This window comes from Aulonocara stuartgranti (genome assembly GCF_965226115.1).
Source record: "Aulonocara stuartgranti genome assembly, chromosome: 6".
In the NCBI taxonomy this organism is placed as follows: Eukaryota; Metazoa; Chordata; class Actinopteri; order Cichliformes; family Cichlidae; genus Aulonocara; species Aulonocara stuartgranti.
In genome coordinates, this window is record NC_138944.1 from 12,059,116 (window position 1) to 12,321,155 (window position 262,040).

At 39.5% G+C, this 262,040-nt stretch overlaps 9 protein-coding genes across 12 annotated transcripts; 7 read left to right on the forward strand and 2 right to left on the reverse strand.

Moving 5' to 3' along the window:
- Positions 1–511: 511 nt before the first annotated feature.
- mxi1 (max interactor 1, dimerization protein) lies at positions 512–31,380 on the forward strand. 2 transcript variants are annotated; one of them, XM_082537767.1, is made up of 6 exons: positions 512–1,085; positions 3,310–3,412; positions 7,239–7,268; positions 24,146–24,260; positions 26,289–26,487; positions 27,373–31,380. In XM_082537767.1, exons 1-6 carry the CDS (start codon positions 857–859, stop codon positions 27,534–27,536), a joined length of 840 nt encoding a protein of 279 aa, XP_082393893.1. In that variant the 5' UTR covers positions 512–856; the 3' UTR covers positions 27,537–31,380. The 2 variants fall into 2 exon arrangements, with proteins under 2 accessions (XP_082393893.1, XP_082393894.1); XM_082537768.1 differs by lacking the exon at positions 512–1,085 and adding an exon at positions 2,650–3,164.
- A 60,628-nt stretch (positions 31,381–92,008) lies between these two features.
- On the forward strand, positions 92,009–97,188 carry dusp5 (dual specificity phosphatase 5). The gene is made up of 4 exons (XM_082536122.1): positions 92,009–92,496; positions 93,447–93,586; positions 94,177–94,396; positions 96,395–97,188. Exons 1-4 carry the CDS (start codon positions 92,133–92,135, stop codon positions 96,799–96,801), a joined length of 1,131 nt encoding a protein of 376 aa, XP_082392248.1. The 5' UTR covers positions 92,009–92,132; the 3' UTR covers positions 96,802–97,188.
- A 781-nt stretch (positions 97,189–97,969) lies between these two features.
- Positions 97,970–124,570, forward strand: smc3 (structural maintenance of chromosomes 3). Its single transcript, XM_082536121.1, has 29 exons — positions 97,970–98,177; positions 98,832–98,907; positions 99,041–99,079; positions 99,163–99,230; positions 99,493–99,564; positions 100,164–100,243; positions 100,341–100,419; positions 100,739–100,856; positions 101,358–101,533; positions 101,794–101,874; positions 102,367–102,531; positions 104,473–104,594; positions 104,854–105,067; positions 105,624–105,727; positions 106,833–106,932; positions 107,759–107,919; positions 108,326–108,467; positions 108,695–108,845; positions 108,942–109,092; positions 113,201–113,354; positions 113,544–113,702; positions 114,751–114,858; positions 115,146–115,254; positions 117,401–117,648; positions 120,855–121,067; positions 121,562–121,753; positions 122,280–122,457; positions 122,797–122,903; positions 123,449–124,570. Exons 1-29 carry the CDS (start codon positions 98,163–98,165, stop codon positions 123,518–123,520), a joined length of 3,654 nt encoding a protein of 1,217 aa, XP_082392247.1. The 5' UTR covers positions 97,970–98,162; the 3' UTR covers positions 123,521–124,570.
- Positions 124,571–128,245: 3,675 nt separating this feature from the next.
- On the forward strand, positions 128,246–184,554 carry rbm20 (RNA binding motif protein 20). 2 transcript variants are annotated; one of them, XM_082536051.1, is made up of 14 exons: positions 128,246–128,337; positions 167,492–168,536; positions 168,927–168,991; positions 169,318–169,427; positions 170,897–170,997; positions 175,843–175,989; positions 176,533–176,664; positions 176,748–176,827; positions 176,924–177,620; positions 177,701–177,787; positions 177,880–178,468; positions 178,794–178,859; positions 181,830–181,951; positions 183,373–184,554. In XM_082536051.1, the coding sequence occupies exons 2-14, from the start codon at positions 167,730–167,732 to the stop codon at positions 183,439–183,441; spliced, it is 3,072 nt and encodes a 1,023-aa protein (XP_082392177.1). In that variant the 5' UTR covers positions 128,246–128,337; positions 167,492–167,729; the 3' UTR covers positions 183,442–184,554. The 2 variants fall into 2 exon arrangements, 1 of the variants encoding a protein (XP_082392177.1); XR_014277215.1 differs by lacking the exon at positions 128,246–128,337 and having other exon boundaries at positions 167,654–168,536; positions 183,373–183,608; positions 183,897–184,554.
- A 1,991-nt stretch (positions 184,555–186,545) lies between these two features.
- pdcd4b (programmed cell death 4b) lies at positions 186,546–195,326 on the forward strand. The gene is made up of 12 exons (XM_082536614.1): positions 186,546–186,655; positions 187,110–187,215; positions 187,476–187,793; positions 189,624–189,718; positions 189,877–189,990; positions 190,147–190,368; positions 191,495–191,592; positions 193,213–193,327; positions 193,905–194,012; positions 194,196–194,306; positions 194,399–194,538; positions 194,633–195,326. The coding sequence occupies exons 2-12, from the start codon at positions 187,173–187,175 to the stop codon at positions 194,691–194,693; spliced, it is 1,425 nt and encodes a 474-aa protein (XP_082392740.1). The 5' UTR covers positions 186,546–186,655; positions 187,110–187,172; the 3' UTR covers positions 194,694–195,326.
- On the reverse strand, positions 195,230–196,928 carry bbip1 (BBSome interacting protein 1). The gene is made up of 3 exons (XM_082536615.1): positions 196,839–196,928; positions 196,430–196,494; positions 195,230–195,872 (listed from the first exon to the last, which is right to left on the reverse strand). Exons 2-3 carry the CDS (start codon positions 196,473–196,475, stop codon positions 195,715–195,717), a joined length of 204 nt encoding a protein of 67 aa, XP_082392741.1. The 5' UTR covers positions 196,476–196,494; positions 196,839–196,928; the 3' UTR covers positions 195,230–195,714.
- Positions 196,929–199,309: 2,381 nt separating this feature from the next.
- On the forward strand, positions 199,310–217,290 carry shoc2 (SHOC2 leucine rich repeat scaffold protein). Its single transcript, XM_082538008.1, has 9 exons — positions 199,310–199,418; positions 208,538–209,580; positions 210,087–210,224; positions 210,326–210,456; positions 210,609–210,797; positions 211,549–211,671; positions 211,979–212,116; positions 212,382–212,499; positions 213,509–217,290. Exons 2-9 carry the CDS (start codon positions 208,914–208,916, stop codon positions 213,715–213,717), a joined length of 1,713 nt encoding a protein of 570 aa, XP_082394134.1. The 5' UTR covers positions 199,310–199,418; positions 208,538–208,913; the 3' UTR covers positions 213,718–217,290.
- A 6,954-nt stretch (positions 217,291–224,244) lies between these two features.
- Positions 224,245–228,647, forward strand: adra2a (adrenoceptor alpha 2A). Of its 2 annotated transcripts, XR_014277253.1 has the most exons (3): positions 224,245–224,356; positions 224,520–226,244; positions 226,338–228,647. XR_014277253.1 is itself a non-coding variant. In XM_082536353.1 (2 exons), the coding sequence occupies exon 2, from the start codon at positions 224,729–224,731 to the stop codon at positions 226,013–226,015; it is 1,287 nt and encodes a 428-aa protein (XP_082392479.1). In that variant the 5' UTR covers positions 224,245–224,356; positions 224,520–224,728; the 3' UTR covers positions 226,016–228,647. The 2 variants fall into 2 exon arrangements, 1 of the variants encoding a protein (XP_082392479.1); XM_082536353.1 differs by having other exon boundaries at positions 224,520–228,647.
- A 5,860-nt stretch (positions 228,648–234,507) lies between these two features.
- On the reverse strand, positions 234,508–235,613 carry LOC309708798 (uncharacterized protein; the record flags this gene model as incomplete). The annotated part of the gene is made up of 4 exons (XM_082537087.1): positions 234,508–234,924; positions 235,005–235,211; positions 235,284–235,475; positions 235,610–235,613. 4 exons carry the CDS (start codon positions 235,611–235,613, stop codon positions 234,920–234,922), a joined length of 408 nt encoding a protein of 135 aa, XP_082393213.1. The 3' UTR covers positions 234,508–234,919.
- Positions 235,614–262,040: the final 26,427 nt, after the last annotated feature.

Below are 262,040 nucleotides of genomic sequence, written 5' to 3' on the forward strand. Positions count from 1 at the left end.
TGATTATAAAAGAAACAAGCATACAAAGGAATAAATAATAACATATTTAATAAAAAGTCTGAGTTCTGAAATCCTAGGCCATTGACCCAGGAACATGACTAGACATGTTTGTAGCCCAGTAATCTCCAGTACTGATCTTTGTTTGGATTTACAGATGGTAACTTTCAGTGGGAGGTTCAGTTTGGAGTATACTATGGCATAAAGATCTGGAAAAAATGCTGGTGAGAAAACAGTATAGGCATGATAAACATGCACAGAGCCTCGTTTATTTTATTTTTTTTAACCTTTTTATTTGCTCAAATAGCGTGGTCAGTGAAGAAAATAATAACTTCCTACTTCTTTGTAACAAATTAAAACAACAAAAACTATTTTTACCTTCAAATCAAGTTTTAAATGCCTTTCTCATAGCTTGACTTCTGTAAACAGCAGTAGAATACAATAAAAGCTGTTAGTCCCAAACCTGCCATTGCTGTTTAAACTCAAGTTATGCTTATTTTTGTTCAATGTGATGCCACGTAAAACAGAATTATGAAACTCTTATGTAATGTTAACATGTAAATATGATTCATTGGTATAGTGTCCATGCATGCACGATTCTGTATTCTCTTCAAGGGCGGGCACAGGGACCATGCGGAATCCTTAGACTCTAAGGGGCCGGGCTCCCTGTTTTCCCATGCACCATCATCTACTGACATTGGCCACTGCTCCACATTAAACACCCTGCATTCATAAAAAAAAAGAAAAGAAAGAAAGAAAAGAGACACCATCTGACAAGAGCAGCGTCCCCCAGAAGCTGCCTCACTGCGAATTGCGCTCAGCCCGTCGCCAGAAAGCTCGGAAACTAAGAGGGGGGGAAATGGCCAAAAGTGAGAGGCAAAGAAGAAGTTTGAAGAGTGAGGAGTTCTTTTTTGATTCCGATGCGTCTCTCTTGGATCAGCAAGATTTCGAGATGTCTAGTTGTCCTTTCAATGACGTCTTCAACTCCAAAGACTCCCACATGGAGCAGATCAACACTTTTCTGAAAAATGTACAAGTTTTGCTGGAGGCTGCTAGGTTTCTTGAGAGCGCCGAGAGGAAGGACGGAAGTGAGTTTTATTTGTGTGCTGCGTTTGATCTTTTTCCCCCTTTGCATCTGAATTTCAGGAAGGAAAAAAAAAAGACTTCACTGTCAACAGATTCAGACAACAAAGGGTTGAGTTCATTCAACTAAGCACCGCTGCCTGCAGTAAACACAGAATATGAAAGAGCACCAGACTGATTTAGGTGACCTTACTTATTGCAGTTACGGGAGGGGAGAAAAATATAAGCTTTCGTAATTTTACGGACTATTTTTACCTGCATTATCCGCATTATCTTCGTGTAGAGCTATGTCACTCTCCACAACTCCCAACACAGGGATCTATAATTTTTGTACCTCCCTGCTGCATAGACAAAGCAATATGACATAATGATTAGGTGTGTGGGTGTGAATGTTGGCTACGATTCCGTTATAATAAATCTGACCACATTGCAGCGCCCTCCAACTCAGTTTAGGATGATGTCATTGTGCCCCCGCAGACTCGATCGGTGAAACAAACTGAAACTTTATAGATAAACGCCACGGCTATAGCTCGCGGCGTTGACTCGACCTTTTAGAAAATATCCGACCTTGCATGATTTTCTTGTTTATCACGTTATAAGAAATGATGTAATTATAGATAAGTTGGCTGATTGCAGAAAGCACGATCATTCAGATGGGTAATGGATTGGCACGTATCCAATGTAATGACATGTTATCTGGGCAATGCACTACTAAAAACGACTCTTTATGATCATTTTCATGGCTTCGCTTTCATCTAACTCGTGATTTTAAAAGACCGAAAAGACGAATTTATATATGCATTTTTCTGTGCACGGCATTTTTCGTGCAGAAAGGTCAGTCACGTTGGGTGAAACGCGCTGCGAAAGCCTTTGAAGTGATATCGACTATAATAATGCAACGTGGGAAATTTTCTACAGAAAGCAGTCCTCTCGATTGTTTGCTTCCTGCTATTTTGGGGGGCGTGTCGCACTGGCTTCCACATGGCGCAAGGTTCCTGCGGTTGGCTAGAGGCGAGCTCAACCCTCGCCGCCTGTCAAAGCCTTTCGCCAATCGAAGTTACGCTCGATAGCAACGTCACGTGTTGCTGGGCCTGGCTACAGCCGACCAAGACACGCCTACTGTCCCAGTGAAGGATGGGATTTGTAGGGCTTTTCTATAGGACTCGTAGTCTGGCAAGAATATGGAATTACATGGATATTTAGTAATTTAAATATGAAAAGCAGCCCTAATTAATGCTTTATTATTTTTTGTCATGCATTTATGACGTTGTCATGAAAAGAAGCAACAACGTTCCTAAACTTTGCAAGAACAATAGTAAACACACCATTTTTTAAAATAATTTCTGCTGATCTGTGCACTGGAACTCTGCCAGATGTATGTATTAATTTACACTGACCTGTTGTAGTTGCAGTTGAAACATTATTACAATCGTGAATGATTTTCCAATCGATATATATCTCAGTAAAGGTGGGCTAAATTGTGAACTTAATGGAATGTTTGCGTTTGAGGTAAAATGGACCATATTCACCAAAATACTCGATTTCCCAGAATGCATTGCACTTAGGCCGGCCTCTCCCGCCGCTGGATCCCCGCCTCTCAGCTGAGCAGCTAAGTAAACAAACAGGAAAGGAGAGGAAACGAGCTGCAGCACGCGCATTGCTGGTTCATGGTTCCCTCGGGGACGTTTTATATTGTTTTTATCCAATTTTGTAAAAATTTGATATCGTGTTTCGTAGAAACTTTTAAATATTTTGATACGCTTACTTTTTCTAACAGTGAATTCTGGCGAGGATTGGCTGTAGCTTGCTAGCTTGCGAACACTGGATTTTTTTTTCTTTCCTTCCCTTTTGGCGAAGGCTGTTCATGAGCCAGCAAAGGCACGGAACAAGGATATAACACGTCAGTTTTAATAATAACCAATGCACTGTCTTCCCTGTAATTAAAAAGCGGTCGTTGCTGCTGCTTGCAAAGCTAGATTGCAACGTCCAACACAGCCAGCCTCAGGAAAGAATGACGGCTGTTCAGCTAATAAATATCCAGCGGTTACTGGAAGCAGCAGAATACATAGAAAGGAGAGAAAGAGGTAATAACATTTCCAAATGTCTCAGTTGGCAGTGACAACCCTGTACTGGTTGTCGGCTCAAAAAGGGTGATTTTCGAAGTAGAAAGTGTCCCCCAAAAGAAAAAAGTGGCTAGTCAGTTAACCACCAGTTTTTTTTTCCCAACAGAGTGTGAACATGGATATGCCTCGACGTTTCCATCAAATCAGAACACAAACTACCAGAGGCAAAGGAAATTCCGAAATAAGAAGTTCAGCAGTAACCACAATAGGTAAGACACTATTCTCAGTCATTTTTGTGATTGCTGGGGAAAAGTGTCTGTTTTCTTCTTCGTCTTGCTATTTATATGCCAGTAATGAAAGTGAAGTTCTGGGATGGATGACACTGCTGCAGATAGCATGTGATCCTAAACTGCTGTCAGCTGGTTATTGCAGCGTTTACGCTTTTCAGATAAAGGGGCTTTCTAGGTAAAGAGACACTGACATTTGAATAACAAAAGATCGATCCTCGAACTTGTAGAGACATCTATAGTAGCTACGTGCACGTTTGACCGTCAACACCGCTGGTTCGGTGGATTTGACGGGGGGTGGCAGCAACAGGTGCTCTGCTGGCTTTTCATCAGCTGATTGTCAAACGGACTGCAGTGGTCAAGGTTAGGGATCATGGTGAAAGTAAAGACTTTAAAACGAAAAATGTCGCTTAAGAAAAAAAATGTTGCAGCAACATCTTCTACTTCTTCTATTTATTGCCTAAACAATGCAGAAACATTTTCCCGTGATTTTTAAATTTAGTAATTTCTTTTTTTGTGGTTGACTTTCTGTATTTCCCCCTAGTATGCATTCTCCACTTCACTGTGGGAGAAAGGGATATTTAGTCTTATCCCCTAAAGAGGAAACGCTGCTATTTATGGCATGTTTTGTTTGCAGACACCAAAAGACGAATATGTGGAGCCATTTATAGGACTTATGTTTTGTATAATCACTGACTTGCTATTTCATCTTTACCTTCATATTCTATAAAAAAAAACATGGGTTCACAGTTTGCATAATTTCAAAGCTACTGGTGATTGTTATGGAACATATGCTTAGTAACACTCGCTGATAATGACTGTCACATAGATTAAGGCCCTTGTCAAACACATTACTTTCACTGATGGCAGACACTTGTATTTAGTAACAGGAGTTGGGAGGATCCACTGGATTTGTGTGGGTTTTTTGTTTGTTTGTTTTTTTTAAGTTAGGCTGCTTACATTAATCTTTCCATCGACAGTCATACATCAAACACAAAGCCCACTCGTACTCTTGAAGAGCTTTTTAATATTAATGTAAGAGAAGGCCACCAAACAGGAACTGCGCATTACTCCTCATGAGCGCACAATGCTGCCTAGTTCTGCATGGCAACAGTCACGATCAGATATATTGTTAGTCTGACACCATATTCATAACTCTTCATAGCATTTAGTCTTGTGAGAATATCCATAAGGACACATTAATGATGCTTAATGTAAAGTTAAATGCTAGAAAAGCTGTAAGCTTTCACAATGCATGCTTTTTCTGAAATCTGCTTCTAAAGTGGGACAACTTTGAGAGTCTGTAATCAAACTGTTTACGTATGCAGGAGAGAAAATGGAAGCAAGTGGCAAAGAGAAAAGATTTGGTTTTTAAATGCTTCGAGATGTGAAGAAGCACTACCAATAAAACTGTGCAGGGATAATGCTTGTTGTTTCTATTCATAGAGCTATGTTTACAACTCGCCTATTGCGTTAACACATTTTGTATTAAACACCCATTCACAGCTTCATATTGTGATGTGGTTTCGTTTACTCCCATGGGGAGATGGGCATCTGGCAAACTAAAAAAATAAGATCATTCGATGGGCCTTTTTCATTCAGAGATCCTGTGTATGACAGAAGCCAAGTGAGCAAATTAAAGGCATGGTGCATTAGCCAAAGAGATCTACAATGCAGCCATCTTCTGTGTCTGCATTTTTAATGACAAAAAGAACATCATATATACCTAAGCTTCAGTCTCAAACATGTTCTTGTTTATTCCTTACTTATAAACACTCCAAGGACCCTTTTAAAATTAATGTTAAGCCGACATCTTAGAGAATATGCTAATTTATTCATTATCATATTTACATTAATATTACATTTTATTTTAACACACTCTTAGTTGCTTGCTCCAGTTATATCTGCCTTCTCAGTAGCGTGTTGAGGCTTAAAGTGATGGGCTTATCTGAATCTGTCCTCTCTTGCCTACCGTTTATAGCAGGGCAGCTTTATCTCGCTGACCCACTCCCTGCATGCATATATATGCGCACACATACGCGTACACATACATGCATGCCTGCCTGCAGAAGGAAGCATGCTGCTGTTCTGTGTGGCCTTGCTGTCACTGTCCAGACATGCAGATATGGGTTTCAGGAGGCAGGGAAAAAGGATTGTGATGATAAAACCCACGTAAGTTGACTTAGGCCAAATGAAAGGCCATTTTTCAGTATAGTGAAATAGAGCAGCTGAAGAGATTTCCCAAATGTAAAAAAAGAAGTTTGGTTTCACACAAGTTCCTTGGAATCCTGAATTTTAACATTGTTCCCTAAATGCGCTTTTAAAGGGAACCAAATGAAGGTTCACATTTTGGTAAAACATTCAGAGTTTGGAAAGGTTACAAAGCAGGATGTTGGTTACCAAGCAACACAGACTCAGTGAAACCACTGTGACAGCAGATGACGCAAATTATGCACTCCAACGTATTAATCTTCTGTTAGCACAACTATTGATCTGACTTTACAGATCAGACAGTTACAGAAATAAGCGGAGTTGGAGACAATGAAAATAATTACATGTGTGCAAAGAAGTCAGCGTTCAACACAAGACTGTGGCTATTCATTTTCCCAATAAAGAACTAAATGTGTGGCTGTTAGCTCATTTTTTATGACATTTATGGAGATCACCATTAAACAAAAAGAGATTATGCTGTTTTAAATGCACCATTCATATGATTTTAGTTTGTGTGGCTGGCCTGGTGAAGAGCACAGCCATACATGATTTCAGTGCTTATATAATGTATATAAAAGATGAAGGCATCCACGTGAGCATGTAGGCTCCTTCAGGTTTTAAGCAAATAGCCTGCAGTGTCTGAAATGTGCCTGGGTTTTGTTGTAATAGTAGCTACTCAGCCTGGTCATAGACCTTGTCATGTCAAATCAAATATACTGCCACAGTTGACTTACCATACTGTCTAGCATATCCAACTAAATAAACAGTAATCTATTCATTAAAAAATGAATTCCTCTGAGTCTGGGCCAATTTTTACAGATGGAACCGCAGCATTCCCTCTGTTCTGTTCTTACCTCTTGCTTCGTCCATATTTCCTGCATGCTTATTACCAAGATGGCAAGAAAAAAAGCATACTGCAGTATTGATAACCCACGCTATAGAAAAGTGCTTGACCAGGTTGCATCCAGCAGCACTCCCCTACCCCCATTTTGCCCCCTGGGAGGAGGTAGAGTGCAGTTTGTGTGAAAGGGAACTTGGCCATTTAAAAAATCTGGGGGAGGCCTTGTCTCCTTTCAGTATGTTTCCACACACAGACACTCTTAGGGACGAGCTGATTCACTTTAGATTATTAACAGAGCACTGAATCCTGGCTGCTTTTGTGTATTTGTGTGCGCACGTTCCTACTTTACCAGTCGCACACACATGCACAGTGTGAATGGAAGTGTCTGCAGTGTCACATCCTCCCTTGCATTATTGAGGAAGAGGCACTGTGCCACAGTGCATTCCTGGATGTCACGTTGACATTTGTTTGTGTAAAGGCTTCAGTGCACTGAGCCTAGAATTGGTCTAGTTTGAGATTAATTAATAAATCTGTTAATCAAATTTGACACTCCAATTCACCATTCACGTCTCAGCCCGTGGTTTTCTAGCTCATACATACTTAGTATTCTAATACTACCCATGTAAAGTAAATTGTTTTTTTTCTGATAAAGACGCCCTGTACCTTTTATTTTGCTTGCTCATTAAGGCAAAATTGTACATTTGTTCTCTTTTCTTTTTTTTTTAACAGCTTCTGCTTTTTGTTTTTTGTTTGCAGGTCGACACATAACGAGCTGGAAAAGAATAGGTGAGTTGGCAGTGCATCTTTAAAACACATTTCGGATTTAATCAGACCACAGACCACAGACTGCAGGCTCATACATGCCCTACCCACATATATCAAGTCTGTTATGACCTACATCTTCATTTCCCCTACAAGGTTATGGCCTTTTAAGTAAACGCTTATTTTTCAACAGGTCTTTAAAGATAAAAGTACTTGGGTGGCCCAGTTGGGTTCATGAATTCCTCCTTTTCGTTTCACCTTACCCATTTCCACCTCTAATATGCATAATCCTTCCACCTTTTTGTGTAACAGTGAATCATATGCAGTTTCCTTCTCCACGTTTTTGCATATAACTCTGTGGGTATGTGTGACATAAACTTCTGTCTGAGCTCTTAGTTGATATTCAGTAATAGTTGACCAGTCTAGCAGTCAGAAAAGGGTTAAAATCGAATGAATGAAGTTGCCGTATAACGATATTGGGCATGTTTGAGCCACATTCTTTTGTGGTAAGTTACATCTTACTGAGGTTGTAACATAAGCATTTGTTAGTACTGGCAGGCTTTTTTTTTTTTTACTTGCACGTTTATGTCTACACCCTCGTCCCGATTGTGGATACGTACTGCTCCGTTCAAGTGATTATATGCCATTTTACTCTGGCACAGCATAGATCCATTCATTTTCCAGATCAAAGTATAGCAGAACTGCACTGGTTAGCAGGGTTATGATTTTACTTTCCAACTTGTTTGTTACTAACAGAGAGGCGTGATTTTGAAGCTGCATCTCTGGCTAGGCTTAGATCTTTGGACTATCATGTTAATTATTTTAAGCCTATTTTGTTCAGTCAAATAAAATACGGGTGCTTTTCTGTTTGCAGTCCAATGGTTGTGTCCAGTTTGTGTACACGCCTGCAATTTTAGTGTGTAGCAGACATACGTTTGTCCTAGGGTATGATTTAAAAACTTAAAGTGAAATGACATTAAATCAATGTAGTATGTAGAAGCAGCATAAATTTCAGCACTGTATCTGCATCTAAAGTTTCTTATGTTTCTGTACTGAATTATGTCTGCATTCAAGTTGGTATCTGCAGTGTAGGAAGTGGTGCATTTAACCAGACTTTGGTTTGGGATGGTTTTATTGCTAAGAGCAACAGCACCTTGGAAGCCCTTATCAGACTGAGTTCACTACTAGGGTACTTGCTGGTGTTTATGCTCTTTATTCCATGCACAGTCAAGCACTAGAGCCTTTTCTTTGACACCATAAATAAGAATGGCCCGACTTGCAGGATTTATGGTAAATATATGAAAAAACGCATGCCTTCCATTTCATTATCTCTGAGCGTGTGGGTACAATGAAAGGATGCGAGAGGCTGGAACCATTCAGTGTAATTACATATCACCTCAGCCTGTTTTTTCTCGCCATTCTCCCTGGCAGCCTTTTCTGAAAGGATGGGAACATTGGAAGGAGAGCCGTCCAGTGATCTAAATATAGACAAGAGTTGATGTCTCATCTTGGTGCTCATATACAAAGCCACACAAGGCCGGCTGGTCGACTGAATGGCCTCAGCAGATTGCAGCACCCATGCGGAGTTGCATTTTTTTTTCTTTCAGCGTTCCACCCCAGCAAATACATTTCAAAGGGGAAAAAAATGTGCCAACTCAGTTGTTTGTTCCTAAAACACAGTGTGAAGGATGGATTTGTTCATTCTTTGGGCTGATCTTGTAGTAAGGCTTGTTTTTATGGCCATGGTCATTCAGAGTAGATTTGTATAAAGCCTATATGTGGGAATCACTGCTAACTATAACAGGAGATGCAGAATAGGTGTACTTTCCTACCCTTTTTGCTCTAATGCTTTTTTTTTAAAGTTTGAATTAGATTTGGTGATCTATATCTGTGTGAGTTTTGTTTGTCCATTTGCTCTGATGTTTTATACTCCATGCTATCTTCTGTTTGCATCATATATTACTCCTCCAAAAAATGATTACTTCATAAAGTAAGCATCCTAATTGTGTCACAATAATGCTTAGTTTGTATGAACAGGAATCTTCTGACTGTGCTGTTTTTGCTTCCTTTAATTAAATGGCACAGTCTGTAGAATCCCCTGAAAAACAGCCTACTTTCTGCAAAGCACTAAATCACTAGAGATGGTTTGAAGAAGTTCAGAAATAAGCTAACTTGTTTAAATGTTAAAAACGACTGACCATTCATTTGTGCGTTAGTTTAGTGTCAGTGTGTTTTCATTCGCAATACGTGCATAATGTCCAGTGAAACTTTCTATCCCGTCCCTCCTCTTTTTCCTGGCTGCACTTTGCAGTCTTAGAGAGACATGCAGCAGCAGAGCAGGCCAGGAATAAGCTGTCCTGTACCAAGTCTGGATACTGACACCACTCTTCTCTTCACTCTTGTCTTTGTTTTCAGCTTGACACAGTTAGCTTGGTGTTGCAGCTTAGTAGCAGGCGAATAAGAGACTAATTCACATTTCCATTTGCAAAGAAAGAGTAAAAATTGAAATGGTAATCAATCCTTTTAGAGCACACTCAAAGTCAGAATCATTTATAATCTCTCTTTTTGCCAGAAGCTAATCCAATTCCCTTTAAGCACATGCCCCAATGTAAGTCATATGTTTCGAGCATAGTTGTTCATCCAAGTGTGTCAGGCTTATACCATGATCGTGCAACAGAAGCAGCTTTCGTTCCATGTCAGCAGAATTCCAAGTCCTGTAAATTGGAAGCAGCTCCTTTATGGTCCAGCCTGGGTGGAGCTTTTTCCAACACTTATCAAACTTGTGTATCTACTGCAGGCAAGATGATTTGCATTGCATGGCTACCGCAGCTCTTGATAACCTCTGAGGCTTGTAGACTCAGTGTGACAGCAGAGACGTTAGGACACGGATAAAAGGCACCGAAAGGGGGGGAAAAAATCCCCACACACATTCCAGATGCTTACCGTGGGACCAGATAACGTAGTCATCTGCCGCTTTGATCATGTACCTTCTAACAGCCTTATTTCACCTCCACATGTCACTGCTAAATTACACTCCCTTAGTAGGATTTAACAGTAAAAGGCTTGTATGACTGCATGTTGTGGTTCGACTGCTTTGATCTCACGGCCTTATGGTTATTAGTCATTTTCTTTAAAACGTGTTGATTATAAATTCAGAGTGCTCAGGTTAGTTGGTGATTTATTGTTGCGCGTTGTGTAAAGCATGTGCATAACATTAAACAATTAAGAGGTTTTTTTATGGCTCGGAGTTGAATCTGTAGGGGCTCGAGCAGTTGTGGATTTATTATAGCTAGTAAAAGCTTGTTTTATTGATTAATAATAAAGCCATCAATCAAAAGGTAACAAAACAAGAACCATTGCTTATCATCTGAGTTCCTCCTGAACTGCCACTCATCCATTTTTAATATAGTTCGTTGAGGCCAGGTCTGTAATGCAGTCAGAAAATTTTCCCAGGTAGTAAAACCAATGTTAGCTTTTCTTTTTGATTTGACACGGAGGAGCTGCCTAAGGCCGTTTTTATGCTCGCCATGTGGCTCGTGTCGCGGGTCTCTGGTGACAAGTTTCACATCACATCCTGTATTGCAAGACACAATCTTTGTGGAACAGTCTTTCACTAATCATGTCGGTTTTTACGGCCATTATAATGGTAATCCTGCACAGAAGCTCGGACACATACAAATACAAATGTTGGAGTAATTTGAAAAACTTGAGTTTTTGGAAAGAACGTTGCAAAAAACACTTGCCAACTCTTGGCTTCCGGTTTTGACATCTTCTCCTCCTTATCAGTGTGTATGACGTGATATTGTCTGAGTGGAGAAACCTATCGTTTTGGAGAATACTGCAACGGCTTCTTACAACTTAATTGCAGTTATAAATGGCTCCATCTGTGCAATGATGGCACAGCGGTGAGCAAAGCGACCACTGCACAGGGTATTTTAGCACCTCAAAGAATGAGCTAAACACCTCTGAGAGTGATTCTGTGGATATGTTTATCAGAAACACCCTTAGCCATTAGAGGTTGGCCTGCCTGGCATGTAAGGAGTGTTTGTGAAGTCCTGATTTTTATTTATTTATTTTTGTCTAAACATGTAATGCCTCATTTGCAGTCACCTTTTGTTTGTGTATGTGTGAAGTGTATGAACTTGACATGAACTTGGTCGGATTTACCTTTAGCTGTTATATAAACAACACCTATTATGACAATTTTCAGGCCAATATATAGTCTCCAGCTGAGTGGGATCACATATTTCAGAGTTCAAAGAAGGTTTTTATTAATGCAGTTACCTAGTTTAGTCCCTGCTTTTAAAGCCCACTTTCTTTTCAGAATATGCAGACCGTTACTGGCCAACAAAAAAAACTGCTTGATCAATGACAGTCATGTGAAAAAACACCTTTGCTATCTCTGCTGTAAATTTTATCAGGAGGACACCACTGACATTGAAGGTCTTAAAGCAAACTGCAAACATACCAAATCATATTCATCTGCTCATGTCTGGGCATAAATCCAGTCCAAAATGTAAAAAGTGGATAACACGCAATAACACGCATGCATGCGTGACACAAAATTAACTGTGATTCAGCTAGTCACAACCCATACAGCAATATTTTTCTTTATGTGTTCAGACTTTTGAAAGCTTTTCTTAATTTTCCAGTAAGTCTAAGCTAAATATCACTAAAGAAGGGTGGCACATTTTTTAAATGGCACATTACTTTGTTGCCACTGACTGCCCTCATTCATTTCTGCTCTTTCTAACCAGTGGGCTTAAAACACTGCACTGCTGTTCCAGCCTTTGGGTTGAATGAGCAGTCGAACATGAATAAGCCTGGGTTACTCTGACTGTGTTGATGTTTCTTGAAGAAAGCAATACTGCTTCTCGAGTCCAGGGAGTGCTGCCCATTCTCAGGCCCTGCTGCAGGGTCTAAAACTGGGACCATTTGTTCTGACCAACGTGACGACTTGTAAGCTTTTCTTGGCTCAGAAAAGCAGCTTAAGAGACTTGATCTTTGGTCTGGTGAGCACAGCTAGAGCATGCACATGTGCTGAGGCATGTCACCTACCCTCTCTCTGAAACCACTCAGACCCAGTTCTGAATAGTCGAGCTAAGCTTTGATTTAGCCAACGATGGTATCTCAGTACAAGGAAGTTATTGAGATGCTGATGGGATGAGTAGAGAGATTGGTCAAACACACCTAATTAAGGGAGCCTTAAGAAGCACGCAAGCCTTATATAAACTCTCAGTGTGTGTACAATGAGCATTTCTGCCCTGTCAGTAGGACATAAGCCTGTACTCAGTTGGCAAACAGTCAATTTGTAGCTCTGGCTAGAAGTCTACCTGCTCTACCGACTAGTGTGGAGGGTTCCCAGCTGCAATGAAGACGTTATTTTCTCTTTTTAAAATTATAGTTCACTCATAACATGGTGAAAGAATCTTCACACTTAAATTGTGTGTTCTGGAATGTGTGTATTGTTTTCAGCCAACTATAAGACAGGCTGAGACGTTTGCATTTCACTTGTGCCACATTGGTAGCATAAGTGAACTATTCTGAGTCAAGTGGAGGGAAACTGGATTAGCCTTTTCTGATTTGCATATCAATCGCACCTGCTGCTGGGTTTCTGAGGGTTCTGACAGTAACGTTTTTTTGTAGTTTGGCATTCTTAGCAGGCCAGTCACATACATCTTTTCGGGGAGCACTTACCTTTTAACATCAAAAATGTGAAAAATCCACATAAGCCTCCAGATTGTGTTTTTTTTGTTTGTTTTTTTTTTTAAATAGACAAATAGAACCTTTTTACTGAGAAGGAAACAACAATGGAATAAAGTACTGTTAAAATCTGAAAAAAAAAGTTTGCAAACATTTGTTATCACTGGCATGCTGCCAATGTAAGCTCAATAACTGTTGTAACTGCTTCTTTAAAAGACTTCCTGGTCAAATGAATGATCAGTTTGAATCATCTTATTACATGGGGTGCTATAATTATCTCACACCTTTATTACTATCTGTAATTTCAGTATCAAATACTGCTTGATTGAAAACAGGTCTGTAAGGTGTCATGGACATAGCATGTTCTGGCAATCCTCACTGGTTTGCCGTCAGATAAGACCGTAGATCTTTGTTTCGTCCCGACACAAATGTTCTGTAGACAGGTGTAAAGAAGACCCATACAGAGGATTATATGTAGGCACTTGAAGGCTTCCTCATCACTCACATCTTGTCTCGGCTCTTCTGACCCTTAACCCCTTGTCTGGGCTTCTTCTTGTTGTGCTTTTATCCTGCAAGAGTACATCTACACAGCACTCTGTGGAAGGATGGTGTGACCAAAAGGAATAAAGCTGAATGGCTATAGAAGCTTAGTCAGCAGGTTTAAGCCATCAAACAATCCCCTCTCTGACTCAAAACCTGGTTAAATTTTCACTGATTAAAATAGAAACATTTTCTTTTTATTAGTTTGTAGGTGTTCGGTCTTGTTAGGGTACAGGCTGTACACACAGTCTGTACCATAATACTCTGCAAAATGTTCCTCCTACACATTGGGTTTTTTGACCTGTGCCATTAACAAAACTGTGTGGGGCTGCTTGATTAGGCCACTTTGGAGAAAATGGGTGACGCTGGGGTTACATAATGTTCCAGGAAGAAATGTTCCTGCGTCCCTTCCTTTTTCCTGAAGAAGCTTGTTAAATGATCTGCCTGGTGACTTAGGATAGAAAGAGGTAAAAGGGGATGCTAGCTGAAAGTGCAAGACACACTCAGTTAGGCTAAATCTGACTATTGCTTCTATTTTTAGCCTCACAGCTGGGGGAAAAAGGGGGAAAACACCACTGTCTTCTGACCAATCACAGAGGTTAATTTTTCACCAATGAGAGCAGTGTGATGGAGATGCATAGGAAAAAAAAAGTCTCCACCCTTTACTGCCTCGTGTACTTTCTCATCATCAAACCTGCACTGAAAGTCATATGAAATGCACATGTTTAAAACTAATGCATAACTTCAGTAGAATTGCATGCCACCAGCTGGATTCAGTGACTTTAAGTAAATTTAGAGAGAGAATCGTGTACATTTTGCGCATTAAAGGTTGATGTAGAGCATTCGGCTGACATGCCTTCCCCCACTCTCAATTGGATGTATTAAAGCACATGAACAACTAAGGGGGTTGTTGTTTGACAGGACCCAACCTGCCCCCAGAGCCAACATCTGGTTGGATGTCCCTGGCTTTACACTAGGCCCATTTTTGGAGAAAAGCCATACTGGAGTTTTAATCCAAAGCTTTTGCCCTCACCCCTCCACTGACAGAAGGCTGAAGGGAAACTGAGGGTTGCCGATGGGTCAGTGACTGTGTGTGCCATTGTGTCCTCAAGCTGAAGAGCAGACAAATGGAAAAAGAGGTTGCTCCCTAAAAGAAGAAATGAATGTGTTTTGAGTAGTGTAGGTATACAGTCACATGATCTAATCTGTGGGATTTAGGCCATTTGCCAAAGACACATGTATTGGTAGTATTTTAGATCAGGTGGTATCACTCTTTTAAAGTGCCCTGCCCTCCATCTCTCGTCACCTCCGACCCGTCAATTACACCCCCCATTCCTCCTTTGCCCTCCAACTCTGGCTCTGTTTCTGTGGCCTTCTTTTTTGTTCAGGCCATCTATTTGTCAGTTTCCTTCTTTCTGTTTCTCTCTCTCTCTCGTCCAACCTTTGTCAGTGGACCAGATTAAAAGGCAGTGTGCACGTGTGAACTAATCCGTGCGTTAGTGATGGGTTTCAGCCCCAGAGTCTCTTGGCCCAGCCACACAAAGAGCGCATCGCCCTCTCTCTATTCCAGCACGCTCTGCACGTGTGTGTATTTGTGCGTGAGCACGTGTTTATGTCTGTGGTTGCTGCTCGAAAAGGGTAAATTGACGCATTTTTGCTTTCATCCCAGTTCTCTCAAAGTGATTTGTTTTGTATCATCTGTTTTCATTCGTTTCAGCCTGTCCTCCATCTCTCCTTTGCCATGTGTCATGAATGTGTTTCAGCAAGTTTAGCATGACACCAGCTGTGGCCTGGTCAACTGTGTTCTATTTTATTTACCAGTTGTGTCCTTTAGATTTGTGGCAGGGATTCTGCAGGTCTACAGTGATTTCTTTCTTTATTTTATTTTTTTAAAACTTCCATTTGCATTTTATTGCCCTCGGTTTCCAGTCTCGTTTTAGCTCCGAATTCATATCCATATATACATTTTTATTGTGAGCTTACTGCCATTGGAAAAATTGTCTCTCTTTTCCACACACTGAATCTCTTTTTTTGGGATTGAGGTCAAAACTGCCTGAATGCTCAGTAGTTTCATTCCCACCCACCCACATGTGGCAATGCATTTTCACACCCTTTGCATTTTTTATTTTTTATTTTTTTGTTTTGTTGTGTTCCCTGTCATCTAACCAGACTGTCCTCATTTGGCATAGTTTGTGTAGCGTACCAATACTTTTTAATTATTATTTAACTCCTTAGCCAAGAAGGATCCTGCTGTATGTGGAAATGTGACGCAATCCCTTTCTGTTTATCAAATGCAGTAAAAATCTGTGAAAAATCACGTTTGCTCGTAAGGCACTGACCATGTAAGAAACTTTTCTAGTTAGATATATATCAGTACACTCAAAATTCTGTTCCTTGTGGCAGCTGTGCTTTTTATATATTCCCTGTCTTGTGAAAAAGAAACGCCTCCAGATTTTCCTGCCATTAAAACTGGAAGTGACTTTATGAGCCCTCACCTACTGTCACTGTCCAACTGGGCAAACAAACTTTTCTAATACTAACGGGCTAAGATCAGTTAGAGTATTTTTCTAACTAATTTTGGCTGACATAATGCATCAGAGATTATTGGCATGCTGTGATTTATTTATTTTTTTGTCTAAATTTACATAACAATAATGATCACCCAGAGAGAAAGTTGGAAGCAACATAGACGGTGTGCACCCTCCTGGATAACAGACCACAAGAGCAGCATAGCTCCTTTCCCAACAGCTTATTCGCTGGTTAACAGAAAAATAACTTACAAATCCAAATATTAATTCGGTTAACTAATATGCAGGTTCAGCTCTTGATGCCACATGTGCATGCAATATGTATGTTCATGATGAATTTTGGGCTAAGGATGTGTTTTTTTTTTTTTTTTTTAAAGAACTTCTGCCATCACTAAGCGCAGTTGAATTCCACGTAGACCGCCGCTCGTTTGTGCCCATGGCCAGTTTCTGGGCAGATTACACAGGCAGAACCCTCCCCTTCCCCCCTCACTCTTTATATCCCTCACCCTTGCTATCTCACTCTGACTCTCTACATTCATCCCATCTGTCCATGTTTCATAGAGGAGATGAGGAAGGCATCAGGCTTTCAGAAAGAAAGAATGGAGAAAAAAAGCCTACAGTTGCTTCAGAGCAAGGATTGCTCTAATCTTGTGCGTGCCATGTTCGTGTAGAAATGTGGCGAACAAGCGCACACATCAGCGATGGGTAAAATATAACTTTCACGGATCTTAATTTGTCAGTTGTGCAGCTTTTTAGCTTTGTTATAATCTCACAATCATATAGCTTTCAAAAATTTGTGGCACCCGTGCATTGTCAGTAGCTGTTAATGACTTCGTAGCACGTTATGGACGAGCCATGGGCAAATGTTTGAACCATCTGTAAAATCATGAATCAACACAAGTTTTTTATTTTAGTTGTTTTACATTTAAGTAAAACCTTAAATGTAAGCTCATCTCCATCTGCACTTCTCATTTCCTTAACTTGCCATTTATAGCTCAGATAATAAACCTGTAATTGGCTAAAGCACATACAACAGGCTCCAGTTTTGCAGCCAGGCTGGTGCCTCTTTGATTACTGTTCCAGTAGTTAAACTAGTAAATACTGGTATTTCGTAAGGTGCCCTGCTCTGTAGGGTCAGACATCTGACCTTGGCTTCAGCTTGACAGCAGTCATGTGAGAGGGACAGATGATCCCACCTGAACAAACAAAAAAAGAGAGAAAGCCATAGATGGCATAATAGACAGAGAGTACTAGAAGAGGTAACTTTAGCAGAAAACACAACCGTGGCCTTTGTAGTAAAACCCAACAAAGAAAGGTGGTGAACAAACACGGAGAACAGCAGAGAACTGTTGTTCCCTTACTGTTTTGTGTGTATCTGTTTGTATAACATTAGAAATGCTCGTGCTGTTGAGCTACGCAGGACACAGTTATTAATGTACATGTTAATGTGATATATTGTTTATATCTATTCATTTTTAAGGTAAACTCCAAATGGAACCAATATATCAGTAACATATACAGGTGACCGTAGTGTCAATAATCGACCTAACTGACTGTTCCAGTGGTGGTGATGACATTTACCACTGTTTGGACACCTTGTTCCTCTGCTGTGTAACATCAGTTAAGCACTGGGCAAATGTTCAAAACTAGTAAAATGAAGGGCTAAAAGACAGTTAATTCTTGATAATGAAAAGTTATTTGTTTCTTTTACACAAAGAAAGGAATAAATTACAAAAAACCTAAATGAAAATGATCTGTACCTGCATCAGGCTTTGGCTAAAGTGTTACAATCTTTGCATTAGTTGTTTAAAACTGTTCAGTTCTTATAGTTACACCAAAAGTATCATGGGACAAATGTAGGTACTTCCATTTGATTAGCGCCCTGTTCATTTATATTACATGTCACCATCTGTGGTGTGGACCACGGTGCCACATGTGGTTTCACTCTGTATCCTCTGTGAGAAGGAGCCTTGCGTGTGATTTGCCGTAGTGGCTGGGCTTGGGTAGCTTAAGCAGTAAGCATCTCACATTTGCTATTTTTAACCACGAAGTAATGGATTTGGAATGTTCTGGAAAATAATGTCCAAAGCACAGGAAGGAAAAAAAAAACATCTGTGGCCACATTTTTTTTTTTTTTTTTTTTTTTTTTTGTTTGTTTCGATTTAATTGCACTCCCCCTCAAAATAGATCATTTACTGTTGAAGTTGATGTAGCTCCTCAATGAACATGGCTTAGTCTACTTTAAATGAGGCTTTGCATTATAAAATACTGTAATCACTTCAGTAATCGTTGACATCATGTGAATCACGATTTTCTTTAAATGAGTTTTGACACCGCAGATGGAGGAAGGAACAAAAGAACTGCCTCTAAGTCATATTCTTCCCCCTCCCTAATAGGGTGTTTAATGATGTCTTAATTTCCTTTCTTATGTCACGTTAAAAGATTTGCCACTGAGACAGTCAGTGGCGACGTGTAATTAGTGTAATAACTGAGCGAAGGGTCACATCCTCTCCCTCCACATGCACTAGAAGTAGGTCAGATTTTGTGTGTGTGTCTGTCTCTGTATGTGTGTGTTAAGTGGGTTTCAGAGAGTGGGGAATTTGCAAAAGAGAAGTGCATTGACTGGTATCTGGGCTGGAAATCTGAGACTTCCTTTAAAAGCATGTACAATAATTATGTCAGACAACGTAGATGGCCCGAGAAGTGATCCATTATTTACGTATTCACAAGTTTAGAATCTAGGGCAGCTACATTTTCCCCTCCATAAGTCACACTTTGAGTAACTGTGTTGGTTCCAGAGGACTTTAAATGAGAAATAATCAGAACCAAAAGTGTGCCTTTGAGATGTCATATTATAACTCTTTGCATTCAGGTGTTCAGTCCTTGAAGATCCTAGTTAAAGATGTGAACATTTAAGGTTTCATTAAGGATTCCTGTGTTTATTGAGGAATCCATGTGGTTAATACAAAGCCTGTTATTTAATTCACATGCCAGTCTCTGCTGGAACTGAGGATGTGTTTAAATGAGAATTTTTACTTGCAGATCATTGTCATAATATCTTCACACTTCTCTCATACATTGTTGAAACATTTCCAAGACACTGCAGTTCTGATTTCCTCACATTTCACTTGTCGTGTTAATCGTGTGGGAATAACAGCAACATGTCAGAATACGTAGGAAAGCATGGATGCGCTGCAGTGTTTGTGCCCTTCATTGCTGTTCCAAAGGCAAGCCTTTTCTGCACGTGTGTTCCTGCATGGATGATACAAGAAAAAGGGAGGCGAGTGCTGAGCTGCTGTACATAGGATGTGCGTAGGTTCTGTCAGAGTAATGGTGGGCAGCTCCTCCATACCAACGGGGAGCGCTTCAAAGTGGTTCTTTAAAAAGAACTCTGCTTCAGTCACATTGGAGGTAGTTTGACGCATTTTGACAACATGCGAAACAGCTAGAGGCATATAAGGAGAGCAGTGCAGAATTTTAAAGTATAAATTCTCATCTTATCAATCATGAATTTAATTGTTCATTTGCAACGATGAGAAGCATTTAAATTACACTCGGAAGTGTTGTTAGCCCTTATACATAAAAGGTAAGTCTGTATTAAACTGAACTAAAGCAAGTACCAAAAAAAGAAATGTGATTATTAGAATAAAAAGGCAATGTTGTGCACATGACTCACAGAGAAGCTAGATTTTGAGGGGTGCATATGAAAGAAAAGTGCAGTGCAGTGACCCAGGGCTGCCTGGCGGCTCGGTCACATGCCAAAGCCAAAAGGCAGAGCTCGTGCTTGCCTGCTTACCCATCTGGGGTCCTTCAGGAACACAAGACACAGTTCATACACCCAGACTTCCAAGCATGACAAACTTGCATGCATACATTCCATGGAAGTGCATCACTGTCTCCTGAGGAAAAGGAAAGGCTGGCTTTCTAAGTGTTCAACCTGTAAGCTTTGTCTTTTAGGATTCATCATGGGAGTGCATTCATATAAATGTGCATATGCATTAGAGGATATATATTTCTTGTTGTTGTTGATGATTTTTATAAGAGAGTGTGGGGCAAAACTCACTACCTAACTGTCAGTTATTTCCCTCTACTGAACAGAACTAGGCTGTTTTGCTTACTGTCACTGAGTGATCTGTCCTCTGCGTGACAGTTGGTAGCACAGGTCCTGGTAGCCACGGGTAGCCATCTAATCCGCCACAGATGGAGAACTCTTCATTCAACCTACATCGCCATGCCATTCATTAAACTCTGGAAGTGCAAAGTAGGGAATTATTTTCTTCGCTGGTTTTAGTCTACTTAGACATTTTGTCACTTAACAGATATCTGGAAAGATTCCCAGTCACACAGTAGATCTTGTTAGTCGTTGTTCATCTGTTGTTTGATGAATGAGATGATTATTTTTTGTTCAATTGGATTTATTAATATCATAGCTTGATTAGTCCATGTAACAAAAACAAGCACTCACTCAGTCTTCTGTACAGATATGGAAGCCTTGACTTTATGTTCATCTCACCTTAACATTATAAAATCTTCTTTAAAAATATTACTCACACATACAAAAAAATGAACTCAACAAGTGGTCGTTCCTCTCAGGAGAGCTATTTAAACCCCATAATCTTTGACCAGTGATTGCATATTAATGATCAAGAAACTGACCTCACAGCCAATTATAAGGTTGGGGAAACCTGCAGTCAGCTGAGACTGAAGAAGTCACTTGGATGAGTGACCAAACGTTTCTCTCACAGAAAACGCTACGTCCAGATGAACAGAATCAACTTCTTGTTATTTAACTCCACTGAAATTGACTCCACATCAGTCACCACTGAATCACCCTGTGATCCTGTGATGTCATATCCTTTAACCAAATATGTTTAAGCAGTCCTTAGCATTAGCAGCAGAGGACATGAAGTTATGGGGCTACACAGTAAATCCATAGCTGTTTATGTAACTGGCACCGGCCTTTTCTAAGAACTCTGGGAACAGAAGGCTCTATTGCTGGTTACATAGCTACAACAGGGTGGAGGTGATACTGCCTGCAGCAAGCAGGTATTTATGGTCACAAGCCTGCACTCATATTGTAAGCTGTAAAGGGCTTAAGCTCTTTGGCTGCTGGTCTACATGATAAACAAGCCTTTTTTAGGGATTAGAGACCTGCTCTGTTAGGCATCAACAGTAGCCAGGAACTTATGACCTTTAGCCTCTAAGTAAGACAGTTATACTTTATCTAGATTGACACAGTGATGTAGAGGTCTTTCTGTGTGGCTCAAGCCACATTATTGTACCCTTCTTCAAGACCAGCCTCTTCAACAGGGCTGGTCATTGCAATCAGGATTGGAAATAAGTTGATCACACTGACATTCAAAGGTCATTTAGCTCTGAATTGAACACCTTGTGCAGGGACTGCACCATATGCACATCTGCTGCCTGGTGTTCGAGTTAATGTTGGTGACTAACATGGTGAACGTGTCTGACATTATCTTTGCTTGCCTGTAGCTTTAGGGACATACTGCACGATCATTTTTGACACACTGCCCTGTCGAGGATAACACCTCCAGTTTGGCTTCCTATTACCAGCCTGTCCAATGTGATAGTGAAGAATTACACAACAATAACCCTTCTCAGTTTTGATTTTCACAGTTACATACTGCTCTTCTGACGCTCCTTGTTATGCTTTTTGGACTTCTTTGCCATTTATAGTTATCGGAGTGCTACACGGTAAAGCATGTCATCCACCCAGAGATAAGAACGCATGCCACACAGGCGTTTCACATGCCTGTCTATCAATAAGAGGCACAGAGAGGGTTTTGAACGCTACTAACGATTACTGTAGCTCGTGTTGAGTACATTACCAAAGGTGGTTATAAAAAGGTCAGAAGCAGGAAAGGACAGTGATAAAATAGGTGACAAACTATTTATCATCATCATAATCTCTTCCTTTGGTGTTTGAGGTTTTATGCTGTTTAAGAAAAAAATTGATTTAGCAGCCAGACCAGTGACAAACTGGTTTACATGCCGAGAAGCACAAGTTCAGTAATATCCAGTGATAGAAATGTGGTGATAGTGGTCAACAGAACAGTTCATGGTTTGGTTTTTTTTGTTTTTTCTGTTTTGTTTCTTTTTGTTTGTTTTTTGTTTTTTGGGGGGGAGGGGGGGGTCCATGTCAGTGGGTCAGGATGAGAGAAGGATGGAAGGAGTAGAGGAGTGGTTTTAAGTGGAGGGTTATCTGGGGTTGTCTGCTAAGATATTTACATTTATCTCTCTGGGACTGGAGGAGAAAGCTGTGGTCTCCGATGTCTGGAGTTTGTTAACTAAATGCCTAACAAGCCAGACAGACAGACCCACACATCAGCACTGTGTCCCGCTCTGCCCTCACCGCTTCTTTACCAGACAGCCGATGGCCATCTGTGGAAAAATGCTTGCATATAGACTAGAAAAAAGCAGTGAATGAGACTTGTGTGTACATGCATGAGGTTGGTGTAACGCGAATTAATATTTGTGCCAGCTCTTCAGCAACAGCTCCCTGATAAATAATATATTGGCATATCAGCAGAGCTGAAAACACACTACGTGCATAGCTCAGTTGATTTCAAAATGGTTGGACTGCAAACATGGCAAATTACGCTTAATGCCTTATTTCCACATAATCCAGTAATAATCCTGATTATAGCTTTTAACAGAATACACTGAACTCTAATCACTCTCAGAAATATTCGGCCATGTTGTGCTTTGTTGTACGTCCTCGACGTCTCCCAGGTGCAGCTGCGTGTATCGCTCAAGGCTGCTGTAAACGAGTAGCATGTGAATAAGTGACAACTGATGTATGTGTAGACGAGGGTTTGAGATGAGACACGCAGATATACATTACGCAGATAAAGAGGAAAAGGGGGCGGGGGGGCTCTGCTTTGTCCTGTGAATAGAACTGATTAAATGGACAGATGTCCTGATAGTCATCATGCAAACTCCCAGAATAAAAGGCTGTGTGTGTCTGTGTGTTGTGACTTCCTAACTTTTACTCACGCAGCCTGAATCAGGGCTCCTCCTAGTTCCCTCCCCAAACATGCAGTGTTTGTTGAAGCACACACTCACACACACATTACTGGCATAATGGCTGTAATGGCTTGCTCTTATGTTCTTATCAACACCATCCACACTGACCCCCACCCCTACACATATGCACACAGACAGATATACTCTATGCAGCACTTACATGTATCCAACAGTCTTAAAGAGCATAGCAGAGAGCTGTCTAGCCCATCTTGCAACTTGGTGCAGTGAAGCCCTGCTCTGGTCCCTTGAGTTTGTCTCCTGTAAGCGTCCCAAGAGAACGTTTCTGAGTCTTGGTTGCTCCACTAAGTCTACTGCCTCCTAATGTCTCTCCACCTTTCCCTCCAGGCTAGCTGAAAGACAGCCCCTGCTAATGGAGCAGTGATTGTGTTATAGCCACAATTATCTCTTTTTACCTCTCAACTCTGGTCCATTAGCAGGATAGATAGTACCTGGGGCTTGTCTTCAGTCACAGAATAAGGTACTGTCAGGATGATGGGCTACATGAGCTGAGAGAGGTCCTGGAAATGCCATTATACCACCACCATGCCTTTTATCGCCAGATGAAACTTATTGTAATGTAGGCGAGACAAGTATCCATACCTAGATTTATTAAATACATGCAGATGATAAACCTCCTCGTTGTTGACCCGTAATTTTGAGATGATCAAGACTCAAGCCAAATCTGTCACGGGTGGAGGCCAGCACCCCAAAGACAACAGAATACTGCCTACATCTAGCTACTGAAGCAAGGGTGTTACAGACGAAATAATAATTTAAATCGAATAATTTAAATAGCTTGACATCACAAGTAAAGAGAGATGCCATATTTTATTTGTTAGGGTGCACTGCTCCTCTAAGAGCCTTTAGACCTTTGATACATAGTTACAATGGGCTACACATTCAATGCTTTGTTTAAAGAACTCCCCCAATCTGCATGAACTTGCCTGAGGCTATTGAACAAGACAAACAACTACCACACTGTATTTCATGTTTTGCTGTATACACAGCCGCCCTGCCCTATTGTTCCTTTTTTATTTATCTAATTATGCTTTTGTTTCCTCTTTGTTACTTTTTCCTTTGTAGACGAGCTCACCTGCGGCTGTGTCTGGAGCGGTTGAAGGCCCTCATACCCCTAGGACCTGACTGCAGCCGTCACACTACCTTGGGCCTGCTCAACAAAGCCAAAGCACACATAAAGGTACATATGATTACCCAGCTCTTAGCTAAAGCTGGTCCTGTTTTTTCTTTTTCTTTTTTTTTGTGATAAACAGAACAAAGAAACTGCAAGCTTTAATGATAATGATATTAATGACGATGCCTTTCTGAAGGTTTTTAAACTGAGTGGTTACCAGCTGACTATGAAAACCTTATTATTCATTTGGTCAGAAAAAAAATGAGGAAAAGAAAGGGTGCAAATTACCAAAGACTCACAAGTTGGTGCCTCATGATTGGGTTAAAAATATGCGAAGAGAGATTTTTCAAAGGTTAATGAGCATCAGTGCTCATGCAGAGCCAGTCCTGTTGGTGTCCTCTGAGAACCAGCCCCCATTTAGACAGATTTCTGAATGAGATGTTAGATAGTGTTGTGTGGCAAAGCATTTCAGTTGAACTTGCCTGAGAACGGTCAGTCCGTTAAGTATTTTGGCCCGAGTAATTTGATGTTGTCTTGGGTTCAACATCAGGCTTCTTGTGGTGTAACTGGTTCTAGACTGGGCACTCAATTACGGATCAGTGGGAAAAAGGTATTCAAAGCAGGTGCCAGAAAGGACTTTTTTCCATTTGGAGATGCACTTAAAATTAAGCCTGAAACCCACTGCTATTTTCTGGGACATATTTTCTTTAAGCATTGGCTCAGAAAGACGTCTGCTGTTTGAAGAATGCCATGATCATGAAGGAAAATACACCATCACACACTTTCACCTGCAAAGGGCCTCAGAAAATGACCGAATATTCACCTGATGTAAAATTCTGTTCAGAACTTGTGGACTGGAGAACTTCTCCCCCCCCCCAAAAGAAAACAAGGCTTTGTGCCAGTTATTCAAATGAAGGGTTGTTAGATAGATCACTGAATAATTTGAAAGGTGAAAGTATTAGGACATGGTGTGTCATGTCATTCGTCACACATGAAAAAATATTTTGCTTGGAAAGACCAAACTCGTGTTTACCTTTATGATAAAATGAATCCACAGTAATTGTGCAGGCAGTGTAACACTTCACACTTTGTTATCCACTTTAAAAGCAGGCATGTGACTGCCTGAGAGTGAGCAGTCTGTAAGGGGAAAGCGAGGCATAGCATGCACTCACGTAACAGACAGGACATGTACAAAGGCGATATTGTTGTTGAGGTGGGCCTCCGCCAGCTCTGCCGCTCGCACTTCTGCTGCTGCTGTCAACTTGAGTCTCTTCATCGCTTATTGATGGCCTATTGTTTTGGTCTGTCGCTGGGAGTCACGCTCATTAATGTTGGCACCCATGACATAAGGCTGCAAGGTTACATCACAATGTGGCTGTATCGGGCCCTGCCACGGCCTTCATTTGTATCATAATGGTGCAAGGCGTAAACAAGCCGACACGGTGTAAACAAGACAGGTGAGGAAAATCATTTAGGGGTGTCGTCGCTGACAGCAGGAAAATCCGAGGGGACAAACTTGTTTAATTTGCTGAATACTAAAGAGCTTCTGGGGCATTGTCCATGTGTTTGTTCACACCCTTTTATGGAGGCTCGATGGCTGTGAATTCTCTGGACAATTACCTTTTCTGTTCTCACATGGGCTCAATCTGACACCAGAGTTTGTGGGGAGCTGGCGGAGAAAAGTCCGTTTAGTCTGAGCCCATTGATTCAGACATTTGTGTTCTCACATGAATGTATGAAAAAGGCCTGTTTCTTTGCTGGCTATTCATTTGTCTAACCTCTTTTCTCAGCATTATTTTTATGAGGCTTTCCTCTTGCTTACACACTTAACCCTCCTGTGCGTTCTCCAGGATATTGGCAAGCCTTGAAAAGCAATGAATTCATTTACAAGCTAGTAAGACTTCAGAAAGTATTAACAAGGATCGAGTTTCTTTTGCAAAGCAGCTGAATGTCTTTCTTCCTCCCTGTCATAGACAGTAAAGTTTTTTATAACTAATGATCCCTACAAGTCATGAATATGATTATTTAGCACAACACAATGTCTATAATATCTTTTGGTGAAGACTCCTCTCCTCTTCTCTTTCACCTCACCAGAAACTTGAAGAGGCGGACAGGAAGAGCCAGTACCAGCTGGAGTCTCTGGAGCGCGAGCAGAGGCACCTTCAGCGTCAGCTGGAGTTGCTGAGTGGAGGCAGTGGTGCTGCAGCCCAGAACAGCCCAGGGGAGGGAGAGAGGATACGCATGGACAGTGTGGGCTCCACCCTCTGCTCCGACCGCTCTGACTCTGATCAAGGTATGTAAGGTGGCATGCATGATTTTTAATTAAGCATCTACACGGCTATCAAAACATGTTTTCACACATGGATAAATTCACAAGGGTATTAGCTGCGCTCCGCTATCTGCCATCACAAGGACTTTACAATAGGGGGCCAGCAGGTTAAAAAACAGCTCATTTCTAGTATGAGTACACTGGACATTTGTGCTCTCACATGCACCTCTGTCATGACTGCAGTGCATGTGTGAAAACAGCTAGAGCCTCCAGCTGCTGTCGGTCTAATTTTATAGCACTGAGGTTGGGTTGGTCAGAGCTCCTCTGAGACTGCATGTCGAGGTGCTGATGAAGGACATCAGATTTAAAATGCAAAATGTTTCCTGAACTGAAGCAAAACCAACATGGTGTCTGTTTGTTTGTAACGATGTCAAGTATGAGGGACATGTTTTCCTTTGTATTTTATGTTAAAATGACTCTAACCTAACAGAGAAGCATTAAAGCCATCATTAGTGTGTCACCCTGGTTGTGAGGTGACAATTTTAACCACTGAAAATGAAACTGACTACAATCTCCTTTCTTTTCATATTCTGTATTTTTGTTTTCATAAAGTGCTGTGGCACAAGCCAGATACTGTGTCATCATACAGTACAGCATGTTGCTGTATAAGTAAGGCTTTTCTCTAAGATATTGTATCTTTAAAAAACTCCAAAACAAACAAATTTCTGGCACCGCTTTTATCCAAAGGAGAAAACAACATGGCAAACAATATAAAACGTAGGAAGTTTCTTAAAATATCCAGAAATAAAGTATCAGCAGAGAATAGTTTTCTTAATAATCCTCAATGAAAGTGGAAATATGTTAAATTGATCTGTTCTTCTCCCCTTTCATCATTTTTCCATCCTACAGAGGAGATTGAGGTGGACGTGGAAAGCACGGAGTTCTCCCATGGAGAGCTGGACAGTGTGAGCACAGCCAGCACCAGCGACCTGGACGACCACAGCAGCCTCCAGAGCATGGCCAGTGATGAGGGCTACTCCTCCTGCAGCGTCAAACTTGCCTTCTCCTCCTAGAGCCCCGCCCCACCGACGTGACCATCACATTCCTGCCAAACTCGCCTGCCCTCCCATCTGTTATATCCATCCAGCCATGCCTATGAAACACACACATCCAGTCTCATCTCCGATGACTGGCACGCACCCAGCTAATAGTGTCCCCCCTTTGCTCCCAGCCTTTTTTTTTTTTTTTTTCTTTTTTTTGCCCCACGCTTCCCCTCCACGCTGCTCAACCCACTTTCGGAGGCGTTCCAGTGAGAGCTCTTTCTCGCCTCTGAACTTTGAACCGCTCCGACCAACACTGACACCAGGGACCCAGACACAGACTGCCAATTGGTTCAAATCTTATTTTAAAAGGAGGAGCAGAGACGTAGACATCATCTTGAAGTTTGAAGCCACAACATAAAATTAACTGTTGATTTTTATCTGCTATTTCCACACACCTTTAAAATCCCCAAATGTATTTCAAATTACACAGCCCCAAATATGACTAAAATGCTCTTTAATTAATATAATTGTCTGTTTGGTTCTGTCTAATGTGGGTGTTTGCCTATATCTTATTATTCTGGCGTTGGGCCTGGCTAAATCTGGACTGGATTGAGGCTGAACTGTGCCATATCTACACAGCTCGTCCCCGCAGCCCTGAATTTCTTCCTCGTCTTATCGAGGTTTTTCTTTTCTTTTCATATTACCTGTGCTCTACACCACAGAAGCTCTGACCCTTGAATTGGTGCTATTGTGAAATAAACCCACCAACCAACCAATGGGGGAAGCAGATCAGATCCACCACTAAGCTTTTAAAGCGAACAAAGCGCATCTGTCGTGATTGTTTCCGACCACACACGGAGGAAAACAAGCCACAAAAACGGAGGGAAAAAAATAAGAAAACATTCCTGTCGGATGTGGGTGCTCAGTGCATTTTCAAAGAGTGGAAATTGTAACTTTGTGTGTGTGTGTGTGTGTGTGTGTGTGTGTGTGTGTGTGCGTGTGCGTGTGTTTTGTTTTGGTTTCTTTCCCCTCGACAAGCAGCTACTACAAGCTATCCTGCACTTATCTACTTTAGAGCTGTCCATAGAAATGGCACAAACCAAGAAGGAAGAAACACACACACACAAAAACAACAGCAACAAGGGAAAAAAATCCAAACTACAAGCTTTGGAACAGATGTCCAACTTCTCTCCAGCAGTAACAAGCAATAACTCGTGCAGTTTTTTGTTTCGTCAGTTTGAACTCCTTCCCGTTTTTTGTTTGTTTTTTTTTCTCCCTCAAGACTCATGTGACCGTCCACATTTTTTTTTTTTTTTTTTTTTGTACATACAGATAGCTTAATAAATAAAACTTTAAAAATGAGTTCAAAAAAAGTAGTGCTTACAGATAGAACTATTGCCTCTGTTGCTGTTTGACCTGTGTTTATTGTGCATTTTTAAATTGAAAGTTTAGAACAATTTTTATCCTCCGATAAAATTTGCTGATGGAAACGTTCAAACGCTACCCTCTCTGTCCCCGCTCCCCGCCCCGAGGAGGTAAAAGGAACGATATCCTCGATAGAAACAGTAGAACGACTTTCCATCCAGTTGTAAACAGTGATCTAAAATGGCATTTGTTGGAAAATGCAGACTTTGTTTCTCACTGTTTTCTTTTTGTTTTTGTTTTTTGTTTGTTTTTTTAATCAATTAGACAGTTTTTATTCTCTTGTTTGTGAATGGCGGTTTAAGTAAAAAGAAAAAAAATATATTATATGGCATTCCAATGGTGGTCAGGTGATCTGTGGAGGGAAAGTTTGAAGTGTTGGAAAAAGAAAACGGGTTGTATGATGTCAATGTACTCCATCCCTACTCCACCGGCATTAAGAATTGCACTTCGGCTGCAGTTCGCTTTGTTTTTCTTTACCACTGTCGTGTTGCGCTGCCAACCATTATTTTGTGTGTGAGAGAAAAAAAACTAAGAATATGATGAATATTTATTCTGCAATCCCTCAAAGAACACGCAATGGGGAGAAGGTTAACTTATTTTGTTTCTGTCTTATTTTACTCTTCTCTTTGATGTTTATTCCTCACTCCTTATTTTAAAAAAATTTATATTTTATGGATTATTGTTAAGGTTTGTTTTTTTTTCTTTCTATTTTTTGCCGGGTGGGTGGGAGAGTGGTTAAGAAAATGTAGCCATTTTTTTGTTTTCATTTTTTTGCTGTTTTATTCAATGGACACTTGAAATGTAATTGGCCCGTAAGCTGCTCCTAGTGCTGAGCCTCGCCTGTTTAGAGTCACCAGCCTTGTTCGGGGCTGACTCCCCAGCCACACACCAGGCCTGTGAGGAGCATCACAGACCTGAAACAGGAGCACAGGCTGAACCTTTATACCCATTCTGCTGTCGCAAGGTGAAATGCTCTCGACTTTGTTTCTGGGTCTGTGCTGAGGGGAGCTAATTCTGCACAAGACTCACCCATAGCCAAGACTTTACTGGCAAATATTGAGCCGGCTGCTATGAAATAAAAGGGGTCTAAAACTCCGCTTTCCTCTATTAGGAGGATTGTAGTCTCTATTAGACTTGTTTTAGTTGACAAAATGTGTCTTACATTTACAACTCCTCCGACTGAGGATTTAAAGAAATAAAAACACAAAAGAACAAAACCTTCGGTTTCTCTGATGGACATCGTTACGGTGTAGAGTTCGACATGTACGCTCTTTGCGGAGCTCTGTTGAGGTTGTTGGACTTGGCACTAAATCAGAAAGTCACCACTTTTGGTGCTCAGATATTTAAAAAAAAAAAAAAAAAAAAAGCCAAAACCACCTCAGAACACCTCAGTGTCCTCTCTCTTTATCTCTTTCTCTCTCTCTGTGGAGGACAGTTTACATTTATTCTGCCCCGTTTTAAGTTATTACCTTTATCTGATCTTTGTTTCTGCTTTCTTCTTATGTTGGTTTTATGAAACTGCACTGCTGACACGACAAAGGTCTCAGTGTTCTGCGACAAATGAATTTCTCTTCTTGTTCAGACCTCGATCAGTTCTTTGCAGTGTTTTAACCTGCTCACACAGTACACAATGTTGTGTTTTACTATGATGGGACAAACTGAGTGTTTATCACAAAATGTGTGTCATTTTGTCCCACGTTGTAAAATGCTGAGATGCGAGATGATTCCAGGACGGGTTAAAAACAACACTAAAAGAACTGGTTTTACTGAGGCCAGGTCTGTCCTCACTCATGTGAGTCTACTATGTGTGTGTGCATGGGTGTATGTATGTGTGTGATCTCTGTGTTCTTACTAAAGCTGAGCTTTAGAAAGGCACCTAGTCCATGACTAGTCTGCACAGATGTCAGTGGGCTGTTTGCCACTTTGATACTCAGTAAATATCACACTTCTGAAGGCTGTTTGTCATTTTTAAAAAAAGACAAGCTCTCCAGCGTACGATGCAAAAACAAAAGATGTTCAGTCCAGTGCAGAATAGTCCTGGATCAGCTGATTGAGAGGTCTGACAAAACATTTCTGGCCATGCTGCAAAATTCATTAGCATATCCTCATCACAAAGTTGTATTTTTACCTGTGTTTAAGGTTTCAGTGGTGGTTAGGGGACAGCTTGGCCAGAAGTGCACCAGCCCCGTGAAGTGGAAGTTGCAGTGTCCTTTGTAAAACCCCACTCCACTCTGGTGTCAGTCTCTCTCAGGGGGTTGATTTGAGCAAACGGGTCCACGAAGTCAAGTTAGCCCAACCAAACAAGCAGTCCCAAGTGCAGTAGGGAGCCCTCCTGTTGTTCTGAACCTGTGGCCATCCTTTGTAAAACATGCACTCTGATGACGATTCTAGCTGTGTAAGTTGATGATGCAATACTTAAAATAAAAACACCAAGATTTTCAAACCTGAAGGACTGAACCGAGCTTTTAATACTGTGAAGTGTGTCACTGCTGAATGTATTGTAAAGCAAATGGCTTACGCCAAGTTAAATACAAGTCACCTGTTAATCACATGATTCCCATTTACCACATGTGCACAAATCTCGACAAAGCAGCAATTTTTTTTCCACAAGTGATGTGTCATTTTCATAATGAAAGAGTGTCTCTTAGATGTGACTAAGAACATAAATGTCTGAAGCCCTTTTATTGGGTGGCTCGATGAATCACAGGAGTCAGAAGATAATTGTAGCAGCTCATAAAAACGAAAAGGTCTTCTACTAAAAAGCATTTCTTTTAGATTTCTCTAATTTTTATCTCTCTTCCATTAATTTAAATATTAATCAAACATCATAAGAAGCAATGATAACTCGGCTCGAACTGTTTATAGCTGACAGGCAAACAGGAATCCTTTGGGAAAAGGTTGCAAGAAGATTAGTCTACAGTTTAATGAGTCACAAGCCGAAACTGACACAGCTCATTCATCTGCTTTGAGACCAGCTGAACCCTGAGTACTTCTGTTAAGCCGAACTAGATTATGTTGTCTCATAATCATCCAAATCAAAATCAAAGGCCTCCCCCACCCCCCCACCTGAAATTTCCGACCTTCAGGTTGATTATTTTCCTTGATAAATAGTCTAATTTGTAACTTGACTGCTTCTGTTTATATACATCCTTCATAAAGCCTTTTATAAACCACGTCAAACTGGATGTCTTGAAATGTGCGACAATATTAATATGAACTCTCATCATGCAAAGTGATTTTTAACAATAACTGTCAGAAAGTGATCCAGTTCAGTGATGCTGCTCAGCATCTCTTTTAGGGGCCGTGTTTTTCTAAACTGTAGAGCCAGCAGCGTACATGTGTTATAAATCTGTGACACGATGTCCATGGTTTCACAGGACTCTGGCAGGGAGAAATAGATTATGCCCCCCATCTGTAACACACTGCACTAACATCTGCTGCATGTATTATTATTCTTAGGAGATTAGAGCCTGTAAGAAACTATTCCGAAGCACGACTTCCCAAGATGTACAAAAGCACTGTGTAAGTGTGATAAGAAGATGTTCTCATGAGAAAGTCTCTGTAGCTACAGATAATCTGGGTTTTGATTAGAACTCCACATCAGCGTTTACTCCCATCGGCAGCGATGACTGTTATAAACTATAAAAGATATTTTAAAGTCAAACAACAACCTGGAAACTGTTGATGATGAAAGGACAAGCTTGTCTTTATATGTATTTGACAAAGTAGTAAAATACAAACTCTTCGCTTGCAGGTTTACTCTCATTTTTTTAAATGGCTTTTGTGAATGCATGTTGAAAATATAATGAATATAATGCCTTTCAGCTGGTCTTGCATCGCAGTAAATCTCACAGTTATCGGGCACAGCGTGTGTCACAAGAATGAAATTGCAAAAAAAGAGAAGACTCGTGTTTCTGCCCATCTTTTGAAAGACAGAACGTCCTTTCTGTCCTCCTTTTGAACTAATCTGGAACATTATGATAAAGCCATTTTGTTGTCAGTGTGGTATCTAATAGGGAGCTCTTATCAGTTTCATACTGTGCAAAATGCTGCCACCTAGAGGATAAAAGCTCAAAAATAAATAAAATTTCAAGTTCAGCTTTCTGATCCTTTCATTACACGCACCGATTGAATATATAATTTTGTGAGACAACGCCAGTGCTACATATTTATATGACATTACATATCAGCACGTACACTAAAAACATCCAACATCCAATGAACAGTATTATCTACTAACTAAGACTTTTTTACATTTAAACTTCTTTTCTTTTTTAAATAATTAGACGTGCGTACACAGTGGATTTGAAACCACACAGTCAAGATGTGACTGAAGTGAAGACTTTCAGCTTTCATTCAGGGTGTTTTGCTTTAAATGTTTACAACATATTAAAGAAAAATAGGATGATAATGCCCGACAGACACTATGGGCAAATCAGGTAAAAAAACAAACAAAAACCCCCCCCACAATTCTCTAAATCTAAGCATTTATCTCATGTACGCATTACAGAGGTTACAGTGATAAATGAAGTCAGCCTAGAGATCACAGTGAGACATAATCTTGGGCTATACAGACTCTTTAGGCACTATTTTCTAATCTTGGATATTTATGATGCTGTTTAAACTCTGTGTTTGTGAGGGGCAGCCAATCAGAAGAAAGAAGACCCAGATGTTGTTTATTATATTATGGTCAAATAGAAGCATGGAAAAAACAGCGATTTTGAATTCAGTGAAGTCTAGCATAGCACCAACCACCTGGTGGCACAAGAGGCTTGAAAATAAGCAAAAACATGGAAGGGGTGAAATTGCAGCACTGTAACCTGTGGTTGCAGAGTGGATTTAATATGTGTGTTAATAAATGTGCATTGTCCCTTCTTTTAACAAATAAGTGTATCAAAGAAAGAACTATTTTATATCCTGTTACGCTACTTTCTGGCTTTTGTTATTTCTCTGGACCCTGGTATGGCCTGAATCTGCCTCTGCTGCTCTCTGTTTGATTTCCTGCCTGTGACTTCAATGAAAAAAACCTTGGTTCTTTTTTTGCACCGCCGTGCATTTACCCTTGCTTTTAGGTTAATAAAATAGCAAATTTTTAATAACCTTTAGCTACTAAGTCATTAGCTGTCGTTATTAGAATATTAGTGAGGCTTTTGCAAGTCTTCTGGTATAAATGTTCTTAACTTTCCCAGCTTCTTAAACACCATCCACTAAGGTTAAAGGTCATCTTTACTTAACTATTGTCTCTTGTGCTCTTATTGTCCTTTTACTTTTATTGTTGTACTTTTTTTTATATACATTGTTTCTGTTTCAATGGCATTTATTTTCTTATTGTTAAGCACTTTGTGCAGCATGGTCTGTCTGGAAATGTGCTATATAAATACATTTGACTTTGACCTTGACCTACCTATAACAGTGATGTTTGTAATGTCATTTAGTCTTTGTGTATCTAAAGGCAACGTTCATACTTCTTACAAATTCAGCATTTCAGGCTTTAGAGTTTAACTTTCTTTTGAATCTAAACTAAAAACAGGACCCAGAGAGAGCCTGCAGTGAGCCTATAGTACTGAATCAACACGTCGATTTTCCTCTTTTGAACCACTGGGCTGCACTCAAGTATTAGATATTTCACAAATAAACACTTTGAGCCACTACGTGAGCCGAGGGCTACAAAGATGTTCTTTTACTGTGTATGATAGGGCAGTGTGTTGTGTTTTCCGGTCTGATCTGCAGTAAAAATCACAGATTAGAGCATTTCTGAATTGAACTTCTTCCTCAGAAAACCAGAAAATCAGTCTACTTCATAATAAAACTGAAACAATTTCATCCTACACAATTTTCACAATAATTTTTGTTTATCAAAAGCAAAGTGATACCTTTGCGAACGATAACACGGTCCTATTAACAGTCATATTTTTTATGTTTAGTGGCTGCTTGTAAAAAACACTTTTAAAAACAGTTCAGTCCTCTAAGCTGACAATCAAAAACCTAAACTTTACTTAAAAAGACAAAAAAACTTGTGAATCAAGAATTAGAACTCAGTAGTTCTCAGCCCGCCATTGAACGAATATCAAAAAGCTGACTTTCCACTAAGATGAGGGTTCAGCAGTGATGAAGGATATCACGACTTAGTCATTATGTGCTGCACTTGAATCTAGATGGTGCATCAGATTTAACGGATTTCATCATCTGACGTAGTAGCGCTGGATGATTGGCCAGAGACTGATTATACCTGAGTCACCACGTAAAAGAGCCGCTGGTGCCGACAGTTTTCTGTCGTTCTGGAGCTGAAACTGAGTTTAAAGAGTCTGTCGAAATGAAGCAAATATCCCAGAGACAGATGCTGGAATCTTATTTTCAGCCATTAACGCCAGTTTGTCTAACGTGTGAACCATACGCTTGTGAATTAAAAAAATAAATAAAAGTGTGACTTTTGGAAGCCGTGATTTTATTTCCAAGTGGCTTGCACTTCAGTCAAGGTCACATCTTACTCCCATAACACCAGAGGTCCTTAAATTTTGTGGCAAGACATAAGAGAGAAGGGTTGTAGTGAGGAATATCAAAGGAGGGGCTCTGCTCTACTTTCACTCCCCTCATGACTCATACTCTGGACCTCATCTCCATATTGTAGTTGTTCTTCACCCCCCCACCCCCTCTTCCATTGCTGAGAAGCAAACCCAGGCCACCAATTACTGCACTGAGAGAGCACCAGTGGGAGTCCATGGGGGATTATGAGGAGGTAAAAGCAAGAAGGCCATCGGGGCTGAGTGTGTGGAGATATGTTGGGGGTGGGGTTGCAGAGGGGTTCCTCTGGTGATGAGCATGAGTCATCATCCCCACAGCGCTTGGGCTTCTGACATCACAGCAGCCTTATCAGAGGAGGAACGCAATTCCCCACAAATGTCTTTCACAGCTGATGGATGAGGCAGCAGGGGGCTGATAGCAAAACAAATTATGCATCATATCTCTGAGGCATGCACTCAAGACCTGAGGTGCGCTATAATAAGGAGACAGATGTGTGTGTGTGTGCAGCAGAGTGTCTGTGACATCCGTTTGACAGACAGCGAGGGAAATTGTAGTTGCAGGGAGAAGGACTGGTTTCGAGGCAGGTCGACGTCATGCCCCGACCAGGCTTCAGGGCACCCAATCACGACAAGCCCCTTTCTCTCTCGCTCTCTCTGTGTCTCTGCTGTGGGTTTATTCATGCCATCAGGATTAGGAGACCCAGCAGGCACGTAGGTCCTTCCCTCAGCTCACGTAGTCCAGTCTTTTCGGTCCTCAGCCAAAGTACTGTGAAAAGCCTGAATGGAAAATTTGTGCGTTGTGACCTGTGAGTCAGCCAGACAAATGAAATCTTCAAAAGGTGTCACGGAGAATCTCGCTAAGAGTTTGTTGATCAGGTAGATGAATCTGTGGGATGAAAAGAAGCTTTGACACACTGAGAGGGAGAGTGGATAGATTTCTGAACCGTGGCTGAACAGGAGTCAAGAAAGGCTGTGAATCCTGTGAACCAAGCTAAATTTTCAGCACCGTTTATCTCCTGCAATTTTTTAAAATGCCACATGTCAACACAGATCTGGATCAGCTCTTAAAAAAGAATCACTCGTCTGCTTGGAAGCTAGGCTAATTGCTAGCTCTGGTAAAGAAAACGATGAAAACCCATAACTTATGAACTTTTTTGTTTGCTAACAACCAGACAAACCAAACGGATCACATAGCCTCATGGAGTAGAGGTAATAAATGTGAAAAAAAAAAGTTTCAGAGCAGGGGTGGAGCAACTAAATAACTCAGAGACTTAAAGATAAATAAACTTTATGCTTAACAGATGGAAATGTCTGAGAAGATGTGAACTGTCTGTAAGGCAGTTTCTTCTTGAAGGAAATTTACTTCCATTTAAGGTTTATTTGCACCTTCAGTGAAGAAACTGCAAATGGGAATTCTCTTTTATTGCAAACCCCAGAAGGGCTTTGTTACCTCTAACCTGATTCTGTCTCACTAACAGCCAAACATGAGAAACACTACACTGAAGCTTCTTCTTCTTCTTTTTTTTAGCAATTCAGCAGGTACTTCAGAAACCATCGGGCCTTGCCAACAGAAATCAAAACGAGAAGTGACAGCTGCTTCCGTCTCACCAGTGAAAACCTCGTTAAAGTGGGATCGTGGCTGGTGGACATAATCAGATCAGTCATCGATTTAATAACACAGAAGAAATGATCATGCATCACTTTCTGCCATAAAGTCTCTTTTATTACCAGCCAGACTTGTATGTGAATGCTTCTATGGCTCTTTGTGTCTGCTGAAATTTTAATTGAGAATGGCCTTCGCTTGAATTTCAGCACAGGAAGCAGAAGATGCCTCGCATGCTTTCAGATGTGCGAGACGGTGTTTTATTTCTGGTTGCTGTCTTCGTTTTCATAGAGCAGTTTAGAGGAAAAAAAGTGGATGGAAAGGACGTTTCGGGGAATTTTCCTGTCAGCACTTTCAAACCTGCTGTGCTGTAAAAAACAGAAGGCAATGCAGAAATGTAAATATGCACCAATCACTCGCTGCATCACAAAGTAGAAGTCCAAAACTGATTTGTTCAGTTTCCTGTGGAACAAAGCAAAAGTGTGTTCATGTTAAGAACTGTTGAAATATAAATCTGTTTTATGATATGATGTGCACACTTTGTTCCAGAATTAAATATTCATATTATCTCTCTGTCTCTCTGTTGCGCTGTTTGTCTATTATTATTGTTTTTGGTGTGCATTGCCAGCCTGTTCTCGCTCTCAATGCAATTATTGCTGCTTTGTGTGAGTGACAGAACTGCTTCATTTAAACAAAAGGCAGCTTTTAATGCACCTGACTGTAACATTAGTGAGATGGGACTCACTCCTGACTTGTGATTTTTTCAGTGTGTGTGGTTAGTTTCGTGGTGTCTTCTCCTGAGCCTAACCATGTCCTGCTTTTGCCTAATCTAAAGCAGGGAAGAAGCAAAGGTATGAATGGATTCAAGGAAAACTAAAGAAATGAAAAGTGGAAGAAAAAAAACTTCACAAAACAGAAAGGTTATCACAAGATGCAAACCTACAGTGTCTAAATAGCAATATAAGCTACCATCAATCTGACCTCCTAACTGGGACTTTGTAGATCTCTAAAATTCAATTTTTCCCTCATTGCAACCAGATTACAGTAGCCAGTAAGTCAGCCAGTGCCAAAGGATAACTTGTGCGTAATAAGGTGAAGCAAGTGGCAATTGCATAACCCTTTTTTTGTTAGATCCTAATCATACACCCCAGGAGTTGCATAATTTTGAAGATGCTGGGCAAAGAAATGTCTGCATCATCTTCTTTAAGTTCAATAAATGTAAAGAAGTCCAGATGCTTTTCTTTCCAAACTCCTTAGTAGACTACGATGACCTGGATGACTGAGAACCTTCACATCTTAAATGTAATGAAACCAAATGACACCTGCCTTATGGTGCTCAAAACTCCCAAAAAATAAAAATTGAAAAACAGAAACAAAATGAAACGTCTCTTTCCAGAAATCATGTTATGAGCAGTTTCATACACAAGCTATTTTCTTCTACCAACACCTGCCAACGAAAATGAAAAAAAAAAAGCATTAAAGATAGATAATATGTCAATTATCACAGGGAACATAATGGACACATTATTTGGTGGAGTGGACACGAGGTGCAGCTTTAAAAGAAGATCCTGGTTCAGTATTTGCCTTATGAGCATTTGTCCTCAGTGCAGTGTTGCTTCTATTCACGTCAGCTATCCGCCATCTTTGTCAGTCTTTCTTTCTGTAAGACTTGTGTCTAGTCTGGACTACTAATGCAGAGAAATGTAAATGAGCAGCAGAGGCTTGTGCATTATATGTACAACAGCTGCCACTCAGTACCTTTATTTGTGTCTCACAGCGTGGTAGATGGACAGCAATGACAAAGCTCCTCCTGTTGTGGGTCAGTAGGAAAGTCTTTGTCTGCTGGTCCCCGTCCTCCTCTTAACTCTCCTCTACCGTCTCTGTTTTGCTGAGCATCATCTCTTTAATGGTGATTGTTGCAAAGTAGCACTTTGCTGATGGAGTGATGTGTCATTTCCACTGCTGTGCCCCACACACAGGCACACAATTCCACATCGCTAACTACCACTGACACATGTGGGTGACACGCACACACACACTGCGCTGACTCCTTCACAATGTCACACAGACAGGCTGCCCTTGTTGAACACTCAAGGTTAGGTGGGAGTATTTTTGTCAAGCTGTCGTTACAATTGTGTAACTTCTTTTTGCACCTCACTATATATTTCTTTTGTAATCACCTCGTTCTTTTCCCTCCATCACGATATGTTCCTCATGATTTGTTCCTCTTGCTCTTTCACGTCTTTGTCTCTGTGTCATGTGGTGTGACATGTCGCAGTTTGGAGCCTCTGGTGAGGTGACGGCTTTTGGAGGCAGACTGCAGGGATCCAAACTCCCTGCCTGACTTATCCTTGACTGTGTCTCCTCGCCTCTCATTGCTACATTGCTCCTAATCCACCCTAAATGATTTGGTGACAGTGAAGCCCAGCAGTAAGTTGGGGCGGCTGCATAACACTTAAATGGGAAGGTCAGTCTTCCGTTTATGTGTATGTATGTATATATGTATATGTCAACGAATACATTCGGTTAGGGTTAGGTTTAAAGTTAGCTTAGCCAGTGCCTGAAGATTAATAAATATATTGATGAGGTTGCATGGCTACATGAATAAGGGTGATGTGCAGAGCTATAGAAGCTACAGAGGGATAAGGCTGATGAGTAACAGTAACAGTATTTCTTCATGCCAAGAAAGAGCAGTGAGGTGTGTGGTTGGAGTGATAGATGGGGTCAAAGTGGGAGTGGATTACATCAGGGATCTGCTCTGAGTCACTTCCTGTTTGTGATGGTGATGGACAGGTTGACTGATGAAGTCTCTGTGGACTGTGATTTTTGCAACATTGTGATCTGTAGAGAGTAAGTGAAAGGGAGCCTGGAGAGGTGGAGGTATCGTCTGGAGAGAAGAGGAATGAAAGTCATTTGAAAGGAATAAAAAGGCAGATAGTTGGAAAGGTGAACATACATGAGTTTAAATACCTGGGATCAAACATCCAAACTAACGGACAATGCACAAGAGAGGAGATTACAGGCAGGAATGTGTGGAGATGAATATCAGGGGTGATTTGTGAGAGAAGGATAGCAGCAAGAGTGAAAAGGAAGGTTTACAAGATAGTAGTGAGACCTGCTGTGATGCATGGTTGAGAGACGGTGACACTGACAAAAAGACAGGAAGTCGATGGAGCTTCCAGAGCTGAACATGCTAATATTTTCATTGGGAGTGACCAGAATGGACAAGATTAAAAATTAGTACATCAGGGAGACAGTTCAAGTTTAATGGTTTGAAGGCACAATTAAAGAGGAAAGGCGGAGATGTTTTGGATATGTGCAGAGGAGGGATAGTGGATATACTGGACAAACGATGTTGAATATAGAGCTGCCAGGAAGCAGGAAAAAAGGAAGACCACAGAGAAGACTTGTGGATGTGGGAATACAGTGAGATTTGGCAATCCCTAATGGGGTGAAATAGTAGTAGTAGAAGAAGAAGAGGAGAAGACAGCATAGCTGGCAACTTACGGTGTTAATCATACATGAGCTCAGTTTGGGTGCTTTAGTTTCAAGGTTTTGCCCTTTTGTCTGCCCACAATCAAGCTGCCGTGGCTGTCTGCAACACTGATACAAAAAAAACAGGATTTACTCACCTTGGCAAGTTAAAATAATATAATACAGTTTAGACATCTGCCAAAAGGGAAATTTTTCATTGGGGAACTTTACAAAAACTGTTTAAAAAAATACAGATAACCGTGACTAGTTGTAGTTCCCCTTAACTGTCAAGGGACCTGTTTAGCCCACACAACAGTCACATGATGCTGGCATCAAGCCGGTAAACAAAGCAGAGTACTTCATAATGCACTGTATATGAAAGATGGACTTAGCTACTGGCATGTCACTTGTAGGCTTGTGAACAGAGATGGGCAGTAACGCGTTACTGTAATCCGATTACTTTATTCAAGTAACGAGTAAAGTAAGGGATTACTATTGCAAAAACGGTAATTAGATTACCGTTACTTTCCCGTAGGAACGCTGCGTTACTGCGTTACTAAAACCGTGGGTTTTTTGCGAGAATGTCTCATGACAGTGACGTAAGCAAGTGCGAAGTTCGTGGCAACAGCTGTGTGCAGATCAACAATGGAGAATATATCGAGTGTGGGAGAGAGTATGAGCGTGCAGCGTTTAAAGCGTGGAAGTACTGACCTTAGTTTGAGTTTGATTCCATAAAAAGTGACAAAAACATTAGTGTCCGTCGTGCGTGGGGAAAAAACTTCTTTTTACAGCGAAAAAAACCCCTAAACTTCCAAGCAAGCACGAGTGCGCTACGACGTAATGGGAAATTCACAGAGAAACTTGCGGATTCTTCCACTGACCGCTGCGGCACACCTGCACCAGGGTAAACCTCCGCCTACTCCACTCCTGCTTTACAGGTGAAAATAGAGCAACAGGACCGCTAGTCTTTGATGTTATTTATTTTCTGCTGTGTTTTACTTGCGTCTATTTGAAAGACTGAGTGCAAACACACACAAAAAATATTTTATTTTATGTGCTGGAATGTGCAGAAAATAGGTTTAAATATTAAACAAATTTCTTCCAGTCAGAGAATATTGCATATAATTAAATTTTTGCTTGATGCATAAAGTTAAAAGAGACTTTTCCATTTGATTACATTTTGTATGATGGGTTATGTAGAAAAAGTAGAATTGGGCTGAAAGATCTATCACTTTATCACCTATTCAAGTTGTAAATCGTGTTTTAAAAAGTAACTAAGTAACTAAGTAATTAATTACTTTTGAAAATAAGTAATCAGTAAAGTAATGGGATTACTTTTTGGGGGAAGTAATCAGTAATTAGTTACTGATTACTTTTTTCAAGTAACTTGACCAACACTGCTTGTGAACACCTTTAGCATTATGGCCTTCACCATTTTTTTAATGGAGCCTGATGTGGCCACATTTGAATGAGAGCCCAGGATGCTAACTTAACTTGCTAACACACATACACATACTATGTTCATATGTTAATTGGCATCAGCAAATAATTGTGGAATTAATTAATTAATTAAAAACCTGGAGCATAGTTATGGTTTTATTTGCTTTGGAAAGCATCGATATCACAAACATGGTCAAGCGATCCAGGTAAGCAGTCATCACTCACCTGTAAATAAAAGCAGGCAAACCCTTAGTAATGACTTATTTATACACTACTACATTTCTAAACAAGGAATTTTTTATATTGATGATATTGTTTTATTTTGTATTATTTTATTTGATCAGTTTTCTGCTGTTTGTCTGGGTCTGGAGCCCAGACTTCCCTCTCCCCAGCCACCTCCTCCACCTCCATGGGGACACCATGGTCTGAGATATCATCACCGGGGATCCTTCCCAGTTGGACATCCCTAGAACACCTCATCTCTGAGTATATGTATTTATATATTTATTGTTTTATTTTATTTTATTTTGTTGCTACTGGGATGTAAATGTGTTTTTTTCTGCTATGGAATTGGGCATGTTTACATGAGTGACTATCCGGTTGTTCAGTGATGACGCGACGAATCCTGCTTCCGGGTCTAAAGTAGTCTGCGTTTAATATGGCTTTTGTGTTGTTAACATGTTTAATGTTATGTATTTTCTTCTATTTGATCTCAAAAAGCTCCTAAAACAGTCAGTGATCCCTGTTGACCTCCCTCGGCTTTTATTACCGCTAATCATTTATTTAAGCTCAGTTTTTAAAACCTTAGGATGTAACTACAGCCCAGCCCATGCAGCAGTATATGAATGACTAACCTCGTATTGTGGATGGATTATCTCAGTTGTTCTCCTGGCTGAAGTTTGGTCCTTTTACAGCATCCTGCCATGCGATTACATTTGTTCCTGACCACCGAGAACACTCACGGTAACTTTTATCGAGTGGAAAAAAGGTTAGCTTGTTTATATTATGCTAACATAGCTGTGTCGCTAGCGGTCACGTAGCACATCATTATATATCAGCTAGCCCAAGTTCAGTAACCCTACAAACGTCACTGCTGTTTCGTTTTCTGTCTTCATTTATGTTGGAAGTGATAAGAAAGCTGTACGTTTAAATTTGTTTCCAAAACCCCGCAGTCAGGGACATGCTATATTGTATTTAGATAGAAGCTAGCGAGCTAACATCCTGCTAACTTCTAACTCCGTTAAATGTCATAAATTCCGTTTTCTTGGATGCCTGGATGTTAAACTCAGTTGTTACACCTGGTAGAGCAGAACACTAATCATTTTATTAAAGATGAAAGACTTTAGACAGTTTTTCAACTCTCAGTAATGCCACAGTGATCGTTTGATATATGGACCCGCGGCGGAGTTTAGACCCAGACACTGCTAGTGACGTCAGACTGAACAACCGGATAGAGACGGAGCCAACTTTGAGTGGACATTTGAAGATCTGCAGTTTCTGGCACTTTCAAACTGACTGTTTTTTAGCCCCTTGAGATTTCTGCTTAATGAAGATTAAAAACAGAAGTGAAAGAAAAGTGGGAAATATTTGCCTTGCATAAAAAAATTTTATGTGAATGCTAAAGTCACTCCCTGTTTCGGTGTAAATGCACAGTATGGACAAAAGTACTGGGACACCTACCTACCTGCTCGGCACTTGCCATGAAGCTCCCAATGCACAGTTTTTGTGCTGATCTTAATGCCAGAAGAGGTTTATAGCTCTGCAGTTACTCAGTCAGCAGAGCATTGGTGACTTTTATGGTAACTTCATATGGTCTGCCACTTCCTGACAAACACTTCCACTTTGCAAAACTGTGACAGCTGATCGCTGAGAATCTAGGAGGGATAACATTTCACAAACTTGACGTCTGAATTTAATGAGCTCTTGGAACGATTCATTCTTTCACAAATGTTTGCAACTTTTTAAAAAATTTAACACGAGAAACAAAATATAAAAAGGTACAGCCAGTCTCCTGGTCTGTGTGCTTTCATCTTCTTTTTGTGCGACTGATGATGAACGGATTAAAACAATCAGTGTGTGTGTGGTGTGTCTGAGTGTGTGGTGGTTTCACTGTGTAGGAGTGGGATAGCTCAAATGGGCAAAAGTCTTTTAGTCTTAAAGGGCAAGGCAGGCAGAGAGCAGCTGCCCTGGAGATGTCTCAGATGATAATCATCCACTCTAGTGTTGTTGACTCAGACTTTTGGGGCTTGGCAGGAAAATTGTGCAACCACAAAGCCAGTTTGGAGAACTAACAGTGCATCATATCACCCAATTTCTACTTTCTGCTGAAAGAGCTGAGATTATACACATGCTGTGTGTTTTGTTTCATTTTTGCTAAAGTTGCATTTGTAAAATTGCAAGTGAACAACCTCACAAAAATAAATGAACAGGATTCACATTTCAGATGGTAAAACTGTTTTTGGATTTTCTGTTAATAAATTATTAATATAACAAACTTCAGACTATGCATGGGATTGAAATCCCTGAAATCCCCCACAGAAGTTGATTTCTTTTAAAACCCTAAAAAAGCTTAAACTTGCTTAAAAAAAACAAAAAAAATTTCCACAGTGGTGATCACTCTGCTGCTACCTCATACCTGGTTCTGCTGAGGTTGATTCACTGGTAGTGCACCTGGTTTGATTTTAATGAAATCATTTCTATGAATGCAGCTTTGTTTGCGGTGCAGTGAGTGAATGCGGGGAGGTCTGATTACACCAGCAAATATGTCAGCACTGAGACAGGAACACATCATGGAAAGCGTCAGAAACACATCATCCGAAGGCTTCTGGATTTGTGTGTGTGTGTGTGTGCGCGCGTGTGTGTGTGTGTGTGTGTGTGTGTGTGTGTGTGTGTGTGTGTGTGTGTGTGTGTGTGTGTGAGATTACTCATAGGATGCGGACATGAATCTGTAGACGCAGTCACATTGTGGGAACTCTTTTCACAATAGAAAATAAATAAATAAGTGATGACATTTCAACATAAAGACTCTGGTTTAAGGTCTGGACAATGTTAGGTTTAGGTTAAGGTGAAGGTAAAGGTTAGGTTAGGATTGGAAATGTTTCTGTTTGTGTATCCGAAAGATATCCAGGGGCAACAAAACGCATGTGACAATGTCTGACGACAGGACGTGGAGAGAGGATGCTGATGAGTCACCAATATTGTTGGTATGTATGACAAAACACACCAGGCACCCAGTCATGTCTCCATCTGCCTATCTCCCTTTCTCTCTGTATATCTCTATCTCTCTTGCAGCTGGCTCCCAGAACCACTACACTCCAGGCTGATTCAATGCAAGAGTAATGCTATACAAGTATAAAACAGGCATTTTCAGAGTGGTGAGCTGTTGTCACCAAAGTACTGATGTGGCTTGCTATCAAATATAACCTCTGAGATTTTTATTATAAGTCTGTAAGTATTATGGCAAAATCTATGATGGCTACAAAGCATGTTTTGGTGGGACTAAGTAATTTCACACTATTAAGCATTAATAAGGTATTAGTAAGTACTTAATTCATCATTTATATAGCACTATTCCTCCTTAGTATGCCATTTATAAATGTAGATATGTTTATCCATCTGTTACTGTTACACTATGTATCTATCACTGCCACTACATCACTGTAATAATTATAATCATAATATAATCATAATCATAATAATATATCTCTTGTTATACTAAGGAGGTATATTGTTGTATAAGTGATAAATTAAGCACTTGCTGATACCTTACTAATAATGCTTAATAGTGTGACATTATTATGAAGTGCGGCCCATGTTTCTACTATCAAATGCAGCCCAAACTAGATTTGGTAGCGCTAATGATCTGGTTGTATTTCAATGTGGTCCAACTTTACTTTAATATTGCGTAATGATAATAAGTTGAATTCAGCTGACTAACTGGCCCTTCCCAACCTAATTTACCACATAGGACATCACAAAAAGGCAGCATGAGTGACTGATAACCTTAAAAAATGTCACAAAAAATAAAACGACAGCCTAATGCTACTGTAACTTTAAGAGTGCAATGTTGAAGGCACTTATACAGTCGCTTAATGTTAACAGCACAAGTATACTGGTAGAAATGAAAAGCTGCATAAATGGGTAATGATCTCAATGCAATGAATGAATGCAGTGAGGGTACAAACAAAGCAGAAGTGGATTCAGAGTATTGTTCAGTTCAGCGACATATTAAAAAGGTCATGTAACATGAGAGCGCGATTTTCCCCAAATAACAAGTCTGGGTAAAATAAAGTGCACTGTGTTTTACATCAGCTTTTCTGTATTAAGTATCCTTTGAATATTCATTTAGTTTGGATTAATTATTTGCGAGTTACAAAACTTCTGGTGATGTAGTCCAAGAAAGTGAAAAATTCTAGTGAGCAGGTTTTTATGATGGAAGATTCATGAGCAGTGTTTGTTTTCATCATGTTGTGCATTAGGTCCTTACATACACTCACTGGACACTACACTAGATACGCCTGTTCAGCTGCTCATTAATTCAAATATCTAACTGGTCAGTCACATGCCAGCGGCTCAGTGGCATGCAGGCCTGGACAGGAGGGCCTGCTGAAGTTAAAATCGAGTGTCAGAATAGGAGGAAAGATGATTAAATCAGTGATAAATTAGATTAAAATAAGTCTTTTAGTACCGGGCTGTGAGAGTTGAGGCTCGGGTGTGAAATTCATGGTTTTCAGGGTTTTTATCGTTTTTTAGCATTTTTTTTTTTTATCGTTTTTATCATTAACTTGGTTTCCCTGGGTCTTTTCCCGTGTGTTATGAATAAATCTTCTTTTTTTGGTACTGGTTCTATTTTGTTGTATTTATCCGCAACACCTTAAAGGCCGGTCCGTGAAAATATTGACGGACATAAACCAGTCCACTGATTTAAATGACTTTGAAAGTGGTGTGGTTGTTGGTGCTGGACCGGCTAGCCTGCGTATGTAGAAACAAAATCATCTGTAGGGTTTACAGTTCTCTAAGTGAAATGCCTTGTTGATGCCAGGGGTCGGTGCAAAATGGACAGTCTGCTTTGAGCTGAAGCTGTTCTTAGCGGTCAACCAACAACTACAAGCTTAGACTACGATTCGTATGGGCTTCCCAAAATTCTGTTACCTGTCTAATGGATATCTGAGATATCTTGCCCTGTGACAGATTTTGTTCTAAGGAGTTTGGAAAGAAAAGCATGTGGACTTCACTAAGTTTCTTGAAGACGTCTTACCTCTCTAATCCAAGAAGCTTCTTCAGTTCTAAGAGCAACTGGTGTGGAGAGTCCCAGATCCCAGGGTTTAAAATCTGGCACTCCACCAGTTGCTCTTAGAGCTGAAGAAGCTTCTCGGAGGTAAGACGTCTTCAAGAAACTTCCAGATGCTTTTCTTTCCGAGCTCCTTAGATTACAATGACCTGTATGACTGAAAACCTTCGCAGACAGAATGGAGAGTTGAAAGCATGAAGCCATTCTCCCTCATATGAGAGGCTCAGGTTCCTGATGGTGGTGTATTGGTGTGGGGGTCATTTTCTTGACACACTTTGAGCTTCTTAGTACCAACTGAGCATCATTTAAACACCACAGTCACCACAGACAGTATTAATGTTGATCATGTCAATCCTTTCACAGCCACTGCCTACCCCATGTTACCACAGTTTACCCTTTCAGCAACAGCAGATGTTTTTTATTCATGGGTGTGGAAATGACAAATTATAAACTGCCAGTGCCAACATGTTAATAGTGACCAAACTCTCTGAGGAATGTTTCCAACAACTTGTTCAATTTATGGCAAGAATTAGGAAATAAAGGTGTCCAAAACAAGATCGGGGATAAATAAATGATTGGAAAATAAAGAGAAAGTTGTACGTTTTAAATGTTAATTTATGGCTGTGCTTCCATTAACTTGATGTCGCAACAAAGAGACAACCTATTTATTTCTTACTCTTCTTATATTTATTGTTGTTTTTTGCGCTGAATGGAACTGGAGCCTTGTCGTCTCATCTCTCTATATACTGTACTGTATATACCAGAGATGACAATAAAGTTTACTTTGACTTAAATTCCAAAAGCTAGGCCTAACTCTTAATTGTTGTAAATGTTCATTTTTGTCCATGACAATTACCCAAGAACAGATCAAAAACAAAAAGTAAAAAGAAACAGAAAATACCCCCAAAATATATAAAAATATTTAAAGAAAAACTAAATCACAATGAGCAAAACAAGAACTGGAAACTAGAAAACACAACAAAACATAACAAAAAAAATATGAAAACTGTATTTGGCATCACTACAAAACACTGAAGGTAACTTAATGAGACTAAAAAAGAACAATTATAAAATAATAATAATAATAATAATAATAATAATAATAATAATAATAATAATAATAATAATAATAATAATAAACACCATAGTGCAAAAACATGCACTGGAATAATCTTTAATTTTTTCCCAGTGGATTTCTTGAGTGAGCTGATGCTGGCAGTGTTTTGCTTCACACAGAGGAAGGAGGAAACCGCAGGAATTCACCTGCTGTGGAGCCACTTTCAAATGTTTCATCTTTTGTCATCTCCCACAGTCCCTGTAAGTGAAGGTGTCTGCCTTTATCGGCTGTATTGCAGCTCGAACCCCTCTATTAACATATCTTCACAGCAAATGACTGCTATGATGATAGAGATGACGCTCATGTGAGGATAATGACTAACTCTTCCTCTTCTGTGCACTTAATCCTCGTGGATTGGCTGTAATACTGGAGCACGAGAACGATAATTGCTACGTCAACGCCACTAGCAGCAGCACCCCCGCGCCACCGCTTACTGTAGAGGAGGGAAACTGTGAGCGCAATACAAATTCAGTGAGGCGTCTCTATTCACTACAGACCTGCGAGTTTGTGGGTGTGTGTTGTGTTTGCACTTTGTACTGTATCTGTGTGTGAGTGTAGATACTGTACAACAGCTACTGTGTAGGTGTTTTACAAAGCGCGTGTGCATTACAGAACAATCGCATACAAACGATCCTTTGTTTGTCTGTATTTGTGTGAAAGAGCATCACAGACATCCCTTTGTTGTTTCGTCTTTCTTCATCTCCAGGCTTCTCGGAGTGACCGTGGTTCCCTCAACAACAACATAAACAACAACAACAACATCCTGTCGCTAGTCCAATTAGATGTGAGACTGTGACAGTGTAAGATTTGGCATGCCTGGCACTTGGCATCATTCACACTTTATTATATCACACGCTGCAACTAATGAGAGCACCTCGAGGGATGGGGGGCTGCATTCATAACTGTGAAGGAGTCACGTTTTCATTTCCTTCGTCTGCCTCTGATCTGCAGCGGTCTGCTCTCTCTCCGCCTCGATGCATGTGGCGTTCTGTGCCTCCCTGACTCTGGTCAACAGGAAATGAGGAGGGGTGAATCACACTGGGTGTACAGCAGTCTCATCACCACACGTCTTACTGAAGGCTTTGTGACAAGACTTGATCTGGTTTCTAAGAAGTCGCCACCACTTCATATTGGATAAACAAGAGGAGGAGTGACTTCTAATCACTTCTCTTTTTCTTAGGTCTTTTTATATTACTTTGCCAGCTAACTGGTGCACTAAGTAAGATGAATAAGAGTAAATTGACGTATATTGTGTCCAATAGAGCACCTGTTATCACAGTTATTACAGTAATGCTTTCCATATTCTCGTAATAGTTACTGGTCAAAGTACATTCAAACCCTCATATTTGGTCCTGAGTTGTGGTTGGTGATTTATATTACTCCCCAACACTGCCCATTAGTGATGAAATTTAATGGAAAACACAGCACATCACCTAAGCTAATAATGAACAGATGTTTCCTCCATGCCTCTCCTTCTTTTTTCCAATTGCGGTGTGAATGTAAAGCAGACCCATAAAGCTGCACATGCACGAATGTTTCACACTGCTCTCACACTTTCAACTTATGCAGACGCCTTCCTGCGTCATCACTGTGCTTCTACACACATTTGTCTTCTGTGCCTGTATGCAAATGTGCAGCATTAAAAATGTTTCTGACTCTATACACATAAGAACGCAGGTCCAGTCATCTGTTTCTCCATCGTGAGAACATTCATTAAGTAGCAAATACATACTGTGTACACAAAATGTTGTATAGTCTCCAAGTGCAACAAAGCAAACAAGTAAGCTCACACTGCACGGCACAGTTTTTTGCATGGAAACAGTTTTTTAACAGAAATAAAACAATTCTGTATTTGCATTTAAATCTTTCAATATTTCAGTGATAACCTTTCCTGTGAATATCTGAAGAGTTGAACTGTTCACGTGCATTCTTCCTGTTGTGCCTGATTACACAAACCAATATTATATCATTGATGATGTCACTGACATGATGATATTAGCAACACGAGGCAAGCACACTCAGTATATTAACATGTTTAACATTTGTGCAATGAGTTTTTGTTCAATTCACGATGGATCTTGAATAAAACCTGAACTCTACATCACTCCTGTCAGATATTTTGATGGAGTTTAGCAGATATTTTGATCAATGGTCAATAGATGCTTTTCACTTTGTTAACAAGAAAAATGGCTACACTGACACTGAGATGACCCTGATATCCAACTGAGCGCAAAAAGTAGGATCAAAGCTGTTTTTAGGGGAACATTTTTGTAAACAAGAAAGGGGGAAGATGAAACAAGATGGTATGCTGAGAGAGGTAGAAGTGCAAAGCTGAAGTAGGGCTTTTAGTCCAGTGGGTGCACGCTCAGAGCCAGGTAGTGATTTTGGATGATCAGCTGAGTGGGTCACATCCTGTTGCATCAAGTCAATATGGGGTTGGTTGGCCAATCTGCCATCTCAGTCCCCAACAGCCTGCCTCCTTCATCTGGTGTGACATCTGGAAGTGGAGTGACATACAAATGTAGCCTGTGTGTGAGTGCGTGGACATGCATGTGAGTGTTTTGACAAAAGAGTATGAGTCATAGCTTAATTATATACTAAAGCTTCTTCTTTGTGTATGCTGCTTCTCCCCTTTATTCTATTTCTTTCACTGTTTCTCTCTGTCTCTCATTCTGCTTTTTATCTATCTAATTGGCTTAGTGTCTTTTTGTCTGTCTGAATGTGTGTCAGTGCCTACAGGCTTGTCACATTCACCTCTTTTCTTTTTTCTTCCTCCATCTGTCTCTCGCTCTTCCCTTTTCCATTGTATTTGTGTGTGTGTGTATGCCTGCAGGCTTCTGTCTCTTCCTCAGTGTGTGTGTGTGTGTGTGTGTGTGTGTGTGTGTGTGTGTGTGTGTGTGCCCCTGCAGGACCAAATATGTTTCAGTGTGTCATGATGTGTGAATTAAATACAAGATGGGGCAATAAGTATATTCCATGGAAATGGCTGTCTGTTTTGATATATTTGGAAAAGTAAACAGTCTTGTTTGGAGCAGTAGCCAAAGATAAAAGTGGTATTGAGAAGCCAGCGTGGGCTCTTTCTTCTTTAGGCATAACTGTCCACCATTGTCAATTTTTAGCTTTGATTCTATTCAGAAACAGAAACAGTTTTTAAATATAAGCTGTTTAGTGTGTGTGTGTGTGTGTGTGTGTGTGTGTGTGTGTGATGGAAAGTCAATATCTCATTAAAATTGATTTCTCAAATGACGTCATATTTCAGCTGTGACTTGATTTGAGGCGATCAGTCGCAAAGAAAAGGCCTCTAGAATTAAAATAAGAGGCCGGGCTTTGATGCCTTCCTGGACTTGTCATTATACTTGCTAGTATACACTAAACGCCTGTGGGCAGGTGCACTACAATGCTGTCATTGATGACTTTGCATCAGGCAAAGTGAAGCAGACAAAGGCAGCCGTGCGGCTGTCTGATGCTGGCTGGTGTTGAATGGCTGCAGGGATGCAGCTGCTGGTGGTTTCGAATATTCCTCATGTGGCAGTCTCCAAAGAAAATGTATTCTTACTGTCGAGAAAATATGTATTTGCATTACCAATAAAATATGAGAATAAATGACACATTCATAGTATTTTCAAATCGATTTGGTGGTTGTAAATCTTTGAAATACTTCTGATTTACGCTGTATGCTGGATAGAGCATGAGACAATAAAGGGCCCAATTCTGTACCACACCATTTTATGCATGTTATGCCCCCTCTCTAACTCCACACCTTAGCTATCAAGCAGCTGGGGTGACGAAATCGTAGATATATGTGGGGTAAAGAGTATGTCTGTGTGGGGTATGCTATTAACAAACACAGTATCACGGCACGCTTTGCCTCTCCTAAGTGTGAAATGGACACACATGCAGAAGTCGCAGGGGGAGAAAACTTTAAAGCCACCAAGTCACAAGTGGCCAAAGAAGGTACGAAGTACATTTCAGGCTCCTTCTACGTCAGGTAAAATTAAGCTAGGTGGCTGAGATGTATTTACAGATAAATGTGTTAGTAACGTCTCTTTAAACGTTCGTTTTCTTGTTGGTTTGGAATAAAATATTGCCCGCTGGTGGTGTTAAAACTCACTGCAACTTACCGCAACCTACTACAGCTTCTCCATTTCACACTAAACAGATATCCACACAGTGGACCAGCGTGTTTATTACACACTTTGCCATGACATCAGGTTGTATTAACACAAAGAAACAGAGAATAAATCCAATTTAAGTAGAAAACATGAAAAACTATGTAGTTTTTCATAAACACAGTGTTCTTACGTTGAATTCAGTTTTCAGTTCACTTCTATAAGCATAACAAAGCTGTGGTCTGCTCAATATTGGCTGTAGTTCTGTCTAATAATTAATTTCTGTGTTTCAGTTCAGTTCAATTCAATTCAATTCAATTCAATTGCAGCTATGGCACTTTTTGAGGTGTATTTCATGGGACATGTTTCCTTTTAAAACAGAGAGCCAATCAAAATGTGCCACAATCGAGGAAAGATGAATAAGGGTTCCAAATGCTGTGCAGTCCCAAGTGAAGTAGAATACCAGGTCACCCTGCAAGTCGTGGGCACCAAAAAAGCTATTACACAAGCCTTACACAAAAACCTATATGCATCAAGTAATCTTGTATTCACATCCTGGTGTGGTCCTATTTCCTGATTTTGTTGAGAGTTTAAGTCATAATATGGAGAAAATGTGGAAGTTACACATATATTGCTGATTTGTATAAAAATGACATCTAAAGCAGAATTTTCTAACTAATGTCAGTCAGTCGTGATATGCAGCATGTAAACTGGCTCCAGTAATCAAAAGTTTTTGGAAATCAGCCAGAGTTTCACTTTCATTCATCATGTTGTTGTTCTGACTCGAGGGGGCGTTCGTATAAATTTTCCCAGTGGGGAACTAATTATTTTGAATTAATCAGACACCACATTGTTGCACTATTATTTTTTAATCAAAAAGAGGTGAAGTGCAAATGCTTGAGCTGACTGACAATAACAAAAGTGGGTCTGTCACTCAATCGCTTTTTAGAAGAAAAAAAGAAAGAACTAATGTTACAAACTGCATTTGTACTCCTCTTACGACCTTAAACATATCACTAGCTTAGAGGTATCTGAGGTATGTAATGTGCTCAGATGTTTTCAACCTTCCACGTCTTTGTTTACAGCAGATTCTGGTGACGTTACTATGAGCTATTTACTGTGGTATGTAGTCCAGCAGCCGGTATGTCATTGTTATTGTTTGTGTTTTGAAATAAACATTTATCATGCAACTTACGTAATGAGCCACACAAGGCATCTACTTAACTGGTTCTTTCCAATGCCGAGGTGTACTGGCTCCACCCTGAGCCTCTTCTGAATGTCAAAGCTTCTCACTCTTGATTATTCTTTCCACCTGTGCAAGTGTGCAAGGGTCTACTTTGGTCTGAGGGAGCATGAGGGTGCTTGTCAGTTTTTGTTTAACCATGCAGACTCATCCAGTGAGAATATAGATTACCAACTACTCACGCGCCCCAGATGGTGAATTTCTAGCGAACTTCAAATAAGTATAACAGGAATGACTATTTGGTTTCTTGGTATCACCAGCTGTCTGTGTTTGTGTCCTCAACAGATTATTATCGAGGCTTAAGAGCGAGCCTATACTCTTTTCAGGAAGCTCATTTCTGCCACATATATGTTATCTAATCTTATTTTTGTAGCTACCCATAGCTCTTGGCCACAGGTGAAGTAAAGAACAAAGTTGGAGCAGTGCTCAGCTAGCTCTTCTCCACTACGGACCAGACTCAGATATGTCTGCAGATGCTATACCACTCTCTGTCTTTCAGTGTCCCACTCCATAATCCCCCTAATCATGAACAAAATCTCGAGATGCTCTAAGTCCCCCACTCTAAGAAGCAACTTATCCCCAAACTGGAGTAGGCTCTTCCCATTTCAGGCTGACAAACATGGCTAATTCACATTCCAGCCACTTCGCATTCTGCTGCATAAAACCCCGGTGCACGCTGGTAGTCACGACTCAATGAAACAAACAGAACCAAATCATCAAAAGCAAAGACAACATCCAAAGACCACAAACCCAGAAACCATATGATAATACAACACTAATAATATAATTAAGATGATAATATGTGAATATATTCCAGTATAAGCACTGTGCTAACTAGCTTTCTGATCACAGCAAAGTATCTTTTGAAACTTTTGTGCACATTTTGGCTCGTGTATTTTCAAACAGGGCTTTCCCTTTTCATCACTAAAAGTATATTTAAGTATATTTTAAATGATCATACTTTTAAAAGGCACAGAGGATCCTTTTAAACCAAGGAGCGCCTGTGTCTGATGTGTGTCGCTCACTTCATATACCAGCAGCGAGGCAGGGATCACACCCACGTGTTTGAACGCACAGTTTCTCCCCTTTGCCACTCTCACGCTCTATATTACACATACTCATATACGTTACTGCAGAGTGGTTTGAACCACAGGTAAAGCAGAGAATATGTTTAGTGGTATGTGATTCACCCTTCAATGAAAAGGAGACTGCGTATGTGTCTCTGATTAAAGCCTCTCCTCCTTCTCTTTGTCCAACTCACACCACCAACTTAACGCTGCTTTTACACCTCTATACGCAAGAAGGAGCTCAAAATAACACCCCACCCTTTATCTTCCACTCCTTAAAGGCCGCCCAACGCCTCGTGGGAGGTTGCAAAGCAGTGGTGGTGACGACTGTGACCTTAAGTGAGCTTCTCCAAGGAGAGGCTGAGATAACAAAATCATCTACCCAGCTGGAGGCAACTACATCTAGGTTTGAGTCATCAAAAGTTCCCGAGGGAGCGGGCTGGTCCCTTGGGATGGCAGGCCAGATAGTCAGTGTTGCCAAAGACAGCACTGAACAGCAATGGCATCAGAATCTGAGGGCGTGCGATATACACACAGTGACTATACATAGAGTCATGGTTATGATGTTCATAGATCTCACAACATCTGTGGTGTTGTTTTGAATCTCACCCAGCTTTGGTCATCCAGAACTGGAAACAGAAAGCGGTTTCTCTGAAACGTTTATCTGCCATCCTACATCCCTTCATTCAAGTTTGTCCCTGTATGCTTCTCCCAGACACATTAAAGCTCTATGAAAGTATGATGAAAATGAAATCGGTAGCCACTCACCGAGGAAGTAAAAAGATCAAATCAATAAAGATCTAAATTCAATTTAAACTCTGTGGTATAATGTAAAAGTTTTGACACATACGGAAAAAAAAACTTCACACTTTTTAAAAGAATTTTTTTCATCTATACAAAAGCAAAAGAACACAAAAACATACAAAACATGGCGCACAAAGTATTTAAAAGGGTCACGGGATCTTAATGTGACACAAAGAGAGGTTAGCAAAAAAACACAAACACAGGTGACTCACAGAGAAGCCATGTGTGTACACAACCAACACTGTATGAACAGGTATTTGATGGACACTCCTCTACCTTTGTTTCCGAATGCTGACAAACTTGATTCAGTGAAAGCGGCACGCCATTCCTGTCTTTTCCACTCTATTTGTATTAATGGTGTTTACTCACACCAGTCTGGAAAACAACTCATGACATCAGAGACAAAATATTCAGGTGTGAATATTTTCTATTAATCTACACCTGACATTACATAAAAAAATAACAGTCTTTGGAATGTTTTTATTGCAATAGAATGTATAATGTAACAAACTTGAAAAAGAAAATGAAAAAGGCATCAGTAAATTGATGACCTACTCATTCTAGTAGGTCATTGGAGGACTCAGGGGAAAGAATCACTGTTAATGGCACAAGGCTGTCACGCTGAGTCATGGATCTCAGCCTCGCCTCTACGCAGCACTCCCATAGCTTGTTATTGAAAGTGTCATCGTTTCTGCCTGCTGGGCATGAAAATAAATACCTCGTGTGAAACTGAATTACTTCAGTGTTTATTTAACAGGAGATGTTGGCAGAGTATCTGTCCTCTTTCCAGATGACAGTCTCACAAAGTTTGGAGAGATGAAAAATATGGAATTAAATTTGGGGAAATGCGTATTTGCTTTTGTGCCAGCTGAATGATGAGATTATTACCTTGTGGACCTTTGCATGCTAAATGTAAAGCTGGAGCTCAGAGTCATTTAGAGTAGCACAAAGATTTTGTGTAAAAAGGTCGCTTTAATCTTTGTAAAGGTAACACTCAACCAGAACTTCAAAAGCTCACCTAACAACAAAGAAAAATTTACCTGTGATAAAAGAGGCCACTGTTGAAGTGCCTTAAACATGAATTGTTTCTAACGCTCTGCAGGGGATATACCATTAGGGGGAAAGAGAGGTCAGATTGTACTGAAATCTGTGAGAAAACAACCCTTGGCTCCCTTACTCTATGACCTCTATAAACACCTTCCTGCCCTTTACTGCTCTTTATCTCCAGTTTCAAATATTACTGGACAATATAATGTTATTTTTTTTAAATACTGCTAATAAAATAGAAAATAGAAAACTATTCCTAAGTTTTCCAGGCGAAGATATTTCAAAGTTCTGGATGTCTTTTGTTACATTATCTGTCAAGATAATTCCATACTGCTTCAATAACGTTAATTTCTAGGCTCCGAGGAGGCCAATCCATGACTGATAGTTTTCCATTGTGTGTTTTTCTGTCCAGGTATGGTATCTGCCATCATTGTCATACTGAATGCGAAGCCACTGTCAATCAGTGGTATTGCATCAAAATCTGTCTGTGCTTTTCTGTATTCATAATTAGCCCCAGAGTCTAAATGAACTACTTCTAGTCCAGGAAGAAGTGAGAGCAACACTAAACAAAACAAGAACAAGCAGGATGTCATGCATGAAGGAGCAGGGGGCTTGGCTGAGGTGAGGAGGTTTGAATGAATGCAGGCTCACCTGTACTGACATTTGGTGAGTAAAGCCTCAAAGAATTACATTACTCATCCAGCCTGTGCATGACATGTTACCTAGCCCATCACCAACACCTTCCTGCCCTCTTTGCTCTTGGAAGGGCATGCTCAAGCACATCTCGAGCAGGTGCCTGAAGGCCTTAGGGGATGGTCACTGGGTGGTGCCATGAGTAGGTCCTGAAGGCATTGGCTGGGATCACTGGCTATTTAATAACAGCAGACGGGTGTCATTGCATTTTTATTATTACAGAAGAGTTGGCAAAAACCACAAAATAGAGTACACGCAGGCCTAATCTATGCATCATAGACTGGCAGCTAATGGTCGATCTGGGATTACTGGAAACGGACTTGGAGAGTACAATAATATTCGGTGGAGGTAGGCATCAGAGGTTATACTGTTGGCTCAACAGAGTCTTCACCTATAAAAACCTGCTGCCACTGATTTCCAGTCATATTCTTGTGTAATTTGGCATATCTCAGCCAAATTTATGCTGAAATAATAGTAGGTCTGTTTTAAGTGGCATAAAAAACAAACAACCTTTGTCTGGAAATGGTTAGGTATAAGAACTTGAGTGAAAATGAGTGAAAAGCCAAACTTTGTGAAAAGTCTGGCTCTCAAATAAAATATAAGGAAATGCGGGATTGCTTAAGACTTTTGCACAGTAGTACTTTTACCTACGCTAAGCTAACTGAACTGTTAAATGTTGACAAATTAAGATTCTACCATTGTCAGGCATTTGGCTGAGTTGTATCAGAAGTGGTTTTCCTTGCTTTCTGTTGCCACTGACGAGCTCCCCAAAGAGAATTTCCCTTGGCAGGCAGGATGTCGAGAGACGTGACCTAACCAGCACAATCTGCTCTTCCATCAATCTCTTGGCAAGAAAGTAACAAAGCTATTTCCCAAAAAGCAGAACCATTGCTTTAAGGCCATGGTTATGGCTAAGTAAGAAAAATAGAGCTCACAGAAACCTCAATGACAAATGTTCATTTCATGATTTCAACCTGCCAGACTTGAAACTGGAAACTTGCTACATCACACCAAACCCAGAGCACTGTGATTATAATTGGAAGGATGACATTTTCCAGGTGCTTTCCAGTGACTCCTTCACTTTCATGCTGCTATTTCCTTTAGCTTAACCTCTGTATATAGTTCTCCCACTTCCCAGAGAGAGCACATGTTTTATATTTTAAGATATCAGACTTGCAGAAAATTACTTTCTTAATCGCACCTGTTAGCTGCTGCCGCATAACCACATCCTGTGTTATTCTCGGCCAGTATTGTTGTTGGGTACATATTCATTATCCCGCTGCAATCACGAACCCAGCATAAACAGTTCAATTGTCAGGATAAATTACATAAAAAGCTTTTTCCTGTAAAGCTAAAGCCTCACTGGAACACCAGCCAGCACTTCTCCACAGAAGGTAATACATTTGTTGCTGTATACCAGCTTTGTCACCATCATCCTCACTGACACTAGTCCCTGTTAACATCATCCTCGCAGATCGCACTTAGTTAAACAGCCAGGTGGGCTGCATGCGCACACGCCACACCACCCTCCCGCCCGGCAGCTCTGCATGACGCGAGTTGAGCTCTTGGCGCTGGGTTGCGGCCTGCTGGGAGGAAGCAAAAGCCAGAGGAATGGAGGAACAGATTGGGCCAGATTACTCACTGTTGTCTGACTCTGAGGCAGGCCTGTTTGCGCAGGATGTTGGAGGGTAAACAGGGAGATTCAAGGGCTGCGAGTGTTAGGGCAAGATACCCCACACCATGTCTGCTTCCTTCCCACCAGGATCCAGACAATACGACAGGGAGCGTTCACTATGCGATATGTGAATCGAGTCAGCTGCAGAAAGAAATACACAGAAGCAAGGCTAACACCAAAAAACAGTAATACATTTTATGTCACGTCTAAAGAAGCTCCCCTCCAAATGGTAATCGTATTCGTGGCATATCAGGTCAACATTAATTCCCTCAAAATTAAAAATGTAAAGAATATTTTCATCAGAAATGTTTTTTACACTATGAAAAGTCAAAAACCTGTGAATTTTCACACTATGTAATTTTTCATAATGTGTTGAACCTGTTAGCAAAATGTTTCATAGACTTCTTTCACAACATTCCTATGAAAGGTTTGGCTCTTGAGCTCCCTGCTAATTGCAGTGACTCAGTTCAATCCACGCTTCCAATGAAACAACTGCTTCAAATATAATTGTGCAATTAAGCAGTGGCATTATGGCAAATAAATAAATAAATAAATAAATACATAAATAAATAATGATGATAAAGTAAGTTTCCCTAAAAGTCTAGTTTGACTGACAGTTTCTTTTTTTTTTTTTTTTTTTTCTTTTTTTCTTTTTTTCTAAATGACATCAGAAACAGCAGTATGCGACATTACGTGATGGCAGAGCTTCAGTTCATCCTTTGTCATTTTTTTTTTTTTTTTTTTTTAATAAATAGGACAGGGGGAATGAATGAGAGAAAGAGGGGGAGAGAAAGAAAGAAAACCAAAGGGGAGAAGAGACGGTGAGAAGGGGGGGGAAGAGAGAGAAAAAAAAAAAAGAACTCCTGGGTCACCTGTATGGAGAAAAAAAACAAACAAACAAAAAAAACAAACAGAGGAGACAGCAAACAACAAAGAGCAACATAATAATAGAGAAAACAAAGCACCATCACAATAAACTAGCTAGTCATAGATATCAATATTTACTAAATAATAAACGATATTGTGCAGCATGCAAGATAGACAGCGCACAGTGTGCTTTGAGGCAGCAGCCAAGAAAGCTTTAGTCCGCGTCTGTAAATACCCATGTGTGCATACCTGTGTGGATCAGCATGCTTGCATTCCAAAGGTTTCTCCATGTAATGATCTGCTAGGGAGTGTGGGGGGGCCACAGCCCCGTCCTCCAGGGTGTGAAGCGGGTATGGAGGAGATCAAAACTCCAGACATCCAGAGGCCCCCAGAACACAAGAGACCATGGAAGACCAACAGAGGGGCAGCCGCGCCACTGTTCCAGTAAGAGCTGAGGAGAGTCCCAGATGAGGGCTCGCCCAGCAGCCGCGGAGCAGAAGTCAGGGGGAGTTGCAGTGACGCGCCCGTGAGCTCCGCCGGCCCCCAGCTGCGCCTGAGTGACCGAGCCCCAGGCCGAGAGGCCGGGGGCACCCCACCTCCAAAGGGGCCCGAGCGAGCCCCAGGCCCCAGGCCCCGACAAGCGGCCGCCAAGGAGTGAGCCGGTGTGTACCCGGACGCCCACCCCCAGATACAAAGAACCACCAACACAGCGACACCTGAGGGAGTCCGCCACCGGCAGGGGAAGTGGTGGTGGGTGGAGATAGGCCTCCAAACCTTGGAGGGCCTGAGGTGTCCCCAGAGAGGTGGCGTCTGATACCCAACCTGACATATAGACACAGACATACAGGCACACACAGACACAAACATCCATTCCCACCCTCATGCTCTCATATGCACTCACTCCACACTCAACCAACGTGGAGACAGACATAAAGAGACGCTGTACACACAATCACACTCCCCAAGCGTACTCTACAAACCGGGTCTAGGTACCCTTGCCCCTGGAGGGGGGAATTGCACCCAGACCCAGGTGGTGTTACCCTTTTCCCTGCGGTGGGGAGAGGCAGACCACCCCGACTCCGCAGCAGCAGGGAGGCCCCACACCCCAGACCGCAGTCGGACGGCCAACTCCTCCTACTAGCCCTCCCGCTCCAGCAGGCCGCAGAGAATGGGGGTGGGAGAAGACTCCAAACCTCCCTCCACCCGCTCATTGTAGTGTTGATGCATATGTGTTCTAAGGTGCAATTAAAACCCAGGAGGGCATGGAGCTACCTGCCAAGGAGCAGCAGGTAAGCGCATAGTCCCTCCTGCTAGCCCTCAATGACTAAGTGTATTTAAAATTGAGAGGTGGGCAACGACGTCAGGGGTGAGGTATACACCCTGATGGTAATTTGGACTCCGTGATTGTGCCCACCCCCAAGATCCTATATGTATGTGTAATGAGAGTGTGAATAATGTGAATGTCTAAGTTGTGGGATAAAATTGAGGCAGAGGCAGCCAGAAGGGGACGGGGGGGACGGGGGGGGGGGGGGGGGGTAGCCTCCTCTGCACCCTGGTGACATACCCCCACTCCAAGGCCCTGCATGTGTGGGTGGTTGTGGAGGAGCGGGAAGAGGGAGGCAGCTGGAGATGGGGAGGGAAGGAAGGGAGGGGCAGGTAACCCCTCCCTGGGGCCAGCTCCCCCGCTGACCCCAGTAGGCACTCCCACCCTCCGCGACCCGCCAGGGAAGGGGGGCCCAGGCCCATCAGACCGGGGCCCAGTGCAGTAGCGCCCTCCGGCTCCACAGAGCCCTGGACAGTCCACCCAACTCCACCACAGAGAAAACTGCACCCACCCCACCATCCACACATCTTCCAGACTACATAAGACGGTAAACACCCAGGCTGAGATCTTCCTCCACCTCTCCTGTATCTCCCCCTCCTGCAGAGAGTTCCTGAAGAGAAGAAAGCTCCTGCAAGATGTGACCATCCCCCCCACCAGTTGAAGAGCCCCCCAGGCAGCTCGACGCACCGGCGGCACCCTGCTCCAGGGCCGGGCCCCCATGCACCCACCCGCCCACAACCCCGGCAACACACCAACCAGGACCCAAGCCCCCGAGGCCCGGCCCGGGTCCCAGCCCAGAGACGGAGCGCCCCCAGAACCTCACGCCCATCCCGGACCCACCCAGGGGCAGCCAGGTTGCCAGGTCAGTAACCCACGTCCGTCAGCACAGACCCTCCCCTAGCCCCGCTGCACGCAGCCGCGAGGAAACAGTCACCTGAGAGCCAACAGAGCCCCCAACCGGACGTGACCGCTACCCCGGGTTGAGCCCCCCAAGGAAGATGCCTCCGGGGAACCCCCCGACGCCCTAAGCCTGTCCCTACCCCCTCACCAATCACAACAGTGAAGGCGGGACCAAACTATGACCCCCCACCCCCACTAGGTGATGGAGCTGATAAAAGGGGCCCAGAGCAATTGATCTAATGTGGTGGCAGAGGCTGTGTCAAGACTAATGTAATCTAATAGATAATTTCTATATTGGTTAGAATTAAGATTATTTTTATTTTTCCAGTTCATGAGGACTGTTTTCTTGGCTATGCATAGGGCAGTGAAGATCATATGGGCGATATTCTTTTCTGAAGTGACATTATCTAAGCTGCCCAGTAGACACACTAAGGAGGAAGTTGGAATGTTACATTTCAGACACTTCGATAAGTCTTCACATATCTCGCGCCAAAACTTTTGCACTGGTGGACAGAACCAAAGAGCGTGGATGTAATTGTCTGGTGTATTGCCTTGACAGTGTGAGCAGTTGTTGGAAGATGTAAAGCCCATCTTGAACATCCGATGACCTGTATAGTGCACTCTATGAAGTATTTTGTATTGTATTAATTGCAGACTGGGATTTTTAATTAATTTAAAAGTTTTTAAGCAAATCTGAGACCAGAAGTTTTGGTCTAGGTTGACTGATAAATCTGCTTCCCACTTTGCAGTAGGAAGGGATATTGATTCATCTAATTTAGAAAGTGTTCTGTATATTTTAGATAATAATTTGGGGGATTTAAGAGTAAGAAAATGTGCCGCACTTAGTGGTGTTTGTAATTCAACTTGACTGAGGTTAAATTTCTTTTTTACTATGGATTTAATTTGTTGATATTCTAAAAACCTTGTCTTGTTGATCCCATATTGTTCAACTAGTCTGTCAAATGGAATAAATTCTGTTCCCTCTAATATATGTTCTAAGTATTTAATTCCTTTACAACTCCATTCTGGGAAATTAATCATATTACTGACAGTTTCAGTGAAACAGTCTGTTTGTTTTACAGATGGAAAACTATCCTGACTGATCCTTACACAAACAAAGACGTGTTTGTCTGTCACTATTTAATACCTACTAATTCTAAAGAAACTCAACGACACAAACATTAGGAGCATAAGGCTACAAGCCGACATACTTCTGACTAATTTACTAATCACACTGGTTTTTTCTACGCCCACAGAAACCTCATGCACACTCGTGTGAGCTCTAATAGAGGTTTTGTTGTAACAGTCACCACAGCTTTAGTCATGTTATAAATGGGGCTTTCATATTTAACAACACCTTTTTATGTTGGGAGGCCCTGAGCTTTACATGATTACATAAATATACCCAGCAACCTCCAACAACCTCGTGGTGCTAGATTAGCCAGAGAGCATTGCAACTGTTGTGACTGATATTTAGATTTGTTTCTGTATCTTGTCAACTGTGCGGCAGTGGAGGTAGGATGCGAAGGACTAGGAGCAAAATAGAAGCGTATAAATGGCCTACAAACAGACTTGCTTTTATTTAACTAAAATTCTTATTTATTTTTATTGCATTTTTATGCATTTTTTCAGCTTATGAAACTAACCAACTATCACATGAAGATCTCAAAAACAAAAGAAAAATCATTTAGTGCTTAATGTGTCTCTCAGTTTTTAATAATGCAATGACTAATAACATTGTATTAATAAATCTCTTGAGTGTGCATATTGAAATTCCTACTCCCTACCTTGGCAACCCAATATTAGTGTTAAAAGAATTATCTGCTTGCATCACAAGAATGGGAAACATTGTTTATGTGTATGAATGTGTAACTTTTTAATATCAAATGTAACAAATTATTGCATCTCAGAATATAAATTCATATACATTTAAATAAACTTAGGTGGAAACAGACTGGGGATCAATTAAATTAAAATACTTTTTAAATGTGGTGATATTATCCATCTAATGTATTTATACTGCTTTTAATTTGGATCAAAGTGAGTCATATCCTGCTACAAACTGCAGTCGTTTAGAGTCAGTAGTTTCTCTTTTCTTTCTCCCCACACACAGGTGCGCAGCTGACAGGAGACAGCTGAAGTGAACATAACAGTTAATCCTGCTGACAACGAAACCTCATTTTACTCTGGATAAATAGCTTGGGTCTGGGAAATGAAGTTCAGGTCTATTTACTTTCAGTGCAAAGAGACATCCCCTGAAATGTCGTGCGGATTTTTAATCTGTCCCCCATAACCAAAGGGAGCATCGAATTGATTTCACCTGAGGTGTCAACACAGCGATGAAATATGGGGTTTCATTAAAATCACAAGCAAATTTTCCCAAACTACAAGCCATCAGCCCAGCGAGGCTTAGCGTATGTTGATATTTGCATTATCAAAGATCCTCCAGCAGCCACCAGGCCCAGGCTCTTCCAGCAGCCACCAGGCCCAGGCTCTTCCAGCAGCCACCAGGCCCAGGATCCTGCAGCAGCCACAAGGCCCAGGCTCTTCCAGCAGCCACCAGGCCCAGGCTCTTCCAGCAGCCACCAGGCCCAGGATCCTCCAGCAGCCACAGGCCCAGGCTCTTCCAGCAGCCACCAGGCCCAGGATCCTCCAGCAGCCACAGGCCCAGGCTCTTCCAGCAGCCACCAGGCCCAGGATCCTCCAGCAGCCACCAGGCCCAGGATCCTGCAGCAGCCACCAGGCCCAGGATCTTCCAGCAGCCACCAGGCCCAGGCTCCTCTAGCAAGGCACCAACAAATAAATCAACAGTGACTTCAACGGGCCATCACAAGGAAATACCAATCTCATCATTTTCAAAATGCCACCTAAAAAAGCAAACCCAGGAGTTGAAGAGGAGTTGGAGGAGATTAGGAAATCGCTTAATTTCATGTCTGATGAACTGAGCAAAGTGGCTAAACAACAAGGTATGCTACATGACCTAATGGATGAAATAAAACAACTAAAAAACCTCATAAAGGACAAGGACAAGAAAATAGACGACTTGGAATGGCGAATCGAGGACCTTGAACAATACACAAGAATGGATGATTTAATCATAAGTGGTCTGGAGACGCAACACCGAACCTACGCCAGAGTAACAGCTGGCGGAGGTAAAGACGGTGAAGATGCCCCGGTAGAGGAGCAGCAAACGCTTGAACAGCAAGTGATAAAATTCCTTCAAACGAAGAATGTAAGTATTCAGAGCCATCATATTGCAGCATGCCACACGCTCCCCAGAAAAGACAGTAAAACAAAGCCAGCAATCATTCTTCGGTTTGTGAGTCGCAAAACAAAGATTGAGTTACTGAAACAGGGTAAGAAGCTAAAAGGGACTGGTGTGTATTTAAATGAACATTTAACGAAAAAGACTGCTGAAATTGCAAGACAGGCACGCATCCTGAGAAAACAAAATAAGATACAAGCGACATGGACGAGGAACTGCAAAGTAATGATAAGACTAAATGGCAATCCCGAAGAAGCGAAAGTTGTGATGATAAGAGAACTCAAAGACTTAGAGCAATATAAATAATCAGGAATCTGCTATGGAATCTATTGGAAAAGTGACGATTGGATAATGAACAATGGGTATGGAAAGTATTTCTGGCCTTATGGCTCAAAAACAATGGAAACAACAACAACAAAAACACATAAATGACAAGTTTGGACACAGATTATAGGTTTCCATTCGGAGATATTGAAGAGGAAGACTTTGATTATGAAAAGGACTGTCAAGGTGGTTATTTTGCCACACACGCTGAGAAAACGAACTTCAAAACGTTTAACTATGCAGAGCACAACATGAATGACCCTGAAAGTAGCATTGACCCAGATACCCACTTCTACAATAACACCAATAATACTTGTGAGTACTATACAGATGACCAATTCAATGTGAATATTAAAATGGCAAATGCATTGTCGGTCATACATTTCAATAGTAGAAGCCTGTATAAAATTTTTTCTAAAATTACAGAATGTTTAAGTAAGTTAAAAAAGTTTAATATAATTGCAATATCAGAAACATGGCTCGATAATGAGAAAGTTAGTGAAATGGGACTGGAAGGATACGAATTATTTACAATGAACAGGGTGAATAAAAAAGGAGGTGGTGTTGCTTTATATGTAGATAAAGTTTTGAAATGTAGTCTGATTGAATGCATGTCAAGCACCATAGATAACTTATTGGAATGTGTCACTATTGAAATTCATGTTGAAAAAGCTAACAATATAATTATAAGTTGCATCTATAGGACACCAGGTTCATGCCTTGAGATATTCAATGAAAAACTTGCTGCTATGTTTAGCAACCTAAATGATAAAAAAGTGCAAATAATTTGTGGTGATTTTAATATAGATTTGCTAAACCCAAATGGACATCAGAAAACAACAGATTTCATAAATACAATGTATAGTAACTCCCTTTTCCCTGTAATTATAAAACCAAGTAGAATAACAATTGATACAGCTACATTGATAGATAATATATTCACAAATAAAATTGACCATGAAATAGTAGGTGGACTTCTTATAACTGATATAAGCGATCATCTTCCTGTTTTTGCAATTTTTCAAAATTATTTTGGGATTAAAACTAAACAAAAGAATCAAATATTTGATATGATACGACATAGAACAACAAGAGCCATTGCTGCCCTCCAGGTGGACTTAAAGGAACACAATTGGAATGAGGTTTTTGCAAATGAAGATTCAAATAGTGCATATGATGCATTCTTATCAACTGTAATTTCACTATATGAAAAACATTGTCCTTTAATGAAAATCACTAGAAAGCATCACAGATCAAATAAGCCATGGATCACAAAGGGGATAGAAGATGCATGTAAAAAGAAAAATAATCTATATAAGAGATTCATAAAACAGAGGACAAAAGATGCTGAAATAAAGTACAAGTTATATAAAAATAGATTAGTAAATATTATAAGAACAAGTAAGAAAGAATATTACCACAAATTATTGGAGCAAAGTAGAAGTAACACACAAGAAACATGGAGGATATTAAACAGTCTAATCAAAAAGGGCTCAAAAAATAAGAATTATCCAGATTATTTTAAAAAAGATAAAGATATTGTGCTTGATAAAACTAAAGACATTGCAAATGAATTTAATGATTTCTTTGTAAATGTTGGCTTTAATTTAGCAAAAGAAATTCCAGAGTCAAGAAATAATAACGACCTAAATAAACATATTACTCAGAATGTGTCCTCCATGTTTATTGGTGCTGTAACTCATAGAGAAATAATTAACATTGTGAAGACATTTAAAAATAAAAAGTCCACTGACTGTTTTGGTATTGACATGATATTAGTTAAAAGTATTATAGAATATATAGTGCAACCTTTTGCATACATTTGTAATCTGTCCTTTCAAACTGGTGTGTTTCCCTCACAAATGAAAATAGCAAAAGTTATTCCAATCCATAAAAACGGAGAGAGATGTCAGTTTACCAATTATAGGCCAATATCACTACTCCCACAGTTCTCAAAAATTTTAGAAAAGTTATTTGTTAATAGACTTGATAAATATATTGAGAAGCATAATCTCCTAAGTGATAACTGATATGGCTTTAGAGTGAAAAGGTCCACTTCAATGGCAGTGATGGAACTTGTTGAAGGGATATCTAATGCAATAGATAATAAGGAATATACTGTTGGTGTTTTTATAGACTTAAAAAAGGCGTTTGATACAATTGATCATTCTATATTAATAAATAAACTAGAGAGATATGGCATAAGAGGGTTAGCATACAAGTGGATGAAAAGTTACCTGGATGAAAGATATCAATATGTCGAATTCAATAATGTAAAATCTAAGCAGTTGAAGGTAACTTGTGGTGTTCCTCAGGGCTCTGTGCTGGGCCCTAAATTATTTATATTATATATAAATGACATATGTAGCATTTCCAAACTGTTAAAATGTGTATTGTTTGCTGATGATACGACTCTGTACTGCTCAGGTAAAAACTTAGAACAGCTTCTGACTACAGCGGAAAAGGAGTTAAATATATTAAAAAACTGGTTTGATGTAAATAAGTTATCATTAAATATAAAGAAAACAAAATTGATTATTTTTGGCACTAGACAAGTGAAAAATTTATCTAAAATAAGGGTTAATGGAATTGAAATTGAAAGAGTGTACGAAAATAAATTTCTTGGAGTGATAATTGATGATAAGCTGAGTTGGAAGTCTCATATAAACCATGTGAAAACAAAAATGTCAAAAACCATTGCTATTCTCTATAAAACAAAGCATGTCCTGAACAAAAAATCATTATACACACTTTATTGTTCTCTGTTGCTTCCATATATGACTTACTGTCTGGAGATATGGGGTAATGCATATAAAACGAACACTCTTCATATTTTCAAGTTACAAAAAAGAGCTATAAGAATTATAAACCAATCAAACTATATAGAACCAACTAACATTTTGTTTATTAATCTGAATACCCTGAAATTTTATGATTTAGTTGAATATAAAATGGCACAGATAATGTATAAAGCACAAAATAACTTGCTTTGCCCCAGTACTCAGAAGCTGTTCAAAGTCAGAGAGAGTCAATATGACTTAAGGGGAACAGATTTCTTTAAGAAAAACAAGATGAGGACAAATATAAAGCAGAGATGTGTTTCTGTTAGAGGAGTTAACCTGTGGAATAGTTATGACAGTGATTTAAAAAGGTGTAGTTCATTTTCCTTGTTTAAAAACATGTTTAAAAATAGAGTATTAGAAAAATATATATATCAAGAATGAAAAGAACAAAAAGGAGAAAAAAAACAACAACCTCTTGATTCTTTACTTTGATGTAGTTACTTATCTAAGGTGGAAAGTTTTTTTTTTCTTTGTTTTGTTTGTTTGTTTGTTTGTTTGTTTGTTTGTTTGTTTGTTTGTTTGTTTGTTTTGTTTTTGCTTTGTTTTATTATTTTCTTCAAGCCCTGTGTACAGGAGCTGCATACAAAAAGATATTTTGTGAAAAGGGTTGGCGTAATAAGCAAATGCTTCAGCCAATACCTTTTGATTAGCCTTGTCTCATGCTTTCTTTCTTTATGGTAGATTTTTGTTCTGTTTTCACTGTTTTTTGTTTTTTTTTTCTCACTGTTTTCACTGAGATTTGAATTTGAATGCTAATCAATAAAATCAAATCAAATCAATCAAATCTTATTACCGCAGGATAATAAAAAAGTTTACCAAGTAAAGGAACCAAGTATTACATGGTTCTTCTAGCTTCTCAGATAAGATCTCAGACCAAACACAATTAGAGCTGAAGTAAGCTAGCAAGAAAGAGAGACAAAGCAATGTCCTCAGATCCTTTCAGTACTGTCAGCTCAATTTGAGACACAGTTTGTAATTCATGTAATAATCTAGCAGATTATTACATGAAGGAACCTTTTAAAAAAACAAAAAACAAGCGCGTCCATGCTCACAGGTGTACACACGGGTGATCACACCCACAAACTACACCCTTTTTGGCTCCTACCTCAAAGCACACTGTGTTCTGTTGATCTTATGTGCTGCACAATAATGTTTAACATTTAGTATTTACTGTCATATTCCCATATATCATTGTGATGTTGTTTATTCTATTACTCTTGTTCTCTTCTGCTTGCTTTCTTTTTTCTTTCTCAGCAGGTGATCCAGGTGATTGATATATGCATTTTTTTTTCTCTGCCCGTTCTGTTGGTTTTTGTCTTTTGCCCTTCTCCCCCGTCCCTCTTCTCAGCTGTTTCTCTTTCCCTCTTTCTTTCTCCCCTTCTTTCCCCCAGTCAAGTCTGTCCCGTATTCAGTAAGTGAAAATAAAATAAACAATAAAAGGTGAATCAAATGGACCATTACGGCAAGGCTGGGATGGTCAGTTTGGTAAAGTAAATCCGTTGGGCATCTTTCTTTGCCTTTAGACAACAATTCTGATGGCAAAAGAGCCAAACGGGACAGGCCAAAAAAAAAAAAAAAAAAAAAAAATTAAGTTGGGTTTTTTAATGGAAACATAAGCTGTTGGTGTAGTGTCATAAAACATGCTGACATTTTGCTCTTAGCTTCCTCCGTGTTATGCTAGCTCTGCAGCAATTGCTGCAGTTCTCCTCTCTTCCAAATAATGGATCAGTGCATTCTCAATGCTTTACTACACTTTTCTACATTTTGGAGGTAAAAATAACGCTTTTTAATTTACTACATTTACATAAGCGCTTCAAATACCGATTACTTTCAACAGGGTGACCAGATACCATCAAACTAGCTGTGGGTAAACTGTGTTTGTGGGACACATCCATAGTGATGAAAGATAATCTAAATGTTTTACTTGAAAATATAATAACCTTTGTATGTTACTGGTCATTTAGCATGCATGGGCTAAATATATTTCCAACTGTCATGCTACATAAAGACAATAAGTATAAAGAAAGCTTAATATTGTTCTTATGGTCTCATGGTGCAGTCATCTTCATATACTTCTACATTCTTTTTTATTTGACTGCTCAGAATATACTAGCACTTCATTTTGTTTAAGGTATTTTCCCTCAAGCAAATTCTGCAAAACCTTGGTGACTTATAAGTTTCCCTGATAAATAGACAGGCTAATCTCATACTGACGATAATAAAAATCTTTCCTTAAAGCGTGCCACACAGAACCAGTCAAAATGTGTGATATTGTCTTAAAATTTGGGACAGGGGGACAAGGAATAAAAAGGTTAAAAATGCTGTGCACTCCCACACAGGAGGGGTTAACATGTAAGCCTTACATATAAAAGATGCCTGCTTGATATCTGGCAGGAGACACAAACTCAGCCTTAGAAAGGGTATCTGGTGTTTGATTGTTGGTTGCCACTTGGACTGCATGTGCACATATCACTTTCCACCTTCCTACCCACCACATCTTGGTAAATAAAGAGATCTGCACAAACCACTCGATATTTCAATCAGTGTAACTTACTTATACTAATCATCATCAAACAAGTTTAAATAAAAACACATTAAAGAACAAACTCCATTAAAGAAGTCCACACCTGACCCAGTTAACTGCCATGAGACCTTTTCCAAAGCCCAGAGCGTCATTATTAGCCTAACAGCAACATACCAGTCATAGCTGAAGAGCGCGTCCCTCCGGGCGATCTGCTCTACCACCTGCCCTGACAAAGTGGGCCCGGTTTCCTGCTGCAGAGGAAGTTCAGTGTCACTTGCGGTGAGGACAGGAAGAGTACACTGGCTGACAGGAAACAGTCCCTTCAACAGGCTAAACAGTGTCCAAAGCAATGTTTGGACGACCTTTCTAATCTGCTCTTTGTTTGTGCTGAGTCCACAGGTTTGTTTTACAGATGGAAAGTTCTGAACTTGTTAATCCTGTCAATCAATGTTAATGTATAAAAAGATTCACAGTTTTTTTTTCCAAACAGGAACATTGAGCTGTGTTGTTGCTTTAAAGTTCTAAGCTGTCTTTAAAGCTGTGTTCAAGCTATTTAACTGTATTTTAGTTAAATAGCTTGAAGTGAAGCATATTTTCTTGGAGGGGGCAAAAGCAAATAGGTCATTTACAAAATCAGAATCAGAATCAGAATACTTTATTAATCCCGAAGGAAATTAGGGAGAAAAATTCCCAAAAATTGACGACTTAAAAAATATGAAGATTCAGCTGTTTTATCATAATTTATAGAAGTGGTTTCTGTTACCTCATTTTTAGGGAAAATTCAAATTAAATAAATAGCTGGTCTAATAATGGTTGACATACATGGCAGTACTCTATGACTATTAACATGTAATAAATGTGATTTGTTCACTTTGCTTCTTTAATGAGGTTTACGATGTGCTGGTCCTGGTTTTGTTCTATTTGAAAAACTTTACATCAGTTTTCACTTCAGAGCAATTCACCATCAAAAACTTCCACTATTTTAGTACAGAAGAGATAACTATTAATTAAAACTGAACCGTGGAAGCAGTCACATCCGAAGAAGAGCAAGAAAGACAATTAACTTATGCACTGTGATGTCGGGTGGAACTGACAGGCTCAAAAGAGGTGGAGCACACAGCAGGTGAGGACGGAGTGAAACAGGAAAGGTCCCAGGTAATAAGGGAAGGATATTCGAAATATGTGAAACAAAGTTCATTTTGGGAGGATGAATCAAGAGGAAAGGTAATTGCCATAAATGGCATAAATGGGATAAAGTAGGCTTTTAAAACCACAGCTGTCACCGAGAAAGTGTTTAGTTTGGGGGGAAGGATTCAGTCTTCTGACTCATTCACTTTGTTCATGTATAAGGTTTTCATCTGTGCCACTGTAGCACACTGTAGTTTGGGTGTATGGAATTTATTTTTTCTTCTAATCCTCTCTTTCATATATTAGTCAACCTGAAAGTCACATTAGTGTCTTGAGGTGTGTGTGTGGGGGTATTTGTGAACGATATGACTATGCTTCAACGTCATCTCCTGCAGGATACATCCACATTAGCTACTTTGTATTAGTGCTGTTATTCACTGGCAACATTTAGTACCAAAACAGGAAGCACTGTGATGTTTATATACAGTAATGGTGATGACTACTTTCCAACAAGTCCAAGCAAATGATTTGTCATTGCTTTTTAAATGGCCATGTTACCACAAAAAAGCAATATGATTCATAACAATCATAGGTTTAGACACAGAAGTACTTGGTTGGAGATCGAATGGCTGTTTCTAAACTGGTGGAAGGTTGAATGAAACCTGAAATGTTTAATTAATTTTTTTTTTTTGATTTTATTCTAAGGAGCTTGGAAAGAAAAGCGTCTGGACTTCTTTAAGTTGCTTAAAGACATCTCACCTCTCCAAGCTCCTTAGACTACGATGACCTGGATGACTGAGAACGTTCACAGACGTTTTGATGTTATAATGTACTGTATTCTCAATAATTTTAAAGTTTTTTTCTCGTTCTTTATAAGGTAGAATTATTAACATTCTCAAGAAAAAACAAAACAAAAAAGGAAAACAAGGAAAATAAAAATAAAAAAATGGCTTTTAAACATTATTATAAGCAAATGTACATTTTTACAAAGTCTTCCATAAACGTTTGTCAAATGGCTTTAGCTGCTGTATCAGCAGATCAGTTTTAATTCATCATACTGTAAATCATAAAATAAAAATATTCCTTACTAATAGTTCTCAAACAGTTTCCTAGTTTATTGTAAAAAGAAAAAACTAAACAAAACTCAAAGCACATGAACTAACCAGTGTATGCTTTAAGAGGACTTTGTTGTATTACTTTTGATGAGGGTTATGTTTTACTTGCATTTGTGTAAAGCATTTTTGAGTCTGATATGCTAAGGGAGACACAGACTAAAAGGGAGTTTTTCCCTCCCACTGTCGCCAAAGTCTCATTGGAGGTCATATGATTGTTGGATTTTTATCAGTATGTATTATTGTAGGGTCTACCTTACAATATAAAGCACCTCGAAGTGGCTATTGTTGTGATTTGATGCTGTATAAATAAAATTGAATTTAATTGAATATCTATAAAAAATACCTGTATGTGGCAAACTGTGAAACTTGATGGCTGTTCGAATAGTGGCAGGTTGGTTGTGTTTGAATGCAAAGTTTCTAAAACTACAATAGCCTGCATTCAATAGGTATTCATGCTGATTTTTGATCTATATATCACTTTATAGCTGATTCAGGATTTTACTTAGAGTCTACTTCCGCTTTACTTACGTTAAAACTATAAACATAAATTGGGATACCACTGACCAGCCCCTTGCTCAGATCTTCTCTGTGAATTCCAATCTCAGGGTAAATTACCTTGCTAGCGTCTCACCACACCCGTCTCCTCTCAGCTGAGAGATGTCTGCCTCCCTCGTCCCCTTTCATCAGTGCCAGAGGTCTTTGTGATAACAGGCTTTAGCTCCGTCGCTGATTGAATTCAGGTGCACTGGCTCATTTCCAGGGCATTGATCGCTTCCTTAATGAACAGACACCAAGGAGCCTTTTGTATAAAGACTCTGAGCTTTACATTTATAGTGGTCAAACTCAGACAAACAAAGAACAACAATAACCTAGAGTAAATAGAGTAAATCTTCCTTAATTCACATTAAGAGCGGAAGAACAACAAAATGCTCTGAAGCAAAGGTAGATTATATGCCCATTATCGGGCAACTGGGGCTTGACTTTCAGGGGAAAGAAAATGACTTTCTGATCTTTCTTTTTGATTTTGTTACTATTTCTATTGATCTTTACAGCAAGAAAATGAACAGCTAATCATTAGTTTGCTGTGGTTAAGGAAGCTACTCTGAAAAAAAGCTCAATTTTCTTTAGATTACAGTGCATAACAAATTTATTAGCATACCATTTAATGTAAGGTTTATGCTTCATTGTCCTAATTTAATTGTATTTGTAATTACCAAAATAATTCTGTAATGGTTAATCCACCAGTATGTGCAAGCTCTTTATTCAAAGTTATTCAAAGTATTTTTATCCATTAATTTTAAAAATATACTGTTTTAAAAAAAGAAGAGAAAAAATAGTAAAGCAGATTACTATGTTTTGATTAAAGTGCCAAATTACAGTTATTTATGGTTTTAATAGTTAAATCCTATGCTTAATTAATTTCTGATGTCTCAGAGAAGTTCAGTGTGACAGCTCAAATTTGGGAACAAAACATGAATTCAGTTTATTATTTGCTTATTCAATAACAATATTTTTTAGTTTTAAACTTATTTTTGACAGACATAAGTTTTTTCTCAAAAATGTGTTTTCTTGTTTTTAGATCAGGTGATTTAATAAATTTGTTAAGTACTATAAACAAACAAATGAGAAAGTTCAAAAATGTCAGCTTTAAAGGTACAGCAAATAACTTTATGAGGTTATTTAATCAGAATCAGAATCAGAATCGTGTTTATTGGCCAAGTATATGTGCAGACACATACAGGGAATTTGGTTCCGGTAGATGGTGGCTCTCAAGCACAGCAATGTAAATCTCACACACACAAGTGTCTATATATACACATTACACATACATACACAAAGCTATGTAAACCAACTATAAATAACGAATCTAAACTTATATACATAAAATACAGAAATGAATGAGGTGGAATGAATACTACAAAATGTACATAAGGTGCAGTTGCACCTAATGGTTAATAATAAGATCGTGGATAGTGGCTCTGTATTCAAGATAGTGGGACATCCACCTAATCTTGTTTTATGCATGTGGGTTAAGACCAGCATGCTTATGTATCTCGGATATTATTGCAATTTCTTATTGCCAGCACATTAGCTATGCTAGCCTCCTGTCTCTGGACAGCAGACAAGGAGGTGGCTAAACAACAACATCAGCCGGTTATAAGCTAACATTAGACAAGCTAATTTTATGTTTTTATGTATCCTAAAAATCATACTTTCCCTCTGATAAACAGTCTGATTACATTCACGCATCATATGAGATTTTATTTGTGTTTAGGTGTCCAAGTCCAACAATATTAGTTCCACTTCAAGGAAAGTTCCATGCTATCACAAGCTAACAGCAGCTAACGCTGGCAAAAGGATTAGGATATCCTCAACAACTTTCCTCAGCACTGCTGTCATTGGACAGAAATGGGGACCACTATCTCTGCAACTTGTACCAGACTCCTTACAACCAAGAGTATATAGACATGGACATGAGGTAAACTAACTGATTGCATACACTCACTACAGATAGACTGATTGGACAAATCTACTGACGTCTAGCAGTGTGATTTTACAGACTTTACCTTTAATGTTGAACCTGAATTGTATAAATTTAGAATGAAACACTAGAAACTAATGTCAGATATATTTTCTTCTTTTATGGCTCAAACTGCTTCAGTAGTGCTACATAAAAAAAAATGTAGCGTGAGGCCGAACTGCTAGCTTAATTTTACTTCACTGCATTTCTCATTTAAAACTTTATGTCATTGTATGTCAGAGGAAATGGGATAAGGGAAGTAAAATACATGAATTTAAAGGAGGTGAACTAAGATTACGGGATATTTCTTTGGTACAGGAAGCCATGTTCCCTGTAATAATCAAGGGATGCTCCCACACCATTAGTCACCATCATCCACACTCTACAGCTTATTTTGTAAGAAAATGTTGTAAATTCGTTTTTTATGAGTGTCTTCTTTGTGTAAACTTATCTCATTGTTTTCTTCTTCTGTCAGTGATTTTCAATCTTCTCCAGGAGGTGAATCAGACTTTTTTAGGGAACACGCCCAAACAGTTTTTGGTAGAGAGGTGAGTAAGAGATCAAAATTTAAATTAAGTCTATGTTGCAACAGATACTCTGAGAGCAAAAGTTTCTGGTGTTACCACAAAAACCTATTAGAAAAAAACTTTTGATTTCTACTGGACTGACTCAAACCCTTTCTTCGTTAACCCCAAAGCTAGGTGAGCAATCCAGAGGTGCATTGCCCAGAGTTTTTATAATGCACTTTTGCTTCTGTTTCTGAAATCTTTTAGCTACTGGTCTCTTCTAACTTCTCTCATATTAGAGGGAGTCTGTCTTCTTTGCTACTGTGAAAAATGAAATGACTGTGAGGGTATTCCCTAAAGACCATTCTTCCTCAGTCTCCACTGGTTTGTGGGGGTTGGTGAGCTTATTTTTCAACCAGCTGAGTCATCCATGTCATTTTGATCTCAGTTAACCTGTTATGAACCTGCTTAAAGAAAAGGCTGGCCTGTTTGTCACGGTCAAGGGTCATTTTAACAGCTTCCCATTAAAAGTATGTGTCTCACTTTGGAGAAAAAAATTAAAAAACAATATGCCCTGACAGAGACTATCATGACTTTTTGTCTTTTATTATATGTTTTCTGTTTTATCGCCAAACGATTAATTTGCAGCATAAAAGACACTTTATGTACAGAATATAGCAGCTTGCTTGAATTTATTACAAGACATGTCCTAATCTATTTGTTAGAGTGACTGATAACCCAAAGAGCTAACCTCACCATTTATGTAGCAGAAAAATACATAAATGGTTTGGAAAGAATTATAGTGGTGGTTACTAAAAAAAAACACCCTTGTTCTTCTAAAAATGGTTTAATAGAACTTTCCTGAAAATAAGACTACTAAAGAACAAATGGAAGCTTATACTCCTTGTTATTTAATGTCCACTGGAACACACCTTGTTTCATTTTCTGTTGGAAAAACAGGGGTTCATTCAGAAACTATAATTTATCAACAGTTAAGTGATTTGTGTACATACACTTTTCATTAGGTTCGCCTTGCTAGTACTGGCTTAGTCCCACGTTTACCTTCAAAACAGCCTTAATCTTCAAGGCACAGAGTCTGGTCCATGTTGACATGATACGATCACACAACTGCAGATTTGTCAGCTGCACATCCGTAATACAAATCTCCTGTTCCACAGTATCCCAGAGGTTTTCTGCTGGATTGAGAAATTCTGTCTATGGAGGCTATTTGAGTACAGTAAACTCAAGAAACCACTTTGAGATGATCTGAGCTTTGTGAGCTTAGATAATCTCAAATCATTTGGTAAATTATACTGTTGGAAGCAGCAATCAGAAGATGGGCACGCTGAGGTCATAATGGGATGAACGAGGTCAGCAACAATATTCAGACAGGCTGGGGAGTTTAAACAATGCTATGCTGATATAGCTAATCCACTTTAATGTTTTGTATAAAGAAGAACATGTTTTATAGAAATGTTCTTATAACGACTAAGTTACTCTTCCCTTGGCAAGGAATCTTAACCCATCAAAAACCTACAGAAATTCTCTTAGAAACAAAACGTTAAATGGTGCATAGTAATGATGGGTGGGGCAATAAGGCCTGGGTGGGATAATAAAGGAAATGAGGGAACTACAGCAAGACTGGCATGAATGTAGGGTAATAATGAGCAGCATTTTCTCTTATCATGTTATAATGAGCTCACTCTCTGCCAGCAAGGATGTAACACGATGCTTCTAGTCAGCTGGTAGCTAAGCAGCTAATGAATGAGACAGTTATTGTGGAGCATGAATTTTTGGTGCTGTTTTGTTTTACTATTATGAGCACATGACCATGAATGGAATTTAATTCCCCTGCAGCATCCGTCTTACAACAATGGATCAGCAAGGAGTAACCCTCACTGGACAGCATGAACAGATGATTTCTTTTATTATTTACCTTGGAGAACTTTTAGAGAAACATGTGCTGCCATAATCTAGCACAGATGTCAAGATGACCTCCATCTTTACGGTTTGTTTGTTAATAAAATCATGTGAAACCTTTTGTGTTTCAGCATAACTGAGAATCTTAGGTGTGATGTGGCCACTTGGCAGCTGTGATGCTTACGTTGTTTCTTCTTCTTCCTCTTGTAAATTACTACCGCTACCATTCCTGATACTTCTCTGACCCACTACCCCACCCACAGTGTTATCAAGAAGCAGCAGTTCCTCATAATCAAGGAGACGAGTTTACAAGCTAAAATTAGCCCCTCATTCTATCTGATGGCTCAGCGGGAATGATGGATGCCATGGGTGGGGGAGGACCACAGTGATATAGGATGCTATAACTTTCATGTCGTCTCCAAAAAAAATACAATTAAAAATTAAAAAAGAGGTTTTCCTTGAGTAATTTGGTCAAGGTGGCTCCCTTGGGTGTTCCAGCCAATATGAAAAGTGGAAAAAAAGAAAAATTGAGAGTCAAACATCCCACATTGCTTCCTCCCGCCGTCCTGATTGGGGGTAGTTAGATGGAGACAGACAACGTATGAGTCACCAGCCCAGCCCCCACCTCATCTCCTCTGTGAGACTGTAAAAGAATGATATAGAAAGAGGAAATATCACAACCCAGCTGCCTGTCAGCAACCCTGATAATTCCACCAACTTCAGTGTAATGCATCGCGTCAGCTTAACCACAAATGTCACACTTCTATAAAAATTAAGCAGAATGGCCACATAATAAGCATACATTATATTTTTGTGTATGCATTTGTGTGCAGAGGCATGGTCCACCTTAAGAGATTACATTGTACAGTTCTCACCCACGCACTGATAATCTGTCACTGCACATTATACAAGATGAAATATGAACCTGGACGGTGTTTTAGGCAGTAAGTTGCTGATATTTTGGGTCAGCTTCTTGTCGCACACGTAGTGATCTTTGCACCTCTGAAAATACTAAATAGCTATGGCAAGGCAAGGCAAGGCAAGGCAAAGCAAGGCAAGGCAAGGCAAGGCAAGGCAAGGCAAGTTTATTTGTATAGCACAATTCAACAACAAGGTGATTCAAAGTGCTTTACAGAGACATTAGAAACAAGAACAAATAAAAAGCATGATTTAAAATTGATTAAAACAAGCAAATAAACTAACTAACTAATTAACAAACAAACAAACAAACAACAGTATATAAAATCAAAACAGATAAAATCAGAACAGTAGATAAAATCAGTAGTTAAATGTAAGTTTTGAAATTTAAGCTTAAAGTGTGGATTTGGTGCTTTATTCAAATGCAGCTGAGAACAGGTGAGTCTTCAACCTGGATTTAAATAAACTGAGTGTTTCAGCTGATCTGAGGCTTTCTGGGAGTTTGTTCCAGATATAAGGAGCATAAAAGCTGAATGCAGCTTCTCCGTGTCTGGTTCTGACTCTGGGAACTGATAAAAGACCGGATCCAGATGACCTGAGGGATCTGGATGGTTCATACTGGGTCAGGAGGTCATTGATGTATTTTGGTCCTAAACCATTCAGAGCTTTATAGACCAGCATCAGAACTTTAAAGTCTGTCCTCTGACGGACAGGCAGCCAGTGTAAAGACCTCAGAGCTGGACTGATGTGGTCCACTTTTTTGGTCTTAGTGAGGACTCGAGCAGCAGAGTTCTGAATGAGCTGTAGTTGTCTGACTGATTTTTTAGGTAGACCTGTAAAGATGCTGTTACAGTAATCAAGCCTACTAAAGATGAATGCATGGACTAGTTTTTCCAGGTCCTGTTGAGACATCAGATCTTTTATCCTTGATATATTCTTGAGGTGATAGTAAGCTGACTTTGTTATTGTCTTAATGTGTTTTTCTAAGTTTAGGTCTGCATCCATCACTACACCCAAATTTCTCGCCTGGTTTGTGGTTTTTAGATGTATAGATTGAAGTTCTCTGGTGACCTGTAATCGTTTTTCTTTGGCGCCAAAGACTATTACCTCAGTTTTGTTTTTGTTTAGCTGGAGAAAATTGTGGCACAACCAGTCATTGATTTCCTCAATGCATTTACCAAGAGCCTGTACAGGGCCTCGGTCTCCTGGTGACATTGTGATATATATTTGTGTGTCATCTGCATAGCTGTGGTAGTTTATTTTGTTGTTCTTTATAATCTGTGCCAGTGGGAGCATGTAAATGTTAAACAGAGGGGGTCCCAAGATGGAACCTTGGGGAACTCCACATGTGATACTTGTCTGCTCAGATGTGAAGTTACCTATTGATACAAAGTATTTCCTGTTTTCTACGTATGTTTTGAACCAGTTTAGTACAGTTCCTGAAAGACCTGTCCAGTTCTCCAGTCGTTTGAGTAATATGTTGTGGTCAACTGTATCAAATGCTGCACTGAGATCCAGTAAAACTAGGACTGACATTTTTCCACTGTCTGTATTCAGACATATGTCATTAAACACTTTGGTCAGAGCGGTTTCAGTGCTGTGGTTCTGTCTAAAACCTGACTGGAAGGCATCGTAGCAATTATTCTCTTTTAAGAAGTAACTGAGCTGTTGAGAAACTGCTTTTTCAATGATCTTACTTAAAAACGGGAGATTTGAGATCGGCCTGTAGTTGTTCATTTGTGTCTTGTCAAGATTGTCCTTTTTCAGTATAGGTTTGATTACAGCAGTTTTTAGTGATTCTGGAAACACACCTGATAATAAAGAAAAGTTGACGATCTGTAACAGGTCTGACTCTAAAGTCTTTGAGACCTTTTTGAAAAAACTTGTTGGCAGGACATCTAAACAGCAGGAGGAGGAGTTCAGTTGACCTAAGATGTCCTCCAGGTCTTTGCTGTTAATAGGTTGAAACTGTTTCATGGTGTTTAAACAGTTTTTTGGTGGACACAGTACATATCCTGGATCTGCTGTTGATGTACCAATTGCTTGTCTAATTTTTTGGATTTTTTCAGTGAAGAATTTGGCAAAGTCATTGCAGGCCATGGTCGAATGAAGTTCAGCTGCCACTGACACAGCTGCCACTGACACAGGAGGGTTTGTTAGCCTGTCAACTGGCAACCTTAATCTTCTTAAAACATCTACCTTTAAGGAAAACAAATATTTTGGTAATAAACATATTTGCATTCTTTACAGTTTTATTTTTCTTTACTGGAAAGAAGCTAACAACCAGTCAGCGATGAGAAACCAAAATGAAGTGTGACAGAAAACATGCTTGGGGTTTTTTTTTTTTGCATTAATGTATCAACAGCTATGTAAGCAGCCCTTTTTCTTAGAAATGCTTAATAAAGTTTGTTGTTATGCCACCATGATTAGTCCTTTTCCTCTGCCATTATCAAACTTATAATGCACAGTTCTTTTGTTATGTAGAAACTGATGCAGCAGAAATAGTGATACTGGCTTCATATTTTTTTATTTTACTTCTCCTTTCTTATCAAAAACTGGCTTACATTTTACCCAAAATGCAACAGTATTGTGCTAGTAGTGACTCATATACCCTAGAGCCACTTAAGCCTCAAGCAGAGCGTAGGAATCCGTCTAGAAAACAGACTGTAATTTGAGGCACAGTCTAGGTGTAATAGTGTAATTTTCCTTTAAACACTGGAGGTGCAGAGCCACAGCTGTAACCAACTGGGCGCCGGTGATGTGGATGTTACCGAGCTATCATCTCACCGTATTCAGAATAAAGAGAACCCTCCCTGCAAATTTTATTTTATGTTATCTTTTTTTGTATTTCTGCGATGCAATGACAGCTGCTCCCAGTGATAACAGCCTGTGTTTGTACTGATGCTTTATATACTGCACTATGTGTGTGCGCATGCATGCATGGGAGTGTGTGTGTCTGTGACGGTAATGTCCATACCTACTTCCTGTGACGTGGGCGCTCCCCAGCCATCACCCACTCCCAGCGCTCCTATCTACATCTTTCCATCCCTGCCTAGGTTTTTCCATCCGCTGAGCATGCAGGTGCGTGTATATGAGTCCATGTGTGTATTTAAAGTGCAGAAGTGCTATGTGGTCCCAGTGAGTTTAATTCCAGCTGAGTGGATTTGGCTTTGTGCCTCCCACACAGGTGATGAGAGAATAGGATGGGGAGGCAGAGCAGAGTGAGGAAGCAGGGTGGACAACAGGGGATGAGGAAAGATATTGGAAGTAAAAGACAAAAGGGGGGAGACAGATGGAGGGGAGAGTTTGGGAATGACGCCTAAGTAAATGAGAAAAAAAAACCCGTATCTCTGCACCTGTGGATGGGAAGACTTCAGATATCGTTTCCTATGAAGGTCAGGTCCTGTTTGCTTCGATGATGAGCCACAGTTCTTATGCTAACACTATTGAAAAGTAAAAAACAACATTGCAAGGTTAAAAGGTTGCTTTGTGTTCGCTAACTTGTATTTTTCCAGTGGAAAAACATTTGTATCTCTGAATACTTTCTATTTATGGTCATTGTGTGTTTATCAGTGTTGCAATTCCATTTAAAATCAACCAAAATATTGTATTAGATGTATTATTGTTACTTTTGGTGAAGCTGACAATTTACTGTTCAGTCTACATCCCTGCCTTTATCTATGGCCAAGAGCAACTGGCAGTGACCAAAATATATGACTACAGTTACAAGCGGCTCAAACAAGTATTCTCCAAAGGGTGTCTGGGCTCACGCTGCAGAGTCAGGGCATCGGTCCAGTGACTTGACTTCCACCGGTGTGGTGCTTGTGCAGAACTAGTTTTGTCTTGGTGCTTTTTTGTTTGTTTTTTAGCTCAGCCTACATTTCAAGAGAACTGAACATTGTGTCGTTCTATATGACATGTTGAAAAAGGTGAACTGAAGCAGTCCTCATGGACATCTCTTTATTAAGGCTTTTCAAACCTGTCCAATACAAGAAGACCCAGGGCCAGATCCAAGCCTTATTGGATAAATTGTCTCTGAGCTGCTTGGGAATCCAGCATGTGGTGATGTACTGCTACTGAGATTCATCTAATTGTGGTCAAAACTTAATTTCTGTGCATGACTACTCAGATGCTGACCTGAGTTAATGTCTGAAATATAAACAAATATTGTTATACTGTAAACGGAGTCTGTTTCATGCAAAGAGAATGCCACAACATTACTAGTAATTTCATTTTTCCACTTTCGTAATTACTGAAGTTTTACACCGATTCTACAGCTCAGTGAAAAATATTTCTTCATCTTTGGTTGTCAGTGACCCGAGGCCTCACTGCTTGCACATCTACAGCTACGTATGAAACACACAATGAGCTGCAGGTGCAGACATTTGATTTCTGGCAGGAATATGCTTACACTTGTCTGCTTGATAAGTATCCAGCAGCAGAAGGCTGTTTTGCCAACAAATCTGTTTAATTTACAGGCAAAACAGCCTTTGTTAGCTGTAACTGTACAGAAGACATGGAAGAAGGCACTGGCATGCCTAAACAACAACTTTCACTTCCTCTGCACTTCAAAGCTTCTTGAAATGAGTAAATTTAAATGAAACTTCAATAGAAAACTTTATTATCTGAAAGTGTTTGTAGCAATTATTTGTCTTCCATGTATTATATCTCTTATCAGAGTGCGAGTGAAGGGGAACTCTGACAAAAGCACAGCCTCCTGGGAAACACTCTTAAAAAACCCCTATGATATTAAAAGCTTTCTTCTGCTTTTCACACAATGCAGGTTCTTTTTCTGTATTCGCCCATTGATCCAGCTGGCTGACATAGTGCCACAGGCTTACAGTGATATTTACTGCCTCCTCAAAATAACATTAATACTGTCAGGCTAACCAGCTACTTCTCAGTACTCTGTGTGTTTATTTTTCTTCTGGCTTCCTTCCTCTTTCTCTTCTGTGACCCACTATACTGACGGGAAGGGAAGACAGATAACAATATAGTGAAATATACAGTTATTTATAGATGCTCAAATGAACTTGAACACAAAGCTGAAAAGGAAGGCTTTGCAGAGGTATTGTTTTATATGCAAGGAGGATGTGTTCAAATGATGGTGAACAGCCAAGCAGATATCTGCAGTGTACTTTGTACTATTTTCACTGATTACAGGCAGTGAGGCTGGGTTACTGTCATATTTCTGCCCAAATGTTCTACAGCACATTTACAGAAAGAGGGCATAATAACAAATTTAGAAAGAAATACATGTTTTTGGCACAACAACAGAGATCAGTTTCCTTTTGCTCTAAGAAAAGAAAGAGCCGATACAAACATAGTCCAAGATTATTTACTATTTCTGTTTAATGTGAACTGTAACCAATAATACACCGTGCAGCTCTGACTTCATTAACTTTGAACTTTTTCTATCTAAAGAAGTAATAACACTCACGTTCAAACTTTTGACATTATACATTGATAATGAAACTGCAGAGCAGCTACACCTCCACTTGCAAAAGCAAAGAACAAACATGCAGTGATTTACACAGTAGCTAAAAACAGAATGTGCTAGATATGAAAGGTGCTAAATATAAAATGTGTATGCAAGGTATGCTAATAAGGTATTGAGGTAGCATGCAGTAATTCTAGTCAGAGGAGTATTATTGAGGGTACAGATATTGCGGATATTAGCGCAAACTAAAAACAGGACCACCTTGCCTGGTGGAACAGTCTGGGAATTATTAATCTAAGAATTTTTGGTCAACAGTTACAGTTTAGGGTACTTAATACTCAACAAGCTTTGGCACAAACAACAACAGCCAACAAGAGTCCTACAACATGACAGGTTAGACGTTAGAAACGGCAGAGATCATGCTTATTTTGGCAACAATACCCAAGACCAAATTGACTTTCTATGGAGCAAAGGCAGGTCAAGTCTGCAGTCTGTTTACAGCCCCGTGAAAAAAGACTCTAGGGTCATCACTAAATAAGATAGATTTACAATTGTCCTGTTTTTATTTGTTGACAAGACAAACATAGATAATAATAATCACTTTGTGTTTTAACTCCTCTGGCTATTTACTTTAAACTTACTGAAAGAGTTTAAAGTAATTTCAGAAGTGAAATAACCTGAACTTATTGAACTGACTTGGAAAAAAGGTCAAAGAAAGTCACCCCTGCTCTTCACTGCACAAGAGAGCAGAATGCATTGATTCTGCAACCCATTTTAGGTACGAGAAGCTGGCTAGTTCACAAGCCAAAACAGGAAATGACTACACCTTTTTGTTTGGGGACATATTACTTTTTGATCACGTGTTCCTATTTCATCTTTGCTTCGAGTAACTTACTCATTTCAGTCTAGGAAGTGCAGATAAAGGTTATGGGTTTCAGCGCAGTAGTGTGCTGGGTTTCATGTGAGTCTGTGTAAGTGTGAATGTAAAGCAGGTGAAGAGCAGCTTTCTTTGATTACCATCTGTTGTGGTAGCTTTCACAGGTCTGCTGGTGGGTATTTTAAGAGATGCGAGAAGTGTGGGCTCTGCTGTAAACCTCCTCTTTAATAACCAGGTCATGCTGTGATTCACAGTACAGTACAGAATGTAATTTTGCTCTACTTGGACATCAAGTTACAGCATACTGATAATTGGACGTTTTGTCTGGACACAATGAGTAAAAAAAATAAAAATTATCAGTTGGGTTTGTTTTTCTTTATATCTCCAGCGTCACAGAGTCGCACAAGAAAACCCCAGGCACCACAATAAATTCACTAAGTTCCCTTACCTCTGAAGTATAAAAAGGGCAAGCCAAATTAGTCACCGCATGAAGCGTCAATTCAGTGGAAATTTCACAGAAGATCAGAAGCGATTGTTTTTTTCTTTTGAACAATCATAAAAGGTAAATTCGTTTCTGCTTATCATGCACAACAATCTGTCTCTCTCTCTCTCCTTCTTTTCCTCGGTATCTCTCCCTCTCCTTCCATGTCTTGCCTAAGAGTTTGGCTTGCCTCAAAAAGTCACGGCATGACGATCGGTGGTGGGTGGAAACAGTGGGTGAGTCAAGACTTTGAAGTGTTTGTGTGTGTGTGTGTGTTCAGCATGTGTCATCTGGGCCATCATATCATGACTTGAACCCATGAATACCAAACATTCCTGTTTCATACTGAATTTGGCAGACGCTGCTTTACTGGAGAACTGGATGTGATGCGATTTGACTGCATAGTTACTCACAACACTGAAATGTGTTGTTGCTGCTGACTCTGAGTATTCTCTGCATTAACAAGAGCCAGCATGTACAACATGTCATCAGCAACCCCAGAAATATTACCAGTACCACTATTGAGAAATCCTTCATTGTCAATGCTTCTTGTAAATAAGTCTCTTAACACTTTTGAAGATTGCAGCCTAATATGGTAACACTTTGTCTGTCTTGGAAGAGGGACCCTCCTCTCGTAACTAAAATAAAGAATTTAATTGTAGAGATTGTGTAGCTTTCTGGAGCTAATATGCCACTTTGAGTAATAGAAATGGGTTATCAAACTATTATTGGACATTGGTATTCCCAGTAAAAAGAAATACAAAAAAGATAAAATATTATAAATCTAAAAGATTGAATAGGACATTAAACTGAAAGCGATTCAGGCAAATTATGAAGCCGAATAATGCATTTATAACTAATTTATAAAGCCAAATGCTATAATCAGTTACCAAGAGAACCATAAAAGTTCCAGCAAGCATAAAAAAAAAACAATATCAAAACACAGTAGTATAGAAGCTAATTCATTGTTTAAAGTTTACCCAAACCTATAGATCAAAACGTTGGTCAAATCAATTCAGAAGCCAAATAATGTTCTTTTTCTTTTTCTTCTTTGGAGGTCACCACAGGAGATCATCTGTCTCCTTCTCATCCTAGCCTCCTCTATCTCCTCTATCCTCCTGTATCTCCTCTATCCTCCTCTATCTCCTCTAGCCTCCTCTATCTCCTCTATCCTCCTCTATCTCCTCTGTCCTCCTCTATCTCCTCTAGCCTCCTCTATCTCCTCTGTCCTCCTCTATCTCCTCTAGCCTCCTCTATCTCCTCTATCCTCCTGTATCTCCTCTATCCTCCTCTATCTCCTCTAGCCTCCTCTATCTCCTCTATCCTCCTCTATCTCCTCTGTCCTCCTCTATCTCCTCTAGCCTCCTCTATCTCCTCTAGCCTCCTCTATCTCCTCTGTCCTCCTCTATCTCTCCCACCCTCTTCATTTCCTCCTTCACTACATCCATTAACCTCCTCTGAGGTCTTCCTTTTTCCCTCCTCCCTGGCAGCTGCATCATCAATTTAAAAAAAAAAACCTAAATAACCTAAACTTTTAATTCAAAAAGAAAACCATAAGATCAAAGCAAAAAAATGTAATGTTAAGTATCATTCAGCAGTCAGAAATCCTCAGCAAGAAGTTCCCGCATTTTGCACCATGTTTACATTCATGAGAGACCAAGGTGAAAAATATGAAGTTAACTTAAGATGAGTAAATGTGATTTTTGGGGGGGTACAAGAAAAAAAGAGTTTGCTGATGCTAATGATGATAAACCTTTAAACTTAGTACTTTTTAATGTTAATGATTAAATGCAACAGGGGGGCATACGCTTTTTTTGGCTTCTGAATTGGAGCATACCAGAAGAAGTCTGAGAAACACTAGTTGATTAGTTCATTGTGAAGGCATTTTTTAAATATAATTCTGTGGGTGGCATTACCAGAAGTTACTCTATTAAATTTCTGATTTTAGTTTTAGACAAAAGGCCAATCTTTTAGTTATTTTGATAGAAGAGTTGAATTCCAACCTGCTTCACTCCATGGTCAGCTGAGTGGTAGGTGAGTAATGTGGGACTTATTGGGAAACTGCATCACAATCTGGAGCCTCTGTCAGCAAACCAGGAAGCACCTGTGGAGCCGAGAAAGGAGGAAGGGTGAGTGGGGGTGAGAGGGGTACACGTTCCTGCGAAGGCAACCTATTGTGTAGGAGTTCTTTTTAGAAGTCACGTGTAAAAAGGGACATTCTGAACAGGAAGTGGCTTTCCATACATATGCTGTGTGGCCAACACTTATTGTCCAGGGTATATATAAAAAAAAATGAATTCTTGTTCAAGCACAAAAACACACGGCGCAGTTCTGTCAACAAATGATGTAAAGAAGCATTTCTAGATCCCCAATTTTGGATTAGGCCTCACTAATAAAACAGTAAGAAATCATACTCAGTCACTCTTAAGGTAGAACAACTGTTTTCCCAGAGTCAGTAAATCACAAAATAGTGCGGTCAGATTACAGTAAACACATAAGGAAGTGGACAAACCTTAAGTTCAAAGTTTAGAAAAGCACTAAACACCATAGATTGCTGACATTTTAAAATGGTGGACAGAAAAGATTATCACTGTGAAGATAGACACAAAGCCTTATGCCTTAAATGTTTTGTATTTTACAACCAACAATCCAACATTCAGACAAACTAAAAAGCTAATCTCTTTAGCAAAATTCAAACTTGTGTCTTTTTAAAGTTATAGTACTTCATCCAGACGGTGAGTTAGATGAAATAATAAGTAATTTGTGAGGAGGAGATTTCTTTCTGTTTCTGTTCCCACAGTTCTTCTTAACTTTATTTCTGTATTTATATTAATTAGTTTGTGTGTGTAATCTATTTTGAATCCGATTTTGTTGACTGTAACAGAAGCACAGTAGTTGTGCATGCTTTAACAATTCAATTAAATCTTGAGCATCAAAATTAATTCCGGTTACAGGTCGCTGTGCAAGCAACACTGTGGTTTAAAAGCTGCCTGCCTGCTTCCTTAATGTATTATCTATAACACATAGCCAATTATATACTGAAGCAATCCTATTAGAGTGATATGTATGGACATAGACCATCCATGTGAGAGAGCAAGAGCAGAGAGATGGAAGGAAAGAGATGAGGAGAAAGGCCTGAGAACATGTTTCTTGTTTACCTGGCTCGCATGGGTCCACTGTTGTTATTTACAGCTACTCTAACAAAACCCATAATAAAATGAGGGCTCGGAAACGGATGGCGGGCCTCCCCACTCATCAGCAGTGATGTCACAAGCCAAGATTAGACCAGACCATATGGCACGCTGCCTGCTGTCACCTCTAATCCTCTGCTGCCATTCCAGCATCTATCTATCTATCTATCTATCTATCTATCTATCTATCTATCTATCTATCTATCTATCTAGGCTAGGTCCTTTTCTCTCTGTCATGGGGCGCATAGAGATAGTTTTGTTTTTGTTCTTTCACAGTGTCAGTCCATCTGTGTCTGCCACTGCGTCTGTTTCACTGTCTGCGCGTTTGTCATATTTCTGTTGTTGACTGCTGCTCTGTTTTGCTCTGTTAGTTCCCACTCATTCATGCAGCAGACACAACATGATGTAACACCTATTTGTTAGGTTCATTTACCCAAAGAGGCTGTCCGTGTCCCATCTTTACATTATGTACGGCTGGTTTGTTTCTGGATTTAAAAAGTGGTATACATAACACTTGACTAATTTCTATGCTTTTCTCATCTTTAGCAGATTCAGAAAAAACAACAAAGTCACCAATGAACGTATTCTACTTCAGGGTGTTGGTTCTTCTTTTGCATGTACTCATACACCAAGTATGACATACATTCAATCCAAAAAGGTTTCGGTTGGATTAAGGGCTGCAGACAGTCACAGCTACATATTGAAATCCAAATGTGCAAATGTAAACAAAACTCATACACAGTCCTGAGCAGTGTGTCAGGATTGTTTGCATGTCATGTGAGTGTAGGCAGTGTGACGTTTAAACTTGTTAATTCATTTGTGGGATTAGGATTTTAAGACCAGGGATGTTGGGAGGATATAACGCTGGTTCACTGGGTTTTACATGGTAAGCGGAAGTTAGAGGTTGTGTTTGTCAGCTACTTTGTCTGAGCTCTCTATGACATTCCCTACATTGCTGAATACTACATGGAAGATTATTCTCACGTAGCCTTTAGAAAAAAAGAAAACAAAACAAAACTCTTCTTTAGGTATTTACAGTAGAGTAGGTGTGTTACTCACAAACATGCACCGTATGAACCGTTTTCTTTTGCTCTTGGTGTAAATGTTGTTACTTGTAAGCCTTGTGATGAGTTATGTGAATTTGTTTTGCATTTATTTCTTAATTGTTTGGCATATTTTTAAAACTGCATTTGAAGCTCTCAGCTCTAAAGATGTAGTTTAGACCTACTTTAGAGCTGAAGTTTACTACAGTATGACATTATTGGAATGTCTTTAGTATGTCCACAGATCTGCAAAGACCCCTGCATAATGTCGAAATTAATCAATACTTGAAAAATTACTTTGGGTACAATCAGTGTATCATTTGATTTTAAATATCTTAAAGGTACTTGTTTCTTAGAAATAGTAAATAGCAGCATAATTTTTAAATCGTTTTCTTTACAACTTGTGAAAATGAAGAAATCATGCAGATATAGCGTTGTAAATAAACAAAGTAGTAGTGTAAAAAAAAACATAGAGTAATATATAACTTAAAGATTTTATAGTAACTTGTTGTTATCTATCTGCCTGTAAGTTACTGAGAAATTTACTGCAGTTTTACTGAATGTTGCTTCCCCATTGAACTTTACTTACTGATAATTATGTTAGGTAAAAAACTACACTCAAAATCGAGAACAATAACATGGGAAATTTCGCCACATTACGCAAAAACTTGTGGGGAGTGTTATGAAGTGCTACCTCTGTGTGATAGCATTTTGCTTTGACAACATTTGAGATATCAGTTAAAGCAACTGAGAAGAATTCTTTCTGGATATTTGATGTGATGGGTTTGGTGCGGACTTTTGTCATTCTGCTTCCACTTAATTGATACCAACATTCATTGAAATCATTTCATATTCATATAGCACTTTTGTAGTCTTACTGACCGCTCAAAGTACTTCAGACTACATGTCACATTTAACCATGCATTCATAGAGTGGGCTACTTTGTTCACTCTGGTGAAAACATTCAAACTCCTCAAAGAAAGGCCCCAGCAAGGGTATGAACCAGGAACCTTCTAATCCAGAGCAGCAGATATAATCAGATTTCACAGCTGACTCACAATTGCGTCTCTTGTTTTTCTCGGTTTAAGGTCGCTTAATTGTGTCCTGTAGAGGAAAATCATGTTGGATAAACTGCTGCAGGCAATAAAAAAACATTAAAAACACATGAAAAGGGCATACTTTTACGGGAAAGCACAGCTCTAAATTGCAAAAACAACTACATGATGTTTTTGTTAACAAGTTTAGCTGAAAAAGAGGAAAATGAATACTTATAATGCTCATACTTAACTAAGCTTTAATTAGTCAGACAAAAGAAAGCAGTAAAAGGTTAATGAAATGATAGTTGCACCTCTATTTCAGACATTTTGTATGGTTGTCGTTTAATAGGCTGGCTTTAGTAAGGTGCACATTTGTGTTGCACTCGTATTTCTGGATGTTATGGTTGATATCCTTCCTCCAAAACACTTCATCTTTTTTTGGCCGTGTGGGACCCTTTCGTTTTATTTTGTGCAGTGAGCTGTAGGGTCATCCCTTTAAAGCGTCTGCCTCTGTGTCCTTTCAATGGTCACTGAACACGAAGTGGAACCTGAAAATAATGAAAGGACAGGTGTAGGTGCAGGCAGAGGACACTCTGTGAGTAATGGCTGAATCAAATTCACCGCAGTTGTAATCGGGGTGTCGTGTTTACAAGGGCCGCGGGAGGAGTCACACAGTCGAGTCAGAGCTGTGGGCGTGTTTTCTTGCCATCGCGCCGCGCCGGTGTCCATATATGGTTCGTGACGTCTTGCTCCGGAGGTTCCATTCACATAAAACTGATCGGCAGGAATCCCCTTGGAGGAAATGTAGGCACTGGCGCGGGCACTTCTCTCGCCCGTATTCAGGAGTAATCAGTTGAATTTTTTAGGCAATAAAAACAAGTCCAACAAATCAAAATGAAGGTCTCTAGCATAGACTGCCGGCGTCTGAGGAAAATCATCAGGAAGGAGTATGGAAGCTGCCTTATTGTGGACTGTCGACCTTATTTTTCATTCACGAACTCTAATATCAAAGGCTCAGTCAATGTTAATCTTAACTCAGTGGTAGTCCGGAGATCCCGAGGAGGACCGGTGCCCCTGCAGTTTGTCATCCCGGATGAGAGAGCTCTGTTTAGGCTTCGGGAAGGGAGCATTTCGGCTATAGTAGCGCTGGATGACCGGACGTCCCACTGGCAAAAACTGAAAAAGGACAGCGTAGCTCAAATAGTAATAAACACCCTGTCACATCTTGCGAGCGGGGCCAACATCTGTTTCTTGAAAGGTGAGAGATTTGGCGAGATGAATTATTTTAATATAGACAAAAAGAAAAGTCGGAAAGTTGTTGTTTTTTTTTACTAAATAGACCTTTTAAAAAGCCATTAAGGCAACTCAGTTTTATATTTGTTTGTTTTTATCATTTAATCTATTTTATTTTATTTCATAAGAGTTTTGAATTCGTCCATATTTTTATTTGTGGGGATATAAATTCAGAGTCAGTTTTATATCTTTTATGGCTTTGTATGTTGTTGTGGCACAGACTTAAAGATGAAATCTTTTTTATTATTATGACAAATTGTAAATATTGTTTGTTATAATCTAAAATGTATCCTTATAATTGACTAAATGAAATATTAAGAAGTTATTGTGATTTTATTTCAAAAGGAGACGAAAGGGCAGAAAGAAACCTTTAATATTTAATCTTAGTCTATTTTTTCCCTGATAACACTGGTACTGTTCGGGGCAGTTCTTCGCCCCTTTTGCCTGTGTTAAGAGTAGCCGACATTTTCTTTTACTTCTTGGACATACTGTAGATGTCCTGCGTGCGTCAGTGGAGCGGATGAGTCAGTGCGAGAGAAACGCCAGCAAATTGGTGGTGCAATTGCTTTCGTTGATAAAACGAAGAATTTCACCCCTCCCTATCCGCACTACCTCTTTAGGCTAAACAAATCCCCCGGGGTTTGTGTTTAAACACATCCATCTCCGTCTGTCACTTGTGCGTCCTTCAGAATGTTGGCCTAAATCGATTACCGGTCCTTCGCTGCGGGCTCCTGTAATTAATTACGCGTCTGTAATCAGGTTATAGAGGTTATAATCCGGTGCTAAGTCTGTTTCATAAACGCTGCCATTTCACAAGATTTGTGGTGTTGGTCGGAGGAGGCAGAATTATTGTAAGCTCATTTATTAAAAGTGTGTTTGTTTGTTTTTGGGGTTTTTTTTGACTGCTTCTCTCAGGAGGATTCGAGAATTTCCACTCTCAATACCCTGAACTTTGCACTGAGGTGAAAACCATTGACCAGAGCGGAAGTGAAACCGAGAAAAGAGTCAGCAACCACAGCGAGAAGCTTTCACACCACAAACCAGATTATGATCAGGTATGGAAACACCCTTTAGCGTACAATGCAGTACTTCCCACCATCTCTCCTACAGGACCACGGGGCACAAAGCCACTGCCAGTTTTTTTTTTAAACTTAATCTAAAAAGATACATACACACAGGCACGCTCAACGCATGCTGACATCAGAGAATTTTATTTTTGGCACATCAAAACATTTTCTCAACTTACATATGATATTATATGACCTTCGCTGCTCCCCGGTCTTTTTATAAAGACAGCATGATGCCCAGCTGATATCAGGACACCCCATAGAAAAGACAGCCTTTCATCCCTGACCTTTCTGCTATTATTTCCACTGACCAAATAGAAAACATGTGGCTAGTTTAGATTTCAAAGAACACTGTTGTGCCTGGTTGATGCATTATGGGCTCTTTCAATACCGGGGAATTCCTCTAGCATCCTGCGTCCATTTTGTCTGCAAATGACTGTAATGATCGGCTGGCAGGTGTTTGGATGTTCCTGCTTGGACAATGGTTGTGTCATAGCAGATGGATAAATCTGGCGATCGAAGCTGTGTGTCGTGAGCTTGACTCATGTCTCCGCTTTCTCCCTCTTTTCCTTCCTCAGGGTAAACCAGTAGAGATCCTGCCTTTCCTCTACCTCGGTAGTGCCTACCATGCCTCCAGACAGGATTATCTCAACGACCTTCACATCACAGCCTTGCTCAACGTGTCACGCAGGGACCTGCAGCCGGCCAAGGGCCACTATGACTACAAGTGGATCCCTGTGGAGGACAGCCACATGGCCGACATCAGCTCCCACTTCCAGGAGGCAATAGACTTTATAGGTGAGTTGAGGAGAGTAAATGCATTTAACTGTTGATTTCTGCTTCACAGGGTTTGCCTTGAGATGTTTTGCTATCTTAGAATACGGCTGACTCACTAATGCTCAAACCAGCTAGGAAAGGGAATAAATAGACCAACATTAGATGGCTGCTTTTCCGGCCACAAGATCAGCCTCGGTCTATATGTATTTATAATTCAGCTTCACCCCAAGGAGTCTCAAAAATACCCACGCTGAGTGAGCGAGATATCTATACATGGATGCATTTATTTTTGAAATGCGTCTTTGTCTTCAAATAGCCTCCCTTTATCGGTGCTGCTCACCTGCTGCCATTCACAAATAGAGGGCTATAAGAAACCCGGCTGTAATCAGTTTAAGTTAATCGCCAGCCTTCAATCCCCCGCCAACATATACTGCCTGTCTGCTTTCATTCAGGATTTGCTCACTTCCCCCGTTCCCTTCCGACCTCCCCCCCTTCTTTCCTTGAAAAAGACAATCCCATGCTGGCCAAATCACATGGTGCCGGGTGTGGCCAGTCAGTGTGACAACTGGGTGAGCTGTACGTGTTTAGTAATGACCGGGTGTAGGAGGCTGGGGGCTGGCTGGCACACACACATACGTGCATGCATGCACAACAGCATTGTTTATGATGGTTGGGTGGAGGATTAATGACAGCTACACAATGAGGGAGGACATCAGTTTTTTTGTTAGCAAGAGGGACTCATTGGTGGACCTGTGGCCAGCAGGGCAGCAAATGTGTTACAGAGGAAAAGAGAGTGCGTGGGAGGGAGAGAGGTGTCGGATAATAGCAGCAACAGCAAAAGATGTACAAAATGTGCTGGCGGCTATTTATATCCAGGCATAACCAAGGACAAAGCTTACCCACAAGCAGCTTGGCTGACCTGTATTAGCTGGATAGTATTGTGCACTGTTTGGGGATGCAGCCTACATTTAGGGTGTGTTTAAATATCTTGTCCATTACATAAGGCAGTTTTAGCCTACATTCAAAGAGGGCCTCAACATTTCATCAGGCACGCTAACTGATTAGACACGGGCTGCTGGTCTCATAAAATCAATCAATAAATCGGAAACCCTTCCGACCAAGCGGGTGATGTAAACCGGAGAGGAGAAAATAAATATTATTGACCTCGTGGATGAAAACAGCGGTTGAAGCATGCCATGACATCTCCAGCCAAAGGACGGTAATTAAAACACCCACTGCTGCTGCTGCCCCGCTCTCATAGCACCCTCCTCTCCAGATGAAGGTTCATTATTCATTCATGTGGTTTTATCGGGAATCAGAGCAGTCAGAAATCAGTCATTCTCCTTCATAAACGCACAGAAGTGGCCCTTAATGTTTCTGCTTAGTGGACGAGGTGATGTGTAGGTGTCGTTACCGGCTCGTGGAACTAAGTGTCAATATGTAGATCAGACTTAGATGCGAGACAGAAAAGAAGACATGTGGGTGTTTGCTTCTAAGAATTCTTGAAACGTGTTGCGAAGGACATTTAGACAGATGTGTGAAAGTGAACTCGTGTGTAGGCCTTAAAACATACTGACGAGTATGTAGGAGCGAGGCGGCTCCAAATTAGAATACACTTCTCTCTGCCACAGCGAACACCACAGCAGCACCCAGCACCCCCACAGTGGTGCAGCAGAAAACAAATCACATGTACAGCTGCACTCTGTGACTAAGTCAAGCCTCCCACGTGCCTCTGTGTGTGCCACTTACAGTAGCAAATGACGTGTGCTCATTTCGTTCTACAAAATAAATGTGGCAAACTAGATGTTCATGAGAAAGAAAGAGAGATAAAATATTTGGGGAAAAGTGTTCCTATAATATAGTGAGAGTGATCGACTAGACAATAATAGCCCAGTTAAATTTCTTTCCTGTTCCAAACTCCTGATTTGAAATCAGTTTGATGTGTGGTTTTCTTATGCTGATGATTAAAGAAAGAGAAATATGTCACTGTCTCACCAGATTCCTCCCTTTTTCTTCCAGATCATGTGAAGCAATCAGGGGGGAAGGTCCTGGTACACTGCGAAGCAGGCATCTCTCGCTCACCTACCATCTGCATGGCCTACATCATGAGGACCCAGCAGCTGCGGCTTGATGCAGCCTTCGACATCATCAAGCAGCGCCGGGCAGTCATCTCACCAAACTTCAGTTTCATGGGTCAGCTGCTTCAGTTTGAGTCCGAGGTGCTGTCCAATGCACCGGTTCATGCTGCCACACCTGAACCGGCCACGCCCTGTGTCTCGGAGTCCGCTTCCTTTTTTGCCAATGACTTTGCCACTACCTTCAACACCAAAAACTTTGAGCCGTCTGTGTTCACCCTCCCTACCTCTTGCCTGCAGTCCCCAGTCCACCACCAGTTCAAACTGAGCCCAATAACTGCACTGCCTTAAAATAAACTGTGACTGCTTGTAGTCTTACTTGAAAATATAAAAATCAACGCTCTCTCTGTGTGCCTCCGGCAGAGCAGATAGACTGGAGATCAGCCACAGACACAAAGAAGAGTCAAAGACAACTGTATTCATAATAGGACTTGAAGCCTATGAAATCCATGGGCTACAGACACTGATGCTTTTTTCCTGTCTTCTGAACTGCAGCGATGAAACAACACAGCACAGTGATAAACTGCAATATACATGCCTTAGGTTGATATTGTGATTCATTTGCCTACTCACAAACATGGTCAGGCATTTAAACCTAATTTATTTGAAAATGATGGTCCGTTTTTTCAATAATGTGGATACAAATATGTGTTTAATAAATGTTTTCACTGCAAAAAACATTGTTGCCGTGTAATCTTTTATTGTGCATGTGGCAAATGCCCTTTTTCATTCAAGCCAACATAAACATGTTCATAAAAACAAGACAAAGGAATGACCAATATTTATGGGTTTAGATAATAAATCCTGTCTAGACAGGCATAAATGCAGCAGTAGAGGCAATAGTGACACCTACAGTGGCTTAGAGCTGGCCCTTGTGACTAGAGGTATATTTAGATCAGAAGCCTTGCATGTATTTCGTACCTATAGTCGCCTTCCACACAGCCGTATTTTTTATGCATAATCTATGAAAGCGATGAAACTTGTCGCTTTCATAGAAAACTTAAACCAATTTTAATCAGAATTTTGAGACATCAACTACTAGAAAATAATTACAGTCAAAATTCCTGGTAGAAAACTGTCTGCACTGTTATTTAAAGACACTATAAATAATTTTGATAATCATTAATACAACAATGTTGATCATTATTACCACAGTCATTATGATGATTTTTTTTTTATTTTTTTTTTTACCGCTTTTAGTCTTATATTTCCCAATGCTGCTCATCAAAACAATTTTGGCGCCCAGAGCGCAGACTGCTAGACTGTACCAACTAAACAAAAAGAAAGGCGAATAAACAGCAATAATAAAAGACCTAATGTTATGTCACAAACGTAACCCAACCGTAGATACACATTATATTATTGTTATATTTGAATTTTTACCTTTCATATGAATTATTTAGCTTCCCCACATGTAGGAATATAGTGCAAGTATATCCCTACAACCCAGTTTCACAAAATGGTATCATCCATTCTATCCCGCCCCCGCCGCCATTTTCCATGTTATTCTTTCCTGCCTTACAGTATTTTGTGATTTTTAATGCAACAGTTTGATTGTTAAGTTTGGATTATTATAGTTGTGGTTTCTCCAGCTTGGCGCAGGGAGTGTTTCATCTCCAAATTTGCAGAGGGGACGCCCTGGATAAGCAGCCATGTATATTAAACAGGTAAGCTAACGAGACCAGACTGATGCGTGTTGCCGACTGTTACTGGTCTAATAACAAGATTTAGGCCAGCTTAACGTTTTTCCACTGAATGATAAATATATAGCTATCGAGGCTTCACTCAAAGTATAACGTTGATTGGATTGCAAAACTGTGTACAGGCACTCCATAAACGGCAAACGTTGTGTAGCTATCTAGCTAACGTTAGCTAGCGCTATTTGAATTAGTGTAGAAGTGAATTGCCTGTCCCCTCTCGAGATGCTAAGCTAACGCAACTAGGCCAGGCTCAGGTTTTCCGATTTGTATGCTTCTTTTCATTGTTGTTATAACGTTTAATGTTGCATATGATGCAGAATACGAGAGTTTATTGTATAGTTGTCGGCTAACTCGGCATTGTTGATTTCAAACCTTCAAAAATGTCCTGAATGAAAGTAGCGGTAGACCATCAGAGTGACCATCAGCCAAGGCCCTGTTGCCTCGTTTTATCTGTGATGGTGCTATTCAGCATAAACAGTTTACACACCTTATGTTTACAAATATTCATAGACCCAGGAGCTCTTTGACCATGTTTAACTGTAGCATGTGGTTAAAATATTGCACTGAAACAGCTGATGTTGTTGTCGGTGTGTTCACGGTGGTCTCTGGTTCCCTGTGCAGGTGATCATTCAGGGGTTCCGAAGTTACAGGGACCAAACTGTGGTAGACCCTTTTAGCCCAAAGCACAATGTCATCGGTATGTGTTCATCCACATCTTTCCATAATTATTTTGTATTGCACCTGAGTTGCTAATCAGGTTTTTCGGATACTTTATGTACTGTATGTCACCATATCCTCATTTTGTGTTTATTTTTCCCTTCGTCTTACAGTTGGGAGGAATGGATCAGGAAAAAGTAACTTTTTCTATGGTATGAAGCCTCAAAACTTGCTGCAATATAGAATTCAAACATTTAGACTTCTAAGACTTTAACTCCCGTTCTCTTTTTTTTAGCCATCCAGTTTGTGCTCAGTGATGAATTCAGCCACCTGCGACCTGAACAACGCTTGGCCCTGCTCCATGTAAGTACAGGAAAATGTACTGGGAACATGAGCCTTTAGTGGGAAGCTATGAATGCAAGAATGCTTGCTAAATAACAGATTACTCTCAATCAAAATCTTTGCATTTTTCTACCTGTGCCAATTGGCAAAAATGTTTTTTGTTTTGTTTTTTTTATTAACTTTTATCACAGTGTGAGTGATTTTGCTTTAGCTTTGACTAAAACCTCTTTGGTAGATGCCAAAACCTCGTTGTGTAAAAATCTCTCTCTCCCCGTCACTGTAGGAGGGAACTGGTCCACGTGTCATTTCGGCTTTTGTGGAGATTATATTTGACAACTCTGACAACCGACTGCCGGTAGGAATGGCAAACATTTCAAATTTATTCTATTACTGTATTTTCAGCTTGATTCCATTGTGATATTATTTAAAAAATTCCATAGGCCTCTCAAGGAATGTGTGTGTATGTGTTAAATAAATGGTCACTGAGCAGCTTGTGGCTAAACGTGTATGATCATATAGTCTCTTTTCAGTGCTGATATTTGTTTCACAATTAAATTTGCATTATTGTTTACATTGGTTTGTATCAAAGTAAACCTCAAAATAAAAAAAAGGAAAACACAATAAACTAAAATCCAAAAAACCAGCAACATCAACCCTTTTATGCTTTCTTTTGTAACAAGACTCTTAATCTTGGGTATTAAAATGGTGAACATCCTTATTCCAATTTAAGTTGTTCATTTCATATTGAATATTGAAGTCTCTCCTGGTGATGACTGTTATGAAGACCACTGATTGCACTGCGTTGCCTTCAGTACACACAGTCCTTCTTATTCTGATGATGAAGGCCGGATGTCTGTGAAATGTTGCAGCCTGGTGATACTGTGGCATAACCTGCCAATTATCGTCCTCTGTGTGACCCTCAGCTTGCCCAGTGATAAATGCATCTCTTTCTAGATTGACAAAGAGGAAGTCTCCCTTCGTCGTGTCATTGGAGCAAAGAAGGACCAGTACTTTTTAGACAAGAAGATGGTGACGTAAGTATTGCGAGGGATCAGCTGTCCATGTTAAATTTGCCAAAGGCCAATACTACATGTGCGATTCCATCTATTCTATGCACTCTTCTTGTTGCAGTAAGAATGATGTCATGAACCTTTTGGAGAGTGCTGGCTTCTCTCGGAGTAACCCCTACTACATTGTCAAGCAGGGAAAGGTGAGAGACAAGTGCAGTGCCAAGCCTAATTTAATGCACAGTAGTTTTTGGTGATGTGAAATGAATTTCATTCTTCAAGCAGTGGTCATTGGGTGGGTAGTTCTAGTCGAACAGACAGTAAAACAGTGTTGTCCTCACTATTTATTTACCTTAGTCTGTTTTCCAAAAACTAAGAGTATTAGTAGACTAAATAATTGATGTTAATTTAAAAAAAAAATCATTAATTAATTATAATTATTATCATTTGTTTTCTGATAGGAATATCTCAGAGGTACACCAGATATTTGGAAAATTTACCTTATGTTACTGTTTTATGTAGATCAACCAAATGGCCACAGCCCCTGACTCACAGCGTCTAAAGCTGCTGAGAGAGGTGGCAGGGACACGAGTGTATGATGAACGCAAAGAGGAGAGTATTTCCCTCATGAAGGAGACAGGTAAACGCTTTTGAATACCTTTCATTTTGTACAACCGTTGATTGGTAGATTTTAATTCATTAATGTTTTTAATTGTCTGTGAACAGTTTTGTTATTACATGACATCAGCTAGATTGTTTTGAAAAGGCTTTATAATGTATATCTATATGTACCATGTTTCATTAGCCTTAGGCAGGATTTGTAATTTGTGTCACATGTACTGTCGCCTCACAGCAAGAATGTTCCTGGTTCAGATCCATTCCAGGGCTTTCCTTCCTGCAGCATTTTAGTTTCATTGTTTGTGTGGTCGTCAAAGCACTTAAATGTATAGAAAAACGTACTCCATTTCCACTGTCTTATAGCAGTACTGTCGGATTTCCATCACAGTCACCGTTGTGCATGACTGTAACCCGTGGCATTAAATTGTTTCTATAACAGAAGTACTGCTTAATTTTGTATACCTTTGGTGAAGGAGTTACAAAGAGAAAAACCTGAAAACAATCCACTGTGTGTTTTCCTCAGAGGGGAAGCGAGAGAAGATCAATGAACTGCTGAAATACATCGAGGAGCGTCTGCACACCTTGGAAGATGAAAAGGAAGAACTGGCTCAGTACCAGAAGTGGGACAAAATGAGAAGAGCTTTGGAGTACACAATCTACAACCAGGAGCTGAATGAAACCCGTGCCAAGCTGGATGAGGTAATAAAGTTGTGAAAAACGTTGAAGTACACATGCAGAAAAAAAACACAAAACATAGACTTCTCTGTATTTTGATGCAGGCGTAAGAATGTAACGCAACCCATGTTGCAACCCAGTTGCATTATTTATGCAGTAAAGCACGAGTTCTATTGTCCTAGACATCATTATAAACTTAATTAAATGTGAACAAATGCCAGTATCAAGTAGACTTTCCTGCCTCAGTAACAAGACTTTTGTACTACGTTTGGCTCTTTTAATAGTTGTCCACCAAGAGAGAAACCTGTGGAGACAAGTCCAGACAACTGCGTGATGCTCAGCAAGATGCCAGAGACAAAGTGGAGGTAAAGAAACAAAAAACCCCAACAACCATTGCTTGGCTTCAGTGAAATCTCATCACAGAATGATATTTAAGATGGTGTTACAGTATTTTGTAAATGACCGTGAATGATGTGTTTGTGCTCTGGTAATTGATCTACTTTGACATTTTTGTGTTTTAGTAACAAAGTCATTTGTTAATATTGTTTGATTTTGTTCAGTGCAACATTTCAGGTACCATAACCACAAAAAAATGCAATTAAATTTTACTTTTGTGTGTTATTTTCACATCTAATGTTTGTTGACCTCTTCTTTTTTTTTCCTCTAATATATCATTGCTTATCTAAATATATCACGCATTTCTAGATGGTTAATGTCATCAGCTCATCTTTGTGACCTTGTTAAATAAATGACGCATCATTTAGTCGCTGTAAAGGAAGTAGGTTGTTGTGGTTTTTTTTGTTTTGTTTTGTTTTCCCCTCATACAATGATTCTTTATTTTGGCTCTCTTTGTGTAGGAAACGGAGCGTGTTGTGCGAGAGCTGAAGTCTAAGATCTCTGCCATGAAGGAGGAGAGAGAGCAGCTGTCGGCAGAGCGCCAGGAGCAGATCAAGCAGAGGACCAAACTCGAGTTGAAGGCCAAGGACCTGCAGGACGAGCTGGCAGGCAACAGTGAACAGAGGGTACGGAAGCCTCCCATCTGCGTCACTCTAAACACGTGATGATGCACCAACCACACTCCCCCTGCCTCTTTCCCTTTACCATCTCTGTATAAAGAAAAGGCTGGCAGTTTTTTCTCTTTTAATCCACTCCACTCACCCCTGTTATAGCCGGAAATGTGGGTACTTTCCAGCCCCTCTGGTGTTGGCCAGAGGGGCCGATGGTGCGATATGGCAGCCTCGCTTCTGTCAGTCTGTTCCAGGGCAGCTGTGGCTACAACTGTAGCTTACCTCCACCAGTGTGTGAATGTGAGAGTGAATGAATAGTGGAATTGTAAAGCGCTTTGAGGGTCTCGAAAAGCGCTATATAAATCCAATCCGTTGTTGTTGTTGTTATTATTATTATTATTATTATTATTATTATTATTATTATTATTATTACTTGTCCAAGGTTGCTTTACTTTTCAAGAATTTTGGCAAGGGTGTCTGTCAATTTTTCAGTCTGTTTATAAAACCAGAAATCCCCAAATCATGACTTATTTTATTTAGTATGGTGGGATATTATTCCGAGAATGTCCAAAAGAAAACAGCATAAAACTTAATCAGTAAACCAAAAGGCACTGATCCAAATATTCAAGTGCTTCATTCTTACAAAACTAATAATATGTGGTTTTGGTTAAGGTGTTTTAAAGGTATTTATTTCATTTAATGGATGCAGCTGTTACTTGTCAGTTTAATATAACTATATTTTAATGTATGTGATCATGCATCCAGTATCTGTATAATATCTAATATCATGAGTAATATTAAAACAGGTCAACCAGTGCAAAAAAATGTGCAGTTGGCTTGTGGGATGGGATGAGAAGCAAAACGGAGTAAGCACCAGGTTGCGTATCAGACTCTGCTTACAGCTCCACTATACATCATCCCTGGCATGAGGTTTCGTGTACAGAATTGGCATGCATCACTCTCCATATGGCTTGGTGTTTGTGTGCACATGTGAGTATGAAGACGATAATTATACATAACAGCTCTATTGGCTCAGTTTTTATGGTTCATGGTGGGTCCCAGGCAGCATGCTGGCTAGTGGTTGGATTAAGCCCACCTGGCTGCGGCTGGCACAACACCAGCCAAAAGTTATTGGAGCAAAATGAAAAGCCTCTCTAGCTACAGGGGATCCTGGTTTGATCAGCTTTGAGGTGGCTGATCAAACCACGGGGGGAAAAAAGTGAGCACAGCCATCTCACAAAGGAATTTGTCCAAATCAGTTGTCAGTTACATTTTCTATTAATACTAGCACATTTTGGTTTACTGAATATTAATGCTCTTTTTATAGGATTCTCTTCCAGTAGATACCTTTTATATAAATCTGTTGTAAATGTGTTAGGGCTGTCGGTCTATTAAAATATTTAATTGCGATCAATCGCGTGATTGTCCATAGTTAACTCTCAGTTAATTGCAGATTTTTAAAAATGTATATATTTTATTACATTATCAGTGGTGTTTTTGGCCAGGAAGCAGTATTTAAGACTTCACGTACTACGGTGTTAACTCGATTCACATCGATTGTACAAATAATTTTGTTCTTCTCAAGGGAACCGTCTGGCAGAGCATTAAAGCTAAACTTGTTATTCAAACGACCCTTTTCTTCATCCATTTCTGCTTATCATTCACAATGTTCTGATGCTTCACTTCCAGACACCCCAATCTAAGGATGGTGGGCCACAGGTCACAGCCCAAGCACGCATGTGTTAATCGAAAGAAAATAGAGGTGTTAAAAGGAATAAGCATTAATGCGTTATTATCCTGTTAACTTTGACAGCCCTAAAAATATAAGTATACATTTTTCATAATTGTCATGAGGATTGTTTATTCTTCAACACTTTTCCTCACATGTAACTCTTCTTTTCTTAACCTTTCATTTGTCAGATTTGTTGGATTAATAATCTGCTCTTGATCTTCCAGAAACGCTTGTTGAAGGAGCGTCAGAAGCTCCTGGAGAAAATTGAGGAGAAACAAAAAGAGCTGCAGGAGACTGAACCCAAGTTCAACATGGTCAAGGAAAAGGAGGAGCGGGGCATCTCCAGGTAGGGATGACTCATTCTCAGTTATCATTCCCCGAGCAGGCGGTGACCGGGCGTGATTCAATGAGTCAGTCAACCTGAGTTAAATATAATTTGATAGTGAGAGATTAAAGGTGTCTTCACATGAGATATTTGCGAATTCCGTTGTAAAATTATTTTATTGCATGTGTTATACAAACATTTGAATACAGGAAGGAAGGAGAGCCAAAGAAAATTATCGGTTCAGTTTATAAATCTATCATCCCCCTTTGTTGTCTTGCAGATTAGCTCAAGCTACACAAGAGAGGACAGACTTGTATGCTAAGCAGGGTCGTGGCAGTCAGTTCACCTCTAAGGAAGAAAGGGACAAGTGGATCAAAAAGGAGTTGAAGTCTCTGGACCAGGCTATCAATGACAAAAAGAGGCAGATTGCTGCCATCCACAAAGACCTGGAGGACACAGAAGCAAACAAGGAGAAGAACCTCGAGCAGTATAACGTAAGATAATTCAAAATGTTTCAGACCTCCTTTTCCATGAAAAAGAATTGCACACTGAGTTTTGCTTTCCTGTCTTTTGTTGCTCTAGTTGAAATAACTAGCTATTCTTTTTTTCTGACACTGTTTTTACTGGAACATTTTAACCTATACTTATTTTTCCCTTTTATTTTGGTATTTTGCAGTCTTGTGCATACAGCTTGAAGAAGTGGTAAAAAAAATGTTTCTAGGGGATGGACTGGTGGGAAATTTTGAAAGGGGGAAACAAATCTTTATTATGAAGTTAACAGTTTGAGACTAAGCTTTTCATTACATGACTTGTGAACATTTGGTGCAAAATCCACAACAAAAAAGTGAAGAAAAAAAAAAAAAAAAAACAGTCAACAAGGCATAGACTTTCATTTGGCTCCTTAACTTTACACAGATTTAAAATAAATAATTTTGCATTTATTTATTTCGGATTAGTGGTGTGATATATGTCGTTTAGAAAAACATTTCTGCTGTTTTGATCTGACATCCTGGCAGGTTAATGTGTCTCACTTCAAACTTGTATCTTTAGAAACTCGATCAAGATCTGAATGAGGTCAAGACCCGTGTGGAGGAGCTGGACAAAAAGTATTATGAAGTGAAGAACAAGAAAGATGAACTGCAGAGCGAAAGAAAGTAAGGACCTCGTCTTTGTTTTTAATCTTCTCTCTGACCTCACATCTTTAAGATGTAAATGTATAAAATTCAGTCATATTTTAAACTTTTTTTTAGTGTGCAGTTTTGATTAGTTTGACATCTCATGATAAAATGAAGCTTTACATAAGTCAGACCTGCATGTTGAATTGAGTTGAAAGGTTGTTGTTTAGCCTTTCTTTTAGCCAGTATGCTGTTTCCGCTTGGCAACCTTTAGATAGATGCCAGTGTATTGTCTCCTGTGAATGTCACCAGGCCTTCTCAGTCCACTTAAACAATGAGGTGTGTTTATGTAACACAGAGGATGATACCTCAGGCTTCTGCTGCCACAGTTTCCTTGCCTTTAAAAGGTCCTTCAGGGTGGTTGAATTGTGTCATGAGGCTTTTTAGTGAAAACGCGCAATATTGTTCCATGTTTCTTGAAGCACGACAAAGGCAGCATTCACATTCAGGCCTCTCCAGCTATTATTAGGAATGACACTCAAAACGCATAATTTGCCTTAAGCATAAAAAGAGGTTGTGATCTTTCTTTTTTTTTTAAACTGAATTCTATTAAATTCAGCAAGACCCTTATTACTGTCAGCATGTAAAACAGATTCCACGAATAGTTTGTGTATGTCAGATTTTTAATTATGCACCCATCACTGTGATCCGCTGCGCAGTCTGTCGGGTGAGAAGGCAAAATGACAGCTGCAAGCTATTAGTAGCATATCTAAAAATGAGAACAAATGATGAATTTACTCAAACCGAAACAATGAGATGGTTTGGCAGGGAATCGAGATGATATATTTTTACTTGAGGATGATAGTTACAGTTTGCAATTAAAAACAGCTTGACTTGAAATTATGTGAAAGTGAATGAATATTTATGTTTAAATACATTCAAACTATGAATCAGCAGCTGTGTTGGTTTCATAATCTATTTCCAAGATGAAGGAATACAGAGATAAAAGATGTAACCCTTTATAAAAGAGAGTTTTAGTTTGAAGGGTTTTTTTTGTTTTTGTTTTAGTGTCATGACTGCACTTGCGTTTTAGTGCTTCTGGTGACATAAGTGTAACAGTGTGTGACTCTCTGTATCTGCCCAGCTACCTGTGGCGTGAGGAGAACGCAGAGCAGCAGGCTCTGGCAGCCAAACGAGAGGACCTGGAGAAAAAACAGCAGCTCCTCAGAGCAGCCACCGGCAAGGTCTGTGTCACTGTACATGACTGCGAAATTATTGACGTGCATAATGCAACTATAGGATCCCCAATGCTTCCACCTGGATACAAGTGAAAGTGTGACTATGCATGTATGGGCACAGAAGTGGATGGGTTTTTTTTCAGAGGATTGAATCCTTTTACTTGAACACACACACACAGTACATGGATTTATCTTCCTCTTTCCCAGGATGTCACTTGTAAGCCACAGGTAGACCTGCCATTATAGTTCACACACGCACTTGCATACAGAAGAGCTGTTAGCGAAGAAATGGGCAAGAGAAGATAAATCAAATCCCAAGTTTAAAAAAGAAAAAGAGGCCTCGCTCTCTAAACGAGCCCACCTTAATACAGCGACCGACTCACTTTGTGACTCAGCCGGTTGTCAGAATAGATATATCAAATGGAATCATTCATCTGCGTCGCTACTGGCACCTTATGATAGCTAGCTAAATTTACATATGACTCACTCCTTTCTGCCTCATCCAGTCATTTCTTCGGGGCATATACATCAATCAAATATCACTTCTGAATAATGTCTGCCTAGATGAAAGGAGGCTGTATGTAGCTTCATGGACAAATGTCCTACATTTATTTTTCTTACATTACTCCCGGCTGACTCATCCGTCTCCAGCCTTTGATGGGCTATATCTATCTCACATTTTTATATTCGCAGTGTATATTTCAGTGTAGGATTGCGCCATGGAGTTAATACAGACCTGGGGTTTTTTTCATGGCTCATACAATATGAGTTTATTTTTCTGTGCTTTTTTGTGTGTTATTTTGCATACTGAGAATGTAGATCTTTCCTCCAGGCCATCTTGAACGGTATTGACAGCATCAACAAAGTCCTTGAGCATTTCCGTCGAAAGGGCATCAACCAGCATGTCATCAATGGTTATCATGGCATCGTCATGAATAACTTTGAATGTGAGCCTGCTTTTTACACCTGCGTGGAGGTTACAGCTGGGACCAGGTGTGGTTTGCTTTTGTATTTTCATTCAAATGTCTGTGTAGGCTGAAATGAAAACAACACTTTCTGGCTCCAAGTCCTTTTATTATGCAAGATTATACAAATGTGCCCGGTGGGTAAAAGGAGCAGGTTGCTGCGTGGGAAGCCATCAGCCCAGTCAGTTTAAAACATTTAGTCTGAAGTTACTCCCCCGTTTGTAGTATCAGTATACCATCTGCCTTAGGCTTTTTTATTATTGCTTTATTCTTCCTCTTTAGAACCTGTTAAAATTTTTAAATATCAAATGGGAGTTTTCATGTTTACTCACAGAGCAGGTGTTGTAGATTTTATAAACAATTTATGATTTATAGTAAAAAATTACTTTTTGTTTTGTTTTTTCGTCTTTGTTTGTTTCTTTGTTTTTTTTAAGGCTGTTTTACCACATTGTGGAGACTGATGAAGTGAGCACTAAAATACTCATGGAGTTCAACAAAATGAACTTGCCTGGAGAAGTCACATTCCTACCTCTGAGCAAGCTGGACGTCAGAGACACCGCCTACCCAGAAACCAACGTAAGTACCTGACATGAATGGGCGCTTTGCATGTATTAAATTTTGAATCTACTAGCAAATAGTGGTATACAGTAATTGACAGTGGCAGTTAACATAAAAACTGCATTCAACTTTCCCTTTGTTCAGTCCTCTTCATTCCATTTTTCTCATCAAGATTTCTACTGACAAATTAGTTTCATTATTACCAATGATTTTTTTTGTTTGTTTGTTTCATTTTTCTCCATCAGGATGCCATCCCAATGATCAGCAAGCTCCGCTACAGTTCCAACTTTGACAAAGCCTTCAAGCACGTGTTTGGGAAGACCCTCATTTGTCGTAGCATGGAGGTTTCCACCCAGTTGGCAAGAGCTTTCACCATGGACTGTATTACTCTGGAGGGTAAGCTTTGCTGTGAAATGCAATACAGCTTCAACAATTCTCAGTGCAAAATACTCCAGTTGAGAACATTCATATCATTGTTTTGTTACTTACTAGGTGACCAAGTCAGCCACCGTGGAGCTCTGACAGGAGGATACTATGATACCAGAAAGTCTCGCCTGGAGCTTCAGAAAGACATGAGGAAGGCTGAGGAGGAGCTGGGTGAGCTGGAGGCCAAACTCAATGAAAACCTGCGCAGGAACATTGAACATATCCTTTCTATTAAAACGTGTGGCGAGTTTGTTTATCATGTTGATGTTAGAGCGCTGTGTGTTGCTGTCCGTTGAGAGTATGAGCAAACTTGAAAGCTTCACTGAAGAATCGCGTTATTAGTGAGGCAGAGTTTTGGCCCCCTGCTTAGACTTACTGACAATAGAAAAATGGCCTGGGTTTGACTGGAATACCGAGGGAAAAGGGAGTATGTGATTCAAGACTGAATTTGAAAATGACTAAACAGACATCTCCCACTTTGAAATGTTATGAAATTCATAAACACTGGAGACAGACAGTTAATAATCGGTATCTGTTAGATCCAAGTAGATTTTCTTTCCTTTTCAGGATAGAGATTGTGTTTGCCTGAAAGGTTTAAATCATGATGTACAGTTAAAACTAGCCTTTCTAAAATCGTTTTCATATTGACTTTTAAATAGAGCTGGGCGATATGAGATTTTTTCATATCACGATATGTTTTTTTCATTTCAGGCGATAACGATATCTATCACGATATAAGCCAAATAACTATATTTGTAAGATTTAAATGTGCCGTTGCTCACAAGTAAAATGTGAAATAATCAGCAGCTTGTTTTTAAATATTTATTTCTCATAATAAGTTCAACAGGGTAGATGTACTTAAGGAACATGAGACTTTTTCAGCTAAATAAAGGCAAATATTGCAAACTACACAAAAGGCAGCCACTAAAGCGTTTAAGTTTCAAAATAGAACAAATGAAACAGACTAAATTGTCAATTCCACTTAGAAATAAAGTATTAATTCTAAAAATAAATATTAGTTTGTTTTACAGAAGAACAGACAAAACTGACTAACTTTTGTCAATATCAAATAAACTGAGAACTAAAAGGAAATTCTCAATCTCTCCTTGTTGTATAGCTTAGCTTTTCAAACAGTTTTAACAGTTACTTTAGTCTGACAAAAGCCGAATGATGAATTAGCACTTCCAGTCAGAGACTGAGGCTACGTCCACACGTACACGGGTGTTTTTGAAAACGGAGATTTTCCGTTTTCGTTTTAAAAAAATAATCCCGTCCACACATAAAGGCAGAAATGAAGGAAAACGCTGCTATGAACATGCCAAAGCAGCAGGTGGCGCTAGATTCCTAACCGTGCAGAAATGTTGGCCAATCAGAAGTCTAGAAGCCTCGGTGGGAAAAAGTAAACAAAGCTGGGGCATAGATGCAGAACTGAGTCGTATGTGTGGAGGGACAGTAACTGTGTGTATATGTAAGCATTTAAACACTGCAGAGAGTAGAATTAACAGTATTGTAGAAATTCATTTCACCGAAACAATAACGTGGCGCACAGTGTGACGCATGCACCAGTTTATTGTATTTCCAGACTTGCTTTCGGCACAATTTACAGTGCACGCTACTCTGTTTTTTGTCAGACTTGAAATAGCCGAAATACCTTCACACTACGGAACTTCTATGGCTCTTCCGTTCGACAATCTCTCCGGCGTTGGAACCATCATCTGTTTTCTCTTCGGTCACGCTCGGTTGATTTTTCTAGTCGGCACACTCATTTCCTCCATTATGCGCTGGCTCCATTACCCGCTGGCTGCTTCCCAAACAAACACATGTGCGGCTTGGCACTTGTGCTGTACGTAACAAGTCACACGACGTGACGCTGCGGCTGTGATTGGTTCGGCTCTGCGCTACTGAATTTGGATCGGCTGACCTTTTTTTTTTTTATTTTTTTTTTAAAGAGGACAAGAGCGGCGAGGTCTATCGCGATAGCTTAATTTCTCTATCGAGTAAAAGTTATATCGCGATACATATCGTTATCGTTCTATCGCCCAGCTCTACTTTTAAAGTAAACATTGCTTTGTGTTGACAACAGAAAACTTTGCACCCTCTTAGGACTAAAATTTTAATTTAAATTGGAGCTGTTTTCTGTATAAAACTATGTTATTGAAAGTTACACCACCCTCATTCAATTATGCAGTGATGTCACATGGCTGAACCTTTGTTTTAATTGTGTATTAAATCAGTCTGGGTTGTGTAGCTACCTTAAGGCCAGTTGGAGCCTAGCTGGGACGCTGTGGCAGAGTTTAATCGGGTCAAGAAGGATTAGTGTGTGTTGGGTCATATCGGCCAGAGCCATGACTCACTGCTGGACAGCTCATGAAGGCCAAACAAGTGGATCACAGAGGATTTGTGTTTGCATGTGCGATGTATTTATGAATATGGTCACTTCCGGCCCAGTATGATTAAATGTCTGTTTGCACACCTGTGTTATGGTGTGTAGCTTCTCACTCACTCACAGCCAGTAAAGCGTATGCTGCTTGGTGTGTGCGCACCTGGTGATTACGTATATGTATGAGTCAGTAGGCGAAATGGGCATCTGTGCCGATGACATGGTGCTTCACTTCACTCCCCAGAGGAGTGAGTCAGAGAATGAATTAATTATTTAAGACACCTTGTTTTTCACTCTCCACCTCTGCCCTGTCAATAAGCATGAGCTCCCAGCCATTCCTTCCTTCCTTCCTTCTTTTAGTTGCCGTCTTCACTGTTCCATTACATTGCAGTGAAACTTCATACAGTTTTTATGTGAAACAGAAATTTTAAATGTACCTGATTTTATGTGGTTGTGCTAATTTATCTTGTTTTTCTATGGAAAAAAACTGTTTGCAGCCTGATATTATCTGTTCACATTTGTCAGATTATCTTTGAACATCTGTTTTCTCAGTCTTCTCTGGTCAGCAGGCAGGAAAATCCACTTTCCTTCAGTCCTTTTTATATCACTACATTGATTGGTCTTGGTGTTCATTGAGTCCTGGAGCCACAGGAGTTTTGCAGTCCTTTGAAGATCAATAAGCCTGTCTGTTAAATTAACTTAATGATGAGCATGTGCAGCCCTTCTTAATCCTCTGCTTTGATTTTAGAGACACCTCCTTCCCTAAAAGCCCAATCACATTATTGGAGCACTAAATAGCCTACAACATGCCCCATGACTTTACTCATTATCTGATCAGTGTCTTTTGTGTGTCTGTCAGTACGATTACAGAAAATTTAACCAGGCTGAATTTCTTGAAACTTTGGGAAGAGGTGGTGTATGTGCAAAAGAAGAACCCTTTACATGCTTTAATTTTAGATCCAAGTCACTTAAAATAGCTGAATGTGACTTTGGCCTTGGCAGAAGATCAACTCTCTGAGTGCCCTTCCAGTTTGCTGCTTCAGCTTCAACAAAACTGTCTCTGTTGTTTAGGGATTCTGTGCCAAAGTGCTTAATTAAAGCTGAATCATTTCTTATCCTTTTTATTTAACCGTTTCAAGTAGTTTGGTTGACTAACAAAAACAAATAAATTAACAAAACCAAAAACTGACTTCTAAACGTGGAACCTTCTTCCTGTGGCATTAGAAGCACAACTGGTGATTTTAATCTCTAGTTCAAGACCTATTAGAAGAAAAGTATGACACTTAAACTAACAGGGTAATCAGGTGTTTATGTGCTATGTATTGTATCATTGTTCTGTGACATTCATTAATCTTGCACCAACTCATTTCTTTTTTCTTCTTTTGCTATAAGGGAAAATTTGTTTCTTTCTCAGCTTGGGGACTAGCAAAAGCACTGAAAACATTAATATCATTTTGGAAAGTGTATGTCACAAGTGTATTTTTAAGTGTATGTTACACTTTTTTACCTGGGGGTAATTTAATTGTTGCATTGCGACAGGTCACATCAAACTAGTTATATCAGATTGTTTGTGAGGTTTGAAATGTAGTGTTTACTCTTGTAAATATTGCAGTTTGCAGGTGTTTTCATTGTCTGGCATGTTTTATGTTGGTTTGTAATGTTTGCTCAGCTGAGTTGACATACAGTTGTATTTATTGTGTAAGTCACTAGTGTTTCAATGCTTGAATGGGTTTCATGGGCTGCATATCCAGGTTTCTTGCAGTCCCAGCACTTAACTTGCTTGGGGAAATGGTAATAACGATTTAACAATGCATCGCATCAGGGACCTTATAATAGGCACTGCAATATGACGTAACTGTGATTAGCTCAAGAGTGGCTATTAAGAAAAACTGAAAATGCTCGTCTGTAGTAAAAATTGGCATATACTTCCTTAACTGCCACCTCCACGTATCAACAATGAGATTGACCAACTGATGAATCAGATGCAGCAGATCGAGACACAGCAGAGGAAGTTTAAGGCATCCAGAGACAGTATTCTGTCAGAAATGAAGATGCTGAAGGAGAAGAGGCAGCAGTCAGAGAAGACTTTCATGCCCAAGGTAATATTACCTCATTGTTGTAGTGTATTGTAACCTGTATAAAAACCCTGTGTTCAAGATCACTATGACCAGATTTTGTTATTGATGTTTAACTTGGTCTGTGCCTCAGGTTCAGCCTGTCCCCATTATTGTCTTAATGTTGCCCACTGCTGTCTAACGTTCCTTCGTTTTTTCTCTCTCTCTGTCCAGCAACGCAGTCTTCAGAGTTTGGAGGCCAGCCTCCATGCCATGGAGTCCACCAGAGAGTCGCTAAAGGCGGAGCTCGGTACAGATTTGCTGTCTCAGCTCAGCCTGGAAGATCAGAGGCGTGTCGACGACCTCAACGATGAGATTCGTCAGTTGCAGCAGGTCAGTGGACACAGACTGTGTCTGTTGCAGCATTTGTGACAGTGTTTCTGCACTGTAAAATAACTGACACACACACATGAATTTTCATTTGTGTAATTGTGCTATATCAGTTTACAGCAGTTTATTGCTCAAAACTTTATTGTGCAATTTATTCAGGTTTTTCAGGGGGGGAAATCACACTGATGTGAAAAAACAAAAAACTTATGTATCAACTGTGAGACATTTAAGAAAAATGTTCCAGTGAAATAATTACTGTCTTTTAGAAATGTGTTGAATCTGAAATTGTGGCAGCATCTGTGCGTGCTTACATGGAGTTCAGAGAACATGCCGGTTACCTACATTTGTTTCTCGGTGTCCTTTCGCTTTCTGCCTCCTCCTAGTGTATTCACATGCTCTGACTGAGGTGAGAGAAGCAGGCAGCAGCTGTGTGTGGGATGTTCCTGTGATACAGCATTGCCCTGTCTTTCTCTTTCACGGCCAGCTGCTCTCGGCTTTCCCCTCATTGAACTTTCAGCCATTCCTGCCATCGTTGTGCAACAACTCCGCCCCCACAACATGAAGCCTTTCATATATGGTTCTGTTATGTTTGCTGTTGTCAGATTATATTACCTGCAACAGAACTCCTGGTTTAGTTTTCATGGGTTTTGGTTAATATGATATTTGCTTCGACATAAGTGGGCAAAGACTTGTTCCTTTACATAACATTCACTGATAACTGTCGCTGAGGCAGATAAGTGTATACACAATTTTTATTTATTTATTTTTAGCAGATTGTATTCTGTGTAGACTGAACAGTTAAAGTTGCTCTCATCTTAGGATTGTCAGGATGTTTATAAAGGCAGAAACTGTAAAATTGGCTTTTAGATAAATGACTATCACTCCTCACACATCCGTCACTCTGACAGCACCATTTCATGCAAGAGATTTCTTTTATGTGATAAACAAAGCAAGAAAAACCCATTCAAATATCAAATCACTGGTATTTCAACACATAGTGAAAATATCACATAAGTAACTTTTGTGCTTCGATGTCTTTATTCACTTGCAGGACAACAGACAGTTGCTGAATGAGAGAATCAAGCTTGAGGGCATCATGACCAGAGTGGAAACATATCTCAATGAGAACTTAAGGAAACGTCTTGACCAAGTGGAGCAGGTACATCATCCCTTTAAGCACTTTGCTTGTAGAATATGTTTGTCACATGATCTATATGTGTATGTTTGTTGAATTATTTCCCTTTTCATATTAACAAAGTCAGATTATTTTAAGTTCTGATTCTTTGTTTTCTGCTGTTAAATTGTGGTCTGTTACAAATTAATTCTTGGATATAGCCGATTTAATTATAAATAATGTTTTCATTTTCTAGGTAGAGGGGTGTTTGAATGACCCTCCCTTTTTATTTATTCTACTATTTTGATGTTCCCTCACTTTGTATTTCACAGGAGCTAAACGAGCTGCGTGAGACGGAGGGAGGCACGGTGCTCACGGCCACAACCTCTGAGCTGGACGGCATCAACAAACGTGTTAAAGAGACTTTAGCTCGATCAGAAGGTATGTGGTTTTTAATTTATTGATATGTTTGTCAGTACTACTGTTCATATGTTGGGATAAAATAGTCACTGCTGTGGTTGTGGCTACATTTATGACACATATATAGAAGCTCACGTATTATTTTACTAACAGGACAGTTTATACCTACTTAAAAGTGGTTTAAGTTAGATTAGGTTTCACTTTAGACATAATCACTTACAGGGGATCCTGTTGGTGTATTTTTAATGGTTGCTCCTCTATTGTAATTGTTTGCTTTCATTAAATGTAAGTCTGTCTTACAGTTGTCCAGAAGTTAAATTTGAATTTATAAAGAAAACGCCTGAAAGCATGTGTTTTGGAATAAGTTTTAATTTTATTATGATCACAAAGAAAAGTATTTTTAAAGAGTTTTTAGTATTTAAAGTAAATTACTGATTTTTGTCATTAAAGACCAGGAAAAATAATGAAAATGTTATTTTTCAGGGCAGGAAGGGTTTTTGAAAATGAAATAAACCCAAAAAGCCATGGACACTTGCTTTAAAAATACACATGAAATAATGTGACTCAGTTAAAACCTTTTTTACAGTAATTATATAGGACACAATATTCAGTTATTTTTTTTTATTAAACATCATTGAGCTAATATAAAGGGTGGATCAAGTATCTGGGTCTTCTGCTGTCACAAAGGCTTTGCCCTTAAAGCATAGCTGACAGCTGTAAATAATACTTTAACAACTAGGTTCACTGCCTGCTCTAGTGTTCGAGAGGAGAGGCTGCAGCTGGACTTTAAATTATACCTTAACTTTTGACGTTGACTTTTAAGTCTTATTTTTTCATCTATAGATAGGCTATAGGTAAATATCTGTATCTCTGTGTAATCTGTAGCTATGTAGTGCTCATTACTGCACATTTCCGGGTAAAATGAAAGCAGAGAAAAAAAAATCATATCGTTCCAGTCTTCTATCTCTTATGCTTAGAGATACCTGTCTGGCTCAATTTATTGTTGTCATTTGAGTGTAAATTGAAAAACTGTAGGATACCTTCATTGAGTTGGTACTGCCAGCAGATGGTGAGAATGGCTGTGATGCCTTCGAATCACAATTTGAATAATATGTTTTTGCACAGACTGCCTGGTCGCACATTTGTATAAATGTTCTATAAATGTGGTGCAGTGACTCAGAGGTGATAAAATGCAGTTGTCAAAAAGCACTTGTTTCTGAATACCCTTAATTTGCATGGATTCATATTTCATCATTGGCACTAACTAATTAAAGGCATTCACAGCATCATCCTTTTCTTATGTAGGCGCTATATTCAGTCATCCACTCTTGACTATTGTCAGTTTTACCTTTGTTCCAAAAAAGAAAGAAGAAAAATCTTAATTTCTTCTTTATTTAAATGAAAGTAAGAGACATTGTCTCCCTTTTTGTAGGTTGTTGAGAAAAGGCTCTAAAGACAAATGATGTAATCGCTTCTGCTGAACAAAGATGACACAAAGTCTTACGAGCCATCTTGAAACTAAGGATATACGAGAGTGGTCGACAAAATAATTAAAAGTTGCAGGCCTTCGCTAGATGGCACTTAAAATAGTCAGTTTAAGTAATTATTCGTATTTTAGTGAGTTACAACATCTCAAAGATCTTTCCAGCCGTGATCTTTGCAGCACCTTTCTCTCTCTGGTCTGTGACAAGTTGGAAATCAAAGGAGGTGGCAGTGCTACAAACTTGGTGCGTTCTCCTTTGATCAAGGAAAGAAAAGTCGAGGCTTTCAGTGTGTAACCACATTCAGCAAAGGTGTGTGGATGTGGATGGGTTTTACACTGCCAGTACACTGGCTAGCATTGGCTACTGTTGGCAAACTCATCTGAAAGTGCATGCATGTTGTGCTGCACATGTCAGCAGCATTTAAAATGTTACATCATCAAAGAAAGTAACCACTCAAATCTAATTCAATAAAAGGCTCAAACAGTCCACCCAAAATAAGTTGGTAAAAAACTTCCCCTTACCATCTTTGTTGTTTTTTTTGTTTGTTTGTTTGTTTTTCCCAGACGAAGCAAATTGCAGTAACTATTAAAGAAAGTCATCTTTTTTTAAAGTCAGGAATTCGGCAGTATACTATGTGTAGATAAAAATCTAACCCATATCACCTCCTCAAATGTCTTTCCCAGATCTGGATTCTCTGATTGACAAGACTGAGGCGGAGATCAAGGAGCACATAAAGAGCATGGAGCGATGGAAGAACATAGAGAAGGAGCAGAATGACGCCATCAACCATGACACAAAGGAGCTGGAGAAAATGACCAACAGACAGGGCATGCTGCTCAAGAAGAAAGAGGAGTGCATGAAGAAAATCAGAGAGCTCGGCTCGCTGCCTCAGGAGGCGTTTGAGAAATACCAGACCCTCACACTCAAACAGGTACGCCTTGCCACCCACACACACACACACACTCACACACAGTGCTTAATGACGTTATATGCTCGCCGCTGGCTTTAAAATTTCTTTTCTTTTTTATCAGCCAGCCCTAGCACTTTTCAGACATGTAGTGTACAGTGTTATTTTTCAGTGGGAGTTTATTAAAATACGACATTTATTATTTTCAGTGGGGAAATTGTTCTGCCTTTTACATGCTCAATGGAAACAAAGCACTGGGGGCTTTTATTTTCACTGGGAGCTGGGAGTCATGCTCAGTCACTTTAAACTAACAAGTTTCAGTGGGAAAGTGTCAAAAACAGAATAAAATGCATTTTAAACATAGAATAAGGCACAGTTTATTGGAAAAACAAGATACACAAAAAAGAAAAGCAGTTTTAGTATGAGTAGAAATACACATATGTACAGCATCTCGCATGTGAGTTGAAGTGCAAATAGGCAGAAACTGACACAGTGATAATGATGTCTATGCTATGAGCAGATGAGGTAAGTGATAATAGAGAGAGAAAAATCAGAGATTATAATAATCCATCTATCCTGGAAAGAACAGATGGAGTGATTTAAAAGAGCACTGTTGTGCGTGTGTTAAAGTGTTTGTAAGAGTCCCACCTCCCATACACAATGGAGAGGAGTTATAGAGTCACAGTGAGACAAATATCTTCTGTAGCACTCAGACCTGCATCTCAGGGCAATGAGGCTTTTACTGTATTTGCTCTGGTGACCAGTCAGGGAAGCATGCACAGGGTAGAATGGATTTTCCATGATGCTGAAGACTTTCTTCAGCATCCTGCTCTCAGACACAGAGTCTTAAGTTCTACTCCTAGAATTGGCCCAGCTTTCCTGATCAGCTTGTTGGACCTTCTTAAAGACAACTTCAGAGTTCCTGGACCAGTCACAATTCACTGTCTATGCGTATCTGTTGTCCTCAGCCACCTCTTAATCTAACTCCTTGGTGCTGCCAGGAGAATAGGAGGAACCTGTTTCCTATTGGCTAAAATCAGTGGCTTAGTATTAGTGATGGCAAGCTGTAGATTAGCTCACACCATCTATAAAACTGTCCACCACTCTGCTGTACTTCTGTACATCAGTTATGCAATGAAACCCTCTCAATTCTTGGAGAGGGGCTCATACCAGCCGGGTTATGCCCAAAGTAACATCCTATTGATCCCGTCCCAAAACACCATCCACCCACATCCACACAAAGACAGCAAAGAGCATAATTCTCACAGTGTTTGCAGTTATTTCAAAGAGGGAGTGTGCTGGGTGCAGGAGCCAGTTGATGGCATCCTCCATGTGTTGTTTAGAGTGACTTTATATGAATAGATAGACTGGTAAAGATAATAATTATTCATTTTAATTTAATTGGTTTCACTTAAGAAGGAAATATGTACAATATTAACTGTTAGCTTAGTTAGCTTTAGTTAGCATAGCAGTAGCTATAAACCTATGTGCAGTACATCAGTCTCATGTCTTGCACTTGAACTATGTTTAACTGCACTGTCCCTTTAAATAAATAAATTCAAAATTCAAATTCATAAAGCTAATATGAATCGGCAGTCCCTTGGCAAGTTACATGCATAGGATCAGAAAGAGTAAATCACAAAACATCCACACACCCACTGTGGATCACTCGAGTCATTGAACACACTGACATATTATTCATTACTTTATGAAGTTGAATTGGTGATTGTACAAAATACATTCAAATCATTACTTTAGCACACATTTAACAGACACAGAACAACACTAGCTTGGAATCACATTACTGTCTGCCTGATTATTTTAGGTCCAAAATCTATTCCCACCAATGTTCATTAGCTTATAACCTTTGTTCTGGGGTTCAGCTGAGTAGAGAGCCTTGCTCCTGAAAAGCTGTTGGCATCAGTGAGAGTAAATTGGTGACCTGAAAGACAGTATCCTGCAAAGCAGCGCAATCTTACAGGAACAGTTTTATTTCACATGTTAGCCATTACAGCAGCAACACAAACAATAATGAAATAGCTGGGTTGAGGTCAGTCTTTATGTGCATTTTGTCCCCCAAATCCATTTAGAAATATCTGCACATACACATGCAGCCAGAGCCAGGTCTCTTTAGGAATAAAGCCCAAGGCCATCACATCCCACCCACTCACTAGTGACTCACTAGACACTGGGGGTAAAGACTGTGTGTTGAGTGGACTTGGCTGCTTCTTTCATAAGTGTCTGAGTGCGCACACTATGTGTGTGTCTATGCGTGTGTGCTTGTGTAAGCCCCCCTCCTCAACAATGCCGAAAATAGGCTCGCTTGCTCATAAACACTCCATATAGTTAATCTTTCTCCACAGGACACTGCTTGGGGGCATGATGGTGCCATTGATTGCAGAAGTGTTTGAGAGAGCCATGTAATAATGGCACTTGGTCATTAGTGATTCAAAGAGATGAATTTATAGTTTGAGAGTTTGGAGAGACAGTGAGACACTTTCAGGCTAGACTAAACTAGATCTTAATTGATCAGGCCGTGTCCTCTTTCAGATATGAATAAAAGGTGCAAAACGCGTCCATGAAATGCATAATGAATGTATGTTTAGTTAAACATGTGAAACTCATTTTCTAGCATTATGAAACCTGTCCTTGAGTGGAAAAATAATCTGAAAATATAAAAGTACTGAGCAATATTTCCTGAAAGTGTAGTTGTAACATCAAAGCAAAATTGCCAAATTAGTGAGTTCAGGTTTTAAAAACATAAAAATTAAAACACGCATGTATGCATTTTTTATTATTATTATTTTTTACATTGGTGGCTTTCTGTGTGCATCACTTAATATACTGTTATTTCACAAAAAGTATTCAAAGGAGCTTGCAAAAGAAAAGCATCTGGACTTCTTTAAGTTGCTTGAAGACGTTTCACCTCTCATCCGAGAAGCTTCTTGATGAGAGGTGAAACGTCTTCAAGCAACTTAAAGAAGTCCAGACGCTTTTCTTTTGCGAGCTCCTTTGACTACGATGACCTGGATGACTGAGAACCTTCACAGACACAAAAAGTATTGTTTTCTGAAAGATGGATGGATGAATGCACAAGCAATCTAAATTATAATTTTGAAAGAGAGCATGTTTTGAGGCGTAATTTAAAATGATACTGATTTAAAGCAGATCTGATCTTGCCTGGAACTAATGATGTATTGTATTCCACTTTTTTCCCTCTCCTCCAACAGTTGTTCAGAAAACTGGAGCAGTGCAACACTGAGCTGAAGAAGTACAGCCATGTCAACAAAAAGGCTCTAGACCAGTTTGTCAACTTCTCCGAGCAGAAGGAAAAGCTAATCAAGCGTCAGGATGAGCTGGACCGTGGCTACAAATCCATCATGGAGCTCATGAATGTCTTGGAGCTGCGCAAGTACGAGGCCATTCAGCTCACCTTCAAACAGGTACATTGCAGCTCAGACTCTGATTAAAATCTTCAGTGATACAAGTCCATGGTTTTTACCTTAGACCTGTATGTAAATCACCCACATTTTTTGGGGAAAGCAGAAGTGATCTTATTTGGATAAGCAGTGCTAACTTACCAGCCAAAGCTAGCACACTTCATACGTAAATCGTAGGATTGTAAATTCCTGGTAAGACACTAATAACACACTATAATTTCACACACCCAAAACTGGAGCAAATCTTTCTTGGGCAGACTGTTAGTACACCCAGTTACACAAAAGCTACATTAAAAATGCTTCAGAAGCTACAAACATGGTTGAGTGGTCCAGTGTGGTGACCTCACTTCGACTGAGGTGAAACCTAGAAGATGGCAAGAGGTTTATCCCTGAAGAAGTTCAACACTAATTTAAAGCATTTTCTCAGAATGTGAAAAATTCATCAAAATGTGACTAAAATTCACTTTCTATCTCTTCTTACCTTCTGCTCCTCTCAGGTGTCGAAGAACTTCAGTGAGGTTTTCCAGAAACTGGTGCCGGGTGGCAAAGCTACGCTGGTGATGAAGAAAGGTGATGCTGAAGGAAGCCAGTCTCAGGATGAAGGAGAGGGGGGTGCTGACAGCGAGAGGGGCTCCGGTTCACAGAGTAGCGTTCCCTCCGTGGACCAGTTCACTGGAGTCGGCATCAGGGTGGGAGTCTTTTTCAGTTCAGTTGTTTTATCTGCTGTTAGTTGACGGGCTTTACTGATTACCATTTATAAATCAGCTTTTTTTTAAAAATGAATGGAAGATAATCAAATAAGAAGAAGATGCTATAAGTAAGCAAAATGCTTCAGCTCTTTAGTTTTTCCCATTATATAAAGTTTTATCATTTCTGAGGTAGAATTGTGCTTCTTGAGTACCCTCAGTATATTGAGTTTCCTTGAGTCTTTGTTTGGAAACATGTGAATGTGTATTTCTGGACTGTTATGATTTCTGGTCCTCCCACACAGAGAAAGAACCAAGGTGAGATTGGTCATGCAATGAGTAATGCGCAGTCCTCTTAGGGCTAAATTTATCTTTATCATTATCAGAGCTGTTGTAACATTGCAGAGGATTTGTTTAACTTCATGAATCAGAGACTCTTATAATAAAGTTCTTACAGTAAAGAAATTGATTTCTCTGTTTTTGTTTCAAGTAAAGTTTGATGGTCTAATTTGATGCACGTCCTGCGTAGGTGTCCTTCACCGGGAAGCAGGGCGAGATGAGAGAGATGCAGCAGCTGTCTGGAGGTCAGAAGTCTCTGGTGGCTTTGGCTCTGATATTTGCCATCCAGAAGTGTGACCCTGCTCCTTTCTACCTGTTTGATGAGATCGACCAGGCCCTGGACGCACAGCACAGAAAGGCTGTCTCAGGTAACGATGAGTTATGTGTCTACACAGATTAAATGATGGCAATTTAATCCCTATGGCTTAGTAGGGTTGATTAATAAAAATACCTCTCATCATTGATCGCAGTCTCCTCTGTAGTAAGAGTAGGTAGAAGGTGGACGATAGCCTGGAGAGAAAACAAATGAAAGCTAGTAGAAGTAGGAGATGAGCATCAGGGGTGAAAGGGAAGGCTTATGAAACTGTAGTGAGACCTGGTGCGATGCATGGTTTGGAGAAAATATTTACTGACCAAAAGAAAGTTAAAATGACAGTTGCTGAAATATTGGAAACTTTATTCAAAGCAAACCAACCTTCTTATTACAGATATGATTGTTGAGCTGGCTGGCCACGCCCAGTTCATCACCACCACCTTCAGACCTGAGCTGCTCGAATCTGCCGACAAGTTCTATGGTGTCAAATTCAGAAACAAGGTGAGGCCTCTTCCTTCGAGTCTCTGTATATCTACTGAGAGTCAGACTATGCTCCGGGATTAACAAGTTTTAAACGTACCTGAGCAAGTTTTCTCACAATCATCGGTGATCGTTTACAGCGTGATGATGTTTCTGAGAATTCAAATGCATTTGACTTTTTTTTTCTCCCAATAGTAGGTGGTGATTTTATTTTATTTATTTTTTTACAACAATAGCAAGAAAAATAAGTCTTAAGAGAGGCTGCTCATTTGTTCTCACACAGCCCAGCCTACTAAAGTCAGTGGGGGGGAAAAACAACTATTTTCTTCACTTTAGCTTTAGGATTCAAGGGAGAAAATGCAGTGGTGGTGACAGTGTTGTAAACATAATTTTGCATTCTGTTCAAACTCCATTTGTCTTAAATCAATAGCATTCAAAGTTCATTTGTGTCTTTGTTCTCCGTCAGAAAAGTGATAGTAATTTCTTTTGTGTCTGTCTCTTAAGAAAAACGATTACTGCTCAGTCGGTGCAGCATTGATTAGTCATTAACCGTCTCTGTTTTTTAGGTGAGTCACATCGACGTGATCACAGCGGAGCAGGCCAAAGACTTTGTGGAGGATGACACCACCCATGGTTAAGAGTCTCCTGCTCTTTATCGTCCTCTCGGCCCCCACCTCCAGCCCCTCTTCCTCCATCTCTACAGCGCACTGCAAACCTCAAAGGCCTCCAAAACAGGGCCCAAACACAGACATATCCCACTCAGTCCAAAAACCTTTTTATAGTCGTGTTAAACATAAACAACACAGGAAGTCTCAGCTTCTTGTGACGTCCTTGTGATTAAGATGTAATTTAATTCATGCCCAGAAACTGACCATTACTCATATTTAGAGTTAAATCTTCAAAGGCTGATACGAAAAATCTGGAGGACAAAATGCGGCTATGTTGATAATCTTTAAGCTGACGGACTTGATGTGAATCAGCCTCATTATAGATGACAGTTAAGAGAGGTGTAGTTATTTTACACTGAAAAAAAAAAAGGTTCTGAAGGGAGCACTTCATGTTTGTGTTACTGCGATGATTTATTTTAGCCGAATTTTGGTAATCTGTCATCCAATGATAAAAGCACCAGAGATGTAACCCTTCAGGATCTTTCCTCTTGTGTACAGTTGAGTGTTTTGATATGACTTGGATGAATCTTTGGGGGCCTTAGGCTCATCTGGATGTGTTCATTCTTACTCTGGTTTCTGTAATGTATACTCTTTGTACTCATGAAATATTACTTCTGTCACAAAAGCCACTTGGCTTAAAATGTTCAAAGCTTGTGGTTCCCTTTTTATGCTTGTATTCTGTCAATTCTGGTCTTGAGGTCATTTCAATATATGAAGTTTAATTCCAAAACAACAGATACCCATTTGGGAACCAACACATCCTCCTAACAAGAATGTTTGTGAAACCTGACCGTGTCCACTTGGGTTCAGTACTCGGTCAGTCGCTGTTTTCTAGGAAGCCAAGATGTTATTAATCTTAAATTTCCTTCATGGAGTCTTTGTTTGGGATTGAACTCCTCATATGTTGTACCTTGTTTCAAAGCTTTCTTTTTTTAAATGTTTGTGTTCCTTTTTATGTAATAAGAAAATAGAAAATAATAAAAGGTGAAAAAAAATAAAATAAAATAAATAAACACGTCATCTCCGCTTCATGAGACTGCCACCACTAGGTGGTGCTCTTTAATTGATTTTTTTTTTTTTTTTTTTTTTTTTACAGCAAAGTCCATTGGTGGTAAAGTAACATATTTATGATATATGTTACTTTTACATTTAGTTTCTTCACATTTTCATCAGAACACAAGTGTGTGTGTACAGCCAAACTAATCAAATTATCTCAACAAAAATATTTTAGAGCAATTATGTTTGGTTTTACCGTGCTCAATATATTTATTAGTCCACCTGTGATTAAAACAAAGCAAAAATGTTTAAAAATATATTGAAAAATATACATGGATAATAATTAATGCAAATAATAATTTCATGTTTTATACCGAACTTTAGACTTGATTAATTTGTGTGCAGGTTCAATGTTCAACCATTAAAAACTGTTTCTGATCATAAATCCAAGTAAATGACTATTTGGCCACTTAATAAAAATAAATGTGTTTTAGTAGTATTAAAAATGTGATTTTGTACCTGATGGATACCTTGAAGCTACAGCTGTGTCATAAACCTTAGATTAGATCTTGGTCTAATAAATGTGATAAGCACTGTATACTGGCAATGTAAACTGATAGATTTGATCTTAAAACATCTTTGAAAAGCTACATTCATGAAAGAAGAGAGATGTATTTACAAAAAGAAAAGCCCGTGTATATTCTCACACCCGATTGTGTTCCGTCACAACACTTGTCTGTGTCTAATCCTTAATTTCAACACCAAATTAATCTAACTTGAGAAGGAAACCTAATCCACGGCCGCTGTAGATTCAGACACAGGGCACAGTAGACATGTGGTCAGCAACTGTAGCAACAAGGTCGGTGTCTGGCACACATTACACAGCCCTTACACCTGTGTTATATTTTCTTTTTGATAGCAATGATCCTGAATTACTTTGTGCCAGGGGAGCTCCCGCATGTCACCCATGCATGGCTGCCATTCCAGTGTAACATCACCTTGCTCTGGCAGCGCATTTAAAAGGTTGTGACCTCTTGAGATCAAGTCTTAGATCCCTCTTGTAATACTGCAGACCTCCAGAGCATCTCGGTCCACGGCGTTCGCCAGCACTCGCGTGGTATCTTACGTCAGAGTGCTTTCCCCTTTGAAAGCAGAGCACCAGGAGCTTTGTCCTCCACTTCATGACTCCACTTCTGTTGTTAGTCGTGATCTAAAACAGAAATATATTTCTGGCCTGAAGTTGGTGTGTGGGGGTGACTGCTAAGAGAAATCAAACAGGAATAAATTTTGACTTTCTCCAGCCATGACAGGTTTTCTGTATTTAAGAGCCAGTGCCTCTAAATCTAATTCACACTCTTGGCATAAACAATTGGAAAATAACAACCATTTATCCCACCTCATCCAGAACAGTTATTCCCTCTTAAATGTCCACAGCTGTAATAAAACCACCTGCTTATACCTCACCTCATTGTCAGCACAGCTCATCCGCCTGTCCCCCCTCACCCCGTGGATGCAGATGTGTCACATATTAACAACTCTGCATGCTCTCTGTCACCACGTCAGCTGACATACGTCAAAAAGCGTCACACGTACCTACCCACACTGACGTTCTCATTCCACCAATAGAAAAGCATGATCTGCTCTCCTCTCACACAGGTGTAAACAGCAAAGACAGCAAGTAAAATTCAAATCCATCCCATCCTCATTAAGCTTTACTTGGTTTATTTGCAGGATTCTCTCACGCCACTCTGGGTCAGGGACGAGAGCCTGCCCCAAGTGGAGGAGTTTAAGTATCTCGGGGAGTGGTTCATGAGTGATGGGAGAAGGGAGCGGGAGATCGACAGACGGATTGGTACAGCGGCTGCAGTGATGCGGAGCCTGGTGAAGAGAGAGCTGAATGTAAAAGTAAAGCTCTCAATTTACCGGTCAGTCTACGCCCCCATCCTCACCTATGGTCACGAGCTGTGGGTAGTGACCAAAAGAACGAGATCGCGAATACAAGCGATGGAAATGGGTTTCCTCCAAAGGGCGGCCTCTCCCTTAGTGATAGGGTGAGAAGTTCGGCCATCCGGGAGGGGCTCAGAGTAGAGCCGCTGCTCCTCCACATTGAAAGGAGCCAGTTGAGGTGGTTCGATCGGGCATCTGACAAGGATGCCTCCTGGGCGCCTCCTGGGCGAGGTTTTCCAGGCATGTCCAACCGGGAGGAGGCCCCGGGGCAGACCCAGGACACGCTGGAGAGATTATATCTCTTGGCTGGCCTGGGAACGCCTTGGTGTTCCCCCGGATAAGCTGGCGGAGGTGGCTGGGGAGAGGGAGGTCTGGGCTTCTCTGCTTGGGCTGCTGCCCAAGAAAATGCTGCGGAAGAAAATGGATGGTTGGATTAATAAATGAGCCAGCATGAATAGCCAGATGCATGAATCTGCTGATGTCAACTTTATTCATATAAAATACTGACATGTTTATAAGCCAAAAACTTTGTGCAGCTTTGAATTTCATTTTTAATTAACAGATTAATCATCAGACCAGCACCACCTCTCGCCCGGCATCAAGCTTCTTCTCATAGTCAAACAATAAACACCATATCCTTTCAAGCCATCTGCTCACCCCTCTGCTCCCTGCTATCAAAATATGGAGTACAGTAATAGACAGATAATACCAGCTCCCATAATCAAGCTCCTTATCATAGAAAAGGCATAAAGCTGTCCGGGTATTTTTTCAGTCAAGTTAATTTGTTGTGTAACAGGTGCTTATTAACTGCAGTGGAGAGAGGAGGAGGGGGGAACCATGTGAAAAGATTGGCTCTGTCCTTGCACTTCATGGTGGTCCATCTGCCATGTAGGCCCAACACTCTGACTGCTTATTCCTCCCGGCCGCTCCAAAGTCATCCGTCTGTTTTAAGCGCCTGTCAGCTGATCAGTCAGTCTGTCATCTGTCTATTTGTCTCACTGTTTTTCCCATCACAGACATGTGATTGTGGTCTGTGTTAAAGGTCCTACATAAACATGTAACTGATCCAAAGCCTGACCTGAAGCCCCTGGACGTTGTGGTGAGAGATGAATTGCAGAAGGGTTAGGGACTTTTGCTCTCCGAAGGAGAAAAGAAAACTAATTTATTAGATCCCAGTAAGCACAGTGAGTATATCCTGCTACAAATTGTAAAAATAAATCTGGCTTTGTGTACATTCACAAAATCCTAAGTTATGGAAGTCCTGGACCAACATTTGTAATGCGGTAACTCTGCAAATGGATTTTTTGGATGGATCTTGGGATAAAGTGCAGATAATATAGCTACCAGCTACAACACCTCATTTGGCACATTGAGTTAATTAAATATCTCTGAGTAAGTTTACAAGTTTAGAATAAATAAAACACAAATACTAGTGAAATCTCCTACATACCTTTCTAATATATGTATGTATTAGATAGGTATGTAAACATGCTATAATTCTAAGGAGCTACTATGTAAACCCAAATTTCCCAATTTTCCTAATGTTGTAAATGCAGCCACATCCAACTTTTTTTTATATTTTATTTTATAAATTTACTAAATGTACTGTTTCTTCTTTTTTTCAAAACATTTAATTTTTTTTATTTTATTAATATTTTTTTTTATGTTAGCTGATGATTTGAAATGGGTAGCTGACTTCCTTGATCTTAACCACGGGTAACTTATGCTGATTTTTGTTCTGCAACAATCAACTTGAACAGCTACTCAGCAAGCAGGGACGGATCTGATGGACTTTCACACAGGTGTGCGCATGCGCCTTTACCTGTTTCTCTGCAAACGAGAAGGTAAGGGAAAAAAGAGCTTATGTTCAGGCCCATATAGTCGTTTGAACAACTAACCTAACACTGTATCAGGCTTTAGTTTCATGCCTGTAACTTTGCGCATGTGTGCTACATGACTAATTAGCTACATGGCTAATGGCTAATGTGCAGCCACACCTCGAAAACCCCAAAGGTTTGTACTTATACTCTGGATAACTTTGCTTTTGAACATTTTGGCCAAGATTATAATTAGACTGGCACTTGTTATATAAAGTCACAGGTTTGCCGTATATGGTTGGTGGTGGGGTTAACAGTAGGGTTGCCAACCGTCCCTTAAAACACGGAATCGTCCCGTATTTCGAAACAAAAGTACACGTCCCGTATTGAGCTAATAAGGGACGCACTTTGTCCCGTAATACAGTGAGAATCAAAAGTAGTCTATAACTTTTAATGGAATTAACACTTTGTTTGAAAACATAATTCCCAGCCCCTCTCCTGCTTTGTGACCAATGAGCTGACAGCACACTTACGAGTATGACAATTCAGATTACCGCTCATCTCATTGGTCAAGGAAAGGTCGCTTACGGAGAAAATACCGGAAGACAACAGATGACCACAACAAGAAGCATGGCCAACAGGGAAACAAACGCCGACACTGCGGTGCAAGTCTCGGACGACTGTACACCTAAAGCTGGGCAAACACTGTGCGATTTTTTCAGTCACGTTATTCAGCTCCTGCTCAAACTGCACGATTGACTCGCAGGGGTTAGAAGTTGGTAGGTCACGATGCAGGGTCTCACACTATACCGCCCGATGCTCTGATGCGACCTGAGTGCTCACACTGTGCCTCCATAAAATGAAGGTTATAACAGAAAATCTGTCGCGCTCTCTCTCTCCGTCTTTCACTCACACAGACACGCACACCACCACCATCAACTTTGCTAAATTGCTAATGAAAAACATTGATCGGGCAGCTGTGTAGATCCAACTATTTTCACGGTTGTTGTGTCGTGATAATTTCTGAGGCCACATCGAAAAGGCTCGGATGAGCTTTCCAAAGTTCTACAAGTTGTGCCTCCATCGCTTGTGTCCAGATCACACGCTGCACTGCCGTGTTGCGGCGTCTTTTTCGCCGACATTTGTGTTTGCGCGTGAGCAGTGTGACAAACTGCGGTGACACCCTCCCGACCAAGCGATTGATGATCGGGAGCTGGTCGTGAGGTGTTAATCGCGTCTCGTTACCCCACGTATACTACACGATACACGACGCACGATGAAGGCCAAAATCGGGCCGATCGCCAAAACGGTCGCACGACTCAAAAATCGGCTCAAAATGGGCCAAAAATCGCACAGTGTAAGCCCAGCATTACACTCACACTCACACAGACACACACACCACCACCATCAACTTTGCTAAATTGCTAATGAAAAACATTGATCGGGCAGCTGTGACTGAGCAGCAATGTAAATCCAACTATTTTCACGGTTGTGTGCCTCCATCGCTTGTGTCCAGATCACACGCTGCACAGCCGTGCTGCTCCGTCTTTTACACCAACGTTTACGTGTTTGCGCGCGAGCAGTGTGAGCGGCTGTGGTGAGACCCTCACGAGCGATTGATGATCGGGAGTTGGTCGTGAGGTGTTAATCACTTCTCTTTACCCCACGTATACTACACGATGCACGATGAAGGCCAAAATCGGTCCGATCACTCAAAAATCGGCTCAAAATGGGCCAAAAATCGCACAGTGTGAGCCCAGCGTTAGAGCAGCAATGTTTGTTCAGAGAAAGGGAAAAATGGGAAAAGGAAAACACCTGGCTGGAAAAAGTTAATATGGGCATGTGCAGTGAATATCAGTGCTATGTGACCAGAAGTGTGATAATATAATTTATTTTGTGTAATAAACAACTGTAAGGATAGATGATTACAACAAATAGATGACTAATACATAAAAGTAATACATAGATGAATAATGATGATGAGTTATGATGCGTAATCATGGGAACAAGCGGGTTTACAAACAGGAGCAGCTGATTAGCATTAAGCCAATTGTACTAAATGCACTAAATGTGCACTGTTACAAGAATGTTTTTCTTTCTATTGTTTTCTATTATTTTAAGTTAAGCAGGACAGAGTTCTTTTAAAGAAAGATTTACTTATATTCTCAAAAGTTAAGCATGACAGGCTTCTGTTTAAGAAGGAGACCTGTTTTATTGTGTTAATGTTGTCATTTTGAGCTAAAAAATAAATGGCTAAATGATCATTTGTTTCACATGTGTTCATATCACAAAGAATACACATCTACTTAAATCAAATTCAAGTCAAATGGTTAAAAAAATAATTTCACACACAAAAAAAGAGCTAGAAAATTCACCACACTGGGAAGGGTGAAGACAACTGGGTCGCCCGGCCCTGGCCACGAGGTGTCCCTTATTTATTTTTCAGGGAGTTGGCAACCCTAGTTAACAGGGTAACCTGGGATCTGCCCCTGATGTTAACTGAAGCGAATAAACAAAGCACACTGTTGGCAAAATGTGAAATCCTAAACGCGGGATAATATATCTCTCACTCAGCAATAACAAAAAAAAGAGAGATGGTTTTGTTAGTGACAAGGCAGCTTTAGATTTTTTAAGTCATCAGACAACAGCTGCCACTCACTCAAAGGATGGGATGTTGAGCCAGCAAAGGAATTTAAATGGTGACTGCTGCTACATGTCCAGTGGTGCCTCAAGTGGGTTGCACAAGGAAAATAACTGCATAATAGTATTAATTTTAAAAAGTCAAATCTGTTTAAGTACAAGTATATTCTAAACATTCAATGAATTATTAAATGATTATATTTATCAGTTTTTCAATATAATTTAATCATTTTCATCCAATTAAAATGAACATTGATACATTATTTGTAATTCCAAAGCCAGTGTGAGACATTGACCATCTGCCTAATCAGTAACTCTTCCACCTGTTGCCTTCATCAGTAAGAAAGCTGTAGTACTGATGTAATACTCTGGTTCAGATGAATTTAACAGTCTTCACAGCCTGCAACATAATGCATCCTGATGCAAAATATGGTAAAAATTTGGCTTTTGAAGGGATTATGGTTGCAGAGCTGAAACTTAAAGAAAGTGCAGATCATAAGCTTGTGTTGATTTAGAAAAACTTGTACTGTTGGAGGAGGCAGGTGGTTCAGTGTGCAGTGCTATGTGGAGGAACACCTGTTAAATATTGTCTAATCAGCCTCCCCTATTTATGTAGTAGCACAGTGGGAGCAGAGAGGAGAAGTGGTGAGTGAGGCTGGTGAGAGGACAGTGGGCAGAGCACTGTGAAAAATGCATAAAAGAACATTGCGCGCTGCACAACCGTGTCTGCATCTGATGTTGACATCCCATGGCGGTTCTCACCAACTCGTTTCCGCATTACCAGGCAAAAGATAATAACTGCTAGTTAGGACCCTGAACCCAATTACCCTCAATTAGACTAAATCAGTTGTGGCTTTAAAAGTGCTTAAAAAAAAACCTAGATTGCATTAGGTAGTAACTAAGTTACTAGTTAGCAAAACCTGTTACACCTGCCCAAATCACCAGCTTGAATAAAGTAATTCTTTTGACTTTTGAAGATTTTTCAGATTTCTTAGCATTTTGTCGAAATCTGCGTGAGTCTTTACTTCAGTTATGTTTGAATATACAAGTAATAATTATGGATACAAATACCGAGAGGTTTTTCCTGTCAGGGTTTTTCTTGGAGTGTGTTTATTTACATGGCACCAGTTGGCCTGGCAGGGAGTCAGACAGACCTTTACCACTGCTGGCTTGCTGCTGGATGCCCACACTAAGACTCTGTGGAACCAAATTTCACCAAAGTGACCTATGATCCTACCTGAAGGTCAGGCGTGTAGCATGCTTCAGATGGGTGAATGCTGTTTTAATAGATTGCTGTGATCAGCACAACTTTTCAGTCTTTAGCTTAACCTGAATTGCTGACAAATCAGGAGCGGTCTCTTGTAGTAATTTGAAAGATTCAGGTATTCATTTTTGCTAAATATTCAGCATTATTTTGCGCTTCCTTTCCCAGAGATCGCTTATAAATACAACATGGGGAACATTTTTCATGACTTTAATGTTATGGCCTGATCTATGCCTTTTCAGTTGTGGCTAGCTGCTTGTGCCCGCTATGAGGTTGACAGACTCCTGAAGGTCAAATTCTCATGATTCATTAAGTGTATGAAGAAATTTTGCTGATTAATATTCAGAATTACTACCGTTACTAATGATGCTCGTTCAGTTTATTAGTAAAGATGATGACAGGTGTTATTCATATTTCTGGTGGTACGTGTGCGTATCCAAATCAATTTTCACTTGGACAGAATTTGGAAAAGTACACTTAGCACATAGGTGCAAGTTAAGTGCAGTTTTAGTCAGTTTGTATTTACTTTGTATTTGTTTGTACAATTACAATAAGCAGCACCATTTAATTAAGTCAAGGCTTGACACTTACTCACTGCCAGGCACTTTAGGGGCTCCTCAGGTCTATAAAATGTTCACAAACACTCTCTGGATCACAGCTGTTTAAAGCTTCTCAGGTTTAGACCTCAGACCCCATGCAGCTTCCACCAATGGTGTTAGTGTCATTCAGGTCTATAAAACATTAAGCTGTTTATAAACTTGCCTCTGCTTTTGGCTATTTAAAAGACATCTTTTTATGTCCCGTACATACCAGTAACACTGAGAGATAGTGATCAAAGGTGCTGTTGTGTGTCACAGTATAAATTTAGTTCAACAATAAAATAATGCAAGCGCCGTCCTGCCACGAACAAAGGAATTTACAAGCTGTTGTCAGTGATCGTTGCAGGCTCATTCCTTTTTTAAGCTCGTTTTATGAGGTCATATGTTCTTTGGGTCTCCAGCCAAATGTTGATGACTGATTATAACTTCTAGCCACAAGGGCACCAGCATCTAAACTGTGAGTTCATCCCTTTTTGAAGTCTTTTTAGATGAAAGTGCCTGTAGTCTCTTAACATTTTTGTGTGCATGTGTTTATGAATGACCTGGATTTGTAAGCTGAGCAGCTTCAGTGCTTAAAAAACTCTCCTGCTATACCTTTATGACCTTTAATTAGGCAGCAACTGTTCTTCACTTGGGAAAAATACAAAGCCTTCCGTGGCTGTGTGAGTTGGGGGGAAAAATTGGGGGGAAAACGTTAATCCGTTGAATCCCAGATAGTCACAAATAATTTAAAAAGATATCTTAAACAGCTTCAGTCCAAACCACGATTAGCACTAATGCCCTCTGTGTTTGTGTTTGCTATTTGTGCTAGCTGGGGTGCACACAGTCAAAGAGATCTGCTGAAATAGATACGTTCTTCTCATGCAACGGCTGTAAGCACATTGGACCTTCAGTGTGCATGTGTGTGTGCCACATGTGGCAGCGAATGAATTTGTGAGCGCTTACTTGTCGCATACTATAGCCGGCTCACATCTGAGTGCAGAGGTCTCGCTGTAATGAGGTCAAAGGTAGAGCAACAGAATGAATTTAATTAAGAGTCTAAGTCTACTTAATGGCTTCACACATGTCGTCTTAAATCCTCTGCAAAATAAGCATTCCCGTCTTTACGGGAATGCTCGGCTCCACAGAGACATTCTCAGCTGCACTGGGAGAATTTTCTGAAAACTGATCGCTTGGAAAGGGAGTTGCTTCTTACTTAGCACAGTATTACTTGGGTATTTCGCAAATGGTATGGATGCATATGGTTGTCTTTGTTTCACTACATTATTGTGTCACAAAACTTAATGGTGATATTGATACGGAGAAGTGGTGCCATTACATTTTCCATCCAGGGAGATTTCTACAAAGGCTAAACCACATGCCTGTTCCATTTATCCCTGTAAAACTAGAGACGCTCTTAGTTTTCTCATGACTGCATGCATGATTAAATATACTGCTCTGGTTTCAAATCTGCACGTAGAAGTTTGGGGACACATGCTGAAAGGTTAACCTCAGAGTTGTCCCTCATGTCTTAAACTCTGGTGCCTCAAGTGTGTTGAGGCACCCAGTCATTTCTTTACATTTTGCTAGGAAAATGAGAAATAGGTGCAGTGATTTATTGAAATGTATAGATATACACTATAAAAAAAAAAGTTTGCACAATTCTCACAAGCTTGAAAGTCAGTGTTTGGCCACTTTTATTCTTCAACACAGTCTGAACTCTCTTAGGCAAGAGTTCTTACTTCAGAAACAGTTCTCCAGGTTTCTTGAAGCTCTTCTTTGGATGTTGGCTGTCTTTTGTTTTTTCCGTTTTCTGTCAAAATGATCCAACACTGCTTCATTGACTAATCCATGACTGATAGTGTTCCACTGAGTGTTATTACTTCATGGGCAGTGTTTTTGTGGACAAAGTCATATACTGAAAAATATCATTGCTGGTCAGATTACACGGTGGATTTAACTCTGACAGTACTTTTCCGTGTTCCTAATTCCATCAATTTTGACAAGATCCCCAAAGCCAGCGACTGAAATACGGCCCCAAACCATGACAGTGCCTCAGTCATCTTTCACAGATGGCTGTAGATACTCATCATTGTACCTCTCTGGTTTCATCACTCCATAAGACGTGCTGCCACTGATTTTCAGTTCGGTTCATGTGTTATTTTGCGTAGCTGGATATATTGTAACTATATATAATAGCTCTTTGTAAATCACATTGGTGTAGCATTGAGGATTATTTTGTAGATTCAACTAAAGAAACTGAAACAAATTGTATGTCTTTGTGACAGGCTGCTAGTAACAAAGCTAAATTGTCTGCTGTGTGTAGATAGACACTGGTTGATCCCTTGAGTTAGGTGCTTTTTTATGTTTGAATGACTGACAGGTCAGTAGGTCAAAGTGGTGTAACAGATATAAACACTTTAGTCTGAAAATGATCAGGTACAAGGACCGGACTGAAAATGATTGAAGACGGAAAAAGATTGTAATTATCTGAATATACAAAAACTGGGAACATGTAAAAAACATTTAATAAGTAACAAATGTGTCCAGAGACAGTTTGGCTTCCTTAACCGCTCTGACTGGTTGGTCATATATCGCTGTCCATTTGCCATTTTTACCCTGTAAGTGCTGTGACGTTGTGACTTGGACAGCACTTTGTCACTGATTAGGTCTTTGCGAGGCCTCTTGTTGTCACTCATTATCATCAAAAACCACTTTTCATCACTCGGCTTTCCAACCACAGCTGGCTACATTGAATATGACAGATCACTTGTCACTGTCGTCTCAGTTCACATGACGGTGCTAAAGTTAGCTCCTGTATTGGTGAACTGTGGGAAATGTGGTTTTATGCCACACATTTAGATGGATATATTCTGATTCCTTTCACCTCACATAGTCATTAAAACCAGAGTGCATTTTTGTATAAACAGTACACAGAGACTCAGATGGATAAAAGTGAAGTACTTTCACATGTAGGCGAAAAGTGATAAGCTATCAGCCGTATGTAGGTATTAGTTTTATAAACAGCATTCCCTAAACTGCTCCAGCTGCAGTTTAGTGGCTCTTTGGGTGTAAGTTAAAGTGCCCAACTTAATGTTTTAATGTGACTACATGTAAAACAAAGTCATAGCAATTAGCCTTTATTTTTTCTGTATTTCTAATATTGTTGTTCTGTTGTGTATAATTCTCTTGAGATAAAATTGCCTTGATGTATCACAACTGGAATAAATAAGAGAAAAAAGGAACAAAAATATGTTCATTAATCATTTTGTAATGAAAATAAAACTGGCTGTCAAGTCTTTGTTATTGTTTTGTTTTGTTTTTTGAAAGATTCAATACAGAATCAATACAGTTTAAATGTATTTCACCTCTCTTAACTGCCACGCTTATCATTGAGCCATCCAGGCACACACCATTATAGAAACCACTTCATGCTACAGTGGTATCTGCTTTCTCACAGCGCCAAAAATAAGTGTGGGGGATTGTTATGTAGAGTTGTCACATGCATATATACACTCACGCTTGCTTGCACACACGCAACGCATAGCGATAGTTTCCTGGCGGTTGTCGGCAAGGTGTGTCAGATATTTTCCAATTTTGCCATTCATCATTCAAGCAGTCAGTGCGAAGATGGAGAGAATGTGGCATCTCGTGGATGATTAGGAATTGCCTCCTGCTTTTCTGTGACTTGAATTTGATTGCTTGACTGTTTCTGTGCACTACAATTATTTACCATAAACGGCTGATCAGTCAGGAGCAGCTTCCTTGAACAACCACGAGTGTAGCGGGTCTGTTTACATTTTAGAGTAACAGCTTAGCCGCAAGCTCCAGCTCCTTATTTTTTTCCTCCAGTCTTCATTGTGTACAAGTAGATTTATTAGGGCAAATCCAGATGAGCTATGAAACTCTAATCCACTTGTAAAAGCATATTGTGAAAGTTTTTCAATTATTTTATAAATTTAGGTTTCAAGACTTTGCTGAAAATCTTTGTTTCGTGATCAATCAGATAAAATAGCAGCTATATCTAGATGATATGTTTGTCTATGGGGAGACATGGTTTAGGTTTCTTTAAACAAACATCATCTCTCAGATTCTCTGACTCGTTTCTTGGAAACTTTTTTCTAGGTTTGTCTTCATAACTTAAATCCCCCTGCAAAATTACACTTTCCTTTGCAATCTAAATAAATACCCAAAAATCCAACCGTGCAGCACGTACAAGACCCGGAGGATTGATGTGTTGTCACTCTGTATGAGCCTTTTCTTAATGGTGATTTATTATCAAGCACACCCTACTTTTTGGCTGACAGATGTGAAACCTCAGCCTGTCTGACCATTGCAAAATGTTAATAATCTGACACTGTGTTCCAGGCCTAGAGACTGGATCTCTCCAATGATTCAGCAGCTAAATTGATCCCGACACCTACTGAGTGACTGATGGCATTCCCAGAACCGCAGTGCATGCCTTCATCAGCCAGACTATGCAAGCGTGCGTGTGTCTGTGTTTCTGTGTCAGTGTAGAGGTGATAATCAGCGGTGGCTGGAGAGACCTTCTCGTCCCTGTTGTTGTACTGCATGGAGCTGTCCTGGGCAGGGACTCCCTTTTAGTCTATTTAACTCACACCCCCCTTATGCGGTCCCCTGAGCCCACCTCTTCTGTTATTCCCTCTTTAACTTCACTCAGTCATCCTCCTGTTTCTCTTTGAACAGGCGCTACACTGATTTCCCCATCTCTTGCCCCTGGAGAGAATACAGGAAGTGAAGGGAAGTCTTGGAAGTGTATGTAGCATAGTTTATAGGGAAAGACAGTTAGATAGCCAAGGGTAAAGGGGGCTTTGCTGCCTTTGCTGCTGTCGATCAGGAGTAGCTGAGCAGCAGAGACCCCGCTGAAGTGCTCAGCCCCCAGTCTCTTCCTGCCTGTTGGTATTTCTGTGGCCGTTCAGTGAAGAGAAAGAAAAAAAAAAGACAAAGAAAAGCAGGCTGGAGAAAGTTGCCCTATCAAGATCTGGTGTCTTTGGTCTGAGGTGGTTACTTCTGAGGGGGGTGACTGGAAGGGTGTAAAGGCTGGGGGTGGTGCTAGGGAGTTTGTTTTGCCATGCAGAACGTTTGGGATCGGACAAGCAGCGTTGACAGTGACAAAACAGGTCATATAATAATGCTGGGAAAAGGACAAAGCAGTGGATACCCCCCTGAGACAACAAGCAACACCTTACAGAGGTAAGCGCAAAATCTGTAAACCGCAGAATCAGGATACAGTACAAACACATGCCAGGTGCTCACGTGGCTCTATGAAAAAAAGTCCACAGCACGTTTTTGCAGTGGTATCATGAATATCCTGAAAAAAAAGTTGTGATGTTGGAAAAATGTCTGCATCTGTCCTGTAAGGTCTTCTTGCATGAAATCGAATTTGATAACCTTAAATACGGCTATCTATAATGTGTCTTAGTGAATATTACTACAGTACTGAGGATTTTATACTCACCATGTATATAAAAAAAAACAATATGCAACAATATAACAAAGTGCTTATTAAAATTTATTTAAAAAATATCTGCACTTTAAAGAGGCTCTAAGGTTCTTTTTTTGGAAAAAGCAATATAAAATTAAATAAAAGGGAAATTGTACAGTCAGCAGGTTTATCTGAATATACTGAGCTAACACATTTTCCCCTTTAAACATATCCAGGATTCATATTAAAAAGCAGAAATGCTGACTGAAAATAAACTATCGGCCTTGCTGTGATTTTTTTCCCGCTGCTCATTCAAATCTGTGGTTGTCTTGTTCAAAATATTAGATGTGTTGAAAACAATCCCACTGTTTTTAACGTCACACGTTTGCTGCTGCTTCTTAAATTGGAATAAATTATATTTTGTAAACTACTTAACCTTTTAAAACCAAAACAATTAATTTAGGAAAATTAGCTGTTTTCAACATGTACTTTGTACCTAAGATCACTAAATTCAGTTGATAAACATATCCATTAAATTTAGAAAATTAGATGTAATTTGTAAGCCAAACAATGTGAAGTCACTGAAAGGTCTTATATTAAATTTGTCAGCAACACAGTATCACTGAGCTCAAGCTCTGCAACCCTACAATAAAACTGTAAAACGTATGTGGTCATTTCTGTAACAAATCTTGATTATATTGATTATATTTTGTATTTATTGATGATTTTTCTTTGAATTACTGTACAGTGTGTGAGGAGACAACTGAGCAATTTGTCTTTAAATATTAATATGAATTGGTGGAAACGTTTATTGGGCAGAGAGTTTCTACTGAATGAATACATGAAAATTGTTGTGTGTGATAGTATCAGTAGCTACATTTTATTTGGTTAATTGCAAATCAGCAAAGTAAAAGAGTTCGATAGCACTTTAATGGACTTCCATTCTGCTGTTTATTTAAGATCGTCATTCTGTTAAGGATTTGTCGCCCTGCTTGCTGCCATCATCAAAACAAACAAAAACCCAACATGTAGTCAGACTGTGCAGCCTTAGAACGACTTTTTCTCGAGACTTATTAGTTACCTAAAAAGTATTGTTGGATAACCTGGAGAATCAAGAGCTGAGATAAATTATTAAAGGAAAAGTGTTTAAGGGAAATAAAGTCTAAATATTCCAAAACCAGAAACAAGCAACGGTAGGATTGTACAAATGTTCAAATTTAATAGATCATTATGCGCTTTCTTAAACATCGACCCGAGTGTTTTCAGTTACACTGTGACACGCTGAGGTCTTCTTGTCTTAAGTGCTATAAACATTTTCTTAATTCTCAAATATTCAGCCCAGGCATGGATATCATTCATTTAAACATGTCAGAAAAAATCTTTCAGATATAATAATCTGAATTTTGTTAGTTATGAGGAATTTGTACATTTGTACATAAGGCAAACTTTTAGCTCAGATATTTTTTCAGACTAAAATAAAATACACGATTTTTTACTTTTAGCTCTGGAAATGTCTGAACATGTAAAATAATAATAATTTTTTATTTTTTTTTAATGGAGCAAATAGATTTTCCAGCGCTTAGTGAGTCTATGTGCAGGGTTTTCTCACTTGCAGTGACTGTTACGCATTCGAACTGCTGTGCAAACCTCTGCCAAACAAGAAAAGTTAGGGCTCAACAAAAACAAAAAAAATTCTGCCAGACTTTCTATGTTTCTGCATCACACGAATAAAGCTGTACAAAAAATAAACATGAAAAAAGCAACAATAGGAATGTACAATTATGTACTAAGATCATTATAATGCAGCAAATAAATATGTGCAGTAAGAAAAAGTATCTGCTCTTTGGGTAGTAGACTGTAACAAGATTGGTGAGACTTTTTGTTGTTGTTGTTGTTAAAAGCTGTCACCCCTTTAAGAAAAGAGCCATTTTAGCTGCTTTCTTAAACACCTACCAGGGTCTTTTCAGTTGTAATGTGACAGATTATCCCAGATATAAGACAGATATAAGGAATTAGTTCCATCAGGAAGCTTTTTCTTTTTCATATCACCACAGGCTACAATAAAATAAATGGATTTTCCAGAGCCTAACATGTCCACGTATGCAGTTTTCTGACTTGCCGTGAATGTATACGGACCACTGTGCAAACATCTGCACAATTAATAAGGAAACTGTAAAGTTGTAACATGTCGTTACAAAAACATTCAGCCAGAATTTAGGACAGGACCGAAGGATCCGGGTGACCAGACTGCATGTTTGTGGTGGTTTAGTGGTGAGTAGCCTGTGACGGATTGTCCTGTAACAGATCAGTTGAGCATGCTTGACATGCTTTGTCACACCATCTATGCATTAGCATTCATACCTTCCCTTATTTTGCCATTTCACTTTCCTCATCTTATGACTCTTTCCCACCTGCCACGGCTCTATATCACTGTGACAGCGCGTCACAGAGGGGAAAGTTCAGTGTCTGAGCGAATTTTACCTTGTACCACAGACCGTGCGGCTCCGCATCGGAAGTTGATATGTGAAAATGCAGCAGGAAAGGTAAAAGCCGGTGTTCTTCTATCGATGTGCTGATACTTTTCTTCAGTGCTGTGAAAGCCACATTTCAGAACAAAACAGAACAAAACTCAAAGGCATTACATGTTGTAATACGTTACGGTCTAAAACTCAGCTTTGTAAAGAACAACTTTGTCTTTAATGAAGTAGTGAATATATTGCACTTGATTTTTGGGTTAGTTGTAAAAGCATTTGCGTTTGGGAGTATCCATGGATTTATAAATAAAGCTATAATCATGTACTTATATTTATATAATATTTATTTGTTTGTTCACTGTAAATCAAAACAGCAATGATATAGTTTATTTTATGCTCCTCTTCTATTTAACGTTACATTGGTACATAGTTAAGCTCATCAGGACAGAGAATGTTCTGCATTGATAAACATGTACAATTATAATATTTATGTGTTTTGACTGATCTGTGATCTTTTTTTGCCTGTCTAAATGTCTGTGTTCTCAAAACTTTTAATGTAATAAATAGCTTTCAGTGGAGGCAGTGTAAGTGTAAGAGGGGAGCCAATTGAGTTGAAGGACCATTTTGCCATGTGTAACCACGCTCGAGCCTTAGGGAAAGTATATAGCCACAGCTGTCGAAAGCAAAATATTGAAAATAACTATGTTGTGGTTCAGGGAAACAGAAGCATCCTCCAAAAATCCTCTGGAGATCTAGTTTTTGAAAATGAAGTTTCACAGATATTTACTCTTTCGGGCTGTCCCCCTCTGGTGACGTGTTGTTAACATCCTTTTTCTGTTGTTTAAATCTCATAGATTTTAAGCCATTAAACACAGATGTCTGAAAATTGACAACAATAGAAAACTATTGATGTGTTTTATCAAAGCAAATTCACATCCTTTAGTTTGCTGCCAAGTGTGTCATGTTTAAAAGCGCTCTTTGCACCGAGTCGTTAACTTGAAGTTTCAATCATCCCTGCAATCCCCTGCAAGGTCATTAACGGGAGCTAATTTAGACTTTCGCACACTTTAAATGGATCTGGCCAAATGGCCGTCTGGACAGAGAAGTGTTGAGTGATTGGTGTGGTCGCTTTGCAGATCTGTGATTGTGCGGGATCCCTTTGAAACCCGTGATGTTGGTTGGCACAAGGCTGAGCAAATAAAAAATACAGAGTAGTTAATTTTTTTTTATGTTTTAAAATAACATTTGATACTAAAATACAGTCATCACTGTCCCCTCCAATAGATCTTGTCTCTCCTTAAGAAGACAGAAAAGTTGACAAAACAGATTAATTACGCTCGTCCTTCATTTTTTACCAGGAAGATTTGTCCTTTCTGTTGCTTACAGAAAATCTTAATTTCTAGTGTCACCTATTTGTGTCACGGGACCATCTACCTCCCCCACCAACACCTCAAGCATGTGTTCACTGCCTTGTTGACACGTGGCAGCAACTGTGGCTAATCCTGATGTTAAATGGTTGACAGTTGCACCGGAGAAAGTCTTCGTAGGTACAACGGCCGCGCTGGTGTCCACTTTCAGCCAAGTGTAGGTGCATCCTGTAATTGGATCATTAAATTAGGCTGAGGATGTTACCACAAAATGCACCATTAATATCAGCCCACGACACAACAAAGAAGTTTCATTCTCTATAACTTTAACATAGCCTTTGTGACTTGTACATAAAGATCAGTGTCTCTAATGCAGAGTAATAAAGCATAACAGTAAAAACAAACACGTAACAGTTTATTTGGCTGGGCTTTACCTAATTTAAATGATTTTTAAGCTTGAGTACACCTTTTCTAAAGCTCTGCAATATTTCACTTAATTCGGCACGCATTCTCTTACAGCACAAGCCATTGCCAAAACTATTAAATGCATATTCTTCAAGCTAACAGTCTGTGAAAAGGCCTTAGAAAAACATTGTTACAAGCAGGATTTGTGACATGCCACAATGGTGAAAGAAAGTTTAGGTGGTGGCAGACTCCAGCAGTATGCTGTAGCTTTAATGGCTGAACCAAACAGTAGATCCAAAGGCTAAATAAAAGACTCACAGAGCAAAAATCCAAAAATTCAGACAAGGAAGATTTACAGGAAATTTCGAAACAAGTCACAAGAAAATACTGGAAATTGCTGAGATAGTCTGACAGGAAACAGATGGCAGCATGGCTGTATAAAGAGTAATTAAGTCAAGGGAAACAGGTGTTGGGGGCAAACAGAAACCAAAGGAACACGTACAATAAACTGGTAGAAAGTTTCAAAATAAAACAGGAAATGATCATACGGAGTCTGTGCTGGTTGTGACAGTAAATTCATGTCTGTGGTTCTTCTCCTGCAGCACATGGGGTTATGTCCTGGTGGGAAAGGGTTTATAGGCGTTGAGTTGGTAGACTTAGCAAGGCTAACTATTTGGAACAATGGGAGTGGTCAGAGTTAAAGGGGTTTAAATGTCTTTACAAATGGTATCCACATTAAAAGACAGCAATGATAAAAGAGCATTGTCAAATATCTGCATCTGTATATATTTACCAATGAGATTTGCACGCAACTTAGACGGGCTTGAGAGGGATACACCACTTAATCCCGAAATCATCACAGTTTCAGTTTGGTTCTGGTGTCTCTATAAATGAAGCGGTAATATGACGCCGATGCTGTGATGGTCTTCTTAGCTGATGCAGAAAAAAATCACAGACGCAGCTCGAACAATATTAATAAAATGAGAGGCGGTAATTGTTTGTGACGTTTGATTGCAGTTGCTTGGATTCATCAGTAACACAGTATCAGCTGCACATTACTGAGAATCACACAGACTTTTGCTCTTTCAATGGATGGACTGTAATTCTAGCACCATGAGCACAAAACTGAGAAAGATTAGCAGGATCGCTCAGAGAGACAGTCATACTGTTAGGATGGTTACAGTTTGTTCAGCGTAGAGCTTAAAGTATCCAGTAGCTGTTTGAGATTTTTACTTTTTTTTTTTAAATTTGTGACTATTTCTTCTTGAAAATTATTTAGTTACAGTTACATAGCATAGCATGAACCTTTTGAGCAGTTGATCCTAGCTCTAATTACAAGAGGCAATCAGTTGTCTTTGGGATCAGCTCTTCATCACTACCTTTCCAGCTCTTAATGCTTAAATATATGAGCTGGCAGAGTTTAAAGGTCTCGATGTGAACACAATCTAAATTTAAAGGGTTGTTCATTTGAAACGGATGAAGTGTACTTCCCAGCGGGGGCTGCAACATTCTTTTTTTCGGATAAATTCTTCAACGTGTTTGTAAGATTTGCTCCGTGCATGTGAACAGTGACTGCTTTTATATGTTTGTGATGGTGCCTTTGTTGGGCCTGGGATAATATTTCACTATCCTAATATAAATAAGCCTTTGTCCATTTCCAAAAAACAAAAATGGGAAGATTATGTGAAAAGTTTAGTAAGGACACATTCTCGTCATGATCCACTGGCAGCTCATCAAACACTAAACTGGGCACTTTTTATTTAACGCTGACTATATGGCTTGTTTTCCATCTTTATGAGTCCTTGCATAATCACTGTTATTAAATAAACTATGCATTTTTTTTTATCAAACCATCTGCTGCTGGACTAGACATTCCTCCTTGTTATAACAAATTATGTTGGGACAACAGCTCTGCTGCTCTTCTGCAGATGTGGGGGTTGCATCATCAAAGTATTGAATACATTTTTTGTATCTTATGTCCGTGACAGTAATCAAATAACTTTAGTTTTTCATAATTTTGTATTTTGTTGTTCAGGTAGCGCGTAGGTAGTGTGCTGCATGTAAGCTTGGGTACGTGGGCACTTTGCTTGAATTGAGCATAATTAAACCCCACATTGGATTCAATGAGTCATAAATGAGTCAGATACTGTTTTAAGGTTTTGTCAATACTGCTGCTGCTGTGCTATTTTCTTCTGACAAGGCTAACGCGAGTAGGAGGCCTCTGCTGCTTGTTGTCAATCAGTCGTTTAGTGGTATTTGTTCAAGATATAGTAAAGTGAGGGAAGAGGGAGGATTAAAGGCTAATGCCACAAGCATAGTTCATTTTTTGACGCTCTGTGTAGTGTATAAAAACTCGACTGACAAATTTGCTGCTATCCAAAACCAGCAGTCAGAAAGTTTAATACCGAATGTGAAAGTTTTTCACAAAGTTAGACGATTTTACTATTAATGCTGAGCACAATATTGATTTGTTTTCAACTTTTCTCACATGTAGGGCCTTGACGGATAAAGAAGTCCCTGTCAAGTTAGCAGAGAGCTTTTCTGTTTGCAGAGGCATGCATGATTGGTGCTTACAGTAACCTGTTTTGCAGGTGGCAAAATTAATATTTTGGCTTTAGTAGTTAAAATGAACATTTACAGGATTTGTCAGCCAGTTATAGCACTGTTCAGCTGCAGTAAAAGCCTTCACTGCAAAATATTCGAAATGTCTAAAATCTTGGGAATTAAAATGAATAAGTTTGTCTTTCTCAGCCTTTAAAGCTGTAGTTTAACCTGGGAGTAAACTATTTTTCGAACCAGGAAAGGTCTGAATAGACTGGCTCTTCTGATTGTCCTAATTAATATAAATAAATGTCACCCTGCAGTGCAGCTACTGTATGTCAGACTTCAGTGCAAGGTCACACATTGCACACACACAGTTAGAGGAAGCAGCTCAGTTCTGAATTGGGAGAATGTACTGAATGCATGTTGCCCTACAGGTTTAACAGAAGGAGAGTACGGGTGTTTAAGTGACACATAAACCCACACAGTATCACACAGCCACTCTGCTTTGCTCTGTTAGGCCGGCATCAACAGCTGAGGCCAGTGGAGATTGTAGCACGTGTGCTCACCCCAAAGGCATCTTCCTTTCATCCACATAGTGAGCAGGCCAGAATCCAGGAAATCAAATTCTCTGTATACTTGTCATGCACAGGTGGAGCTCGCACACACATACACAGACAATACCTGCAGATAAGAACTTTATTTGTTGATTTATCTTTGTTCTATATGAGGACAGTTTTTTTTAAACGTTATGTCACATGTGCACACCAAGATTATGTCACTATGTCGTCCGTGGGTTTGCCAAGACAATCTAATCCTTTGTGAAGTGTACTTTAAAGACATACATACATTTAATCTCCATTTCATATATTTTAAAGACATTTTATATCATATTTTGCTTGTTACAATCCCAGATATATCAATTTGTTTAGGTGTTGTTTATCTGTTTCGTTGTGTCTACGCACTTGGTGTGTGGGTGTATTTTTGTTATTTTATGTGTTAGCGTGCTTTTGCTTATGCTGTGTGACTATGTACTACTGTAGCTCATTATATACTTGTCATTATAGAGCAAAGTAATCTGGCACAACATATTACCAGCAATGGATTTGTTATTGCATGGTGCTAATGTCTGCTAATGCAGTCTCTTTGTATCGTGAAAAAGAGCACCGCTGAAAGATAAATAGGCGGCGTTGGGCGTAGACTGTTCTGTTATGTTAAGGATTTAGCCTAACCTTGTGCTTACGATTTAAAATTAGTTGGTTATGTAAATTAAAAGAGCTAGTCTATTACTGGTTGTTGAATTTGGACTTGAATTCTGTCAGTATCTGGGTAGGGATAAGCAAATGGCCCCCGTCCCATTACCCGGGGTTTGGCTATGTATAGGTCCTTAATAGCAGAAATACCACACTCAGCTTCTCTGCGTTAAAAGAAGGGCTGCTCAGTAGGGAACACCATGGCAAGCAGAAGGAAGGCAAAAGGTGATAAATACCTTTGTATAATTATTTATAATCACCATATAAATGAACTGCGTGTGAAATTGGATTCATTCATCTTGACCGTCACAGGCAGTGGAGCGGTGCCTGATTGTTTTTGCTGGCTTTTTTTCCATCCAGGGACATGTTTACATGTCTGGCTGACCACAGAAAGTCCCCACAGAAAGTCAGGTTTAAGTGGTTTTTAATGGTTAATATGATCCAAAGCGTACTAATAACTTTGTCAGGTTTTGGTTATGTATATAGTGAAGATGCTCTGTGTTTATAAGGTTATATGTCTCCCTAATTTCTAAACCAGTGATAGATATTTGGAAATAAATCTATTCAGTACTGATTTTAATGATTAATAGACAAAAACACTCAGTTGGTCTGCAGATATAGCAATATAACTGCTTTTTGAAGAAAGCCATCTGTTTGTGATTAGCTGGTATTCATGCTGGAGGTTTCTTCCTGCTAAAGGGGAGTTTTTCCTTCCCACTGTCGCCAAAGTGCTTGCTCACAGGGGGTCATATGATTGTTGGGTTTTACTCTGTATGTATTATTGAAGGGTCTACCTTACAATATAAAGCACCTTGAGGCGACTGTTTTTGTTATTTGGCGCTGTATACATAAAATTGAATTGAATTGAATTGAAGTTTAAAAACTGTAAAAGCTGATATGTTATCAAACCTCATTTGACCAAATTCAGGATTTTATATCAAAATTTAGCTTTTTCTTTTGTAACTAGTAGTTTGAACTAGTTCATGACCAACGTACTTTGGAAGCTACAGCTCAAAGTCTTTTCAGCATTTCTGACTATCACCATGTTTCCTTGAACTGTTGACATATTTTCTAATATTGAAAAGCATTCAAACTAATGGAAGTCTGGAAACTATAACTCAGTTCAATTCAGTTTTATTTATATAGTGAAAAATCACAAGTCAAAAGGTCCTTTTTGCTGTAAGGTACAAAAAGGAGTGCAGTATTTCATTCATAGAGACATGTTTGGACATTAGACCTGTTTACCTGTCTTTATGTTTATATATCTGCCCTTGTTTGCTGAATTTCACACAGAAGTTTTGGTGTAGGCAATTTGTGGCTCTTTGTATTGCCTTTACATCTCCAACTGAACATTTTAGTGTATTCAGATAAAGTTCTCTGAACATTTTTGATTATTAATGTCACTACTAATCTAGTTCCGTTCTCAAAAGTCCAGAAAATACAAAACAAACTTGTACAAAAAAACTTTCTCATTACAATTCACTCTATCTTTGTATTTTACCATGTGTTTTACCAAATGACAGGACTTTCATCTGTAAGGCAGCTCAACACTGTTCACACTCTTTTGACTATATGTGGAAATGAGTGACAGCCTGAAGAAGCTTGATGATTTGTGGTGGAATTAAGATAGAGTTGGACATTTAATAGGGTTGGCTCATGTTGCTTTTTGACCCATTTCTATTTGTTTCACCCTCACGAGGGGCGCGAGAAAGTTGGGCTGAGGGAGTAGATGACAGAAGCTGTTCTCAGTGTGGCACGTTCAGACCCTGGGATATGTGGAGGACACCAGGTGGGCAATATATAAATTATCAGACATGCCAGGAGAGAGGACTCTTATAGTTAGAGCTAATATACAACTTTACAACTCAGCAATTGTAATTGTAGATACAGTCTGCACAAATGTTAATGGGGAAATGCCTGATATCCACTCTGGAGTTTGGCATAGCAGGTGAACAGAACAGCTGATAGAGTATATATGTTGAGAACAGGTTGCTGTGTCAAGAAAAATGATGAATGCTCTTGTGTGGAAATGGAGGCAAATGAAAGATATCTTACAATAAATACAGGACTTTGCTTATAACCCGTTTGGGAGAATAATGAAGTTTAGTGGAGTAGTTGTAAAATGGAGCCCTGAAGATGATATAAGGATTAAATAAATTTAACTCATTTGGACAAAAGCCATATTCAAATTTAAATAATTAAACAGTGTTTGATAAACTCTCCATCACAGAATAGCTTACTGTTTGAGTTTGTGTGTGGCTGAACTGCAGCCAACAAACAGGCCTCCAATGTTTCTGTGAGAGAGTGAGTAAGCACACGTTATCTGTTTATTATTATCTGTTTAGTAACATCATTACATAAATATTGTGTAGTACTATTAGATTATCTATAATACTGTCACAATTTAATTTAATGGGTAGATCTTTTATTTCATTATGACATAATGTTCAGTAAACATTCAATTCTTTTCTGTTAAAGATGTCTATGAATGATTTAATAAAAACATAACTAACTAAAGAAAAGTGTCCCTAATCCTATAGTTGTAATCAGATCACTTTTAACACATAAACCTTTACATTAAACCCAACATCACAGCTAGTTTGGAGTAGTTCTGGAGTACTTAGTATTACATATACTCAGTACTTATATGTATAAATATTAAGCAGTGGAGTTCTACAAAAAAAGTATTTTTTGACTTTATAAGAGGCCAGTAAAGACTATAAAGTTTCTGTGACCACTTTTAATATTTAAGCTCCTCACAACTTTATTAATTATTGTCTTTCATCTTAAAATTAAAGGCTACACATGTTTAATGGGTTAACTTGACAACATCAGCACTCTAATTTATCCTTTTTTCAATTATTTTTTATTTTCCTGGAGATTAAAGTCACTTTTTGCCTCCCTTAACTTTAAATAGTGAAATTTCAACAATAAATCAAGATGCCTGAGCTACATTTACGCATTAAAATAACCCCACTTAAGTCACTTGGTAATTTGTCTACATATTGGAATGGGAGTGTTTCCCATGAGACCACATTACTACTAGTGAGAACCACTTTATCTGCCATCTAGCCCCCTTTGTGTTATCTTTCATGTAAGCATCAGAAGCATGGCACTTTGCCAGACTCTCAGCACCAGACCAGTAAATAAATATTACTTAAACATTTTATACAATTTAAAAACTCAAAGAAGAAGTATATGTATACTATTATCCTAAATATAAAACCATCCAAGCTTTTGGACAAAATTGAAAAAATCAGAAAAATTGTTTCTACACTCTGTAAAATAACATCGGAAATAACATTATGTATGCTACCAAGAAATGCTGAAGTCTTTCAGGCCCTTACACCAAGCTTTGAAAAGTTTTTGTCTTGAAGTGAAGTGGAAATGATGGCACTGCTGAGGGGACAGTACAAGTAATGATGTGTTCACACCAAATGTGAAGAGAAGTTTTGCCTTAGTTTATTCCCATGAGTACAGCTGCATGACTTGAAGTTTTTGAAACAAGAAATAATCACCCCTAAAAGCCAACGAGGAGTACCACTGAAAGCTAGAACCAAGTGGGACGATCGTGGCTCAAGAGTCGACAGTTTGTCTTGTAATTGGAAGGTTGCCGGTTCGAGCCCCGGCTTGGTCAGTCTCGGTTGTTGTGTCCTTGGGCAAGACACTTCACCCGTTACCTACTGGTGGTGGTCAGAGGGCCCGGTAGCGCCAGCGTCCGGCAGCCTCTCCTCTGTCAGTGCCCCTCAGGGCAGCTGTGGCTACAATGTAGCTTGCCATCACCAGTGTGTGAATGGGTGGATGACTGAATGTAGTGTAAAGCGCTTTGGGGTCCTTAGGGACTAAGTAAAGCGCTATACAAATACAGGCCATTTACCAAGTTGCAGTAACATATTTTCAGAAGTTACCATAACTTCCTGCAATTTTGCCCATATTACTCCAGGCACCATACTTGAGCTCAGTGTGTGATTGTGTATGAGGAAACTCCAATCCGATGGTTTTTCACATATTAACTATTTTAACTATCTTAACTACTTGCACTGGCCGGCACAGTTGAATAGTGTTTGCATGTAATCACACCACAAGACAAGGTACCTTCATGTTTGTTGTAAATGCACAATACATCTGCTAACTGTTAAGGATAAGTGTCTTGCTTAAGAGCATCCAAGTGGGGTAGTAAGCAACGGTATTTCTTTTATGTTACCACATACATTTTATACTGCAGGACTATATATCATCACATAAACTTTAAAATCTGTGTATATAAATTTCTGAGGAGGAGAATGCCAGTTCAGAAGCATTATATGGTAAGCTTTAACAATGTGATGCAGAAGCATGAATGACCATCATCCAGATGACCTCTTTTTAGGGGAAGACTTTGCTTATTTAAGCAAGATAGTACCGTCATAACAAAAAAAACAACAACAAAAAAAACAACAAAACAAACAAAAAAAAAACCACAAAAAAAAACAAAAGCTTAGCTGTGGAATCGGTAAATCAGAATGCTAAACTGGCCTGAAGTTCATTTCTGACATGCATCAGCGCGTTATGTTGCAAAAAATGCATGAGGCCCAAACTGTGGAGCAGATCCTTAATCAGTCACCCAAGAAAGGGAAAACATGTTGAAAACTACTGCAGCTGTGCTCCTCAGGTTCAAAATGCATACAGTGTGTTTGAACAAGGCTTAATCTTTCACCAGGATAAATGGCTCCTTTTCCAACTGTTGAAAATATGCTCCTGGCATCAAATTCAATATTAGGATAAATTTCCTCATCGTACATGTTTTTGCACTGTGTTCAGACAGATATAGAGTATACCATCCATACCACTCAATGCGAGGATTATGGCACGGCTGCTCCACATTTTTGGTAATTACCGACATTTTTTATTCGTTTTTTATTCATTTTTTAATATTGCTGTCATGGTTTATCCACCAGTATTTGCATGCTTTCTCAAATGATATAAAAATGTGCATAAAAGTGGGAATTTAGCTCTGATTTTCAAGGGCTGTAGTTTAAATTATTTGCCTGTCATTAATTTTGCTCTTTTGTATTTTCAACAGAATCTTTTTTGGTATTGAGGTTTTACCTCTACTTTATAATTCTCTCTTAATTGTAAGAGTTTGATCAATTATAAAACTTCAGCCTTCTCTTCAAGTTAAGTCCTACTGATTGTCCCAAAGTGTGGAGCAGCAGGCATTCAGGACTCACAGTATTTTTGGTGTAGTGTTGAGTCACGGAGAGGTTTTGGGGCCTGGAATGAGTCACTGCCCTGTCTATCCGCACAGACCTTACATAACACTAAAACAGTCTTTTTTTTAAATACTCAACTTGGCAAACTAGGTCAGGTCATCGTCATTGTGTTGATGTAACATCTAACTTTTCTTCTTTTTTTTATCGGTGTGGGTAGCATTATTAAAAGGCTTTGAGCTCTTTAGCTTTAATAAGATGCTACTTTGTAGTTCATCTGTCGTTATAATATGTAGGTTAATGACAAATGAGTAGCTGAAAGCAAAAAGATCATCTTCATTTTGTCATTACACTTGACTCATCACTGCTATGTAACTCTTTGTACACATTCTTTTGTGCCATCATCTTATCACCTTTTTAGAAGCACATTTGTGTGTATGTAGATTGACTCACCCACACTAGGTTTAATTACAGCATAGATCTTTGATCACGCCTCTTCTTTACCCTCATCTGAAAGGTTGGCATAATGTTTTTGTATGTTTTCATTTCTTTAGCTTTGCTCTTGGTTTGAAACTTTGTTTGAGGGTGGTGTAAGATGGAGTCTTATTCCAGTCCACTCAACTCTGTGTAAGACCGATGGCTGTCATTGTGGGCGTTAGAGAAGACAGGGTATGATCGAGTGGTGATGGTGAGGTAGAATTGCAGCTTGGGTTTTTAATTTCTTTATCTTATTTCCTTTAAAATCAAAAATAATTAACCACATTCACAGTTTTAACACAGACAAAGTTTGTGGCTCTTCCTAGAAAATTTGCTAACTCCTTTTTGTGTAATGGCAACTTTGCTTTCAGGTGTTTACAATGTCCAACAATTACTCCACAGTGCTGTGTCCAAGGCAGAAACAATCATACGTCAGGCTGCTATTTCTGGCGTCTGCTATCATCCGCTCTCCATCCCCTATCACCGACTGACAGACAGGGATGATAAAGAGATGTCTGTGTGGATGTCTGGGATGGGGGAGGGAGGTGGCAGTGGTGGTGATGGGAGGTAAACAGTGGCTAAAGCACAGAACAGCCCCAAACAGGAAGAAATAATGAGATGGGGGTGTAGCTACATAGCAAGCAGGAGTTTGAGGAAGGGATTAGAAATCAAGCATGCTAATGGGCAGCCTAAAATATCCAGTGTCATAAGGGGGAGGTGACCTGGAAGATTTTTGCTTGTCACCACAAGGTCAGCATCCATGCCAAAGAGCTTCCTGCCAATTAACTTCCCAGCTAATCAATTGCACCACAGGGAGGTGGGAGAGGTGGTGGGTTGACATAATAATGGCACTTCTCCTTTTAATTTGTTCTCTCTGTTTTTCATTTGTCTGAGAAACACGGACTGTCAGCGCAGTGCACGAGGAAAAAAAAAAAAGTTACTCTTTTGTTTTTGTGTGTGGGTCTGGAACAGCTCAGACACAGCTGTCAGTGACTCATCAGTGTGAAGATAGCAGGGCAGTAACCTTCCTGACTCCCTGTGGTGTGTGTGGATTTGCCTGTTCCCCTTCGCAGGCGGTAAACTGAAGACAAAACTCCCTCAGTCCGCTGAGGCGTTGTGTTCTCAGTAAAAACCTCTCTGGTTTATATGTATCTTTGTGTGTGTATGTTACACATAATTTCTAACTGCAGTGTGCTGCAATGCAGGCATGCTTTTTCATGTATATTTCTATGAGGGTTCTCTTGAAATGATGGTAACATTTTTTTTAAGTTGAAAACACACAGAGAGAAAGCTCCTAGTAGGGCTTAACAGCATATGGTACATTTATTTAAAATTGACCTGCTGTTTTTGTATTTATCACATATTTATCCCTGGAATTGAGCTGCAGGTTGGTGGAGCCTCTTACGTAATCATGTGTCTGAGCCAAGCGGTTTCAGCTACTCTTGCTTTAAGGACGCCTTTTTTCGGTTTTCAGATTGACTGCCATTCGTAAACAAAAATGTTTTGTGAACTATATTCCGGGCACAACCATATTAAAGAGACGGGCTTTGATATTGTACCGATCCAAGAGCATTATTTGAAACTTTGGTAATGTGAAATATTACAGAAAATAAGGAAAAGCATTAAAAATTTAATTTGAAGTTTCTGAAAGTTATTGTATATTGTGGCAAAACAATGTTTGCACGAACCCAGTAGACATTTCATAGTAATTTTTTTCATTAGTCCTCCCAGAGCTGTTTCTACCAGACTAAGTTTACAGTAGTTTTTGTAGCCTCGTGGCATCTCAGATTGTTTTTGCATTGCAGTTATCGTACCGTATGGTGCTAACCACACACAGACTACCTCAATAACTGCTGCTGATCGAGGCGCATCATCAGCCTTATGCTATCAGATCGTTTTGCATTCAAAAATACAGAGATGCGACTTTCTGTACATGCAACTGTATATTGTGCAAATCTGTGAACATATTAAGTCAGTCTTTGTAATATGACTATAATTCTCTGCTCCATGACTAATGTGTCAGTTTGTAAACACAATTTTTTGTTATTCAATATATGTGTAGACATATGTGTGTGTGTGCGCATAGCAGTTTTTTCAGAATTTCACACTGAAGCTTGTCACAGATGCTGTGTGGATTTTTTTGTCTTTGACTTTGATTTAGTTTATGCAACTGAAAGGAAAGACGTGTCTCAGCGCTGTGTATTTGTAGCTATAAAATGATAAAGTTCAAGATGAGTAGTCTTAGTTTATCGCTTGAGTTTTATTAGTATGTATTACTCCAATGACTAAGCTCTGCAGAGAAATCCCTCGATGGTCATTACTCCAGGGCATAGCCAACCCATTCTGTCCACTGGCTTTGAGGGGGATTTCTCACTTACACTGGGACGACTGTCTCTTCTTTCCCCTTCGGTTCGTTTGTCGTTTTAGGGTTTCTGCAGAGCAGCTGTTGGAAAAGGTGGTAAAATCGCTTGCTTTCCCTGTTTAGGCTCATTTCTACTAATGGTTCTTTGAGCAGCCTGAGATGCCAGCAGTTTCCTGAGATGAGATATATTGAGCCATATGGCAGCAATGGCCTCTCTATCACTGTCAGCTTTGTGTTATGTCCACCGCTGTTTTACTTTTAGGGTAAAACAGTATGACTGGCTGTTTTATCCTTCTGTCGTCTTCACTTTAACTCTCATTTTTATTGCTGTGCCATGTGGTTTGTGTCTTGACTGTATTTCAATATCACAATGAGACAACCGTGTTAAGCCAATTTTATTGGTAAAATAAAAGGTGACTGAACCATTACTCAACATGCAGTTTAGACTATATGAGCTACAAATAGCTAATAAATTACTATTAATAAAACATGAAATTCATAGCAGATTATCCCTCTTTTTGCATGAGACCAATATTTCCAGTGAAAGAGAGAAAACAAGAAAAATGTCTATGTGTGCAATCACTTTCAATGTCTTTTGTTGAATTCGACTCCCAACCCACCCATAGCAAGTGAAGCTATTGAATTACCTTGTATTTAAAATACTAGTAAATGCCCATACTGTTGGAAAAATGATATATTTAATCACACTGTGAGAAGTAAAAGTGGTAGTAGATGTTTAATTGCTTAAATTTTGGGCAGTTTTAGCCCATTTGTAGGTAGTTTGTAGGCATTTATCATTCAAATTGGACATAAATGAGATGCTAATGTAGTGATCTTAAAGTAGTGGGTGCTTTAAAAGCATTCATTTTAGCCAATTGCTATGTTCTTGTCAGGCAACACAATGAATTCATTTTATAGTATGTTTAATTCCACATTTATGGATGTAAATTATAGATGTTGTTGCTACCAAGTAAAAATGATACGAAGCTTTTATAATGTGTTATTGGTGCATGAGTGCTAAAACAGGTTTCTTTAGTCTGTTGCTAGGCAGTTGCAACAGTTTCTGATACAGATAAGAATCTTCAGGGATTGTAGCTCATCCTTTGTACCAAGTTTAGTTGTTGAACTCCTGATTGTGTATGAGGACTGTCGCAGACAGACAGAGATTTTGCATATTGCAATACGATCAATACTCGTAGCTCTCCCACCCATTTTATTTGTGGGCGATTGTGGCTCAAGAGTTGGGAGTTCGCCTTGTAATCGGAAGGTTGCCGGTTCGAGCCCTGGCTTGGACAGTCTCGGTCGTTGTGTCCTTGGGCAAGACACTTCACCCGTTGCCTACTGGTGGTGGTCAGAGGGCCCGGTGGCGCCAGTGTCTGGCAGCCTCGCCTCTGTCAGTGCGCCCCAGGGTGGCTGTGGCTACAATGTAGCTTGCTATCGCCAGTGTGTGAATGTGTGTGTGAATGGGTGGATGACTGGATATGTAAAGCGCTTTGGGGTCCTTAGGGACTAGTAAAGCGCTATATAAATACAGGCCATTTACCATTTTTTACCATTTATTTGATCTTTGTCCAGTTTTGTGCAGTCACCTTCCTGCAGGGAATCCTGTGCATGCTTCACTTGGTTTGCAGTGGTTTTACTGAATTACATTGCTGGTTGGACTATTTATCGGCTCTAAAGGAATTTATTGAATCATTAATGGTGCATTTCAGCTTAGTTTGAAAAGATGCAATTTTATACTGTAGGTCAGGAAACACTGTGGCTTGCATTAGTGCTACTCAGGGGTAGATGGAGTAATTTTAAAAGATGATGGGAGGTGAGAAAGGAGCTGCACTGCCATTGGCTGAGAGGTCAGAGACTGGGATGACACAGCTGGGTGCAATTGATATTTGTGAGGCTGGCAGAAGTGACAGATGGCAAAATGCAATGCTGGCTTTGGAAGGAGATGGAGGAGAGTGGGAGTGAGGTAAGACCGTGGAGAGAGGGTGAAAGGAAGGAAAGAGAGAAGGAATGAAGGAGGGGTTGTAGGATTCATCGCTACATCACGTTGCGCACCAATATAGCTCTGATGTTGCTGACCACAGTCAGGAACGACTAAACTTACGTGTTCCTTACTGTACCCCGCAGTTACACATCAACAGAAGTAATCAGTAAGCTTGTGGACATGTTAAGCTTTATTTTGATGTTTACACTGGGAATTTCACAAAGAAACATGAATGTGGTACGGCACAGCAGCTTCCAGTGAAAAGTAAATTTACTGTCTACACCCAGACAGCAGCTATAAATAACTATTTCAGAGCAGCAGAAAAAATGGCTGGTAAAGCTCAGCTGTCAAAGCCAACACACACCCCCATTCCTCATATTACTTCACCTCTGAGTCTTGTGACAGTTCCTGTGCTTGAATTCCCACATTACAAATATTTTACTAATCCAGTTTAGACAGGATTAACTCGCCAAGAAGAAAAAAAATACTATTTGGGCTGACTGTATTTCTTACATAGTATATATCTTTATTTTAATTAAGGGAAATGGATCATTTTTTGTCTAACTGGTGCTAGTTTATGGAGTTTAGACTTTCCCTATGAGGTTGCCTTCCTTCTTTTCGCCAGCAGCAGCTCTGACAGCCAGCTGGATCGCTGATGTCACTCTGTCCAAAGTCCAAGCAAGCTGACTCACCTGGCCCTCAGCACTCAGCACCCAGTTTGACACTCAGTGTTAGCAGATCCCAGGTAACCGAAGGGCTTTTCTTAGCTCTTGTCAGCACTGCTGAATCAAAACTAACCACAGAACATCCGATAGACTAGAAAAAATGGACAAGTGTTGATAAAAGTTTGGCATTACAATTCATGGGTTACTTGTCATAGGTTTTTTTTTGTAAATTTAGTGAATAGCGAGCACATTTTTTGTCATCAGTTGGCTAGTAAAAAATTTTTTGCATTCGCTTTAAGCAGGTGTCCCTTTAAAGTCCTTAAGTGGGCACCATGCCATGGGGGCTTTGACAACTAATTGCGGATTTCCTGCTAGGAAACATATTTTTTGGAGGGCTCTTAAAAGTCCACAGTTGGGAGACAGCTGTCAAGTAAGACTTTTGACCTGCATGTTTCTCCACGACTCCAGTATCCTACCAGCCTATGCTTGAAACAAGATCACCTTCAGCTACCGTGTGCATGTGAGAACTAACTCTCTTAACGTGTAGTTGCATATCTCCTGTTCACTTTTGGTGTAAGTCATTGATTTAAAGGTTTGTTTGTTGCTGATTATCCTGGGCGGGGTGCATGCGATTGAAGTTGCCCCACAAACTTTAGTTTACATTTTAATATGACTTCATAAAACCCTGTGACTGATCCCCTGCATAAATCTTACCATTTTACAAGCATCACCAGAGAAACATGGTATGGATCAAAGTGATGCCTTTGAGTGGATGTGTCAGCTTTACGGGGGTTGCGATGGGCCAGACCCTATGTCTCTGTGGCCGAGATACCTCACCCGTCACTAGAAACCTATAAATCAGGAACTACCGTCTGTGCCAAATGTGGATGAAAGCAAGCTGACCCCGCTTCCTAGCACATATCTCACCATGTGACCGTCTTTCGTTGCTTGATAGGCTGCAGCTATGTGTCTCATTTGTTGAAAAGTTAAATTAAGGTTCTGGAGTGTCAGTAACGATTTTTGCCCTATTAGGAAGAGCAGAGGTTACACGTGCTCCTCTTGATTAGTGTCTTGAGTCATGCATTCAGCAGTATCCACGTATACGCATCTCTCCACATTCTGTCTGCATGTCACATCTGTGCAAGGGATTGGAAAGCCTTTGTTTCCCATTCCAAGGCTACCATACCACCATCATGGCATTTCATTATGAGGCACACTTTCTAAATCGCTGCCTGCAAATGTAAACACTGTATGTCATATTCTAGGAACCTGGTAAGGACCTGTTAATTAAAATGAAAAGAGTGCCCTCATATGGCAAAATGATGAATCCTTATCAGACCACCTGGGGCTACATATGTTGATATGTGGCACCACCTAGTGGACAGCAGAAATAGTTTTTTGTAAGGAACCTACCTTGTAGGTCTTTTTACTAACAGTGTATGGACAAAAATAATGTCTCTTTTTAGTCAAAATGTTGTAAATTATTACATTTTATGGTAAAGATTGTGTGTAAGTGGAATTAGGCAAAAAAGATGACAACCCTGTCGGTTGGTACAGTCATCAGGAAATTAATACAAGTCAGTGAAGCAGTAGAGACATGATTTAATGTGGATCTAATCCTAAACTGCTAAAGAAATTTCTAATCAGTAAAACAAAAAAATAGAAGTGACAAAAAACATAATTAACGTTTTGATAATATGCAGAATAAACATTACTTTTGCATTTTAATGGAATTAAAATCGTCTGTGAATAGAGGAATAACATAAATACCATTCACAACCTTTTGTGTGATACTTCAGGCTTTTCCGTGTACTTTCAGCTACAGTTTTTAAAAAGTCTGATTTTCTAAGTTGTACCACACTTTAAGAAAACAGCATTACAAGACATTGCAGCTGCAAGTACTTACAGAAAACGTTCTGAAGCTAAATCAAAAACTAAAGGAGACAAAATAAAATCTATGTTTAGTATAATTATCAGTTTGCTTTCTTTCTTCACTAACACACAATTTGTTTTTGCATTAGTCTGCTGGATCCAGTCAGAAAATGCAGTTGATTTAAATGTGTTAGAAAACAGTACTTGAAAGATATTCTGCAACTTTATTTTGGTGAATTTTAATAATAATAATAATACGTTTACTACTACCGGTATTAAAAAAATAATTGTTTTTTTTTTTCTTGATAGTCATAAAGTATGGCAGTCAAACAAGCAGCTTGTTCTCTCCCTGCCATCTGGTTGTGACGCTAACAGATGGAGTGACTATAAATCTCTCAAACTGAAGGCTCCTTGGGAGTTGAATGCATGTATGCTTAAGTAAAGATTTTATTTGCAGCTGTAAAAAAAATGTACTGACAGCACTTTACATAAAACCCCAATAAAAAAAAAGTAGGCTTACATATATTATGTATGTATGTATTATATATGTATTTTAATGTATATGTTTTTTGTAAATTTTATTTTATCTACAGTAGGCTGGAGTATAGTGTCGTGTTTTAAACATGTGTTTTGCCTGACAAGCGATCAGGGGAGGACACAGAAATCTCTTTGTGGTTCAGTCAGGAAAAGAATCTAATGTGAAAATCTGTCAAATCAAATGTACATGACTACCCGTGGTGACTTCTTATGAAATAGGAAGCGAACAAAATGCATTATGTAATTCTAATGATCTGGTTTTAACTACATGAATGCATAACAACACAAAAAAAACAAAAAACAAAACAAAAAACCTCCCAAAAGTAAATCAAAAGACAAATGTTGTGAAAGTTTTATTTTTTGTACATGCCCAGACAGCACATTTGTAAAGTGAAAACTTATATATAATTTTTTAAAATGTGCTTAAATATGTATCATTTTTTATAAATAGAGTTAAGTTGTATAAATATAAAAACAAATTGCAATATTATAGTCATGTAGCTGTAATGATGAACAACAAATAATTATTATTTTGTTTTATTTACATCATAAAATAAAAAAGACAACTTTTATTGTAGAAATGTAAATGTATTCAATTTTTTCAGTGTTAATAAATCTTACAACAACAGCTTTTCTGGTTGCCGGGAGTTTCACGCATACTTCACTTGTTTTCCTGGTATCTTTTGGAGAAAGCAGAAATTAGAGACAAGTCTTTTCCAATGAGGTGTTTTTTTAGGCAAAACTAATTTTTCGTATGTGCACATTATGCCTTGATCCTTCCCCATATTTCAAGAAGCTAATGTTTTTTATTGTTAAAATCACACCATATGCATACCCTTCAGATTGGAGGTATTTGAATATGCATCTTTTTTGATTTATCAAATGTTTTGTTTGGGTTTTTTTTGGGTTTTTTTACATCCGTGTTTTGCGTCGCAAAACTTCCTGATTGTGGGTTTGCTGGTGCGAAACACGTACGAGGTAGTTGGTTGGTAGTCTTGTGACAGCTTTTACTGTTTTTTGTGACTTTGAACCTGACACTTGACTCCACACCAAACTTTACAGCTGCTATTGTGGAGGCAACAGATTCAGGATTGCACTGCATTACCCAAATGCCTTCTCTGTAAATACTTTCTCCTCCTGTGTGCTGGTCTGCCCCGTCCTCACACACACATGCCAACCACTTGTGACTTTTCATCACACGCGTCTCTGCCTCTGCCTGTCCCGTTAACACAGGGAAGCAGCGTCACTCACGCTGGGGTAAAGACCTCTAGCAGTGATGTTATGTTAGTGTACATGTGCTAGCATTAGTCAACATGTTAGTGGACAAAGATGCCGTCTCAGCTGCTGGGCAAAGGTCAGATTATTAAGAAGCAGTGCAGAATTTAGCGTCAGAGGTGTAACTCGGACCTTCACTGCCTAACTTTTCAAGGTTTGTGCATTTCTTCCAATACGTCAAGGTTTGCTTGTCAGTTTTGGCTCGTTGGGTGTATAGCATCAAGTGTTGTCAGCTGCACGGAAGCAGGATTTATAGCTAATCGTGAAGATGCAACTGTTTTGGACAATGTTGCATTTTGCTGGATGTTTTACTGGACTCAGCGGATGACTATTCTTGAACCAAACTGGACCTGAACCCTTCCTCTAATTTGTTACTTCCTCCGATGAGGCTTTGTAGACAGACCAGATCAACGCTCAAGTTTTTGACTATGATGCTGTCTTGCGAGTTTTGCAGAGAGAATGTGGTTGTTGTAGTTTGACATGTCCCCCAAACAACTGTGTTATTATTGTTTTTAAAATAGAACAGGAAGCAACTATCAGTCAAAGTTGCTTGGCAGCTGTTTTTGGCTGATTTTTATGAATCTGCTGCTTTACGTATGCTTCTCATAATACAGTATGCACGAATGAAGTTTTAACTGGACATTAGGATGTGGTCTTGTATTTGTATAATGCTTTGTTGAGCTGAATTTAAAAGGAATCAGCGCTCCAGGTGCAGAATAGAGCTTACCTGACTGCTTTCTGAATAAGGAAATAGATGGGTGTTTTTTCTTTTAACATTCATATGAATTTTTCACTGAAATAATTAGAAATAATTAGATTCTTGAACTACAGTGAAAATATGGGGGAGGACATCATAATGCACAACGTATGTGCCCCTGTCCACAAGGGGGAGGGGGGGGGGGGGGGGGGGAGATTTTCTTAATAAAATGGATTTATATTGTTTTGGTTATTGGCATTTTATATTGGTTTATATTATTAGAAACATCATATTTTCTGTTGTTAAGGAATGTATTTTCATTTGATTTTAAAATATGCTGATGACACTCAGCCTTTAACCTCTTTTTATTGTCCTTTTTTTTCTTTAGCAAAAAGGTCACTATGAGTCTTTATTATGTTTTTGTGACAGCTTATGGTTCCCTATCAGAAAAAAATGAATAAGTGAGCATGCATAGTTAGCAGCAAATTAACTTGTAAATGATGCCATATGAGAAAGTAGACATTCTTGTTTGATACCATCTGCCATCACTTTGCTCCGTAAGTTTATAAACAGCCGTAATTCTGATGTATATTCTCTCTAATTATGTATTTTTAAAATTAAACCTTGTGGGACGAAATAGAAACCTGTACATGTATTTATGTAGCTAAGAACACATGAAGCTATTCTGAAGACTGAGCTAATGCTGTCTGCTATGAATCTGTACTGCGACTCTGACTGTGAGAGGCTGTTTTCAGCGCGTCACTCAGAGCAGGGAACTGTAACAAATACACACCAAAAAACACACTGGCACACCACCTGAAACAAAATAAGAACACATCACGGCAGATGATTCAAATATATTCTATATTTGAATATTCAAATATAGAATAGAAAAGAATAGAATAGCCCTTTATCTTCAAAATAAAAATAAAACAAATTGTGGGACTGGGGGCGCTGTGCAGCTGCATACGTGCCGCCATCTTACATTTATATAATGTATAATATCAATATTATATTTGTATTTCATACACGTGTGATGTTTTTATATATGATTTGCAACTGTTTTCTCTTTTGGATACTATAGTACCAGAGTGTGTTAGGATTGAAAATTGCACAGGCATGTTTCAAATCTAAGCTCTCTAGTCCATTTGAAAATGGTAAATGGTAAATGGCCTGTATTTATATAGCGCTTTTCTAGTCCCTAAGGACCCCAAAGCGCTTTACATATCCAGTCATCCACCCATTCACACACATTCACACACTGGTGATGGTAAGCTACATTGTAGCCACAGCCACCCTGGGGCGCACTGACAGAGGCGAGGCTGCCGGACACTGGCACCACCAGGCCCTCTGACCACCACCAGTAGGCAACAGGTGAAGTGTCTTGCCCAAGGACACAACGACCGAGACTGTCCAAGCTGGGGCTCGAACCGGCAACCTTCCGATTACAAGGCGAACTCCCAACTCTTGAGCCACGATCGATAAATTGGTTATTTTAAACAGAAATGCATGTTTTTGTTTGTTTTTCTGTTTTGAATGATTTGTCTTCAGATTAGATTTGTTTGTCACTTTATAACTTCCTATTTACGTTTCCTGTCCATTCCTGTAGTTATTAAATATTCTTGATATTCTTTTCCACTTTTCAATGAAATATAGAAAGTCACATTGAATGTTTATTCTATCTATCTATCTATCTATCTATCTATCTATCTATCTATCTATCTATCTATCTATCTATCTATCTATCTATCTATCTATCTATCTATCTATCTATCTATCTGCTACAGAAACATATATGTATACATACATAGTGTTAAACCCTTCCCTTCCACAACTGGTTGAGGTTATTTTGACACCTATATTCCCTATCGTCATAACAAGATTAGTTTGAAGTGTCTGGCACACTGTGCCAGGAGCCCAAGAGTCCATATTAGCCTATTAAGGACACTGTGTATCATGATGGCAGAGGGCAACTCTAGTATTTATAGCTTTGAGTCATAAGCTGGAATGGTGTAAGTGTATCTCTCCATCAGCATGCTTGTTCACTTAAGAAGAACTGGGAGCTGTGAATTGTCCAGGATGAGCAAAATATCATACGCACAGGTATTATAACTCCACAGACTGTACTGGATTACTTTGCTTTGTATATGTTGCAAATACATAAATTATTTATTAACAAAGTTCCAAAGAGCTTTACAGACAAAGAACAATAAAAACTGTTGACTAAATTAGGGTAATAAGCCAAAACACTGAGTATGACCAATTATTGGAAACAGAAAGTTCTGCTGATGAACTAACTCATTGTGATGTACCACTTTGGACACATAATAAGTTAAATGAATGCTTTATTATCAGATTTGATTGAACTAGTATTTTTTTTATGATTTGATGGTGTTATACATCAGCCATTACTCTTATACTGTAGAAAATACACAACCTTTAATACAATATTTCAATACAAAGTGTACTACAATATTCTCAAAGTCCAAAACAAACTCACGATGTTTCATTTGGAGAGGTGGGATTTTAGGACCACAGTATATACAGCAAGATGATTTATGGCTCACTTGAAGTGTGAGTGATGGATATGATATGACAAGTTTATGATGTGGCGATGTAGTCACAAGACCATATCACAACTGAAAAAGCCAACAGGATGACAGACATGAAGGTGATAATCCTCTGCAAGATTCTGTTTCATAAATTAATATTTGAAAATGCCTTTTGACTTTTGTTTGTTTAGAACAACCAAAATCCATTTTATAATCTCTCACTTCTTAGGCACAGTACTACCTTTTATGAAAAAATTGCAAATAATCCAGATTCAAATGCTTCATAATTGCTGTGAACAAAGATTTATGGCTGTCGCTTATTTGTCTCTGACAGAGTATTTGCACAAATATTGAAGCAGTGGCCAGGCAGGCTGGTGTCAAGGGCTTAACATAGATAATGTGATGAATAGTCAAGTCGACTAAGTTTAGCTCTCGTGTAAGAGCATTCATCAGAAACTGAAAAGGCTGGCCAGTGAAACAGGGTCATGGCACCTGTGGGTTGTGTTGTTCTATTACAACAGTTTGTGTTGTGTTGTTGTGTCTGTAAATAAATAGCTCAGGTGCTAACTTTCCAACATCTTTGTCAAAATTAAATGGAATTTATGTTTTACATGGATGAATAATGTTAAATCAAATATTAATATGCAAATATTACGATTAAAAATCATACAGGACTTAATTTTCCTACAGCTCATTTCAATGTTTGTGTTTTGTACTTGCGTTTGAACTCTGGCTATCCAAACTTTGATTTTTCTTGCTTTTCCCAGTGCTTTTTCTTTGCATTGTGATGCTATAATATCAGGAGGTGGAACATCATTTACATAAGTAATCAGCTGATTGAGGTCTACAAAGCCACACTGCAAGATCCCAAATCCTCAATGAGTTAAAGATAATACCCTGTGAATGCAAGGCTGCGGCCAAGATGGAGAGTAAGATCTAGAAAGTCTAATCTCTTTCTTCAGTTTATTTCTTATAGCAGACAAAATTGAGATGATAGCTGCACTGACTAAGACCCAGAGGGACATTGGGATTGTAGGATCACGTGCTTTACTGAGATAGTTTTGCAGGAAAATCTTCCAAACTCATACTCAGCAGTTTTCAGATCTAACAGGCACACAGAGGCAGACTGGCAAGAGGAAATGTGTGAGGATTGCAGTACTTGTGATGTAGGATTAACAGATGATGTTATTCTAGACATGTTAATGTGAACTGCTTGCTGCGAGGCTCCAATCGTGTGATTGGTCGAGGGAGTTCACATGTGTTGCTGCTGCTTACATCCCGTTTGGGGCAGATTGAGAATGTGAACGCATAAGTTGTATTCAAACGGACAATACCTAACTTCTTTAGGAGACACTCATGATACACACTGAGCTCGCTTCATATGCTGTGAGTAGGATATCACAGGTTGCTAATGGAGGTCTGCAGAGACCTTTTAAGGGTTTTTCTGTGTTCTGTGAGCATGAACATGAAATGAGCTCCCAGGTTAACTGCAAAATGGAGCAAACTGACTTATGTGGGGACAACACAATCAGTACCAAGACAGTGTGATTTTTAGACTTTATCAGCTCTTTATCACCTGTAAAAGCTGCTAAATATGAAGAATTGAGCCTTCAGAAATTGACAAAGAGACATGACAGGGAGATTTTCAGGAGATGTGCAGATGTGTCAGTACACGTGGCCATCGTCATGGGAATACCTCAGTGGATTGTCTTCTTACCTTTCTGTTTCATCCTTGCACCTTGGACTTAATTAAAGAATACATGACATTTCCTGTGCTGTCAACAATGGACTGGAGATGTGTTAGTATTGACCATACTGGATCAAATATATGCTGCTTTAGATGGATATAACATTGCTTTAATTATGCTAGTATATGTGCCATAGAGATGTAATAAACTTTCAAAAGGTTTCAAAATTAAATTGATGAACAGGTCTTAACAGGTTAAAACATAGTGTCTGTGTCCATATGCACACTGATTAGCCACAATGTTTATACTGTGTAGGTCCTGAAAAACAACTGTGACCCGTTGGGGTATGGAAATGAACCTGGCAGGAGACCTGATAGTTTTAGGTTGGGACCTTTGGGGATTATGTTTGATTTAAGACATTGTTTCAATGCATAAGCAGATGGGAATCTGCTTATCAGAAGCAAAATGCTGTGTAATTACATTGTTTGGTTTGCCATAATCCCAGCAGCAATGACAACAGGCTAATGGCAGTGCTAAACTCTCATTTTCTGGTTTATTGCTTGTGAGATTTTCCATGTGTGCAGATATTAGCTGTGGGGCACTTAAGTGTGTAAAAATTTAAAGCTGAAACTTTGAAACTTTAAATCAGCCAATATCAGCAAGAAAAGGAAAACTGTGAAGTATCTGATAAATCTTTCTTTGTAATACCAGCGATATATGGTATTAGTTAGTGTAATGAAAGCTAATCAGAAATTAGCTGCCGGTGGGCATTAAGCCAAGCACAATATCAGTGCTTATTAAGCTGTTGCAAAGGACTGTGCAAACTGTGCAAAATGTGTCATTATTTGGTATCAGTACACAACATTTGCAAATCAAATTTTTAAAAAAATGCTCTGTACACAAGACCCTGTGTGATGCAAACTGTAGAGAATTGGTTGTTACTTATATATAGGTGTGGGAAACAATATGTGTACACATATCAATCCAGGCTCAGGGGGTTGGGAAGCGCATCTGTAACCGGAAGGTCGCTGGTTCGATCCTCGTACTCTCTGCCCTGGTCGTTGTGTCCTTGGGCAAGACACTTCACCTACCGCCTACTGGTGTGGGCCAGAGAGGCCGATGGCGCGATATGGCAGCCTCGCTTCTGTCAGTCTGCCCCAGGGCAGCTGTGGCTACAACCGTAGCTTGCCTCCACCAGTGTGTGAATGTGAGAGCGAATGAATAGTGGCATTGTAAAGCGCTTTGGGTGCCTTGAAAAGCGCTATATAAATCCAATCCATTATTATTATTATTATTATTATTATTATTATATTGAGCCAGTATTGTTATCAGAGTAATACTAGCACGATTGAATCGATGGTTTAGTGAAAGCTGTGTTTTATTTTGTGAACTAAATATTCTGGAAAGTAAAAAATGCTTTAGTGATATTTAAAATGTGTTCAGAATTTGCAAACTGGTGATGATTGATGTCATAAATCATGACACAGCTCTCTGCTCTACATAAGCTGCTTTTTAAGTTAAAAGTATATATATTGGTTTTTGGTATTAGCAAAACTCACTGTGTCTTTACTTGGTATTGGATTGCTACCAAACCTTGCAGTATTGCAAATCACTAGTAAATAATTATGAAGCTATAAAAGAAAATGGTCTGAAAATATCATACAAATCACAGTATTGGCCACATATTTTATTAGAAATGAAAAACATGTGTAATGTGTAATTGACACTTTACAGACAGTTGTAGACTAAATCCACCATTTTTAATGAAGAACAGAGCAAAGATCTGTTCTGTAGCCTATAAGTATCAGTTAAATTTGCCCAAATCTTCAGAAACAGGCTTAGAATCATAGGCAAGGTTAATAGATTAGATCTTTGAGGTTCCTGAAAAACATCTGTGATCTTTTGTACCCTGCAGCATCACTTCGGGACCTTTGGAAGGTGTTGACAATAAGGGTCTCCAGTTGGGTGTCCAGCTCCCAGGCAGTTCGCAGACAGGTCCTCAGCAGCAAAACCAGCAGCTCCTCTTGACTCCAGCCAGCCTCCAACTCGCTCAGCTCCAGGCCCAGCTTACCCTCCATCGCCTGAAACTGGCTCAGGAAGGCAACACAGCTGCTGCGGCCACTGTTCTCAATCAGGTTCTCTCCAATGTCAACATGTCTCAGCCCTTGTTTAATCAGTTACGGACTTCAACTATGGTTGGAAGTCAACAGAGTGCCTTCCCCACAGGAGTGCTAGGTTTCCCCTCTTCAAATTCAGCCTTGGGAGCCTTGGTCAGTGGGGGATTCAACCAAAATTCAGGCACTGTTAGGCTGAACCATCCTTGTGGAGGAGACGCGATGGGTCAACAGGGCAATGAGTATGGGAAAAAGTCTGGGTCGACTTACCCCTCTGACACAGACAGACGACTTCAGTACAACTTATCTGGAGGGACATCTGCAGCATCAGCCACTGCTGGTAACGGGCTGTCCACAGTTATCAATACTCAGGCAAATAACATGACCAATGTTGGTCTTCAGCGAGATTTCTATAGACAGGATATGCAAGTACAACAAGCTGGGTTTAGTGAGCAGAAAATGAACATTTTTAACTCAATGGGACATAAAGAGCAATGGCAAGGTCAAACCAACTTGTCTCACACCGGTATGGTGGATGTGGGTTCTAATCCTCCCCCTGCGTGGACACCAGCTGGACAGCCGGCTCGGCCTAGGACTGAACTATATAACCCAGAGGAGCCAACCCATGATACGAAGTTAAACTGCAATAGTGCAGCAGTTTCCTCTTTTGGTTCAAGTGGCATGCAGGCTTTAGGACTCTACCAGCACCTGCACGGAAAAGAGGAAGCTTTATCGTCAGGTACCAGGACACTTCAGCCTTATCAAGTCAATGATTACCATGCTGTTACACCCACTCAGCTGCCACACCAGTGTAGCATTTGTGACAAGAAGGTCTACAACCTAAAGGTGAGCAAATTGATGAGTGTAAATCTTAGCACGTGACCATTATATGAATCTATGCATTTGTATATTTGAAACAGGAACAGAACAAAGTTAGTTTTCTTGAACGAAAACACAAGTTTGTGCGTTGCTTGAAGGATTTTACAAAATTTAAACAAGTCCTGACTTTCTGAATGAGCATTAAGCAGATATTAAGAATAGCTAATATACAGTAGTTAAGTATTTTTGTTCGATGGCCTCTAAGTCCATGATGGTGTCTCTTTAATTGGTTTCAGCCATGAGGTTATACAAGGGGTAGCTAAGAGCCACTAAGGGAGGGCAAGTATTGGGCTTCCTGTGTCTAAGCTGTTTGAGTCTACATGTTCAGACAGTGTTTATGTGTGTACGTGTGTTTAGGACTGGGAACAGCACGTGAAGGGAAAGCTACACCTCCAGAATCGAATGTTGTATGCAAATGACAGGTGAGTCATTTACAACTCCAAAAATTCACTGCACACAGTCTAAATTAGACTATCATTGATGACTGAGGACGTTCAGTAAGCCTCTGTGTTGATGTGATTTGTTGTGGTTTTTGTTTTGCTGAGTTTCAGACTTTTTACACAGCTTTAAAACGATGTCGATCAATTCAGAGCAAACCTCTTTTAGCAGTTGGAAATATGTTAGTTTCCTTTTCCTTACTTCTTATGCAGCTGTCTTAATCTTTCTCTGAATATGAGCTCTGTCATAAGATATGAGCGAGCAAGGCAGGGGAGAGGCAGCTAAAATCAGCCGTCTCTGATTGTTGCAGTTCCGCGGTGGTATCAGCTGGAGCTACTCACTATGCTGTCAGCAGGCCTTCTGATGGAGGTCTGAACCCCGCAGGAACGAACCACATAGTCTGTTCTGCTGCGAGTCAAGGTAGGATAACCCACCACCAACACCACCAGCTGTGTATCTCCTTACATTAGCACAAAGTGTAAAACATCAGTCTTAACTCCTGCTGTAAGAGTGATATTTTACTCATCACTTGATTATGAGAAACGGGGTATTTTTAGGACATGAGGCAGCATGTTTTTATAGTTGAACACTTCTTATTTTAACACATTGAAGTGCTGCGTGCAGTTAGCGTGAAGTGTTTTGAAGTCCTAAAACAGTGCTGCACCGTGCCAAGTCATCTTTTTTTGTACATGCTGGAGGAGTAGCAGTAAACACAACAAAGCCGAAGACTTCTACGCGCTGCTTTTCTGACAAACTCTCTTGATCCTATTATATATGCTTCATGCATTCACTTATGTATAATTACTAACTACAAACTGCCAACAAGCCCATACAGCATTAATATATATTAATTACCTAACACAATTTTTATTGGATGAGTAATCTGTTAGAAGATCTCTGTCTCAGTATTGTATTCCCATTGCTTGGAAGGGTGGTGAAGAAATGTCTTTAAATAAAATGGAAACAATGTGTTTTGAGCTACCCAAGACTGGGTAGCTGTTTGAACTATGCTAGTACTGTGTGCCAATTTCCAATAGTTCTGAGGTCATTCCATCATAGTTACAGCTCCTATGGCACATTCAACCGATTTTAAATTTAGACAATCTTCTCTTTAGGGTTTAAATAAATCTGAAGCTAACATTTGGATATCTATTGTGGAGGCACTCTGCACTTAAGATTAAACCATCTGGTTTAAATAGTTTTGGAGCTAAAATCCAAGTGATTGGATGGTCCCTTATGAGCAAGTATTTACACAACAATGGGAAGGAAGAGCTCTCGTGTAGCAAAAAGAGGCCTCTGGCAGAACCAGGCTCAGGGAAGTTCAGCCATCTGCTGCAACTGGCTCAAGCATGAGGGGAAAGAGACAAGAAAACATAATCACCACGAGTTAGCTAGGACTAATGCCTGCACGATTCTCACATCGGCCAAAATGGCAGAAATCTGCTTAATCAGACACCATGTGAATGTTGTGGTGCAGAGAAAACTGCAGAATGAAGACTCCAATCTGACTCATCAAACATTTTCATTCTCAGCTGCATCTCCATCTGTAATATCTATAAAGCTACAGGGCTTGTGTGAAAATGGGTTATGCAAATGAAACTGCAACTACATCTGCATCACAGTGGAGCATCATTACTGTTTCCCAGATGTTTCTCAAGAGTGACGTGTTTAGCAAAGCCTTTTCTTCCAGCTAGGTGCTGGTTGGGGCAAAAAAAGACTTTGAACAAAGAGGAAATTAAGAAAAAGCAACAATAAAAAAATATATTAAACATTTTGAACAAAATATTTAACAGTTTGAAAATGTACTTTACTAAAGCAAAGTTCTTCCCTCGCACTGGGTTTACTGTTTCAGGACAGTTGTAAGTTCCCATATCAAATTGTTTCCACAGATGTATCCTCAGGAGCCAGTATGTCATACTTGCCAGCTACAGCCATGAAGACTTACCCCACGCCAGACACAGGATTTGCCTCACACCAGCCAGAGTCAAAGGTCAGACAAATGTTTGGGTTTTTTGGATTGGATACATGGTTCTTTGTTAGAGCTTGCCCAGAGCACATAAATCAAATTTTAAGATAAGTTGGAAAAAATGCTAGTGACAAAGAAGCAGCTGAAATTGTCACACACACATTCACACCAGTGTGTGAATGTGTGTGTGAATGGGTGGATGACTGGATATGTAAAGCGCTTTGGGGTCCTTAGGGACTAGAAAAGCGCTATATAAATACAGGCCATTTACCATTTTTACCATTTTTCACTCCCTATAAAAAAAAAATATATAATTCAAATTTGATTTTTTAAATTACATTTGAACATCCAACAGTATGTTCAAAGGGCTCTTATACCTTTGACATGATCTCTTCATTTAGTTTTTCTGAGCATTTATTCTGCTACACTTCTTTCATGTGACATTTAAACATCAAGAAAGAGTGAATAAGTAAGAATCAACACCAAATGTGTGCTGCTTATTGAATGGACTCAGTTCACCTTGTTGACAGACGCTCAGGCCCAACACCAAGTTTCATGTTAGCGCTCTTCCACTGAACTTTAATAGTTAGAAGACTACTTCCAAATCTATCAAGCGCATGAATTACGAAAGCCCTAGGTTTAAAAAAGAGCACAACAGCAATAAATACAAATACATACATAGGAACATTTATCCAGATTTACTCAAGAATACATTTATATTTTAAGAATAAGAGATTTTTTGTAATTGCTTGAACACTTTTTCTTTTACTTCTGTTTTCTGGTTATGCACCCTAATATGTAAAGACACTTAGATTTAACCTCCTGATGACACTGAAGGATTCAAACATAATTAATATTAGCAATGTAGAGGGTTACCAAATGGGTTGCAAAAGCAAAAACTAATCCTAACACTGATTTTAAAGTATTTCTAAGAGTATAGATGAAGGATAGTTGTCCTAACTGTGGTCCTGCAGTGAGTTTGCCTGAGTTAAAGAGCCTGTGTTTGACTGGGGTTAAAAAAACAGCAGCTGTTGATAGGCGTCCATCATGAAGACACAGTGCAGATGATGAGTGAAGAGAAAGGACACCAAAATTAGACCCAGCAAACGTTCGGGAAGCCTACACTTATGACTAGCATGCAGCTTTCAACAGTCTGCGGGCATCAACACACACCCAGTGCATGGATATGTATTAATATGGTTACACAAACACACTATACAGACTCGTGTGCTCTATACTTTATTTTAGCTTCAGTTTTTTATAATGCATAAAGCATGGCATTCAACTTGTTAGATTATATTTTCTCACTTTCTATAATTTCCCTTAAATTTTGAAGTTAAATTTGTAACTTTAAATTAAAGTTAATTTGTGACAAATTCAAAGTCAAATTCAAAGACAAGACAGGCCGATCCAGAGATGGATGCCTTAATGTTTAAACTAGATTCCTTCGCCGCTAAAGCCGCTGTTTGTTCTTTGTTGCCAGGGTAACTGTATAACAGAATGCTGAAGTAAGTGATGGAAAAAGCCGTGTGCGTCTTTGGTTGGTTTTTGACAAAGGATTTGATTTTATTAGCGTGGAAGTATTTATAGGGTGTGCTACATGAGCTAATGTTGGTTGCAATAAACACACACCTGTCCAAGCCTAACATGTGAGGTTTTATTGTTTTTAAAGCCCTGCGAGATCCCAGGGATCACACAAATGCACACACGCATACAAGTTTTGATATTCTGTGTCATTTTTAGTGTAACAGCAATTTAGTTGTTAGATATGCACAGAAAAAAATTAAAAAGTTACATAAATTGTTTTCATTAATTTCACTTAACTAAATAAAAAAAATTGTGGTTGCAGTTAACTGAAATAAAAAATAAAAACTACACTTTAGTAAGTGAATAAAAATTTTGAAAAGCGCTTTTCACAGGCAAGAGTCACAAAACCAAAATGCAAAAGTGCACCATTTTACCATATTAAGGCAAAAACTACAATAAAAACTAAGCATTTAGAAGTAACACAAATTAAGCTGATATGGTCGCTTTAAAAGCAAACGGGAATTAAACTGAAATGTGAGTAAAGTTTAATTAAAACTAAAAAATAAAAACTACAGTAACTCAGATACAAACCAGACTAAAAGGAAAAAAAATTACCAGTATAAAGATGAAAGCTATTTTCAGCTGCTCTATATTCAAAAGGGGATTTAGGTACCACCAAATGTTGGATCTGACACTTTTTCACCAAAGTCCCTCCAGACACAGCCCCATCCAAGGCTCAAACCAGGGATCTTTTGCTTGTGAGGGAATTTGTAAACCACTACACTGTGAAGATACCACAACATATAATAATGTGGGTTCATACATACATTAGAAGCATGCACAACTTTTGTTCTTCTGCACTGCAGTGTCAGCTGTCCAGCCTGAAGTAACACAGTAGCTTCTTTCGACAGAACTCGAACAGAGATAAACACAGGATTACAGCTAACCGCTGCATGGAGCACAGACCTAAAGACCCTAGGGCCACACCCCCTAGGCAGCAGTGTTAAGTTTCAGACTGGTGAGAGACTGGTAAAGTGATCTGAGGAATCGGCTTGTGAGCACTCTGCGTAGGAACGTGGGGAGAAACTGTGAAACCAAACTGACCGTCTTGCAGCATGAACCCTGATTTGTAAAAAAAAGCAGACGTATCCTCAGAAGAGATTCCACTGCAATTTACTGAACACATTGCAAAGCTATATTTTTAGGACTGTTTCCTTTCGCTGAATTGTAAGAAACTGTAAGAAACTCGCAAGGGTTTAATTAAACAATTTCAGTCAGGGTTGATTGCCAGTTCAGTTAAAAGATTATTTGAAGTCCTTCCATTCCTGTTCTTTATGTATTTGTGCATTTTAATTGTTGATAATTAAGTTTTAGTGAACACTGAACATTACCAAAGGTCTTCTGTCATTTATTCAAATTTTTTTTTTTTAAATAAATAAACCACATTAAGGAGGTCCAGGCTGTGTGTAAAGTGTCTCCTTGTGAGTAGTCAACGACACGGCATAACTCTGCACTTCTGGTTTGCGGACCACGGAAACGGCTACTGTTCAAAGCCTGAGCCAACCTTGAAAGTGATCTTAATGCTGTGGTCAAACTGTCTGGCCTATCAGACACAGGCCTGACTTTTACAGGTCACACATTTGTGACTAAAGCAAGCAGCGACTGAGCCTCTTGTTCTCACTAATATCCCAGGGACATAAACAGCCTATTCCTGGATCTGTTTATTGAGCCCATCCTGAACTGACCTTTATGTGTTCTGGTGGTGGAACTGGCATGTGGCTGTTAATAGAATTATCATAATTGCATCTGAAGTTGTTAATGTCACTGTGCTGGCCAGAAACTATTAAGTTATAATATCTTTTTTTTTTTTTTTTAATAGCATTATCAAATGTTTTTTTTTTGTTGTCTAAAATATAGTCACATGGCACATGTTGTGTTTGGGCTGTTTGTGTATGCACAGAATATGCACCAAACTGACATGTAAATTTTAAAGGTTACTTTTTACGAAGACTTATATACACTCTAGATTCAAGCAAAGTAAAGTCTTTGTTATTGTTGGGCTTTTCTTGGACAAAATTAAAAATGCTCCGGGTCGAATCGAGACCCCGGTCTGGCTAACACATGGAACTGTCGGTCAGGTTTGTCAACCAGAGACACAGAAAGAAGAGGAGGGGTGCTGGAAAAGTTGCAGTTGCAGCACAATGGTTGCAGAATTAAGACTCTGTGATATAACAAGTTGAATTTATAACTGCTTTCTGCAGTGATGTCAAAGGAACATGACGGCATGTCACCAGCTAGTCTGATGGTGAATATAGCGCTTCGTATTTGCAAGATGCAATACGCAGGATTCACTCTTCTCCGTCACAGTAAAGAAGGTGCATAAGAGTTGCAGGTATCTGTATTATCAATTACAATATATCTTATGTGGTTTTAATACTAAAGTTTTACGTGTTATAAAACTCTATTTGATGGGTTTATCAAACTCTAAGTATGTGAGAATTACTAAAGGAAGCACTTTAGCTTCCACTTGTCTTCCTTCTCCAGCTTTATACCGGAGAGAGCACGTTCTAGTGTTTTTCCATAACAAAAGAGGGTATTGTGCCTCTGTATTACCCCCTCTCAGGTCAGATTTAAAAAAGGAATTACAAGTGGGTGCTGAGCAGTGCAGGTCACAATACTTGACAGCCTGGAGAGATGTGTGTGTCTGGGCCTAGTAAACTGACATGTCTCTAATGCCAAAAAATAACAAAATGTAATTTTTACTGCTGGATGGCTCCCAAGGATCTATTAATAAATGCGCTAAGGTGGGCTGTATGAAGGAGGGAAATTTACACATTGTTTGTTTGTTAGTGTCTTAGCAGTCTTAGACTCATTTTACACAGTATGCATGATTTTCATATACTGCAGAGATTGACACAGAGTTTTGAAGATATGTTTTTTGTTATCAGCCAAAATTAGATGATAGGATCGATAACAATTCCTACGCCTAGCTTCACATAATTCCAGAAGGAAGGAAAAAAAACTTCTTGCTAAGATTTGTCAAAGGGGAAATTAAAGCTATGAAATGTCATGTGATATCTTTTATATTTACCTTTGAGACGCTGGGTAACTGAATTCCATGGCTGACACCTGTCTTCAGTGTCTGCATTCTGCATTTGGGAAGTCGTGTGCTCATTGTGGGACACACTAAAATTGACACATAAACACAGCTCTCTGTATCCTGGTCATGGTTACAAGTGCTGCAAATAGAATAAAGCTATTTTAAAGTTTGACGATCTAAATAAAGATCAGATAAAGTATTTAAAGTTGCTCAAAGATTGCATTTTTGTTTCATATTTGCAGCCATTTCCGATCAGAAACACCTCCGTCGGTCGAGTCGTCCACATATGCAACCTCCCTGAGGGCAGCTGCACAGAGACTGATGTCATCAACCTGGGAATACCCTTTGGCAAAGTTACCAATTACATTCTCATGCGATCTACACATCAGGTAAAACAAAATGATTATTTATCAGTGAATAGTAACTTGTTGTTCATGTTTATCAGAAACTGTTTAGGTCTCAATTACATGTCTATATAAAAAGAAAACTATACTTTTGGCCATTGCTCATTCAGATCAGTACATTCTTTGTTACATTAGTATAAAAAGGTAACTTCTGCATCTTCTTTTCTGCCACGGCTGTTATATGATACCAAACACTTAGTCATAACTTACTGGCTGTTTAACTACCAGTACTTGACAGCTCACTTAGGCTCCAGGGTTTCGTTTAACAGACCTGCAGCATTCATATCACCCCTATCAAATTTAAAGCATTCACTCTAAAATCACTGTATTAGTTGCAAAGATTAAAGAAAATGTTTCAGTGAATTATTACGTTAATGAAATACGATACTGGAGGATGATGATGTTCAGATTTTCTTCCATCTACTCTGTCATCTGAAACGTATATATGTTTGAGAAGATTAGCCCTGAAAAAAGAACCTCTCGTAACAGGGTTTATTGCAACTTTCTAACATTGTATTCCTCCATCAGGCCTTTGTAGAAATGGCATATGTGGAGGCAGCTCATGCCATGGTTCAGTACTACCAACTTACTCCAGCTATGATTAACAACCAAAAACTTCTAATACGAATGTCTAAGAGGTACAAGGAGCTGCAACTCAAGGTAAAACTAAAGAGAAACATTTTCAAAAATCAGTTATACACTCTGTTGGGCATTTACTAAACCCATAAGTCTTTTTAATTTAGAAACCAGGTAAAGATGTTCAATCAATCATCCAGGATATTACCTCACAGCGGGAAAGGGATGAGATGCAACAACATGAACAGTAAGAAAACTCAAATGTTTGTTTTCATGCAGCAGACTTCTTTGAGTTGCTAATGGGGAAAATGCAATCTCAAAAACGTGCATCTTCTCTTCCTAGCTTTGTACCAGAGCGAGCACGTTCTCGCAGCCCTATCAGCCACTCTCTAAGTCCTCATTCCCACAGCCCCAGTTTTACATCATGCAGCTCAGCCCACAGCCCCCAAGGGCCACCATGCAGGGGTCCGGAGAGAGGCTCAGACGGTATGGGCCCCCACCGGGGCTCATGGGAGTGGTCGTCACACTTAAGAAGGGGTGAGGATGAAAGGGAGAGGGATGATCCGTGGAGGAATGGGGGCAGCGTGGATGATGATCGACCTAATGGTGGACGGGCGCCTGACCGTCGAAAGACCTACCAAAAATCCTTAGATCATTTTAGTTTCAGATCTACAGATGAGCGAGGAGGTGGAGGAGAAGGGATGAGGGGCAGAGACTGGCACCCACGAGGAAGCCCTCAAGGCTCATCCTATAATTCGTACAGGAACATCGAAGAGGATTTCTACAAGGAACAAGTGTACAAATCAGACAAGCCGCTCAGACCTCCATACCAGCGACATGACACAAAGCCAAAGAGGAGGGATGGTGATGACTACCACTCTAGGTCCAGGCATTCAGAATTTGAGATGGCTGATCAGACACTTTGCAGAACACCTGAAAATAAGAGGCAGAGTTCACCAGGCAGGGGCAGGAGTAAGAAAACAAGCAGGAGGTACACGGCTGCGGAGAAAAAAGAGAAAGAAAATGCTACTGAAAATACTGTGAGTAACTTCTGTAAATGTACATTGTTTATTTACATCTGCCAAATATTTCTTGTAACTAAAGAGATTGAATTTTTCAGGACCGCGAGTCAAAAGAAAAATCAGTTTCACCTCAGCGAATCAGTAAGACAAAAGAAACTAATGAAGGTGGTAAAGACAGGGACGCTGTAAGTAAACATGATGTTTATGACACCTTATAAGCTCTGGTTCCAGCTGGAAGTAGGGTATTAAAAACAATTTTCTTGACCCGTTTTCTTAGGAGAAGGATCGGGAAAGTTGTGACGACACAGATGAAGAGTGTTGGTATCCTAAGAACATGGAGGAACTGGTCACTGTAGATGAAGTGGGAGGAGAAGATGATTCCATTATTGAGCCAGACCTTTCTGAGCTGGAAGAGTTTGCATCCTGCCCCAAAGACTCAGCAGGGGAGCCATCAGTAGAGGAGTCTATATTGCCGTCTTCCTCATCCTTGGAGGTGCAGCCAACATCTAATGAGAAATCTCCAGAGACTGAAAAGTCTTGTGGGGATGCTGGAGACCAGGCAGCAACAACTGTAACTGAGAAACAAGAGACTGTTACGACTTCAGCCAAACCAGAAGAACAGAAAACGAATCCAGTGACTTCTGAGTTACCAGTTGCTAACCTTAGTGAATTCCCCAGTGAGGAGTTTAAAGCTGCATTGAAGGAGACATGCTTTGAAGGTAGTGAAATAGCCAACAACGGGCCACCAGGAGAGACAATGGAAAATCACATCTGTGTATTAGAGGACAGCAAGACCCCAGAAGTAGGACAGGTCATGGAAGTAGTCAATAATGGAGTGCAACACCAGGATGATGTTCATAAAAAAGGTACTGCTTACAAGAGAACATTAATGTTCATTAAAAAAACAAACAAGTGTAGCTGTTAAGCTTATTTTGTTAAACTTATACAGTTTTGTTAATCATTTGTTGGACAAAAGCATCTAGCTAGTGTGAGACCTGTAAAATTATTCCTCTTTCTGTACCTCATTAGAATAAGTCACCAATATGGTTATAAATATAATTAGAGCTACGTGATGGGTAACCTGAGAAGATTTTTTCTACAAGTGTTTTATTTAGTTGTCTTAACCCAGATACAAAAAACAAAACAAGAAGTAAGTACGTTTCTTTCTCATAACTCATATGCCTTTCATAGACTTTGAGGCCCGCTCACCATCTCGTGAACAAGATAGAGCTGTCAGTGAACACGGCATTCCTTTGGGTAAGCATAACACAGTTTTGTTACCATGTTACTGTTACTGTTGAACTGATAAAATCACTGAAAGCGAGCGGTTCTCATTCTAAAGTTTTTCCAATAATTCGGAATAAAGTCCACAACCTAAAAAAGTCACCAGTAGAAGACTGGATGTCTGGGTAGATAACCCACTAAGTTACAGCAGTATCAAATGAAAAGTAACACCTTTTTTCTAATCTAGTCTAGACTTCTTACGTGTGACATTCTGATTAAATTAAAAAAAAAAAAATCTGCTGCTCAGATAAAACACACAACAGGGTATGGTCAGCTTCAAATGCATTTGCACTACTGGAAATACTTTAGGTTTAGGTGAGGGAGCCTGCACAGAGCACGCAGGAGAAAGGATTTTGTACTATTGAGCTGGCAATTTAAAAATTGTTTACCATCAGATTTCATTGCATTAGAAATTCACAAGCTCACACACACCTCCTCTGCTCCTAACGAGTTTGTTAATAATTAACAACCTCATTCTGATCAACTGCACAATTGTTTGTAAAAGATTTACATTTAATTTAACCTGGTTGTATGTTAGAGGCCAGTTAACACCCGTTGCTGTTAAAAAAATGTATATCCTGATGGTCAGAGAATAAGGTTTGAAACAGAAGTCTCAGCGTGCATCCTCATGCTTTTGTCTGCTCTCAGTTCTGAAAATTCTTTAGTCCATATATTTCAAAGCAGTGTGCTTAAAACCTGCTTATCACAGCTATATTTATTCATTATCGTGGACAAAAGCTGCGGGAGTCTTGAGCCCATAATCTTAGTCCCAAAGATAAAGTATTATCTTTTTCACCATTAGTAAGGGCACTGACAATCTGTTGCATTAGCACTCTAATTGCCTGGAACTGCTTGGCTACTTGCTGACCTATTTCTGTGAGCAGGTTGTGAAATGCACCCCTGAGGGATCAGTATTTATATCATCATTAGAGCTAGAATGACGCAGCCAAAGCACATGGCCAGTTTTCAGCCTGCGGTGCAGAGACTTACTGTACAAAAGCCCTGGAGTGGCACAACAACAACAGAGCTCAGTGCACAGTGCACACACACAAGCATTGTGCAGCTATTTCTGTTCCATGTGTGTCCAGAAAAAAACCGTGTGCATAAACACCAATGGAATACTGATAAGTCTTCTGATTGTTTCCATCTTGTTCGTTTTTTACCAGCCTGAAAGTGAAAATAGGTGTGTGTGGTGGATGTGTTTTCAATTCAGCTTGGCTCCTGTTAGTTTCCAGCTTTTAAATTTAGTTTTTTTTTTAGCCTTTTTCTTATTTGTAATAAATGTGGATCATTGTGGGACCCAGTCAGAAACAAATTTACAAAGGTTTCTGAGTCACTGAGTCAATATGTAACAAAGCCTCAAACAACCATTTAGAACATTCTTAATACATTTAGCTTTTAGTTATTTAAGAGCACATTATCATTGCGCTTATGTTTTATATATGTCCAGCAATCATTTTATTCCCGCTAACTAAAAGTGTTGTTGTTGTTTTTTTTTAGTTGTTTTGGTTATAAATAATTCTTAAGAGCTTGAAAAGAAGGCGACTGGACTTCTTTTAAAGTCCAGAACTGAAGAAGCCTCATGGATGAGAGGTGAAACATCTTCAAAAAACTTAAAGGAGTCTAGTCACCTTCTCTGCAAGCTCTTAAGATTACAGATGACTGAGAACCTATACAGTTATGTTATACATAATTAATCCTGGTATTAAAAATAGGGCTTTGCCGTGTCTTTGAGTCTGAAATGAATGCAGTGGGCAGACTATAAGAACTCACTGCCAGCAGGGTATGATCGCTTTTATTGTTAGATAATATAATCCCATTCTTTCAATTGAATTTAACCGCACAAAATCAGATTGTGATTTTATTACATTACCCTTTGGAAATCTATCATCGAATGTCCAGTAGAGTTATATTGGACATTAAACAGCTGTTGCCTTGCCAGCTCCATTCAGTCTGCGTGATGTCTGATTGTGCCCATGTGCAAATAGCTCAGATAATTGCCCGATGGAGTCAGAACAAATGATTAGATGTCACGTGTCCTGCTCCATACACTTGATCCAGGTTCTCCCTCGGCTAAATCAAACAAATTGATTCCCCTGACATTGTTCATGACGGAAAACTACTTTAGTTTCTGGGTTTTGTTTATTATAAGACATTTTGCAATGAGAGTGTAAAGTTCCTTAATCCCACTGAATTCATAGTTGTTTACAACTGACATACAGAATATTCAAGCAACTGTTAAGGTCTCCACGTACCCCATCACTCCCAGTGTGCTTTATTCAGTGCTCATTGGTCCAACCATGTTTAATTTTTAACCAAGCCTCTGTTTACCTTCAGCTACAACCCATCTGGTGCCCTTAAATCTGTTACTATAACCTATGCAGACGGGGGGAAATAGAACAAATATTAGAAAGCAGAAAAAAACAAAACACGTCTGGACAAGATACATTTGGATTAAAAGACAATAAATTTTAAAACCTTGTGATGTTTGTTAGAATAAAGAATACTATGTATTTTCTATGGAGAAAAAGAAAAGAAAGGATGATGGAGACTATGAGTTGAAAGAAGTCAGTACAGGAAAAAAACATTTACAATTAAAGTTAGTTCAAAGTTAATTTGGTATCAGGGCACCCGGGGGAGAGAGAAGAAAATGTGTAATCTGAGACCAGCAGCATGATGGTTTCAGTCAGCCGCAAAACCCACGAGCCAGTCCCAGTAGAGTAGTTAATTTACGTTTGATAACTGACCTTCTATAATTGTTTTTTTTTTTATTATCTAGAAAAAATGTATGCAAATTTGTAGAATGACTCAAATTAGTGGGATGAGGCTTGACTGTGGTTCTGGATCAAAATCCTTCTAAAAAAGGTTTCATTATTAAATACCATGCGAGTCTCGTCTTTTGACAAGGATTAAATTGTAATTCTTGTTTTCGCTCTCTCATAGGAGTGGAGTTTGTTGTGCCAAGAACCGGCTTCTACTGTAAACTCTGCGGACTTTTCTACACCAGTGAGGAAACTGCAAAGACCACTCACTGCCGCAGCACCGTCCATTACAGGAACCTACAGGTACAAACTGCGAGACGGCACACACCTCCATTCTTTTATCCAGTCTTTGAGAAATTAATTATATGAACACATCAAGCCTTTATGGCGGGAGATAGTGTATCTGACATAAACCCGTGTGTGCTGGCATTCCCGCATGCCCATATAAAGTCGATCTGTGTGACGCACACTCCTTACTGAGGGATTCATTAGGCCACATCAACTGTGGCCTTAACGAAAGATTACACCAGCTGTTTTCAGCCTAGAGAGTAATCTCTTTGTTCCACAGTCAGCACGTGCATATTATATTAATTTGCCTTGCTTTTGTCACATGAGGATAAAACTTACTTTTCTTTTCTTTTTTTATTAAGTAGGATTCTGTTCTCCAAACAGGATTGCAATGATAAAAATGACTTATCTTTATATTTTAATTCAGCACTAACCCCACTGCAGAGGCTGTGTTACCTATCAATGCATGGAGCAAATGATTCATTCAGACTCCATTGCTCTCAGAAAGATGTTCTTCACAAAATTTCGTTTGGAAGACATAACAGATATTAAATGATCAGATAGCACAAAGACACTTTTGGCAATAAATAACTCTTTTGTCTCTTTTGTTTTCTTTTGTTATTGTTTATTGAGAGAAAATTTGCTAATTCGAGTTCCTGAAATGTGAGGATTTACTTTTCTAATGGGCGTTTGTGGCTTGACAAATCGTTGAACCCATTTTCTAAGTCTTTCTAAGTTTCTAAGTTCATTTCATAACAGCTCAAATTTAAATGACAAAAAAAAGTTTTTAACAAAATCAATGGATCGTAATCGTAAATTGAAATCGAACATAAATATACAGCTTGCTGTCACGTCCTAACGCGCACACATACGCACGAACATAGGCATCGCATGTAAACTTGCGACTGTATTAGGTTTCCCGTTATTGGCCAGTCAGCACCGACCCATCTTACATTTCCCTCGTCCTTTGCAGCACAGCTGAAGCGAGGTCGGGGAGCGTGTTTCCTTCACATTTGATGCATTACATTCCAAGGAGGAAAAAAACAGTTTTAAACAGTTGTGCTGTCTGTCAAAGCTCTGTGTGTTTAGCAGTTTGTTTTGTTTGATTTTGTTTTGATTCTTGTTTTACTCTTCTCATCTCGAGACAGTACAAAATAAATGATTTAAGCCATCGTGCTGACACTTCTCAGAATGAGGCTGGATTTTTATATCAGCATTTAGATTACTTTAATTTTACTGAGTATAATGTGTCTCTTCCTGGGATTATATCGATCAATTGTGAAGTGCTTTCCTGTGAAGGGTGTCTGAAGAAAAACCAAAGCATGGATGGGTTTTAGGGTGCTGAGGGATGTTCTGGAGCAAGACCGACTTATGAGACGGCTAGCACACAACTTGCAGGTATTAAGCAGGTATCTGCTTTGATTTCTTTTTAACAGAAATACCTTTCCCAGCTGGCAGAGGTCAGTCTATCGAGCATGCTGACCGAACCTCCAGCTGCACAGTGACGATACTTCGACCTCTCACCTGCTCCAAAACGAACATCAGAGGAAGGATTTCCTAAACGATCCTAAAGCACGGATAATGCCATACATGGAACATGCGGACAAATACAAGAATGCTGATGTTTATGGGAGAGCAATGTTTGAATGGCGCAGGCAATAGAGGCTTTCAGGTTTGTACATACATGAAGTGAAATGTATAGTAAGGTTTTAAAATTTAACTTCAATTTTATCATTTTTCTTACAGTTTACTTTAATGGTTTGTGTGAAATGAAATTAAGTTATATTGTTGGAATAAAAGTGCATTTACATTTATCTTAAATTATCTAGAAAAAAGTCTTTTACAGTTTGTGTTTTGAATTTTGTCTCGTCATCACTGAAACAACTGGGACAGACTTAGGTCTGCTAAATTACTTGAATATGTTGGGTATTAAGTTTATGATTTTTTTTTTTTGTTACAGAGCCTGAGAGCTATGTGTATTTAAGAAAACTGGACAATAACAACAAAAAAACCCAAAAAGCATTTGTGGCATTTGTTTTTTTCACTTGTGACATCATCAGTGAGGATGTTTTCTTCATCTGCTTGTGTTTTATCTTCTCGTACGTCTTTGTGACGTGAGCTCTCAGGGCCACTGTGTTTTCCCCCCCCCCCTCGGTTTTAAAACTGAGGCAGATTCTCAGGTTTATTGTTCTTGTTAAACAAATTTCACTGTATAAATAATAAAATTAACATTTTTATTTATATCTAAGGCTGTTTTTGTTTTGTTTTTTCCCTTTCCCCCCCACATGCGATTGTGAACTTCAGTATCCGTCAGGGAAAACTATACGTCCTTTAGATTAATAATGTTTCAGTGATACAAAAGATCTTTATTTTCTCTTTTATGTTGAATGTAATTCATAGGACAATCCCAGTCATATTTGCCAAGACATGTAATGCCTTAGATATGAAACTTCAACTGGACCATGTGTTTAACTTAAACATGAACTGTTTCATGTTACGACAATTTGTTACGGAGGGATTATCAAGCTCACACTCTGTTTTTGTATACTGTGAATACTGATCCTGTGACTTCAGCAATATAGTATTATTTTTCTTTGACAGACTTCTTGACTTTTTGATGGAAAACACTTGAATAAACCATGTGAATGTCTCAAATTAGCCATCTTCCTTTCTTGAACAAAAAACAGATTCGATCATTTTGCTTTAGCAGCTTTTTTGTGTGTAATAACCTTGAAAGGCAGCGCTGTGAAAGAGCTCCACCAAGTGTTGAGGCAAAAAAAACCCCCCACTACATCCATGTAATTCTGCAATAAATCTACTGCTGTAAACAGAAATGTAAAACCCAGAGAAAGTTTTTAAATGCAGATGCGTGTTTTTTATTTCATCATTATTTGTTTACTGTGATAAATTTGAATCTGCTGGTTACTCACAATATGCAAAAATCCGGATCGCACTACAAAAACTGGAAATGCTGTCAATTGCAAAAATCCTTTTGAGTGACCTTATAATGAAAATGTTGTAATGATAATTTAAGTTTGTTCATACATGAGGTTTTCAGAATTTTAGTTATTCACTTAAAATACCAATTTTAAAAATGGAAGATTGGCCATGTACCCCACTTTTCAACTACATGTATTTTTTTTATAACGTTTAGTGAAATTATCATTACATTAAATTAAGTATAATATTGCCATGGTGGAAAAAAATCAGTTTTTAATATCAATTAAACATCAGTTGTCCCAATGTAACTGGTGTTAACATACAAAACGTTTTTGTTAAAGTAATGCATCATCCCTTTATATCAATAGGTCTGGAACTAGAAACTGGAAGTGAGATATACAGTACGTAATAAATTTATTAGACCACCTGACATGAAAAAAAAACCAACAATAAAAAACAACACATTTTTTGAAAGCTGTCACAGTCTTGTTTAAAACTAAAAATTATATTGGTATTTATTAGCCATATAAAATGAATTCATGTTTCTACACTCAAATCTTAGCCAGAACAAGTATAACATTCAATCACTTAAACCAATTTTTATGTTCAGAAATGAAAGTAAGGAATTATAAATGTGAATTATAAAGTCTGGTGGCCACATTTTGCAGACTCTCCAATACTGACTGTAACTTGGATAGCCTCCTCCTTTCTGAAGCCTCTGTCAGACAGTCAAGCTCCACACCCACAACGGTACTGGCATTCGGATTAGTGTACTGAATCTGTTATTTTTCCACCACACTCAGTGTAATGCCCTAGCACACAACAGCAAAGAGCATGGTACTGTCCAGCACAAACTCATAAAAGATCCTGAACAGCTGTAAAAGGAGCTCAGTCATCTCTGAAAATAGAAACAGAGGCCTTCTGTGTTTTTGATGAAGTCCAGTTTATTGTCATGAACACCAAAGTATTTGTAATCATCTACTTTCTCCACACAGACCCAGTGGATGAAAATAAGGGTCACTGGTGTTCGTGGCTACCTCATCCACAACCACTTTTTAGTGTTTAGTGTTTGCCACATTAAGATGCAGATGGTTTTACTCACTCCTTGTGACCAAGTTGTCCACCACAGCCTTATGCTCTTTTTCATCACTCTCTCTGATACATAGAGAGGTTGATGAGGAAGAAGGGCCATTTAATGGTAGAGAATTTATGCATATTTTGCATTAGAAACTGTCAAAAAGCAAAAGTTTTAGCACTAGCATCTCAATATTCTTCCTCCATTATTGATTTTAGACGATTTTGGTGAAAATAAAAGACATTTATATAAATTTAGACATATACTTTAATCTTTATTTTAAAAAAAATACAAATATAAATGTATAAAGTACCACACAAATAGTTTATATTTTAATAATGTCTTATCCTAGGCTATCGATAATGTAACGTCAATAAGACCATAGCTTTATTATTATTATTTTTGGAAACCTGCATGTTGCAGCTGCCAGTACATGCCATTTTTGCCAATAAATGACTTCTATGTATAGAAAGTGCAGCTCCGCGACATCGCCGACAGAGGGCAGCACTTAATAAAGCACACGGGCCTCACAGAAATTGCGAGAAGGAAATCCGTGTTGCATGCTGATTGGCTCTTTCTTTAAAAAACCTTTCCCCCAGCCAATGAGCAAAGGAAAAACATTGGCCTAAGTGCCAGCGTTACCTGTCAGTAAAACAAAAACAACAGTGTTCGTGTCACAGTTTGGAGCTTGGACACAGCAGACGGTCGGAGATTTTTCTGTTGTTTTTTTTTTGTTTTTTTTCCAATGCTGTGATTTATATGACAGCGTATATAAAGATATTAGGATTTTATAGATGTATTTCAAGATGGAGAACGAGCTCGCGACTTTGCAATTTGACATTATGTTTAATTGACGTTCGGGCTTCGAGAAGAAGAGCTAGATAACCGTTAGCGACGCATAAAACGCCTACAAAAGTGCGGATATTGGACGGTGTGGGCGTTTTATTCGTTGATACGCGCACGGAGATAGATTTTTAAAGCAGTTACATCTCCTAGCAGTGAATATTTAAGCTAATGTAGCGTTAGGCATTGTTTATCAACAGTGCGACTTTGAATGAACAGGGGGAGGGGGGAGGCGTGGTGTTACTGAATCTTGTCTGGGCTTGTTATCGACGCACGTCCACACATAAGGTGACAGTTTCTTGTTCGTTATTGCAGGTATCGCTTGAAATTCTGTTTTTGCGCCGTTCTGTCGCAAAAGCTTCTTTTCTACTGTAAATCATGGCAGCTGACTGCGAGGCCTGGCTGAACGCAAACCCCGTGGGTAAGTGTGAGCATTTAGAGCCATTTAAGTATTGTGCTTCATCAGCTGGATAGGATGTGGGGCAGTGGGGTTTTTTTTTCATGCGGAAGTGGGTGAAAGTATGTTATCTTGCACTGTGTACAGATTCGGTTACTTTTTTTACTCCCCCTCAGCTGTAGTCTGTGTTTAAGTGCAGATAGAAATTAACTGCATGCATGCATATTGTCAATCAAATCAAACCAAACACGAACTCACCACAATTTTCTCTTGTAAACCAACAGAGATTGGAGACCTGAGTGACTCTTTTGTATCTGGGGAGGAAGACAATGGAGGTTTCATTATCGCTAATAAAAATATTAACAACGAGATCAATGGCAACTGGGTGGCCTCCTCTAGCAACAGCATCCATGAGGCACGTCTGAAGGCCAAGGCCAAGCGGAGGCTGAGGAAGAACTCCTCCAGGGACTCTGGCAGGGGGGACTCGCTCAGCGATAATGGAGATGTGGTTAGGGGAACTTCAGTGGCACCCACAAGTCCCAAGAGCAAGCTGTTAGACAGAAAGTCCCGGCTCGGGAAGGGCAGAGGCCTCCCAAAGAAAGGTAAGAGCATATTATTAAATGAAGAACGTAGCACAGTTGTAACCAAAGCACGGTCGTTATCAAAGGCATGTGAATGTTTATCAAAGAGCCATTTGTATTTCAGATTCCCGGACTTCAAAGGGAAGGTGCTACATCCACACATTCATGTAGTGCTGTCATCCATTCTTGTTGTTGTTGTCGTTGTTGTTTTTATTTTATGGAAGCCATAAACCAATTAACAAGTAAACAAATGGCTCCGACTCACTTGTATCCTTTTTTTCCCCTTGTCATCTGCTCAGCCAAGCCTTTCTGGAAATTTCCAGGCTTCTTTGCAGAATGGTGAATGCCCCCCTTCCCCAAAAATAGCATTGTAACATAATCGTTCGTTGTAACTAGTTTTGTTAATAGGAGGTCTAATTTTTTTTTTTTTTTTTTGTTGTGAGAAGGTTAAAATAAAAACAATCCTGGTACCATTTTGTGTATAATGTACCACTAACTGCTTTCGTTGTTGATATTAATGCACAGGATGTGACATGAATAGTCCATCTTTAAGATAACTATTGGATGCACAGGTGCTGTTTAAAGTTACAGTCACAAAGCTTATAGAGCATCTGATTTCCCGTGTTTTTGTTGTCTATCTATTTGGGTGTAAAGCAACATTAACGCTATAGATAATTATGCTATTGAAAATATAATTTTTTCAATCAGCTGGAAATGTTGCATAATGGCTTCTCTGACCTGCCAACGTTTTGCCTCTTGTATAGGTTGTATAGATAATTGTTGATCTATAAGTAGATGAGAGTTTAGCAAAGTGTCAGCATTTTCCAATCCTTCGGCCACCTCTCGCTGCAGATCTTCAGTGATGTCAGCATACAGTTCTCGGTTACAGTATGTGTCCCTGCAGACTGCAGTACAGTTCAGGCACTTGACTCTCCCCATGGGCATGTCTAGTTTCTCCCTGCGCAGAGCCTGCCCTCTTTTGTTTCTCTTTCTTTTTTTTCCTCGATTGCGTAACAGAACTGCCACACTATCAGAGCCTGGCAATTTGAGCTTGTAGCTTTCCTGCATGAAAATTTTATGCATTTAAGGTTTGGAAAAAGTGTAATGTTTAAATGCTAAAGCTTGGCGGTTTTCACAACCAAGGTGGACTCTGCTAAATATAGTGACATGTCGTATGCCACATACTGGGTGGGAGACTAATGGAGGTTTTAAGGGATGTCTCACAAGCTGCTTTGGCATTCAGCTTCTTAAACCGTCTGCAATCTGCCAGTGCTGACCTCAGAACTGGCAGATGTTTGCTGCTTGTGTCTACACAGAAAATGTAGCCTGGGAAGCATGTTGGCAGCAGCTTCAGTTCTCTGCATGTATCTGCATAGGAAGTATTTAGCGAGTAGACCCCCATATACCAACACAGTGATGCATGTAACATACAGGAACTTGACTGGAGTGAAGTGATTTTTGGATTGGTACAAATTATGCAGACAGATTGATTAAATTTAGACTAAATGCTAATGGAAAAACAAGAGTATTTTTCCCCTTTTTTATGACTAGAAGCCCATTTCTTAAAGGAAGTTTGTACTCTATGACCAAAGCAAGTCAGGATATTCAGGAAACATGCAGTAAATGAAGTATCAGTAGCTGTTTTAGTTCAAAGTAGAGCACCAAATGCATTTCACATTTTAAGCTTATGACTAAATTCAGTCCTGTTGTCAAACCTGTTTGTACACTTGATAATGAAACAATAAGATTTGCCACTACATGTGGGGCACTAAAGCTTTTAAAAGAGAAAAAGAAAGCACTTTGACAATGTCACGCATCACAATTCATATTGTCACTGCCCTTTGTCTCCAGGTGGGGCTGGAGGAAAAGGTGTATGGGGCAGATCTGGTGAAGTTTATGAACCAGAGGCAGTAGATGAAAGAGACCCCAACTATGATGAAGATCAGGTAATTGTTGTGCTGACATCACCTGGATTATTATTATTATTATTATTATTATTATTATTATTATTATTATTAACACAGGCTCTTCTACAAATGTAAAAAAAAAAAAGGATACATGTTCCACAAACAAGTGTGACTGAAGTGCGATTCTGCTTTGTCAGGAAAACTGTGTGTATGAGACGGTGGTCCCCCCGTTGGATGAAAGGGACTTCGAGAAGACTGTTACCCCCATAGTGCAAGAGTATTTTGAACATGGAGACACAAATGAAGTAGCGGTGAGTGTTACCAAGTTAATGTAGATGCATACTGGCAGTTGAGGTGAGCTACTCTATTACAGAAGCTGAGATCAACACACAATAAAAAAAAAAAAAAAACTGATATTAACACAACCATGAATTCTAAGACAAGTTGGTGTCCTTTTCCTTTTCCAGGAGCTGCTTGCAGAGCTGAACCTGGGGCCTATGCGGAGCGTGGTGCCCTCACTGGCTGTAGCACTGGCCCTGGAGGCCAAAGCCAGCCACCGAGAGCTCACCTCCAGGCTGCTGGCTGACCTTTGTGGGCCTGTTTTATCCCACGGCGACATGGAAAAGTCATTTGACAAACTCCTCAGAGAGTTGCCTGATTTGGTACTAGACACACCTGGGGCTGCTCAGGTGAGTGTTTGGAGACAAATGTGTGTATACTTAGTCCCCAGATAGCAACTTATTCTGTTTGTGTGTTTTCTAGTTACTTGTTTCTTGAGGATATGAGTCCAAACTAGGTCTTTGCAGTTAAACAAAAGAACTTCAGTTATAATTCTGGCTTTCAGCGATAATTGGAGCAAGATAATCGAGATAAAACAAGTGGTAAAGGACATTTAACAAACTGACTTCCTGAAGAATAATTATTTCAAGTCAGTCCCTTTAAAGAAGATAACAGTTTTAACACTCGTCAGCTAGAAGTATGCTTTTTGTTTGAAGTGTTAACATAGCTTGTGGTTGAGCACAGGGGAACAACGCTGTGGGGTTTTTCTTTTCTTTTTTTTTTCTTGTGTGTTGGTGTGCGAGAGAGAGCCGGTGTGTTTTTTAGAGCTCTTTCCCTTTCGGCCTGCACAGACATGAGATCTGTGGCTATTGTCTAACTGTGCTCGCAAAAAGCAAGCTCAGCAAAGGACGCTAAAAGGGTTATTCTGCGTACTTCCCCCCGCACCCCTCCTCTCGCCATCTCATTGGGTCTCGCTGGTCATGTCTGTCCCACTCTCCAAATTCTCAGTGGGTTTAAAGGGACATTATGATAGCGCCCTGCCCCCACTTCCTTCCCTTCGCGCTTTCGCTCTCTCAGTTTCACACACAAGCCCGCACACGCCCCCTTACTCCTCATTTGCCTGTCGGTCTAGACACAGCAGTGGGTCAGCTGAGATGTAGCTGCCTCTTGTCTGTACAGGAACAATGAGCAACAGTGAGCCCAGGCTTTGTGGAGGCCAGAAGAGCAAAGGCAGCTCTTTCATTTTCCTCATACACGTGCTCACACTACTGTAAACAAAGAGACACGTGCAAGTGAAGCAACAGTCAGTCATCTGTCCAGTCAGTGTTTTTGTGGGGCCTCCAAACTGAAGCTTGTAAACTACGAATAATCTTATTGTTGCAGGCTGTGGAAAGCCGACTTTATTTATGCCGAAAATAAATGACCAGCCAATCATATCTCCTGATTTAGTGGGTTAGCAGCTCTAAGAAACAGGAACATGGTGCAAGAGTGTTTAAAATTATTTGCTTTTTTCCCATCTTTGTATCTCTCTTTTAGTTGGTGGGTCAATTCATTGCACGAGCTGTAAGTGACCAAATATTATCAAAGACCTACATCGAAGGCTACAAAGGAAAAGTTGACTGTGAATATGCAAGGTATGTCATTCTTGGACTCCACCACAATAGCTTAGCATGATGAAACAAGGAGTTTTATTCTTTCTCCCTTTAAATAATCTCTTCTAATTTGCTAGCCTTAGCAAACAGAAGGTTTGTGGCAGTAGGTGGGGAGCTGTTGGCCTGGTATTACCACATTAGGAACATTTCTCTGCCGTCAGAAACAGAGCAATTAATCTGGCGAGTCTGAAGCTTTTGGCTCACAGGGATTACTTGTTCATACACTGACCTCATTATTTTAAACGTTGACCATGTTAAATATGAGCACCTAACTATAAATAATAATGAGCGTAATAATTTCTGTTGAAAGGATCAGGGTACATGTTAAGTTTGTATTTTAGCTATACCATATGTAATTCAATACGAAAAACTGTATACAAAATCTGTATTTCAGATTTTGGGTTAGATCAAAGTTTGCTAAATAAATAGGCAGTAAATATTTTACAAAAATTTTCTTTGGGTTTTACTCTGGAGCTCGAATAAAATGATAGCAAAAATGTTTTTTTTTTTTTTTTCTGTCTCAGAAAATAAATTTGTATAAATCTCTTGAAACTCATAATATTTGCCAGCTGTAGCCTATGTGGGGTAATAGTTAGGATGGACGGTTGAAAATTTAGTTTTTTATTATTGTTTTTTTTAAATGGCACAAAGATGTCCAAATCATTAACTTTGTTTTTAAAAAGTTCATGGAGTCAAAAAGGAATGTTTGTTTTGTGTTTTTTCACAGAAATTAAAAATGTCTTCATATATAGCCAGATCTTTTAGCAATAAACTGATTTCAAACCCACAATAGGTTGCTTTTATTATATTGCTTTAATGGTTAGTTACATGTTTGTCTGCACCATTTGCATTTTGAGAGATCAGGGTAATTATAGCTGTTGGAATAATGCAATAAGTCAATGTGATTCATGAGAAAAGAGGATTTAGTTTAGCCTTGTGATCAGCTGTTCTTGTTGTCCTCTAATTGGAGAGCAGCAGGTTAACACGAACAGTATTGTTTAAAACGTTTTTGCCAGTGATGTGAGGATGCTTTCAAAAATATTGCCATTTATATTGTTTATCTAGAAACTGAATAAAAGTGTGCATTTATAAAAAAGGACAACAAAACAATATCTAATAAAAATAAAATGTTGGGATCATGATTTGCTTTTGAAACTGCACCAGTTCTCACAGTGTACAAGGTGTTTGGGGCAGGTTGGTTGAATGAAGACTGCCTCAGTGCCCATGTTTTTATGTAATCCCAGACTGACTCTTGTTTTTTGTGATCAGGGCTCTGTTAGGACCAGACCATCTGTTGCAGGACTCTTCTTCTTTTTTTTTTTCCTTCTTCTTGTTAAGAGTTTGTACTACATGTTGCCTGTCTAATTTGTATCTAAGAATGCAAATGTCCAATTTTCCTTGCTAGCTTGCTATTTGGAGAAATGTAGATTGAGGGTAGAGGATTTAAAGTTCCCAATGAGGAAGTGTGCATCATGTGTGTTGACTCCAGCACGCTCTACTCAGGCACCACCTCTTTTAAACATTACAAGCAACTCTCCAAAACAAGGAGAGAGAGTTTAGGTTAAAGTTTTATAAACCTTGTGTGTATCGCTTTCTTCTCAGGGCGGCTCTGGACCGAGCAGCTGTGCTACTGAAGATGAGTATGGGTGGGCTTCGCATAGATAGCCAATGGGGGACAGGTGGAGGCCAGCAACCAGTCATACAGCTCATCAAAGAGGTAGGTTATATGAAGCAGAATCAAGTACACTCTGAAATGAAAGCAGTTTTTCTGAATTGTAATTGGTTCTTATTATAAAGCTCGAATAAAATTGAAGCATTGTGTGTAAAATGGGCACATGGGCGATCGTGGCTCAAGAGTTGGGAGTTCGCCTTGTAATCGGAAGGTTGCCGGTTCGAGCCCCGGCTCAGACAGTCTCGGTCGTTGTGTCCTTGGGCAAGACACTTCACCTGTTGCCTACTGGTGGCCGTCAGAGGGCCCGGTGGCGCCAGTGTCCGGCAGCCTCGCCTCTGTCAGTGCGCCCCAGGGTGGCTGTGGCTACAATGTAGCTTGCCATCACCAGTGTGTGAATGGGTGGATGACTGGATATGTAAAGCGCTTTGGGGTCCTTAGGGACTAGTAAAGCGCTATACAAATACAGGCCATTTACCATAAAATATGTCTGTTTTCATCACTTTCAAGTGAAATTGGAAAGCAGATGGCAGCAGACTTGCGTTTTGTTTTTCTTTGTGTAGCTCTTTGTTACTGTATGGATATTGCCATAACAAAAATTCTCATTTGTATTCTGTCATGCCAGATGAACCTTCTTCTGAAGGAGTACATCCTATCTGGTGACAGCAAGGAGGCTGAGCGATGCCTCAGAGATCTTGAGGTTCCCCATTTCCATCACGAGTTTGCCTATGAGGTAAATTCATGGCTACATTTGATGTAGCAGCAGACACATTAAATGCAGTCTAAATGTAAAATGTTATAAAACTACTGAAACATTTTATCTGTTTTGAGGGGATTTCTTTAGCTTTACACCCTTAATGTTGCATTGTGTGGTCTTCAGTTAAATTAAACACAGGATTGTGAATGTTTCTCGCAGGCGATAGTGATGGTGTTGGAGTCTAATGGAGAGAAAACTTTCAAAATGGTTCTGCAGCTACTCAAGTCACTCTCTGTGTCCTCCGTGATTACTGTGGACCAAATGAGAAGGGTATGGTGCCACCTGGTGTGTGAATTATGCACTGCTTTTTTTTTTTTTCTTTTTTTTTGTAGGCCTGTAAAATGGTTGTCTTTTTCTTGTAGGGCTACCAAAGAGTTTACATGGACATCGCTGAGATCAACATTGATGTCCCTCGTGCATACTTTATCTTGGAGCAGTTTGTTGACAAGAGCTTCAGCATGGGAATCATTGATGTAAAGTTGAGGGATCTCTGTCCCTGTCGGTAAGCACGCTGGTTTTCACACACATCTGACACTCGTCTCCAGAGATGTGCTTCTGTTTTTGTTAATCATGTTGTTGCTCTCATCTTCTCTCAGGGGCCGTAAGAGGTATGTCAGCGAGGGAGACGGTGGTGTTGTCAAACTTGAAAGCTACTGAGAAGACTTTGTGTGCCATATTACCCCAAAAAACATAAAGCTACTTTTTTACTTGCATATTTTTCAAAGTACCTGAAAAATGGTTTTTCTCCTTTCTAATGGTCAAAAGAAGGTACATTTCCAAAATTGAGGTAAGGGTAATTTAAACAAAAATGCACTTGTGATTGAAACTAAAGTAGATCACTCTCTCCAAGGTGTTTCAATATAAACATTTACATAAGCTAGCTCTTAAAGTGCCACACCTCTCCGTGTCAGTCATTCCACATTGTTTTGTACAGTATTTTCTTGTTTTCACTGCCACTCCTTTTGTGTTTTCTAGAAAGCAGTGTTTGTATTGACATGACTGGTTTGTGTCAAGAGCTTTATAAAAATGTATTAAAAATAAAATAAAATAAAAGGGAGTTTGTTGGTTCAATGCAATACTGGCTTCCAAACTAGCTACTGTTTCTATGCTGTGCTAGGTTTTCAGTCTTTAATCACACATCCGTGGCACGAGTTCTGTGCAAAAACGAATACCAATCAGGTAACTTCACAAAGTGGTGTGTTAAGAGTGTTTATTTTTATATTTGGGGAATAAGGAGTGTGAGAGACACCCTGACGTTCCTTGATTGTTGATTAAATCACTATGAAATCATTTCATCTGTTTTTGTCTGTTTAACACACAGTACTAACTGCATACTGCAACTTAAATAAGCAGTTATCTGAAATATATAATAATAATAATGATAATATAACACTTTAAAGTAGTACCTAAGTAGCTCACTACCCCTACTGGCAAGTAACAGATATAATCTTTGCTAATTCCATGCTATAGATCATTCAACAATAACCACAGAACAGCAAGACTTTCAAAAGGGACAAAGAGGGATTAAACACTTTTTTTTTTTAACTCTGTAACGCCAGATTCCCTCCAAGTCCATACAAATACATTCCAGTGCTTGGAATCAGTGTGTTTGCTTGATCCATCTGAAGGACTTTTGCCAGTTTAGGCATTTGTTTTTTTCCAATCCTTCACTGGGTATCTACTGTAGTTGCTCCTTCATTGCCAGTTCCTGTTGTTTAACAGCCTCTTGAGCCTCCATTTGCATTTTCTCCAGTTTCTCAAGGGTGACTGATTTGAGTGGGAGCAGCTTTGGCTTACACAAAACCATAGTAGGGACATCTTCCATGGAGAGCTGTCCTGTGAGGTGCATTCAAACAATCCACAAATGATTAAATTTTAATTTAAGCATAAATGAAAATATTATGTAAAAACCTAGCATGTCTGCTATTTCTCATAAAAGTCTGCAGCACATTAGCTGTGAGAAATGTTCTCTTTACACTTTAACCTTTATAGTACTGCAAACAGAGCTACTGTTCTATTTAAAGGAGTTTCAAATATACGATGCTACATCTATAAACTTATATCTTTTCAACCACTCCGGAAGAATTCAACAATATTTTTGATATCTGGTCAACTAGTTACCAATCTGGCATCTTACACATCTGATTGTGAGCCACTGAACAGCTTGTTCTTACTAACAACCCGTACACCTTTAACTAAAGAAAAGCAATATTGTCCCAAATGTTGACCCGAATTATATTTTTAAGCCAGAAAAGACTTTCAGGAGAGACCACAGAGCATATCTTGATTAAATCTCCAAGCTATTGTGAAATTTCAGTTCACTTCACGTGTTGTCTTGAGAGACACAAACAACCTTTTGTAACTACTGCTGTCCACATAGCTTTGGTACAAACCTTGTTTAGGCAGAACTTCTCTGAATATTGATTTGATCTCTGGCATGGTGTCCTCTGAGTGCTCGCTGAAAGGTAAGCATATTTGGACATTTCACGACTTTTTGACACATATTCATAAATTCCGAATAGTTTTTGCATCATTAAATGCTCTCCGCTCGAGAGGGAATGCAAAATTGAAGGAGCCTGTTAAGTTTTATAGTGGGTATTACATAGTTTATAATAAACTGGTCAGAAGGTTAGCCACAGGTCAGTACACAGTGCTAGCTAGCTAGCTACACTAACGATAGCTTTGCTTTTAGCGAACGCTCTCTAATCCAAAGACACAATGTCTCACCAATGCACAACAGTATAAACAAATCAATACTATTCACCCACTCGGGCATGTGTAAAATGGAAATCTTTTTCTCACCTTCAGCACCAGGTAAAGATTACAGTTGTCAAGCCAACGCGTCCGCAAGAATCACGTGATTTTCTTCTGTTGTCTATTTAATTTGAACAGTGTTTTACTGGCACCTATAGGCAGCTAGCAGAATAGCAAAACTCAATAACTTGAATAATGTTTGACGCTATGAAGCAGGCTTTACAGGGTCATTGAGCGTCTTTTTGTACTTTTATTTTTGGACAGAACATGTGTATGGATGAGAGAGACACATGTGTGACAGTGTAGCTGTAAGGAGCAGAGGTAGATGAGTTTAAGCATATTGGAGACAAAGTTATAGAGACAAGACTGCTGCCAGGCAGGAGTAAAGAAAAGAAGACCAGAAGATTTGTTGATGTAGTGAAGGAGGACATAGTTGGTGTGACAGAAGAGGATGCTAGGCGTAGGATGTGATGGAGGCAGATGATCCACTATGGTGAACCATAAAGGGACCAGCCAGAGAAGGAAAATAATTATGTGCACTTATTGCACTGATATAGGTTGGTAATGTTTCTGTATATGCAGAGAGATGGCTTCTGGTTGGCTTGAAAATAGCTAAGGGGTGTGTCGAGTACTCACATTTTTAAACAAAAAATATTAGATCTGTCAGGGGAAATTACTGCAGATGAAAAGCGTTATTTCACCTTCAGAGTTTTGTATATATTTCAAGTATTTTATATATGTTTCAGTGGGATATAAAAAATGAGTACCTTAAAATACAATTTTGAATGAATACTTGACAGCGTTATTAGTTTGTAGTATAACCACTCTCAAGTACGGATGTCATGGTTGCAACAAATATATAGATGATTTTGTCTGTGCATAATCTCTTTCTTCTTATTTTTTATTGCCACAATAAACATGAAGTGAAAATATGTTCTAGAATGATCTACTCTCACTTAGGATCTATATGAAACTAAAAATATTTTTAGAGCTAGACAAGTTGTTTGATATATACAACACAAAAACTCAACACAACGATGGGTTTTGGATCTTTTATAAACTGCTCAAAAAAATAAAGGGAACACTTAAACAACACAATGTAAATTAGGGCCCGACATCCACAGGTGTTAGCACATTCAACTTTGTAAAAAAAAAAAAAGTATTTAATAAGAATATTTCATTCATTCTGATCTGGGATGTCTTATTTTTGTGTTCCCTTTATTTTTTTATTTTATTTTTTTGAGCAGTGTATTTCCACTGTCATCTGTAAATTGTATTCACTGTAAATTAAATGTGTAAAGATAACAAACTGTATATAAAACATGGACATGACCACTGGTTTTTGTACTCCCCATTATGAAAGCTAACATAAGCATTTTGTCTGCTGCCATGTTATTGTTTTTGAAGCCAGAAGTTATCATATAGAATGAAAGGGTGGCATTATCAGTCCCATCCATAACTGTGTGGCCTCTGCCCCCTCGCATCACTAGTAAGTTATTGCAGTAACAATCACACTCATGTTAATTATTTGGTTAACAGTAGCTCCGTAGTGGATCTACAGCAATTGCACTAGAAATGGTTTTGTGGGGCATGGGCTTATGCAATTCGGAATGTTTGGATTAACCCTCATAAATTAGACTAAAAAAGAGGCAATTTTTTAGCTTGTGCAACAAGGTTTAAAAGCATGAGCTCAGTCAAAGATTGCAAAACAAACTGCAGCCTTTATATATTCTGGATTCACAAGTATCCTAGTGTTTGGTGAGTTCATTAACCCATTTCTGCAGAGAAAGTCTCTCATATATTGTGCACTAAGCCATAACTACAGATATTTTTGCACCTTTATAGCTCTGACTATATTTCTCTGTGATTGTACCATGCTTGTATTGTTTATTATGCAGATGGGTTCATGATGTGGTTTAAATTAGATTGCTGATGCTTGAATCTGTCTTGTATTTGTAAAGGTGGCCCAGTGTATAGGTTATAATTATAGAATTGCCTGTTGTAGTACTGTTTTAAATGTACATTGAACAATTTTATTTATTCATTGGATTTTATTTTGCATCTATTTTGCAAGTCTACACATTTTGCTGTGTGTATTTTAACATGGGAGCGAATAACTTTTGGACACAGCCCCAAGTGGTTGCAGGTTTTTTTTTTTTTTACACTTATGAGGGGGCGTTTTCAGGAGGGGGCGTTTTCAGGAGCTGAAAACTCAGAAAACTTTCATAAGTGTAAAAAAAGAAGAAGAGACATGACATAAATTAGAAAACAAATCCGCTTGCTTTTTTAAGGACATTCATCTCTTTTTAGTTGTAGAATGTATTTGCACAGTTTTACAGTTAATAAAAGTCAGAGATTTGTATGAGTTCGTTTTCTTTTTTAATTTTCTTTTCAATACATTGTTTTAATGCTCCGGTTTGTAATCAATCATTATTATTGTCTCAGATTGATTTTCACAGATAAATGTTTGTAAAATAATGGACGTTTGATTGCATTTCAAAGTCTCGTGATAACATTGGTTAGGCGTGTGAATGACGCAGTTTGGTGACCGGGGGAGGGAGGGGAGCAGAGCAGCAGTGTAGGAAAAGAGGAGGAAGCAGCAAGGATGGCGGAGTCACACCTCTGAAGGTAAAGCAGTTATTTTAGTACATTAACATTGGACGTTTTTATCCCCACAGCACGGTAACGCATTGCTCTAGATGTAACGTACTTGTCAGCCTCTCGTTAAGGCGTGTGTAACAGCGATGTGTCATTTTGCGGTGGCGAGTACGAACGCACTCTTTTGTTCAGCTTCGGAATGGCCGCTGTTTTTCACTGTTTTCTTTTTTCTCGGCTCATATTCACAACGGGAACGGCGCTTAGATTCAGCTTTACAGGTTGTCGGCTCTTCTGTGGCCTTGCGTGGCTGCTCGGGTCGGGATATCAGCTGCCTTCACGCCTTCACAGGATGTTCTCTTTGGGTATCTGCTACCCGTATGCACTCAGCTGGCTACAGCAGAGATTTCCCCCCCTTCGGTCGGGTCGGTCTACGTCCGACAGCCGCTCCGCTCGGGCCTGCGTTACACACACACACACACACACACACACACACACACACACACACACACACACACACACACACCTCTGCTAATGATTAAGCTAAGCGCTGGGTGTGAGTATTAAGGGCAAATCTCGACACCCTCTCTGCACGGTCTAGCAAACACCCACCAATGGTCCTTTATTTCATTATGTGCTAATGACAGCTGTTTTGATTTTCCTTGTTTGGGAAAAAAAAAGTACCGTTAGCTTGTAAGCTAAGTTGCTCGCTAGCTGACGGTAGCAATTTAGCAGTCTGGTATAACTGACGTTTGCCGTGCCGTTGACGCTCAGCTTAGCTGTTTTTATTTCCTGCCTTGTTGTCAGTCGTCTTAGCAGGTTGCAGTTTCTCCCAGTTTAGAAAAGACTTTGAGACGTGTATTATATGTCTTAGTTTTATAAGTGGCTTAGCTAACAGAAGACATTTTAGCTTACTCGAGTTGGTTTACGACAAATAGTTGTCTAGCTTGTGCAGTTAGGTTAACAGTCACAACGTAGCATTATTAGCGTCAAGGTGTTACACTCACATTACTGATAATACACTGTCATACCCATATTAGGTGTTCATATCATGGAAATTGGGTGATATTGAAATGCGACTTCTCGACCTGGTAGCTACCGTTTCTGTCGGTAGTCTGTTTCCAGGGGTTTGCCATTTGCACACGTAGCCTACATGACCCCCCTCAACCTAGTGGGGTCATGTGGAGTTCTGTTTAGTGGCAACAGCGATAGCTGCCACCTCACCCCTGTTGTGCAATTTTGCGTCCTTCTATCATACGGAGATTCTATATTGACAGGCCTCAACTTACTGTGAAGTACCAGCAAGCAGATGACTGAATATTTCTTGAATCTGACTCTGAAACATTTCTTTGCTTCGGACGTGCTTTATTGCATTCTCTAATTAGCTGATATATCGGCACATGTATCATCTGATCCTAAAGGGATTATAATGGACAAACAAGGGAGAACAGTTCCACTCATGCCTGAATGTACTGACATTAGCAGATGGGCCCAAGATATCCTTAATGGATAACTTCATTAGTCTATGTGGGAAGTTCAAATAGCACTTTATGGTGGTGTTGTGGTTGTGTTGATGGACAAATGCATTAGCTTTTTCTGCAAAACCTTGCTTGAGTTCAGCCTCATATTTACATTGGCTAAACAAGTAGTTTCAGCTTACACACAGTCACACATGAGCATATCAGTCAGTTGTGAAGGGTGATCTAAAGGCTCATCCATAATTTACCGTTCTGGTCAAACAGGTTTGGCTGAGTAGTTGCATAATTTCACATGAGTTATGTCCTTTGTTGACTTATTAGGTTTTCCAGTCATATGTATCTAGTTAAAATTGTCTTTCTTTTGTGGATTTTGTAGGGTTTAGCTAAGTAGTTGAACGATTGCTTAGATGGGGTTGTAGGCTTACTGCAATGTTAACACCCACTGGGCCATGTTTGCGTAGCAGGAGCAAGTCGGTTTGAGTTTATCCTTGGTACACTAGACTTTCTTGGTCTGACTAAGCACACCCAATACCACAGCATTAACAGTAACCTAGTTCTGACAACCGACCAAAGCTTTTCCGTATGTGTGTGGTGTCTTCAGGTTGAACAGTCCCCCAAGAATTATGTTGTCATTTTACATGTTCTATGGCTTTTTCTTAGACTTCAGTATGTGTACAACATGTTTAGAATGAGGTGTAAAATAATAACAATAATCTCTGTGTATACTAGAGCCTTGGGGCTTACAGATGAGCCAAGTAAGGTTTCACTATGAGGATTAAGCCTGGGATATAGAACCTTTTGGTTACACATAACTCAGACCACATAACAACATATTAATTGCTAACCTGGTTATGATTTGTCTGTTTTCAGTGTCTGCTTCCTGAATATAAATGCACTTTTTTTTCCTGTTGTTTAAGAACAAATGAACCCTTATCCAAGTCTTTTTAGAAAGAGATTGTCTGCTGTAATGTGTTTATATTAACACAAAGGTACTATAGTGAGCCATGGGGTAACAGATGCTAAAAAAAACTAGCTAGCTTATTGCTAACTGCTGACTGGGAAATTATGGCTCAGCAGGAAATCTGCTCTGTAGCTACATCATAACCACAAACCCTTCTGAAACTCTACACCATAACCTGACGTGTACCTTCCTAGAAATGTAACTACACTTTGCGTCGATGCAGCAATATCTCTTGTGCATTTCTGGCTACTTTTTCACCGCAGGTTTTATATTTATCATTGAGAGAATAACAATCATTGTCTCAGTAATAAAAAATAATAAGCATAACATCAATATAAGGAGTCACAGATTTCAGCAAATTGCTGGATGTAGATTACTGAAACTATCAGAACTGATGTGAGGGAATGTTCAAAGTGCAAAATTAGAGTGATGCACATAGAGAAGAAAAGTTACACTGATCATTCTACATGGTGTCTGAGTTTCTTTACTTTTAGGAGCACCTTGGGGGACCTGTTGTTGTGACTTAGCATTATTTAAATACAATTAGGTTGACTTGGATAGGATAGGACATTGTCTTACATGCTAAACCAGCTGAAGACCTACTCTGATATTAGTTTACAGTGGAGTGTTTTAATTTATGTAATATTTATTGTAATAAGCCTTAATAATATGTATATAATTTCTTCTGAGAGATGAGTTTAAATGTTATTTGTTGAGAAAGTTTATGTTGAAAAAAAGTTTTCAAGTAACAGCAGTTTTCTCTAGATATCACTGATCTTTTTTTCATTCAATAAGATGACCTTATTTGATAAGTTATTTTTCTTTTTGGTGCAAAATGAGATTTCAGGCATATCAACACTGCCAGAAATGTTATCTTAAGGTGGAGTCAGTTTGCTATCAGTGTGTGATTCAAATGGTTCAAGTTGGCAATTGCATGCAATCTTTTTATGCTAATACAACAATTAACTGTGATAAATGGTCAAAAATCAAATATCTATTGCTATCACATATTTGTATCATTTATCAGAAATTCATATTGAACTGCTACATTTACACTCAACAACTTTCCTAATAAAAAGGATTATAACCAGAATACATCCAGCTCAAAGCCAGCTGAGTCGAGTCTCCTGGAAACGCATTCAGACTGGTGGTAACATATTGGCAATGTGTCTGCATTTATAGCTTAGAAATTATTTGCAAACCTTTAGCAGTCTCACTTGAGTGATTGCAGTAAGTCTAAGTAAGACTGTGACTGTTTGCAGAAAGGTTGCCTCCTATCTGGCCACCTGTGCAGTTGCCTTGCGATCAAAAGTGGTTGTGATTGTGAAACACTCTCAAAATCTGAGCAACCATTCAGACACTACAGTATGCAAAAAAAAATTGATGCCATCACCAATTTTAGTAGATGCAGTGAGGTTGCTATCCTATTTTTACTTGTGAGTGAGCTGTTAGCTTGTTCTGAATTAGGAGGTAGCTTTGTCAAGCTGAGTGTGTTCAGATTTGTTTCCTTGTAGTTTCCTTGTAACAAAATGTAATATTGTTGGGCTAAAATTATCTCAGGATTGGTGGTGCACAAGAGTATTTTAATTTCTGTAATACATTATTGATATTTGGTGTCCCTGTATCGATAGGGTATTGGCAGTCGAAATATCAAAATCTCTCATATTTGTGTCAGTTTTTCTCCCACCCGTATTGGCTATAGCATATCCCCACTTGAAAGGTTGGTGTCACATATTGTCAGTCTTTAGTATTTGAATATATGTATTGCTGTTAGATTCTATTTATCATCATTTATCATTGTGCAGGAACCTAGCCAAGTGAGGGGCTTTTGAATGCTGCCTGCTAGAGCCAATGTTAAAATGATCCAAATTGAGCAGGACTCCAGTATTTATAGCCAACCATTACATTCATGCAAATAGGGACTTGCCTTAACCTAGTGGCTGAATATCTTGAATCTGTGGTTGTTCAACAGCGCTCTTACCTGTTGGTGCTTCTTCTTAATGTGTTCTGTTATTATCCTTCTGAAGTGATAATGTATTTGCTCATTTAAATATTAAGCCACTTAGTGATTTTTACAGAAACCACTGCATTTATTTGACACATACAAATCATAATACCCTTGTTTTGCTTAGGGAAATGTTTTACTGTCATTGCTACTGACAATGATGATACGATAATCACAAATTCAGGGTTTATCCTGCATACAAAGAATTTTGGTCCCACCAGAGAGGTTTTGGTCACTCCCAAAGGAAATGCTCCAGGATTTGAATAAAAATATTTTTGACTGTTTCATTCATTGAAGCATAAAATGCATTCTAGTTGATCAGATTGCCATAAATGAGACACAGTCTTTGCCTTATCTATGAGGCAACTGTTCTTTGGTGCTTAGTCCCAAGGACAAATTAAGCAGAATACCTATGAAATAAAAGTATATTTCTCCTTAGTTGACTGTATTCAGGTAAAATCAAGTGGAGCAAAGCTCAAAGGGAGGGGACAACATTGCTTTTCTCTCTTGGCTTCATTTTCGTTTTCTTTTACTTTTGTATGTAGCCTAAATGTTGGTCTTATGGAGCCAGGAGTTGCCCTAATCTCTTTCTTGTGCTTCAACTATATCAGCAAGAGACCAGCCAGTGCCTCGGACACGACTAACTCCACTATCAGCAGCAGAGCTTGTGGCATTCTGACCTTTGTCATCATATTCAGGATTGTTTTGGCAGCTGTCTTCCAAAAATTTGGGGTTGATATTGGTTCATTTTTGGATTAAGGAGCATCCACAGTTGTACTGGAATTTCATTTCCAGTAATGTGACAAGTTACCTTAAACTCTTTTTTTATCGGCACACACATGGTGAACCAAAAAAAGCAAAGGAGTGGAGAAAAATCAGAGAAAGTTTTCTCCATTCATTTGGATGTAGCAGGAGAAATGTTTTGTTACACATTCACGTGACTTCTTCAGTCTCAGTTCACTGTAGGTTTCCCCAACCTTATAAACAGTACTTTCGCATAATGACGAAAACTAGCACCACTGACTAACAGTGAGCCATGAGCTCAGTTTCACGATCATTACTATGCAAATAGTCGTGACCACTGATCAATGCTCATGTCTACCATTCACAGAGACGAGAGAAACAGATTTAAATGAAAGCAGAATGCATTGGACTCTTAACTGCACTGATTTGAAATCAGTGTGCATATTGTGTGCATAACATACAACAACTCTTATAAGTCTATAACTGCATTCAAATCTATACAGATGATTTTTTTTTTTACTTGCAGTTTGTTATAGCCATAAAGAAGTAAAAGGACAGGTACGGAGAGTACAACCATAAAAGGAAGTTGCTTGCACAGTTTGGTTTACATTGCTCTAGGAGTTGGACTGGCCTGGGTATTCTCATTTTCTTTAAATATGTAGTACACAGGTATGCCTGTTAGAGACAGTATTAGCTGTTTAACTTATTTATGACAGGGAAAAAGAGCAGTGGATACATCATTTTATTATTTACAGAAACACACTACAAGGCTTTCTCTCATATAAGGGGTGCTACTATTGACCAAACATTTCTTTTACCCAAAAGGTCATATGACCTGTTGTTGTGGGAACTTCATGCTTTGAAAACCACTTCTAAAGATTACTCTCAGCAGTCCTAACCTTTTCACTTAGCTCTGATCCTGAGCCAAACCTGCCTCTCTTTTTGCTGCAGCTTAGCCTGTACTAGTGCTGGAGAGCTTACACAGTCATCAAGGTGCACCAGCAAGAGGCTAAACAGAGACGGCTGCCAGAGAGAGGCTGTCTTAGTTTGTCACATAAAGATCCAAAGGACTGTTTTGTCTGGGAGTATTTGAGACAAGTACCACACATGTATATTCTTTAACATCCGTTCTTGTTTGCTCTGGACATCTAGGGCATAAGTATTGCCTCAGGAGTCAATATGATCATTTCGTTGTAAATTTTGTATGGGGTGGTTAAGTGGGGTGTTAGACTTAGAACAATGCAATGTTTGTTTTGTAGTTGGTGTGAGGTTATGCTTGAGTGAATTAAACAGATTTCTTGATCTGGCAGAGCACACTCAATATCTTAATTATAATGACAGCATATGAAACCTGTTTTTTTAAGGAAGAATATTGTCAGTGTATCTTGTTTAAATGCCAGTGAAACACAATAAGAGAAACATGTTCCGGCAGTTTTCTAGCAATGTCGCATGTTCAGTACAACAATGAGTCTACTATAAGTAGTTAACTTAAGTGGGTAGATATCAGCTGAACAGCTAAAACGGTATAAAGTCAACCTTTGCTGACTCTTGACTTGTTAACCGTAGAGCTGTAGTAGCATCCATCATCCTCCCCCCCTTGAATAAAACATTTCACCTATCTTACCCATCTCGCCTGACCTCTATTCCATACCCTTCTCACACAGCTGAGTTTTTCCACTGACAGAAAAACCAGATGAAGAAAAAAGTCACAGCTCCAATCACATAAGTTGAGAGACTGGTCTGCAATCTCCCGGTAACCAGTTATGTCTGATAAAAGATACAGAGGAGGTGGGTGGAGGGTTGCTCAACCGGTTTTGACTGGTTGCGTGAGGTTTCTGTGAAATTGACTAAGTATTCCTTACCATTGGCAAGTGGTTTCAGGAGGCTGCTTGCTGCTATCGCCAAGTGAAATTGGTTGCAAAGAGCTATACGGTGCTGCACTGAAACCCTCTGTGCAATTGCTTTGGTCAGTAGGTTGCTGTGGTCACTTGTAGTTTGTATGAAATACACAAATATGTCTGAAAACATTTGCTGACCTTCAAGCGGTTGTGAAAGTGTGATACAAACTCGAAATGGACAGTTTTTTTTCATTTAAAATAAAAGTCCTTAACACTAGGGCTGCCACAAACGATTATTTTGATAGTCGACTAGTCACCGATTATTTTTGCGATTAGTCGACTAATCAGATCATCATCCATTGAACGTAAAAGTACAGCTTATTGCACCAGCAGCATCTGCTCTTATATAACTATCATTAGCTTACAGCTTTAAGTGTTTAAGGTCTGTGCTAACTAAAAATAAAGACAAGATGATAGTTAATTGAATTCTAATTAAATGTGCAGATTGTTTCGGAGTTTAATAAACTCAGCCGATTTACTCAGGAACAAATAAAATACTGAAAAAAGCCAAACAATAACATTTTTAAGTTATCTAAGTGACTTGTATATGTTTAACCTGAGTAGGGCGGTGGGTTTGAAAACGATCTGCCGGGAGTCCGGTGCTCTCATGGCCCCCGGCTAGCTATCGAGCTAGTGGGTAACAGACGCCTCCGAAAACGTCGGAGCGCTTTTGAAAATATGTGGTGTCTTGATAAACTGAGCAGATATTTGAGGTTTACACAGCTACATTCTCACCTGAAAATATGTTAAACGTTTATTTTGTGACCCAGAAAGAATAATAAGAGTAATATTAAAACTAACTAGCTGCCGCCATTGTTGACAACTGCGCTGGGCCGCGCTATGAATTCTGGGACACAGTTTCTTCTTCTTCGGGGTTTAACGGCAGCTGGCATCCTTGTACATGCAGTGCTGCCATCTTCTGTTTCAGTCTGTTATTACACTCTTAAATCCTGCTACTTATTCCTGCTTTTGTGATCTTACAAAGCTTCAAATGACGCGTCGACTATTAAATCAGTCGTCGACGATTTTGATAGTCGACATAATCGTGACTAGTCGACTAATCGTGGCAGCCCTACTTAACACTCAAACCACCATGTTTCAAAAATTGCAACTTTTTACTTTGAGGGTGAGTGGTCTGAATTTCCTATTTGTATTACACTCGTTAACAGCAGCAACCTGCTAGTGATCAAATCAATCACCCTCTTTTCAGTTCTTGCAAATTCACACACTGGCAGCCAGCAGCCTGTTGTCAGACGGTCTGGGAATACACGCTTCTCCCTAGCAGCCAGATGTTTTCAGGGGATCACTGCCTGGTTTCTAGACCTAGATGACTAAGGCCTAATGAGATAAGATAGAAGAGCATCTCAGTAGTCACATTAAGCTCTAATTCAAAAATCAGTACGGCGGTCAGAAATATCCTCCTGTTTTCTGTCAGTAGATGATGATGGTTCGCTACAGCTGCTTCACTCACATTAATTTCGTGCCTTTGCAAACCCAGACATCTCTGTGTTGCATGTGTTGATTCTATGGAGAAATGATAGTGAAGGCAGATCCAATTTATTAAACTTTCATAATGATGATAATGGTAATAATGATTTAATGCATTAAAGAGGAAATGCAATAAAAATTACCTATGCTATCGCTGCTCATTTTTACAATCTTTGATCTCGACATTGTCATATATCAGCACAACTCTAAGGAGCATGTTTACATTTTATTCTCTTTTTTTTCTCAGTTTTCATATACACATATTCTGATCTTTGCCCACTACAAGAGGACTAAAGATTTATTTTAAATGGTAATGAGAACTGCATTCTTTTAGTAGGAAACACTTTTAAGATTCATCATCAGAGTAGAAAATATTTCTAAACATTTTGTTCTTAGAAGTTCTTTCAAAAAGGGGTATTTCTTTTTGTCAGAACTGCCAGGAAAGAGTTAAAAGAAACAAAAATTGTGTGAGAAAGTGACTGACAGCTAGTTAAAATTTACTGTCAAAATCCAAAGTGTTATATTTGTAAAGTGTAAAAATTGCCAATTTAAACAAAATTTCTGTTTTTCTCCCACAGCAAACGTCGAAGGAATTTTAAAAGAAAAAAACAAACCTTCATTAACCTTAGCAACGGGAAAGAGCTTCCATCCGAAGGTCCTGGGATCGTGTGCTGTTCAAACACTTAAGCATGTGGCCTATGGATGCCACAATCCAGCTACTTCAAAGGATTTTTTCTCCCATGGCATTTTAACAAAGGGACAAAGTATCATAAGTATCCAAAAAGTCTTTGGATCCAAAGGCCTTTATTCCAAGGGTAATTGTAAATGTGTGGGCCTGCACAGGAATGTGTTTTTTAAAAGCCTCTTTGGCTGTCTGTCCTGTTTTTTTGGAATAAGTGACCTGACAAGAGAGACTCCCATGAGCAATCTTGTAGGTTCCCCGATAACGTCGACATGAGTAGTACTTTAGGTAAAGATAAAGAAACGAAAGAAAAGGACCCCAAAGGTGGTCCGGCCGGCTTAGTGAAGGATGGGGGCAAAGACCCGAAGACCAAAGGGAAAGATGCCAAAGAAGGAAAGAAGGACACCAGCAGCTCAACACCAGGTGTTGCCTTCTCCGTTGACAATACGATAAAGCGGCCAAACCCAGCAACAGGTACACGCAAGAAGTCCAGTAATGCAGAGGTGATCAAAGAGCTTAACAAATGTCGGGAGGAGAATTCGACGAGACTGGATTTGTCCAAGCGGTCCATTCACACTCTGCCCACTTCCATTAAGGAGTTGACACAGTTGACTGAACTCTACCTATACAGCAATAAGCTGCAGAGCCTGCCAGCTGAGGTGGGTTGCCTATCAGGCCTGGTCACTTTGGCCCTCAGTGAGAACTCCCTGACCAGTTTGCCTGACTCCCTGGACTCCCTGAAGAAGCTTCGAATGCTTGACCTCCGACATAACAAGCTAAGAGAGATACCACCAGTCGTCTATCGCTTGACATCTTTGACCACGCTGTACTTGCGCTTCAATCGCATTACAACAGTGGAGAAGGACATCCGAAACCTATCCAAACTCACCATGCTCAGCATTCGTGAGAACAAGATCAAACAGCTACCCGCTGAGATAGGTGAGTAAAATGGAAATGAATTTTTCAGGTGAAGGAAGGACAAAAGACAGCCTTTTTTCACTGACTGTAAGAAGATTCCAGTGTAAGGGAGTGATTGACCATGGATTTGAAATATTTAGCTGTATTAATTTTCAATCAGGGTATACGTTGTGATGGCCATTTTTTTAATGTATATGATTCTACAACACCCCTATACACAGTCTCCTTCAGCTCCAGCAGTACTACATAGACCATTACTAAATTCCAAAATCCCAAACTAATAACAGCGTTGTAATTGTCAATGTTCTCTCTAACGTACTGTAGTGCATTTAAAAATTGTTGCTGTTAACTTGGCTGTTCCAATTCGGGGGAAAAAAATCTGTTCTGCACATTTAAATCTGTATTTTAATTCTCTTTATGTGGAATGAGACAAAAGGCTTAGAAGTTGTCAGTGAGGCCAGTGTATAATATTGAAAACACCCTTGTTGAATTAGTAGTTTTTGTATTTTGTATGCATCTTCTTGCAGGGGAGCTATGCAGCCTCATTACTCTGGACGTTGCCCATAACCAGTTGGAACACCTACCGAGGGAGATTGGAAATTGCACACAGATAACTAACCTCGACTTGCAGCACAATGAGCTCTTGGACCTCCCAGAGACTATAGGTAATATAACTACATCACTTGTATTCATCAGTTTGTGAATCCAGCTACATTTAATAATGATACAAAAAGACTGCAAAAAATGTTTTTGGTTACTATTTCAGGAAACTTGGCAAGCATAAATCGCTTAGGTCTGAGGTACAATAGATTGTCAGCTATTCCCAGATCTTTAGCGCTATGTCGAGAACTGGAGGAGCTAAATCTTGAAAACAACAACATTTCAGTGTTGCCAGAGGTAAGTAGACCATGGATTTTTATCACAAATGTAATATGATATGTTTGTGGTCTACTTGTGAATATATCCAGTGTAAAACCCAACCGCATATACCAACAGCCTTGTCCTGCTCATATGATTCCTGCCATGCTACTGTTTCTGTATTTGGCCAGGGTCTGCTGTCAAGTTTGGTCAATCTGACGAGTTTAACACTGGCAAGAAACTGCTTCCAGTCGTACCCTGTGGGTGGGCCATCCCAGTTCTCAACCATTTACTCTCTCAACATGGAGCACAACCGTATCAACAAGATACCCTTTGGCATCTTTTCCAGGGCAAAAGTGTTAAGCAAGCTTAACATGAAGGTATAGTTACACGCTTGTAATACAATATACAATTAATATCTTTTGGTTAAATTATCTCCATTTTATCTGCTGTTGTTTTATTTTTGCCAAAGTCTGGTGGTAGTAAGGTATCACAAGAGGATAAAACGGGTGAATATTAAGCCTGGTTTTTACCGCAGACATATTTGACTTGTCGTAAAAAGAAAGGTCCAGGTGGACAATGGCTCTGTTATTGTCAAGTGTTCCAGTAAGCTGTGACTGTGAGCTAGCATGAGCAATACTAGGAGGCTGAAACTGAGGGAGCTAAATTGAATTTGAACATTATTGAATCTGTGCTGTGACATGTTAAAATATCTTCAGAGAAGAAAAACCACAGGAACATCAGGTATTGAACTGAAGCTTTGTTATACCTGAGCAATATGGAGTCACATACAAAAAGTTATGCACTCCTGTGAATTCATAGAAAATTTTGATATTTAACAAAGCAACAAATCAACATTCTGCACTTTTGGAAAGTTTGCTTTTACAGTAGTTCTAATAAAAGTGAGGTAGAACGATAAAAGTTCATGGAATCATTAAATATATCGAAGTCAAATATCTGTTACGTGGAAAAAAACACACGGTGAGTACTCTTAAAGTGTCATTTCAAAAGAATATGTTTTATTGTAAGAAGCATATCTAATGTAATCCATCAGTCTGCTCACCCTATTTTGTTGACTCACTGAATAGTCAGTTATATTGCTAATAACGCTTTTCCTTTGTCTTCGCTCAGGACAACCAGTTAACAGCACTGCCTTTGGATTTTGGTACATGGACTAGCATGGTTGAACTTAACCTGGCCACCAATCAGCTGACTAAGATCCCAGAGGATATCTGTGGTCTTGCTTCTCTGGAGGTGAGTCTTTCATACATAAATGTTGGGTGATTTTTTTTTTATTTTTTTAATTTTTTTTAGTATCTCAGCACAATATCTAAGAGATGATATTTGGTACAGATTTATAATAAATTATGAACATTGGGAACTTATCTTTGAGGCTAGTGATTTATTAAATAAACTCATATCAGCCGCTGTTGCTTTTTCTGGGTTTATTTTTTGGTTTAATTGTGATGTTTAATTGTTTAATTCTGTGAATCATTATATTTAATAGTGCCAAGCTGTCTGATTGTTCCTTATTAAAAAAAAACCCTCATTGTCTTCACAGGTGTTAATTTTGTCCAATAATCTTCTCAAGAAGTTACCACATGGTATTGGGAATTTGAGAAAGTTAAGGGAGCTTGACTTGGAGGAAAACAAGTTGGAATGTCTACCTAATGAAATCGCTTATCTGAAAGATTTACAGGTAAGCCTACCATTGCTAAAATTGTCTGGTTGCTCTGATTTCTGTTGTATATGAATCAGAATCAGTTGTTTTAACAATCTTAAAAACTGAGATCCTAATCCTTTATCATAGAAATCACTTTAGTTTTAAGGAGCAGATACAGCACAGCCTGTCTACACATTAGATAATCATCCACAGTTGGTCTCCAGCTGGTAAATGCTGTGGCATACAGTGGAATCAGAAGCCTTTTTACAGTTTCATCGTGCTGTCTCTACCTTCGTTTCAGAAACTGGTGTTGACAAATAATCAGCTGACTATGTTACCCAGAGGAATCGGCCACCTCCTCAACCTGACTCATCTGGGTTTGGGGGAGAACCAGCTGCAACACCTTCCGGAGGAGATTGGTCAGTACTCCTCTTATACCCATTCTGAAAATCTCCTTTATGACAAAGAAAATACATGTAACCATTATTTTTTTCCATAAAGGCTAAGCGTAACCATTAGAGTTCAAGAGCTTAACAGTCCACAGTATGTGCCACCTCTGACCCTTCCTCCCAGTGACTGGACCAATCTGGATAGCTTTGTTAGTGTTGCGTTAAGCCAGAGATTAAAATGAGTGGGGAAAGAAGATAAGGTTAGTGTATTTTTAGAGTGTTTAGGCAGAGAGAAGAAGTAGGTTATAGATGTGGTATAGAGGTATTTGGATTTTCTTTTGAAGCAGTAACAGTGCAACATTTATAGTTTGTAAGACTTAAAATTTGTATAGCTAATGAAGATTGGAGGTTTTGCCCTTACCATCTTAATGGCCATTAATGATTTTTTCTGAGCTTGGTTTAATTTGGCCTTTCTAATATGAATGAATTATGTTGTTGCCCTTCATATTCACTAACATGTGAAGCCTTTCAAAAGGACACTAACTGGCAGTTTGTATTATTACTAGTTGCAGCATTAGGTATCATGATCAGTAAAGTTTATTGCAAAACATTACAAGGAAACCTCTTGCAATATAAATAAAATACTTTTATTCTTGACGTGGTAGTTACTACAGCAGCTTTGCACAGTTTCATTCTTAATAATCCTGGATTATCTTTAACTGCACTTAGGTGCCCTGCTTTTAGCCCAAGTTTATTCTCATTGGCTGTCTCTTTGAACAATAGATTGGTGATGCTGTTTTGCTCAGAGCCAGGGGTGTCTAGCGGAGATGACCAGAACCTAATCTGACCTGAGCTTTTGGCGCGCTGGAATTAATTGCACTTATGCGTACCTCATTTGCTATTTCATGAGTGCTTAAAGTGCATCAAATCTAATATACTAAATAAAGGAGCTATCATTGAAAAAAAATTATTTTATTGACACAGTTTCCCTGGATGACAATATACGCTTCAACTAACACTGCATAATGTCTGTCCTCAGGCACACTGGAGAACTTGGAGGAACTGTACCTCAACGACAACCCCAACCTGCACAGCCTTCCATTTGAGCTGGCCCTCTGCAGTAAACTGTCCATCATGAGCATAGAGAACTGTCCCCTCACCCATCTGCCACCCCAGATTGTCGCAGGAGGCCCTTCCTTCATCATTCAGTTCCTCAAGATGCAGGGACCATACCGTGCCATGGTCTGAGCCAAGAGCAGCTCAATGCCAGTCCTGATTAACTGCAAACCCTCCACTTGCTCTGCACCCTTTTGCCTGCCCACCCTCATTATGTGTATCATACACTGTAAAGAAAACACACTCGTCACAACAGGTGTCGGTGGGGCAAATAAAAAGAGGATACTGAGGAGGAAAATGTTTCTTTTTATCATCCTTGGGCAGAAGCAAAGCAAACCTTTGGAGACTTGACTTCTGTGTTTCTCCAGTTTATCACGGTCATTTTAGGACGCCAGTCCATCACCCGTAACTCGTCTTTCATTCCGAATCATACAAGAGGAATTATTTCCATCTATTTGCCAAAACTGAAGATATATAAAGTTATATATATTGAGTAACTGTGAGCTAAGTGGCAAGTCTTTCAACCATATAAACCATGCTCCCATTGCCAATGTATTTACGGTAATTACAAGCATCTATTATGTGAGCAAGGATACAATTGTATGCAAAAACAAACAAAAAGTCTTTGGAACTTTTAATTTACTGCTGCTGCCGTGATTTTTAACGTCATCTTGTTATATATTCTTTTGACTCTCCCATTTTTAAAACATTTTTTTAAACCTCATCTTCCCTTGACATAAATTGTGTTAATTGCTTCTTGACTATAGAGAACAAAGGTCTAATGATGGTGTTCTTTTTTTTTTTTTTTTGGCGTTTTGTTTTCTTTTTTTAACCTTTTAATTTTTTTTTAAATGTGCCTATGTCTAGAGTGAACCAGTGGTTTATTTCTAAACACGGTTGACCACAAGAGTACAAAGACATAAATTATTTCGGTAACTTTTTTTTTTTTTTTAATTACTGCTGTTACTTTTTGTTTTTACTTTTTTAGGGTCTTTTTTTAAAATAAATAGCAGCAGGAGATAGTAAATGCATACATAGAGAAATGCCAATCACACATGCTTGAAAAACAGAAGCAACTTGGACTTTTCTCCAAAGCAGGCAGTGCTGTGGGCCCTGTCTATATTGATTTTATGTGACAAAAAGGTATTGAGAAACATCAGCGCATACATAGGTGATGGGATAAATGATGTTTTTATATATTAATACAAATACTGGTTGTTGCCTTGAGTGCAATTTTTAGTTATGTTTACTTGTTTGATATTATCTTCAGTGTTGGGTTGCATAGCTGTCATCCAGTTGATCATTGACCAACATATCAAGCGTTTTTAAAAGACGTTTTGAGCTTCTGGAGCAAGTGGTGAGTGTATGAGAGTTTAAAAAAAAAAAAAAGAAGAAAAACATTTATAATAAAACATTGGCCGGTAACTTCTTGAAAGTTCTTTCTTTTTTCTTTTTAAAAGATGTCTTTAATTTTCTGTAGTTTGTTTTCACAGGGTCGAGTTAAGAATCTTAATAGCATCATGCAAACTATTCCCTTGATTTGTATTGATTTGTAACTTAATTTTTTTTTAAAGATATCTTTGTTGTCCCACACTGTCCCAGCAATGCTGCTGCTTGTATGCACTTTTTATTTGCATTCTCTATATTAAGACAAAAAAAAAAAATCAGTAGTCTCTCATTGATTATTTTTGAATGGGGGCATTTTGTTTCAGAAGTATTTTATTTGTTAAACGGTTGTAAATTTGTATCAATTAAATATAAATGCTGAGTTTCACTGGCTCAAAATAAATGGTAACTTTCTTTGGGGAAGGTTTTCCTTTCAGTCGCAAAGGAACCTGCTCTCTTGAACTGTAAAAAAAAAAAAAAAGGTCTCTGGGTGTGAGACAGTTTTAATATTCACATATCCTGCTTTCTCTGTTGCAAGCATAACAGCTAACTGCAGTTCAAATGAGCCCAGTTTATTTTAAATCAATTTGTTTTGGGGTTTTTTTTGTTTGTTTTTTTTATTCAAAATGATAAAATGTGCTTTCAGTTAGTATTATCTCCTGTGACTGTGCATTTTAAGAATCCAACAAAAGGAAATCAAACCAAACCTTTTTTGTTTCCTTAAGATGTTTTGCATCCCAATTCTATATTCAATCATGGATCTTTTTTTGTATTGACATGTGTGGGCCTACTTTCTCTGCAGCAGCTTGGTGTGTTTTAGTGGGTTGTGTTGGCCACTCTTCTCAACAGGAAGCCCAAGTGACGTGAGCACCACAGCTCACGTTGGAGTTGGGTCGGGTCAGGGTTGGGGGAACAATGAAACGCTGCTTCTAATTTACCAGCAGAACCTGTTGCTGCTTTTCATGGACTTAAACATATGCTGTTCCGAGACAGAGGGAGCCGAGTAGGGCAGGAGAAGGGAAAACGATCCACTCCCAAGAACGATAGAGACTTCACTCGAAAACCTGACAAGGGACAAATCCACTGACCTTTTCGGTTAAGCATCAGGCCCGGTGGTTTTCACACAGATCAAATCGTTCGGACACAACGATGAGACAACACAAGGTGCATATTTGAGCTTAACGCAGTTACAGTACAAGACTGTCGGAAAAAGACAAAAAAAATTGTAAAAAGGGCTTTCTGTGTTCACGCTCAACAACACACCGGAGGCATTGCATTCCTGGGTTTTATATAAAAGCTTTGGAAGTTTCTTTTGTTTTGTGTGTGTATTTACTTTTAGCTGTAAACAATTGTGTGAAAAATGCCTTCAACGAGTACTCAAAAGTGAGATGTGCATTAGGTATGCAGCGTGAGCGCTGTGACCCATTTTTACATTCAGTCTCTCTGTTTTACTTTATTCATGTGCCATTTTGCAAGGCTGAGAATGCCAGGGTATGAAGAGACGAGATGACGGGAGGTGAGGCACGAACTGAGCGGGGCTGATCGAGTGGAGAGCATTTATCAGATCGTGGAATGTAGTTTTAATGTTCTGAGGAGGAGATGGAGATCACCGACCTGTCCATTCAGTTCCAGGTGCTGACTTGTTGCTGCAGGTGGTGATGATGTATTGCGTACTGGTGCATCCAAAATAATTGGAGTATTTTGTTTATTTTTCTATCGTTTGTGATTTTAGGCCATCGAGAGCATCACAGAATCAGTCATTTTGCTCCTTTTGCTTTTTTGTTTCTGGATCATGAGTCATCATTTTCTTGCCTTGTTATTTTGTACAGGAAACAAGCATGTTGAACACATTTGACATGATTTGTCTGGGTCAGAATCGGGCGTTTTTGCATAGAAGATTTCGATTTAGTGGCTATTTGGTGTATCTGCAAATGCTCCCTTTTTGTATATTGCAAAGGGTGTCGAAGCATTGTGTGGCAATGCTTATCCTACTTAATCTACATTGACAAGCAGCCTTAATGGTCTTTTTTTATGTGTTTGTTTGGCTATTCCTTGTGTCTATGGCCACTGACTGTACTTGATGACAAGCAACTGGTTGTTACAATGTAAATTTGGGTCTAGTTTCTTCTGTCTTATTTTTCCTTTTACTCTGTACAGTAATCTGACGTTATGGTAGGCTCAGTATTACAAAATCTGTAATGTGATGAGTTTTTCAAGAAAACAGAGAGCGCAATGGAAGATGATGCCATTATGCTACCAAGTGGATGTGCATTAGCTTACGTCTCCCTTGTCTTTGGCATTAAAAGGGAATTCCACCAACACTGACTTGCATTGTTATTTTGCGAAAGAACAACGCATTTATTTTTTTAATATCTTATCTCTGCAGTTATATCAGGTTTAATTCAGGAGTTTTGCAGAGAGACTAAACTTAATTTCTTAAAAATAAATCTATACTGAGATTAGGTAGTTTTGGACATGTTTTCAGAAACACAACAAAAAAATTCCAGGTTTGTTTCCACATGAGGGAACATGGATTCATAATTACTCATCTTTTTTGTATATAAACCGAGTCAGCTTTGGTGGAATGGCCCTTTAATGTGAAGCTGTCCAATCTTTCCCAGTGCATACTTATCTGAATCGCACCCAGCCACTGACACATCCTCCTGTAGTATCTCCATACATTTACTTGACTGCCTTATGTGCACCAAGCAAAACCTTTATGACCGCTTGATTTAATCCACAAAAACAGTCATTTTTTCTTTTATTTCCTTTTTACGCCAGTAAAGAGATGCGGGTCCTTGGACATAACAGATTTTGGATGAGTTGTTTCTTGACTGGACGAGCAGACGCAGACATGACTACCTCTATGTGAGTCTTCATTGCTAACCAGTGACCAAGATCCAGTCTGAGGTGTTTCCACCTGTGTACAGCTGTGTGTTTGAAACAGGAAATCTGGACCAGCAATTAAACAACAGTCTGTTTTACTAAGCACCCCCACCCCCCTCCGATGTTTTATTTGTTTGGATATATATGCCTTTATTAAGCATTATTTGGCAATTGGAAAAGAAGAGAAATACACCGACTCTTGTGCTTGGTTGTAAATGACAAACTTAATCAATGCCGCCCCATTGTAAGAAAATTATTCTGATACCAACTAGCTGCAGAGTACTACTTTGCAAATGAGTGAAAATGACCATGTTTGGTGATGTTCTGTATGTACATACATCTTTTTAACTGTAATAAACTGATAAATATTTACAAATTCATGTGCTTGTATTTAAATTTCACATTTTTTTAGAGTCAGGATCCCCCCCCCCCCCCCCCCATTTTTCTATCGTTTTGTTTCCATTTTGTATTCCAGACAGACATCACAGCATGGGAATATTAAGTTAATATTAACGTTTCCCTAATGTTAAAGGGTAACAGTAATCAGAAGTTAAAAGAGACTTGAAATTAATAAGCTGTTTTTTCCCCACCATGATGAAAAAACATGAGAGCAAATCCAAAACATCCACATGATTTATTAAAGGAAAGTGCAAGTAAAAACTCATCGTGCTTAATCGTCATCAATCATCATGCTCTGAAAATCAAAACTTACTATAGGCTACTCACCTTTAAAACACAACATCAACAATTTCTAAAATAGCAGAAACCAACCAACCAAATAAACACACACAAATTTTTTTTTTATGTAACCACAGTGGCAATTTTAAGAGGTGGTTGCGCTGTTAAAATGTGGCAACAGCAAGCAGCTGTACAGAGAAACAGTTCCAGTTAGTGGGACATGCACTGGGGCTTCATCACTGGTGGTGTGGGACTTTGCCTTGATAAGAAACTTTTGTAAGAGCTAGTAGTTTCTTCAATAACAAATCATTAAGATTTATCGTAGCCCAAAATGCAATCCGTCTAAAAATACAAAGAAAGAAAAATCTATTTATTAATTTGTAATAAAAGTACACTCTTCTAATGTTCTAAATGAAATAAACAAATGTTTTTCCACTGGTTCCACTTAAGCAGTGGAAGCAGTCTTTGTGTGTCACCCCCGGGGACGATTTCAGCACTCACTGCACAACACGTTTCCTGTTTGTTTTGCATCGCTGCTGACCTGTGCCAGAGCTGAGTCTGTTCTCATTCACAGCTCATCTTGGAAGTGCTGATGTGATTCATTATTCACCTGTGCAGAGAATACAGCTGCAAACGCCACTGATGATAACGGAAAGAAATAGGTTGCTCTAATCTTAAGTATTGCCCGCGGTTTGTCTGCATCCAGCATTTCTCACTTGTCAGGTTGATGACATGCAGCATTGCCACAGATGTTCTCACCATATATCTATAATTCACTTTCAGACTGGCTATTTTCACCGTGCCTTTGAGGTTAATACGGTTTCATTTATGCTACATAATGTGTAACGAAAGATGGTAAAAGAGCAGCAGGTGCATTTTACACAATGTTTGTTTGTTTGTTTTTTAAGTAATCACAGTCTCTCTAACGGCCTGAAGCTGTATCGGTGTCATCAGTCCAGTGCAACACCGCCCCCTGCTGGGGAGATGAAATTGTTTTCTAACTTAAGCTCGAAACGGGGTTTTCTTCTTTTTTCTTGTCTTCATTTCATCTTTTTAAATAAATCTATAATAATACTCACATGATGTCACCATGGAGCTACCAGCACCATCTGAAAATCAACCCGATCAACCGAGTTCATCGTCTCGTCTAGTTACGCTCAAGTATGTACTGTGGGAGAGTGCTGTCTCCCACATATCTGTCTTTAGCAAAGGAAATCATAAACTTGGGGGAAAAAACACTGAGCTCATTGACCTCCTCCACTTCCTCATCGTCTGTGTTGTCCATAAATATCTTTTTTCCCACGGAGCTGGTTCCCGAAGCTGGGAGGCTCTTGCTGGAGACGACAGGTGTCACTGTATCCTTGCGCTTTGTGCGCGCCCTCATGCATCAACCGGCGCCACGAGACAATGTTTACCCAAAAACAGTCAGCCAGTTCCCTGTACGGCTGCTATCATTTCACCAGCCAGGACAGATAAGAGTTGGATTGTCAGGCTTTTTTGTGGGTCCTGCCTGTGAGCAGCGATTCGCAGGTGGGCACTTTGAATATTCACTGACTTCCCGTTAAAAGCTTTCCGCACATTTATCGGATAGTTTGTGGTTTATGGCTTCAACAGAAGACACTCACAGAGCAACCAAAATTTCTAATAATCCATTAAGCTATTGGGTTACATGTTTCTGACTAAAATCATGTCAATTTTCTCTTCCACATCTTGTTGCTCCTGCTTTGGAGTGAACAGGGTCAAAGACACACTTCTGTTTCCGTGATCCAAATCATCAAATTAACGGTGAATAGAAAATAAAAGATCCCCGGAAAAAACATCAGAAAATTTGACACTACATGTAAGCACGTGACTGTAAAAATCAGTGTATTATTAGCTAAAATTACAAACTAAAATATGGTTGGTTCATAATTAGAGCTGTAGTTTTAGCCGCTCCACAGCATAGACACCAACAGGGTGTTAAACCTACTGAAGTCGCCATTAACTGTTGCAGCTTTAGTTTGTTTGTGAGAGACGAGCACAACTGAAGTCAAGATTATCACAACACTTTTTTCAGTGTGTCTGCTGACTCCTGCATTCTGAGCGCGCCCGGCACACACTGATGATAAGCAGCGTACTCTGTGTCCTCTCTTCGAGATTTCCCTCCTTCGAGTCACCCTGCTGGAGCGATTTTTTTTTAGTGGAACACAAACAATGCATTCAGCACAGTTTCTGTGGTAAGAAAGACTTTCTGAGAAGAGTCTGGGAGTTTGGACCATAATGAATCCCCCAGTGGATGAAATCTAAAGAAATGCTAAAAGTGTCCAAACCAAACAAAAGCGCAGGCTTCTCCAGCTATAAATTGTATACATAAAAAGAGGGGATTAGCATTTGTGGGGTTTGCGAAGTCTTGTGAGATTTTTGATCTAATGTCAGAGGAATACTGCCCACACTGTATGTGTCAGATTTAGGAAAATAACTACTTTCTAGTTGACTTAAGTAATACTTAAAACTGACTCTTTATTACTCTCTTTTTAAATGTTCCCTTGCTGTCTTAGATTTATGAAAAACATTTTCGGCGCACTGTTGGTTTATTTTAAAGTTCAGTAAAGATCCAGTCTTTATCCTTTTTTCATACTGATAAATATGTTTTTAGTGTTAAATTGTTGCAGCTGTTGTGTGATTACCTGGCACATCCTTAGTCTATGGACGCAATGCATCATATGACAGGTAAATATAGTCTAAGTAAACTGGACTGGGCAGAGTAATGCAAGCATCAGGTGAAGTTAAATATTTGAATTCAAACATCAGGTGAACTACTGAACAGAGTTCATGACATGTAAAGAGACAAAGGGTTTCTATTCATAGTTATAGTCAAATTTCTGCGTGTTTGGGTGTGACTCGGAGTGACTGTTAATTAGGAGGTTGAGAGATAAGGTTTGTCATGATGTCAGAATGCTGAAAAGGAATATTTGGGCAGGTTTATTTCAGGTCACTGGGTAACTTTTTATCACTTTGCAGGATTTGTCTTGCAAAGTGGATTGCACAGTGACTCCTAATAGGCTTGTATTGTGATACATGTCCCACTATACAACTTTTTCACAAGAAACAGCTTTCGATTCTCATTACATGGCAAGACAGTCACACAGGACACATTAGAAAATAAATAGAAAGGCAAAAATATGTTTGATATTTATTTAATTTGAACCATTTTAATTTAATTTTTAGCTTTATCCTCATTATCCACTTTTAATGCCCTATAAGTCAGCAGCCACCATGAGATTACACTGAAGAAGAAAACCACCTGCATGTTTGAAGAAAAATATTACTTGGCAGCAATCTGTTTATATCACGAGATACTGATAAGATCGTCTGTGCCAATAAAAAAAAAGTTCTGCTAATCACTGAATTTGCTTCAATAAGTGGCCACAGAGAAACACACACACAGAGAGGACTCCTTATAGAACAGGTTGTATTTTTTTTAGATTCTGTTGGGAATACAGAGCTAATACTCTACATCTGCCTGAGCCTCTGCTACCATTGGCGACTTTGTTATATGTATCCTTCAGGCAAACAGGTCTGTGAGTCAGTCGGAGGTCCGCTCTCGAAAAAGTTTGGGGACTCCCTTGTGTGTTCTACATGGAGTGTGAAAGGTGGCCAAATAAATTAGGTTTGGTGGGTAATAAAATGCTTCTCTGATATCCACATGGTGTGTCCATGGCAGCTGCTTAGCAACAGAGTCTAGCAGCTGCACTGCAAAAAATATCTGTCCCAACACGGCCTGTAGGGGAGACCGGGGATAGTTGTAACGTGGGTCAGTTGTAACACTTCCAATTTCTCCAATCAGGGCTAAGTTTCAAATGATGTGACTCATCCTGTGCATGCCCAATTCAGTTCTGCTATCACATGTGAAAAATCAGCACATTTTGTCAAACACAGACAATTTAACACGAAAAAAAGTAATTTGTACGCCAAAAAGTAAGTTTTTCTACTTTATTTCAATTTCTAATAGCATTATCTGCTTTGCAGTTAAACTCATCAAACTTAAATTATGTTATTTGTATGTCTATGGGGATATATTCTGTGTAGGTCTTTAGTGCTAATGTTTTAGCCGTTGCCTGTAATGTTAGCTAGTTCATGGCTATAGGAGTTCTGGGTCAGTTGTAACAGCAACAGTCTGGGTTAGTTGTAACAATAATGCAGATGTTACAACTTACCACACTATTACTTTAACTTATATTAAACAAGTTGGGACAACGACATCAGCAGAGAGAGGTTCACTGGTCGCATTTGTATATGCGGTAATGCCATTGGCAACACAATTCCTCCACTGTTTGTGTTCCCACACATACATTATGCAGACCACTGTGTCAGGGATGGACCAGTAGGAAGTACTGGTAGTGGAAATAAGTCAGGATGGGTGCAAGAAACAGATTTCCTCATCTTTCTGAAGCACTTTGCAAACCACACAAAGGTAAGCCATGATAAAAAGTAATGGAATTGCGATGCTGGTGAACAACTACATTTTTTCAGCTTCATTGTTATGTTCAAAATTGGTGCAAGAGTTGTAGGTTATAATGCCCACTGAGCCAATGAGGCCAAACTCAAGGAAGACCAACCAAAATTAATGAAATATTCAGTTTCAGAAAATTCCATAATTTGTCTTTTTTGGGGGGTTGGAATATGTTCAAAAGCTAGATTTCTGCATTCTGTCACACACACACACACATAGCTACATAAATGGATGTAAGTGCATTCATGTGTTGAATAAACAAAGATTACATGTTAATGTTTTGTTAGTACCCTTATTTCATTGTGTTACATTTCACCCCAGGATATGTTACAACTAACCCAGACTATGGGGTTAATTGTAACATTTCACTCTTCGTGTTTGAGACCATACCATGCAATGGGTAATTGTGCTGCAGAGAAAATAGCTGCACTATTTAATAGCAGAGACATGTAAATACTTTGCATTACATTTTGAATCCACTACCTTAAAAGAGCTTCAATTTACAGACAGAAATGTCAAAAATGTTACAACTATCCCCGGTCTCCCCTACTTTACGCTTTCAATAGTCTCTTTTTGAACTGCAAAATGTGGCTTCTTACTCAGTGACCTGAATTAAAACCTCCATAACTTTGCCACAAAAAAGCGTTCTTTCTCTTGCAGTAATTCTGCCTTTAGTATCTATTTACTCTGGCTGTTTTTTCGTTTTAAAAATCAGGATCACGAGGCGTCATGTCAAACACCTGGAGCAGTAATTCTTGAAGGGGAACAAATTAAATTAAACAAAAATGTAACAACATCGCATGATCCAGATATACCTGTTATTTCGTTCAGAAGTTGCACAAGTTTTCTTTTCTTTTCATTTCTTTTCTTTTCCATCTCCGCCTCCCCGTTGCACTAAGCTTGCAGACCGTATTTTGTGTGCGATATGTTGCCAGATAAACATGGCATGGCAAAACGCCAGTGTTGACACTCCGCGGAAGCACAGTGGCCCGGTGATGGAGACACTTTTTGCAGCGTGCGGAATATAAAGAGAGGGAGTGGCGCACTGGTTAACACTGAGGAGAGAAACTCCACACGCAGACAGAAGCACGGCAGCGCCCGGGATAACGTGATTAGCGCTCTATTAGGTCCGCTACTGAGCACAACTAGATGCAGCACAGAGATCATTGTGTGAGGAGAGAGAGAGGAGACGCAGAGGAAACGCTTCATCTGCCTCATGGAGCCTCTTTTCTTTCAAACGGTCTGCCTGAAGAAGTTACCCACTGACAGTTTTTTAATGCCTGTGCCTCTCATGCACTGGACACGTTGTGCCACTGCCCTTCATCTCAGGTAAGGCTGCTCCGCTCTTTTTTACGCTCTTTTCTCAGTGTTACTCCCTAATGTCTCAGACAGGTGAAATTAGTACATAAGTCATGTCATAGTTAAGCGAGAACAGAATTGTTAGCACTGAAGGATCTGATGTTTGTTTCTTTGTGTTGCCTCATATTTTCAGATGAACTGTCAGCCTTATAAATAATAAGGGCTAATTCTTGGAGGAGGCAGTGCACAATGAAAGAGAAAAAGCTGAGGAAAGCCCCAGAGGAGTGATTCATTTGCTTCCTTTCCTCATCCCTGCTGTGAGCTACAAGCTCTGTCCTTCCTGGTGGATGATATTTGTTAACCTCAGGTGAACTCAGATAGGCAGTGGGTCAACCTGCTCCAATGGAGTGTGCTATGGAGACCAACCAGACAGACATGAAAGTTTACACCCTCCAGATTGCCCTGCCACTCACAGTGCTGGTGGCGATCATGATCCTGTTGATAGTGTTTGGTAATGTCCTGGTGGTCATAGCTGTGTTTACAAGCCGGGCCCTGCGGGCTCCCCAGAACTTATTCTTGGTGTCTCTGGCATCAGCAGACATTTTAGTGGCTACCCTTGTGATGCCTTTCTCCTTGGCCAATGAGCTCATGGGATACTGGTACTTCGGTGGAGTGTGGTGTGAGATCTATCTTGCACTTGATGTTCTCTTCTGCACTGCCTCCATTGCCCACCTTTGTGCTATCAGCTTAGACCGCTACTGGTCCATCACCCAGGCCATCGAGTACAACCTGAAAAGGACACCGCGTCGCATCAAATGCATCATCTTCATTGTGTGGGTTATTGCAGCAGTTATATCCTTCCCACCTCTAATCACCATGAAGAAAGACAAGAATACTGAAAATGATTATAACAATAATAACAGTTTTACTAATGTTACTAAACCTTCGTGTAGGATCAATGATGAGAAATGGTATGTCATCTCCTCCTGCATCGGGTCTTTCTTCCTCCCTTGCATCATCATGGTTCTGGTCTATATTCGGATCTACCAGATTGCCAAAAAGAGGACACGAGCACCACCCGGAGACAGAAAGCGAAAGGATCTGCCAAAGGCTGCCACCGTCACTGCTTCCAACCAGAAGCAGAACGGCATGGGGGATGATGAGGATCACGACAAGCTGAATGGCGAACAGGTCATCAAACTGAAGGAGGAAGTGAAACGAGGCGATGGTGCAGAGGATGAGAAAGGTGAGGCCAACGGGGTGGACATTGAGGACTCATCCTCCTCTGATCATCATATGCACAATCCATGCTCAATTAAAAAAAAATCGACCAAGGGGAAACCCAGACTGAGTCAAATCAAACCAGGGGAAGATGATGTCAGAAAGCGCGAGCCGAGCACCAAAGGCAGCCGCTGGAAAGGCCGTCAGAACCGAGAGAAACGCTTCACTTTCGTCCTGGCAGTGGTCATTGGAGCATTTGTGATCTGCTGGTTTCCCTTTTTCTTTACATACATGCTGAAGACACTGTGTCTGTCCTGCTGTGTCCCTGAAAAACTGTTCAAGTTTTTCTTCTGGTTCGGCTATTGCAACAGTGCACTGAACCCCATCATTTACACCATCTTCAACAACGACTTCCGGAGGTCATTCAAAAAGATTCTGTGCAGGAGGGACACTAGGAGATATGTATGATGGACTTGATCTTGTACATATATTCTTTTTTGCCATCCTGTACATAAATTGTAAAAGACATTGATCTTTGTGCATGGATCACCAGTTTGCTCTAGGTGTTACTGCTTGGAAAAGCTTTGCCAGGATGAGCTTCCTGTGCACTAGTGGGAAAAGTTTGCCTTTAGAACTTTCTGGCAGAAAATCTCGTTTTCTTTTATGCTTTTCTAGGTTTGAGCAACACAAATATTTGGTAAGATTTCAGAAAGATTGTTGTTTGGGTTAAGAAACATTCTATGAAATACAACAGAAAGAACTGAAGGCTAACTTCTCTCATGTCTTGCAGCATCTTTTCGAAACGTCTGCCACCCACAGCCTCAACATTGACCAAGTTCACACAAAAAAGAGGCTTAAAGTACCGAACACCACAGCGAGAACATGTTTTATTGTAACTGCTCTTTGTATTTTTATAAAAGAAACAAACACAGTGAAGTCCATGATATGTATTGTATTTTATGAACGTGTATTGTACAAAATGATCTGTCTGAATATTTGTCTCTATTTTTGTTGTTATGGATACAGTATTCTGCATTTTTTTATGATATGATGTTGATGACGATGACGGTTAAGATAATGATGATGATGATGGCGGTGTGGGAAAAAATGCAGACCCTTTTAAAGAGTAAATAAAGGCCATTTCCTGAAGCAGTCTCAAGGAGCCATATAAAACTTCAGACTGGTGATGACATGTTATAATTTACAGTATGTTACTGTGTGTTTACTTCACACAAACCACACTAGAGGCGTGTAATAAAATGGCACAAAGGCAGCACGAACAAAAGAAAACGTCTGAATTTGTTCTCAGAAAATGATCACAGGTTAAAGAGTTCCCAAAGGAGAAAATAAAGCGGTCCTACGTGCCACCCGTGCAAGGGTGTGAAAACCTTCTTGTACAGTGAATTGGATACTCCAACAGAAAAGTGCAAATACGCAGGTCTGTTGAATCTGACCTTTGCAAGAGATTAACAAAGAGCTTAGCTCTTAATGAGCCTGAACAGAACATGTGCAAATGTTCTTTTGCGCTTTGAATTAACAAAGATTGTGATAAGATGCTCGACTTTTTTCTTTTTGGGAAGATGTCAAATTAAATTACCCTTCTAATCTTTTTTTCCCATCCCAAGTCTGTCTTGTGGAGCTTTAGATTTCAGAGTTCGTTTTGGATGATAAGAAGTAACGGTTCATTTGCTGTCTTGTGCTACCACAGTATGCGTCATTAAATAAAGACACGCAGCCTGTCAAACCAGATCCTGATTGACTGGTTCATCTCTCTTTTGCTCTCTCTCTGTCTTTTCACTGTCTTCCCTCCATCAGACTTCGAAGAGCAGGTGAAAAAAAAACAATTGAGTAACTATAATCTGTGCATCGAAAACAGAGAGCATAGCTTTTCCCCGCAGAGGAGGAGTATGTAAATGGATTCCTTTTGACTGTCAGGAAGGCAGTTGAGCAGCACAGTCCTCAGAAAGCTAAATGGTCTTTTGGGAGTTTTTCTAACTGTGTATCCACCTTATCCAACACAGCCTGATGTACACTTATATTTAGCCGGGGGAGTGTTTCTCTGCACGTTTACAACATGTATAAGTGTGGTGAGTCTGTGAGAAAAAGGCAGTGCATGTGTGTAAGAATGTGCAAGTGTATTTGCAGCACATATAAACACAGGGGGTGAGCTCCCACTGGACAGACATGTTTGCAGTCGTGCTGATACTCCATGCTCATTTTGAATGTGAGGAGAAATTTTCTGGGAGATTTTGTTATGTTGTAGAAAAGAAAAGAAAACTTTACCAGAGAGATGGGTGTCAATAAAGGTTACAGAACTAATACATCAAAGTCAAGTCTTCTCAAATTCTGGTCACTTGTTTAGAAATGGACAGGAAAGCCAAGCTTTTGCTGTCAGTCTATTTGTAATAAATTCTCTTGCAGTGCTGTGTCCTAATTAATGCCAGTCACAAACTATGACCTAAATCAACATGTTTGTTGTTACTTTTTTACAATACCCAGAGCAGAGAGTTTTTCATTGATTCCCCAGAGCCTGATTTAAGTCCTTCTACTTCCTGTGAGGTTGCAGGTTGAGAACATAAGCTCTTCATATGTTTTTGCTGGAGAATTCTCATAACAGAAAGATACACATTGATATTTGTTGTGAAATATCCATTGTCAAGAAAGAGTAGCCAACTCATAAGATTAAACATCAAGTTAAAACTAAACTGAACTTATTTAGGAAGTTTAGATGTTTTGTATCCTTACAAAAGTATCACTACTTACTTTTTGAAGTATTTCATAATGAAATACTCATATTCACAGAACTTTACAGTACATTGACAGAGTTCCTGGTTAGATCTAAAAAATTTACCATCTCATTCCTCCTCTCGGCCCCAACTAGTCCCAGCAGATGGCCGCCCCTCCCTGTGCCTGGTTCTGGTTTCTTCCTGTCAAAAGTGAGTTTTTCCTTCCCACTATCTCCAAGTGCTTACTCATAGGGGGTTGTTTGATTGTTGGGGTTTTCTCTATATTGTATTGTTGAGTCTCTACCTTGCAGTATAAAGCACCTATTATTGTGATTTGGCCCTATATAAATAAAATTGAATTAAATTGAACTGAACCATGCTATTTTTTTTTTTGCTTCTTCTTATAATTACCATAATATTGATTTTTATAAATACTGCATACTGTTGCTGGTGTATATGGACAGTGTGCACACTGCTATAGTAACATATATACAGTATATATACACTGATGTGGTGTGACCAGCATGCTGGTATGAGCTAATATTAATAGATACACAATCCTGTGTAACTAAAGTCATTTTGCTTAACATAAACATTAATTAAATTTCTAAACTGGGAATTACTGACATTAATAAGTGGGAAGGTCAAAACAAAACCAACATATTGCCCTGTAAATTGATATGGCAACCCTTTTAGTTGCTTATTTATGCAAACGGCAGCTGTGTGACAGGAACATGATTCAACTGAAGCTGGGTTGCGGAACAGCTGATGAACATAATCCAATATTTACTGTCGTTTTTGCTCTGTTTTTGGATTCTAGCTAACTCCTGAGAGAAATATCACTAGTTACAGTATCCATCTGCTTTTTGGCGCTGAGCAGATTGCAGTGCTTTCGTATTGTCACTTTATAGATTAGTGCTATATCAATTATAGCTGATTTAAATGTATGTGTCGTCGTGATATCCTCTTCCTTTGAGACAGAGCTGAAATATTGCACAGCAGGTCACAGGGGTTTGTGAATGGATACTAACTAATATATATGTGTTGTGTGTTTACCTCGTCTCGTCCTCCTGTTCCTCTCTGTCTCTCCCGCTGCACCTTTCACATCAACAAGCAGTAGTGATATCATTAGGCGGATGTACTCGCTGACTGCCTATTGGAGGAAGCCAGCTGTCGAAGTCAGCAGACCCTCTACACACATACACACACACAGACATAGACACACACAAACATTTAGCCTCTGGGAATCAGGGCATGGATCATCAGGTTAGAGTGCACATCCGTCTCTAAAGGCAAAGCGTGGTTCAGTGCAGCTACCACTAAAAATGACAGGAACAAAATGTCAGTATGCTTCGAAAATCCTACAGGACAAATAATCAGTGATAGATGGAGGATGCATGTGGGGATAAAGTTGCATTTTACTTGGCTGCTTTGTTTTGAGATGAGTGCTTATAAGTGGCCGTGGGAGGATGGGTGTGTCTGTGTGTTGTGCACATATGCTGTAGGTGGCCGGGGTGAAAAGGTCATGATGACAGCGAATGTTGGCTGAGGCACCCACGTACTACAACCTGTACAGCTTTTTTTCAGAGTGACATCCGCCTATTTGAGGTGGCTTTAATATACATGATTATTCACAGTGTTACTGATGACTCACTGTGTTTTTTTCCTCCTCCTACTTTGATTTGCCTGCTTTCCTTTTTGCGATTTCACAGGAGGCCTGTACTTGTCATCTTAACTACGATTTACACCACGAACAAACGACTAGAGAAGGATCATATTTTCTAGCAGTCTTAGCCGGCTGTCAGCTCCTCTTTGAGGAAAGAGAGAATTTCACAGGTGTCATCTAAAATGAAATTCCAGTCTCATTAACGACAAGGTGATTATCTGTCAGACTGGAGAAACAAAACAACGCAGGGCAATGGATATTTCCCTTGAAGAATAATTTGTCGCGACAAATCTATTTTCCAGGAACTCATTATGATTGAGTGCAATCAGCTCCCATCGTCCCAGAGACCACACAGCATTATGCAACGTGGTTATTAAACTTGTGAGGTACTTTGGTCTGCATTGGAGAAAGGATAGCATGCAGGATTTAGTGTTCTGGTCATGCACATAAAAATGTTGGCGCAGCAGATCAGTTTTCATGTGTCTAAAATATCTTTGAACAAAGTGGACTGGAAATATGCAGTCAAGGAAAGAAAAGCACAAAAGCAGTCTTAAAACATTTATACATTTAAGCTTCTACCATTTAAGAATCATACTGAGCCAGAGTGCACAAGTGTGCACATGCATCATCTCACTTTTAACAGCTGTGTGGATTTTGGCAGCAATTTTTAGCAACAGAATCAAAACATGTGTTTCTATTTTTTGCCAGTCAAACCCAGTTTTAGTAACAGTGAAATACAGCATGTAGAAAACCCCTCCTCATCAAAACAAAACAACAACAAAAAACAAACAAACAGAAAAATCATCCAATATGTAAATATATTTATTTATTATATAATTATCTTGAATACACAACATACCATGCAGTTAAATGCTCTCTGATACAAACTAATATCATCTTACACTTTGTTTTTTAAATTAAATTAAATTAAATCTTTGTTTGTTTGTTTTTTACTTTTGTAACACATTAAATTTGATATTTTGTTATGATGTGCACCCTGTATATTCATTTCATCTCACCTGACTAGAGCCTAAACATAGACAGAGATGTTGTATTGTGATGCACACAAGTACAAGAGTTTTATTAACATAAATCAAGTTGCTTTACTTTGGTTTTAAAGTAAATAGTATAACAAATAATTAATGAATTAAAAATTATAATTGAGACAGAATAAATCGCCACAAGTAACAGAACATATGTCAGAGATGCATCATTACATCAGGGATGAAACTAGTTAAAAAAATCCACACATGTTCTTATTCATATAAATGCAATACAAGTAGTAGTAGATATTAGGCATGTATATGTTTATATACATTTATATTATATTCTATATTTCTTTTAGCAAGGTTTTTAAGTTGTGCAGTTCAACTTCCTCATCTCTGGAAAGGAAATTTCATTCTGTAAGTATCCAGTTGTGCTGCTATGCCACATACACTATTACAACGGTGTATGTTCATGTTAAACATAGCCAAAACGTTAAATAATTAGGTTGAGGCTTCAGACTGCTCGAAACACTCGATTTCTGGAATTTCTTTCTACTCATGGATCTGTGTGACCTGTGAACCCCCCCCCCCCCCCCCCACACACACACACACACACATTACATTAAAAACATCCTTAACATCCTAACAGCCAAATGTGTCATGATTGTGTGGAGCAAAGAGTGGTGAGGACCCAAAAGCAGACGCAGGGAGCCAAGCGAGTCGTTTTATTGTGGCTGAGTAAAGATGCAAATACAAGGGAAAAGGAGACCAATGCACTGCTAACAAACAAGGTGAAACTAAACATAAGAAACATGAAAAACCTGAGACTCAGAACGTACAGGATGACAAACCAACAAAAGTGGAAACACATGGGTACACAGCTGCAACAAATAGACATAACTGGGGAAGCAAAACTGAACACGCTGAACACACGACTGTTAAAATAAAACAGGAAACACATCGAGGGGGAGACTAAGACACACAAGCTTGACACTGGGACTGAGGGAGAAACAGAAAAGACACAAGACAGAAAAGGAACACCAAACATGGAGACAAGAGATAAAACATGAAGTCAAGAGTCACTAAACATGAAGTGTGGAACACAGGGGAGGCATGATAACAGAAACCAAATACAAACTAGAATAAAAAAAAAAAAAAAAAAAAAAGTGGAAACATGGGTACCGTGGCTCAGGGGGTTGGGAATCGCATCTGTAACCGGAAGGTCACCAGTTCGATCCCTGGGCTCTCTGTCCTGGTTGTTGTGTCCTTGGGCAAGACACTTTACCCTACCGCCTGCTGGTGTTGGCCAGATATGGCAGCCTCGCTTCTATCAGTCTGCCCCAGGGTAGCTGTGGCTACAACAGTAGCTGCCTCCACCAGTGTATGCATGTGAGAGTGACTGAATAGTGGTATTGTAAAGTGCCTTGAAAAGCGCTAAACAAATCCAATCCATTATTATTATTAAAATAAACCAGAATCCAAAGAGTCAAAGCCCCCAAAACACAAAAAGATTATGTTAAGGACCCAAGACCACGAGAAAATGAAACAAGTAGCTGTTAAATTTGATATTTCTGTATTTGTAATTGATTTCCTGTGTAATCCATTCAGCACTCTCTGCGCAGTCTCTGTCCATGTGCATGTGTATACTGTCTGTCCAAGCAGAGCTTCCTGTTGAAGAGCTATTTAACCTGATGGACACGCCACACGCACCTGTCACACATCAATCACAAGAGAACCAGCTGATAAGCGAGAGTAGCATTTTGAAGAAATGATGGCTGAAAAAGCTTCATGAAAGAATGTTTAACAGGGGTGGAAGATTAAAAAAACAACCAATACTTTTCCAGCCCCGCGCGAACTGTGCGGCCCGCTAATTATCACAGACAAAAGCAACAAATGGCTGATCTCTCTCTCACCATTATTTAAGGTCTTTGTGCTGGAAATTCCCATCTCTCCATGAGTGATTGACAGCCGAGAAGAATATCTGTACGGTGACACGGGAACAGCAGAGTGAATGGGAGGCAGAGAGGGCATTTGAAGTAGGTTGCTGTAGTGTCTATAATGACTGTCTAGTGTGTCCTGATGGACAGGCCGGTGGGCGTTTGAAGGAGATTATACCTGAGCACTCTGCTGTTTCATTGCTGCAGGCCTTAATAACGATGACTTAATGAAAGCAGTCGGTTCATGAATAGCAGCTTTTTATGTGCGGTATAAATTTGGACATGTTTGATCTTTTTTTTTCATGGTACCATGATTGTAAGTTAATAGCATGTGTTTTAGGCAGCTTTTATAATCACAATAACTGGAAAGGAAACATGGATGAACATTTTCTTATTTTGAAATTACAGCAGAATTACTTTATAGTGTTGATGAAAGAAGTTCAGGTTGCAAATGCAGTCACTCTTTTTAGCTTGTTCTCACTCTGAGGGTAACAAATGTTGTCACTTAACTGTTTTATAGTAAGCATTTGAACCTTTGTATGTTAAAGTAAAAACTAGCTACAAAAGTGCTTTAGAGAAGTATCAATAAAAAACAAATTGTCCAAGGACAAAGTGAATGCACATGAACCACACACACACACACACACACACACACACACACACACACACACACACACCTCTGAACAGATGACTTTTAAGCTATTTTTTTAAGGTGTGAAGAGAGGGTGGTAAGCTGTTCTGTAGTTTTGGAGCCAAGTCACATGATTATTTTACTATTTCCTTAGAAAGATACAGTTTAAACATAGATTGGATATAAATGTAGGTGCTGAGAAGTCACACATTGGTTTCTGGACTCCAGCAGATTGTGCAACACACAGACGCGAAGAGCTGCCAGTTAGTACAGGTTAGTAAAATAACAGAATTTCGCTGATCAGAACCAAACATAGAGTTCCTGGATGGGCTTCTGACTGCAAGTTGTAATATTTGAGAGTTTATGATACCTTCAAGCTTGCTTCATTTTGCAACAGGGCTGTAAACTGTACCCATGGGTTTCTTTGAACCCAGTATCTATGATGTAGTTCAATTGAAATTTCAATTATTGAAGTTAAACATTTGGTAAATTTATGCAGCAAAGAGCATTTTTATTAAAAAGAGAAAACTAAATTAGTAGCCCCCCTACTGGTGCATCAACCTTTCTCTTTATCAATGAATGCTAGGGCTTCTAATACCAATTGGAGTTAAATCTGAATCACAACTTGCCTCATAAAGCAGTGTGAGAATAGTGACACAAGGAATAACGCAATGAACCTAAATCCGCAGCTTCCCTAAATCTCATTAGTTTTCAGATCCAGAAGGCAGCTATTTTCTCTGGACCTGCTCTAAAAGCCTTCTGTCCAGTAACGTCTTATTGCCACAAGGCTGAGAGACAAATTTGGCAACAAGACGTTGAGAAAAACTGGAAGGTTTATCAGTGTAAAACCCAGATATCTCCCTTAGAAGTTGGTAGAGACCAAAAACTCAGCGTAAATGGGACATTCAGACAGAAACATGTCTTTAAGTCAGTGACACATGACTCACATCCAACATGTACTGCATGTTATTTATTATTGTTTTATTGAACAGATAGTGTTAGTTAATGTGGTTTTATCATAACTGACTGACATAAAGAGACAGTCCTGCCACTATAATAAAGTTTTTATGCAAAAGTGGCAAAATCCATCCATCCATCCATTTTCTTCTGCTTATTCACTCTTTCACAGCATGTCTCTGTCCTTTCTCAATCCACTCACCCCCAACCCGTCATGGCAAATACCCGTCCATCCGTGAGATTGGTTCCCCTGGAAGTGTCACGGGGCCGAGTGGCCTGTACTGAACAGGACTCAGGTGCAGAGACAGCAGATGATGTAACAATTTATTAGGCTAAAGTGCAAAAAAGAAAACGTAGCAAAGACAAAAAAAACAATAAGACGTGGAGTTTGACGAGGCGTGGCCTGGGAAACATGGCTAGGGCGAGGGAATGAGGCCTGAGATGCGGAGTGGAGCTGAGCAGGGAACAGTCACACTGAAGAGAGAAGATAGAGGAGTTAGGGAGGTAGTGGAGGCAGCTCTGAAGTGGCCAGTTGTAAGAGTAGCAATTCTTACTTGCAGTAGGGGACATGGAGTGTTGAGAGGGGGGTGATGAGAATCCAGGGGAAGCTGAGTGCCGTGGAAAGGCTGGCCTGAGATCCGGGGCTTCAGATGGAGTGTGATGGCAGGAGGGCAGGCAGGTGAGGCACAGAGAGATTTTCAGAAGGATTGCTTGGTATCCTGAGATCAGAGGTGGAGCGTGAGCCAAGGTGAATACAGCAACTGCAGCACAAGAGAGTCGTGTTAACAAGATAGATCACAGCAAGAACTTGAAGTATAAGGCCTGTTACCAACATGTGTCGATGACAAACTGGCAGTGAATGAACATCAACGTGTGGTTTAAATCCCTCTGCTTTGATTGCCTGCAATAGGCTCCAGGTGTGCAGGAGCTGGAGTTGGCCCTGCCCAGGGGCGGATCACAGGTCAGTTCAGGAGCCTTATGGAAATTCCAGCCACCCACCGCAGACCATGACAGGAAGTTTCTTCCTGTTAAAAGGAAGTTTTTTTCTTTTCCACTCCCTGTATTATTGTAAGTTCTTTACCTCACAATACAAAGTGTGATGAAGCAACTGTTGTGCGCTATATAAATAAAATTGAATTGAACTCATCCTTTGACTCACCCATTCTTACCCACCTATGTCCATGCCTGTAAAACTCAAGCTGTGTTTCTCCATAAGTGCTTTCAGGAAATACAGTCCAGAGAATAGGAGCCATGCTACTGCGTGGTAATTATGAGTAATTCAGAAGCATGGCATTTTATGTGCGGTTTAAGCAGGAAGCTTGCAAATCCCAGAAAAAGAACCACATTATAGGCAATTATCAGAAAAAAGGGCTGTGCCAGTGAGCATGTATCCAAATGGTGTAGATGATCTGATATGTGGGTGTTACGACCTAGATCTCATTTGCTTCATGTGAGACAGGTGGAACAAATATAATGAGGAGAAGAAAAAAGACACAAGAGCAATAAAAGTGAGCAAGTAAACTCCCAAGATTATTTGAAATTATGAAAATAAACAGCTAACAGAGATCATTGCCAAAGTTTTACATGCAGCAGGTATATGTGTATTTAGGAAACTGGCAAAAGGGAGAGAAGTGAGTACACAGGGTACCTTGGTGGGAGTCCATCTCATCTACATGCCAAAACCTCCTGCTCCGTTTTGTACAAGACAATCTTCAGATCTCTACAATAAAAGCTCTGCCCTGGTTGCATTCTGCCCAAACTGTATTCAGGCTGCCATCTTCTCATACGACAGCCTTTTTTGGTCTAAGCAGATGTGATTCTGCCTCTTCCCATCAATGAGAATAATCCTATTTCCCTGAGACAAAAGGCTCATCTTTCGTATCAGTGCCAGTGGTAAATTAGTCTGCGGCTCAGGCATGGAAAATGGACATGATAGCCCATATTTATAGGTGAATTGGGTTATGTCACTGGCAAACACAGATGGAAGAAAACCACTGGTATTCTCTCTGGAACATTCCCAGCAAATGAGAAGGCTGAGACAAGGAGTGTATGCATTAAACAGTGGATCAGTCAGGGAATATGGGTCTGGAACCCCTGGGACACGGTGCAAAATTTAAAAAGTCATGACATAAACAGCTGTATATTGAAACATCCCATAATAGAGCAGCAGCAAATCACACTGACTGATTGCCTTCATCTTTTCCCTTCAACCCAAACATAGTGAATCTCAGGCTGTGTCCTTTAAACCTTTAGAAAAAAAAAAAAGAGCATGGCTTCTTTCTGAGGGTGCTTGGCCTACTCACAAGCCAAGCTTTAAAGTCCCCCAGTAAATATTTGTTATGTGAAATATGAAACATAATTAGTCAAGAAAAATCATGTAAGAGATAAATATTCCTTTGTTGTATTAAGGTAAATGTGGCAACGGCTGGACTTTGCTACCATGTAGACATTGTTCCTTTAAATGAAGTGATAAGACAGGCTTGTTGCAGCACTTTAGATTGCGCTGTACACTTGAAATAACAGGCTATTATTTATCAAAGAGAACACAAGGGATTGCTCAGAAAACCTGATATATACACTGTACGTAGTGCTGCAGTAAAAGGAGACAGCTTTCAGTTACACAACAGTCTTTTAACCTCACAGAGAAAAACAACAATGACAAAACAAAATAAAACCACTGACGCAACTAAATTTCCGTAATTTTCCTCTATGATCGCTGCTAAGGTTGACTCACACCTGAAAGGCTTTTTAAACTGTGTCACTGAATTCATAGCCTCCTTTCCCAACAAAGGTCAGCCTTAAAATTGCTCCCCGAACAAATCAGCAGGGAGCCACATAGTAACCATTCACATTACCATTTGTAAGTCTGTCTGTCTGTTTGTTTGCCTGTATCATCATGGCAAAAGCTGGTCCTGGAGACATCTACTTTGCAGGATCTGTTATTCATAAGTACCAGATTAACATTTTGGGAAGAGAGCAGTGTGATTGCAAAACAAATTTCAGTGGACCCAAAGTTATTTCTAGCTGGAAACAGTTGTAATAAACAAGAATTATAATGAATTAGCCTCAGTTTTTAAATGCCAAAAAGATAATCAAACTTTTAGAGAAAATTGCATAGCCCAAATGTAGTTCTCCAGATGGCGTCAAATCTTGAAATCCTGAGGCAAAAACCTGCTAGAAATTCTAAACTCCTGCTTCAAACCTAAGGCAACCAAAAATTACATTTTGTTTATATAGCACCAGTTTATGGCAACAGTGTCCTCCTTTCTGCTGTAAGTTAAATTTCCTACAGTATAATGGAGAAAATGGCAATAGTAAAAGTAGGGAGAAAGAACTCCCTTCTGACAGGAAGAGGGGAGCTCTGGCAGCACTAAGCCCATCTGTTGTGGCTGGTTGGGTTCTGAGCAGAAGAGAAGACAAAAAGAGAGATTGAGAGGCATCTCATCATTGAGAGACAAGGACAAAACTCAAACTGCTGGAGTAAGTAGACAAAAGAGGCATATAAACACATCAGCATTGAAAGGCAGTAAGTGTAGAAGAAACGCTCGGTGCACCCCCCAGCAGCCACAGCCAATGACAGCATAACTCAGAAATGGTTTAAGGTCAATACATCGAGCCCAAAGTATAATCTTTACCTAAAAGGAAAGAGTAACGTCTTACTTAAATAATGGAAATGTCTCCCAGACCTAAACTGGGAGCTGGTTCTGCAGGTGAAGGGCCTGAAAGTTAAAGGCTCTAACTCTCATTCAACTTTTAGAAACACCAGGAACCACAAGTAAGCCTGCACTAGCGAAGTGCTCAATTAGGATATTTATGAGTGTACTATGAGTTTTTTAAGAAATTCAATTGTGGCTTTAACAAGGAGCCAACGAAGAGAAGCCAGTAAGGGAGAAATGTGATTTTTCTTTCTGGTATTGAGTGCTCTGTTAGTACTCTTGCCACAGCATTTTGATGGCTTTCCGGGAGCTTTCAGAACAGCCTGATAATAATGAATTACAATTGTCCAGCCTAAAAGTAACAAGTGCATGCAAAAGGTTTTCAGCATCTCTCAAAATTTAGCAATATTGCACAGACGAAAACAAGATCTCCTAGAAATCTGTTTAATATCCATGCAAGTTTCCCTACAGTGTTTCTGGAAGCCTGCACAATGCCAGGAGGAATATGTATTTGATTAGACACCATGTTTCCATTTTTTATGACCAAATAAAATAAGCTTCACAAACATGTTTAACAGAAATAAAAGAAAAATATGTATATATGAACCTAAAATATTGCACAGAAAATAAGGTACATAACTCTTCCTACCAGACTGATGATGACTCGGCTTTTGTACTACAGCTTTTGAGATAAGTTGTTTCAGTCTATTTGTGCATTCATTCTTAGTTCTAAACTGCCTGCCTGATGGTGGGAGCTTGAACAAATGGTGTCCAGGGCCTATAGTGTCTTTAAAGATTTTCTTAGCACTCCTCACACAGCAGGTGCTGTAGAGATCTTCTGCAGTACTAGAGATCTGCTTTCCAGATCTGTTTTGAATCCTACTCATTGTATTTCCCCTTTAACCTCTCATCCATCTGCCTCTTCCCTTCCCATCCCATGTGGATATGCTTTGAAGGAAACTGCAAAATGCCCAACAAAAACACAGTTTTCATGACAGACTTTCTGCTGCTTTCTGCTAATTTATTCCATTATTTAATTATTATTATTATTTAATTTTATTAATCCACCTCCATCGTCCCGATACCCAAAAACTCCAACCCATCTTGCCTCAATGATTACCGCCCAGTAGCACTCACCCCCATCATCACTAAGTGCTTAGAGCGACTGGTCCTAGCACACTTCAAATCCTGTCTCCCCCCCACCCTGGACCCCCACCAATTCGCATACCGCCGGAACAGGAGCACAGAGGATGCAGTCTCCATCGCAATGCACTCTGTCCTCTCACACCTGGACAACAACAACACCTACGCCAGAATGCTGTTTATAGACTTCAGTTCAGCATTCAATACAATCCACCCCTCACAACTCATCAGGAAACTGACAGACCTGGGTATCAGTTCCCTCATCTGCAAATGGTTACTGGACTTCCTGACCAACCGCCCCCAACATGTCCGGCTGGATAACCGCTGCTCATCTACCATCACAATGAACACCGGTGTACCACAAGGCTGTGTGATGAGCCCTTTCCTCTACTCCCTCTTCACCCACGACTGCAGACCTGCTGATGGTTCCAACACCATCATTAAGTTTGCAGATGACACCACGGTGATTGGCCTCATCAGTGACAACGATGAGGCCGCCTACAGGGAGGAGGTGGATCGTCTGGCTGAGTGGTGCGACAGAAACAACCTGCTGCTTAACACCGAGAAGACCAAGGAGCTCATCGTGGACTACAGGAGGAATGCTGACCCACATCCACCCATCCACATTAAGGGGACGGCTGTGGAGCGTGTGAGCAGCTTCAAGTTCCTGGGAGTCCACATCTCCGAGGATCTCACCTGGACGACCAACTGCTCCAAGCTGGTCAAGAAGGCTCACCAGCGCCTCTTCTTCTTGAGGACTCTGAGGAAGAACCACCTGTCCTCAGACATCCTGGTGAACTTCTATCGCTGCACCATCGAGAGCATCCTGACCAACTGTATAACAGTCTGGTACGGGAACTGCTCTGCCTCGGACCGGAAGGCGTTGCAGAGGGTCGTGAAAACTGCCCAGCGCATCGCCGGAGCACCACTTCCTGCCATAAAAGACATCTACAGGAAGCGGTGTCTGAAAAGGGCTGGGAAAATCATCAAAGACCCCAGTCACCCATCACATGGACTCTTCACCCTCCTGCCCTCTGGGAGGCGCCACAGGAGCCTCCGGACTAAGACCACCAGGTACCGGAACAGCTTCTTCCCCACAGCTGTCAGACTCCTGAACTCTGCCTCCTGACATCTGACCCACGTTAAACTCATGGACTGAACATACACACACCCACAATGGACAACTGTACCCTCAAACACAATAATAACATGGACTGAACCACCACTCACAACCACTAGCACTTTATATAGCCTCTGTAGAAACTATCTACACCCTCACTTATCTTAACTGCACTACTGTATAGCTCTGTGTAAACAATCATTCTGTACATTCGATAATCTTTAATCCTACAACTGTTTACAACTTGCATAGTTCCCATTTCTGTATAGCTGTATATCCCAGATTCTGTAAAGTTATTTATTTCATTTCATATTCTGTATAGTTTTTCATATTTATATCCTGTTCATATCCTGTACATAGCTTGTACTCACTACAGCCTGTACATACTTATAGTTATAGAATATTCACAACATACTTCATACCGTGTACATTATAACATACCATAATAGACCCATTTCTGTAATATACTCACATATCTATATTATTGCTAATATATATTGTAATATATCTATATCACTAAAGCACTTCTGGATGGATGCAAACTGCATTTCGTTGCCCTGTACCTGTGCATGTGCAATGACAATAAAGTTGAATTCTATTCTATTCTATTCTAATTATTTAATTCATCAAACCTTTTAGGTGGGAGCTGGTGTAGAGCTCAAAAAGAGATGCAGAATATGAAAGATGAGACAAAAAAAATGGCTTCACGTGGCTAGCAGCGAGGTAGATAGCAGTAGGGATAGGGCCTGGCTGTGAATACTGATGGGATGATCAGTTGTTTCGATTGCACTAGTCAGCTAGTCAGCATTGGCTTGGAAAAGAAAAAAGAAAAAAGGGATGAGAGCTACGCTTTGGGGAAGATTACATCTGGCACAGGCTTGCACTCTTTCCTCATCACGTTTTTTTGGTTTTTGTTTGTTTCTGGGGGAATTACTCAAGCCGTGGGGGAGTTGTCTGAGGGAAATACAGACATCAATCTCCCATAACATGTAGGAGAAATAATAACACATCAAAGTCGTGCTCTCAGCATGCTGTTGGGAATTAGTCAAGAACAGCGAGTTTCAATGGTCAAAATGCATGTCTTCGTATTTCGAATGCATGGGAAACAGTTCAGCACCTTTTGTCTCTGTTTCATAAAACATGTCAGGATCTCTCCAGGCTTCTCCTGAGAAGTCGATTGAGCTCAGTGAGCGGATGTTTACATTGTGGTTATCATTCACTGTAATGCATTATTAACATCTTGACAGATAGGAAGATCTATGTCTTATGACTTAATGTCTTACTAAAACTGCCACTAAACATGTTGATTTCAATCAATATCTCAGCTGTCAAAATGGACTTTGAATTAGCAGGGGGTGAGCTGCTGCGTAACAGTTCTCAGTCCTCATCACTTAGCACCCTGCTGAGTTATGACTGGAGCTGAACTTCTAGAATCTGCGTGTGTGTGTGTGCGTGCGTGTGTGTGGTGCCTCTTGCCCTCTCCACATGGAGTCTGTCCAGGGTTCCACAGTAGTCAGTTCTCACAAGATTTCACCCTTCCTGAGGGGATTAACGATAAACATCCAAGCTTATTCTGGAACTGCACACCCCCGCTCTACTGCCTCTTCTCTCATTTTCCTTTTAATTTTTGGGGTTTTTTTCCATTTCATTTCATTTCTTCCTTCTTCTGTCCCAGTTTTGGATTTTTTTTTACCCCACCTTCCCTCTTTACATTCCCATCCATTTCTGTTTTCTCTGCTGCCCCCCCCCCCCCCCCCACTTTAAAAAAACCCCCTGATCCTTCTTTTCTCCTTTCCTTTCCTTTTGTTCTTTTCTCTTCTATTCTCTTTTCTTCATCTTCATTATCTATTTTCCCCTTCCTGCACTCATTTATCCTTTTCCTGTCATTACTCATCCTCTCCATCTTCTCTCCTCCTCCTCCTTCTTCTCCCCCTCTTGTATCTGGTGACCTCTCCTCCCCTGTGACGATTTGACCAAGTGGGAACTTGTAGCACAAAAATGAAAACAACAACTCAGACGATAGGCAGGGTGGGGGGTGGGGTGGGGTGGGGGCAGGGTGGGGTGGGGTGGGGGGTGGGGTGGGGGGGGGGGGGGGGGGGTTGGCAGGATAAGAGACAAAGCGCCAGAAACATTTTGGAGTCACTTCTCATCGTGCATATAAATATACATGCACAAACAGCAGGCAAGTAGTTGGTGCTGTTTTTGGTGGGCAGAAAGGGAAATTCAATGTGAAGGACATTGTGAGTAATTTCAGAGACCTCCCGAAGGCTTCCCATCCATTCTCCCATCACAAGGGGATGATGAACATTCTGATGCAACACTGGGGAGATGCAAACAGAAACATCCATGAGCTGCACAATATTATTGCAGCATTTTAGCGCACTAAATCTGATGAAGTGGAAAAATAACAACAGGCAATAGTGGGTTACACAGGATAGCTCCAAAAAGATGATAATTAAGCCTTTTATTGATATTTGGAGCAGCTGTGATGAGAAAAAAGTGGGTATCCAAAAAGCAAATAAAATTGGGCATAAGAGAATGTGGAGGAATCTTCTTCAGGGATGGCGTGCGGTGATGTTTGATTGAAAAAAAGATTGCGGTGTTTACTCGGAGGAAAGTCTGTCTGCCATAAAATAAACGGAACGAAGGACAGAAGCCAGGTCTCACTATTGTCAGCAACGGTACAATAGTGTGTTTTTATGAAGTCTTGATTGAGTTCATTGTGTTATTATGATGTGTGGGGAATGTTTTTGTTAGCGTGACTGAATGTGTTCCTATCTGTGTGGGTGCTAGTGTGCTTCATGACTGTGTCTCTGGTTCTGCTGTTCTTTAGATGCTCAACTAAATCATTTAATTATCTTGACTGCCTAAAAATAAAATATATTCTTTTAAGATAAACCCCTTTATATTATTGCCACATTTCACTCACTATTAATGGATGCCAGTGCTACCCTGGCTGTTACAGGCATACTTCAATATTTTTTGGTTACTAACTTCAGTCTACAGAGTGCTTTTGGAATAATTTTATTAGACCCTCTACAAAAAACAAAATAAATAATAAAGAATAAATCACAAAAGCACTAAACTGACCAAAATTTGCAAATTCCAAGCCAAATGGTGACATCTGCTCCGCTACCACTTAAGACCTATTTGGGTTTTTTCTAACAATATAGGGTGGCTGGTTGCATTTGTTTTGTAGTGTGCAAAAAACAACAGAAACCCAAAGCACTTGTGCTCATTACACATGTGAAACAGCGCATTCTTAGTCTTTAGAAGCTTCACCCTCCCCATCCACGTCTTTCAGAGTTTGGGTCCTTTGCTGGGAATCCCCAAACCACCGCAACTGTTGTACAGTAAATCTAATTTATTATAGCAATAAAACTGTAAATTTCCTAAGCCATTTTGAAATACTTTTATGTTCTATTAAAGGATGTTTACAGAAGCAGGAGATCTGTCCACAGTTAAAGCCAGGATAAAGTGCTGATTTTTGTAATGTGCCACCACATTACAAACACAAGCAAGTGAAATTGTCCCTGTCACCAAACCTCCGTAACTGTCTGTCAGCCAGGAGGTTTAAACTTTAACATGAAGATTCAACTGACTGGTTTTCTAATGGGTTAATACTTCTAAACTCAAATAACACCTTAGAAACTGCTCCAAAAACATCCATTATGAAGTGGTGCATCACGTAATTTCATTTAAATGTCCACGATCTGCTGATAAAATGTCTAAAACTCTAGATTTGTGACAACACTACATTCACCCCATGATATGTGTCTATAATATGATTACAGCAAGAGAGAAGGCAGAGCTATGTGTTCTGATTTATTCACAGTTGGATCCGGCGTGAACATGCTGTGCCAATGGTTAGCAGTCCAAACACGAAGAAAATGGAGTGTTTATTTTTATTAATGGCAGTAAATTGTTGGTTATGGCTACAGTGTTTCAGGTTACAAAAACACACAGTTTAGTGCGACCTAGACCCTGAGGTCTGGTCCGTATTTAGACATTATTACTGCCTGCACTGTGCTGTGAATCCACATTACATTCGCCCCAACCTATTTGCTGTCTCCTGGTTTTCTCCCAAAGATGAGTAAATATCTAATTTACAGAAATGGTTTCATCATATGATGCTTTGGCCTTTGCAATTTCCGCTTGCCACTTGATGCATTGTGTTCCATTCATCCCTCTGAATCGGTGATTATTCCTGGTTAGTGTTTGCTCCGGGCATTACAGCCCACCCTTTTCACTCAATCTCCTCAAAGTGTACAGAGGTGATACTAATAAAAATACTTGTTATGTAAAAAAAGCTACCGCCACTCAGAAGCTTTGCACCTAAATGGAAAAGTTGTTATGACGCACAAAGGCTGAGAGAGAAAAAAGAGGGGACCAGTCCTCCCACAGATTTTCACAGCTTGGTGCATCTTTAAATGAAATAAGCCATCTTTTTTATCAATTTGTGGCACTTTTAGCTATCACTGAGAAATGAAAAATGAAACAGAGAGCAAAAGAAGCAATAACAAGACTTTTCACAAGTTGAATTCCTGGAGGAGCAACAAAGCATTATTTCCTTTGAATACAGGTTTTGCTGAATAGCTTAAAGAATGCACACGGTTTGATAGGCTATATATTGTAAGCAGATGTTAGGTTTGTGAAGGTGGAATTTATTCCTTCCTACTCTACCTATTCTCTGTATTTCAAAGCAGACGACTAAACATTACTTGCACATTCAAAGGCGTTTTTCTTCTATGACTCACAAACACATGTCAGACGTTGTTGCTGTTTGTGTATATACTGCCTGAGAGCACTTTGTTTAAACAGCAACATTAGCAAAGAACACGTAGTTATTGGAGCTGTAGCCCTGCGGTGGTAAATTCATACCCAACAGGTGTCCAGTACAAACAGTCTCACACTAAGGTTTACCGTGCCGCTACAGTTACTGGCAGCATCACTCATCAATGTGAAATTAGAAAGACGATATCGCAGGCTTGGTATCATGACATTGCACCTGCGTTTTCTTTGCATATTATTGCACACAGCATATATTTTGGTTCTCGTGTGCTCTTTCACACCTTATATGAACCTTAACCAATTTGTGTGTCAATTATGGTGGAAAATAACATAAAATAAGCTGAAAATGCACAGACACGATCACAAAATGTGCATGGTTGGTATTTATATGAAGTCCATCTATCCACTTTCTTAACAGCTTGGACTGGAACCTGTCTCAGCTGTCACAGGGAACAAGGGGCGGTATAACTTGGATAGTGTACCAGGGGTTTATTTGATATGCTTGAATTAAGGCTCTCGCGATATCAGATTACCACTGCACAATTGCTTTATATCACTATAAAAAGAGAAAATACTACTACTTCTACTACTACTACTACTACTAATAATAATAATGCTTTTCAAAGTTACCTTTACCTTCTGATTTAATTGTTTGGGATCAGTGTTAAACCTGGAGACTCATGATCTGCTGTAACTTTGAATGTAAGCCAGAGGGTGTTGCACTAGTCTGTCACACATTGGTTAATGAAGTTCCATTTTGATGGCAATTGGTATTACAATGTGTTGCAATCAATTATTAATCTTCATCATGAGTTGAAGTGAAATGTTTTTTTTCAGTATTTTTTGTGTTATAATTGTGTGCCAAGCTTTTTGTGATACATCAAGAGTGAAAAGCAAAACAAAACACAAGCCCCCCCTAAACAGCCTCGGTTCTTTCTCCTGCCAGATGTATTTTAGGGAGTCAGACATCCTTCAAGGTGGCCCACTAAGTTGTATTTCCATATTACAGGCAGGAGGACTGAGAAACGAGTACACGAAACAGAAAAATAAAGTAGCTACATCTGGATCTGGAGGATAAACAGATGCTGAATAGAATTAATAAAAACTAAAAATTACAAAACTAATTAGAAAAAGCTTCTGAAATAGATCAATTTCAGCTACTGGAAAACCCATCTTTTGTTTTTTTGAATGAGAATGAATCTTTTTTTGAGTCATTCTTTTTCTTGTTTTAAAGATCCTGTCACGGTCCTGGGTCTCCTGACCCAGCGTTTTTAGTTCTTTGTGATTTTTGTATTATTGTACTTGTGTGTGATTTATTCTATGGCTTCTAGTTTTGATCCCTTGCCCTTCATGTCTCTCTGTGTCCCCTCTGTTCTGTGTAATTGTGTGTCTTTGCATGTTTGAGTTTCTTGTTTTCTGTCACTCTGCATTGTGCATTATGTTCTCATGGTTGGTTTTTTGTTACTCTCTCTAGTCTAGTCTCTTGTGTTCCCAGCTGAGTATTTCCCTGTGTATTTTGGTTCTTAGACCTCTGCCTTATGGTTTATGTCTCTGTATTTCTTAGTTGCTGTCTCCACTGTGTCAAGTTCGCGTCTCTGTGTGATACTTCCTGTTTTACTTTGATGGTCCGTGTCTCATGTGAATGCGTCCTGCTTTGCTTGTCTCGTCAGTCCTGATTTCTCCCAGCTGTGCCCTCCTTCTGTGTCTCATTCCCCTCGTTACTTCCCAGTGTATTTAAACCCTGTGTTTCTCTGAGTCAGTGTCGTGTTGTCCCTCATGCTGTGTGTGGATCTCCCTGTGAGTTCTTAGTTTATGGTTTCCCAGTTTAGTATGTTTGTTCTAAAGCTGTGTTTTGAGTTCACCTCCCCGAGTCTGTGAGTCCTGCATTTTGGGTCCAACTCCTGCCTGCCGCACAGCGATTCATGACAGATCCAGTGATGGCAGGATAACAATGGAAATGAACTGAGAACAGTGATTGTTTGCTGATGCTTGGCTGAGACACTCCAGATTTGCTTTTATGACTTACTGCTAACCGCACATCCATATTAGACTTTGGTCCGAAATGTACTATCTTTGTACAAACCAAAGCCATACAGGTGGAGGTGAGTAAATATACCACAGAGACAATAAACACAGCTGATATATCTGACTTGCACTAAATTGTATCAAAACATTTTTAAGGTTGTTCAGTTCTGTTTAGATTTTTGTGTTAAAAACAGAAGGAAAAAAGAAAAAAAATTATGTGTTTGTTGAGAAGTTTAAAAAAACAAACAATATGCAAACAGGTTGATGTAAATTCTACAGTAACTTCCTGGCAGCCAGTTACTATAAAAAATGCTCACATTAAATTTACAATAAACACTTTTTAAAACAAAAAATGATTCTGCTGCTAAGTGGAATTTACGGCAATTGCTAATCTTTTTATTTACAGTGAAGTTACTGTAAATGTATAATTACATTAATTGCATTTAATGTACTTATTTTATGTATTTTACTTATGTATTTTTTATTTCATTGTATTGCATTTTAATTTACACTTTTATGCTAATCACTGCTTGTATCCATCCATCCGTCTGATCCATTCTCTTCCACTTATTGAATTCAGAGATGCAGGGTCACCTACCATAAGGCGAGAGGCGGGGTACACCGACAGGTCATGAGCCTGTCACATGGCCAACACCCATTCACCCTCACCCCCACCTGGGTGGTGGGAGGAAGGAGTACCTGGAGAGAACCCATACAAACACGGAGAGAACATGCAACTCCACACAGAAAGGCGCCGGTCAGATGGTGGATTTGACCCCAGGACCTTCTTGGTGTGAGGCAACAGAGGAAATCCAGAAGATAATAAAAAGTAAATGTAGGATCCATACATAATAATTGACATTTATTCTATATTTTTGTGACTCTGCTTTGTTTGTCGACACTGAAATGTTTTACCATTTGGACACAATGGAAAATGTTGGGTAAAGGTTTTGTGGTTTAGTGAGGAATGGCTACTATTCCAAAGGGCAAGGAAAAGACTTTTTCCCATAATGTGTCAAATATTTGGTTAAAAAAAAGGAGAAAACCCCCCACAAAAGTTCAAATGTCGAAGCAAAAAATTGAATTAAATCCTCATAAGGATCTTAGACTGCACCACTGCTATGAAACGCTTTTGGTTTATTCCCATATTTCTTGTCTTTGTATGACCTGAGGGCCAACAAACATATTATAGCTGACAAACGCAATCTTTTCCATCATCATTTTTAACCCTCTATTCCATGGAACAGCTGACAGATTTTCATGTTAGCAGCTGCATGTCAATACTACAGCCTGTGAATAGAAGACTTTAAATGTCACAATAAAACCTCAGCTTTTTGTCAATATAAGAACATGCAGGAGATGATAGGGTTTCACCAAACAGATGCATGTGGCCTGTCATACCTTGAGAATGAAGTAAAGCTAATACTGAGACATTATGTGTGCTGTATGTGCCTCACAGCTGAAAGTGAAGCTGCCTCCATGCCACTGAGGAGACATTTAAAAAGGGCTAAATCTAATAAAACCTGAGCTGTGAAGACTCCTATTTGTCAGATGTGGAGTATTTCATTACCACAGGATGCTTTATCTGCCCTCGGCATCATTCATATGCATGTGAACCAAACCTGCCAGAGGTCACGTGATCGGAGAAATGCAGATAAATGCTGAAAGAGCGCAAGAGGGAAAACCTTTTATTGGCACATCAAGTGGGTTTTTTGGAAACGACTTATTAAAAGATATATGTGAAGTCTATAATATTCCGCTCTGCAAGGTTTTATTGTATTTCAATAATGATATCTGAGACTGTCGGATAATTTGGAACAAATGAAAGCACTTTTTGACATAAAGTGTGATGTCTCTCGTAATTAAAGAAAGTTGGCAAAATTTCTGATTTCACCTTTCACTTTAGTCATTCATCAGCAAGTCTAGATAAAACTGACTGACCTGTTTTGCATAAATATTCAAATGTTCTTCCGTTGTAAAACTTGCTAGGAAATTATGACACCTCAGGGTTCACCTGAATTTGTCTTCTGCTCAGACAATCCTTTGTTGTAATCCTCTCTCTGCTCCACAGACCTGATAAATTCTGCGAGGCAGCCTCTTCCTTTGCCCATTGATTTTCTGCAGCAGCTTGTGGTCTAATTGCCCTTATCAAAATCATGACCTGCTAAATGATGGCCGCCTTTAATCGCCTGCACCCTTGCCAGCAGCTATCTGACATTTAGTACAATTAATTAACGCAAAGACAGCAGGGGGTTGGTAACTGGTCCATTTGGCTATGGTGGTAGCTTTCTTTGCATAAGAAGGTTAAGCAAGGCTTCAGAATGGGGTGAAATTATTAGCTGATATCTTACTTTCAGAAATACTGGTCTCACACAGAGAAGATGCTTAATCAATATCGGCTGGTTTGAGTGGAGGATAAAGCAAAGAGTTGTATAGGAGTAATGGTAGAGGCTGAGAAATGATCTCCAACTGAATGTTTCTCCAACCCCTCCAAATGTCATTTTTTAGAAGTAATTTATTTTATATAAAAATTACCCAGTTGCTGACAGAAATATGAGGCACAATGGTATGCAATAAAAATAAAAGGCCTTTCATCTTAAATTACAGATGCCCAAACCCATTAAAGGCAGATGGAAGGAGGTAGGAAGGAGGTAGAAAGAAATCCAACAAAATAATCAAGTTAAAAAATGATAAAAGTATAAAATGGAAAAGGTAGAAATTTTGAAAACACAATAACAAGCTAGCAAAAACTGAGAGAAGAAACACACATGCCAGGAAGAAGTGATTATAAGGCACTGATATTAAAGAGGGTGGCAAAGAGTGAAACTACACAGGAAAACTAGTTTCAAAACAAAACTGGTAGTAACCAGAGGATAAAGTGAGTACAAATGATCTGGAACATATGGAAGCCCATTTCCACCACAAAAGAAAAAAAAGGATCCATCCATCCATCCATCCATCCATCTTCATCCGCTTTGTCCGGGGCCGGGTCGCGGGGGCAGCAGCCTAAGCAAAGAGGCCCAGACCTCCCTCTCCCCAGCCACCTCCTCCAGCTTATCCGGGGGAAAAGGATCCATAATTTCAAAATTTCGAGTTATTTTCTCAAAATTTCGACGTATTAACTTGAAATTTTGACTTATTAACTCACAATTTTGAGAAAAATAACTCGAAATTTCGAGTTAGCGCTGCCAATCAGTAATCTACGTGAATGACGTCATTTCCTTGTTACCCAGAAGCTGAAGCCCTCAGGTACAAATGCTACAGCTAAGCTACCGGTATTACATCCAGTCATGAATGCACAGATTGCTGAGTATTTTCAGCGTGGCTTCAAAAATGATGAAATCCTTGCTGAATCACATGGCCTTACTATCAGCAAACGTACTCGCGAAAGCCCCAAAGTGTTGCGATCCGGTTTTGAGTGCGCGTTACTCTGCGCCATATGCTTCTGGGTAACAAGAAAGTGACCTCATTCATGTAGATTACTGATTGGCAGAGCTAACTCAAAATTTTGAGTTAATAACTCAAAATAATTTTGAGAAAAGTAACTCGAAATTTTGAGTTATGTTTCTCCAAATTTTATAGGAACATAGGAACAGGATTCCACCATCTTCAGCTAATGAACAATTAAACAGATGCATTGATGCATTACCTGCCGGTCGAATGCATTAACTTGTGCTGAGCCAAGAATTGCTTCCAGCTGATAGCATGGAGACACTTTCTGAGTAATAAGAAAATAATGACATGACCTGCTTAGACCCTCAGCAGGTCAGCAGATCTTGTGCAGCACAAAGGCAAGGATTGCCTAGCAAGTTACTCTAGAAATATTATTTTTCATTTTATTTGTCATTTAAAAAATTGGAAGTTTGAAGCTTTTAAATGTGAAAGTGGATTTATACATGACGTATTTTTGAAGTTTGTTTTTTTTTCTTCATATTCTGTAAAGTGGAGTAAATTGGAGTGTAATAATTTTGTCTTGGAAAATAAATTAAATTCCAATCTCTAGCAGGTCAAAGGTAAGGCCACTGACTGTTGTGAACACCACATAAATCTCTTGTCTCTTGATGGACAGATTTGAGCTGCAGGTTAGGACCCGAAAGCATCACACACTTTCAGAATTCGAAACACAGGACAAAGTTTTATTATTGCTGGTAATCCAAAACAGAGAATAGCAGGAAACCCAGGGACGCATACAGTGCAACAGGCAGGTAGGGGAACAGCACAATGTGGCAATTCAGGCAAACTGAGGCTACGTATACACACGCAATGTAATGAGGGAAGTGGAGACATCTGGGCCAAATTAGCACAAGCGTAGATAATCAATACAATGAGGCAGGAGTGGAAATAGAACTGAATTAAATGTAGACGCTTACCAAAAAAAAAAACAGGAAGTGAGAAGTAAAAACTAAACAGGAAAATGACACAGAATTAAACTTAAACAATAGGCAAAATGCGATTCACACAGAGGATATTAAACAATAAAGTGAGCTTGAAAGTCCAAGAACACAAAACACTGGGTCAACAAGGCAGGACCATTGCGGTTTCAGGAGGCAGGGAGTCAGCCCACAAATAAAGTCGCTAAAAACTTGTTGAATTTTCAGCCAGTTTTATTGTTATAGTGACTGCTCCTCACTTGTAGCAGTCCAAGGTCATCAGAGGATCTCATCTCACATCAGGCAGTGCAGCGAGTGTCATTGCTGTCACTTTGATCTGTGTTGCTTCATCGTTACTGGTGTAATGATCTGCGCCGAGTTCTTCAGAGCTCCAACTGTCGTTCATGTTCCCGTGGTACTGCTCAATTAATCATCCACGAGAATTATTAAATTGTGAGTGATATTGGTTACGCAATTATTGACATTGTCATCACTGACATTTGTCTGATGACTCGATGCAAATGACAATATTTCTGTGAAAAGCTACTCACATGTTACTCTTGCGGGCATTGGACATGTGGTGGTGCATTAATTAGCAAATGTTATATTTGTCAGATAATAAATTATTCTGTTTCTTGCTACAAAGATTACTTAACCCCTTCATTCATTCATGCATTAATTATGACCACCAGAGGCTATTTTTGTGTGTGTATCTATACACAGTATATATCTATCTATGAAAATATCAACGTTTTAATACAGAAATTGTTTTTGAGAGATTTCAGTAAAAACCAACCCAAACTACAATGTGGAAACTTTGCACTTATAAATTGGTATAGCTTACAGAAAGAAACAGACAATGTCTCACTCTTAATGCACAATGCACAATAGTCTTAGCATTTCTTATAAACACATTTTACATTTGAATGGAAAGGATGGTGGTAATGCAAACTCTCAGCCCATCAGATGATTCAAACCTAAAACCTTCTTCCTGTGAGATGACATTGCAAAGGACTTTACTGATTTTGACATTTGGTGTGACCTTGACCTTGATCCACTTTTCACCCAAATTAAATCAGCTCGAGTTGTTATTGGTATCTACAATCACAAAAAATTCAAAATGGTACACTGAAATTCGTGGACACTGAGCTGCTAACAAACAAAAAAGCCCCCACAAAACTTGACACTTTACTGCCACACGCACAACCTCCAAACGTGAATTTTAATCCTCCGTAAAAGAAGACCATGCAAAGAGATTCACAGGTGAAGTTTAAATCAGGGGACATGGACTCAAACAAATATACCTTTAAATCTGTACTAAACTAAACAGCTCAGCTGAGCCAGAATATTTTTTTGAATAATGAATAAGAAGAATAGAATAGAATAGAATAATCCTTTAATTGTCCCACAAGGGGAAATTTGGCTGTAACAGCAGCCAGAAAGGCACATATACAACAAACACTACACAGGACACAGAACAGAAACATACACAATTTTTCTTACATATTTACATCAAGGACAATGGTTACTATAAACAGAGAACTGTACAGTTATTAAATAAAATAAAATAAACTACAGATGAGAGGCAAACCAGGCTGTAGTGCGAATCGCTTGATTAAATTATTGCAGTTACAGCGCAGATGTAAACATCTATGATTGTTGGGAGCAGTTTTGATTGTACAGAGAAAACATAACTTGGTTGCTTATCACAAGGAAACTCCATGGGCCTCATTTGCATTTTATATTTAATTCTAATTAATTATTAATAATATTCACTCCAACGATTTTTACTGCACTGCTTCTCCTTTGCCTCGTGTCTAAGCATTATCACAGCTCTCAGCAACTATACATTTGAAACCTTTTTGAAGCATTAAGGGCGATTGTGGCTCAAGATTTGGGCGTTTGTCTTGTAATCGTAAGGTTGCCAGTTCGAGCCCCGGCTCCGACAGTCTCGGTCGTTGTGTCCTTGGGCAAGACACTTCACCAGTTGCCTACTGGTGGCGGTGGCACCAGTGTCTGGCAGCCTCGCCCCTGTCAATGCCCCAGGGCGGCTGTGGCTACACTGTTTCTTGCCATCACCAGTGTGTGAATGGGTGGATGATTGTGTAAAGTGCTTTGGGGTCCTTAGGACGAAGTAAAGCGCTATACAAATACAGACCATTTACCATTTTCATTTAAACTGAGCTGAAAAATAAAATGCATCACAGACAGAAAAAGAAAACTTCTTCTTCTATCAAATAAATCTCCTCTGATGTCAAATTTATGAGTAGAATGAAAGGCAAAACAAATAAAGCCACAGAGCAAAATCAGTGACAGTACTTTTTTTAAAACCAAGATTTGATTGGTTCATATTGGTTACATGAGAACTGATATGAGCTAATAGAAATGACGCACTGGGGAAATTAATATGACTGTTCCATCCTAATATTACAGTCCCAGGCTTGACACTGATGCGGTGCACACGTTTGTTCAGAAATCCAGGCATTTGAAAACTCTGCAAAATCTCATCAAATTTTTGTAGATTGTTGCAAACGTTGAACAGGTGTAAGTAGCAATTAATGCTTCATTAGTTGTGTGTTTGTTTCATCGTGTTCTGGCTCTGTCGGCTTCTGCTGCTCTCCATCTGTCATAAACAAACATATTTCCCCTCAGGTGTAAGTGGCCTCTTGAGTTATCTCTGTTTGTGGTATCTTCAGGTGCTACATTTATTCTGCTCAAATTTGTTCTTTTGATCTCTTTTTACTGTTTTTTCCACTGTTTGCTAGCTGCACGGCTTCATTATGCAGCAGTCTGTCCCACTCGCCCTCGCTGAGTGTTTAATTGGTCTTTTATATGAATCCCAACATGTTTCTCCAAAATGAAGAGAACATTTTACTCCTCAGGGCATGGCAGTTTGTTTTTTAATCTAGTAGCCCGTGTGCTTACAAGTTTTTAAGCATTAGCATTTGTATTACAATGAAAACAAATGCTAAATTCACATCTGATACTTGTCTGAAGACAGGTGCTGTGGCCAACACAAATGCATTGTCACAGCAGCTCGCGGCTACAAATTCAACACAGATGCTGGCATGGCTTGCCAAATTCAACACAGATGCTGTTAAAGTTTGATTGCCTGCTGAAAGATGTAATCATTCGCCACGTTGCATCTCGCTCCTCTCTGAGCAATTTTAGTCTTGCACTGCTAACCAAGGATGAAGCCAGTCCTACTCCCAATCTTTGTTTGAATGTTTCATAAAACTTTGATTTCTAAAATCCCTCATTGCACAAAAGAAATGGAAAAATAGTCCCCATTGTGCACAGTAATATTAGGGCAGGCATCAAGTTAAAAGCTGGAAAGAAATGGATAGTTACAGTGCACAGTTAAAATACAGCCAGGGAAAACCGTAAAAACAAACCACACCAATGCATATGACTGTAAGTAAAGTTGTGCCTTTTTTAAAAAAATAAATAAAGACAAAAACAACAAGCAAAAAAAGACCAAACTGAAAGCCAAGCTACTGCTCTGGAAGCTGAAGTGACTAGATTCGAGGACCATCTGCCAAACAAACAAAGGCATAAATCAGTGTTTTGACCAAAATGGAAATCTCTGGTCTCTTTAAGTCACCACTAAGTTAGTGGAGAAAAACAACATTAATGGATGATGGTGCTTGGTGAGTCTTTTAGCCTCTTTTCATAACCTAATTGTTTTAGTCACTGATCATTGTTTTCATGTTTTCTGTGTCATTAAAGGAGTGGCAGATGCTCTCTGTGATAAACCACCCACCTTTTAAAGAAAATTATCCACATCGTTTGTCTAAAATCAGACAGGCAAATGCTGCTCAGTCTAAATGGCAATTTCGCTTTGCAATGTTGGCTTCAAACCTTTTTCTGTTGCTTTCAAGCTTGTTAACCAAATTAAGTAGAAACACATCAGAAAGTTTAGACTTTTCTGCTGAGAGTACATCATGTTGCCATTTGGCTGCAAGGGCTGGAAGTGGGAGATTTATTAATGCCACAGGAGCAACCAAAACCAATTGTTTATTGCCTGCATTGGGACCGAGCCTACATGAGTATACTAACAATGAGGAGACATGCTCATAATGCCACTGAAACAATTATTGTTTTCTCTTTAGCATGCAAAACTTCATGATGTTCAGTAGCTATTACCTGGGGAAACAGCACCCTAGTATTCAGAAATTTCTCTTGAATTTAAAATAATTTCAGTCAGTATTCAACTCCTTCAAAAGGATAACTGTTAATTTACACACAAGCTGAACGCATGTTCATGTGTCCCCTGTGCATGTGGCACAAATTTCCGTGCTCAGTTTGTTTTGAATTAGATTAATGGCTTTAGTGAAGCTCAATATGTCTAATATGGCCTTGCTGAGGATTGCTGGAAAAACAGAAGAGACATCCAAATGCCTTTTAATTATGTCAATATATTTGTCTTTGTGCTTTGGCAGGAACTTTGTCTCTTTTTCTTCATCAATTTTGTTGACTACCTTATGCCTCTTTTTCTGCCTCCCTGTATCTTTCTCTGTTTTAAAATTCAAATACTTGTAGAACATGAAATTTTGTTATTAAATGTTCAGCTTCAGTCACTAATCCTTTTTCACTTCACCTGCACATTTAGTGCAGTTTTACACATTTAAATTTAAAATAAATTTTTAAATTTTAATACTGGATAAAATGAGCATTTGCCCCATCAAAAAATATTCACAAACGTAATGATGACAGAAAAGTTTTCAGTAACGTGTGCAAATTTGTTAAAAATAGTGCTGTCAGCGTTAATCTCGTTAAAATGATGTTAACGCCATAACCGCATTAATGCCATTAACGTGTTAGCGAGTTATTGCGGATCGCCCCGTGCGTGGGGCTGGACGGCGCTAACGCGTTAACGAGGGATGGCTGTAGCTCAGGAGGTAAAGCAGGTCATCCACTGATCAGAAGGTTAGTGGCTTCCTATGAATGTGTATGAATGGAAGGACTAAGAAACTTAGAGACATGCGGCATGTTGAATAGAGGACTTTGAGTACTCCGGGAGAGTAGAAAAGTGCTAGAATCAGTCCATTTACCATTTACGAGCTAACCACGCTGCGCTGACGCCGTGCAGCCCCATGCACGGGGCGATCTGCGATAACTCGCTAACGGAGATTTGCCTCGTTATGGCGTTAACGTCATTTTAACGAGATTAACAGCACTAGTTAAAAATCAAAACTGAAACACCTTATTAACAAAACGTTTAGACTCTACTCTAGATTCCTAGATGCATGCTCTTTGATTTGCTAATCACTTAAATGGACTGAATAAACTGGACAGAGTTTGGATGTCAGGATAAATCTTAAGGCATACATTTCAATTCTTTGCATTCTTTCCTCTGTGATGAAAATGTGGGAAGACACACATCAGAGAGAAAACTATTTCTAGAGCTTGATATTTTTTTTCCTCAGGAGAACATCTGCCTTAATAATTGTGATATGGAAATAGTTCAGAACCAGAAATCTTCCTAAAGTGACTGATAACTGTCACTCTTTCCATGGCAGAAATTGAAGAAGCTGCCAGAAGGATAAGTGTCTCAACAAAACCAATCAAATCTTCATAGCAGGAAGAAGAAACTATAACTGAAAGGGACATGACAGCCTACTGGAAGTTAGCCAGACTTAACTATTTGTGCAGAACTCAGAGCATTTGCAGGCAGTAGCAGAATCAACTGTAGGTGCTCCTCAATGAAAAGAACCAAGAGACTGCTCAGAATCCAGGGGGAGATGTTACAAATGCAGCCAAACACAGAAAGATCTCTGAAAAAAACTCCAGATGAGTTGACGAGAGTCAGCTGCACAAAAGAGTAAGGTGGCACCTCAGGCAGAAGAGGTGGTGGGATACGCCCACACAGGCACCACTCTATGCAGTCCTGTGAAAAAGTAAAGACACATTACTGCTTCTATAAAAACAGGATCATCAATTCGCTGATCCGAGGCATTCATGTGTGCGTTAACACAATGCCAAAGTTGTCTAAGACATCAGCAGCGACCTTCGAGAAACAATTGTTGTCAGTCTGGGCAAAGTTGAAAGGCAGGCAAAAAAAAAGAGATACATATCAGACTCTACAGGTCTCATCTAGTGTGGTAAATGTTAATCACAGTACAATTGTTCAAGACTGAAAAAGCACAGCTTATTTGCAAGGGTTGACAGGAGAAAGTCTCTTCTTTTTGTAAACAAGGTGACAGAACTGCTTAGGTTTTTGAAAGTTACATCTAAATACACCACAAGACACCTGGAACAATGTTATTTGGACAGATGAGACCAAAGCAGGTTTTGGCCATAATAAGCAGTGGCATGTTTGGTGGAAACCAAACACAGTGTATCAGCACAAACACATCAGACCAATATATATTAATCCAATCTCATGAACTGACAGTATGAATGTAATGGATTGCCCACACCCAGCCAGTAAACTTACCCAGGGAGACTGGAAAATGGCTTCTTACAAAGTATTGATTAAAGGTCTGAATAGTCAGGCAAATGAGAAACCTCATCTTTTCATTTTCAATTTATTTATAGAAATTTCAAGAAATATGCTTCAGTATGATTTTATGGGCTACTGAGTGTGGATTGATGGGGAAAATTGTCTTTTGTGTTCATTGTCTGGAGAATTCATGGCATTATAAGTTGTGCAAAAAATGAAGGTACCTGAATACTTCTTGAAGCACTACAGGGAGCAGTAGACACTGCATGGCACAGTAGAGAGAAATACGACACTGTGAGTAAAAATCTTTTGCTTTAAAATCAATACAAGTCTTATAAAATGTATATAATGACAAGGGGCATAAAGTGCAGTTGTACTACTTCTAATCAGAACCCTGCAGTGGCCACTGACCAATGTGTACGTCAGCACCACAGGTCTAAAGAAAAAAGCTTTTTCCTAGAACGCCTCAAATCAATCTCAGAAGGGCGAGAGGGGAGGAGGAGGAGGAGGAGAGCAGTGGAGTGGGGGAATCACAGAGAAAGCAGGCGGGGCGGGAAAAATATGTTCACAATGGTTTCATAAACCCAGGTAGAAAGCAATCTTGAGAATGCTCCTCACATATCGAAAGGTGCCCCTGTTCTCACTCTGCCTGCTCTGTAAAGCACCAAATGGGCCGATTGCTGTCTTATAAGGTTGTTGTGGTCAGACAAGCTCTGTGCCTCACCGAGGTGAAGATCAGAAGAGAGGTACTTAAACAATACAGGCTTATTGTGAGCTGTGGGAACTTGTTACAGTGGAAGGTAAAAAGAACGTGTACAGACTAACGATAGTGCAGGTGAACCAATAGTTGTTTGGATCTCTGGAAAAAAAGAAGTGGCTCTCTCTAAGGAAGAGGAAGGTTCAGAAAACAATGCTGCTACTAATTATTTTCTATATCATTCGGCTTTTAGATTTAAAAGCCAAGAAGGGGGGTTTATGTTTATTCACTTTGTAAGAGTCTGCTTTGAAGATGAAGATTACTATAACTTATGTGTATTAAATAGATTACTAAAGTAGCTCATTAGCTCAGCTCAGCATAAAAACTAAGAGCTGTACTATCTTCTATGGGTACCTAAAAGGTACTACTTTTGACTTGGGAAGTGACGCCTGTCCTATTCAATTTATTTGACATGAGAAATTGGCAGCCAGGGGATCCTGGTGAGCAGGTGGGTTGGAGTCACAAGAGACTACAGCAATGGCGTGAGATTTAGCTAACTTAGTTAGTTGAGTCAGTTATGTGATTTATTTATTTAGTTATTGAATGGTTAGGCAATATTACACCCATGAACAAAGAGTTATATTATTAGATGCAGTTTTAAAGAAAGACCCATCAGATTTGAGCTAATTATTTATATCTACATGCATGAGTTTGTGTGCAGAATGGTGACCTTGTACTGGCCTCTGAGGTGTCAGCATACATATCTTTACCCTCTGTCAGTTCTTGTATTAGCTGTATAAATCTGTGTTGGTCACATCACTCAGAGAATAAGCTGTGGCACTGAAAGTGAGAGGTCATTAGTTTTAGTGGTAAATCTTTCTCGTTTCTTATTCTTGCCATGAGCTAGATTTGTGTTTGTTTGTTTCAATTCTTGTAATAGAAGTAATAGCCACACATTTTTGAATAAAAATGTCCAAATCAAGGATGCTGAGCAGACAGCAATGCAACACAAAGTCAGAACATATGCAAGGTTTTCATGGAACTACAAAAAAATCAAGCTGAGGCTTAGAGGAGCCTCCAGAGAAGACAGTCCACTGTTTTCTCTGAGACAATAAGTGTACAATTTAGTTTTTGGTCTTTCTGTTTTTTTGTCTGACTTTATTGTTAGTAACATTCAGGCGGCAGCTCTGAAGACAAGAAATGCATAGTACAATTACAAGATTCATAGTTTAGTCAGTTCACAGATCAGAAAGAAAGAAATGAGACAGCAGAAACCAAACCTTTTACTTTTACAGACCTGCTGTTTTTTCACAATGTTGCCACTTACAAGCTCGGTAATGATCCAACAACAACAGCAACTTAACCGATGGTACAAGCAAGGACAGAAACCTCACCATCTGAAATGATGTTCATACAATAGCTTTTTTAGTGTAGGCTGATATTAGGGAAAACTCTCTTCTTACTATACCAAACTATTAACTATATATAAGTAACCATATAAACTTTCCTTAAAAGGCATTTATGGAAGTCCAGCTATAAACATGTTACTGTCGTAGCCTTCTTCCATTTTTGCAGATTTCATATTAAAGCACTGCATGATATCAGCTAAAGATATTACAAGAACCAACAATTAAAATATGTTCTGATGCCGAAAATATGAAAACATGTCATTGTATCTGTGAGCACCATGTGTACCAACGCAAAAGTGGAACTGAAAGGACCAACACATGTCGACAAGTGTTCTAGTCTATTGCTACATGCTGAGGAAGAAGAAAAAGACTGCTCACAACTATAGGAAAAACTACGTGTGGAAGATGGTGACAAGTGCAGCTGCTGCAAAAGATCTTCCCCAACTTGTTAAACATCTGGCACCACCATGCACCTGATTTAAAACACTTTTTAAAAATAAAATAGGTTCAACTACAAATGATAATGTTGTTTTAGTATCAAATGGTACAGAGAGTTGTGCCATTCTACTATATTAGTAGTAACTACTAATGTGACTACTGACCGATGGTACTGTGGCATCCCTAATATCAGCTCACTCTGAGTATCAGCAGTGTTGAGATCATTTATTGTAGACTGTACATTTATTCTTTTGACATTATGAACCACATTAGCCTCAATTAGATATTGTGATAACGAGTATGGAAGACAGGAGAACATGCGACTGGAGATTTTAAACTGGTACATAAGTATCTTCTCCAAATTCAGCCCCAGGTGTAACTATCATAATTACATAGTAACTACCATATTTACTTGGGCATAAAATTAGTAGCTATTTATTATAACATCTCTCTATACTACAAGGCAACATTATTATAACGAATATAGGACTACAGATTTTTTTCTGTCTGTCCTTGGGCATCAAAAGCTGGGACACCTAAATGTAAAGAATGAATGATGTATTAAAAAAAGATTTAATAGGAAGAAATCTAATTCTCAAAAAGCAACATTTTGAATGACAGTAAAAACTTTTGCACATAAATATTATTTTATGGAATAATTTTAGGGCATTTTTGACTTAACTTAAAAAAAGAATAGTAGCAGAACAGGAAATGTGCTGAATTTTGTCATATGAATCAGAAAGCCATCGCTATATCCATTTTCATGTATATTGATGCAGTGAGAAGGTGAGCCATAATTTAGCAGAGTGAGATTGCCTCTCATTGGCTGAAGTATATTAAAAAGCAGGATTCAAATCTGGGAACTTTCTATAGCCTCCAGAAGCTGAGAGGTGGGCTGCTTGGCTTTGCTGTCACGCCTTTGTGATTTTAAGAAAAATATTTTTCATGCAGAAAGAAAATAGATTATAGAACCCTGTTTGAGAATATGGTGAGAGATGATTTTGAATAAGATATTATTCATTCACTCCTCACATGGCTTCCACACTTAACAATACACAACCTTTTCCTCTCTGCACATTTGCATAATGATATACAGACGCTAGATGATGTTGCATAAATTTTAAAAGCTCCTCTTTTGCTCAGGATGGCACGATGATTGAGTAAAAACTATTTTACTGCTTTTTTGACAATGTGTCTCTGTCATCTCTTTCAGTTTTCAGAGCTACACCGAAACACTTTGTTTTCAGCTCATGAATGTTTTATTCACCCGTGGTCAGCTTCACTCAGGGGGAAATGTTGACTGAATTATTACGTGCACAAAAGCTGATCATCAGAACAGTTTTTTTTCTGGATCAACCTTGCGAAATTCACGACTTCATGTTCTCACTAAAATGAAGCAGTAATGAGTTACGTGGTAACACTGCGGATGCCATCTGTTTTCAACAGATGACACCATGGCGCTGCAGTCAATATTCAGATTTTACCTGAGGTCAGAT

Bases quoted from the DNA above. Each gene is read 5' to 3' on its own strand.
- mxi1 (XM_082537767.1), top strand. From the start codon at position 857: ATGGCCAAAAGTGAGAGGCAAAGAAGAAGTTTGAAGAGTGAGGAGTTC. The intron at 1,086-3,309 runs GTGAGTTTTATT...TTTTCCCAACAG, and splicing joins CGCCGAGAGGAAGGACGGAA to AGTGTGAACATGGATATGCC. The intron at 7,269-24,145 runs GTGAGTTGGCAG...TTTCCTTTGTAG, and splicing joins AACGAGCTGGAAAAGAATAG to ACGAGCTCACCTGCGGCTGT.
- dusp5 (XM_082536122.1), top strand. From the start codon at position 92,133: ATGAAGGTCTCTAGCATAGACTGCCGGCGTCTGAGGAAAATCATCAGG. The intron at 93,587-94,176 runs GTATGGAAACAC...TTCCTTCCTCAG, and splicing joins ACAAACCAGATTATGATCAG to GGTAAACCAGTAGAGATCCT. The intron at 94,397-96,394 runs GTGAGTTGAGGA...TTTTTCTTCCAG, and splicing joins GGAGGCAATAGACTTTATAG to ATCATGTGAAGCAATCAGGG.
- smc3 (XM_082536121.1), top strand. The intron at 108,468-108,694 runs GTAAGTACCTGA...TTTCTCCATCAG, and splicing joins CCGCCTACCCAGAAACCAAC to GATGCCATCCCAATGATCAG. The intron at 108,846-108,941 runs GTAAGCTTTGCT...GTTACTTACTAG, and splicing joins GGACTGTATTACTCTGGAGG to GTGACCAAGTCAGCCACCGT.
- rbm20 (XM_082536051.1), top strand. From the start codon at position 167,730: ATGTCTCAGCCCTTGTTTAATCAGTTACGGACTTCAACTATGGTTGGA. The intron at 168,992-169,317 runs GTGAGTCATTTA...TGATTGTTGCAG, and splicing joins ATGTTGTATGCAAATGACAG to TTCCGCGGTGGTATCAGCTG. The intron at 178,860-181,829 runs GTAAGCATAACA...GCTCTCTCATAG, and splicing joins TGAACACGGCATTCCTTTGG to GAGTGGAGTTTGTTGTGCCA.
- pdcd4b (XM_082536614.1), top strand. From the start codon at position 187,173: ATGGCAGCTGACTGCGAGGCCTGGCTGAACGCAAACCCCGTGG. The intron at 189,991-190,146 runs GTGAGTGTTACC...TTCCTTTTCCAG, and splicing joins GAGACACAAATGAAGTAGCG to GAGCTGCTTGCAGAGCTGAA. The intron at 194,307-194,398 runs GTATGGTGCCAC...TTTTTCTTGTAG, and splicing joins CTGTGGACCAAATGAGAAGG to GGCTACCAAAGAGTTTACAT.
- bbip1 (XM_082536615.1), bottom strand. From the start codon at position 196,475: ATGCCAGAGATCAAATCAATATTCAGAGAAGTTCTGCCTAAACAAG. The intron at 195,873-196,429 runs GTTTGTACCAAA...TGCACCTCACAG, and splicing joins AGAAGTTCTGCCTAAACAAG to GACAGCTCTCCATGGAAGAT.
- shoc2 (XM_082538008.1), top strand. From the start codon at position 208,914: ATGAGTAGTACTTTAGGTAAAGATAAAGAAACGAAAGAAAAGGACCCC. The intron at 210,457-210,608 runs GTAAGTAGACCA...GTATTTGGCCAG, and splicing joins ACATTTCAGTGTTGCCAGAG to GGTCTGCTGTCAAGTTTGGT. The intron at 211,672-211,978 runs GTGAGTCTTTCA...TTGTCTTCACAG, and splicing joins GTGGTCTTGCTTCTCTGGAG to GTGTTAATTTTGTCCAATAA.
- adra2a (XM_082536353.1), top strand. From the start codon at position 224,729: ATGGAGTGTGCTATGGAGACCAACCAGACAGACATGAAAGTTTACACC.